The 262,315-nt window shown below is 43.7% G+C and overlaps 9 protein-coding genes and 1 long non-coding RNA gene across 20 annotated transcripts; 4 read left to right on the top strand and 6 right to left on the bottom strand.

Moving 5' to 3' along the window:
• Window positions 1–41,367: 41,367 nt before the first annotated feature.
• On the bottom strand, window positions 41,368–44,514 carry LOC118685635 (serine/threonine-protein kinase pim-1-like). The gene is given in 7 exon segments (XM_036381267.2): window positions 41,368–42,499; window positions 42,501–42,625; window positions 42,903–43,079; window positions 43,294–43,435; window positions 43,437–43,661; window positions 43,871–43,912; window positions 44,002–44,514. Coding segments are annotated over 7 exon segments (1,425 nt in total). The 3' UTR covers window positions 41,368–42,298.
• Window positions 44,515–58,605: 14,091 nt separating this feature from the next.
• MAP4K3 (mitogen-activated protein kinase kinase kinase kinase 3) lies at window positions 58,606–124,233 on the top strand. 3 transcript variants are annotated; one of them, XM_036379815.2, is made up of 34 exons: window positions 58,606–58,810; window positions 66,695–66,752; window positions 68,872–68,962; window positions 71,617–71,681; window positions 73,928–73,983; window positions 76,771–76,818; window positions 78,914–78,956; window positions 79,607–79,679; window positions 82,029–82,160; window positions 82,461–82,523; window positions 82,605–82,686; window positions 82,791–82,901; window positions 86,889–86,964; window positions 87,913–87,971; window positions 90,535–90,597; window positions 98,001–98,059; window positions 99,192–99,230; window positions 99,511–99,564; window positions 102,616–102,658; window positions 102,871–103,033; window positions 104,019–104,128; window positions 105,112–105,153; window positions 105,386–105,470; window positions 106,506–106,585; window positions 109,080–109,140; window positions 109,232–109,343; window positions 111,190–111,248; window positions 113,111–113,214; window positions 113,964–114,135; window positions 116,235–116,303; window positions 116,421–116,513; window positions 118,119–118,189; window positions 120,595–120,650; window positions 122,731–124,233. In XM_036379815.2, exons 1-34 carry the CDS (start codon window positions 58,700–58,702, stop codon window positions 122,816–122,818), a joined length of 2,691 nt encoding a protein of 896 aa, XP_036235708.1. In that variant the 5' UTR covers window positions 58,606–58,699; the 3' UTR covers window positions 122,819–124,233. The 3 variants fall into 3 exon arrangements, with proteins under 3 accessions (XP_036235708.1, XP_036235707.1, XP_036235709.1); XM_036379814.2 differs by having other exon boundaries at window positions 109,226–109,343; XM_036379816.2 differs by lacking the exon at window positions 90,535–90,597 and having other exon boundaries at window positions 109,226–109,343.
• A 3,024-nt stretch (window positions 124,234–127,257) lies between these two features.
• SOS1 (SOS Ras/Rac guanine nucleotide exchange factor 1) lies at window positions 127,258–172,865 on the top strand. Its single transcript, XM_036380177.2, has 22 exons — window positions 127,258–127,354; window positions 135,593–135,718; window positions 140,430–140,561; window positions 141,140–141,304; window positions 142,717–142,926; window positions 143,387–143,530; window positions 145,256–145,366; window positions 145,476–145,574; window positions 156,308–156,435; window positions 157,214–157,869; window positions 162,184–162,265; window positions 162,491–162,613; window positions 162,772–162,875; window positions 164,053–164,275; window positions 164,934–165,053; window positions 165,368–165,530; window positions 165,867–165,984; window positions 167,237–167,409; window positions 168,333–168,449; window positions 168,609–168,873; window positions 169,927–170,045; window positions 171,278–172,865. The coding sequence occupies exons 1-22, from the start codon at window positions 127,268–127,270 to the stop codon at window positions 171,779–171,781; spliced, it is 3,969 nt and encodes a 1,322-aa protein (XP_036236070.1). The 5' UTR covers window positions 127,258–127,267; the 3' UTR covers window positions 171,782–172,865.
• A 5,705-nt stretch (window positions 172,866–178,570) lies between these two features.
• Window positions 178,571–205,081, bottom strand: ARHGEF33 (Rho guanine nucleotide exchange factor 33). Its single transcript, XM_036379408.1, has 16 exons — window positions 205,022–205,081; window positions 201,138–201,292; window positions 197,806–197,855; window positions 192,644–192,808; window positions 190,913–191,034; window positions 189,939–190,081; window positions 188,853–188,912; window positions 188,023–188,238; window positions 187,279–187,408; window positions 186,420–186,552; window positions 185,622–185,705; window positions 184,784–184,867; window positions 183,899–184,047; window positions 182,845–183,003; window positions 180,422–181,175; window positions 178,571–178,849 (listed from the first exon to the last, which is right to left on the bottom strand). Exons 2-16 carry the CDS (start codon window positions 201,157–201,159, stop codon window positions 178,712–178,714), a joined length of 2,409 nt encoding a protein of 802 aa, XP_036235301.1. The 5' UTR covers window positions 201,160–201,292; window positions 205,022–205,081; the 3' UTR covers window positions 178,571–178,711.
• A 2,605-nt stretch (window positions 205,082–207,686) lies between these two features.
• Window positions 207,687–223,460, top strand: DHX57 (DExH-box helicase 57). 3 transcript variants are annotated; one of them, XM_036379456.2, is made up of 24 exons: window positions 207,687–207,733; window positions 208,971–209,169; window positions 209,871–210,023; window positions 210,303–210,467; window positions 210,815–211,617; window positions 212,958–213,148; window positions 213,279–213,400; window positions 213,661–213,856; window positions 214,588–214,712; window positions 215,794–215,927; window positions 216,721–216,775; window positions 217,064–217,260; window positions 217,708–217,824; window positions 218,139–218,235; window positions 218,671–218,844; window positions 219,374–219,574; window positions 220,025–220,301; window positions 220,859–220,954; window positions 221,054–221,137; window positions 221,255–221,392; window positions 221,807–221,881; window positions 222,294–222,428; window positions 222,774–222,974; window positions 223,071–223,460. In XM_036379456.2, exons 2-24 carry the CDS (start codon window positions 208,976–208,978, stop codon window positions 223,212–223,214), a joined length of 4,074 nt encoding a protein of 1,357 aa, XP_036235349.1. In that variant the 5' UTR covers window positions 207,687–207,733; window positions 208,971–208,975; the 3' UTR covers window positions 223,215–223,460. The 3 variants fall into 3 exon arrangements, with proteins under 3 accessions (XP_036235349.1, XP_036235350.1, XP_036235348.1); XM_036379457.2 differs by lacking the exon at window positions 207,687–207,733 and adding an exon at window positions 207,997–208,642; XM_036379455.2 differs by lacking the exon at window positions 207,687–207,733 and having other exon boundaries at window positions 208,700–209,169.
• Window positions 223,461–224,515: 1,055 nt separating this feature from the next.
• On the bottom strand, window positions 224,516–230,745 carry LOC118684553 (serine/arginine-rich splicing factor 7-like). 2 transcript variants are annotated; one of them, XM_036379459.1, is made up of 9 exons: window positions 230,662–230,745; window positions 230,131–230,311; window positions 229,814–229,990; window positions 228,783–228,857; window positions 228,559–228,660; window positions 228,029–228,082; window positions 226,707–226,751; window positions 226,046–226,081; window positions 224,516–225,396 (listed from the first exon to the last, which is right to left on the bottom strand). In XM_036379459.1, the coding sequence occupies exons 1-9, from the start codon at window positions 230,681–230,683 to the stop codon at window positions 225,372–225,374; spliced, it is 717 nt and encodes a 238-aa protein (XP_036235352.1). In that variant the 5' UTR covers window positions 230,684–230,745; the 3' UTR covers window positions 224,516–225,371. The 2 variants fall into 2 exon arrangements, with proteins under 2 accessions (XP_036235352.1, XP_036235353.1); XM_036379460.1 differs by lacking the exon at window positions 226,707–226,751.
• A 1,160-nt stretch (window positions 230,746–231,905) lies between these two features.
• GEMIN6 (gem nuclear organelle associated protein 6) lies at window positions 231,906–237,235 on the bottom strand. 4 transcript variants are annotated; one of them, XM_036379751.2, is made up of 3 exons: window positions 236,846–237,235; window positions 234,495–234,640; window positions 231,906–232,651 (listed from the first exon to the last, which is right to left on the bottom strand). In XM_036379751.2, exons 1-3 carry the CDS (start codon window positions 236,849–236,851, stop codon window positions 232,276–232,278), a joined length of 528 nt encoding a protein of 175 aa, XP_036235644.1. In that variant the 5' UTR covers window positions 236,852–237,235; the 3' UTR covers window positions 231,906–232,275. The 4 variants fall into 4 exon arrangements, with proteins under 4 accessions (XP_036235644.1, XP_036235646.1, XP_036235647.1 ...); XM_036379753.2 differs by lacking the exon at window positions 236,846–237,235 and adding an exon at window positions 236,728–236,839; XM_036379754.2 differs by lacking the exon at window positions 236,846–237,235 and adding an exon at window positions 235,897–236,713.
• Window positions 237,012–242,976, top strand: LOC118684684 (serine/arginine-rich splicing factor 7). The gene is made up of 9 exons (XM_036379748.2): window positions 237,012–237,105; window positions 237,442–237,622; window positions 237,754–237,930; window positions 238,820–238,894; window positions 238,985–239,086; window positions 239,449–239,502; window positions 241,094–241,138; window positions 241,706–241,741; window positions 242,662–242,976. Exons 1-9 carry the CDS (start codon window positions 237,078–237,080, stop codon window positions 242,714–242,716), a joined length of 753 nt encoding a protein of 250 aa, XP_036235641.1. The 5' UTR covers window positions 237,012–237,077; the 3' UTR covers window positions 242,717–242,976.
• GALM (galactose mutarotase) lies at window positions 238,562–258,410 on the bottom strand. Of its 3 annotated transcripts, XM_054514270.1 has the most exons (9): window positions 258,121–258,410; window positions 254,208–254,442; window positions 252,134–252,288; window positions 249,065–249,271; window positions 247,620–247,701; window positions 246,778–246,919; window positions 246,511–246,685; window positions 245,919–246,030; window positions 238,562–239,071 (listed from the first exon to the last, which is right to left on the bottom strand). In XM_054514270.1, exons 2-8 carry the CDS (start codon window positions 254,344–254,346, stop codon window positions 245,953–245,955), a joined length of 978 nt encoding a protein of 325 aa, XP_054370245.1. In that variant the 5' UTR covers window positions 254,347–254,442; window positions 258,121–258,410; the 3' UTR covers window positions 238,562–239,071; window positions 245,919–245,952. The 3 variants fall into 3 exon arrangements, with proteins under 3 accessions (XP_054370245.1, XP_036235642.1, XP_036235643.1); XM_036379749.2 differs by lacking the exons at window positions 254,208–254,442; window positions 258,121–258,410 and adding an exon at window positions 252,777–253,080; XM_036379750.2 differs by lacking the exons at window positions 238,562–239,071; window positions 254,208–254,442; window positions 258,121–258,410 and adding exons at window positions 242,514–242,699; window positions 252,777–253,080.
• Window positions 258,411–260,103: 1,693 nt separating this feature from the next.
• LOC118684690 (uncharacterized) lies at window positions 260,104–262,037 on the bottom strand. The gene is made up of 3 exons (XR_004979887.1): window positions 261,719–262,037; window positions 261,213–261,411; window positions 260,104–260,630 (listed from the first exon to the last, which is right to left on the bottom strand). It is a non-coding gene; the product is annotated as an uncharacterized LOC118684690 (long non-coding RNA).
• Between the last annotated feature and the right edge of the window lie 278 nt (window positions 262,038–262,315).

The following is a 262,315-nucleotide window of genomic DNA, read 5'->3' as shown; positions in this document are numbered from 1 at the left end:
AATCTCTGAAAATTTGCAGTGCAGAAAGCAACCCTTCTGGGAAATCTACTGAAACGTTCAGAAGTTATTCCCATTCCCTGTTGCTAACCTCTGCTGTCTAGCTGTCCGATATGTTTGGGACCATTTGAAATCATTCTAAACAATGTACTGATGCCGCACTGTTGAGTAAACATAGGTCTTTTCCATAGTGTCAGGGAAAAATATTTCTGTTGGTAAAAATGATAGAAAACAATACCAGCATGGCAGAAAAACAATTACATCAATAGATGAAGATGCCCAGAATTCTTCTTTTGAAGTTACACACAGTCAATATTTTCTAAAGAAGGTTGTGAAACTTAATAAGGAGTACATTCCACGTGACTGGTGCACAAGTTCATGTTTCCACCTTACAAAATACATATTATTAAAAGAAAAATGTTCTGCCTTGTAGAAAAGTAACCCATTCGTAATTTGATCAAAGATAGGATTAGATCAAGTATTCCTACAAGACAGTAGTAGTACTAGGAAAAGCCTTTTGGCGTCTATTTAACTACAGGAAACTTGAGAAAGCAGAAGAGTGTCCTTCCCTGCTGCAAGCTGTACTTCCTATTTGCTAGTGCTGCTTCAACATTGTCTAAAGAAAACTTGCCAAAATAAGACTATTGTATACAAGCAACTGTGACTATCCATTCCGTTCCAGCTAATTTTAACTAGCAAGTATGAGTCACACACTCTAATGGAATATTCTAATGCATAGATAGAGCATACCTTCACTAATAAATGGGGACTCTGGAAAAAGGAGCAAATGCAGTTGAATTTCAGGGAAGGAAATTATTGGAGTGCTAACTGCAGTCCCTCGACTTCACAAGAAATGATGTCTGGTAATCCCAACCAGAAACATATAGAAATCCATTTTCAAATGGGTTGCATCTATGGTCCTCTGCTCTTCCTATATGAAGAAACTGTGTTTTGAATCAATCTTCAAAATAGTATGCCTAAAGACCTTAGATGCCTCCAATTCTTTTTTTTTTTTTCCAGAAGCAACTGTCTCAAAACCTTTTTAAAGCTGACATTTTCCCTTAAGATGCCATATTTTAAAAGAGCACCTTGTCATTTAGCAGGGTATTCCAAACATCATTTACAAGTTTAGACTGAAAGTAACACTTTTCCTAGTAATCTTTCATTTTTTGCAGCTCAGTGCTAACATAGGCAGCAAAGAAGAGAACAGACCACAGCTCTTTCTGGAGCATCTTGAACAAATGCCCTTGCTTATGTTCTAATCATTCACTTCACCAAAAGACCTAATGATGAAGAAAAGGTTGTGAAAGCATTACTAGTAGTGCTACATGGCAATGTACGGGTGTGATTTCTCAAGCAGAATTTGTATCACATAGATGATACTTGGCAAACAGCAAATGAAGGGGTTTTCTTCAGCTCTCAGACTGATGTTACATGTCAGTAATTTAATAAAAAGATAACAAGAAGAAGGTTATTTTTTAACATGTGAATTTAATTACACCCCTGCCATGGACATCTGAATCTTATGAATAGACAGTGTCTGATTTAGAAAAAAATAAAGAATTACCACAGTTTAAAGAAACATAGGATCATAAACCTTTTGCTGATGGAACGTAGCCTATTCATTGGTTGAAATGAAGCAGGTAGACAGGACATATGAAATATTTTTTTGTGGATCAAACATTTATTTTCTAAAGTGGTGCTGACAGATAGTGAACTCACCAACTTAGATATTGCACGGTAGATAAGGGTACATAACTTGCTCCATCAAGTAATCCCTTGGAACCATCATCCAAGGGGATTTTCCCCTGCATCTGTGAAAATATGCCTGCCTTTTTCACAATACTTCTGCAGCAGCATTGTTAGGCCTGATCAGCTGGTATGGAGAGGGAATTATCGGCAGCAAGGTGACTGACCAGGGCAATTTGCTTCAATGGATTTTGATCTCCCGGATATTTTGCAGACCTGCTTCAGCCCTGCTTGTCAAACACAGCCTTTAAAGGGTGCCAAACAATTGTTAGTCTGTACTGGGCCATATGCTCTTTATTCTCTCCCTCAACTTCTCCATCGCCTCTCATCTGTTTCACATGAGCTATGTTCAAGGTCCACAGGCTACTTTTCACAGAATCTTCAGGCCTGATGCAGTAAGAATGATGACTAGAACACAGCTGGGATCAATTTTCCAGTTTGGATGAAATGCATTCTGCACACAAATCCAATGAGAAGGTGTTCCCCCTATGCCCAGAAAAACCTTCACTAGTACTAGTGTTCTACGTAAACTGCAACTTAGTCTGAAAGAAAAGCTTTTTTCTGAGAGTGTCTAAGAGCTTTGTATGAAGCACAGATATTTGATATATGCAATTTTGAATACCAGAGGAAAAAGAAAACGGCACAAAGCTTTTAATGGTGCTGGTTTTAATTTTAAATTCCATGCACCTTTTCAAAAAGTGTCAGCTCAAATGCCCATCAACATATTTTAGTCACCTGTAAGTCAGTATTCATATAAAATGTGATTCAAATCAAAAGAAAAACCTTTCCTCAAAGTTTATATGCCTAGATTTAATACTTCTGACACATATTAGATGAAAGGAAGACATTTTTTACTGTGGGGGTGATGGAACACTGGAACAGGTTGCCCAGAGAAGTAGTGGGTGTCCCATCCCTGAAAGTATTCAAGGTCAGGTTGGATGGGGCTTTGAGCAGCAACACAGGAGACTCTTGATGGTAGAGAAACAAAGTTTGAATCTAGAAGAAACTCAGATTGAAGTACAGGAGCAAGTTTTCCCTCAGCTCTTGGAGTAAAATCAAAGTGTTACAAAATTACCTTTATCTGTGATTTTCACTACTGTAACAGGTTAATGAAAACTATGCAGAAGATAGCAAATTTTAAAAGAGAGAAGAATTACAGCATAAAATACATGGGATGGGTTTCTACATGGGACAAAATCTCTGTATTTCCACACTTCCTCATGTTAGGATTTCATGAAGTGCCAAAGAAGGCGGCAAAATATCATTCAGGACATTATTTACTGGGGTTCAGCCTGGCCTTTAGTAGGAATTGGGTTTGAACATAATGCAGATATACCACACACTTTCCCTTCACTGAAAAATTACTGTTTACAATGAATAAGCAATGAGGATATAAAATTGACTGAAAGCATCTTAAAAAGGTAAAGTATTTCATTGTAAATGATCTGTGATCCAAATAGTTCTTCCACCTTAGTGAGGGACAAAAGAATTCTTCCATATCATGATGGTTTAAAATTGTATAAACCAATGTTTTCTTCTGAAAAGATATTATCTATTTTTTTCTATTTTTAGATGAAAATATTCCTAGACATACAACACATGAGAACGAAGTAATTGTAAAGAAACAAATAATATGAAAATATTCCCTACATATAATTAAATGAAAAGCTGTGTTTTAAATAGGAAGTAGATATTAAACAGAATTTTTACACCAGATATTTGAATTGTTGCACCAGCTATTTTGCCCACAAAGAGAGGTATTTAGCATTTCGGTCTTTTCCAAGGTGTTCATCATCTGCTATGCTGACCTCTGCGTGGGCCTAGGTGTGTGTGGAAGGGGGGCATGTGAAGGGGAGTGTGTATGTTTGCTTAACACTTGTTGTGGCAGATTCATGCCTCAGCTCCATCATTTGTTTTAGAAACTTCACAGAGAGTGGATATGAAGTTTAATATCAACAAGAGATCAATTCCCAAATCATCCATTTTACCCTACCTTATAAATCATATGCTTTGTTGCATATTTTATCAAATATACTTTCAAGCCACACGGAGAAATGAGAATGTGGAGAATCCCTCCAATGTCTTGCAACTTTTATGCAAACAGAGTTTCAAGAAAGGATAATTTCTTTTAAAATACATCTGGGACAGGCATGATGGTGGTGTCAAGCTGCTGGAGTTTTTGTTGCTGGGAGAAGTTGTACAAAAGGATTGGTTTTTACATTGACTAGTTACTGAATCAAGTGCATGAATACATTGGAAATTCAACTGGGGGTTCCTTTTTCTAGCAGATTACTTCTAGAACGAGCTTGCAGACTGAAGCTGACTCTTTTGCTCTCTTTTTGTTTCTTACCTATTTTCTTGGCTTCTTTACCACTATCTACACAATTTTGGAACTTTTTTCCCAACTAAAATTGTTTCATAGTCTGATAATTAGGATACATTTTTTACAAGGAATTTTTAAAAATCTTTGTTTGAGTTAAGAAGGTTAAGTACTAAGGTCTTTTTCTTACCTTATCAATATTGCGATGAAATTGATAAATAAAGACTAACTCTTTCTTTTTATTTTCAACCCAAGTAGATAGTTCCCATACATTAATACATTTTGTGGACCAATATTTGCCATTCTGATGTAAGTTGTCCCTTCTTAACAATATACATTCTGTGACTATGTTGACAACACTATTGGTGAAGATCCTAACTGGTCTTAAACACACATAGGGAGAAATTTGCTCAGCCAGTGTCAGTCTTAAGCATGCCTATCAGAAGATCTTTCTATAGCTGGGGAATTTTCCCATGAAAGGGATTCAGTTATGGAAGAGACACTTATCCCAGAGTTTTGCATTCTTCTTGAGCACTACTTAAGGAACTTAGATCCCATGTCCATTTGGATCTCTCTCTGCACAGATCTTTGTCATGCCAGTGCTTGAAATGCATCTCTAAGAGAATTCACTAGCACAGAATGAATGAGAGTGGAAGGCGTCAGTGGGGCTCACCAGGTCCAACCCCCCTGCTTAAACCAGGCTACCTAGAGCCTCTTGCCCAGGATTATATCTGGGTGTACTTTTCATGTCTTCAAAGATCCAGGCTCCACAATCTTTCTGGGCAGTCTGTGCCGTGGTTCAGTCGCCCTCACAGTAAAAAATCATTTGCTGATGTGCAGAGGCAATCTCCTGTATTTCAGTGTGTGCCTACTGCCTCTTGTCTTTTCACTGAGCATCCTTGAAAAGACACTGGTTCCCTCCTCTTTGCACTATTCCTTCTGGGATGTATGTGTGCTGCCACCTAGAGAAATGTCAAAAACCTTCCTGAAGCCCAGGCAGACAATATTCCCTTCATCTACCGGGCAAGTTGATTCATCAGAGGAGTTTAAAAAGTTGTTCAGCATGAAGTTCCCCTGGTAAATCCATGCTGACTATGTTATTTTGTCCTCCTTCATGTGCCTGGCAATGCTTTCCAGCAATAGCTGCTCCATCAACTTCCTGGGGATAAAAATGACGCTGGCTGGCTGGCTTGTACTTTTCCAAGTCCTCCTAGTTGCCTTTTTCCAAGATGGGTGACATTTGCTTTCATCCAGTCTTTGGGCACTTTCCTCAGTCACTATGATCCATCAAACATCATTAGGAGTGGCCTCAGAATAATATCTGCTAACACCCTTGAGACCTGTGGCTGCATCTCAACAGGGCCTGTGGACTTCATGGAATACGTACCAATTCAGTGACTATGCCCATAAAAGTTTGCAAGGGATAACAGAACATATTAACAGGTACCTGAAGAGTGAGTGAAAAACTATGGAAGCAATCCAAAAGGACAAAGACTTGAGTTCCCTTTTCAGACAAAGCATCCTATCGTGGAGCTGAGCAGCTTTAGATCTAGGGAAGCTTCCCCTCTGAAAGGATGCAGAAGACATTCTTTTACCCGTATCCACTAATAAAATGTATTGACCATTCACTTGCAATACAAAAAAACTAAATTATTTCCAAAATTGTTGCCGCCTAACTAGACAATCATGTACTGGCTGGGTATTCCCCTAACAGATGACAGCACCTGCTTGATGCCTCTTATGCCTGCGGACTATTTGAATTAGGTCATTTGAGTGGGGATTACTGGTCTGGGAACTTTCTTTCTGATGAATTTGGAAGATTTACTGAAGCAAGGACCTGAAGATGAAAACTTCATTTCCCATCAGTGCACTTTAACATCCACGGCTGTAATGCCATTGTTTCTCACCAACTGAGTCAAGAATTTATGACTACAAAGTGAATCAGCTCCAAAAGGAAAGATAAAGGCTGGAAAACATTCTCTCTTGGTAAAGCAAATGAAGTGACTAAATTCTAATCACTCGCTGGCCTAAAGCTTCAAGGAGGGGGAGGTGGACCAGGTTTCCTTCCACTGCCGTTCTCTTTGTCACCTCAGTGTTTTATAGGGGTATGCAGACATTCAAAAAGAGAGCTTTGCTGAATTCATAAAATTCAGTCTTAAAAAATAACTTGATAGCAGCTGAAATGAAAAGAACAAATAAAATGCAATTAATTCCACGGAAGCTTGAAATGATTATTTCTTCATTTTGCATTTGAGGATGTATATTGTGTGAGTTTGTCTTGTATTGTTCTACAGGTTTTCTAACTGGCACACCTTTCTTTATGAATGGACTGTCCTTTCCTAAATGCTCTCATATGGAGGAACATGCTTCTGATAAGAAGAGCACTAGGGTGTCTTTACTTGACCTTTTATTTTTACTGATGTTTGCTCCTTGGAAATGAATGGGGTTTTTCAATTGAAATGTCTTACTATTGTTCCCACAGGATAAGCCACAGGCTCTTCTGCTCAGAGCTGTCACTAGTCAGCTATTCTCCTATCTGCCTTTAAGTAGTTGAATGTTCTGGTCTAAAAGTAGCACCTTCTATGTAGCCATGCTCTTAGCTGCCAGTGTCATCTTGAATCCAAACACCCTCCCGCAAGGGACCGCTGGTTCTGTAGTCAACTAAGGGGAAAAAAACGGTCCACCCATGCTTCCTGATTTAAAATATAAAGGTATATAAAGGTATGGTGTCCCTAAACGATTCTCTGCAGTTGAACACTACTTATCTTTGCCGTGTTTCTTCAACTCACTTGCAAGTCATTCATGCGCTACCTTATTGTGAGAATTGCTTGGTTTGAAGATGATTTAAAAGGGTATGAGAATACTTTTGTGCCTCTGCTATAAGGATGCTTTTCAAATCCACACAAACTTCCTGCAAATGCAAAAGCATTCATCCTGTATTGTCCTAGGCTACAATATAAAAATGTATTCTGCTCCCAACCTCAAGAGCTGCTGAAACCGGGAGGGGCATCGTTTTTTCCTTATCTCCTTATCTCTTAACGGGGCCATCCATGTCTTGCCACATGATTCAGAGATGACTCCCTCCAGGAGCCATTTCTGTTTAAAGAGTAATCAAGGAACCACTGCATGACTCAGAACAATTTGAGCCCATTGCAAGATGCTCTGCCCAGGGGGCAGGAGCTAAGCATCCCCAGCTGGATAGAATCTGAGTTTTGGGACACCACAAGCAGTCTTTCCACTGGCTTCCTAGAAGAACGGCCACCCTCACCCACTGGTCTTCAGAGGACAAGAGCTACCAGATGGTTTCTACAGGATCACCACTTCAACAAGACCATTTCATCCGGACTGCTGCCACCACCCTAACTAGCAGGGTGACAGGTTGTATTCTGTCCGTGGTTTTTCTTTTGTATTATTGCATGTATTTGGTTTTTTGCCTTTTTCTAATAAATTGTATTTCTGACTTGGAGTCTTGCTGCCATGCTGGATTTCTTCAGACCAACTAGCTCCTGACACCAACAGCCAGAGTGGGCTGCCCCCAGAAAGCTGTCGAATCCAGGGTGCAGCTGTAGGGCACAGCTGCTCTATGGCACAGGTGGACTGCATTGGGGATAGGACTGCGCCGAGGGCAGGGACAAGGAACAGGGAGAGGTCTTCTGTATGTTTTCCAAAGGAGTTTCTTCCCTGGAGGGTCAGGGACAGAAAGACACTGACTCAAATGCATACATCAACTTAGAAATGGGGAGAGGGCCCAGAGGAGGATACAATCTTTAACACACTGGGAGCAACTGGGGGTGGACCACAAGGCGGGGAATACAATGTTTAAACCAATAGGGGACTACAGGGGAGGAGAATAACTTAAACAAACCAATGGGGTTTTGAAGACTATAAAATTGATAGGGAAGTTTCTAGAGAAAGGGGCAGGCTTGGGGAGGGATTGACATTCAGTGGGAGGAGGAAAAGGGAACAAAAGGGCAGGTCTTTGGGGAGATGGACAACTAGGGCAAAAACTAACACCACGGGGGGAAAGGAACAATCCATTAATAATAAAATATGCTACAACAGCACAAAACAGGAAGTATTATAAAACTGACTACTCAAACTGCATTACAATCAAAAACACACACTGCAACAGCGACAGCATCTCTTGCTGCTTTTGCTTTCAAACCAGAAGAGGTGCCAACCAAAAAATTAGCAAACTTAAAAGTTAACTGGCTGCAGTTTTGATTTCCTTCTTAAATATATTACTGCTTGTCTAATTGGCTTAGCAGCATGTCTGTTCTTAGTGCCAAGCAGGGATTCACTTTGCCAGGCATGGAGGAAGCTTCTAGGAGCTTTTCACAAAAGATTCACTTCTGTGGCTGGCTTCTTCCCTCCCCACCAAAAACCAAGCCATGCAAAACCAACACCTTAACTAATCCCTAGTACTTAGTACGCATCCAATAATTCCTTTTAAACTATACTTTACATTTTTTACCAAATGCCCTGAAAAGAAATGGATCCATAATATTGATCAAAATAGTTCCAGTTCAATAGAAATATTGGGTCATGCAACTCTGGTTTACATCACTATTTTTTGTACAATCAACAGGAGCTTTTTTCGCCTCTAAAGAAATGTTTCCTGATGGTTTGGATCAGAAGATCCAGTATTGCCATGGTGAGATTTTTGTTTTGAAGGCCATAAGCTGTGCTCAGTGTTTTGGCTATATTCTTTGTTGTGCCTTGCATATATTTTGGATAGAAAGCCAGTAGAGATGATGTCCTTGCTGCAGTAGCCATGCTAAATAAGGCAGAGCGTCTGGCTGATGTACTGGAGCTGTAGACTATCCACCAGTCGCCCAGGGCGGTGAGGATCTCTAAAGGAATATAATCTTGGCTATGCTCTGGAAGTTATACAGAGAGAAAGAGCCTCATAGCTCTAATGATTTGTCTCCTGGAGTTCTGAAGAATGTGTTGTAAAGAAGAAGGCTGCTGTCTTTCGCAACAATCTTCCGCGCATTCAAGAGGATCATTTAACTTCTTGTCTGAGAATGAAAGAAATATTAGTAGTAATTAGTTCTTTTTTCTCTGTCGGTGCATCACTGATTGAGTTTGGGTAGGTTACATTTTATTTCTTTTTTTTCTTTAAATATTACATCGTAAGGTGTTCCAAATTCCCAAATTCTGCTTCACTTTATTTTGTAGGCCAGACTGGTTCATCTTGTCTCGGCTGTATTATTGCAGACCATATCTGAATGAATTTTTTTTTTTTTTCATTTTGAACATTATTAGATTTAAACTGTATGAACAGAACACTTTATTTATCATTATTTTACCAGTTTGGAAGGAAATAGAGAATTTTTAAGAAAATGACGCAACTCCACTTGTGGTTTTCAATGGAAGAGAAGAATAACAATGTCCTACATTCACAGCATTGTTTGCAGTAATATTGCAGCTAGTTTCCAGCAACTTAGGTCAGGTTCTGGAAGCAGGCACCCATGATAGAATAGAAGTCTAAGCAGTTTCATTTTGGCGGCTTTTCTTGAAAAATAGCTAATATGTCTCAACGTTGTGCTGAATCTTGTTGTACAGACTCTTCTTTTGAGGTCTGAACTCCTTGCTGGACTACTGTATCTCAGAATCAGCTACAGTAAACCTGTGTTTCCTTATAGCTTTAAGAATTTGGTTCTAATCTATAAAAGCAAGAAAAGGTTGCCATATTAATACAAGAGAAAGAAAATGTTAGGAAAGCAGTTAATGGCATGGGGATTTTTCCTACAAATTGGAGCAGAGATTTAGTTGTTTGATGGGGTTTTTTGCTTCTCAATGGAATTTTAGAAGTGGTTGGGAAAGAAAGTGTGGATTTTTCCAGGTTTGCCTTTAAAGAAGAATAACAGGGGAAACTGTTAAGAATAACAGGGGAAACTGTTAAGAATACCAGGGGAAACTGAAAAGAATTAATCCAGAACTCTATGCCTTTCATACAGAGTTTCAGAAGTGAAAAGCAGGAAGAGACAGCCCAGACAAGATGATTGAATAGAATGAATTCAAAATAGCTTTCTTTTCCCTCTGAATTCCAGCTCTAAACCTTATTAATATTAAGGTATTAATAGGAAATACATCTGTCCTAGGGTGACGTTATGATGCTTGTATCCCCATTCATGTGTTCTGTGAATGTTGGATATTATGTTCTGTACCTTTAAGACTGGCTCTGAAGAGGGAATGTTTTGTTTTGGTTTTCTTATCAACCTGGCGGGACACAGAGACTGCAGCTTTTGCTTTTTCTGCTTTTGCTTTTCGCTTTGCTCTCTCTCACTCTTGCTTGCTTCGCTTCTGCTTGCTTTTGCTCATTAGCTAGTTTAGCTAAACTGTCCAAATTTCTTCCTGGACCGTTTCTCCTTCAGGTCTTCCTGACCATTTTGAACCTGCTCCGGACTGGGACCTGGGAAACACCGAGAGTTTGCACCTTGTGGCCTGCAGCAGCTGGCCCAGCGCCGGAGGGACTGAGAACAAAGTGACCACCCCCCCAAGAGAGACTTTCTGAATTTGTCATCTTTTTCAGAGTGCTGTCATCCAGAGTTGTTCCTTTTGCGTGCTGGGGGGTGCTGTGCCTATTAAATGAACAGGTTCGTTCCACTTCTCTCTGAGGAATCCTTCCCAAACCAGTTGGGGGGAGGGGCCCTAATTTGGAAATTCTCCTCCAAATTTGCCCTAAACCAGGACAACATCGCAATCTCTAAGATTTAAAAATGGACGATGAAGTTTTCTATCCAGTAAAGTGTAAGGCTTCACATTTTAATCTGATTTGCATTTTGGTGAAAGCCGGGCATCCTTTGCAATTTACCAGATAACAAGGGATTTAGAACAGTAAGTATGCAAGTAATCTTTTGGACCCTTCATCTCCCTTCTTATGACAATGAATACATTTATTAAGCTTGTTGTCCTGGCATGTTTTTATTCCATCAGGGGATTTGATCATACAAATGTCTAGTCATTCTTTCCTTGTTTTCAACCACTCTAAGAGCATTAATCAGAACTATTCAGTAGTTCTTGATCTGCAACAGTGACAAGCACTAGACTGCTAAGAGTCAGTGGGCATCAGCAGATCCCCTATGACAGCACGTGGCGGGCTGTTCTGGCAGGACTGAAGTTTGAGGGGCTCGAATTCTGTGAAATAGAACATTCGAGGGATGGGAAACATGGAAACAGATTCTGAGCTTTCAACCCAACACATGAAGAAGTAATAAGGCAGGTAATTTTCTGTGGAAATTTCTTTAGCCCCAGTGTTGTGGATGATGATTACTCTTCCTACTTCCTTTGGCCAGCTACCAGCTTTCCCCTCCATTACTCTGCTTATGGACAGAAAACCAGAAGAAGGGTTTTTTGACCAAAACACCTATCAGGACCTTAGAGTGTTTTTTGCTCCAAAATGTTTCAAGGCAGATAGGGAAACAATTCCATTTTCGAGAGTGTGTTGAGAAGACAAGGTTGAAAGTTTAAAACCATGGGTTCCATTTCTATATATGTTACTGATTGTGCTTATTATCTTAGTCATGTTATATATATATATATATATATATATTTGGTAGGGTTTGTTCTTTTTTATTTTTCTTGGGGTTTTTTTTCCTTTTTTTTTTTTTTTTTGATTCATCCTTGAGCTACAAGGCCAAAAGTACAGAAAAGTTCTGTACGGTTAAAACACTTTTGAGATGCCTCATGCTGAAAAACTTGTAGCTACTGCTAAGGCCCATTGGCCAATTCCTGCTTCATTTCTGAGAAGGCCCATTGGCCAATTCCTGCTTCATTTCTGAGAAGCTATAAAATTCCCATCTGTATTTTAGTTCTAACAATTTGTTGTTATGGTGGAGATGCAAATTAAGAACAACCATTTTTGAATCTGTAGGGATGTATTTACTATTTTGTAGCTGCCTTTTCAGTTTCTGAGCCACTATTGAAAAAAAGGAGAAGTATCTACACTGTTTTCAACCTGTAGACCATCCACTACTGTCCACATGCTCAGATTCAAAGGCAAACAAGCCTGTCTGGCCTCATTGGGAGGAATTGTTTGCATTCAAAATACTAGACTAGTATTTGATTTCCACCAGCAGAGTCCATTGGGCAGCTCCTGTCATCTGCATTTCAATATTTAATCCTCCTCTATGTTTACTGTGCAAAGCTCTTTCAGAATGATGGTGTGCCCACTGTCTCACCAGCTGTGACGTTTGCAGCGAGTCTCCCACGGAAAGGAGCTGTAAAAAAGGCAAGCCAGGGCAGTGATTTCTGTTGCTCAATACCCACAAATCAAAGCTATTTAGTCTAATTTAAGGCTGAAAAAGAATTCAAAATGCCTTCAAAGGATTCAAAAAATCATCAGACAATACTGCAGTTCAGTATTCAGGACAAGAGCATATCCCACAGTGTGGTGGTTTGACAGGAAATGTGTTTTCTGGGATGCTGTGGTTAGGCCAATGGATGTTCAGATTTTAATATTGGCACCTAAGGTGGCCATTGGGACATTGGATGCGCCTCTGAGAACACGGGGTTAAAAGCAGGGCTCTCCCCTGGGAGGCTCTCTTGGGTTCCGGTCAGGGAAAGGTTCAGATCTCCCCTGCCTGGCTGCGGGCTGGGCGGGGGCAGGGGAAGCCACTCAGCCCGGTGAGGTAGGCTGGGGCCCTGGCCAGAAGGGAGGTGAAGGCCCCTGCAGGATGGAAGGGTGGAGGAGCACTGAGAGGCATCGGGCAGCCCCCCCCCCCCCCACCGCAGGAGAGACAGAGAGAGAGCTGGTGCCTGTTCTTGGCCGGCCGAGAAGGAGAAGAGGGGAGTGCAAGAAGGTGCCTGGCAGGGCAGCCATGGGAGTTCTGGACAGACAGAGCCTCAGATTTTTAACCCTTTTCTTGGATGATGGAAACCTTACAAATGCTAATCCTCCTGGAGTTGAATGAGAAGAGAGATATAGAGGAGCTAAGAGGAAATGGGCCACGAGAGAAATAGAGAAGAACGCAGGTGGAAGAGATGATGGAGTAGCTTATGCTGGACTCTTTGTGTGTAGCCATGGACAGAGCCATGTTTCCTTGTGATACAGGGACTGCATTCTAGGGGGAGGCAATGCCTCAGGACCAAGAGGGTTCGGTGTGGGTACCCCTCGGCCCCAGGGGGTGAAAAATATGAGGGGACAGATGTCCCAAAGTTGAGACTGTGCCTTTTTGCAGTGGGACGAAGCATCCTTAAAAGTCGACCCTAGAAGCAGCTCTGGTCTGTGTTCAGTGGTGAGAGCACTGGACATGAAAGGAAGAGGTCACCATTGGCACAAGAAGGACTCCTTGTCCTCTTGATGAACTGAGGATTGAGTATTCTGAAGGGTGGTGCTGGACCAAGAGTCGATGATTTGGGGGATGTATTGTATTGGGAATTTGGGGAGGAGGAGGAGGAGATGTATTTGTGAAGTTTTCATTTTCCTTGTGTGTTTCTTTTTTTTTTTTTTCCTTTCCCTTGTAGTTTAGTTAATAATTTTTTTTTTCCTAAGTGGGAGCCTGCTTTGCTTATTCCCGGTCACATCTCACAGCAGAAACCAGGGAGAGAGTATACTCATGGGGGCACTGGCATTGTCCCAGTGTCAAGCCATGACACACAGGCTGAGAGAATGAGGGCTGTTTAGCCTGGTGAAGAGAAGGTTGCATGGAGACCTCACAACACCTTCCAATATCTGAAGGGAAGCAGGAGAGGGACTCTTCATTAGGAACTCTGGAGACAGGACAATGGGCAATGGCTTCAAAATGAAAGAGGGCAGGTTGAAATTAGATACTCAGAAGAAATTCTTCCCTGTGAGGGTGGTGAAGCACTGGCACAGACAGCCTGGAGAAGTTATGGACACCCCAACCTGGTGTTCAAGGCCAGGCTGGATGGGGCTCTGAGCAACCTGAGCAAGTAAAAGGTGTCCCCGCCCATGTCAGAGAACTAGATGGCCTTTAAGGTCTTTGTCTACCCCGGCCATTCTATGATCCTGTGATTCTGCTGTGGTAGCGTTCAGGATGGAGCGTGTTCTGCATGTTGGCCATTTCCAATACACCATTGGTTCCAGGTGCCTTACACTAGCTTGCTCCCTGAAAATTCGGTCAGAATGAAGAACATCTCTATATATATTAGACACATAATAAATGAAGAAATGGGTTTGCACATTTGTCCACTGAGTTGTGGATGAGATTGCTGTGAAGTTTCATTTGGTTTTCTTGTTTGCTCATGAGGCCGACGGTCCTTGTGTCAGCTGCCTCAAAGGCAGCATTTGCCTCCTCCGCCTCCCTTCTCCCTCCTCCCTCTTTCAATTTCTTTCCCTTGACAATTTAATGTCGTTTTCCCTTTCATACCTGAAAATCCCTGCATGCTTCTGGGCTTTCTCCCTTTTCATGCAGATCTTCTTCCACCCCTGACAATCCATACTTTTCATACCATAAGGGCCTGCCTGCAGGCATAAAAGACTTTGATTCCTTATTATATCTATGGGAATTTAATTAATAGCTTCATGCCTTTTCATAGAAAGAGTAGGGAATTGATAGCTTGTTCCCTGAAGTACAGAAGGAAGAGAATGAAACATGAATCATGTGGAGTGGAAAAGTTGCTATCTATTTTCTTCCAAGAACTACCCCAAAAGATGCAGGGGGTGATGAAGCCTGGCTAGATGAGTTTCCCTTCTAATGGAAGGAAACAACCACGCCACTTCATACAAGTCAGTCCTCTAGAAGAGAGAAATTCACTTCTGGGAACATTGCAGGATTTGAATGCAGAGTCACACTCATCCTTTGTTGCTTTGTTGTCTGCTTGGCATGGAACACGCTGCTTTGAAGAGGGAAGTGACTAACAGACAGTCCACTTTACAAACACATATGCTTCCCTCTTCTTCTGAGACCTCAGCACAGAGCCCTCTTTGGCATGGTACTTCAAGGTAAGAAGGAGCGGGCAGAGGGCACTGCGAACAGACAGCAGTTTGCAGGTTGTATAGGAAAGAGGACTGCCCCTTGAATGTGGTGCAAATACAAACTTCCACCAGTTTCAGGGGTACACTTCAGCCAAGCTTGTTGTCCTGGCACATTTTTTCTCTGTGAAACGCTTTGTGGTATGATCTGGACGACAAGAGACACAGAATACGGGGCTACGTAGTGCTGAGAAGGTAAGTGCCTGGCCCCAGTGTCTTTTGGCAGAAGCAGTGCACTAGAGCCGTTGGCTGCTGCCACAATGATCTGTGTGAGAAACAGATGCCTAATCCCCTCCGGGAGAGTAAAAGCAGGATTGGTTACAAGAGTCGAAGAGCACTGGGCTGGTGGCTGCCGCATACCAGCTGTAAAAGGAGCATGACTCCTACTGGCCTACCAACCAAACTCATGGTGGCAGTGGTAAAGATTAAAGTTCAGTGAGAGCTATTTGTGCTGCTACCTATGGCCCTTCTGTGGAAACAAATGTGCCTACCTTTAGGTTCCGAGATCCAGAGAACACAATGGTAGTTGCAGCGGAAAAGGGAAGGACAGAGCGCACTGGTGAGTTTGATGTGGCTTACACAGGGCAGGCAGAAGGTGCAGCCCAAGTCTCGCTTTTATTTCTAGAGCCTTTTTCTACGCAAACAGCTGCTGGATGTTTGCAACAAAGATGTGAGTGTGAAAAAGTGAGGGCAGGTCTATGCGGGAAAGAAGATACAAAGCATTGTGCGCAGTTTAAAAGCTGTTTAGAAAAAAAAGGAGTTACTTTGAGAACATCTTCTGTCTTGACACTTCCACCTGTGTGATCTTTAGCTGCTTTGGACATGGCCACAATGAAAGAATGTGAAAATATTTGCGCTGCCAATGTCAGGTTGCACAGGAAAGAGGGTAGGTTGGCAAATGCCTTCTGTCCTGGCACATCTGTCAGTCAGAAGTGCAGCTGAAAACGCTTGGCTGTAGCGATAGTCTCTGTCACTTTGAGAGAATGTGCTGATGCACGTATAGATATCATTGAGAAAGTACGTGAGAATCGCTAGTAAGTTTCGTTTGGTTGACAGACTGCAAAGGGACCGTTATGGCCAGCACTGCCTTTTTGTTGTAGGACTTTTTCTTTGAGAGCAGCCGCCGCTGGACATTTTGAAGCGATTTGGGATCTTCAAGCGTTAGAGTGCAAGATGGTACCTAGATCTTGAGGGAAAGCGCATATCTCCAGGAAGCTGAATGCAGTTCAGTGGGTGCAAGTTACATGTTGAGCAGCTGATGGCCCAGAAAACTTTCTAAAATGAAGAGGCCATGCTGCAATTGCCTTTTATTTTGAAGCTTCTAAACTGTGCAGCCAACAATGAAATGATTCTTTTTCCTTCTCTGCTACATGCAGGATCCCATTCTGTCAGTACCCGAGAGCCAGGATCCACAGCGGAGCTCTTGTCCCTACACTGCTCCCACACGAACGGGGCTGGGCTAGAAAAGTGCTTGTTTTTTCCTGGGCACTGTCAGCGCTCTTCTAAATAACCACACCACAGCATTGTCAACTCACAAAACCAGGACACGCACCGAGCCCAGCTCACAACCACCCCCAGGACCCAGCCAAGTCAGAAACGTCCCTGCTCTCCAATCAACTGTGTCAGGACAAAAAGATTTCACCGATCTTCCCCTTCCAAGTGGATACTCTTCTTTGCCCCACACTCAAAGGCCGACACCAGATCTTCTTCCCTAACAAACTTTTTCTCTCTCACAGAGCCTGGTAACAAACTTGAAAATGTCGGCCGAGCTCGCAAAACTGTTGGTGGAGAAAGCTCTTTGCTGCCTACAATTTCAATTGCACCCATCAAACTATAAATGCACACCCATCAAACTATAAATGCACACCCTGCTATCGCCACTTTCCTTCTCAGCTCTAGGTACCACCGTAAGCCTTCAATCTCTCAGAGTCAGGATCCAAATGGGATGGCACCAGGGACTGCTCACACAGTCCCTAAAGCTACAAGGGACAAAAACCTGTCCTGCAGAGGCCTGGCCTGGCCTCTGCATTCCCACTGACAGTTCAACAACTCTAACCCAGAGAACTGCCTATTGGGAAAAGCCTTTCAATTCACTGAGACCACCCAAAGTGGCCACCCAAACTTTGCCAAAGGGAGGAGGAACTAGAAGCCCATCTCAAAAGAAATGGCATCCCCTCCTCCAAAATCCAAAGCATCCAGGGCCTGATCCTCTACAAAGGTGTCAGACCACTGTGTTTGGGCATTACCTGTGCGGGGCACTAGCTAGGCTGCACACCAAGACCCAGCGCAGCTCTTTACCTTGTCCAAAAGAAGCGTGCTGGCAGAATTTCAAGAAGGCTGCCTTGAGAAAGTGGAAAACACATGCCAAATGGATTCTTTCAGGAAGGAGACTGCCTTCCAAAGATGGATACCGACTCCATGATTGTACAAATTGAGTCAGTGCTTCCAAACCAAATATGCCAGGATAGAAAGTTGCTGCCGCCCTTAAGCTGCACGACACAGCTTCTTATCTGCACCTCCAACACTGGGGCTAAGTTCTTTCCTTCCCATGAGAAAGCATTGCTGTTCTCCTTCAGGAACTTACAGAGCAAAAGTTGCATACCACGTCCGGTACTGACTCTGTCCAACAATGGCTCCTACACAGAAAGGACCAGGACAGAAATGTCTTGCTGTACTATACCTTCCCACGATACCTTATCATCAGCCCTACCAACATTGCCACTGTATCTTTTACTTCCCAAGCAAGGCAAGGCACTCCAAGTCACTTGGCTTTGCCTTGCCTCCAGTACCATGCCTAGTTTTCCTAGCCTACCCTACCCTAGCTTTGCTTGCTTGCCTATGTCTGCCTTGCCTAGCCCTTCAAATAACTTCCTGGCTTTGCTTTGCCTTGTCTACCACTCTTTGCCTTGCCTTCCATGCAGGTAAGGCAATGCAAAGCAAGTGTAGGCAATTGTAGGCAAGTCAAGGGACAGGTTGGCAAGACTGAAGCCGTGAGGGGAAAGCAAATGGAGTGGTAGGTGAGACAAGTCCCAGAAGTTAGAGGCAAGGCTGGGCATAGGAGGTGATGGTAACCGGAAGGGCTAGGCAAGGCCAAGCCCTGTAGGAAAACTGCAGGCAGGTCAAATGTGAGGCATGGGTATGCAAGGGAATGCAAAGCAATGGAGAATTAGCAGGGCATGGCAAGGAAACTGGTTGGTTGCCCAAAGCAAGGCAAGTGGTAGGTCCATTCAAAGACTGCTGGTACACAAAAGCGGCCCGGACCGACCGCTCTGTCCAGCCTTGATCTTGCATGGGTCATGTTTAATCTGCACCTAAGACACTTGAGTTGCCTGCTTTCCTTTGTATGCAAAAGAACTGTCATTCTGCCCCTGAAGCCCAAGGGTGAAAGATGAACTTTGTGTCCAAAATTCAAGACATGTAAGCATAGGTGTCAGAAGAAAGCTGTCAGGACAGATAGGTGTGCTTGCACGTGGCCTCCTCCAGGCTTCCTCTCACAAGCTCCTGAAACGTTGGGGCCTTGAGAAAAAAAAGCCAGTGGAAGCCTGGAGAATCCTAGGAGAAGCAGGCAGGGCAATGCATGTGGAAGAGATTCCACAAAAAGAGAGGTGGTGAATTCCAGGTGGGGGACTGGTGAGCAAGGTAATGCAAGGCAAGGAAGGGGTTCAAGGACAAGGCCAGACAAGTGGTGGCTTTGCCAGGCAACACAAAAGAGAGGGAGACAAGGCAATAAGAGTCCTAGAAGGAGAAGGAAATGAAAGATTGGAGCTGGACAAATGGGAAGGAAAAGAAGGATAGGTGAGCAAGTCAATACAAGGCACTGGCTTGGTATGAAGGGCAAGGGAAGGACATGCATGGGTCAGGAAGGCAAGGGAAAAGAAAGGAATTGTCAGCAATGACAAGGAAATGCAAGATTGGGTAGGAAAGGCAAGGCAATGTGGGGGAGGGATAGGCAACACAATGGGTATCTTAACAGGAAATGTCCATGCACAGCAAGGCCAAAGGAGAAGTGATAGAGAGGTCAAGGTGGGAAATAGGTGAGTGTGTGCAGCTAAGAAAGAAAGAAAGAAAGTGCGTAGCTCTCGTGTGTGTGTGTCTGTGTGTGTGTGTGTGTGTGTGTGTGTCTGTGTGAAGTTTGCAGGATGTAAAGCAAAGAAAGGTGTCTCTTGATTGTGGAGTGAATGGATGTTTTCAAACGTAAGTGGCAAGGTCCAAGCAACCTTTTCATCCTGGTACATCTGTGTCTGTGAGACATAGTCAGAAACGTCTCCTTTTAGATTCAGACTGCAAGCAGGACATAGACTGTGACTGTGTGAATAGCTGAGCAGGAAAGCACATCACATCAGCATGTTTCAACAGAAGCAGTTAGTGCAAGAAGGAGATGGACGTGTGGGACTCCAGCAATATGGCAATGCACTCAGCTGAGAAGCAAAGTGCAATGCCTTGGTGTATGCTCTGAAAATAAAAGGCTGCAAGGAAAAGCAAGGGGACAGGCCAGTGAAATCTTTCTGTCCTAGCACACTCAGCTGAGAAGCAAAGTGCAATGCCTCGGTGTATGCTCTGAAGATAAAAGGCTGCAAGGAAAAAGCAAGGGGACAGGCCAGTGAAATCTTTCTGTCCTGGCACACTGAGCTGTTTGAAGGTGAACCGCTGTTTGGTTTCACTAAGGACTCGGAGACATGGAGAGGATGTGCTTGTCCATGTAGCTGAGAAGGAAAGTGAGAATCACCGGTACGTTTGGCAGAGTTTGTAGGCTGCGAGGAGAAGGTGACGGCCAGGCCTGGCTTTTGGCTGTGGCACTTGTTGCAAGGAAGAAGCTGCTGGATGGTTAAGCTTTTGGGGATCTGCAAGAGTGAAAGACTACGCTGGTACCTCATAAAACTAATGCTTGTTGATCATCTGGCTGAATCTATGACATAAACCAGAAGTGAAATTTCCCCCCATTTCCCTCAGTTTTTTCACCTTTTCATCCAACAGCCTGGGCCTTTTTGAAGCTGCTGTCAAACGCCTTGCCTTGGAAGCTAGAAGTATCTCAGTTCACCTGCTAAGAAACAGGGAAAAGAGCTCAAGTCAATTTCAGAATTGCCCTGAGCAGAGCTGGTGTTTCGGTACCGTAAATTTCCATTGCGAATATGTGCAAAAATCACCATTTTATTAGGCAAAGATTTGAAATACACTAGCAGCTTCATCTTCTTGTCGCTGCAGTCCTTGGAAGTTTTGCTATTTACTGAAACAGGAAACAGGTCAAACACGAGAAGCTTAAGAATCCAAGCTCACTGCCGTTGTACAAATAGCACAAACTTGATGAATTCAAGTTACCATTGTAACATACAGAATGGCTCTAGTCAAGCAAATGGATGTGTCGTCCTTCACGGGGGCAGAAAACCTTTCTACCACGTGAACTCTGGGAGTAATCCATCACGCCTCAGTGTGCTGTGGCTGGTCAGAGAGCTACACGATGGGTCTCTTTGCCTATGGCACTCTCAGGGCTCAAAGCTGCACATAAACTCCCTCTCCTTACAGACACGCTAGTAAAGCCCACCGAAAATGCCGTTCTCCAGACAGCTTACTGAAACCAACTAGGAGTTCCCAGCATCACGCTGGGCACTTCTGTCCACAGATGGCTTTGCTTTTAATGAACCAGAACAGAGCTGCGTTTTTCTAGTCTTTAGCTCTACTAAGGTATTTGATGTAACATGGTGTGAAAAAATCTGTTTCGACAATGATAATAACAGAGGGGATAATGTACCTTTTGCTGCTCCATTCTTCTTTTGCTGCTCCATTTTGCTTGCTTTGTTATTGCTTTCTGTCAAAGAAACGCCAGCAAAATCCCTCATCAAGTCCTGCTGTGAAGACAGACTGCCAGAAAGGTAGAGAAACTTTGAACCTTTCCAAGACCCTTGTAGCACATGTCTTGGTCAATTTGTATGCAGATCCCTTCTTCCAGCAGGACTTTTTTGCACCGTTAGCGCACATTGAACTGAATCCAGTACAAAAGCAGTGAATAGAGGAACTTTTCTTTTCATTGGAATGGTGATAAAAATGCATATCAAATAAAAGCATTTTAGAGCAGCAGGAAGATTTTCTATGTAGCTAGCAAATCATAAAAAGATGCATATTTACCGGTGGGGTTCCTCTCGGAATTTCAAAGAATTCCAGACAGAAAACACAGCTTAGTAAACTGCAAATCTAAATCACAGTATCTAGAAAGGTGACATGAAAAAGAGCAAGAGGAAGAAAACCAAAAAGAAAACCAAAGGAAGCCAGAAATAAGGCACAACCTCTCCTCCTTCTCTGCTTACTACAGTACCTTAGAAGTACCTACGAGTGTCCTAACAGTCACATAAGTAGAAAACTGTGCCAAGAACAATTGTGGAAACTGGAAAACCGTGCTATCCCAACAGAAACATAGGGTTTGCTTTCACGACGATTAAATCTGCATGCAATGCATACGGTAAGGGTATGTTTCGTGTATTCAAAAACAATTCAAAAATATTTCCAAATTGAAGGGGCTGCTTTTTATTTCTTTTGAATTACTTGGCTAAATATGGTGCACGTTAAAATACTGCAGAGATGTGGTTCATTTTCCAGATGCCAACTGCAAAGGAGGGAAGCATTTTGTGTGCTTAAGAAAGTCAAGTATTGGAGAGTGTTTTTGTTACTTCTTTAGAAGGTTAGAATATGCGTAAAAGATGCTAGCTGGGGACTTACAATTAATGAATTATTTACTGTCACTAGGTCAAATGACATTAGCTTTCAAAAAGGAAAAGTAGTCTTATTCCACGTGCCAATTTTAAAGCAGATTAATAAGCCTTCAGCAGAATATGGATATGAAGAGGGATATGACATGAAAGGGTAAGCAACACTGGTGACAGCAAAAGGCTTACCTGCTTCACACAAATACAGGAGATAAACTGCTATTTTTACACAAACATTGCTATCCAGAGCTTTCCTTGAAAAGTTTCAATGCCAATCATGACAGTAAAATTCTGAGTGACAGTAAAATTCACTCTATCATGAATAAAATTTACTCAATCATGACAGCAAAATTTGCTCAATGATGAGTAAAATTCTTCGTGTAAGCGAAGTACCTTAAGCAAAGGGTAGCTCAAGCATAACTGGCATTTGATGTCAACAAAGGCAACTTGGCCTGCCCGTGTCACATCTACTGCATTAAAAAGCTTACTCTGTCTCAGATTCCTTTTGAGGGATACCAACGCAAGCCGTTAAACTGCATGAAAATGATGACTTAAAGGAGGACATATTAGAAGAATGGAATAATGGTTAATGTTCTTTTCCTTCCAACTGCTTTGTTTGCCCTTCTAAGTTTTTTAAGTCCTTCCTGGTATCACCGTGATAGCAGTGCAGCAAGTGTTTGGTTGTAAGCTGTCCATATTGCCAGCTTCTGGACTGCCTTCAGAAAACTTCCCACTGGTTTTGTATAGAAATCACAAGCAGTAGAGATGACAAAGACTGCAGAAACCTTCTCATCTCCTTCTAGAGCAGGAGCGTGTCTTTGACCCACTCTTAACTAGACAACTTTCATCAGTCATGAGAGAGTCTCATGTTCAAGAGCTAAGCAATGACAGCTGTAAATGACAAAAAGCACACTGATATTTTCTTGGGACTCCAGCAGAGAGCAATGAAGGAGCTTGAATTCACCTTCTTGGAAAGTTTGAAAATGCACATGAAGTTTAGGAGAGGAGCTAAGCCATGGTAACTTTTGTTGAGTATGTCTGCGTAGACAGAGTTTCCATCACCGCAGAAGGAAGGAATGTCATTTAACCCACATAATCATCTCTAGCTGCTAAGCTGCGCTTACTGCAGATTATCCGCAACATATTTTACAGGGTGAGCTTTTATGTGTAATCCCTGAGTAACATTCCAGAGAGAAGTATTTTGGAGGGGGGGAAAGCCCAACTCTTAACTTTTTCAAATAATGGTTACATTTGAAAGTCAAAAAAGATGTAAAACCTTTCTTTCCTAGACGTATTACCAGCACAAACTGTACCAGAATTTACGACGCTTTTATTATGGCAGCATAACTCTACCGTGGACGCTCTGGCTCTGGACTATTCTTTAAGAAACAAAGTCCCCGAGAGAAATAAAACAAAATTAGCCAAAAATATTGGGCTGGATGATTTCAAAGGCTATGTACTAAAGGCCAAACACTTGTAATAATAGTAATGAGTGGACTAAAAGTTAAAGCATTACTCAGTTCAAAGAGATCTTGTTCTCACAGAAGACTGTAAAAAAACTCTATTTTTCTGGGTCTGTTTTGTGCATTTAGATGTACCTTCTACTCCTTTCCACTGTATGCGAATGTTTATGACAAGGTTGGAGGACCTCATGTAACCTTCTATAAGTAAAGAAAGAGAAGCCAGTAAAGCAAGGCAAAATTGTTAATGGCAGGTGGAAAGAGGGAGGCCAAGAATAGAAAACAAAAGAACAATAATAATTAAACGCCCTCCCTGTCTTCTGTGAAAAGTAAAGGCACAGACAAGAAAGAACAACTGCAAAATTCTCACGAGAAAAATGCACTTTATCTGGCTCAAGTATTTTGTGCTACATTTCTTGCTGTTTTCTCATGCCAAACATCTTAACCATTGAAGGTGTCCCTTTTCTCTTTCTGGAATACAGCTAGGAAGATGGCTGTGTCATTGCTGTCAAGCTGTTATTCTCAGAGGTGTCCAGTTGAAAGTCCTAGATGAACTGATTTGCTCTGTCTCTTTAATATGGCATGACTTAACCACTTCCAGTTTCAGCAGCTGGACTTGCCCAGCCCTACAATTCTTTAATCTTTGAATGGTTATATAAGCTCCTTGGCAACTGGCATTTGTAAGTCCATGAAACTGTGCAGAATTTGCACTATGAGATGATGCCAAATGAGTCATGGCAGTAGATTAACTAGGACATGCAAAGCAGAGAGGAGGGAATGAGAGCACAAGAAGAGGGTACAATCTCCTTTTTTTCTGCAACAGGGCTAACACCGTAGAAATCAAAAGGAACACAAATCCTCCTAGGGGCAGTTCTTGCAAAAAACAAAGACTTCTTTTTGTGTTCACAGATCACAGCAAAATGCGGATGACAAAACCAGGCCATTAAGTCACATACAGTATGAAGCAGTATGAAAGAGGAAAGCAGCTGAGAGCGTCAACCCTGCTGAGTAGTCTCAGTATTCTTCTCGACATTAGCAGAAATTTGAAATGAGGCTCTGAAAATTACAAAGGAGGCAGAAGAAAAGGGAGCAATGATTCCTCTGGCATAGTGTTTCCTAACAGGGATCTTCAAAATGTAAAGATTGTATCATCCTTTCAACTGAAGGAAGGTATTAAAACAACAGGAAGGAAATGGCATCACATGCTAGAAAGACTGGGCAGTGTACTTCTAGACAGAAAGGCCACTGATGGAAAACCGACTAAACTGGCACCAATGCAGCAGCATTGTATTAAAGCCCAAAAATACCCACCGCTTCACTCTTTGCCATTCCGTTCATATGGACACGGCAGCTCTGCAACATTCCTACTGATCATCTCCTTGGCAAACTGGGAGTGAGGGTCCCTAGTGATGCAGAGTCCCCAGGCAGGTGCAGAGGAGAGCTGCTTTTTTGCAAAAACCAGGCTTTTGAAGCACTCAGGCCTTTATCAGTTCCATAGCTTTAAGCCATAACAAAATTCATTCAACCAACCATCCTACACCACGCTGTGAACACGTGACCATTCTAGAACTTGTTGATCTACCTCTGATTCAGCGGCCTCACCTTCCCATAGTCCTTTTCTGCTTAGCCAAAGTATCGGGCCTCAGCCCAAGGCCTTCCTTTTGTAAGCTTCTACCTATATGCAGCAGCAAACCACTATTTTTTTCCGTGCCAAGAGTTTAAGTAGATGATTTGCATCTGCCCTTCTGGTGAAACATAATGGGGAGAGAAAATCCTGTCGGAAATGTTCAGTCATTCAGTTTTCTAGACAGGCCAAATCAAAAGAAAAGCGAGCTATAGGATTGTGTACTTGCTCTTACAAAGCACCTGCTGCCCTCTGACAATGAACTAGCAGAAAACCAGCAAAAATAAGACTTGAGGCAAACAACCCTTTGAAGGGAATTATGACATGATAAAGAAAGATAACACATTTCCAGCTTGTCGAGATACTTGAAATGTCAGCAAAGGCTTGAGGGCAAAGGCTGAACGAATGGGGAAAGGTTACAAGAATCCCAAGAAAAACATGACCATGGATTAAAAGAATCCCAACAGGTCAACTGACCTGTTGAAGTTTTCAGGAAATCAGTGGCTGCTGATTTAGATAGGCCATTCAAGTTAATTTACCCGCGCACCTTCCACTCCTTTTTCACCTGTCACCATCACAGGGTGAATTGTGACCATGGAATCACAATTCTTTGGATTCTGTTCTTAGCTTTAGGAGACAACTACAGCAGCTGAAGTAGCTGTTACTGATGTGATACCCAGGAACACAGAGTTGACATATTTCATTCATGTCCAATCACAACTGGCAATACTAAGAGGATAGGATTGGCCTCTTTTCATGATGCTTTTCTTATTTTACAGCCTGCTATGATTCTGCTGAAACTTTTTCATTAGTTTCTCTCTAAAAAGGAGAAAGTCCAATGTCCCTCCCTACTGGTGCAGGTTTACCATTCGGTTTGTCGAGTCTAAAAATGGAATTGGAACTAGCAGGAATTACTGTGTTTAAAGCGTCCCGTCCGTTCAGACAATCTCAGGTCGATAAAAGCCTAGATGTTATTGGCTAAATACTGTTTCCCCCAAGAGCGGACGCACGCAATTTAATCCAACTTTTTATAACAAACTCCAATAATACAGAATCCAGTCATACAAAAGAGTCACAAAGAAGCAGGAAGAATTATCGGACCATTTAGGGTAGCAAACTTCTCACCTTCTTTTGGAGTGAGCATAATCTGCTAGCTGAAGTAACAAACTTGAGGACAGAAATCACCCTACTATTGAGAAGTTGTTGACAAGAGAACCACCTAAGCTGTGTGACTTTCCCTTTTCTATTCATTGGTCAAGCCTAGTAGCCTAAAATTTACAGGCTCAATCAAAGACAAATGCAATCTAGTCAGAGGTCTATGAAAAGTCCAAAACTAATCAGAATTCTTCTTAGACAATGGAAATGGAAGCAGAGCTACCAATTTCCTTGCAACATATCCCTAAAACTCATTCCTTTCTAGTCATAACTAATGTATAGCCACCAGTACAATCAGGAAAAGATGAAACTTACAGATGTCAGCGAGGGAAGGATTTGAAAGAACTCTTCCCATTATTCATCGTCTAGACAGCAACTATCATTAAAATCAGAGCCCTTTTAGTAGGGCTTTCCTTGTGGGAAATTCAGGACTCCAGGACAACGGAGCAAGAGGATTAAGCAGAAGCCGTTGATTGTTGACATGATGCACTTACACATTCTAAATCTCTGCACACGCTAGGCCCGCATTTTTATCTTGGTGCCTTTGTTATGTCCACGCATTCTGTGTGCACCTCTCAGAAGATACGTTTGGTTACAGTCCAGGCGCTTTGCTGCCCCCCGTTATCGAGTTCTTGTAGTCTTGGAATTTGGTTTCTCAGCTTCTCTTTCTTATTTTAGCACGGCTTATGTCTTAGTAACCTTGATGAATTCCAGAGGGCTCTGAGAAAATTCTGATAAGAACATATTCCAGCTGGATGGCTGGTGCACCCTTTAGTCTAAGAGGTTCAGATACATTGCTACAATTTCCCCCTTCTTAGTCTTGCACCAGCTAAACCCTTTCCCACCTTATTTTCTTCCAAGACGCTCACCAGTTTCATGAAGCATGGAATAACAAGAAGCAATATAATAATGACTACTAGTAACAACAAAGTTCCCTTTACAAGATCTTTCAACCATCGAGTTGTTTCCCATCTCTCAAACCATTCAGGCGTAACCCTCTCATTCCCAATCAATTTCTTCATGTTATCTTGTCCATGTTTGAGTTTCCAGTGAATGACTGCAGAATGGTTAGAGAGGTTCAAAAAACACATTCCTTGAAAATCCTCACACTCTTGCCCATGTGCTAACAAGAAAGCTAGAGCAGCATTATTTTGCAGTGTGCAATGACTAATGGTATCTACACCAGTGAGAACCTGATTTAAAATCGCTGATCTTGAGTTGTTTGACCACCCAGCATCGCAACTTATTAAGCAAACTCAAAGCTTGACCAACAGCGACGCCTGCTGTCAGGAGTGGCGCAATTAATCGAGAGGAGCGCCCAAACCTGTACACAATTGAGGCAAAGGCGTTTTAAGCTTAGGCTTATTCTTTCAGTTCCCGGGAGGCAAAGAAGCGACTTCTTCGCGCACAATGCATTGTGCCGGTGGCGGTACGTTCCGGTGGGGCGCTTGTGCCGAAAGACGCCCAGGACACAATGCCGGTGTTGTTAATATTTGTTTGTCGCGTTTCGGAAGCTGCAACTAGCCGATTCTCCCGGAGGCGAAGAAGCGGCTTCTTCGCACACAGAGCATTGGGCCGGTGGCGGTGAGCACCTAAGAGCGGCTTCTGCCGAAAGAAGCCGTGGACCGGCACTTAGCTTCGGAGAGCTGCGTATCTGCGTCTTCTGCGTGTCTTGCCGCTCTACACTCAGCAAAATGCTTTTCCACCATATCTTGCAAAGAGAAACTCTGCCAGGAAAGAAAACATCCAAAATCTTGTTCTAAAGCTTGCACGGAGGTCTGCAAAGAGTTTGGCAAGAATGAAAGGTAGTTGTCCAAAACTCGTTCTTTTCCAATATAATAGCAATGGAAAAGGCAGGAGAGTGGTAAAGTACTGTTTTCTCTAAGTCTGAATGCTGCCCACACTGTGCCTGTGTGGTGCGGCTTGCATCTTCGCCTTTGGGAAGCTGCCGCTCGCCGATTCTCCCGGAGGCGAAGAAGCGGCTTCTTCGCACACAGAGCATTGGGCCGGTCGCGGTGAGCACCTAAGAGTGGCTTCTGCCGAAAGAAGCCGTGGACCGGCACTTAGCTTCGGAGAGCTGCGTATCTGCGTCTTCTGCGTGTCTTGCCGCTCTACACTCAGCAAAAAGCTTTTCCAGCATTTCTTGCAAAGAGAAACTCTGCCAGGAAAGAAAACATCCAAAATCTTGTTCTAAAGCTTGCACGGAGGTCTGCAAAGAGTTTGGCAAGAATGAAAGGTAGTTGTCCAAAACTCGTTCTTTTCCACTAGAATAACCATGGAAAAGGCAGGAGAGTGGTAAAGTACTGTTTTCTCTAAGTCTGAATGCTGCCCACACTGTGCCTGTGTGGTGCGGCTTGCATCTTCGCCTTTGGGAAGCTGCCGCTCGCCGATTCTCCCGCAGGCGAAGAAGCAGCTTCTTCGCACACAGAGCATTGGGCCGGTCGTGGTGAGCACCTAAGAGCGGCTTCTGCCGAACGAAGCCCGGGACCGGCACTTAGTTGCGGAGAGCTGCGTATCTGCGTCTTCTGCGTGTCTTGCCGCTCAACACTCAGCAAAAAGCTTTTCCACCATATCTTGCAAAGAGAAACTCTGCCAGTAAAGAAAACATCCCCTTCAAATAATGGCAGGCTGAGGGACTTGTAACCACAACAACTCAGTCCATTTCTCAAAAAGAGGGGCTCCCTGGAGCTGCTTCTGGGACTCACATGCACAAGTCCCTGCCATTGCTGACAGCAGTGGGAGCAGAGAGGAATCTTACTCAGTCCCACTGGGCCAGCGGCCCAAGGAACCCAAATCTCTACACTCAAAACTGCTGCCATCCTGCTTCTGCCTTCAGCCAGCAGATGAACTCATCCCACAGCTTTCTCTCTTCCCTCCACATTTCCCTTGCAGCTCCATGGAGCAGCAGGCAAAGCGAGGAAACAGCACGGACCTGCTGCAGCTGCAGCACTGCTGCAGAGCAAGGCCAAGAAAAGGCTGCTCTCCAATCTTTATGCTCTCCCTGCTCTGCAGGGGTTTCACCAGTGCCCTTTGGCCCTCTGGGCTCTCGGGGCTCCGAGGCACGAGCAAGACACGCTTCTGACCGACCTTAACGCCGAGAGGGACACAGAGGGAACGGCGGGGCCTTTCTTACCAGTCATCGCTGCCCAGCATGGAGAGTGCCTCCTGCAAGGACTGCTGTGGGTCTGAAAATGCTCTGTCCTTCTGCCCACGCCCACAGAGCGGCTCCTCCCGCCACTTGGCACCAGTGGCCGTCTGCGGGGTCACTGTAAGGAGAGGGTCGGCTGTGGTCGCTGCAGCCCCGGGCGAGGCACCCGCCATGGCGTGGCCTGCAGCCCCATCTCCCAGCCAGGGCTCCGTGTGGCACACACTGCCCCTGGCTCAGAGACTTCCCTGCTGCCTGGATCCTGGGGCTCCTTGCTTGCTCCCAGCCTCTCCCAGCTGGCCACAGCTCCAGGCTGAACCTGACAATTGCCCCCACAGCACCAGCTCCCAAGTGCCACAGGTGCCAGAGCCAGCGGCAGCTTCCTGAGGCCACTGAGCTCCCACTCCCTGTGAGACAGTGCCCACAGCAGCACTGGCCAGCCCAGGAGGAAACCCCTCAGGGGCCTCTCTTGTCTCAGCACCCTGATTTCCCCCAGCCATGAGGACAGGGGCACTCTGCACCTTCCTGAGGAAAGACCTGCAGCTGCCTTGTGACAGCACCAAGCCAAACCTGAACAATCCAGCCCGGCTGGGCCTGGCTCAATCCCCATGGAGCAACAACCAGGGAACAGCCATACCTGACCCTTCACACCTCACAGCACCTCTGTTTCCATTGACTTCAAATATTCTAGACTATCAACTTTTGGAGTAACTCAAAACTAGATTTGCTGTTCATTCTCAGGACAGACTATGGACCCAAGATCCCGGCTGTGCTGGCTGAGGCAGGAGGCAGTTTGTGCTCCTTGTGCAAGGACAAACCCCTGCAGGAAAAAGCTGCCAGGGAGCAGGCTTACCTGAGGAGCTGCGTGGGAAGCTGCCATCCCCATGGTGGGTGGGTGTACTGGGCAGGAAGGGAATGTTGTCCTGCTTCCTCACGACCGTTTCCTTCACGGCACTACCAGGGGGTTTCCTCTGCAGCCTAGGAGCTGTGCCATGGATAGGTGGTAGGCTAAAGGCTGCAGGGACCAGAGAGGAGCTTGTAAGTGGAGGGTGCTGGACCGGGCGACGATGGAAATGGCCAGAAAACTTGCTGGAGCTTGGTAACATCTCTTTGTTATACCAAAGAACTTCAAGTATAACAATGGCACACCAACATGGGACAGGGATCACAGAATGACAGAATCCTAGAGAGTTTGGGTTCGAAGGCACCTCTAACCACCATCTAGTCCAACCCCTGTGAGCAGGGACATCTTCATCTAGATCAGGTTCCTCAGAGCCCCATGAAAACTGGCCTTGAACACCTTCAGGGATAGACCAACAACAGCTCCTCTGGGCAAACCCTGCCAGCTTTTCATCCCCTCCATTAAAAAAAAAATCTCCCTAATATCTAATCTAAATCTACCCTCTTCTAGCTTAAAAGCAAACTGCAGTGATGCTTCCCCTGAGAAACCAGAAAAACCCAGTATTGCTTTGCTTTTGCTCTGTTCCAGAGGCAGGCAGGGGCAGTTCCCACAGAAAGTGCAGATAGCCCTGCGTGATGCCCTCGGGCTGAGTGCTGCCTCCTGAGGGCCCTGCTGCCGCCCTCGGGCAGCGCTCACAGCCCTGCAGGCAGAGCCCCTCAGCCGGGATTCAGCCGGGAACGCTGCTTGCTCCTGGGGCTACAACAGAAGCCCTGCCTGGGGCTTCAGCACAGCTCTACAGCACCAGCTCCTCAGCAGGGAGCGGCAGGAGAAGGATCTCTGGAGGTGAATTTTGTTTCTTCCAGGTTGCAGCCTGGTTGAAAAGCATTCTTTTGGCCTCACCTTCCCTGGAGACTGCTCTCCAGGAGACAGTCTGAAGCCCCAGTGTACTTTGCAAGACAGAATTTTCTACTCTGAAAGAATTTAGAGGAGAAGGTGGGAAGCTGATATTCTCTTACTGACTCAGTGAGGCCATGGGCAAGACACTTCATACCTCTTTCTTTGGGAAACAGAATTAAATCCTATGCAAGCTTCCACTCAGATGCAAGCAGAACAGCCCCCCAGTCTGATTGCAACATTGTGCAAAGGGCAAGCAAGTGCTCAAAAAGGACCACCACAAGTGTAGCCACCACTTACTTGGTCCAACTGCATGCCTAGGCTCAACTGCCTTAGAAAGAAGCTGCAAGGATGTTTCCTTTTGCCTCCTCTTCAACTCCTTTTCCAAAAGCTCCATTTTCTTCCTCTCAATATTCTTTTCAGCCAATTTTGCCAATGCATCACGGACCTAGGTGCAATGGAAATACATCACAGACTGGAAGCAGAAACACACAAAGCAAACACAACATCTCATCAGGAGCACAGAGTCCACAGAGTGCCATAGGCTTCAAGGCAGCTCCATATACATTCCAATAGTTTCAGAGGAATGTCTCCAGTCCTCACCTTGGCAATTACACACAGTGAGGTGGAACACTGTAGTGCCACAACCTTCCACTGCTGCAACTGCAACCTATGTCAGGAAGCCCTGCTTGAAGCATGAAACTCATAGGAGTGCTCCAAGACAGATGAAGAGCTCACATGACAGTGAGCAGGCAGTTCAGTTCCTACAGGCCACGGCAGGAGAATAAAAACCATGTGCAATACCCAGCAAGGAGGCCTAATGAGCTGTTGCTTAACACTCATGGCCAGCAATTGCAGCTGTTTCTCACTTCCTGGCTTCTGAAGGCCTCAGCTCTCAAGGACTTGGTCTCTGAGACCAGGAGACCAAAAGGAGGACTCTTGTGAAAACAAGTTGCAGAAGCACTGATGTTCATGAGCAGAAAACTTGAGAGTGAGAGGGCTGTGAGATACAGCCACAAAGGTAACCAGGAAAAATCAAACTCTCCCACTTGATTTTGCAGCCTTGCTTACATTCAACATCAGAATCATTGCTTCTCTGCTTCCAAGGATGCACTTTGCCCACGTTCACTGATGTGTAGCTTGCGCTGCCATTCAGAACTTCTCTAAAACAGCCTTTGCACATAAAGAATGCTTCTGGCATGACCTTAGCACCATCTCCAAACCAGTGACTGTGGCACCACTGGAAATGGCCAAGCAATTGCCCTGGAGATGTCAAATAAATTCCAAGAGAATCCCCATCCCCCAAGGAGTGGAAGATTATGATTTTCAGTGACATTTTAGGCATAAACAGCCACTGGAAAGGAAGCCTGCTCATCCCTGTCCTTATCCCTTACCTTTCCGGAGCTGTCTCTCAGCTCTTTGTCCCTCATAACACCTGCACTGCTGGGATGATCCATCTCCTTGGCCTGGCTCAGTGGGAGGCCTGGGAATGGAAGCAAAGGTTCCTGTAAATCTCTGGCGCATTTCAAGCTCCCAAAAATGCCATGCTGGCCAACAGGCAAGACAGGTTCCAGACTGCAGAACCCCAGAGCTACCACAGGAATAGCCTGGCCTCTGGGCTGCCCTGGGACAGCAGGGAGCCCAGAGCCCTGTGCTCTCCAGGAATGCCTCAGCTGCACATGCACCCTCCTGCTCCTCTCCCTGCCCCACGGCTCAGCAGCCCTACAGCTCCAGGGGCACTGCCAGCAGCACAGCTCCTTGCAGGGGGCACATGCAGGCCACAGCTGTTCCCTGCCAATGTGCACAGCCTCTCTGGGCTGACACAAGACCCTTCCTCCCACCAGAGAGTGGCCAGCTCCAGCCTTACCTTTTTGTGAAAGGGATCCATGCTCCTGGGGCTCCTGGGCCAAGGCCCCATGAGCCGGCTGGGAGCCCAGACCTCCATTCCCAAGGCCGGGGTCCAGCACATGAATCTCCAAACTGAAGGGCTCGGTGAGATCCCTTGGGAACAGAGGCATCCCAGGTCCTGTCTTACACTGAGAGCTCTTCTCATTCTTCCTCTGGGTTTTTGAGATAGATTCAGAAGAAGCTGTCAACCAGGTCCAAGAGAAGAAGTGAGTTAATTGAACACATGCCTTTATAATCAGCCCTTCTAATGGGTGAGGAATTCAAGTGTATTTTAGTTACTGAAAAGATGGCTTGGTTTTTTATTTTTCATGAAACTAGCAGCACTTTAATTTCTCTCAACAATATGGAGCTGCCAAGCCAAGAGAGAAGGGTTCTACTACTTCATGGGCTGTCCGTTGCCTCCCCACTACTACAGGATCCCTTTCCTTCCAAACACTTGGGGAATTCACAGCGCTCTCTAGAATCTGACACTGGCAAGGAAGTCTTTGTTTTCAAAAGGAGTTTTCAAGGCCTTGGTTTCTGTATTTCTCACTCCATTCTTGGTCAGGTTTTGCAGTTTTGGGGACTTTTTATATTACTCTTTACAACAAAAGAAGGTCTGGGACACAAACAATGGCACCCCATGTTAGACGTAAAACCAGCTTTGCTTTCTCCATTAGATGTGCCCAGTATTCTGTGAGCCTGTATTTGTAGGGAACAAAGTGCTCATCCCAAAGTTCCACTTGTGCTCTACTCACTTCTTCCAGGGGTTTATTCTCTGCTCTCTTTTCAGCAGACACACCCAAATCCAAAAAAATGCAACCCATCTTGAAACAATTCTGATCTTGGCTAATACTGACAATTGCAAATGTCCTTAATGGAAATAGCTGATGGCCAGTCATTCTGAACTACCTCTCAACACAGAACTCTCATTAGTTCTCCTTAGAACTAGGAGAACTAATTCTTTACATGGTTTCACAGAGGATAAAATCATGTGGCAGCCAAGCACTATGAGAGGAAAACCTGTCTAGAAACTCAATTCTTTCAGCCTGCAGAATGCTCGGGTCAGTGACAAATACAAGACAGGAAAGGATTAATGATATAAGTCAAACTAGACCAGAATTAATCCAGAAAAAATGTCACCTTACTTACTGAGTAATGCTACTCTCTAGCTGCATTCAGCATTCCAGCAGCAGATCAGCAATGAAGGAGCCATTCCAAAGGGGCCATACCCAGGATTTGGCAGAAATAACCCTAAGACAAGGAACCAGGGGATCTGATCTTTTTCTCTGCATCAGCAAAATTATTTCTTCAAGTCTCGCCTCTCCTATCATTACATGCCCTGAGATGCCAAAGGCACAACAACAGTGTCAATGAGGCTTTCAACTTTAAAGCATTCCCTGAACCAGGTTTTTGTCTGGCACAATTCCACTTGTCAGGGAACAGGCAAGGCAGGGACAGGCACAAGGCACAAGGCATCTCCTGCCCCAGCCTCAGACTGAAATACTGACACTGGCAGAGACAGCCTGGGAAGAGATTTGTCATTGTGACCCTGCCATAGGTGGCTTTGGGACTGTGCTGTCAGAGGATGACAAACTCACACCCTGCCTAGGCTGCATCCATTTGGAAGTCTCCTTCTCCTTCATTGGAATAGTCAAAAGGACTTTCTCTCATAGGAAGTTCCCCTGATTCTGACAGTGTCTAACCAGGCAATACCCTTGAATCTCCTTCACAACTCAAAGAGTTCAGCTCAGAAACAGCCGCAAGGAAAGCTTTTCTCCTTCAAAAGCAGGAGGAAGGAGTGGGAACATTTCTCATTTCCTGCTAAATTCCTTCCTTTACTAGTCTCATTTTGACACTAGAAAGGCTGCAGGAAGATAAAAGGCATGTGCAGGATGGACAGGAATGTTTTCTTTTCAGTGCTCCATTTTCAGGACCCCAAGGTACCACCCCACTTCCTGCCCCTCAACACTTCATTCACACTGGAGGAATTTTCACTGCTCCACCAGAGAACACTCCCAAGGGAACTGGGTTCTGGGAGAATCCACTGAGCCCATCAAGGAATTGAAATTAATTTAAAGAAATTTTCAAAAGTTTGCATTTTAACCAAGCTTTAAGAATGTCACCTCAGAGTCAAGATCCCAAGGGTCATTTTAGGACAGACATGCCCTGTACATACCTGCATGTTCAGAGGTCTTCTCTTGGCTTCTGCTGCTGGATCCTGGCCTGGAGAAAATGGAGGACAAAAGAACATATGAGGAGGTAGAAAGAGAAGGGAGGGATTTGGCATCCCATCAAAGGAGACAAACCTACTTAGCATGGTCACTTCCATGAAGGAGGGAATGCAACACATAAACCCAAAAGGATGCAAAGATGAGTAATTGTCCTTAAGCTTTCAGTTGCTGCAGTCACACAGAACTGGCCAAGCTGTGGTTGAAGTAATAGCCAAGTCCAGCACAGGGCCCTTCTGGAGGTGCTTTCAAGCCCTGCCTCCTCTTCCCCACCACCACCTCTGCTCTTGGGGCATTGCTGTGGGGTTTGACATTGTGCTGGATCATCATACATGGGAAAAATGCTGAATACACCGGGGTTTGCCAGAATACATGGGACAGGTGCAAAATGAACAGGAGACGGGAAGAGTGAGGTGAACAGCACACTGGAGCAGCAGACACCTTGGCTTACCTCATCTCCCGGGACTCCTGCAAATCCAGCTGGGGAGAGCTTGGCAGAGACCCTGCTGCACTGTCAACAGGGAGACTTCCTGCCTTGCGTATTGGGGGTATCAAAGGGAGTCTCAGTGACCCCTTCTTCATTTCCCCACCACTGGGATATGGCAAGGTGGTCTGGAAAGAGTAGAACACAGTGCTCAGATCAAGCAAACAGCCTTGGCCCCAGTCCTGCCTCAAGATTATTTAGATATGCCCTCAGCAGGGACCTGGCAGGAAAGGACACGTCAAAGTGGTGGAGCAGATTGGCAAAGGATGGGGAATGCAAAGGAAACTGCTGAGGGACAGACCATGTCCCACATTTGACACCTTTCCCTGCATGCTCTCTCCTCTGCAAGTGTGGCTAAGTGTGCCTGCATTCCCAGCTGCCATTCTCATGTTTGACATCAAGATGTTCTGGGGTGCCACTGCCCCCACTGGCCTTTGGGATGGCATGGCAGTGGCTTTAGATCACTGTTCTCTCCCTGCCCCTAAGGTGTCTCACAGCCACTGCTGATCTCCAGCCATGGCCCCACAAAGCCATTCTGCAGGATGTCAAAACCTGCTTTTTTCAAGGCCCTCAGTTCTTCTGCTGCTGCCCTTCCCTCCTACAGTTCCCCAGCAGCCTTTGAGCCCAGATGCTGCTCAGCTCTCGGCATGCTCGCTGCTCTCCAGCTCCCACACATCCATCCTCTCAGGCTCACTGGCATTTAAGAATTTCAGCAGAGCTCCCTGCCCTGCTGCTCTCTGCAAGCTCTCTGCCTGCCCAAGCTGCTCCAGGGCCCCCATGCCATGGCCAGGAATGGGGCTGGAGGCACTGGGCGTAGATGCACACCCACCCTTAGTATCCCATCATTGCTGGCCCAGCTAAAGAGCCAAATCAGGACCTGTTCAAAGTTCACTGAAAGGGTCAGTTCCTGTCAGGGATACCTTGGGCCCTTTCTCTGCAAGGCTGAAATCAAGTACCCAAGCCTTGGATTGCACATTCTCTCTACCAAAGCTGTTGCTCATCTGCCTCCTCCTGCACCCCATGGCAAACCCAAGACAACTGCAGGTCCTGGCCCTGCTTCAAAGGCAATTGTGTGCCTGGGCTCTGGGCTGCTCTCCCCATGGCCACCTCCCAGCTCTTCCCTCTGGACAAAGCCATGCCAGAGCACACAGGTGCCCAGGACCTGATGGAGTCTGGAAATAGCTTCAGAGACAACTGTGCCAAGGGCATGGCTGTACAACTCACAAGCTGAGACAACCTGACTTGGCAGCTTCCTGCAAACACCTTTTTCCATCCAAAGCAGACACAGCTGACACAGAAAACACCACCAAGACATAGAGGTGCTTCATAGAGACATGTAGGTTACTGAATGGAGAGGGATTGCTTTTCCGGGTTGGACAACTTGAGCTGCTCTGACTGCTTGTTGGTGTTTTCTCAGCCATAAGACAGACAAGGAACCACAACACAGCCCAGAAACCATTCTGAGACCTCTTCTGTTATTGATACATGCTGAGGACATGAAGTCTGCCCTGCACACCCATTGCAAAGACACCCTGAAGCGCAGTGTCCAGCTGAGCTCTTCCTTGGTTCAGCAGCTTCCCTGGGCTCACAGCACAGGAAAAGGTCTCCAAGCTCTGCCAACAGCACATAAACTGAACATCTACCATACAGGACTTTGCTTGGTCTCCTTACCATACATCCTTTTCCCTCTGAACTCTCCGCCAGGATGCTTCTTCTGATATCATTGTAGCCAGTGCTCATTTTCCCTTTCTCTTTCTCTCTGTCATGCATAGCACTTGGCTGGTTGGAAGAAGAGCTCTCTCGGATGGGAGGCAGGGGCTTATACGGAAGGAGTGAAGAGGGACATGTCTGGGGAAGACTCTTGGAAAAACTGGAGTCAGTCAGGCCTGCAAAGTGGAGACAAAGAATGTAACAGAGCCCACTAAGTAAATCTAAGGCATCTGAAGCTCCATATTTCATGAGACAGACATCCGGGAAACTCCTAAACACCTGCACAGGGAAACATGCTCCTGCTGGCAGACACTTGAGGCAGGCCAGGGGGAAAACCCTGAGGCACTTCCACAGGCACAGCCTGGCCTCTGGGCTGCCCTGGGACAGCAGGGAGCCCAGAGCCCTGTGCTCTCCAGGAATGCCTCAGCTGCACATGCACCCTCCTGCTCCTCTCCCTGCCCCACAGCTCAGCAGCCCTACAGCTCCAGGGGCACTGCCAGCAGCACAGCTCCTTGCAGGGGGCACATGCAGGCCACAGCTGTTCCCTGCCAATGTGCACAGCCTCTCTGGGCTGACACAAGACCCTTCCTCCCAACAGGGAGCAGCCCAGCTCCCACCTCACCTCTGTGTGAGGCTGAGCCATGCTCACAAGGCAAGAAGTTAGTTGGGTGAACTCCCACCTATACAATCAATCCATCTCATGGATGAGGCATCCAAGGGGTCTTTGCATTATTCACAAGATCATTCTGGTTTTGTTTTTCATGAAACCAGCCTCACTACAATTCCTCTGAACTGTATGGAGCTGGCAAGCCAGGAGAGAAAGCTTCTACAGCTTTGCTTATGTGTTGCTCCTTGCTCATCTACTACTTTGAAATTCCTTTTCATCAACACTGTTGGCAATCCACAGTGGTCTCCAGAATTTGACAATTACACCTAGGAAGTAATTGCTTTCCCAAGCTGCTGTTCATGGCCTTTGTTTCTGTAATTGCCACTCAGTTCTGGGTTGGGTTTTGTTTGTTGTTTTTATTTGTCTTCACAACAGAGGAAGTGCTGGCACATAAGCAGTGGCACCTCATGTGGGAAAAAGCTTTGCAATCCACATTACATATCCCCAGTATTCAAGGAGTCTGTATCTGCAGGGAAAAAAACGTGGCCATCCAATTGCAAATTGCCACTTTTGCTCTGCTTCATTATTCCATGGGCTTTTTCTCTCTACTTTCTTTCCCACAGACATAACCAAAACCAACATAAAACATGACCTGCCTCAAAACATTTCTGATCATGGCTAATACTGACAATTCAAAATTTTCTTAATGGAAATTGCAGAGGGGAAGTCATTCTGAAATACTCTCCAACTCAGCTGTTAACACTCAGAGAGTTAATTCTTTATATGGTTTCACAAAGGATAAAATTATGTGGCATCCAAGCCATTAGAGAGGAACACCTATCATAAAACTGAATTACTTTCCCTCTGTAGGATGTCCCGATAAGTAATAAAGGAGAGACAGGTAAGGATTAATGAGATAGGTCATTCCTGGTCCAGAATTAATTGAGCAAAACTGGCAAGTTCTTTAATGAGCAATACTCCTCTCTAGCTGCATTCAACATTCCAGAGGCCCCACTCAGAGGGAGGTTGCTGCTGGCAGCCACTGTGGTCCAGGAGAGCTCCAAGGGCCTCCTTTGGAGCGCTCTTTAGGGGCCACAAGAGAGTGGGCCTCAGCCATAAAATGCTTCCTCATGGCTGCACTGTGGGGCAGCAGCCTGTCTTGGAAAGCAGGACAAGAAGGATGCCGTGCCATTCAGGCAAGAAAAAGTGGTTTCCAAGGCTGTTCCCAGGACACCCCAGGAGCTCGTTAGACAGCACAAGTTCCTGGCAGCACTCCGTGTCCCTGATAAGCTCAGCAGGAGCTGAGCCCAGGGGCTGTTCAGCAAGGCCCAGGCCTGACAAGCGTTTCCCAGATCACTGTGGGGCCGGACAAGGCCGGGCCCATTCACCACCACATTCTGAAGCACCAAGTTTTGATGGAGGGTAAAAAGCCATGGCCCAGTGGGAGTGGGCCATGTCCTCAGGCCTGTGAGAGAATCACAATGCAGATCCTTGTGCTACTGATTCTATCTCTCCCCTTTTTTCTAAGTTCTTGGTGGCAAGGTCACTTAGGTTAGACACACAGCTCATAAGCAGTGCTCCTGCAGCTTTCTGCACAATGAATTAAAATGAGATTACACATCCCAGATCATGTTCTGTTAGGGTTTAACTGACTGATTTCAGGAATTTCTGGAGCAGCAAACTTGCTTCCTCAAATATTTACTTTGTGTGGCACAGAGGAAAGATTTCATGTCAAAGGCATCGCCCAGGCAATGCTCTTTTGACAAGGTCTGCCCTGAGCTTTCCTTAGGAAGATCTGAAAGGTTCAATGTCACCAGCACGAGCCCCTGCAATGGCTGCTGGCCAGCAGAGCAGGGCTGTCAGCTGTGAAACAAGTGTTGCCACAAGCAGCAGCTCACCCAGGGCAGCAAATCAAGAGCTGGGAAGGAGCTGATCTGAAGGCCAAAGCTCCTTAACTCCTTCCAAGAGGACTGGAACACTTCCTCATCCCAATGAGGTGCAGTGCTGGACACCACAGCTCTGTGTGAGCACTGGACACAAGTTGCTCCCACTGAGTGCTGTGATGGTTTCTGCAGGAGCTCTGGGCTCCTGTGTGTGCCGGACACAATGAGGAGAGAAGGAGCCAAGTGCAGTCCTCAAATTCCAAACGGCACAGGATGCCTCCCAGACCTAACCTGCCACTACCTACAAGTCAGGCTGCCCTGGCAGTGCCAAATGCCTCCTGCAAACTGACAGCAGGAAACTGGGGAGGGTGAGTTTTGTTTCCCATGGAAAAGGGCTGGTGTTCATGTTCAGGGGCCTGTGGCTCCGAGTGGCCTTCTGCCTGCTAAAATTCTGAATGGCGCAGGATTTCTCCCAGACCAATGCTGCCACCACCAAGAACTCAGGCTGCCCTCAGATTGCCAAATGCCTCCTCCAAACTGGCAACACCACACTGGGAGGATGAGGTTTTTTGACACCAAAAAGGGCCAGCATTTTTATCATCCAGGGGCCTTTGGCCCTGAGTGGGCTGCCACCTCCTCAAATTCAAAACAGCATAGGATGTCTCCCTGACCCCACCTGCCACCACCTACAACTCGGGCTGCCCTGGCAGTGCCAAACACCTCCTGCAAACTGACATCAGGAAACTGGGGTGGTGAGTTTTGTTTCCCATAGAAAAGGGCTAGTGTTCATGTCCAGGGGCCTGCAACAGGAGCTGTTGTTGAATTTTTTAGGTAACTTTACCCCCTCTGCAAAATGCTATTTATGGCTGATACCCTGAAGGAGACAAAAGCTCAGAAAAGGATGAAAGAAAAGCTCCAATGATGACAACAACACAGTGATTTATTTTGGACTGCAAATGAACACCCGCCACCCTCCAGCCCTCCCAGACCGGCAGGCCGAGCAGTGCTGTATCCATGGCATGAGGTGCTGGCAGCCTGTGGAGAGAAACCAGAGAGCCATGGTCAGTCACAGAAGGCTCCTGTCCCCCCTGTCCCAGCACAGCCTGTGCCCGGGCCAGGCTGCTGGCTGTGCTCAGAGCCCAAACTTCCCAACCCATTCTCTGTTTTTAGAGGAGAGCAGCGTGGCATTCCACGTTCCACCCGCTCTGCTTCAGCACAGCACGGCAACCTCCTCAGCAGCTGCAAGAGTGTGATGATGCCCGTGTGCCCGCTGCCATCTGCCCGGAGCCCTTCTGCCAGCCCAGCTGTGGAGCCGGGTACCCCCGTCTGGAGACCTGCTGCCAGGAGAGAAGCAGATCCCACATGAGATCCTTGTCCTTCTTGAAGGGGATGCCCCCCACAGGGACAGCGCTAGCACTGGACATGCTCCACAGACAGTTCAGGTGCTTCCCCGTCTGGTCTGGGCACCAGGTGCAATCTTCCTGGAAAAGAAAAAAACAACAATTGTGTGAAAATCAATTCAAAACAAGACCTGGAAACAAGAAAATCTGTCAAAGGTTATCACTGTATCACAAGCCTAGGGAGGGTCTGACCACTCCACGTGAGAATTTAACCTCTTCATGGGTGGAGAAAAACCCCACCTTTCCCTCCCATAAACCCACCCCTTCCTCAAGGGCCTGCAAATCAGACCAGCTGGGGCACAGCTTCGGAACCCGTCCCCCTCTTCTGCCCCCAATCCACATGGATGGATGCTTTTGTCAGGCTGGCTGCCCCTGCCCCAGGCTGGCTGGCAGAAGCTGTCAGCAAGGCCAGGAGCCAGTTCCCCTTCCACAACATCCAATCCCCTGTCCTGCCACAAAGCAGCTTGGGGACCAGTGGAAAAATTAATATTCCCCACCGCCACTGAGCAGGGAACCTCCAGCACATGGTCCAGCTGAGCCCTGCCATGCCTGGAAGCACAAGCATCCCCCACCCTTGCACTGGCTGGGGACTCATCTTGATTTCATCAGGGTGCAGTGTGGAGAGCTTTGTGGATAATTGGCTAGCTGAGAAAGGTCACTTTGATATGATACCGTTGGATAAGTTTCAAGGAGACAAACTGGGGATTAAGTAGTCAGTGTCCAATCACTGACAAGAGTCATGGTGACCTTGCTGCAACATGAAGATGGGGGAGAGAATCTTTTGCCAGAAAAATGAAGATAGACTTGGTAGAATAGCCACAGGAATGTAGATGTAGAAGCAAAATAATCATTAGAGCATAGAAGTAGGTGTGATTGATTTATGTGTGTTTAACCAATAATGAGCTCAGCTTTGTAATATGTATAAGCTTCATTAACACCAATATAAATATGTGTGAGCTATCAATAAACTTTGGGATTTGCTGTTCACTCATATTGAGTGCCGCTTTTCCTCCGCCGACCCGACAGTGTCCTCCAGGCAGGGGCCGCAGCCAAAGCCAATCAGCTCTGCCCTGCCAGCAGCCAGCTCCAGGATGGTGTTCCCAGCTCCACGTCGTACTCCAGAAGAACACGCCAGCTGTGCCTCGCCTTGTGGGGACATCATAATGTCATTGAGCTGCAGGGGGATGTTTCTCCTGTCCCAGTCCGTGGCAACTTCACCGCACTGCCACCAATTCTCCAACAGGACAAGGAGCACTGAGCTCCCTCCACACCTTGCCAGGGACCAGTGGAAGCATCTCCTCGGCTGCACTCTCGGCTACACTCTGTGCCACAGCCACAGGGAAATGCTCTGGGGTTTTCATCCAGTGCCACAAGACACATGCAGCTAGTACTTGCTGGATCCTACTGTGCAGAAGGATGGATCTCTGCTGTCTCCTGGGCCACATGGGGGTCCAGCAGCCAAGAATGCTCAAAAAGGTCTTCCAAGGATGGCCTCTCTGTGGGATCCATGTATAAACACCACCTGATGAGGTGCTGGCACTCTGCAGAGACAAACCAGAAACCGCTGGTCAGCGGGACAAGGTTCCTGTCCATGCTCTCCTGGATTCAACGGTGCCCAGGCCACACTAGGAGGGCTCGGGGCTGCACACAAAGCTTCCCATCAATCCTTCCTTTCAGAGGAGAGCAGCACAGAGGCACATGTGCCATCCCCTCCAGCTAAGCCCAGGAGATCAACCTCCTCACTAGCAAGATGCTCATGTGCTAGCTGCCCTCTCCCAATCCTTTTCTTCCTCCCATGTGTTGAAGGCTCATCCCCACCTTCAGACACCCAGGATGGGAAGAAGAGCCGGCCCCGGATGATGTCCTCACTGGTGTGGAAAGGAAGGTGCCCACAGACCAGCTCATACAGCAGGATGCCCAAGGACCAGATAGTGGCTGGCTGGCCATGGTAGCAGCCAAAGAGGATCCACTCCGGTGGGCTGTACTCCAGCGTTCCTATGGGACACGGGTGCAGCTCATCAGGCCCATGGTGCTCCCTCCCTCCCTGCCAGCCAGCTCCCGTTCCACAACAGCCAGTCCCTGCCCCGCCGAAAAGCAACTTGGCTGCAGCCGGCTGAAGAACGATTCCCCGTCTTTCCCTCCCTCTTTCTCCTCTGCCAGCAAAGGGGGTAACCTCCGCTGCCCGGCTGAGCCCTGGCTCTGGGCGCACCTGACATCCGGGTGTAGAACGAGTCCTGGAGGATCGTGCCGCACCCGAAGCCGATGAGTTTCGCCTCGCCTGTGGCCAGGTCGGCCAGGACGTTCTCGGCCTTGATGTGGCGGTGCAGGACGCCGCGGCTGCTGCAGTGAGCGCCGCACAGCCTCCAGCACCTGGCCGAACAGCCCCCGCGCCACGGGCTCCGTCAGGAACCCCCGCTCGTCCAGGAAGTACCAGAGCTCCTGACAGCGCTCCGGACGCTCCATGACCAGCGCGAAGCCGTCGGGCAGCTCGAACCAGTCCAGGAGCCGCACGACGCCGCGGAAGCCAGGGCACGACTCGATCCATAGCAGCGCCAGCTCCAGGGGCACAAGGGCGCCCTTGTGCTGCGGGGGGACCGCGATGCCGTCAGCGGGGCTGCTGCTGCGCCGCGCCCTCGGCACCCCCTGCCCGGCCCGGGACGCTGCGCGGCCCCCGCTCACTACACGCCCGCTCCCATCGCAGCGCCCCGGCTCCCACCCTGCCGGGCCCTGCCTCAGCCCCGCCCGGCACGCCCCGCCGGCTGCTGCCGCTGGCCCCGCTCACTCGCCCATTCCGAGATGCGGTCCCGGGACACTCGCTTGATGGCCACCTGCGAGCTAAGGAGAGCGGCGCGCTGAGCTCGCTGCGCGCCGCCTGCCGCCCCCGCACCGTCTCCTCCGACCCGGCCCCGTCTCTTACCGGGGCGCCGTCGGCGAGCCGGGTCCCGGAGCAAACGATGCCGCAGCCGCCGCTGCCTAGCAGCGGGCCCTCCCGGTAGAGCTGCTCCAGGGGAGGCTTCTCCGCCCGTGAGGGCGGCACCGCGCTCTCGCCATTCTGCCCGGGGCACACGAACGCCCCGGGCACCGGCGGCTCGGGGCCGGCGGCCGAACTGACGAGCGGCGGAGCTCGGACCGGGAAAGCTCCTGAGGGAGCTCCCGGGGACGGGGCGGGAGCCGGGCGGCCGCGGGGCGGCTGCGAGCGGAGCCGTGGGAGGGGTTTTGTTTGGGGCCGGGGCCGGGCCAGAGCCCGCACCAGGCGGAGCCAGAGGACGGTGCTGCCCCAGCACACCCAGAGGGAGGAACTCTTCCAGAGACTCTTCCAGAGGCGCCACAGCCAGTCCGGAGGGAGCCTGGCGGAGGCGAGACCGCGGCGGGCCGGGCAGGGTCGGGTAGGGGGCCGACCCACCAACGGGCGCCTTGCGGGACGCGGCATGAGCCGGTCTGGGAAAGGCGGAACAAGGACGGAACGGGACGAGACGGGACGGGAGTGGAGGGAGTGTTAGACGGAGAAGGGGACGGAGAGCGAGCGGAAAACCGATCGAGAGAAGCGCTGCTGCTGCTGCTGCTGCTGCTGCTGCTGCTGCTGCTGCTGCTGCTGCTGCTGCTGCTGCTGCTGCTGCTGCTGCTGCTGCTGCTGCGGAGCCGCCGGAGCTCGCGGCCGTTCCTCCATTGCCTCCGCGACCCAGCGGAGGAGCCGCCGCGCGTCCCGCGGAACGAAAGAAGGAAACAAACAAATAAAAACCCAAAGCAATTCCTATTAGAGAAGTAACCAGAGGTCCTGACAGCGGTGTTCCAGCACCTCACCACCCTCACAGTGAAGAGGTTTTTTCTGAATATCTAGTTTAAACCTACTGTTTTGGTTCATTTTAAAGGCAGTGCGACTGCATATGCAGGTTTCCTTTCTTCAGCTGAGGGCGAGAACGGAACTGAAGGGTACATGAGCTCCCTGTACTATTGTCCTCTTAACATCCTTTATGCCGAGAGCAGGCAAATAAACAAGTGGTTGTAGTGAAAAAGTATGTTTTTTCCAACAGCAATGTGAGCTGTTCGTTTTGCACACGCAGAACTAAGCGTTCATTGCAACTTGTAAATATCCTGCTCCACCAAGCGTCTGCAATTGGATCTGCAAACACTGGGAAAGACATGAAGAGGTTTTGCTGTAATCCCTCTGCTTGTGACTGCAAACGGATCGTGTCTTTACCCCATCCCGGTTCAGGTGGAAGAGGAACAAACTGCTTCAAGGTACCAAAGGAAAATTACTTGAAACATTTGGCTACAGTGCTGGATGGTGTTCTGAGGAGAAAGATGGATGATAAATTGACATAATGGGAATATGACACCTACCTACACCCCTCAAAAAATGCAACTGGAGCACCAATCAAGCTTTGAAATTTCAGGTTTTTCTTCTAAATCTTTCCTCAGTTCCATGATGGGGCACAAAATATTTTTTTCGTGATATTCCATAACGTTTGATTGCTTACTTTTTATATACAAAAAGGTAGAACAGCTGTGGAAAAATAAGTCCCCTCAAAAAAGTGTTCTCTGATTAAGATTTTCTGAAATATTAAAAATATAAAAGCACTATCACAGTATTTTCTTTTAATATTGAGGATGTTCTCCAGCAGAGAACAGTTATGTACAGACAGTGCAATATATTCTCCATCCTCACACTGGGGAGGTTTTACACTGACTCCCCAAAACAGCTTTCACACCACAAGAGACAGGAACTGTGTCTCTGATAAGGTTTTCTTGAGCTATGATAAAAATAATTTAAGCAAACATTTTTATTACCTGTGGTAAGTAATTTTCTGTAAGCAAAATTATCACTACTGTTGCTTTAGTCATGATCCTATTTTCACTAGAGTCCTGTTCACGTTAAGTGAAATTAACAACATTCATTTCCTGTGCATTACCCCATAGGCTCTATCCCGTGATTACATTAAATTGTTGTTTTGAATGGACTTCTAATAGAAGCTTTTTGGGAAAGTGCAATAATACTACACAAATCTAGTGTTAATGAATGTATTTTTACAGTTAATATTACTTTTATTTTTGGAGCCCCAGCATGGTGGAGCAAAAAGAGGAGCAAAATGCATCTGCCTTGCCCACCTCGCTGGGCAGCTGAACAAAGCAGCTGCCATAAGGCAGAGCTGATTCAAAGAACAAACTCTCAGGCTGAGGGTGGATCTGTCAACTCTTGCACAAAGACACAAAGGGAGAAATGGAGAGGTGTCCTTTCTTTGAAATTCCCAGGAAGGCTAAGAGAAGCGCTATAAACGGGCTTCTACCACTCAACCCACAAACTTCTGCAAACTTGCACCTGTACTTAAGAGGATAAATCAATGTAATTTTTTTATCAGACACCACCATGAATCAGAAGAAAACCCTAAACCACTATTTAATTTTAAGCAAAATCTTTGTTTTATTTTATAGGCTTGTTTGTATCAAAAGCAGTTATTTCAAAATCCAATACACATAAAATTCAGCATGTAAATAGGCTGAAGTTGTCATTGGTTAAGATCCATTGCTGAAAGATGAGGGCTCTGAATGACATTTTAACAGCTTTGTGGGGGAACAAATAAAACTGTGGGGCATTTGATCCCCTTTTGTGTCTTTCAGTTTTCATGGGGTTTAATTAACTTAAGGTTATCTTGAGTGTGGCTTTACACTCATCCTAGACCATAATGGTAAACTTGTAAATATCACAAAAATGCATATAATGAGAGGGTTTTTTTCTCTCTAATGGGACCACACACAAGGCAAATCCAGATAAAATGTTGCTTGTAACTTAAATGTACACATGAGCTCATAAAGCTCAGTGTTGAACTGTTGATGTTTTGCAGTAGGAGTATTGTAAATGAAGAGACATTACTCCTAAAAGGTGGAATCTCTTTTCCTTCATGAGATGGATTTAAGGAAATAATTTTATTACCTCATTCTGGACCTTAAAGCCTGTGTCTAGGTGAGTCCTATATAGGAAATTCACAAAATTCAGACAAAAGCGAGGTGGTTTTCCCATGTGCATGGATGATGAAGTATGTGGGGGTTTTTTTGCTATGTTGCAATATTATTTTTTACAGGAATGGTAAGAAATATTATTTCCTATTAATAACAATATATGTATCTTAATTTCTTACTTTAGAGATGTGATTTGCTTTGGTGTCAAGGATAATGAGTTACTTTAATGTCAAGCTTTTCTAATATGCAACAAATACTTCTGTCTCTATCACTGGTCAGAAGCTGTTACTTTCTGATGTTTTGAGAAGAACTGTAGGTTATTTGTCCTTTCTCTTGTAGATAAAATTGTTGTGTTGCAAGTGTTGATCCAAGAAGCATCTCTAGTTCTGGAAAGGCTGGCATAGAATCACAGTGGGGTCTAGGTGAGAAGGGACTGCTGGAGATCTTTCATCCTGTCATCTGCTGGGAGTGAGGCTAACTCCAAAGCTACGTCAGATTGCTCAGGGCCTTGTCCAGTCAGTTTTGAGCACCTGGAGGGATGGAGGACCTTTAATCTTGTCCTTTCACATGCTGGTTACACTCTGGCCAGTACAGCCTAGCATGTGACCAGCCTTCATCATCACAAGGGTGCAGTGTAGCACCCTTGTCAAGAGAACTGACAGTTCCCAGGATGCAGAAGCTCCTGGGAAATACATCAGAGACTCTGGCTCTGGCAGATGCCAAGTGATTTGGGCTGTAAACCAATCCTTGGAAGGAGAAAAAGGGGATGAAGAGAAATTAACATGGGGTTCCTAGGCATTTGTCAGTGTGTATCTGAGCATCTGTGCTAAGTGCTCTGAAGATCAGCTCCTCTTTTGCATTTTGCTTGCAAAGATGTACTAAATGTTCAGAAGCAGCAATTAATTTGCAGCCATGCAGCCCACTGTTAGGAGTCATACTCTCATAGCTCTAATAACAGGGAACCTGCAAGCTAAACCACACTCTCATGCATTTTTCTCTTCCCAGTCTGCATTGGGTTGGTGGCTTTATAGTGCTGTTTGTGAGAATAAGAATAAGAGCATGAACCTGACTGCATAACCCATGGAAGAGCTGGCAGGCAGTTTTGCAAGGTGAGCAGGGGCTTAGCTGCTGCTCATTTCTCAGGGTGTCACAGATAAAGACCTGCCTTTATTCTGCAGCATTGCCATTGCCTTCAGAAAGCTTTGGCTCTGTGACTTTGAATGTTCTATTGGGAAGAAGCTGAAGATCACAAAAGACATACAGCTCCTACTGGATATTGTCCCAGAAATGGAGACCTTTCACATGCTTGGGGTTTTGTGTAAATATCATGATGGTTTGTGACATTCATCAGCTTCAGGTTTGCTTTATTCCAAAGATTCTCTACTTCTGTGGTCTGATCCTGTGCAGGCTGGGGAAGTCTGAATCCTTTACTTGTCCCAAGGAGGTTGTTGTGTCTTGTCTTGCAAGCTGTGGAAGTGGCAGTGCAGGCTAACAAGAAATGAGTTTGTTGCAGAGGCCACACTCACAAATATTCTTTAAAAGGCATGGTAACAGCAGAAAGGAGAAAGAGAGAAGGATGACAGCATGGCCAGGCAAATAAAGCAATAATCTTTCTTGGAAGAGGTCTACTTTCTAAAATCATAGGCCTTCCTTGCAGATTTACTAGTAGGCTTTCACCAGTCCCCCTTGGGAGGAAGGATCTCAAACCAGAAAACACTGGTGTGTATTTTCCTTTCTGTTCCTGTATATTGGGATATCCAGCTCACCACCTGATCTGCTTTTAGGTGTTTCCTTTCAGCCCTCACTCTGTCATTTTGCCTCAGAGTTGAGCCAAGCTAATAGTGGGCTGCTTCAATTGGGCATTTCAAACCATCTGCTCCTTTTATTTCATTTCTTGGCTGAAAAGAAGCCCCTTCTGTAGGACTGGTCTTCAGTAAGTGTTGATCGATCTCACCCAGTGCAGGAATGTGGTGGCAGTATGGTGAAGGTGAGGCAGCCCCACAGAATGGCAGGAGAATCTTCTGTCCGTTTCCACTGATCATCCGTCCCTTGGCCCATCCTTTTCTGGTCTTATTTACTCTGTTGGGCCATCCTAAGCAAAAATATTTCCTTGGGAAGTTGGAGGTGAGGAAGGGAATTCATCACCATGAATGGCTGGCACCATCAGTAAGACTTCCCACTTGTCATGAACAGAACCAGGCTACTCTTCTTTTCTTTCCCCTCTTTCAAAGTCCCCTCATATACTAGGAAGAGTGGATTGCAAAAAATGGTCAATTTTCCCATTTTCTGAGTTTGAAAGCCATTAAGAATCAGTGGAATGGGGAAAGGACAGACCTTTTAAAGTTTCCAAAGCAAAAGCTCACTTCAGAATTGCCTTTTCAACCTGAGAAGTTTTTTCTGCCCTGGGAAGGGTTTTCATTTGCAGACTGGTGGGAGGCTCAAGCAACCCAAAAATGGGGTTTGAAGGTGATATTGCCTTTGATCCATGGAAGAATACCAAGGCTGAAAAAGCTGGATCCATATTCCTTGCTAAACTAATGAAAAGAACTCCTTAGGTTAGAAATGTTTGGGAGTTAGGTTCGGGCCTATTTATCCCATTTAGGAAGTTAAGAAGTTAGGGAGTTTAAATTCCATTTGGAGATGCAGGTTACTGAGTAGAGCCATGATGTTTGACATGCTTAGGTGTTTTAATATTTGCAGCTGGCATCTGAAGGTTCAGTGGTGTTGAGTTCTGCACAGACAGAACAGGATGAACACCTAACCTTCATAATGTAAATCCTGATAATCCTTGAAAAGCAGTATGGCAGTGATCCAGTGGAACACTGCTGATTGGAACAAATCATGTGCCATTTGTTAGCTCACCTCACTTTCTTTGGGCATCTTAAGGTACTGCTTTTCTCTCTTTCATTTAAAGGAGAGGTGGAAGATGCCTAAAAGTCTTTAAAATCTTTGTATTGTAAAATAGTGTTATGTGATAAGAGCCCCAAAATCCTTGTTTAGTCAAAGTCTCTTGGTATTGAGAGGAGATTCTTTCGTAAAGCAAGACTTTGCCAAAAGGTTTGTCAAGCATTGGAGCAGGCTGCTCAGGGAAGTGGTTGGGTCACCAGCCCTGGGGTGTTTAAAAGATATGCAGATGTGGCACATAAGAACATGGTTTAGTGGTGGATTTGACAGTGTTAGATTAATGGTTGGGCTGGATGGTCTTAATGGTTTTTTTCCAACCTAAATGATTCAATTAAACTGCAAAACCAAATGTGGTAATATTAAATGTAAATGTATTTTCACCTTCAGCAATATTTTTAGAAGCACATCTTGCCTGAAGCAGTTTCCTGCTCTTTTTGAGAGCTGGATGTATGTTTTCCCATGTGTTTTGCAGCATTACTTTAAAGCTTATTTCTGGTGAGTTTGAGATGTTGTTATTGAGATCTCCTGGAGTGGAAAATAAACTATTTTCTGTGTTATTTCTTTGCAGCACTTGCATGTGTCTACTGGGTATGCTTTAGCTTTTTCATGTGAAGAGAAGAGATTTCTAGCAAAAAGAACGTTTTTCCTCACTTGGTAATGTTATTCCAAGGGCACAGTGTGGAAGACAGAAAACTTGCCAAGTGGATGAACAACTGAGAATGATGTCTACCTGCAAAGAAACATGTGGAAAAATTCTACCAAAAAGAGAGAGCTCTTAGTAGTTCTTTCAGCCTATACAAAAGGTATTTGTGGGGTAGGAGGGGGATGGTCTAATTCAAGGCTTTCCTATTGCTGTTGATCTGACAGTGAAGTATTTTTATAGAAAATTACTGCAAATTGCTTTCAGATGCTACATTGGACAAGCATTTGCAACTTGGCAAGTTGAGATGGACTCATGCATTGTGTTCCTCTGCTATGATTAGGATGGAGATACAATTAGTAGTGTGTCTGGAGTCTGGGCTGTTTGGGTTTTTGTTGCTTTCTTTTGTTTGTTTTTTCCCTTGATTCTGGCAAGGTGCTTTGGGTGGGTAAGTGAAGAGACTTTAAAGGCTAATTGTATTTCAGGAGACTAAAACTTCCTGTTGTTGAGATCTACTTCTGGACCTCCCAAGCTGCATTCTATGGTTGTGATCCCTGCTGCTTTGCCTGATGCTGCAGGAGTTTTGCTCTCATGTCTGTCACTACCTTTCTAGCAGTCACAGGCTCCTGGAAGATGTCCCCTCTGCCTTCTTCTCACCAAACTACACAAGACCAGCCCTCTCTCCTCAGAGGCACTGTGTTCCAGGTCTCTAACCATTTTTGTAGTCTCAGGTGGCTCCTCTACTCTTTTGCCACATCCCTTCTGAACTGGAGGACCTAATGCTGGACACAAATCCTGGAGAGGTCCCACCAGCTCTGGACAGAGAGGGTAGAAATCACTCTTCTGGCTGTGCTAGACATGTGGCTGCTAGTGCAGCCTGTTTATCTTATCTGTGATGGGAACATATTTCTGGTAAATGGTCAGCCTGTTGTCTGCTGAAACCCCAGGTCCTTCTCAGAAGGGCTGTTGAGCAGATTGAATCTTCCAGCCTGGCTGAATGCACAGAGTTGTGTCACCCCTTGTGCAGAGCTCTGCTCCTCTCCTGCTTGGACACCACAGGGTGCTACTTCTCATGTTGACTGAGGCCCCTCTGGGCAGCCATTTGTTAGGTGGCCACCCTCCCAGTTTAATGTCACCAGTGGCTGTTCATGCTCTTCACCCAAAGTAGAACCAAGATGAAACTTCATGTTGATCTGAATCTATAAACCCCCTGGAGGGAGTATTTCTGTCTTGACCTGCGTAGGACAAGACAACCACACAAACGGGTATGAGATGACTCCAACAGGACCTACCTGTTTGCTGAAAGACATTCTTCAGTGCTCAGTGGTAAAGCCAAGCATGGAAGTCCAGGGAAGACTGACCACAAAGCTCTACTTAGTGCTGTTGCTGGTTTCTCCTACCATTGCTTCCAGGCATCTTGATTGTTCCCAGATCAATTAATTGATCTGTTGGGTTTTAGTCTGCTTTGTATGGTAGTGCTTCCTAGCCTCATTTGGCAGTGACTTTTTCTGCTGTCGTCTAATAACCATCTAATTGATGGTTATTGCATTAAGGCAATACTTAGGTGTTCCACCACCCTTGCCTCTCAGCTCCCCTTCTTTCTTCTCCCACCCCTTTGTTCTTCAAGCAACCTTTCTCTCACATCTCCCTTCTTTTCTTCCCAGTCCTATGCTCGCAGTGATCTGTACCTGACCCTTTCCCTCTGCCATTCCCTTTCGTGTTCACCTTGTATCATCCACCCTTACTGCACAATGGACTTCTCTGTTCCATCAACAGATCCTGCTCCATTCCTGACAGAGCTCATGCCCTTTGCAGGGCAGCCCAGGGGACCCTCCAGGGGCCTGTCCTATTCTTTCCCTGTGTTCCATAGGTGTGAAACACTGCTCCAGCAATGAATGTGTGGATGCTGTGGATCATGGGCAACACTGGCGCTTGTGTGATGGAGGGGGGGGGATTGTAACCTTGGATTAATTCTGACAGAATCTCCTCCCCTCGTGTTCAGTGAAATGTTTGGCATTTCTCAATGAGCCATGGCTGAACCTCAAGGATTTTGGTCCTATTATCAGCTTCACATGAGGATTTGCTAGCTCTGAGAGACATTCTGTCCTGGGTAATAAAAAAAGGGGTGGAGTCTCTACCACTATTGTCTCATTTTGAGACAATTTATGGAGTGGAGACTCCAAACTAAGTTGCCTCCTGACAGTGTTTAACCTCTCTCCCTTCTACCAATAAGACAAGTGCAAAGAGATATAAATGAAAAAATAACAATTTACTAAAAGAAAACATAGCAATAACCACAAGATACAAAGGTAAATGGTTCAGCCTCAACCCACAAATGCAGAAAAGGTATTTCCAGTTTGTCCCCAAATAAGGGATGGCACTGTTCCCACTCTGGGCCATATGGCAAATGAGTCTCTGTAGTTTAAAAACTCCCTCCTCCAGACAAACAAATAATAGGGAATGGGGGAAAAACAACGGGGAAAAACTCTGTTTGTCTGAAAGAAGTCAATGTTGCTGAGGTCCCACACTCCCTCACCTCTCTGCTTCTGAGGGAAGAGTCCCTGAACTTCCAGGGGCTTTATGCTGGAAACCACATCCTCCAGCTGTGACATGGTGGTATTAAACACTAAACGCTGAAGTTCTTCCCTCCCTATTCCTTTTTTCTTCTAACCATACCAACTGTTTGATTCCATACCACCCACAGCATGGCAGGGGCAGGGTTTTCAGCTCAAAGAGTCTCACTTAGGACCGATGTTTATAGGGTCACAAGGTGATTTGCTTTAGTTTGGTAAATTTCCATCCTGGCCACAATCCATGTTGGCAGTTAATGGAATTTTCTGAAGCCCACCAAAAATTGTACCACTTCACTTGGGCAACAACTCGGGTAAGTGATATCCCAAGGCTGTGAGGGGATGGCTGATTATCCTGCTCTCATTCCCTACCTTGGTCAGGCAATAGATGTTCCTAGTACAGTCAGTCATGGCAGCTCCACCTTGGCCATCAAGAGCTCTTGGTGTGGTCCACAGGATACTGTCCAACATATTACACAAAGGCCAAAGCCTAATGGGAGTTCTTGAGATCTTAGAGTGGCCTAGAGGAGCAGAAGAAGAAACACCACAGTCAGGAAGAGCAGACCAGCAACATGCTGGATGAGGATTTGCTTCAAAAGAAGCTGTTGGCTGCCAGAACACACCTGCAAAGAACAGCTGCAGGCCAGAAATCCAGCCATGATCCTTCTCCAGTCTGTTTCTACCAAACCCAAGAAATTAAGAGTGGGCACGCAAGCAGGAGGAAGTGGAGGAACATCTAGAAATAGCCATGAGGGCAGCTGGTCAGTTCCAGGCAGACCTGCAGTAGGAGTGATCCCACACCTATGAGTGAGTACCTGTAAGTAGAAACTGCTGCTGCAGCAATGCTCCTACAAACCAGCAGTTTTGTAGTTATGCTATGAACTTCCCACTATCATATAAACCATATAATCATACAGCTAGAGCCATATGACCTTCAGAATGTGGGCGCAGCATGGTTTTGTGCAGTGATACACTTCTTGTTCTTTATTTCCTTCTAGAGTTCAAATCTAAAGTAGTTTGGATGGAAAGAAATGCTCCAGTTTCTAAATTCTGTGGAGTTTCCATGCAGACAGGTCCTGCCATAATTATTTTTAGCATGTGGCTTCTGCTGTCAGTTTCTGACATGGCTCCTGCTGGACCCTTCCCAGGGAAATCAGAATGTGGGGCTTCAAGCTGTTACCCTGGATCCACCAGCAGCAATGGCCAGTGCACAGATGGCCAGCAGCACTCATAAAACATAACCTATTACATGGGAGCTGGATTTTTTCCCTTCCCCTTGTCCTTTCCAAAAGGATACTGCTTCTCTCTGAAAGACACAAACAAGTATTTCCCAGAAATGTAAAAACATGAGGAAATGCTTACTACTGGGCTTCTGGGGAAAAATGATCAGTGTGCTTCCTCTCACACTATAGTCATGGCCCTCCTGGTAAAGAAAAACCTTCCTAGAAAAGGCTTGATCTGCAGCAGGAGAAACAAGGCTCTGACTAATGCAAAATTGTGTGCAGGAACTCTGCCTGCTGGGAACTGGCTATTGCTAACTTCCCTCCAGCAGCCCATGCTGGCCACTGGCAGTGCTGGCTGAAACATGAACTTGCTGCCGAGAGAGAAGGAGGCAGGGATCAGCCTGGACCTCATGCAGGCTTTATTTTTGCAAGAGGGGAAGGGGGGCAGGGTAAGAAAAAAGAAGGAAAAAGTGATGCAGGGGTCTGGCTGGATTCCAGCTGCCACATGCTGCACCACCAGCTGGTATCCCTGAAGGGCCACCATCTGGCAAATGCCACAGAGATGTCACCTACCTTGCACCTGCAGCCATTGCTGCCCTGGGGCACCATTTACCTCAAAAAAGCCATTTGTGCCTTCCATGTTCTTTGCAGAACAAATGCTAGCATGAGCTCTCACTGCTGGCACCTCGCTCCTTAGCTTGACACCATGGAGGTGGCTTCTTTAAAAGGCTTTTAAAAGGCTGTGCAGTCACTTCACAAATAAAGCAGGTACTCAGGGCAAAGGGTGCCATCCTGCAGGGTGCCCCTCCTGGAGCAAGGGTGCTGGGTGCTTTGGGAAGTGGAGCTGAGCTTGCTCAGATGAATGGGAAGCTACCAGCAAAAGGCATTTGGGAGCAGATGGGAGTGGACATGGGATACAAGGAAAAGGTACCAAGGAGATGCTGTCTGAGGTCAGGAAGAGCTGGGGGTCAGACACTGCTCTGGGAACTGTTAAAACAGGAAGAGAGCATAGAAGAAGCCAAGTATTCTGACTGTTGGCATCATGCTGGAAAGATTTATTGTCTTTTTTCTGTGAAGTACAATGTAGAAGTCTCATCTTTGAGGAGAGTGGAAAAATTACCAGGCTGTACAGTTGCTTTTTTACAGTCTTAGAGTCATCCCTGAAAGTGTGAGGCATAGCTCTTCTGTCTGGATATCAGGAGTGACTGCTAGAGGGTTATATCAGTATAGGACTAGTATACACCGGCATCCCACAGCCAGCCTTCCTTCCTTCCTTCCTTCCTTCCTTCCTTCCTTCCTTCCTTCCTTCCTTCCTTCCTTCCTTCCTTCCTTCCTTCCTTCCTTCCTGCCTTCCTGCCTTCCTGCCTTCCTGCCTTCTCTCCCTCCCTCCCTGCCTTCTCTCCCTCCCTCCCTCCCTTGCTCATACCTCTACATTAATTCTTTCCTACACTTTTTAAACCAACCTGCCCTGGGACTAACAAAAATGCAGCTCTTTCCCTGATCAAGACAACCTTCAGCATTCCAGAAATAACTTTCCAGCTTCAATGTCTGATCCCACCTGGCTCAAACAGGACCCTCTAAGGACACCTTCCCTCTCACAGCAGCTCCAGTCCCATAAACAAAAGGGACAGGCAGGCCAGTGGCCACTTTCCTTCTGCAGCACCATCAGATGCAGTGCCTTGCCCTTTAGTCTGGCATGGAAGGATGCCAGAGAGTTGCAAAGAGGCTTTCAACTGTGACAAATTGCATTGGTGTCACCTGGCTGGAGCCAGGTGGAGTCTGCCAATGCATGCTGGTGAAAGAACCAGAGCTCCCACTTGAAGCAGTGGCCAGGACCTGGGGCTGTAAAGCACAAACCAGCATTTCAGATCAAAGCAGGAGCAGCAGCAGCAGGATGGATGGATTGTGAACACAGCTGGAAACAACAAGGCATCCAGTCTCAGCAGGGTATTTTCTGTGGCTGTGGGGTGCCATGCCACTGACTGCAGCTGGGGCTCGTGGTCCCCGAAGGCACCAAAACTCCTCAAGCTCTGGGCAGTGACTGAACTCTCACGATAATGTCCAATACCCAAATGCAGTTCTATTGAGTTCATTTGACTTTCCTCCATGGTATTGAAGAGGAGCCCAGCCTGCCTCTCTGCAGCATATGGCTTGACTGTCCTACCACAGCCACATCCAAGGAATAGGAGGAAAAAGAGAAAGCGAGAGAAGTCTTCCCAAAGCGTGGGAAAGCAAATGATGCCTGATACTAATTTGATCTGACCTGTTTCCAAAGGCAGTAGAGGACACACCTCTCAGCTCCATCTGTCTCTTTTACTGAAGAGAAGGGACACAGACACTCCCAGAGAAACCTGTGGGTGTTTTTACAAGAGCAGAGGAAGAACAGGCAGCTGCCATGGATAGAAAGCAGGATTTAAGAGGGAAAATAATCCTGCTTTCTTCATTCATAACCATTTCTACCAAAGCAGAACTTGGGAAGAACACAATATGTGGGAACAACTATAAGCCAGTTCCCCTCTAATGGGATAAAAATGAAGACTGCAAGAGCAGAAGGGTGACAAGGTTATCGGCTTTCCCCAGCAGGATATCTGTCAGCCTTTCTGGATGGAGCTCAAATTCCCTGGCATGTCCCTCTGTAACTCAGTCAGAGCTGCTGCTACTTCTGAACTTGTCACAGAGCCCAGTCCCCTTGGACTGCCTCTCAGAGCATCTGTGGCAGCCCTGCACAGCTAATCTGTGCCTATCCCGGTGCTTCCGCTGCAGAAAGCGGCAAAGTGTGCTGCAAAAACCTCGGTGACGCGCCAGGAAAAATTACTGACACCTGAATCTGGCAGGTTTGAGAACATTTTGCTTGTGAGAGTAAAGGTCATAAAACCAAGCCAAGGACAGTAATGCATGGCCCAGGGTGGTTGGAAGGACAAACACACTGATAGACAATCTGCAATTTCACAGGCATCAGCTGCCACAGCTCAAGCTCCTCCTGAGCTCCTCACAGCTTTGTTTCTGCTCTGATAATCACACGTGGAAATGAGGCCAATCCCAGCCCCCTGTCCCAGTCCTTTTCAGCAGAGAGGGAAGACCCCACACCAGTGTCTTTGGCAAGGCAGGCAGGGGCAGCGAGCAGATGGCGTATCCTATTGTCCAATGTTCCCCCTCATCCCACTCTGTTTATTTCACCCATCAGTCACTGGCAGCAGAAGTGCAGTGGGAAAAGCTGTGTATGATTCACTGGCACAGAGCCCAAGATGTGCCCTAGCACCCACTCACCACACAACTTCAGGGACTGCACATCTGGGGACAAGGGTTCCCACAGCTGTCTGGTGCTTGCTCTCCACACAGAGGGGGTCGGGAGCGCAGACAGGGATGGAGGCAAGCACCTCACGTGCCTCCTCCGTGGTGGAAACCTGTGTGCAAGAGTGAAAATCTTACAGTGGCATCACTAGTGTGAGAGGAGGGGGGGCTTTATCCCATGGGGACATGCACAGAACTCCAAAAAGTCACAAAACAAGAGGAAGCCATCCCATGGAGAAAGGAAAACGTTGCCCAGACGGAGTGCATGGGATGGGTGTCCAAAGAGGCTGTGGCAGGGAACTGGCATGTGCACAGATGTGGGGAGATCTGTAACGTGTGGCTCCCATGTCCCACTGGGGAAAGGCAGATACCTCCCAAAAGCCAGCAAGAGCGTCTCGAACTCCCGCAGGATCCATCTGGGCAGGAGGATGTGGGCAACTGGACAACGCTGGGATTTCAGTGGCTTCCCAGTTGTGTGCGCTAGGACAAGGAGCGCTGGGTTCCCGCACACCCAGCTGCGGGCAAATGCCCTGTCCCAAGCTGGAGAGCCGGAGATGGATACCAGGGAACAGGGACGGCGGTTCCTGGTGCACGGGGTCAGCACCGCGGTGTCGTTGGGCTCCGGTGCTCCAGGGGCACGGGGGTTGCTAAGTTTGCGAGTCCTCAGCTGCAGCCGCGGGCTCCCGCGCCATGAGCGCGGCTGCGGGAAAGGGCGGCTGCACGCTCCGGCTCCGCCTTAGCGGGAGGGCGCGCTGGGTTGCTGGGGCGGGGCGCGGGCGGTCCCCGGGCCCGCGGTGCCGTGACGGGGCCGGCTCTGCCACAGCCCGGGCCGGCCGCGCGCACGCGCAGGACGCGTCGCCCCGGGAAGAAGGGGGGGCGGGCGCTGCCCCGCGCCTGCGCGCTGCGGCGGAGGGCGCCATGTTGGCGGGGCGGGCTGCGCGGTGGCGGTGAGCGCTCGGGGCCGCCGCGTTCGCTCCCCGTCTCCGCCCGGGGCCCGGGGGGTCGCGGCCGAGCGGGGCCTCCCCTGGCACCATGAGCGGCGGCGGAGGCGGGCGGGTGTGCGACCTGTCGCGGCGCAACCCCCAGGAGGACTTCGAGCTCATCCAGCGCATCGGTAGCGGCACCTACGGCGACGTTTACAAGGTGGGCGCTGCACCGCGACCTGGCGGGGTTGTCGCCTGTGTCCCCCTCTCCGCTGTCAAGCACCCCGGTCCTCCAAAATCTGGGAGGGCTTCCGTCGCCCAGCTGCGTGCTCTGGCCCTCCCTAGGGCAGAGAGGCCGCCCCGCTCTGGCGGGGTCTGCGCCGCCGCACCGGCACGGCCCCGGTGGGCGCCCGGCCCTGCCGCCCCCGCCCGGCCGCGTCCCCCGGGCGGCAGAGCCGGGAGAGGGGGCGACCCCCGGGGCCGGCGGGCGGTGCGGGACCGGCCCCGTCCCGGCTTCCGGCGGCCGTGGAGCCGCCCCGGCCGTCGGCTGTGGCCGCTGCTGCTGGGTGCCGGCTCGGGCGGCTGTGTCACGGGCGGAGCTTGGGGTCGGGTCTCTTCCAGAGCGAGCCGGGGGGTGTAGGGGTGTGGGGAGCTTACTAGCTCCGTTCCAGCCCAAATGTCATCGTATTAGTCCCGGTCGCTGCTCCCGTCGCCGTCTTGTGTGGGAATGCCGGTGTATTGTGTTTGTGCCGGTGTGAGACGTGAGCGTGACCCTGGGCAGGGCGAACTGTTGTTCAGTTGTTCTCATCTGTTAGGATGAGAGTCTTTCAGAATTCCGACCTAACTTCAGCAAACGTAGGAGAATCAAAGCTAAAGCAAAAGCAGCTAAACATAATTTGGGCTGGTTTTTCTTTTTTTTTTTTATAATGCATATTGTAATTTTTGTCTGCTCTGCCAGTGAATGTTGTTACTTGTGTATCCAGCTGGCTGTTGGGATGTGGCAGCCTCTCCCTGGGATAGGATCACGCTGGTTGTAACCTGCTCTTGTGTGGCCTTGGAGCAGAGGGAGAGCTGAAGTTTGTCGTGTGCAGCCTGGTGGAAGCATTGTTTGAACTGTGTACTTTCCAAGCATCTTCTTGGCCTGTTTTTGTCATCACAGGGTTTGTGTGAGGAAACTTGCTTTGGGAGGCAGGACTGTAGAGAAACATGCAGAGCTATTCCACAGTTTGAGGTGCGCAGAACTGGTGCTAATGCTGCCTTTCACTTTAGGTGAATGTGCCTAGAATGAAGTCTTGTTGGAGTTGGGCTGATTTTGGTTTAATCTCATCTCTCTTAAATGTCATGGAAGTTTTAGGACCTAAATCCTCTTGTTACTGCACTCTTGGTGTGCTAACTCCCTGCTTTATTAATTGTTTAATTGAAAGGGTGTTTTGTGTTGTTTGCCCCACCTTGCTAGCTTTCTTTGAGTATTTGTGTACTGTGCTGACCTTTTACTTGTCCAGGTCTGCTTGCTGTATGCTCTGGGTTTTTGTTTTTCTGCGAACTGTTTTATGTTGTGTGTGTATCTTTCTGCTGCAGGTTTAACTGGCATATTGACTCTGATACCTTATCAATTGAATTTTTTTCAATGTTCTGTGTGTGACTGAAGGATGTGAATTAACCAAGTCATCTGTCTTTTTGGTTTCATTTTAAGGATGTTACCTTCAACCGCAGAGTTTGGAATGTTTATGTATGCAATACCACTGTGCATGTGAAACCTGTTAAAGATTTGTGAAGGTTTCCTTGATGTTTATCACACTTAGATTGCAGTATCCTTCAGTTTGGCACTGCTTGTGACTTTTTCTTGTTTGAGGCACAGAGTGGATTTGTTGATGCTTACAATATGCCTGTACCAGCTGAGATAGATGGTGATATAGCAGGACCAGGATACACTAGGCTGGTATTACAATTATTTCTTCTAGATCAGAAGTAAGTGTTTTCTGGTTAGATTGTGGACCCTGTAGGGAAAATGAGAGGTGCTTTGCTCTTGTGGGGGTTATTGCCTGTTTCATTCTGAGATGAGGTCTTGCCCAAGGTGTCTTCAAAGTGAAGCATAAAAGTAGCCCAAAAACAACAATGAAAGCCAGTTACTTCTGGCAAGTAGTAATATTGTCTGAAGTGTCATCCACCTGTGAGCTTACTAATGCCTTATCTTCTGTTCGTGAGTAGTTTCATAAAGCCCTTTCTTTTGCCTTCACCTGTCACCTGTAGGTGAACTTTGAGTGGATGAAATAATTGTGTGGAGCTGAAATCAGCTGTGTGCCAACAGTACTCATCTGTGGTGGGGTTTCAGCAGAGTGCTTGGGCAGCTTCAAGCTGTAATTTGTGGTTTTGCCCCCTTAACAGAGAGAGCCATGTAGGAAAGGGTTTCTGCTGTTAGCAAGCAGGGATTATTGCCTTAATAAGCTGACAGTCTTGTTATGTTGAGTCTTGCTAAATGCTGACTTTCTGCAACCTTATTTCCTGGCAAAGCATTCAGGACCTGAATGCAGAGCAGAGTGACATCTACTTCTCTTAGTCTGTTCTAAGCTGAGCTGAGCTAGGGCAGGCCATGGTTTAAATGTTTGCTTGTTTAGGAAAAAAATATATATATTAAAGAGAGGCTGAGTCACTGGTCTGGAGTTTATTGAATTTGACCTAAGAGCTGATGGTGGGGACTGAACTACAAGGGTTGGAAGGAAAGGAGGATGTGGTCAGATGGATACAATCTTGCTGCTATGAGTCCTGCTCTCTAGGCTGGTATCTGGAAAGGGGCATGTCAGTGCACTGCCAGTGCAGATTTTTGGCTCAAGCCAATATTTTGCAGTTGTCTGCACTCCCACCGAAGTTCAGCTTTCAAAAGGGCCTTGGAGTAAATCATAATGGATTCATTGCAAGAAAGGTAATGGGTAACATGTCATGCTATTAGCTGTCTATCAAATATTCACAGTCAACAATATTGTGTATATTCTAGCTTGCAGCAGTGCAAATTTGTTGTAAGAGATGAAGTCTTATGTGAATTGCTTAGTTCTGCATGTATTTCTTGTGTGGGTCATTTCTGATTTTTGTATTTCTATGTTTCATTTTTGCAAAGAATTTAGTTGTATACAGTGGTCAGCAAAGTGTAAGAGAAGAATTAGGGTTTATTGATTGTGAATCAGAGATAATGTCCTGTCCTGCTCAGCTTCAGGAAATATTCCTAAAGTCAGATGAGGTAGTTGCTTAATTTTGTTTGCTCTGCAGTTACCCTTCTCACATTCAGGAAGACTTTTCTGTTTCTTGCTATGAAATTGGCATTGTAACAATCTCTAGTCCCAGATACTCTGTAAGTTGTGCCTTTCTTTTAAGGTTTGGGTCACAAAAGCTTTCCCAGGGTTTTCTGACAGAGACTGTGTTGTTAGGTTTCCTGTTTGTCCCTATTCCTGTGTGTTTGATTTTGGGAGTAACTGCACAGAGCTTGGAAGTATTTTCTGAGGTGATTGTAGGACCATTTTGTTCATGTCATTAATTTATATTGTAGCATATTTTTAAAAAAAATTATTGCTTTGGTTTAATAAAGGTTGAGCTTCATTTGTCATCTCACAGGTCACTTGTCTAGTGCAGGTGGACCCTTCCAAAGATTTTCATCACCTTACTGCAAAAAAGGCCCTTATTTTGCTGAAATTCGGACAGTTGTGATAATTAGTGAGAGGTTATATATTATACTGTGTTTGTCTTCTTTCAGTTCTTTTTGGAATTTATGGCTTCAACCAGATAACAAATGAAGACAACACAACTCATTGGGGTGCACTTTGTTTGAGGTCTCATTTTTCAGAGGGGAAAGCCTGGTTTTTGTTCACCAGCCCTTGGGCAGGGAGGTTGGTTTTGGTGAGGGAAGTCGTGTATCCACCAGCTTACCTGCCTCATGCTGAAAACTTCGGGTTCTGACTATTACTGCTTTCTGCTACCATCCATATTTTGGGGTGTCTGGTTGCTGATAGAGCTTCTGTGTGTTGCTGGGGGAGAATGTGTCCAGGTCAGATGAACCTGAATTTTGATGAACTTCTAATTTTTGGTGTCCTCTTCTCTACATGTGTGTGCCCTTGCTCCTCTTTCTCGGGGTGATCCACAAGAGCTTTAATTCCTCTTCAATTTCCTGCTTCTGAAATGTTGAAACGATGCTTTTTGATAGGCATTTTAGTCTTCCATTCTTCCTGATTGACATTACAGCTTTTGAAAGCTTCTTCACTTTGTTAGGAATAAATGTCTATATTTTGACATCTTTCTGTTCAGCTTTAATTGGTTTTTGAAGCTTGTCAGGTAGGCAGAGAGTGAGGTGGATGTTTTGCCATCCTGTTGTTACTGCACTGAATAAGTGCTATGGGGCTTCGTTTCTGGGACTGTGGTTTCCTTAACCAGTAATCTGTGCCAGAGGTTTTTGTTTAACATCAACTTTATCAAAGCATTGCTTTCTAAAACTGTGACTCTGTTGGGTTGTGATATTACACTTTCTACTAGAATGTGGAAGCTAATTATTTTTAGCTGGGGGAGGTGTGAGGGTTTGAGAGAGGCTGAAGAGAAGGGCTCTAAGGGCTGGGGAGTCGCTTGGGTGCATTTTCCTGTAGAGTGGAGCTAATCAGACTCAGGAAGCCTCTTTGTACATTGGGACCAGTTTTCCCATGGAGTAGTAACCTGTTTAGAAATCATTTTGTTCAATAGTTCACACAGGAAGTGGTCAAAACCAGAAGCCTCTGTCTTAGACTTTGCTTTTTCGGCTTTGTTGCAGCATTATTTGCTTTATATTATCAGTTTCCATTTGAAGGATAATCAAAGCCTGACAGCTTTTAGCTTTTATTTCTAGTTGGTGGTGATTTTTTATATAAATTTTTTTTCTGCTATCCTGCTGTTGTTAGAGACTACACTAGTAATTATTTCCTGTTTAATTCGGTAGTGCTCCTTCAGTTTGACCTAGCAGTTGGAACTCCTGCTCAGATGGCAGTCTAGATCTCTGCAAGAGTATAGTTCTCTCAGCTGCTGATAGAATTAGCATCCTTCTATAGTTTTCAAGAGCAAACATTCTATAAATGCTGTATACATTTGGTATAGTGTCTGCATGTAGATGAAAGCATTCTAGGCCTATCTTTGCCTCTGGAAAACCCATATTTCCATTGACACAGTGAAATGTGCATTTGAAGGATGCTGCTCATGGAAATGGGTGGTGCTGTAAACCCCTGCATCACAAAAGCTGGGAATTAGAGCAGGTAACAGTGTAATTGGTAACAAAAAATGAGCCAGGGTTTTCTTACCTGAGCATCTTCAAAATTTTAGTTGCATTTTGTCAGCTCAGAAATACCTGTTTGAAATCATTCTTCACCCACTTACTGCTTATTGATTTTCCAGTCTCAAAACCCATAAGGAACTGGCAATTTCAGTGGGATTTTCCTAAATAAAAGTCTAAGACAGTGTCCTCCACGTTCTGAGGTGCTGTGTGGTACATACTTAGGCACCCCCAAATTCAGGGTCACAGCCAGCTCCAGCAGGTGTTCAAAACCATACGGTGCTTCAGTCATTCTCAGTCGCTCATTCAAGTGAGCTTGGAGAAGGAATTGCTTCACAGCTGATTATTTGAAAGGTGTTTGGGATCTAGTAAAACCTGTCAGGGGTATCTTATTCCCATCCCTAGCCTTTACAAGGAGCCCTTGTGTCACTACAATCAGAATAATCTTTTTATTATTCAGATTAACAAAGACAATTCATATTCCTGCTGTTGATAACACCTTCAATGCTGATAACCCAAATGGAACAAGATGCAAAATTATAACTTATACAGGCTCTCCACTTGGAATCATGTTTTTTTAATCTATGCCCTTAAGCACAGGGTAGCTGCTGTTGCTGAAGGTGTTGGTGGCCTGCATTAAATCAGATTTTCTTCCTCCTTTCTGGCTTTCATAAGCCCAGGAAAACTTTCTGTCCCAGTGTCTCCATAGGGACCTATGGAGCCATAGTCAGTGACACAAACTCCTGACAGCTGGACATAGAATTGTTAAAAATAAATAAAACAAAAAAATCATGAGCAGGGGGGCCTGTGAAGTGTTTTCATACTGGCTTGTGCAGAGTGTGTAACTTCAGGATCTTCTCTCTTGTATCCACTACAGTTGTATCTCTTTGATCATACTATTGGTACAAGTTTGCCCTAAAACAAGTCTGTAAGTGTTAACAAGTCCCCCTGATGATCACAGGTCAGCTTGGTTAAAGCTTCAGTAACTTTTCTTGTTTGTCTTGGACGTTAAAAAATGCTGATGTTTGATTAATGAACATTTTGCTTCTGTTTGTTTCTTGCTGTGAACAGAGTATGTTAGGAAAAGAAATAAGGAGTAAAAATCCTAGCTCATGCTTCAGTGGTGGCACTTTCTCATGTGTTGCCTTTATTCTGTGGTACAGATGAAAGGAACTCATGTTTTTGCTGTTCTAAATGTCTATGCATCTTTTCCACCATTGAGGGTTGGAGATATTGCTGCCATTGGTGGGGTGGATAAATAATGAGTTACAGGGAAGGCTGCCAGAGAAAATTTATTTGTTAACTGTTTTCTTCCACAGTCAATCAGATTTGGACTACTCCTTGACTTCCATATGATTCCCACTGGTCTCAGAATCTCTCTGCCTGCAAATGATTTGCAAATGCCAGCGCTCCCAGCATTGCAGCAGTGTTGCCACGCCAAAGAATAGTGAGAAGCTTGAGATAGCTGTCCAAGGAGTGAGCTGAGTAAATCTCTAAACACAGGAATACCCTCTGCATTTATTTCCAGACTTTATTCTTGTTCACTTTTTATAGTCTTAGGGATATTTTCCCCTCCACTTTCCGTTCCACAGCTAGGTCCCAAGCTGCCATGTAACAAACCTTGCACATACTTGGTGAGTCCATAAAGGCTCTGAGTCCTGACATCCTGAAGTGACTTAAATGAGACTATTAGCAGCTTACAAGGTGGATCCCTGGCTACATGTGTTAGGTTCTGTAATTCTGGTCTTTGCAAAAGCAGCCTCTGAGCCCTGCTTGCCTGGGCACTGCAATCTGTACTCCTACAGGTAGCAAGCCTCCCCTGGGGAGAGAAGAGGCTGTAGCTGGGCATCCTTCAGGAGCTGCTGCTGCTGCTTTAGTGGTGGGAAGCAGCTTTGCTTCCCACCACTCCCCATGGCTGGGTGCACGGGCACAGAAATGCTCTGAAAGGCCTGGGCAAATGGCTTCTTGGCTTTCAATTAGAAGTCCCTTGGTACAGTTGTAGAAGAGAAATAATTTTTATAGTAATTTATGTTGCTGCTTAATGGCTTTTCAAAAATGTAGCTTCCTTGGTTGCTCAGTAGAACCAAGGCCTTAGCAGGACAGAGCTCTGTTGGTCAGAGCATGGTGCTAGTGGCGTCAGGGTTGTGGGTTTGATCCCTCTATGGACCATTCACTTAGGAACTGGACTTGATCCTTGTGGATCCCTTCCAATTCAGAACATTCCATGTGTGAAAATGCAGTGAAGCTCCTGAGTCATTGCTGCTGCAGTTGGCTGCTGTGTGTCTAAAGGGAATGTTTTGAGGGGAATGCTCCCTAAATCCTTTATTGCTGCCTTGCTTTTTTCAACCCTTTGCAGCAAGGGGAGGCTGTTTTTGGAGAAGGTTCAAGGGGTCTCGCACATAGCAAAATGAAGAAGAAGCATTGCATTGCTCATCTAGGAGTCTTGCAAGTGGTCCCACATGCTGCAGAGAACAGCCCTTGGTGTGCCCTGGATCCCTTGGCTGCTGAGAGACCCACGTGTGTTACACCTGCTTTTCAGACTCTCAGTGGTTGGTTTGTTTATGGGTTTTCACATAGAAGCAGAGCGTGGTTGAGGGCTTGCATAATTCAAGTGTTGTGTGGCATTGTAGCTTCCTGAGCAGACTTAAAGCTTCAGCTCTCATTATAAATCAGCTGTTTAGTGTTCCCCAACAAGTGGTTCCACTGTGTTAAACCCTTGTGTGCCTCAGTTGCTCTTTTGACTACTGCTGTCAGAGAGCAATAAGTCAAGAATGCAGAGGTGGGTGCTGCATTCTGGTTTCTAAATACTCCTTTTTTGTTTTTTTATAGGCTAGAAATGTCAACACGGGTGAGCTTGCAGCAATTAAAGTAATAAAACTAGAACCAGGTAAGTAGTTTCTTAACTTAAGTAGGACACAGAAACTTAAATATTTTTGTGCTTAAGATAACAATTGTACAAAATCAATCAAGTCCACTTATTGAAAGAAGGTGTAGGAAAAAGTACACTGTTCTAAAAAAAGTCCACTGTTCTGCTGTAGGAAAAAGTACACTGCTCTAAAAAATCATGGGAAACAAGATGTAAGAGGAAAAATGTAATTGGAGAACAGTTAAGTGAAAGCTGATTAAAATTTCATTGAGAATTGTGGGGTTTTTTGTCCTGTGTTTGACCCATGTGTTATAAAAATTTCTGGAACACAGGAAGACAGCAAGGCAAAAAACTTGCCTGGTAAAAGAGTAGAGGAAGAACTAAAAGAAGGGTGAAATAATAGCTGAACATTAGTATCTGGGAGTTGAGTACATTTCCTGAAAATCTTTTGGAGAGTCTGATTAGGACATCACTGCTAGATTTATGCTTGCACTGTGCTTCTGTGGTGATTTCACAAAGCACATGTGCCCTACAGATCAGTTCTCAGCCTGCAGTCTGTTCTATTAATAAGAGTAGGCCTGTTGAATAGGATTAATCTGGGAAGTAAAACATCCAGACTTTTTGTCTAACTTCTAACTGCTGGTGTTCCATTTCCAGATTTAATGTTGGGGTGTGTGTAATATTTTAACTGCCTGGTTTGATCCTTAAAGTCTGTGTGGGCAAGAAGGGAAAGAAGGTATTCAGTTTTTTCCATTTTTCCCCTTACAGTTCTGGATGGGGTTAGAAATGTTGTGTTTTCACAGTACGTACACATTTAAAAGTTCAAGACAGGACAGTATGTTACTAGGTAGTTCAAAAAGTGTGTGTTAATCACACTTCTTTTCCTCACACTGAAAGTGTGATCTCAAATGCTTCTGTCTAGTTCTGCTTCTTTGTTTTTCTTATGTCAGTTCCCATTGCTGGAGTCCTTGGCTGTGCATGACGTGGGTTATCAGTCCAGCTAACTGTGCTGTGGGCAGAGCATGGAGATGCCCTGGGGAAACTTACCCCCATGCTCTGGTGATGGGTGAATGATTGGCATCTTGCACTTCAGTATTTTTGGCAGCCTTTGGACACCTGAGTGGTGCTCAGAGAGTAGACTTCAGCTGCCCAATTTTGGAAGTTTTGCAGATTGGGGTACAGTGTGCAGACTGAGGGCTAACAATGTTTAGGGACTTGTTTTAAGGCTTTATGCTACTTTTATTTTGAATGCAGTGAAAATGCTGGTCACTGGAGGAATTGTGTCCTTTCAGGGAGGTCCATGTGTGAAAATAAATTTCTCTGTTCTTTAGTGTCTGTGTGTTTAAAAGTCTAGCCAGGAAGCCATCAGCAGCACACTACAGATAGATGTTGACTTGCAGCTTATGATTTGAAATTTGCTGTCAGTTAAATAAAACATATGGGAGTATCATGTTTCTGGTTTTAAATAACTCAATGGATAGGTCATCAGTATGTTAATGTACTGGGGAAAAACTTAAAACATTCCCAAAAGAAAAATATCTCAGCTGTGTGTTAAGTTTCACACATGATTTTCTCAGTGTGCACATCTGGTAAGAACCTTTAATAGAAAGACTGGGACAACCATGGTACCAAATGGTGAGATTCAGGTAAATATCACCCCTGTGTCAATGTTTTCTGGATGTGAGTTACAGTCCATAAATTTACATTCTTGTGGAGTCTGAAATGTTGCAGCAGCAGTCTACTAGTGACTGGTTTTGGAGTTTTTTTTTTGCTTAGGAAGATGAGCTAACGAGAATGGGCATGTGGCCAAAAATAGCAAAGTTTTGTTATGCTTTTAGGAACCCAGGCTATTGGCAGGGCTTATGCAGATGGACACAGTGGGGTCTCGGGGAAAATAATGACTTGAGAAAGGGCTATCAGCAGATGTGAGGTCCATCTGTCCCAGAATGAAACTTCAGAATATCGTTACTTATTGCTAAGCCCTTGCTAATAAATACTGATTTACAGCTGATTTATGTCTGTGAGACTTGCAGATAATTAGTCTTAATTGCTAAGAATGTTTGTTTTATAAACATGTGCTGAAAGTTAAGATGTGACTATAACCCAGGCCAAAGAAAATACTCGTTCTACTGCATTTCAGGAGAAGATTTTGCTGTTGTGCAGCAGGAAATCATTATGATGAAAGACTGTAAACATCCGAACATTGTTGCTTATTTTGGCAGCTATCTCAGGTACAGTTTGTTTCTTTTGTTCACTTAAAAATGTGTCCCCGTTGCCTTGTAAAGGACAAATCTATAAGGTGACATGGGCAAAATATAATTTACCAAGTATTATCCACTTGTGTATTTTTTTCATTCACCTTCAAATATCTTCTATTTACTGCAGTGTCGCTCTCTAAATAATCTTTCTTCCAGCAAAATTGTTCAGTGACCACATAGTCATGTTTTCTTGCAAATAAGTTGATGCTTAAAAGCTTTGAATCTAATATATAAGTGGAAAATTAAGCAGAAGTATGTCAAGTATGAAGTGTCTGTGTATATGGTGTCTTGTAAATCTGTTTCAGTAGAATGTCTGTTTTTCCAACATGTGAACTTCTGACCAGAATGTGAAGGTTTTGTGTTTGTTTCTGGAGGTGAGGTTATTTGCATTGTAGAAACATTGACAAATGTACTCAGTTGTCTTACCAGCTACTTCTTTTAACCAGTTGTAGTGGGAACAGATTGCTTAGCATAACTAATAAAAAGTTGCTTCTGGTGATGTTTTAAATTTCATGTGAAGACAGTGCAGAAACAACTACTATTGTTGCACTCAACTTTCTTGACCATTTTTGTATTGAAACACTGACTCTTCTGTTCACAAGCTGGAGGTGAGAGTGCTTCTTTTTTTGTCTGGGCAATCAAGTCACTCTCTTTGAGATCTTTTGCTGCCTGACCTTTTGTTTTCTAAGCATATTTCAACGCTAAGAAGAATAAGGAAAATACCATTGTCCTATACTTGCTAGTCATCAGCATATTGTTCCCCAGGGATTTCTTTTGTTTGTGTAGGGATTTTTCAGACAGTGACATTTCTGCCTTCCTGTTGGCCTGGGTGTTAAGTTGCAGACCCTCAATGGTACTGTTGGTCCTGTCTCTGTTTTGCTTGCTGCTCAGGCCATATGCTCTGTAGAAAGACTCTACACTGTTGCTCTTAGTTGTTACAGGGATCTTTACCTGTCTCAAAGTGCTTAGGCACAGTGATAAAAGGCTAGATTGAAACTAAGAAATGTAGTCACCTCTTCTGATCCTCTTATGTTCTTTTTCTGTTTTCTGTAGGGCTTTTGCACACTGGGAAGTGAATGCCCAGTAAGCAAGTGAGAATTTGCAATACTTTAATTCTTCATGTCTTTTACTTTGCTGGGAGAGTTTTGGCTTCTTCCCACTTTCACAGTGCTGCTACTTTTGGCAGCAAACAGGATGCAGCCACATGGGCCCATGAGTGCCCCCAAAAGTGTCCCTATCTTGAGTCCTGCATTATTGTGGGGAACAAAAAAGGGACTTGGAGATGCCTCTTCAGTGGTTCTTTCTTACTCAGCTTTCTTGCACGGGTTGTCACAGTACTTCTGTGTCTGGCTTTGGTCAGCTATTTCAGTGGAAAGTTTTAATATTATTTTAAGCAAGGCTTTAATTGAGCCCTTAAAATGTATGGAGTTAACAGCCAGGGAATTCTGCTGCTTAAAACTCCTGTAATGCTTGGACAATACCTTTCCCACCCCTAGAGGAAGCAGCTGGGAATGTAGCTGTGAGGGCCATGTGCACCCTGGACATAAAAGGGGAGGACATCCAAGAAAGACAGAGTTCTCCTTGGAGCAGCAGCTATTCTAGCTGTCACCTGCTGGTGAGAGCACTTGCAGTTTGCAGCTCAGGAGATAAGCTCAGCACTTCCCCCATTGCCTTGCAAAAACCCTGACACAAATGTCTCAGCTGTTCTAACAGAGCCTTAGGAGTGCAAGACCAGGTCATCAGGGAGCTGCAGAACAACCATCAGTCTTTCTTTTGGTTCTCCTGTGTTACTGTCTGCTCTAAGGTGGTTGTATGGGATTTTTTTTCCACCTGAGCACTTTGATGGCCAGGAATGACTAGGCAAGTCCCAGATTTTTTGCTCTGCACAGTGCCTTTTTGTGGCCACATCTTAGCAATGAAAATTACTGAGTGAAAATAGTTAATGGCCATGATAGAAGATACTTTTAAATCCTTCAGCCCGTTATCTATTCTTGGAAAGCACCTTTTGTGGAGGTACAGTGAATCACACTGAATTGATTCCCTTAGTGAGGGAAGAAGAGCTAAATAACTTACCTTCTGACCCTGCCACCAAAAATATCCATAGGTTTTTTTGAAGGAAAAGACTTTATCTGAGCAAGTACTTACCCACAGCCAGTGCTGTGCTCTGCCTAGCTTTGACTAAAGCACTACAGTTTCATTTAATTTGCTGTGAAAGAAATTTAGTTGAGAGACTCCTGGGGCTTTTTGTTTTGTATTTTTTTTTCTTGTTTGTGTTAAATCCTGTGCTATGAAAAAAGTGGAGAAGTGAAAATAAGGAAGAAATAAGAACCCACATCTGTTTTGTCTCTACTCTCAGAAAAATGTATTTCAAAAAAAATCAGTGTGACTGTTTCACTAATGCTGTTTTTATTTTTTCATTAAAGTAGAATATTTTTGACTTTTTCATTAGTTACTGTTTAGACAGTGAAGTGTCACATGAGGACTAAATTATACTCATTATTTGACTTGTACTTTCCATAATACAGAGCATGTTGTGTTGTGCTTTATAGTGTTTGAGTCCTCTGACTTATCTTTTACAAGTCCTCTGCAAATCTGACAGCTAATGAATGGTTTTATTCACTCTTTAGACGAGACAAGCTATGGATCTGCATGGAGTTCTGTGGAGGTGGCTCTCTACAGGATATTTATCATGGTAAGTTAAGACTTTATTCCTTAAAATCTAAGTACAGCTTATTTTCAAAAATTGAAATGATTGCAGTGTTTTGGAACTAGAGGAGGAATTTTATTATCCATAATAATTCATTGAAGGTTAATTTTAGCTTATCTTTTACTTAATTGGTTTGGGTTTTGTAAATAACATTAGTGGGGCAGGGTGGGGGGGTGTGCTGCAGAAATTATTTCCATCCTTCAGGGCCTCATATGCCCATCACTGCTTTTCAAAGACTGTAAAATTTTTGGCAATATTTGTAAAATATTTGACAATCTTACATTGTAAAAAGAAAAAATTGATGTCTTGATCTGTGCTGTCTTGCTTCATAGCCATTTTGTTTCTGAGCTTTTGACCTTTATTTTAATATAATCTTCCTACAGAAACCTAGGTATGTGGATTGATTAGCTTGGATGCTCTTGTCCTTTGTAAACTGTTTGGATGTTTGCATACCAGTATTGTATTCCATGAGGATATTTCTGAATTTTTTCAGGGTTTTTTTAAGCTGGATATGTGACATGTGAAAAGCAAAGGTGGTCTCTATATTTGCTTTAGGCTTGGCTTCAGTGAGCAGTCAAAGAAACAAGGGCTGTCTGTGAATCTGTTGGATAAAGACAGGATCAATCAACTGCTTGCTATTTTTCAAGAGACAAAATCAGTTTTGAAGGACTTTATTGCCCTGGAATTAAGACCTTTGTAGGAAAGGAGTATGCTCTAAGTGAGTAATGGCTTTGGGGTTCTCAGGTGATGTTTTTTTATTGAGGAAGTCTATTTATATTCTAACTTGTGAAGATTTTACGTGTGAGGGTCTCCTGTGCATAAACAGCTTTTTACATTTACCTTGGGTGCAATTAAAAGAAGCACCAATTCACAAGTTCCTGCCTTGTTCCTGTCATAGTTGTTTCAGTGTGGCCTTGGTGATCCTTTAACTCTTTGCTAATTTTGAGAAAAGCATCATGTTTAATAGGCTTTGTTTTGTGGGACACCTGTAGAGTAGGAAATGAGCTCATGCCACATAAATGACTGAGCAGATGTCTACAGGAGTGGCTTCCCGTTGCAGCTGATTTTTGGCTTCTCTGCTGGTAGTTAGAATGGAAGGTTCTTTTCTGCTCTTTATTATGTTTCAGAGGGTCCTATTCCAGTTGAACTATAGGCCTCTGTAACCTCGAGTCATTTAAGTTAATCAGAATGAAATTCCTCAAAACAAAAATAGATGCCTAGATCTGCCTACTGTGGGTGCCAGTATATATAGTTTTGTGTGGGTTTGGAGCTTTTCTTTCAGAAAAGAGAAGTTGGGTGTAGACTTACTTTGAAGATATGTTGCATGATACCAGCATTGTAGAAGCTAAGCATTTAGATTCTTTAATCTAGATTGGTTCTTAACTTTCTACTCCTTCAGTGTCCTTTGAGAAACTCCATCCACCTTCTCTTTGTTTTCTGTGCAAAACCTGAAAAGCTTACAGTCAGGACTGCATTTCCTGGTCTTAAACCCCTTTAATTTCAGGATCAAAGTCCAGTGACTGGAACGAGTCACAGACCATTCCTTGCTTGCCGCTCGCTGTTTTGTTTGCGTATTTGGTCAGAATTTAATTGTCTTCCTCTAAGAGATGTAAGTGAAGCTGGACCCTTGAGGGAGAGAAAGATTTCTCCTTCCCTTGGGAAACTGCTGAACCTGTTTACAGGGGGAGTTTGAGAAGGTGCTTGGTGTGGCAGGCCCAGGAGCAGCAGTGCTGCCAGCTGATTTCAGAGAAAGGCTGAGAAGCTGGAGGGAACAGTTTCTCTGGCAGTGGGAAGGATGGAAGGAGAGATCAGGTCACAAATGGTACAAAGAACTGCCCAGGGCTCAAAGGGGACTGAACAGAGTTGGCTGCAGCTCTGAGTCACTGAGTTGAAAGTCCAGCCCTTTATAGAAGAACACAATGGGTTTGTTCAGGGGAAAGAGTTAGGCTTAAATCATTACTTGTGCTTCTTTTTCCTAAGTACTGTGAGATTTAAATACAGAAGAATTAGTAGTTTCCATTCTAACCATACTGAACATTTTTTACTTTAAAAAATGCTATGATCTTTAGGGTGCTCAGTCTGGGATAAAGACTAAGCACATTAACTTAGAGACTAGTAGTGTAAGGTCCTGTCAGTTTGAATGAAAGTAATTGAGGTATGGATTTGGAATGGGCAGTATCTTACCCAATTTTGAGATTTTTTTTTTTTTTTCTTTTTCCCTTCTATTTCAGTGACTGGACCACTATCAGAGCAACAGATTGCTTATGTTAGCAGAGAAACACTACAGGTAGTGTCTCCTCAGGTTCTTGTGGTTGTCTTTTAATGTAAAAGTATTAAAAGTTAAGAATAAAAGCTACAAATAACCTGTGATGCCATGGAAATCCGGTAACTGGATGACACAGCACTTTTCTCGGACTTTTGAGGAGGTCCCATATTAAAGCCTAGAAATTTATATAATTGCATAACCTCAATTACCCTGGATCATTTGAAGAAAGCTCTTGTCATCTTTCTGCTGTTAATTTTTTTTTAAGGGGGGAAGCAGTGTGTTTTCTTAATCTGTATTTATGGTATAAATTAGTTACTGCATGTTTGAAGGAAAATGAAAACACTCCATTTTGCATATCTAATAATTGATCTGTGCTAATAGGAAAAAAAATGCCTGTGTGCTTGAGATATTGAAGCCATTAGCCTCTCCTTGTGGGTTTGCTAGCTTTCATTTTTCTTTCCTAAGTTACAGGTTCAATACAGCAGTAAAACTTAATCAGAGACTGCTTTTTTGATGGATGTCTTACTTCCCTCTGAGAGAGCAGTTCTTGAATTGTAGTGAGGGCAAACCTGTTGAATGCCATCAGCTGAAATCTGCTGCCTCTCACTCTTTGAAGATGGCTCTGTTCCAAGCCATCTCCCTTGGTTGTCACTTAGCATCTCCCTGTGCTATGCCAGACACTGCTGCCTTCTGACTTGCAGGATGTGGCGCTTTTTTTTACTTACAGATCAGGCTTATGTGACATCTGGGAGCATTAAGGGGTTTGAGTCTTTAAACCCTTTTGTTCTTAGACACTTGTAGGATGGTTTGCATTAGAAGGGGCCTTTAAAGACCCCCCTACAATGAGCAGGGACATCTTTAACTAGATGACATTGCTCAGAGCCCTGTCCAGCCTGACCCTGAATGTTTCCAGAGATGGGGCATCCACCAGCTCTCTCTGCAACCTCTCCCGTAGTTCATCAGCATCACAATAAAAGAATTCTTCCTTTTATGTAATCTGAATCTACCCTCCTTTACTTGAAAACCATTACACCTTGTCCTGTCACAAGAGGCCCTGCTAAAAGTTTCTCCTCATTTTTCTTATGAGACCTCTGCACATTGGCTGAGGATGCCCTTGTTCCCACTGTCTGTATCAACAGTGGAGATACTGAAAAGTCTAGTGTGGGACCCTGAGGGACACCACTTGTCACTGTGGACATTGAGCTTGTTTACCACTGCTCTCTGGATACAATCATGTAGCAATTCATTACCCACCAGATAGTCCATCAATCAATTCCATAATCTTCTTAGATATGGAGGAGTAAGTAGTCTGGAATGGAATTTATGAAGCCATTTATTTGTATGGGAAGATATCTTGGTTAATATGTATAAATTGTATGTGAGAAAAAAGCTTACTGTATTGTGTTTTCTAAATGTTATTCATTGACCCATTTTTCTATATTTTAAATTGTCTGTAAATACATGTTTATAATACTCTGACCAAATATAATGCATGTAGTTCAGATAACTTGTTGCAGCTTATAATGGAACACCTTTCTCTCAAGTAAGAAGCCCGAGAATATAGGCTATTGTCCATCCGCAGAAGTAATTTGTCCAACATTAATTTTGCTACCAGTGTCCATGAATCCAGAGTCTCACTTGGATGCTGATGTTAACATTCAGTTTCCGTATTTAGAAGCCCATTGAATCCTCCATTTTAAAAATATACCTGCTGTCCATTTTGCTGGAATCTGTGGGATTTGATTCTGAAAAGATAGATCTTTTAAATATGACTTTTAAAGTAATAAAACTCTGACATTCAGTTTTGAAAATGGTGACTTCACATTCTTTCCAGGACAGTACTAAAAGTGTGTGAATTAATGGCCTTTGTATGTCAGTAGCATCCAGAGATTTAAGGAGTGTACATGGGACTACTCTGCCTAATGCCAGTTGTTGCAGTGGTCTGATAGATGCTGTGATTATTTACGCTTTAAATTTTGCAGTCAACTCTCTGATGTCTTGCATGAACTGGCCAAAAAATATGAATCTTTACATGGATATTTCCCATGAACATGGAGTCTTGTGAAGGTTCATTGTCACAGAGCAAGGAAGATTTATGTGTGATTTTACATCTGGAAGAGAATTTTAGAGATAAGCCTAGAACGTCCAAAATGACTCAGTCTTTGATTTGCCATGCAGGGATTTGGTTCTACAGAGTTCTTCCAGAATTTAAACTTAGTTCCTAACTTGGGTTGAGTCTTAAAATGTTTTGGTACAAGACCCAGGCGGCCAAATGCTTTTGCAAAAATCCATGAAATAGAGTTGAAGCCTGGTGTTAGACCCAAAGCACTGCCTGCCAGCACTTCTAGGCTTGATTGAAAGGTGTAATGATACAGGAGGTAGCTTTACTAGTGGTCCAGTGATCTGACTGCTGAGTAGAAGACTCCTAGGCCATTTGCCAGTAATTACTTTGGTCTAAAAAGGTGACAGTTACCATGTCCAGAGAAAAACTTGTTTGGGGAATATTCTTCTTCCAGTAGGTGTGGTGACTGGTATTACTTCCATCTGTCCTGTGTTCTAGAGAAATGTCTAGATATCTTTATACAAAGATGCTTAGGTATGCTGCTTTATATAAAGATATTAGATATGCTGTTACATCTATTGAATCTTCAAATTTACAGCAAATTACACTGAAACATAAAAATGTTCTTCAGTCAGTGAGTCATTTAGATGATTAAATTGGATCCTAAATATATGTGGTAATTAAATAAGAAATGTATGTCAAATGAAAAATGTTGTACTAAATTACTATTTAAATATTTTATGCAGGGACTATATTACCTTCACAGTAAAGGAAAAATGCACAGAGATATAAAGGTAAGTAAAAGCTGAAGGTTTCTGTGGTGCTTTAAAAATAGGTTACATCACCTCCAGTGGTCTTTACTGTTCTGTATCAGTTTTCAGTACATTTCTGAATATGTAGGGATTTTTAATCTATTGGAATGAAATAAAAGTTTCTGCCCAAGGCAAAAAAAAAAATCTTTATTTAAAATATATGCAAGGAAATAGTTTGTTCTTTTCCTTGGAACCACACAAACTGTTTATGTGGACCAGTGCTTTGGAATTTAGCCACGAGCTGGTGTCCAGAGCAGTAGGTATTCAGATGGCTGTCAGGGTGTGTGCTCTGTGCAAAAGAAAAGTTTGCTCTTCCCACAGCTTTTCCAGGGAGCTCCATATATCCTTCTTTTTGAACTAGCTAGTGAGCAGAGCTCTTGCTTTGGCTTCTTGCATCGTGGTGAGCAGATTGCAGGGCAGAGGCTGCTGTTCTGTGCAGTTCTTGGAGACTACTTCTGTCCCCTCCCTCGCATGCTAAAAATAGAGAGGGTGCTGCAAATCAGGCTATTAGTACTGACTTACTTAAATCTCCATCTCAGCAAAGCTACATCAAAAGTGGCTTGTTCAGACTCTTATATTCTGTTATAGTTTCCTTCTGGTGCTTCCTGTTGACTTTTTGTTCCTGAAGTTTTACTACCTAGTCTTTCCAAAGCCCTTCCAAACCTGGCAGGCTTCCTCCTGGAAATCTGACAGTAAATCATCATATTCTTTTGTGTTGTTGTGTGCTGTTTTTTTGGCTGGTTTTGGTTTCTTTTTTTCCCCAGCGGTTTTAACTGTAGTTGCCTTCATGCAGCCTGATTCCAAGTTGTTCTCAATGGCTGCAGAAGAATATGTGGGTTTTGAGCAATCACAAAAGTAATTTGGGTTTTGAGCAATCAAAAAAGTAATTTCTGAATGAAAGATTACTTCAGGCACCAAATTAAATGTTTTCCACTATACTTCATAGAATGCTTGTAAGGATACAGTCCATAGATACTCTTTCTAAGCAGAACTGTGCTAATAAATGCTTCCAGTGCTCGCATTGTGAAGATTATTTTTTTTTTAATCTGTTCTCATGAGCATGGGAAAGTACTGTCTTCATCTGCAGATTGCCTGACTGCTGAACTGTGTTTGCTTCCCCCAGTAGCTAAGTTCCATGTTTAGAGTACCTGTCCTGTTAGCTTGAAAGGTGAACAAGGTCAAGAGCATGTAAGCAGGGCTGTTACACTGTTTGCCAAGCTCATTAATAACTGTGCTTGTGCAGCGTGGGCCAAGTTAGCTGCAGGCCTGACTTTTCGTGCTCTGGGAAAAGCCATAATCTGTAAAAACACAGATCTTTGGAGGTTCATCTCTGCTGCCTTTCCATCTACCTGATGGGAGTGCAGTGCTGATGTTTGGAACTGTGTTTAGCCAGCTCTAATCTTCACTCAGCTCAACCTGTACCTGGTTTCAGTCTTCAAATCAGGTTTTTCTCAGTCCTTTTACCTTGTAATTTTGTAATACAAACCTCTGCTTTGGGTTAATTTTGGTTATTGAGCTGAAGTGAGTGGAACACACAGCCACACAAAAATGACCTCTAAGTCCAGCAGGAACAGAATCTCTGTTGCATAAGGACGGAAGTAGCTTTGCTAAATGCTTGATTATTGAGGCAGGTCCTTAAGGCTGTAATTATAAGCATGGCTCTCAAACAAGACAAAATGAACTCCTACTTATGAAAAGAAAATGAAATTGTTTCTACTTTGACCTTTTGAGTTCCTGTTTCCTTTGAGTCATTGTAAATAGAAAAAAGTAAGAAATAATCAGCACAGGCAAATACTGTTTATTGAGAGGCTTGTGTGCAATGCAAACTCTGTAGTACTATAGGCTTAACTAAAAATTAATGAAAAACACTGTATATCCAAGGAGATTTTTTAATAACAGAATGGCACCTTGCTAATTTCACAAACATTTCCTTCATAAGGCTGCAGATTTATTGAATGCAATCCTTGCTTTGTATTTGGCCCCTAATTTGCTGTAAGATCCCACACATTTATTTTTTTAATGTTGGATTGGAGGAATTGGCATGTTTTAATTCAAGTAAATTTTTCTTTTTTTAAAGGGAGCAAACATTCTTTTAACGGATAATGGACATGTAAAATTAGGTGAGTTAATATATCTTAGTGCTTAAAAATTAATCTTTTTATGTGCTCTAAGGAGCAGCATGCTCTGTTTTGTTTAATGAGGTGATGGTTCATGTAAGGAGTTACTGAATATCAGAATTCTTTTTATCTTGCTGGTGGTATCTAACTAAACCATTGAGTTAGTATCTGAGGATTAGTTGGAGTAATTTTGGAACAGTGAGGTAAAAGACCTGATATTGTAAAGGAAAAAAAAAAGTTAAATCACAGGGGTTTATAAATTTTTAGTAAAATCTTCCATCCAGAGTCCTTAAATGTGAAATGTACCTTAAAAGCTTATCTGAAAGAATCTCTTTGATAACACAAAATGAGGTGCTCTGTCTTATGAAACCCTTCATGTACCTGTTATGTCTTCTGTGCCAGCCTGCTCTTCCTTGTGTCTATAAGGGACATTGGTGTGCATGTCTGGCAAGTGACTGAGGGGAGCTGACCAATGGTATCTGAGACAGACCAAGTTTCTATTATTTGCTTCTGGTTTTTATTTTTTGTTAAATATTTCCAGTATATTTAAGGACCTCTTAACAGTGGGGAAACTAAACTTGTGTTCATTAACAATTAATTACTTCATATCACTTGTTAACTGTCATTTTGTTTTTGCTTTCTTTTTTTAATAGCTGATTTTGGAGTATCTGCACAGATAACAGCTACAATTGCCAAAAGGAAATCCTTCATTGGCACCCCATATTGGTAACTGTTTTTTACTTGACCATTAATATAATGGTAACACATATAATACTGTTGAAAAATTGTGATAAAGGCATGCTCTGTCATTCCTGGGTAGACTAACCTCTAAAGGCTGTGTCAGACTTTCTGGTGATCATATCTGTGTTACGTATTCCAAATTAGTAATATCCAGTTCCTGAATTAGCTGAGTGTCAGGGAAGAGGCTTTAATGCTCTGAAAACTTGAAAGACTCTGTAGTGCCATATCACTGTTGACTAATTTATCTTCATTTAGTAAAACCTAAAAACTAACAGCAATTTTGCTTGCTTTTAACTTAAAGCAAGTTTAATCTTGCTTTTAATCTTAAGTATTTTTTATTCCCTGATTTTTCATTTTGGTATTTTATGTTATTTCCCCTCCAGCCTAGATACAGCTTTTCTACTTGATGAATTTCCTTTGTCCTCACAGATGCACAGACTTTTGCCACTTGTGAACTGTTTCACTAAGCCATTTTCTCCCTTTTTTACCTAAACTGATTGAATTCTGTGATACAGCTCTACCTATGCTGCATCTCTATTCTTCCCCATTAAACTAGTGTGTGTAATTTTTCTTATCTGGAGTTCTGCCTTTCATTTAATCCTTTTCCTGCTGAAAGTGGTTATCTCCTTTCACCTTGAAGTACATGAGACATTCTCTTCTGTAAATCAGCACTTTTGTGATATGTTTCACAGACAAATACTAAAATTCTGTAGTCTGACAGCATAGTAGGTGCAAGATAAAAATATATATAATGAAAAACCCTATGTTCAAGTATTGACTTGAAATAGCCAAGCACAGTATTTTTAGCATTTTTCTTCACACCAAGGCTTCACTTCCCTTTCAGAATAGCACAAACACCCATCAGTCATGATTATGTGATTGGTTTGTGTCTCTCTCCCAAGAAGTCTGGGTGACCTCAGTGCTTGAAAGTCCTGTAACTTTCAAATCCTGCCAGGCTTCTCAAATGACCTTAAATAATAACTTTGAAAGTATTACATTGGTTAAATGCTGATGAAAAACATCAGTTGTTCTTTGCAAAGCTTCTGAGAGATTTGAGAGCAGAATCAAGGAAGCAAATTTTTTGAGATTGCAGAGAAGAAAATTTAGTTGAAACAGGCCATGTGAAGGTTTTAGTGGTCATTAGATCTACATGTGTCTCAGGGCAGGTGAACTGCAGTGCTAGTAACCCCCCTTCCATTTAAATGTTTAACTCATGTTCCCCCTCTCCTGTGGTAACTCCCTCATTTTTGATTTAGAGTGATGGGGATTTTAATGAACTCTGGAAGAAATGTTTCTAAATATAGTTTAGTTTTACAAACATGAAGTAAGTTCTACCACCAAACCTGCTGATGTTTTCAGATCTACAGATAAGGAGTGGAAAGGGCCCACAAGGGCCATTGAGTCCAACTCTTAGCCCTGCACAGGACATCCCCAAGTGTCACACCATGTGTGGGAGAGCATTGTCCAAACACTTTTTGAGCCCTGGCAGGCTCAGTGCTGTGACCACAGGATATCTGTATTTGAATAGTGCATCAGTTGAGATGCTGCTTGATGATCTCCTGGAGCACTCTCTAAGTGACTGTTACATCTGTGTTACATTTATGAGTTATTTAGTGCTACTTTGCAGGTGATCAGGAGTGATAAAGCTTAAAGCTAAGAAATACTAACATGTTGGCCACCTTGTAGGGCTACATAGGACAATCAAATTCATACTTCACTTTGGCCATTAAAAACATGTGACAATTCCAAGTGAATTATTTCCTTTAGGTATTTATGTGCCAGTTATGTTTGTTCATTTTTGCCACCTAAGAATGTGAAACCACTTTGTTGGCATAAAGAGGTCACCTGACATGAGTGAGACAGACTTTACAAACAGGGAGTGCTGTATACTGAGGTGACAATGAGTCTCATGCTTTCAGGGTACAAGAAAGCTGACATTTTATTGCTTTTTCTCTTGTTAGAATTCTTTTCTTCAAAGTCAATTGATCACTTTCTGGGCAATATATAAATTTGGGTATTATGTGGATTTTATTGTAGTTGAATAATTATACTTCAGAGTCTTTGGTTTTTGAGTAGTATTTAGTCTGAGACAGATTGATTTCATCCACTACTGCTGAATGACCATTGTAGAAACTGTCTGTTAGTTATCAGAAGATGACTGAGGGAAACTTCAGGTGTATATTGCATAATTTTTTACACACTCACTTGTGTGTGTATATCTATAATATACTGTGACCTTATCAATTGAGAGCTTTAAGGAAGAAAATACTATGTGTACAAAGAATGTTTGATTTGTGCTGAGAAGTTTACCTAAAAATGTCTCTTACTGTTCAGGATGGCACCAGAAGTTGCTGCAGTAGAAAGGAAAGGTGGCTATAACCAACTCTGTGATCTGTGGGCAGTTGGAATAACTGCAATAGAGCTTGCTGAACTTCAGCCTCCAATGTTTGACCTACATCCAATGAGGTTAGTAAAGGGTTAGAGCTTGGTGGGTAAATGCAGCTAATTAAATAATCCATTTGAAGAAATGGCTGTGTGTGCTCGTGGGTTTTGGGTGTACTGCAAGGGCACTGGGCTGTGAGTGTTCTGAGTGAACAGAAATTGGACAGAAATTGTAACAACTCCTTCTGGTGCATAAATGTATAAAGTCCTGGTTGAGTCTCTTAAACTGATGTGGCTTCTTCTTGCCTATTAAATAAAGTGTTTAATAATTTATCTCATGTATTGCAGCATACCCACAGAAATGGTGTTGTTCTTTTTTTTCAGAGCACTTTTTCTAATGACAAAAAGCAACTTCCAACCTCCTAAATTAAAGGACAAAATGAAATGGTAAGTGCTTTTTTGTTTCAGTAGATAGTGAATGTACTGTACTTGGAAATTGATTTTAATGTTTAGCACTTTGTTTTGCAGGTCCAATAGTTTCCATCATTTTGTGAAAATGGCACTTACAAAAAATCCTAAAAAAAGACCTACAGCTGAAAAGTTGCTACAGGTATAAATTTATGTATGAGGAGTCTTTTCTAAAGTTATAAAATTAAAATATGCTTAGTGTGAGTGGCTGGAATTTTAATCTCTGTGTTTCCCTCTGTCTTTCAGCATCCCTTTGTTACCCAGCCATTAAATCGAAGTCTTGCCATTGAACTTTTGGATAAAATGAATAATCCTGATCATTCCACTTACCATGATTTTGATGATGATGATCCTGAGGTAGGAATATCTTCTAATCATAGTATCAGATTAAGTTTTTGTTTGCCAACAAAACGAAATTATTGTGATTTATTGAGCCCCAAGACTTTTTGTGATCTGGGAATAGTCTCAGGGGTTGCTTTTACTTTCAGTTGTGCTGTTCTTTCACTCATACAGGCATTTAGCAAAAATAATTATATTTTTGGGAAGGGAAGATTGAAGAAAAAGAGATTTTACTATTTCAAAATTGTTGAAGAACAGCAATGAACAAAATTTTGAAGCATTTATGTGATATGCTTTTCCAGTCCTGAGTTCTGTCATGCATTCTGCTGTATGTTTCTTTGTGAAGTTATGTTTCCATCTGCAAAGAAGGCATTCATAAAACTGATTCATTAACCTTGTAAAAGAGAATGATCCTGTAGTTGATTTTGTTCAGTAGTTTGATGTGTGTATTTTGCAGATTGTATTTTTCCATCTTAGAATACTCTGAAACTTGATTTCACCTACAGTTTTATCAAAGAGTTTCTGATTTTCTGCTCAAACAGCTGGGAAAGAGTAGTCTGCTTATGTAAGATGATAAACAGCACAGGACTGAAGTGTTTAATAAATAAGAGAAAAGAGATACTCTGTTACTCCATCCTGTCTTCATACTTTCCTGCACATTAGTGAATACTTTTCAAATATTTACAGTTCCCTAACTGATGGCCTTTTCTTTTAAAGAAAAAATGTAGTCCTTTTAACACAAATGCCATTGATTCTTTAATTACATATTTTTGGTTCTTTTTAATGGGTAAACTAATCTAAAAATGCCTTCAGAGGCATTTTTAAGAAGCTAAGAAGAGGCAACTAATTTAAGGGACTTTTCAGATTTTACAAGTTAAATGAGCTTTTAGGCACTTGAACAGCAAAGACCAGCTGACTTTCACCAAGTCTTTCTTAAAAGCTAAAATAAAAAGTGTGGGAAGAAGCCAAAGTGAAATAGATATTTTTTTGTGTTATAGAGTGCAGTGCTTACACATTTTCCAAAGAGGGAAAGAGATGAAGGCATAAGGATGAAATAATAGTCAGTACTTCTAAAAGCAAATGTACATGGTGGGAGTGGGAGAAAAATTTAGTAGATTTTTTCTGATTAAAAAAAAATTAAAAATCAAACACACAAGAACTCCCTTAATGTGGTTGACTTTCAGGTCACTTAAGAGAAAGATGTCTGATTCCACATGGAGTCTGCACTGAGTAACTTGGATCTTCTCAGCATAAGCTCTTTGCTGTCCTTTAGTTCTCTCACTGCTCAGTGATTAGTGAGAGCTGTGAGGCCCCTTAAGAGGTGTTTCTTAGCTTACAAAATAGTGTTCCCTCTTATATGTCCCTTGTGACTTAGCATTAAGAGGGCTCTTCTGTTGTCTGCTGTGTGACTTATCAATTACCCTGTAATGAAGTGTGGTATCAGGAGCAAAAGCTGTGTCTTTTCTGGGGAGAAGCTCAGCAAGTTTTGTATTTCAGATGATAGGCAGGGCAATCTTGGCATTGTGGTCTTTCTGGTAATAAAAGCAAGTGTAGTAGGAAGTATATGTGCTTCTTTTATGCACAGTTTAACATTCTTCAAAACTCACCTGCTCACACAGGCAGCTGGAGATGTTAATATAGGGATTGGCCAGTCCTGTGCTTGTCACAATTGCCTGAATGCATCCATCAAAAATCAAAAGAAGTGACAAAATGTGGTACAACATATCATATCCAAAAACACCGTTGAGAATTGAGAGCTTCAGACCTACTCCCCAATTTGTTTACAGCTATGGATTTTTTTGGGTGGTGGTGTTTATGTTTTGAAGTTTTTTGGTGGCTTGTTTTTCTTTTTTTGGAGATGAGAGAGCTTTTTTGTCTGTCAGTGGTCTTTGAAGGTCAGTCTGCCGCCCACTGTGGTGACAGGTCTTCACCTGGCCTGTGCTGCTTTTAGGAGGATGCAATCTGTTACTGCTTGGATAGTCTGCAGATCTGTGAAGCACATCTGAATTTGCCACCACTCTGAGGAGTACCATACTACATTTTTAAATAATTCGAAACTCAAAGGGGAAGTCTTTAATGTGTGAAAACTAAAACTCATCCCATTATTTGGGTGTAATTAAAAAGGTTCTTCTGTTCATGCAGCTGTTGTTCATTTAGCAACTGTATCTGAAACTGGCATTTCCAGTATTTTTCCTTACCTCAGCTCATGGAGGGCTTCACTTAATTTCCTATTCAGTCATGGGCGGGATTGCTGCTTTGGTACTCTGGGTTTAGGAGATGTTGACGATTGCCTGTTCTCCCTATTTCTATGACAGTGATTCCCAGGATGAATGTGATATTAGCTGAAAAGGTTGCAAAGAGGAAGGTGCTCGTGTTTTATGCTTAGCACACTGCAAATTTTGGGGATAAGATGCTTTTGAGATCTGTGCCATGATGGGAATTGTGCCCAAATGGCAATTGTGTCAGGAAGTTAACCTACATTCCTTTGTTCTCCTACACAGCTCAGATGTCAGGTGTTTGTATCAGCCTGTTGTCAGTGCAGGTATTTCAAGATGACTGGAGGACTTTGTCCTCATGACTGAGGGATGAAGATTTGATCCTGAATGTACTTCTGTGGTCATGGAGAAGATGATAGGAGAACAGCCTCTGTCTGTAGTGCAACACAGGCATCTGTGTCAGGGTGCAAGTGCTCACACGGTATTGCTGCAAAGGTGAAAATACCTCCTAGCCCTGCTCCAGCTGGGCTCCTGGCACTGGAATTGCAGATGCACACACATCAGACATGACCAGACAGTGCCTCTTAATGAAAGATTACAAATGAGCAACCTTTCAGGACATGGTATCAGATCAAATCTTGACATGCTGTAGCCAACCATTTTCAAAGCCCGAAAAGTGCACAATAGACAAAATGGAATTGTGGAAAGATTAACACAAGCTGTGAGAAACAAAAAAAAACTGCTGGTGAGAGTGGAGAAAATACACATCCACAGTCTGTAAATCTCTGCAATTTGAAGAAAGAGCAAAGTGAACAAAAATGGGAGGTGAAACATCATGTGTATGTGTTGGGTCCTAACAGGAATGAAGGAAGTAGTGTGTGGTGCAAAGGGGAGAAGGGAAATTGTTTGCAGATTGTATTTTAGGAATAAATAGAGTCTCTGAGCTATTAATGACTCTGTGAAAGTACAGCAACAATAGTATTAGTAACAAAAGGGTGATTCACATGCAAAGATGCTCACCATGGACCCTGAGGCAGTGAACAAGGGTGCAGAATGCAGAACAAGGGTGCCCCCACATTTCTAAGGGAACTTGCAGTGGTGAATGTAGAAAGAAGAGGGAAAATCCAACAGAGGCAAAAAAAGAAAGCCAGGTCTTGAAGTGCAGAACACTTCATCCTGTAGAGAAGTAAATGTAAATTCAGGGAAAAAATAGAAGTGGAATATAAATATGAAGGTGAATTTGTAGAAATTTTGCTATCTGTCTTGCCACACAGTACAGGAGTACCAGGAATACTTCTTTCTAGTCAGCTTTGAAAACCTCAGGTAAATTTCTCATCTGCTTAAATAATGTAACTGATGACATTTTAGAAATCAGTTTAAGTTAAAAGCTGGGAAAATTATTTCAGAATCTCATGGAGTGAAATTCGCCAGTAAGTCAGATTATGTCTTACTGCTTATTTTAAAAACTACTAATACCCTTAAACTGAATAGTGAAAAAAGAAAATGCTGTATGAGCAAAGAGAAAAGCTGGCCAGCATTAGCTTTACTTGCTCAAATGCAGTGTTCTAAAATCCCTTATACTGAAGGCACTCAACAGTTAAAATGTCTCCAAATAATTCTAACTTTAATATATTAAAAAATACATACAATCTTTACATTTAGCTTTCACTTGATTTTTTTTTTTAATGTTATGCTAAAGAAGCCTGCTAAATACTGCTAAAAAGTATTGCACAATACAAGGTTCAAGTGAATATATTTTGGTATTAAATATTTTATTTTTCCCTTCTAGCCTCTCGTTGTGCCTCACAGAATTCATTCAACAAGCAGAAATGGGAGAGAAGAAAAGACACGCTCTGAAATAAACTGTAAGCATGTGTAATGTGACAATATGATGTATTTAATCATTGATATTATTTCTGCTGGTATTTTGGGTATCTGACATACATAGAAACATTTTTAGTGATACATCAGAAAATAAAAGCTTAGGCTGTTTCACTTAAGGATATAAGATGTGTAAAATATTTTTATACACCCTTTGTCAGCACTTCAGCAGAGTTCATTATTGTTTCATCTTAACTGAACAAGACACAGCCTGAGCTCTTCTGAGAGCTTATAGACATTGTTTTATATTTTACTCCAGGAAAGATATTCAGAACAATGCCAGATTCAGCTGGGTAACAGAATGGATTATTCTTTCTTCCTTAATTTAGTATCTCGGATTTGCTTTTGAATTTAAACAACCACACAGAGGTCAGAAAGGGAGGAGGTTGATTTGCCATTAAAAGCAGACTCCATTCCCCCAATTCTAGTAATTATTTTGCTTGAATTAAATACTTAGAGCTTTAGCTGTCTTTTCTTAAGGTAAAATCAAGAGTAGGAGTGTTCAAGAAGTCCTGCCAAAGAGTTGTCCTGGAAGATTTGGTTAATTCACACCAAACTTCATTCAAGACTCTTTAGTGCTCGTGAGTCTCTCAGAAGAACAGATCCAACAGTGAATTCACATCATGGACAGTTTTTTCTGTAAAGTACAGCTGTATTGCACCTCTGAGGAGGACACTTTGCTCAGTGGTTTTCCCATTCCTTCTAATGAGAAGGTGAGGCAAATGCCAATTGGGCTGTCTTTGTGATAAGAGTGCTTTCTGTGCCCATTAGGTTCTCTAGCAGTCGCAGGTTTGATATGTCCATGTGTCACAAGTTTCTGCCAGTGGGGATATGATACACTCATTAAACTGATTTTTTCTTTTTGTTAGCCTTTGGAGCTAAGTCTTTTCTAACTGGAGTCCAACTTCTTGTTTTCCTTTTCTCCTCTTTAGTTGGCCAAGTAAAGTTTGATCCGCCATTGAGGAAAGAGACAGAGCCACATCATGAATTTGTGAGTAACAAGCAGCATGGGCTGTGCACTACACATTAATCCCTACAAATATCTGTGGGGGAGGAGAAATCCAAGATATGTAGCATGTTTCCTTGGTACTACTGAACTTGTTAGTGAGTTTACTGACAAGTTGTAACATAGTGGGTTTTTTGTGCCATTATATTCACTATAGGCAGCAAACTGCCTTATTTGTGGTTTCTGACAGGTGCGCTGTATGTGCTAAGCAACAGCCCTTTGTGTTGCAGGTTTCCTCTATCCTTTATCCCTTACTGCCCAGTATACCATTCCCTGTATTTGCAGTTATTTTTTTGATTGTAGAATTCTTGTGTGTACTCATCTGTTTCTCCCCCTTGTTCTTGTATTGACAATGGAATTAATAAAATTGAGAGCTTGGGGAAGAGGTATGATGCATTTTAAAAGACTCCTCTGTGAATAATCCTTCTGTGGCCCTGCATCACAGCTGAGCCATGCTGAGTCTGGCAGCTATTTTCTGTCAAGGTGTGTTGCCAATGGTTTCCTCCTGTGGACCCATCAGTACAAGGGGTGTGAGAACTCAGGCTGTGAGGGAAGAGGTGTCTGTGCAGTCTCACAATTGCAGTAGCTTCCTCTCTTCTATGGAGACTGTTGCTTTCCACATTTGTGCACTTGGGCAATTTCTTCAAGATAAAAAGACACTCCTTTGCTTCCTCACTGCAGACTTATGTGTTCTCTCTGTTTTTCTAAGGCAGGTGTTAAGGAGAAAAAGTTGGCTTAGTAAATATGTGGGAGGGACACTGACTTTGCTCAGAGTTGGTTTTTGGAAGGGTGTGTACTTAGGAATGTACTTCTGTAGTCTACAAACCACATGAGAGTCGGATTTCTGACGCAGACTTCCTTGTGGTGCTCTGTGGTTGTACTGAAATAATCCTTCCAAGTGCTTTGCCTTTTGCTAGGGGGTCAGCAGACTCTGGGTATAAGAGGTTGTATTTAATCTTGCTTGTCCTCAGAACTGGCTGGACAGGGAGCCTTAGTTTCTAGTGCCTGTTTGAGATGGAGGAGAGCAGCTTACCAAATGACACATGGGATTTAGACAAGTATTTCAGATGTGTTACTTAGACCTTGGCATAACTGCATAACAGCATTATTTAGGAGCCCTGGTTATGTAAGTTTTTATTAAGGATGATAATGAAGGCAGTGCTTCTACTACAATCCCATCATTTAACTCAAAATTATTTTTGAACTGATTCCAAGTTATTTTTTCTTTGCTTCCCTGTTGTAAAGAAAATACAATTGGAAGCATTGTATAGTTGAAACTGTCATGTTTTTGCTCATTAAGAGTTTTATTTATACACACACAGAGTTATAATCGTAAAAATATGTTAGTGGAAAGCTTGAAGTTTTAAAAATACTTTTCCCATTTCTTTCTTTTGATCGGTCACTGATGATACAGTGGATAACTCCATGGAGCAGTGGTGGATAAACCATAGTGGATAACTCCACGGAGCAGTGGTGCTTTTATTGCGCCTCAGGAACTTGCGTTGCTAAACTGGAGAGAGATTTTCTAAGGGGTTGAAAGCACAGCTTTTGAGAGCAGTTCTTTGACAGGTGTTGTTGGAAGGGAGGAATTGAGCCTTTTCCTGCACTGTGTGTTAGCAGTCAGGACCTTTGTACTTTGGAATCTCAGAAGTTCTTGCTGCTCGGTGAAGGGACTGGAACCATCCAGACGAATTCTGCGATAAGAAAATGTCTTAGCATTGTTTGTTCTGGTCAGATGTTGCATATGTGAAACCTATCCAAGGAACTTGCCTCATCTCCCTGTCTATACAGAACACCTGTAACTGTTTCAATCTTTCTGAAGAGGAAAATTAACTGCTCCATGCTTTATGTCAGAAAGAAGCATGCATACCTGATATAGACGTGATGTTGGGTCCAGAGGCCAAATTAAAAACATATATTATAGATTAGCTGAAGTACCAATGGACAATTTAAATTGGCATGGCAAACTGCAAACAAGTGACCTATTCAAAGAATGGAAGCTTTAGCTGAGAGCCTCAGCACAAACCAGCCTGTCGGAGAAGTTTGTAACAATCTGCCCACTCTGGCAGAGGAAGTCTTTGAAATGGAAGTGGGAGATGACTGTCTCTTCCTCCAGCAGTAACAGTGTGGATCTGTTTTCATTAAAGCAGTTCTGATGCTTTTGCTTCTGTCTCACCAAGCAGGCTTAAACTTACACTCAGTTACTTATGTGTGTGAGTGCACAAAGCCCTGGAACCCTGCAGCATGAGAAGTTACTGTCAGTGCTGCAGTGAGATGTTGAATTGGACTCTTGCTGGGACAGTTTGTCACACATTATCACAGCTCAGCTGATGAACAATAATTCATCATTTTGGTGTTTGATGATGTGACCATTCCCTTAGCAATGTTTTACCTCCATTGAAAGAACTGTCTTAACATGGTTTTGAGTTTCAACTAACTAACTTTCAGTATCTCTTTTTTTTTAGCAAGAAAATTTACCTTTATGTGCATCTGGCTTTCAGTCACAATATAAATAATTTGCTTTTCTTGATCTCTATCTAATGAACAGCCTGACAGTAGCAATTTTTTGGACAATTCAGAAGACATATACTACACTGCAAGATCTAACCTGGTATTTTTTGTCTTATGCCTTTCTTTGTCAGTGTCAGTTTTGTCCTTGTTTTCCTTTTTCAAAGTTCGTGTTTTGTCCTGTTGTTGTAGTAGTAATGTTTTCATCTGTAAAAATCATTAAATGTAACTATTAGTCTGTATGTGTATTTCTGTAGTGTAGAAAGAAATTCTTATTATGTGCAGCATTGACAGTATTTAACCTGTACTCATATTTACTTGAATCACTCTTATAGAAGGGGCTCAGTGTTATGCATTCATGCATTCATTGTAATTTCTTTACTGCCATGCTGTGTGTAATTTGTTAGTTTTTTGGAGGGTGATTGAATATAGAAGAAACATTTTCTTTGTATTTCTGTCTGGTAGGTTTTTTTTTTTTAATGATCCCATGCAAAACTATAAAATTATGTAAGTCTGTGAATTCTCCAAGTGGTAATTGTTGCAGAATGAATATACACTTAATAGAAATAACAGAAACTGTGCTCAAAACTGTTTTCAATGGCATTTGGCTTCATTTAAAGTCTGATAAATTTTCCAAATTTTCTGTTGTTACACTGCTAAAAAATTTGGTTTGTTAGCATCACACTGTAGAAATTACTCTAGAAAGTGAGTTTTCTTATTTCTCTTTGTGTAATTAAGCACAGACTATTGAGAAAAAGGAAGAAACATTCTGTAGTAAATTAAGAGGATTAATCTGCTAACTTTCTTGGATTTGTGAGATGTTTAATATAAGTGCAGTGAGAGGAAGATGGGAGGTTGGGGTGTTTGAGAATGTCTTGGCTTTTATGTGATGTTTTTTGTTCTTAAGGTTTTTTTTTGTTTATTTGTTACATCATCTGTTGGCCTGGTGTGACTTGATTCTGCCAGAAACATAGTTAGTGAAAGCTTAGACTGTCTTTGCCTTTCTTGGAAAGAAATTTCTGTCTTGCTTCCTTATAAGAATGTTTCACAAATTGTTTTGAGATTAGTAGCTTAGATTTCCCTACCTGGTGGCAACACCCCATCCTGTGCAGTTCCTCTCGTTTTGAGACTGTGGTTTTGGCTTTTCAGTTTGGTTTGCATTTGGTTTACTCTTTGCAGTTTAACACTTTTTAATTTTTTTTTTTTTTTTTGTTTAAGGCTATTTTCAGTGTTGTCACATATCTTGCTAGCCTGGTATCTGTGGGTCTAAGAGCAGAATAAGAACATGTCTCATAAGTGGACTGTCCTTTCCCATCCTTCTTCTACTCCTCGCTGTTCAATACACTCTTCAAAAATTGTGACTATTCTAAAACTTAGCAAGTAGTGTTGTTGTCACAGTCGTGAGATGTGTTTTTAAAGTCACACAACAGCACTTTGTCTGTTTCACTGCTTCCTTCACATCCTCCTGTGCTTATTTTGAATCAAAGTGGAGAATTTAGAGTTGGTGGTAGTGCATCACCTATTTGTGAGATTCTTCAGTGAGGTCTAACCCTTAGAGGAGATAATTACTAGTTAGTTCATTCTTCTGTAGGATGCACTAATCAGAGATTCTCTCTCTGTTTCCTTTCCCCACTCCTGCTCTGACAGTATTGGTTTCAGATATGTTGATTGAGAAGTGGTATGTGAGTTTTTCAAATGTTATCAAGAGGAAACAATTACATTTTTTCAGAAGCATGATGTATCACCTACTGTGAGGCTCTTTCCCTGCTGTTGTACTGGTTTTATAAAATACCTCATAAGTAACAACTCCCTTGCAGAGCTAAGATCATTAAAAAAAATTCCATAGATTGAGGTGTATTTTGGGCCACATACAGTTGATGTTGAAAGCAAAGTTGTACAGGATTTTGTCCAGCTGGATTGATCATATGGCAGTTTGTGCACATTACCTTTCAAACATTTGATGCCTATGATGTGGCTCCCCTTAAAAATAATTTTTCTCTTTTTCTTCTTCCCCTCCTTCTGCCTGTGCTTTTTTGAGGGACCTACCTGGATCTGCCAAAAAATGGAGAAATTGAGTACAGATCTTGTTTGCACAGAAAATTTTGTATCCAAACCCCAGTATCCCTAAATGCAAATTGCAATCAGCAAGGACAAGATAGTGCTTCTCTTTCATCTTATACAAATATACTCCTTTGATTCATAGCTAAATAAATAACAGACTGTTTTGCTCTAGATACAGGCTCTTCTGTCTTTCAGGATAGATATTTTTTCTTTTTTCTGCAACTAGGCAACAAGTTTCTCAGAAACTTTCTTGGGTACCTTCCATCCTTTAAGATTCTTTTGCACATGCTACTTCCTGTCATTTAGAGTTCTTCATGTTCCTATTTTGTCTTCTTAGTCTTATGTGCACATTAGACTTTGTGTAAGGTAGATCTTTTCACCATCTTTCTGTATATTTTAAAAGCAGTTGTTTGGATCCTAGCTCAAATAAATTGCAGAGCTGAGCATTGCATTTGCAGTGAGCTCAGGAAATGGTCTAAATCAAAGTCACCTTTAAAAATATGTGTTCCTTATTCTGGGACATTTTTAACCTATGCTATTGAACCCAAGTCACAAAAGCTTATTGTTTTTCTGACTCAAAACAAAATATCACATTGAACCAAATGAAAATATTTTCATTTAGCTTATCCTGGTCTACATTGAAATTCTGTGGGAAAACATTTTTCTTCCCATTTGTAGTGAGCTGAAAAATAATTCTGGTTCATACATGGAGAACTGTTCTGCACACCTTATTAAGTGAGAAATATCATCAGAGAATTCCAAAAAAAGGATGAAGTGGGAAGGAACCCCTGGTGATCTTTGGCTTACTTCTTTTTAAACTAGGGGCCTGGAGTAATTTAACCTGAAGGATATAACACACAGTAAAAAGTGTGGAATTCTACTGTTAAAGTGACAGAGGAGTTGAATAAAACTCGACTTTGGTATCTCAGGTTCCAACCTATAATTGTCTTCACTTGTTACAAATGTAACATTCATTCAGGACTCCTTTAGCAAAGAATTCAGTTAGAGGTTTGCAGCTCCCATGCTGTCTGCACTGTTGTCCTTGCCAGGTGCGTTTACACATTTGATCCTATTTAAATACTTTTGTCATGGTTGGTTTTTGTTTTCTTTTGCCTCATAAATACGCTCTGGGTTTAATAATTTGTGATCATTTTTGGTAGCAGTTACTTTTAGGAAGGTAATGTTTCTCATAGCTATTCTGTGATTTTTAATTAGTGTGGCAGAAAAGCCAAAATATTGGTAGGAAAAGATTGAACTGAAGAGATTGACATAGATAACAGAGAACCTTACCCAGGAGCATTTTCCTTTATTTTAAGTAATTTTTCTCCTCACTACACATACATACATATGCTTTTCCTTTGCTGCAAGCCATGAAGACTCCTGTCCTACTTTAGCTAACCTAGCTCTAAAAACATATTGCAGCTATCAGTATTGGATTTCAGAGAGTCTTCATACCTTTTCCATCTTTAGGTAGTGAAATGGAGCATGATACTTAGATCAGAAGAAAATAAGTGGAAATGGTGGAAAAGTACCAGTGGTTTTTGGTCTTTTGTTTTCCTCCCCTTTATGTTTTGGGTATTTTCTGCTTGGAAAAAGTAATTAAGAAAATGAGATGCTCAGTTTTACTGCTAGGAGGCAAGGGGATGACAAAATGCATGGAGAACTGAAATACAAAGGAAGAAGGGAACAGTAGCTGTGTAGCAGTAATGCACAGTAAAACCTTACTCATCCACCAGGGAAGAATTATATTTAGCCTGTTCAAAAAAGAAAATACATTCAACTTGATTTTTCTGATGTTTTTCTGATGCATTAGGCTGTCCAGAGAAATTCAAGAATGCACTTTTTATTGAAATAAAGGCATTAAAATATAGAATATGCCTTAGGTAGTGCTAGGCTCTTTTAAAAATTAACTTCCTCTTTGATGAAGCAATGAGATAGGAATTGCTTTGTCATTTTACTGAGATAGAGATGTGTATATGCCTTCTTACTTAATATGTTAGTAGTCCAAAGGTGATTTGCATTCTTTGAAATTCAGAGTTACTCCCACAGCATTTTGTATATTTCAATTCTTAATTTTGCCACTTTGATTGGTCTTGTTAGATTTCAAGAACAGCAAATGTAGGAAGTAACTGTGAATTCCTGGTTTGCTGTATACATTCTGTTTTTGAAGGCCTGAACACTGAAAAATAGATTTCCAGGACAGCCCAGCCCTATAGAACAAATTAGGATGATAAGACTGTTAAAGATACAGTTGCAGTTAGCTTACAGTGAAATTCTACAGACATTAAATAGCAGGTTTTTAAACTTAAGCCACAGAAGGTATTGTAGATTTGATCATTCCTTTGGATTTTTTTTTTCATGGCATGGCCTTACCATGAAATGTTTTGTGGAAATCTCTGTACTGTTTTTAATACTCTTTTTAGTCATTGATTACTTTGCACATGTGATTTATCTAAGGGTATGATGTGGCTTTCTACATGGCAGCTTCCTTTAATGTTACCTAAGCTGTTGAGAAGAGCTGATGATTATTCCCTGTATTACCTTTTTTTCCAAAGCAATCCCTACCAGCAAAGAGCACTCTGGTCTTGCACATGGATGAGTTGTTTCAGGAATGAGTTGTTGGTAACCTGGGGTTTCATCTTTGATTCAATACCAAGATCATAGACCTCTTCTCATTGCTACTGGTTGTAGATCTCAAGATGTATTGGAATACATCTGTCTAGTCACTCAGATTTATTCAGTGTCAATTTTGTCTGATCAAAAATCAGAGAATTTGAGTTAACTAACCAGCACTGTATGTATGTGTGTTAAATAAAAATATTAATGTAGATTGATGAAGTTGATGGGTAACTTTGCATAAATTAGTAATTGATGCTAATATGTTCTTCCCAGTAGAAATCCATAACTTAGAAGATTTGATGGCTTTATGTGTGGCTTTAAAGAAATCTATTTCTTCTGGGTATTCTGGTGCAGTGTAACAGCTCACTGGAGGCTTTGCTGGATACATGCAGTTTTTATGAATGTTTCTGTATCAAATATGTAGCTAGAATAGGTTTAGTTAGTTAATATAAAATTATAAATTCTGTGCGTATTTGAAATAGAAGGTAGAAGAAAAATATATTTCACTTTTAAAACCTCTCTAGCTCTCAGTATTTGTCAAGAGATCAAAAGGAGAAATTTCCCTGGTAATGGAGTACTTGACCCTAGCTTTGGAGAGAAAACCAGAAGTATTTAAAGGGATTAGGAAGAGTATACATGTCCAATTAAAATCATAGTCAAATGAATGTTACACAACAGTAAATGGAACCAAAAGATAGGTTTTGCCCTTTAAAACATTTAGACATAAATAATTCTGGCAGATGTCATCTTTGATAAGGAAAATTCTAGTAACTCTTAAAAGGTCTGGTGGCAGAGGGGGGCTCCTTTTGTTTTAGGTGGATTTATTTATTTTTTCTTAATATTTTCCTTGTCATTGGTGTGCAGTGTATCTGTCTATCTGTATCCATACATTTACTGTGTGTAAATTCAGATGAACAGACATTTTGGGTCTGCCCAGCGTTTTGCAACATCGACGGCTTGTCCCTTCAAGGTGAAAAATCTCAGATTTCTGTCACCAGTAACCCCACTGTTCCAGGGTTACTTATCTCAACAGTTTCCCAGTCTTTGTTCTGTTACAGAGATTCACACAACCTGTTTAACCTATTTGCTTGTGACTCTGGTGACACTTTGTTTCCAGTCTTGTGATTTTCTGCTCTAGAGCCTGAATCCTCAAAATATCTGTGCTTGCAGGTGGAAGTTTTTGAGATTGCATAGAAGTAATAGAAGTACTTGGAGCAAAGAAAGCTGCATCTGTTTCTTGCTGGTGGATTGTAGAACATCCACTGGTGGTGAGGAGTCAGATCAATAGATGTAGATGGAATTTGGTGGTGTGGGGGTATCTTTTAATTCTAGAATAAAGATGTATAATAAAGTTGATAAAGAGATTGAAAAGTCAGTCTTTCCATGGTTCAGGAAATGCCAGCACCAGGCTTGCATTTGCAATTTTTATTCAGCCCTCTGATCTATACATTCTTTTATGTCAAGTAATTACCAGTTACATAGTGTTTTTTCCACAGTATTTCACTTGTTTTGGGAAAATACACAAAGTCACTGAAGCAACCAAATGCTACTGACAGCTGTGGTAGACACACCCATGTGCAAACTACTACTTAGCTTTGCAGGGCAGACTAAAGGGTGCAGTAAACAACTTGAAACTCCTCGGCAAGCAAAAAACAATATTTACAGCTTTGTATTAATGTGATTGCCCTTCAGCCTGGAACTGAGGGCTGCAGTGGTTTCTACTTCATCAGCTTGGAAGACTGATAAATCTAGTGTGAGACTTTTCCTCTCATTTTTAAAAATGTTATTTTGAAAGATCATCCCCATCTAATCCAGATTTATTCCTCTTAAAGCTTGGATATCTGGGCCTCTTGCTGAAGGGTGACATACTTTTTGATTTGGTTTACAGCTGAAAGGGGCCTGTTCAACAGAAGGTCTTTGGGAGACCTTTAAAATGTTTCCTGAGAAAGAAGAGTGTAGCTCCATTTATCACTAACTTAGGTGATCAATAATTTGTTTCTCGTGGTGAATACACTCACTATTTTGGGAGCAGATTTATGCTCATATTTCTCCTGTTGTGATCCACCTGAAGAAAAAAAATAGACTGCAATTATAGCAGTATTCTTCCAGCAGGTAGTGATTTGATTGTGCTTCTATGGGGTCCCTGTATTCCATTAATGCATTAAATATTTATACCATTATGGTTTTTATTTAAAAATAGTGTTGAAGGCCTATTAGCACATCTTTTTCTGTGTAGTCTGCACTCCATGACTGCTGGAGCATTTGACTTTGTTGATTCTGTTTTGGCTTTTTTTTTCCAAAGAAAAGGTCTTCCTAACATATACACATACTGGTATAACCAGAGTGATAAAAACACTTACTGTAATCTGCTTATTGTTAAATGTTTCCATGTGCTAAAGGATTTCAGGCTCCCTACCAGAACTACTCCCCTTCTGAAATGACTACTAAATGTTCCACTGAGGGGTAGCTGGGTTCTCTATGGAATTTGGTAGATTGCAAAGTCCTGAATTTTTCATCTCTTGCTGTTATATTAGTTTCATTGGTTTTTTTCCCCTTTTATGCAGCTGACTGTATTTGAGCAAAGGATCTCTTGTGTGCAAGGAAGGGGCAAAGGTCAGAGTTAAAAGGAATTAGAGGTGGAGCAAACTGGCAGAGAGGAGATTTTTGGGTGCAGTGGGCCTGAAAGTGGTGTTGGGGGCAGGAAGGCCAGAGAATTCAGCTTATTTGGTATCTCAGATGTTGCAGAGGGGATAACAGCAGCATGGCACAGGGTGTGTGTTGGTTTCTCACTGTTCATCTTAAAAGATTGATTCTCTTATGTTTTAGGATCTACAGCTAGAATATGGTCATGGTCCTCAGTGTGGCTACTTTTTGGGTGCAAATAAGTGAGTAAGCAACTGCATTTTCTGTCTTTAATTCATTCAAGACTATTTTAATATAAAGACTCATTAGCTGAAATAGATGTAGTAAAATAAGTCAAACTTGTTTCTATTAGTTAAAATTCCAAAATCATTTATTTATTTCTAAAATAATACTAACTCTAATGATAGAGAATTGCAGCACTTTGCACTATGAGAGGCTGTATTGACCATATTGTCTTTGTGGTGGTATAAGCTTCCTTTTAAGAGCTGTTATCTTGGTCTACTTGTTTATGGAATATTCTGCATGATAGGTCCCACAGAGCACAATTTTACCCCATCTGGGAACTGCCAGTGCTGCTCTTTGAAATTACTTTATGCCCTTCTTTATCTTGTAGGGCACTAGAACATGCAGTTATAGATGCGTTAAAAAATAAAACTTACTTTTCTTAGTAAGCCCTTTAACTTCATGCTCATACCTTTAATCATCTTGATGTATTAATCATATGAAATAATCCTCCATGTAATTTTCCCTTTGCACACAATTACTTAATTACATTTATGCATGCCAGAATTAGGATGCCTACCTTTGATTTGCTAAATTAAATCATACTAAAAATGCAGAAAACCTAAGCATAGAGCATGCTATTTTTGCAGTCTTTAATTGGGAAAAATCAGTACTCATAATTTTTGAAATACTCTTGTTCCTTAGTCCTGTGATTCTTCTCTGTGTTTTCAGACAAAAACATGAGTATGAAGTCCAGAATGTTACAAAAAATTAACCAGGGAAGAATATTTTATTCCAAGAGTAGTTTCATACTTGAAAGTCTGTTTATTTTGTTTAGTATTAAGATTTTCTTAAGGATTTCTTTTAAATTGGATTAAAGTAACACAGTCCTTGTTTTACAGTAAGAGGAAAAAGGACCATTGCACTTAATGGCAATACATTAATAAGCACACATGAAAGGGTGTTGTGTGAACAATAAATTTTAAAAATTTGCAGCTGTGTTGGTTTTTATATGGATACTGGATGAATATTCTGAAAGTCAGCTGAAATAACATACTTTGAATTATTTACTGAAAGAATCATAGGTGCTTTTGATAATCATGCTTGTGTACCACAATTAAATCATGTTCTTGTTCTTATTTAATGCTGAAGGAGTCTCTTAAAATCAGTTGAAGAAGAACTACATCAGCGGTAATTCTATTTCTTTTTTCTTCTTGTGTTTCAAAAGTAATTAATGCATTGATTTTTTTGTCTGTCCCAACTGCTTCTTGTTTGTCCCTGTGCTTGCTGAGAGCCTGTGAGAGAGGCATAGTTGCCTAGATTGTAGCTGTACTTGAAAGAACAATAATGATTTTTGAAAAGACAGTAAAATTCTATAAAAGAGGTAGATTTTGAGCTCAGAATCTTTCACAACAGTCAAGGTAAATTTAATAGAACTCACTCAACCATAGTACTTTGTTCATTTTCTTAGGGGGCACGTGGCACATTTAGAAGATGATGATGATGCAGACGATGATTCTAAACAGTAAGTCTTTCTTCTAAAAATAAATAAAATCAGATTCTTGAAAAGATGAGTATTTAAAAAAAAAGGCTGAATCACACATTCTGTAACAACTCAGGATTCTTTTTGCAATGGCATTCTTAAAGATAGGTATTTTCATGTTGTTGCTAGATTACATCACCATAAGTCATCTCATTCTGCTGATTGTTATAAATAAGGAGGAGGGGGTAATCGTGTTCCTTGAGTGATACAATTTTCTTTTTATTTTCTATTATGGAACAAAATTTTGGCATCATTATGCTGAGCCAGTAATATATCCAACTACAGTCCTAGTGTGCCTTCTTTATAACTGATAACTATATATTAAAATAAAGCTCATGAAAAGTAGATGAAATATATCTATTACAGGCTTCTCTGATGTTTGAGTTTGTTCTGTCCGTGTTCTCAACTAGGGGGATGTTTGTATGGGTGCTTGGTTTTTGTAATAGAGCTGACTTCCTTTACTCAGAGAGAGCAAATGTTACAGAGAGAGCACCTGTGACTGCAAAGGCATGTGTCAAATTAATGATGTTCATATTAAATCCCACTGGTATAAATATTCTTGGGCTCCATTTGATTATAGATGAGAGCTGAAACAATTTAAAAAGCAAAACCAGTACATATAGATTTGCATTCCTAAAGAAATCTGGTGTAAAGACCAAAAGGAATTATGTCACTGAGACATAATTTTTGTTTGCTTTCTGTTAATGGGTAATTTGGAAAGCTGTTGCTTCATACAAGAAACCTTTAAAGCATGTGTTATCTATTGCTGGCATCTCTCTCTTGCAGAGAACCAAACTATAACCTCTCTTTTTTTTTTTTTTCTTTTTTGAGTCATTTTACTGCTTTTGTGAACCACCTCAGCTTGGTTCCTCTATCCATATGAACCTCTGGATGTTTTTTTGTGTACAGCTCTGTGTCTGTTCATTTTTGTTTAATGTTTCTTTTACCCCCCACACTTCTTGCTCTATTTGCAGCCAGTACCATCAATTCAGTAATGTTCCAGGGCTTGGAACCTCTTGATCCCTGCTGTCTTGAAGTGCTAGCACTGATTTCTTTGAGTGCTTTGAGATCCTTGTTCCTTGCCTGAGCTCCATCAGAACTTTCAAACAGCATTGGCTTCAGCTGCTTATGTGGCTGTTGTGTTTGTGTAGATTTTCTTTTTTACGTTAGGCAAGAAAGAACCTGAGATAGCTTCTGGAGAGGTTCTAATTCATCTGACCCTGGGACCAGTAGTCACTGATGGTCTTCCAGAATTGTCTTGGTACTGTTTGTTTCTTCTGATGTATCATCCTAAGTACTTTTGCCCTACAGAGAGGGTCTGACAGTGTATAAAAGCTTGAATCCCTCAACCTTGGATCAGACAAATTCTGCATCTGTGCCTTTCTCTTGATATCTGCTGGAGCCCAAAGATCTGCTGCAATTATTGGTTCATCTGCTGCAATTATTGGTTCATCTGCCTGGTCTTGAATATCTTTCTGTGGAATCCACTGAAGATTCAAGGCTTTGGTTTGATCTATATTCCGTGAGGTGGAGCTGCAGTTGAGGAGCACATGTGACATCAGTTACTTCTCCCTTCAGATCCAGAACAAAGCCAGTGAATCCAGTGTACCTCTTCCAGCCCAAACTGGTGCCACTGAATGAAATCGAGTGATAGTAGCAGCAGAGAATCCATGTTTCAGAGAACAATGTAAAGTTATAACTCTTCATTTAATAATTTTGATTGTTTTGATATTTCAGTTTCTCTCATGTGCAGCAAGGCTGCCAATACTTGAATTTCCTGGTTATGGAAAGCAGCAATTACTGGGGCACTGCCCTGCATGAATAGCAGTGACAAACTGCACCTAAACCCTCTTGTTGAGACAAGGGCACACAGTCCTTTGTACACACATCTGTCACATGCATGCTAGATTGTTGCCTTTTTGCTTTCTTTGGCTGCCCAGTAGCATTGGTTGTCTGAAGTGCAGGAAGACTACAAAAGAAATGGAAATGGAGCTTGAACCTTCATGATTGAGGACTTAAACTTGGCCCAATATTACTAAGAGAAGATAATTTCTTCCACCAAAGCAGCTGTAATGCATGACACAGGGAAACTTGTTCTCAAAATCCCCTTCCAGCTTCTCTGAAATACAAACAACAGATAAGATGCCAGGATAGAAACTTCTGGAAAGAATGAAGCCAAGGAGACAGGTTGTTGGCCTATAAACAAACAGGCAGATATCTTACTACCTTGAACATAATTTAAAAATAAGGAAAGTACTATGGGAGAATGTCAGGTTTCCTAGTTTATTTAGTGGAAATACTTTTATGTTCCTGAAAGAGTAGGAAACAGGACGGTGGAACCAGTTTTTAATTGGTTTTAAAAACATGTAAAATTTTAGAGTTTAGTGTTTTCTTTTTAAATGCAGCATATTTTTTAAACCACAGAGCCAGGAGGGAAAGAATGCTTGTGATGCTTCAGCTATGTTGTTTTCTGATAATATCTTGTACTGTTGGATCAAACTGCTCTAGCATGAAAAGTTGTCTTTCCCAAGATTTCCCTAAAAAAAGAGACTCATCAACCAAAAATCAACCACCAACCTAAACATGAGGGTAGCTGTCTGCTGCAGATGGATTTTACTTTTATGTATAAGGCTGTTTTAAGTCATCAGTGTAAATTTTCCAGGGAATGGTCTTCAATAGTCTTCTTGTAACTCCCCTTCAGCATACTGATACCCTTAACTTTCTCCTCTTAACAGAGCAAATGTCAGGCTTCTTCTGTTTCTTCCTACTTTGTTCTGCACAAGTTTGTGCATCTTCAACAAATCAGTTCATGACACTCTGCTCTCTGGAGGGGAACATGTGATCCTTGTTTTTATATAGTATCTGAGGTATAACAAAATGTTTGAAAGTATTTCTGATGCAGTTACTTGGATATAATAGTGCTCTTGACAAGTTAATGGTATTTATTTGTATGGCATTTATAAAATCCTGTCTCTTCTTGAAGACTGCTATTTGAGTTTTCTCTCTGTTTTGTTTTGTTTCTTTTCTTTATAGTGCTACTATGAAACCTAAAGTGCCACCTCCTTTACCACCAAAGGTGAGTGAGGGGGATTTTGTTGCTCACCAGAAAAATGCACTTTAAATAAACAAATAAATGGAGAATATTTAAATTACTGTATTGGTGGCTCTTTACTTGTGAAAATTTCAGAATCAAAATGCTGCATGTAGGGCTTTTTCCTCATTGATGAGTGGCATGGGTGCTTTGAATCTTTTTTGATTATGTTTTGTTTATTACTATGTCTCTTCCAGCCTAAATCCATATTTATCCCCCAAGAAACTTATTCTTCTGAAAATGAAAACCAAGGCACAATCAAGAGATGCCCAACATCAGAGAGTCCAGCAAAATCTACATCTCATGTTCCACCCAGACCACCACCTCCTCGGTTACCTCCACAGAAATCTAATCCTTTAGGTAATAAACGTGACCCCAAGGAGTATACCAGTATTTCTTAAATAATGTAATGGGATTTTATTTCTGTATTCTTAGCTGTGCACACATTAAAAGATATTGAGGTAATTTTTCTATGGTGGGCAAGTAACAGAAAGTGCATGAAAGCCAAAAGTCATGAAAAAAAGCATGCTTTAACTCTTAAAAGGGTCAAATGTGCCTTCTGTCCAAGCCACTGACACAATTCCTGCTGATGCCATTGGTGACACAATTGCTTTCCTAAGCAACAGGCTTATATAATGTAGAGTATCAAGACTGGTAAATTATGTTTGTAGGTTTCAGGTTTAGTGTGTCAGCTGTTATTTGTCATGTCAAGAACAGAGTTCTGCTTTCAAAGTCTGCTTTTGTAATGAACTGGGCTGGGGAGTATAGGAGGTAATTGTGTTTGTTTATTGTCTGCTCAGACTGTTCATTTTATGCCTTTGTCAGTCTGATGCCATGAGAGCTGTCTTGGACTGGCTTCTCTTAAGCAAGCTCAATGTCTGCCTCTCAGTTGTTACTTTGGTAGCTTTTCCTTGCTTCATACTTAGTACTGCTGTTGCTCTCTTAAAGATTTGACTCTAACAAGTCTGTGATTCTAAGGAATCAATAATTGAAGTGTTAACTACTGGCAAGTGTTTCTTTAGGTATGGTCAACACATTTTCCCTCGTAACTGTGACTGCATCCCTTTCTGTGCTCCTGTTAGAGTTGTTAGATTTGAGTTATTATGTTAGAGTTGTTACATTAAATACCAAAAGTCATGGACTGAGATTGAATGTGGCTTGATGGATATGTGCAGATGTAAGAACATGTATGCTTCAGAAATAAATTAGGGTATTTTACACTATACTGTATATAGTATATGTTCTGACTTAATTGGAAATTCTGGCCCACTTAAAGAGTTTTGAGGCTAGATTACTCTTTGAGGTGAAGGCAGAGGAACACATTCTTAACAATGAATCTTTCTAGGTAATGGAGTCACTTCTGTGCAATTAAATGGTGAAAGAGAGGATTTGCCACATCAACAGAATGAAGCTAGAGACACTAACTTTTCAAGGAAAGAAAAGAAGGAAATACTGGTAGGTATTTAAGCTTCTGGGTGTCCTTTTAGAGTTGTCATTACTTTACTACATGTGCAAGGAAAAGGAGCAGGTGTGCTCTTTACTATGGAAGTTATGCTGGATGGCATCTTGTTTACTTTGAATCAAAACACAGTTTTCCTTGATTGTCTAGTTGTGATACAGCCTTAGTCTGAAGATTGTCAGTGTTTAATTTTCCTCAGAAACAAACATCATATTGTCAGTGTTTAATTTTCCTCAGAAACAAACATCATCACAAATTTATGCAATTTTCCTGGTCTTTCACAACACCTGAGAGACATAATGAGTGCCATGTCTTGTGCTGTACTGAGCAATGACTGTTTAAGCAAACAGGGAAATGAGGGAATGGAATATGCTGTAGTTAGACTAGATGAAATGTGACATGAGACTCCCCTCTTTGAGGGCTCCTTCCAAGTGTGAGTCTGGAAATGTAATTTTTTTTGTGAGAAGTGAAGAGGAAATAGACTAGAAGCATGATGATAAGTCTTTGTTTAGTTTTAAGGAAGTGTCAGTAATACTGGCAATACTTCAAAAAATAGGGTTACCTGGACAGCTTTGAACTTGTCATTTGAAATTGTGTGTTAGAAGTTTACCTGTAAAAGAGGTTTGTTCAGAAGCTTGTTTGTGCTAGGAGAGATTGATACTGACCAGGAAAGTGCATGTAGCACTGAGTGGTAACATTTAATGCTGTAATACTGTAAGAGTTGAGCAATTGTTACAATATTGCTTAAATTCTCTGGTACTGGAAATGGCATTCTTACAGGCACCCCTGTAGTGTGAAAATGTTGCGTAAGACTGTGCAAACATTCAATGAGCAGGTATTAGGGAATCACAGTGGAGATTTTAATGAAAAGAAAATTATGCTGAATGTTTGTGGTTATGCTGTGTGTGGGGAGCGAATATACATGGTCAAGCATAGTGTGCATGTGAGTGTAAACATACTTTTAAACTTTATTTTCTAGAAACCAATTAGTAATGGCCTTCCTCCCACACCTAAAGTACATGTGAGTATTGCTGAGTCACACAAATGCATGTAGGGGGCAGGGTGAAAGAGCACATTTTTGGAATGTTTGTAGTATTTGCTTTTTTACTTAAAAAACCTAATATGACTTAGCAATGCTAAGCCAGTGGTATGACTCTTAACCTTTTGCTACTACTTGAAGTAAAAATAATCCTTTTGGGAAGGTCACATTTTAATTTTTCATATGTATGTATTTAATATTTTTACTTCTACAGATGGGTGCTTGCTTTTCAAAGGTTTTCAATGGCTGTCCATTAAAAATTCATTGTGCAACATCTTGGATAAATCCAGATACAAGAGGTACTATATGATGAGTATTTTACCCATTTTGTCCTCTCCTTGAATTTCAAGAGTGCTTAGAAGATCAGCAGACATATATTCATATAAGACAGACATATATTCATATATTTAAAACAGACATATATTCATATAAGCAGGAGTCATTCTTTAATTATGCCACTGCTATCTAAAGGTGTGTTGTTTTTAAATATATTGGATGAAGTTTTTTGCTTTGATTAAAAAGAATAAATTACATATTGAAGTTAAAGATTCTTCTCAACATTTTAGTCCAAAAGAAGACAATCCTAATTTATCTGTAAAAAATCTGACTTTTGGAGGTCTTAGCTGAGATGGATTTCTTAGCTGAGATCTTTCTGGCCCTGCAGGATTCTCCAGCTGGTTTTTGCATGAATTTTAGTGCTTTAATATCTAGCCTGATAAAAGGGGTAATTGGTAATATTGTACTCACTTTGCCTTCTGTTACACCCTTTGATTGTAAGCTTTGTACACATACTTGTGAGCTGGTCAGCAAGAAAATATTTGGATTTTTTTAGAAACTGGAATTAGGGAAGGGTAAATCCTTAGGAGTTGACATCATCTCATAGGAGATGTCTGCCTTGTTTGCATGCCTATGTACAATCCAGGGATTTGATTATGTTCAAGAGGTGAGACACCCACAGGCTACTGAGAAAATGTTCAAGTCACTACTGCTGTAGAAGTACTCTCAAAGAAGTCAATGGATATTTCCATAATATATGGAAATGTCTAAGTAAGATATGCTGAAATTATTCACATGATCTCCTGCTTGTGGTTGAATTGCCTTTTTTTTTTAAATTTCAGTTATTACTCAAAAAACCTTCTGAACTTTCCTAATGACTTAAAACAGCCCCATTCATAATTTAAATCTTCCTTATCAGGATTAATTTTCCATGCTTTCAGACACCATAACTATTATAGTTTGATTTGTTTCCATTTTCAATGTAGACATTGCCTTTTGGTAAAGGTGTACACGTCTTCCTGAATCAATATTTATACCTCTTTTGGTTGTGTTTGCAGATCAGTACTTGATATTTGGAGCAGAAGAAGGTATTTACACACTGAACCTCAATGAACTTCATGAAACATCAATGGAGCAGGTATATTTCTGGTTTAAAAAAAAATCACATTTTTAACCCCTCAGATTAATGTTTCATAAACCTTGTAAAAATGGTCTTTACTATATTTACATGGGCACTGGCTACACTGAGAATTACCTTAAATATTTGCTGTTGAGGATACTTTTCAGTCATGTTTGTGTTTGTAGGCTGAGCAGTGTTTATATAGGAGATCTTCATCTATTCTGTGTTTTGAACCTCATTATAGTGCCTTGTTCTGCAGTTAAATGATTAGGTAAATAGTATGGAATTTTCCTGGTGCATTTTGGATGAAAGTTTGTATTTTCCTTAAAACTTCATTACAATGCAGAATTTTTGCAACAAACATTGTGATTCAGCCACAGGGAAGAAAGGAGATCCTTTATTCACAGGAGTCCATTCTTGTGGTCTTAAAAGCAGCTTTGCTGATGATACTCAGCTTACTGAATTCCACCTAAAGCTCTGTCTTTGCAAAGTCGTACAAGAAGTAATTTTTTTTAAAGGGTTGCTGGGGAGGAGATAATGCAAGTTGCAGGCCTTTCTGTATTCTCCATCTCTTTTGTTACTCTCTAAGAGACTTGTTTCTTTCCTGCCTTCTCCCTGCCATAGGGAGCTGTGCACCTGCCATCAAGATGGAGGAATTTGCAAGGACAGCCTTCACACTGTAGCTAGAGGCACTGGTGTTTGTTCATCCTCCATGGGCCCAGACATTTTAGAGGTGTCTGTTTTGTTGAGAGGGAGGCCTAGTTGAACTGAGCTCAATGTAACCCATAATCATACTGGTGCTCGAGTTACCTGATTTAAACTTAGCTCAGGTGCCACTCTGCTGCTGCACTGCAGTTGTAACAATTACCCTGAGAAAGATCACTAATGTAATAATAATTTTTATAGGCCAAGCAGACCAAGGAAGGGTTTGGATTTTTTCTTTACTTGTTTGGGGTTTGGTTTTGGTTTGGTTTAACTGGCAAGGAAGGAGAGGAGCTGTAATGAAAATCGTGTAGTGTGTTGCCTAGTGAGCTGTCAGGGAAATGTTTTAATAAGCACTCAGAGAAAAGAAGAAATGCTTGCTAATGCAGCCAGTTGTATGTGGAACAAGGAATGAGTGACAGGTCAATTAACCTGCTAATTTGAAGAATTGCTGTTCTTTAATCCTCAGGTCCAAACCTATTGAGTCACAATATGCTCATGTACCTACAGAAGGTCAATCAACCTTGCATGTTAAATTTTGATACAAGCAGTGTGGTAGATTATTACCATAGGTGTTTCTTACAGTGTGTTTAGGTTGTGAGAAGACTTCAGGAATAGAAGTGCACCCTCTGTGCTAACCATTTATTGCATCATTATTTATGATAACAGTCAGTAGGGCTTTAATAGCATTTCCAAGTTTTGTGTTTTATGTCATTGTTTACTCTCACTCTGATACAACTCAGCATAAAAGCAAAAGTACTGTCCTTGATTATTTTTCTCTGTATTTCACTTCACCAGTGGACAAAGGAGACATAATACACATTTCCAGGAGTTAGAATAGCTTCAAGGTTAATATTTTATGCTTTTTTTTGGAAGAGTTGTGTTTTGTTTTCTTTTGTGGTTGATTTTTTTTTAAAAGGAAAATAGTTGTTCTCCTGAGTGATTGATCTAGCCCAGTAGTCTCTGTCCTAAAGTGGCAGTGGGAAGTGTCAATGAGCTTGGTCTCCACTAGAGTCATTGAATCAGGGATGTTAGAAGATCCCTGCCTATTTTTTGTCCCCTTTTGGACCTCTTGAACATGAGTATGTCTAATCCCTTCTTTGTGTTGGTACTTTCCACCTCCATGACATCTTGTGTTAGTAAGTTCCAGAATTAGGTGAGAGGAAGAAAAAAGTGGTTGTGGGATTTTGGGGTTTTTTTAAGGGATGTCTTGTTGCTTTCAACCCCATCTCTTCAGGAATTGCGGGATTTGACAAAAAAACAGCTCCACCTTGAAAATTTGTTGCACTCATTCATCATTTAAGGGAAATGTGTGATCATGCAGGTAAAGGTGAAGAATCCCTTCAAAGTGCCAGTTTTAATTGTTTCAAGAGATTTGGACTGTCACAGGCTTCAGAATGGCATGGTTTGTTTAGAACAGGGTTTGTTGACCACGCTTGGTTTACTGAAGTTTGTTATTGAGCTTTTCTTTTTTGAAGGAGAAAATTCAGTGTTTTTTGAATTTTTTGGAAAAGGGTTGATTGATCTTTATAATGACATCTTATGGAATATAATATACCTGAAGACTTGAGTATAAAATGTGCTAATTCTCTAAATGTTAATTCATATATTAAATATAGTATGTGTGCCTAAGATTTACTCTGAATTAACTCTGGAATCCAGGTAAACATTACTTGGCTTAAACTTACTTCTGCTGCAAAAAGCAAGTCAATATTAGCTTTGTCCTGTCATCTAAGCAGATACTAAATGATAGTTGTCTTGTGTATGTCAAATTCAATGCTACTTCTTTGTTTTTCCTTCCATTTATCAGCTATTTCCTCGAAGATGTACCTGGTTATATGTCATGAACAATTGTTTGTTATCAATATCTGGTAAGTTACTGTGCTATCTTTCAGTGGTAGCGCTGGTAAACACTTGGTTTCGTATTTGAAGTGTGGTTTGTTTTCTAATTGCCAGGTAAAGCTTCTCAGCTTTATTCCCATAATCTACCAGGACTCTTTGATTATGCAAGGCAAATGCAAAAGTTACCTGTTGCTATTCCAGCACATAAACTCCCTGACCGAATACTTCCCAGGTAAATACACATCATCGGATATATCAAAATATCTTATCTCTGGGAGTTCAGGAGATGCTTGTGAAGCTCTGGGAACACCAAATAGTGGGGGGCTCTGTTCACAGATTGCAGTGAATGACTCATGTGCATTAATCAGAGTGTTGAGCCCTACATTTACACGGATCAGGATGTGAATTACTCTTGTTAGAGAAATGCATTTTGGTACACCTTACCTTCTGGTTATGAAGGTTTCTTGTTTCTGGGTGTAGCTCTTTTCAGGTATAGTCTAGTGTGGTAGATCCTGCTTGTATTTGATGCTGAACAAAAGCTTTGGCCGTGCCCCTCCTGGCTGCTGCAGAAAGTAACCCTGTCCTGTCCAGAACCAGGACACTGCCAAACAAGCCTTAGTAGTAGCCCATTCAAATCCCAGCAGAAGCAGGTAGTAATATGAATTTAGTTTGCAAAAAAATCTTTGATTTTTAAAGTGCATAGTGACACACTGGTTCTTCTAATAGAATAGGATTTCTGTTAGGAAATTGTATTATAGAAAATTTGATTCTCTGCCACCTTTGGTTCTATTAAAGGCCTATTAACATGTAATGCTTGGGTTCAGGAAAGGCTTCTTCTTGTTCAGTTACCTGCAAATATAATGGTGTAACACTTGTCTGAAAATTATGTTCTTCCTAGAGGGGAAATTCTAAATAACTAAGAGATAATTTGTGCTTTGAATTGTTACTTTCTGTGTACATGCACTATTGTTCTGCTCCTCTCTTCCAAATTTGACTTTGGTGGGTGACTTTGACTTGAGGACTGAATCGGCAGTGGACTAATAACCATAATTACCTTAAGGATCATGCTAGGAAAACCATACTAGATTCTTCCTGGAATGGTACCTCACCTAAGTTGCAGAGGACTCAGAAAATTTCTTGTCCAGTCATGTCACTTCCCAGGAAAAATGTAGCACAACCTGAATGTGCGTGCCAAGGCAGTCATTCAAAGGCAGGAAAGATTAATTTAAATAATGTGTTTTCCTGTTTTATCTCTGATTATAGGGTGTCAGGGTAGCCACATTTAGCCAGGCAGAAGACAGACATTTGAAGTATGTAGGAGAGAATGTAATTTTTCCTACTAGACCATAAAGTGTATTCTTAAACAAGTTTCTGGATACTGTGATGGTGAGTGCTACATGCAAAATGGTAAAAGCAGAGGTTTGGTAGAAAAAAGGCAAAGAAAAATTGAACTTGAAGTAATTTGTGAGGTTTATATATTCATTTGCAAAATGTTCTAACCTCAGTTTATGATACTTGGTAGGCAGACATTCAGTAGCAGAAAATATGTCAGGGATAAGTCTCCTTTCCAGCTTCTTTCCCTGGAGTGTCCTTGAGCAGCTCCTTTCAAACCTTCCATGACTTGTTCCAATGAAAATTTGTGGCCAGTACTCAGTTTTCATGCTGTTCAGTCCTTTTGCATTATCAGTCACTTCTGGATAGTTCCATTTGAAATGTTACACAACTGTTTTCTCAGTTCATAGCTTTGAGTGCAGCATCTGTCTATCAATCTATTTATTCCCATCTTTTCTACAGTATCAGATTACCTATTTTTATTGTTAAGAGTACTGTGGCCAGTCTCAATAGTGCCTGTTGTCTTCTGATGCATGTAGAAACTCTGAGTCCTGTTACCAGGAAATAACATTTTGGCTTATCTGATAAATTTTCACATTGTTGTTTCCATGCTTTCACAAGAAATATTAAACTTGTATTTTTTTAGTTTTTTGATGTAGCAGATGTTTTTCTATCAGTGTATGTCTAAAAAGAAAATTCACTCAATTATTTCAGTTGATCAATAATTTTGTGTTTATCTTTTGTAGGAAGTTTGCAGTATCTACGAAAATTCCTGACACTAAATGGTGTCAAAAGTGTTGTGTTGGTAAGTGAAGATCTGGAGAATAAATGTGAAGGGGCAGCACAAATGGTGGCAATATTAAGATTATTGAGTCAAGTGTAGGAGGTAAAGGGAGAAGAGACTTTTGTCATTGTTATGAAGCTGTGGTGAGCTCATTCAAGTTAGTCCTTGGGTTTGAGCAGTAGAAACTTTCCCATTTAGCTCTTTAGATTTAAAGACAATTTACAAGAAATGCAGAGAACCAGAATGATGTCAAAATTCAAACCATTTCTCAAGCAGAACCTAATCTCCATGGATGGAGAAACTTAGAGAAGTTGCCATCATGATTAAGTCACCTGCATTCCTAGCAGAAGTTTCAGTTATCAATATTGGGGAGTAAAAAGCAAAAGAGTATTTTTAATTCTTTGAGGACAGTGTTGTCTCTGAAACCTTTATAAAAAGTGTTTAATAATGTGCCAGCTACCAAAGTCTCAAAGCTGCACTGCGTTAAGACATGTTCTAAAAGGGAGGCAGATAGATTAAAAAAACCCAAACCAATGAGATAGTTAATGAATGCTGCAGGGAACACTCATGGCATAACAGGGGTGAAGTGACAGGGGTCAGAGGATGTAAAAACTCTGACTTTCTGACAGAAAAAATAATTTTGGAAGTCCCTGTGTTTCTAGGTTCATAAAATAAGAAGCCTTGTGGTGTGCTCCTTTGTGATTCTGTGATTGCTGTCCTGCCAGGCACAGAATTTAACAGGGGTGCTGTGGTACTTGACATTATGAGGGGAGTCTTCATATTCAGAGATAGCTCGGCCTCCTAAGCCTGGAGCCCTTTGTGCATGATAGGTATGAGTGATAATTTGTGAACACAGCAAGGGTGGCTCTAAGAGTCTTAATTTTTGTGACTTGAGTCTCCGGTCCTGCTGGCACATAAATCTGCTTTTGGCCTTGGGGCAGCAGGAGTGCCACAGGAGGCAGAAAAAGACAAGAACTTCTGGTCTTCTTTCTGCACCTTACAGGTGTTGGTGATTGTTTTGTGGTTTCTGTTGCTGAGTTCAGCCTTACTCAGGGTCACACCAAGCATTATTTATTGCACTTTGCAGTCAGTCTGATGTTGAGTGAGAACTTGGATTAATGAAATAAAGCACTGATGTTTAAGGTGCCAAGGGGTTGCCAAGGGATAAGTTTCTGTGGCAATAAGGTAGTGTGAGCATATTTAACTTCTGTGATAGTTCTGGATTGTAGAAGCTTGTTATCTAAATGGTGTTGTTTATTGCCTGATGGCCCACAGTCACTTTGCTGCACAGTAAAATCTAGTCTTTAGATGTATTTGTACAAAGTGCAAAATAACATTTGTTTGTCTTAAAGGAAATGTTGGCAGCGCTTAAGGAGTGAAATTTTGTCAGTGTTGTAGAATTGAAGTTGTGAAACTTCACAGGGCCCAATTTTGCAACTTTATTGTTCTCTGCCAGTTTTTAATTGAGTTCTGACAATGGAAGAGCAACACTTCCTGCTTTTCTATTGTTCTTCAGTTTCAACTGGATTTCCTGATGTCTAGAATTGTTCGTCAGAATTACAGAGCTCCTGGATTTCACGCTGGCTGTGATAGTGCTTGAAAGGCAGCTGAACTGTTCGCTGCCTGCTAGGTAACTGTGTGTTGTAGAAAAAGCCATTCTTTAACAGCTTGCTTGTGGTGATTTTGAGATAGCTTAGGCAAACCAACACAGGAGACCCAAGGCACTCCAAATGTGTATGCAATCAGCTACTTTTTAAATATATAAAAGATTAGAGTGAGGGTAGTGAGTATTTTCCAAAAGTAAAGTGACTGTTACATAGTTGAAAATTGTTTATAATTTGCATGTGCTTAGTACACTAATATTCTCTATCCTTTCTTGGCAGTGAGAAATCCCTACACAGGCCACAAGTACCTTTGTGGAGCACTACAGTCTAGCATTGTTTTGTTAGAATGGGTTGAACCAATGCAAAAATTTATGTTAATCAAGGTAAAATTATAATTACTCTCATGTTGTCTTCTAGTTATCTTGTAGTGACTTGTTAAGAATAAGTATTAGCCATTTCTTGATTTATTAGACTTTTCACTTGGCTTCTGTTATATTATATTGAAAATAACTATTTAAATGTGTCATGTATTAACTGACTCAAACTAAATGTTCATGTTTTTGGGGTGCACTTCAGTTAGAGAACCAAGCCCTTTTCTCTGTGAACATTGCCCTTCAGTTGCACAACAGAAAACTGAGGCTGTCAGGCTGAGACATGGGTTAACAGTGGGCTTGCTCCTATATTAGAGAGAAAGTGACCATTTATTCTATGTTTTTGGACCCTGAGGTGCTCAGAAATGCTTGTTATCTCCCCATCTGACATCACCTGAAGAGACAGAGCCAGGATGGGCCCATGTTTATAAAAAGGCAGCTGCTATAACTTGATCAGCCTGGAAGAGGAGGCTTAGAGGCTCAGTAGCCAGAGAGAGCAGTGATGAGCACTCTTGTTGTCCATGGGCAGCTGCAAAGGATACACATGATAAAGACATGCTATTTTATTTTGACTGAATTGGCATGAGATGCTCCAAGCTTCTTAACTCAGGCCTTTTGTATTTACCAATTCCTGTTATCTGAAGAAGTAAACCTAACATTACAAAGTATGTCACAAAATTTACCATACAGTTTGAATACCTAATAGCAACTCAGACTACATTTGTTTCCCTTCTAATATCTATTTTTGCTTATTCATCTAGCACATAGATTTTCCTGTACCTTGTCCACTGAGATTGTTTGAAATGCTGGTAGTCCCTGAGCAGGAATTCCCTTTAGTTTGTGTTGGTGTCAGTAGAGGAAGAGACTTCAACCAGGTGGTGAAGTTTGAGACTGTCAACCCAAATTCTACCTCTTCGTGGTTTACAGAAACAGGTTTGTGTGCTGTTGTCATTGCATTCCAAAATGTTCTTTGCTCTTCTCTTACAGCTGAAGCACTAAAAGGCAGGCTTCTCTAAGGAAGTAAATGGTTAAATCATTAAGACTGAGTGCAAGTTCTCTGCTTAAAGGAAGAACATCTGGTTGAACCTGCTTGCACATGCACTTCTTTTTTTTATGTTTCTCTTTGTTGAACTGATTGGATTCCTTGAGATTTTTGGTATAGCAGAGGATAGAGTTATAGTTTCTTGCATTTCCATATATTAGGCAGCACTTTATTACCCCCTGTGCTGTTTGTGCTCTACCCTGGCACCATGACTTCTGTTTATTTAATATGTTTTAGTAAAATTGCATTCTGAGCAATTCCTTTTGACATCTCTGGAAGATGTATTTTGGCTCTCCTACAATGTGTCACTATGGGTAGAAATGGTGTTGTCACCTCCTGCTGAGATAGAGCATTCTTCTGGTGTTTGTGGAAAGCAAAAAGGATTAGGGCCACTGGTAGCAGGAAACCAAGTGCCTGCCCATCGCCATTGTGGGCACCATGAGCTGACATGGCCACCATAGGAGGAGCAACAATAGACATCCTTTCATGGAAGTGTGCTAAGAATTACTTTTTTAGAGTTACAAAGTTGCCCCCTGAACCTAGATGCAGTAAGGAACCATTGCTAGTCATAGCTGGCAGGTTCATAAGCAGTAAACAGGTTTGGTTTTGCCTGTCACAGATCCCTGGTTGGTTCATGGTGAATTTATACATAGCTCTGTGCTGGCATACACATGTGCACAAGTCCAGATGAGTGTGTACTGTGGAATTCACTAGGAAGAGCTGTTTCCTCCAGGAAGATACCCACTGACCTTGCTGCTGCTGAAAAGTGCATCAGATTTTGACACAGTTTAAAGCATAGTTAGAATACCAAAGTGAGCAATGGATGGCCAATTAACATGCTTTACTACTTCAGACAATGCATTTTATTCTCATTCCTTCCTACCTGTAACCGTGTGAATTTATAGCACAGCCCATAAAAGAAGCATGCTGAAGAGAAATGTCCTGTTGTCATTTCTCTCTTAATGTTGTCTGCATTAGTGCATAAATACAAGAGTACTAATCCCTTCTGTGTTCTTTTTTTGCATTATGCCTTCCATACTTTGTTACAATTTCCTTCATTAGTTGTGTGCTCTCACATTGTGTCTGTGTGTTGTTTTCTCCTATTTTTGTGATTAAATTTAAACCCTTTTGTTGCATAAGCTTGTTCCTGTCCCCTGCTGGCAGGAGAGCAATGATGCAAACAGATTTTTATTTCTTTTTAATGCTTGTAACTGGAAGCTGCTTTTGTGTTCTAGGTAATGTGCTCTAATTTCTCATGTCTAATGGATTTACTGAGTTTCTCTTTGCTATATGAAAGATGCCTACAGAATCTGGCAGTAATGTTGAATTAGTAAGAGTTGCTTTGTATGTAACTTTAATGTTAACAAACAAATGGACCAAACCTACACTTCTCTTTTGAGCTCACATGTCCACTAATCACTTGTGGGTCAAATTCCCATTTGCTGTGATGGAGACTGCTGCAGCTGTAACCCAGAAGAGAAAAAAAAGCCCTTCTTTTGAAGTTTTGGAGAAGGAAATAAGCCCCTGTTTTTGGAATATCTGGGGATGGAACGTCTGCAAATAGCAGCAAGAATTAAGTAATAGTATATAAGTCCCTGTCAGGATTTAGAAATAAAGACAGAAGAAAAGTGCAGTGAAACAGCATGGTGTGGACAATCACATATATCTGGCTTTTTGCAACAGCAATATTCAATTGCACCAAGAGAGAATAAATGGAGAGCAATGTACATGTCAGTTTTGGTTTGTGACATGGCTCAAAAAAGGCTGAATGAAATCCGTACTTCAGTATTGTAGCTTCAGTTTTCCTGTCACAGCCAACATGTTGGATAAGTGGACATGCATCTCTAAGAGAAGAGTAATGTCACTGGTAAGATGATGATTTTAAGTAGATAAAACACACTAATCCATCAAAATGTCTCAATGTCTAGAACTTGAATTTCAAATTTCATGCTAATGTATGTTATGAACTAACACTGCCATTTTTTTACAGACACTACGGAGACGAGTGTTGTCCATGTAACACAGCTGGAGAGAGATACCATTTTGGTGTGTTTGGATTGTAAGTTTAAAGTCAACTAAATATATATACATGTATGCATATACATGCATACTGTCTTCAAATTAGGTTCTGTATTGAAGATAATCCTTGGTTAACATATCCTTATTTATTGTCTAGGCTGCATAAAAATAGTGAATCTGCAAGGCAGGTTAAAATCCAGCCGCAAACTGTCATCAGAGCTCACGTTTGACTTTCAGATTGAATCAATAGGTAAGCTGGGTTTCACTATTAGTCTTGAATATCCCTGTAGGTCAGAGAGTTGGGCAATCACCATCTGGATGAAATTTAACAAGAGCAAGTGGTGGATTCTGCATCTGGGATGAGGTAGTCCCAGTTATGTGTACAAACTGGGAGATGAGAGGCTGGAGAGCAGCTCTGCAGAAAGAGATCTTGGGGTTGGGATTGAGAGCAAGCTGAAGATGAGTCAGCAGTGTGCTCTGGCAGCCAAAGGTCATGACCACCAGTAAGGACATGGAATTTATGTGAAGTTGCATATGGGAAAATTCAGGTTGGACATTAGGAGAATTCATTTTACTCAGAAGGTGATTGATCACTAGACTGAGCTCCCCAGAGAAGTGGTCACAGCACCAAGCCTGTTAGAGCTCATGCAACATCTGGATGATGCTCTAAGTGATCCTTATGAGTTCCTTCCAACTTGAGATCTTTTATTATTAACCTGTTCGATGTTACAGTAAAGAATTAGGTATGCTGCTTATCTAGTCTTTGGCATTTGGAGCACTACCTCACTCATTTCACTTTGTGTGAGAAGACACAGTGAAAGGTTCAACATATGCTTTCCTAGGAACAACTGGAATGGAGTAATAATCCTGGAGTCTTCTTAGATCAAGCTAAATGTCTTGGAAGCATGATGGAGACTTCTAGCCTCTAAGGGAATACCTTAAAAGAACCTACATAAACTCTAAATCACCCATACCTCATTTTGTATGTGTGTTTGTGCTGTCCATTTTTATAAAGCAGCTCAAAGACTAAATTATATGATATGTCACAGGTTGCATAAATTTTGTTTCCTTGTGTAGAATTTGAATGAATTGTGAAACAGAAAGAATAGATTATTTTGGCAATTCTCCAGTAGTTACATACCTGGTTTGCACCACCTGCTGTTGAAAGAGGGGTAGGATGGGTGTGTGCACAGATGACGGGTAGCAGCAGTAAAGGAGGAACAGTGGGTTTTAAAATCATCAGAAGTTGCAGGGAGTTTATTTCTGAGGAGAAGCTTTAAAGTTTCAGGCTGTCCAAAGATAACCTCCCACAGAGAAGAAGACAAGAAAACATGGCCACTGAAAGCATTACTTTTATGGCTCTTGATGATTTGGAATGGGGGGAAAAGAAGGATTCAATGTACTTGAAGTTTCTTGCTCTGGGACCTCTGCATGTACTGTGGTCCTCATCCTTTTTCTCACAAAATGAGCTTCCAGTGGCCTTTACTGTCCTGGCAGTGTCTCCAAAGACACTCTTGGAACTTTTCTGTTAAAATTCCATATATATTGTCTGCAAGTATTAAAGGAATTTCCTGTTCAAAGAAAATGACACATTTAGGACTAGACATTTAGAATATTTTCTGGTTAGGTGGAAATGTTTTTAAACCCTGCTCATTAAACAAATAAATGTATAAATGCAGCTACTTTTGAGGCAGGCTGAGTGATTTCTGGGAGACATTCTTCTGTCTGAGTGGGTGGATGTCATACAATGGAACATACATGCACAGATTTCAAAGCTATAGTCTTGTGCTTTTGGCCTTAAAAGCAAGGGTTGAGTTTATGCCTCAAAACTGATTCCAGTGTTCTTTCTTACCAGTCTGTCTACAAGACAGTGTGTTAGCATTCTGGAAACACGGCATGCAAGGAAGGAGTTTTAGATCAAATGAGGTGAGTACTACATTTTGCTTCAAATTCTGGCTTCTAAATGTGTCATTAAGCCATATGGAAGAGAGATGCACTATGCTGTTGTCTGAAAAAGAGTGAAACATTTCAGTAACTTCCTAGTTAGACCTAGGAGCTGGATTCTCATTCTAAGCTTGTTTCATAAGCTCTAAGACATTGGTGGAGCTGAACAAGAACCCCCTCACATCTGACAAGCAAAGCAGAAACAAGAGACCAGGCCAGGATGCCATAGAAAATATCCAAGTCTAATTCTTGGTGATATTAATATTCACCTTAAATTGCTTTGAAGACCACTGTCAGTTCCTTAGCTTCTCACATATGGATGCGAAAATCTAGGCTTTGCCAGTGGTTCTACTGCTAAACTTCAGCTTTTTGTCACAGTGTCAAATGAGTTGCCTGATGTTTTTTAGCTTTCACAATAAATATTTTTCCATCTTCAGTAGAAGAATACCAAATTGACCTAAACATGGTTGGTTTGGTTTTTTCCTAAAATCTCCTTGTAGTCACTTTTTTAGCCCATTTGATGTGATTTTTAGACAGAGTTAAACCATTATAACTACCTTCCCCAATAGTTTTTATTTTTCCTTGCTGCAAACATTGTGTACCTGTTAGTGAAAATGCTGTACTTTGTAGGAATTTAATTAATTTGGTTATTAATAAATATTTACAAATATTACCAGTTGTTCCATCAGTGTTTCATTGGCTGAGAAATCAAGCTCATTATGACTAATTGTATTTTAAGGTACACATAAAGTCACACCACACCAAGCTTAGATATCTCACGTTGTTCCAGCACTACATTGACTTGCACAAAGCCTCAGCTGACCCAGTCTGTGCTAACAGTGAGCTTGCTCTGTGTGAACCAAAGGCTGGGGTCAGACTGCTTCTTATTTCCAAGGTGCAAATGTTTATTGTGGCATTTGTGCATTGCTCTACCCATTGGTAAAGCACTCAGTGGCTCTGCTCCAGATGGGAGAGACCATGTCCTAGTGGGCTGTAGCCCAAATGGATGCATTTTGTTGTTTATGTCAGGGACACTGGCTTGCTTTATTCCTGTCAAGCCAAAGCCAGAACCTAAATAAAGAACTGAAAGCAGAACTGGGCTGTTGACAGAAAAGCAAGCCACCTAGAACTTTTTCTCTGTAGAACACATCTAGGGTAAGCTTTTGGGCCTTTTTAAATTCCTTATCTCTACTAGCTGTCCCACTAGCTGCAGCTAAAAGAAATAAATATATTTTCTGCTGTAATATGGAAAGCCTTCAGTGCCAGGCTCAGGTCTTGACCATATTTGTTACTTTGGGGGAAATTTTGTACTACGTAGCAGGTAGGAAGTTTTTGCTTGGGACAAAAAGCTGACTGACTTAACTTGCAGCATTTCTTTCTTTGAAGACATCATTAGTTCAGACTCCTTATTCTAATAAAGTTGGCCCAATTGGGGATGACTTGAGCTGCTTGCAAAGTTATTTCCTTCCACAGCTGTGACCTTAGGCCATGGTTTGATCAAGTGTGAAAATTGAAAGAGGGAACTGTGAATTCTGACACAAGAAGTTCAAAATTTGGGCAAAGATTGTACAGCCTTAGCCTCACAGAAAGTAGAAATTAATTTTCTTAGAAAAGTGAAGGATTTCATTGCTGTGAATTGAAATTCTCTTGCAAGTTCTCTGCACCAGAAGTGAATTCACTAAGTCAGCTAATATTACTAGGGTCTGGAAAGGAGATAAGAATGTCTACTTTGCCCAAGAGTGTGAAATTCAACTGTGTAGAAGAGGAGCTTTGTAAACAGTGCTGCCTGATCACAAAGACCCTTTGGAGTATGCACCAGGCTTTGGTTGACTTCATTAATGAACATGGTGATTTTCTGGGTGCTTTGATATTCATATAATCATAAAGATGTATCACACAAGTGCAATTCACCAACAGAACACACAGGTCTGTTGCACTCATCTGAAATGTCAGAAGATGAGGTTTTCTTTTTGCAGTGGGCATAAGTACCACAGATTAGATTGTTTCTCTGCTGAGGTTTTCAGAATATGAACTTAATGCATTCTTACTATAATTTAGCATTTCCACAAAATGTATTTTATGTGTGATTTGCCTGACCCATTTTTGGATATACACTCTAGAGTGACACTGGTAACTCAAGTACCAAGCTGAGCCCTGCTGTTCTGCTTGCAGTGGCTACCAGAGGAATTCAAGTAATGTGAGAGGAATTACAGAAAACTTTTATATCTTAGTTAAAAGTGACAGTTGCATTATAATCTCTATTGGATTTTAATTGGCAGTCATTTGTTAACATCAGTCGCAGTCAATTCTTTTCTCTCAACTAATGTTAAAAACAAAATGAAAACACTTGTTTTCTTAACATGTAAATATTTCTTTTTATTGTCTAGATCACACAAGAAATTTCTGATAATACAAGGATATTCAGGCTTCTGGGATCTGACAGGTAAGATGAGAAGTAAACGGGACATACTAAAATAAAGGAATAATGTGTGTTTTCCTACCTTGTAAAAGTTCTTTTTGCATGTTTCTTGCAAATTCTTTTTTAGTCATCTTAGACATTCCTCTGTATACAGGTCTCCCTTCCAGTTCTTCACTTTTACTTTTATCTTTCTTAAATTTAAAAAAATAAAAACCTTTAAAAGTGTTTGTGAGCTTCTAGAAGTACTCAGCCAGGCAAGAAGCTTTTCCTTGGCTGCAGTCACAATCTCCAGGAGTGTTTTCATTTTTGTATTGTAATTCTTTGTTTAGCTTGGTGAAATCTTTACTTTCAGATGTTCTGCAGCAGTAGCTCATCAAAATCTGCTTCTGGAGATAAGTGCAAAAAATACTTAAAAATTTAAATATCTCACTTTGACCCCAGAAAGGAAATCTACCAGTTCTTCTCCCAACATGACAGTTCAGGTCTTGTTGGAGCTCTTGATAGCTCCTGGTGTAGCTGTTCTTTGACATCTGCTTTTGGAATCTGTCTGTGTGTGACCCAAGTGCTCTTTTAGGAGTGTCACTGACTTCCTCAACTTTCTCTGCCCTGGTGTTGAACTTTGTACTTCTGTAGGAGCCACAGAAGCAGCAACTGTTTTGTCTTCAGGGGAGTGCATGCTGATATGACAGTTTCACCAATAATGAATTCACAAGAACTGCAAAGACAGGCTTTAACTTTTCTTTTGAGAATTGCCTTTGTTTACACTGCCTGCAGTAAACCCATGTGGCATCTTAGAATGACATTGCAAAAAATTGCCTTGTAAGAGTGTCCTCTTCCCCAAATATGCTCCCATCTATTTCTGGCTTGCTCTGATAGTTTTCAGGTCTAAGACAATGTTTAAAGAGTTTGCTCTGCAACAAACATTAATCCCAGTCTCTTCATATACACTTTTCCTTGGAGCTCTGTCCTGTTTTGTGCTTGAGTATGAAGCCTTTTTCCAGTAACAGGATCCTGTCCTAGGCAGTTCATAGGAGCTGGTGTTCAGAGAAGCAAAAACCCTGATGTCAGTCTAATAAAAGCTTGTGTGTTGCTTTCTCCTCACGGGCAGGGAATTGCCTCATTGCATGAGGTGTCATTCCCTTTGTGGAGCACATTGAGTAGAGGTCAGTTTTTTTCAGGTTTTTTAGTTTTGCAGCAAGCAAACTTTCCTGTCTGAATCCACAAGAGGGTTTTCCACAATCTGCCTTCACTTCAGGATGTTTGTGGAGGAGAAGTCAATCATGAACATCTTGGTCTGTTTAGCAGTTTTAGCAGTTCTTGCCTGATGAAAAAAATTTAAATAGTTGGTGAAACAAAATTGTGATGGCTAATTTCTCTTCTTTGAAGAGAAAGGTCTGGTCTAGGACACCCCTGATCATCTTTGCAGTTGCAGGCCCATGTAACCCAGTCTCTTGTATCCAATGATGGCCCAAACTGGGTGGCAAGAAAAAGTAAGAGAAAAGACTCTTCACATAGTAGTCCTTTCCTTGAGGATTCTCTTTGCCTGCAAATTTTTGTCTCTGCAACTTTCAGAGCAGAGGCAGTTTCTGTGGATTAGGTTATACAGCCTCAGAGATTAACCAGAGGTGCTCACAGAAGAATCAGCTTTGTTCATCTGTGATTCCTGTGGCAAGAGGCAGAAAAACAGCTCTCAGAACTGGAGCCTGATGAATGGGTTTGCTTTGCAAAGCTCCAGGAAAGCACAAGCCCGGTAGGGGAGTGAGGGACCCTCACCAAAAGGATGAGAGGCAACAGGGATACACTGCAGCAAGGGAATTTCCAGCTGCATAAAGGGGATAAACATGATTGGTGAGGATGGTTCAACACTGTAGGCAGGAACCCAGAGGAGAGGCTCTGGGAGATCCTTGGAGACCTTGTCTGGATAAGACCAGGAGCTTGCTTTGAGGTTGGCATTGGTTTGAGGGGCTTTTGGACTAAAGGCATCCAGGGAAAGAGAAATAACAACCAATCACATGGATCCTAGGAAAGAATATTTAATTAAACCCAGGGTTGTTTTTAAATGAAGGATCACTTGACACTGTGGCTTTCTTAATTTCCATTTTAGGGTCGTGGTGCTGGAGAGCAGGCCGACAGACAACCCAACAGCCAACAGCAATTTGTACATCCTGGCAGGGCATGAGAACAGCTACTGAGAGCAGCACTGGCAGCAGCTCACTGTGAGGAGAACACTCCTGCTGCAGCAGCACTCGTGACTGGCTGGAATTGCACAAAAGCTGCAGTAACCCCACTTCAGTTACTTTATAATTTATTGTGGCATGAGAGGAAGATGAGAATTGTTTGTGGTATGGACACAGAAGCATTATGATACCACAGAAGTGCTTAATTTACTGTTATGTAATCTTTGTACATATGCAGTATTTTTCAGTGAAACTTCTTGCTGAAGCCCTACACTGACTTTCTGTAGATAGAGGTCCTCCTGTTAAGTACAAGTGTCTTACCTGTACAGATGTAAAAGTCACTGAGGATGCAGAAATTAAATTGGGGTACTATTATAAGGACGTCTCATGTGTTTATTATAAAGTGGGATTCTAGCAACAAATATAGTACATTTAGCAACACTATTGTATTTTATTATAAGTAATTTACTAATACAAATAAATATTAACTTTTAGAAATTGTAACCAAGGCTGTAATCAGATTACAATCTTGTTTTAATTTCAATACAACACACTGGTGTTCATGTTTGCACAATGTATTGAGATGTGATGTATTTAGTCACAAAGGTAAGCTGTGACTTTGTGGATATGACTTGGGCTTCAAAGTTCCTTTTTTGTTTTGTTTATTTGGGTAGATTCCTTTGTGAAACAAGCCAGTTAAACACCTGTATTTTTATATTTAATTAAAACTTTCCTTATGATTACTTCTCTATGCTTGAAAACAATACCTTATGGATGGGTGTCAGTCCCAGACTAGTGGTACCTGGCTGTAATTCTGCAATAGGTGTTTGAATTATTAGTGTATACAATGATAAAAAGTAGTTATTACTGTTTGTCTTACTAAATATTTTCATATCACGATGAAAAGGAGCAACATTCCACATTGTGGAAATGGCTCAGAGATGTTGCCATTTTGACTTTTTTTTTTTGGCCTTATAACCATTTTCACACTTTTCTTGATTTTAGGATGTTAACACATGGCCAAAATTTAGTTACTACCTCATTGAAACAATACAATGGTTACTACGCATCACGGGAACTTAGTTTTGATCAGAAGTATTTTTGATTGCTATTTTCCAATGGAGTGTGTAAATGCCAAGTTTTAAGCAAAATGCACACATTTGACTCCTTTTTTTGTATATGTTCTTTATATTTTATTGTGATAATATACACTAAAACCAAACTAAATTAAAAGTGATTTATGGCCTGCGTTATTGTTGTGATGGGTAATGCTTTGAAATATGTTCCCTAATGTATATAATGTAAAATAAATTTTTTTAACATGTTGTTGTACAATTAGATTATCACCTGCACTGATTTTCCACATAAGACTAAAATGGAACATACGGAGTTTTCAATTCTGCTATTAAATGGTTGTGCCAAACACAGAAGCTGGGCGTCTCTGAATGTATGAACAGAGGTTGCTGGAGCTCCACTCAGTTTGGGTTGGCATCAATACCCTTTTGACCTTTGGGCAGTGGAGATGTAGATTTGAGCTAAGTCTTTCCAAATTCCATCTTGTGTGCTTTCTTCCCTCCATTTCCTGCTGTTCCACTTGCAAAACAGATTTTTTTTCTTTTTTTTCAGCAGGTTTATTTTTCTGCCTGTGAGCCTCAAGCTCGCTGCTTCTGCCAGCCCCATCGTGGCTGTTCCTTGTCCTGAGTGTCACCTCACCCTGTGGGGGAAGAGGTGGTGGCATGAGCTTCACTGCTGAGCAGCTGAGTTCTCAGAAAAGCTGAGAAGTTGTGTGTGTTTCACAGCACCCTTGTGAAATCCCCAAGGGCAATTTCCATGCTGCCTCCTGTGGACTGTTCCTCACTTGGACATGCAGAAAATCACTCAGATTTAGCAGAGTGCACTACAGCTGAGGTGCTGAGAATGTGCTTCCTCCTGGGGGGGTCCTGTAGCAGCTGGGGCCAGGTTCCCCAGGCCATTGCTGAATTATAGGCACCAGAGGCTGAGAGCTATTGGTTTTTACTCTGCTTGCGCATTTTTGGTATGAGCATGCGTGCAGGGATGCAGCTGGAAAGGCTGAGGATAGAGGACAGCCTTTCCTCAGCCGCATGTAGGAAGAAGGGAGCATTGTGCTAGGGCAGGTATGTTTCCAGTCTATTGGTATAATCAGAACAGCTTTGCTTTTTCCATGCTGCTCTCCAGCCTCAAAGACAAGAAGTGAAGAGTTTCTGCTTTTTTTGAGGAATTGTCCTGTTGCAGGATTGTGGGTTTGGGGTTTGTGCCACAAAACTGCCTTTCCTACATCTCAGGCTGCTTCCCTGCTCTGCTGACAGCTGAGCCCAGGAGCCTGGATGTCTGGTAAATCAAAAGGTCTCCTTTGCTAGACCTGCAGCTGCCTTGAACTAAAGTTCTCCTGAGCCATGCCTGGTAGGAGCTTATGACTGGAATCCTGATGTAGGATTGGGATCAGTGTGTGGCTGACTGCTGGGAGCCCAGTCAGAGCCAGAAAACCCCATCACAGGCACCATGAGGTTACAGCAAGGCCTCTGCCATGGATGTTGGACACAGCTCCTCCAACCACCTCTGTGCTTCCCTTTTCCGCCTTCTGGTCCCTTCCATGCTGGTTCATAACAATTGGAAGGAGCTGCTGGCAGGCAGGAGGGTTGATGTGACCACAGGATCAGGCACTCACCAGCCTGGCAGCCAAATCTGATCAGTGCAGGGGCTGAGTTTGGGCCTTGGGCCAAACTGAGCCTCCTTACAGGGAACAAAGGAAGCAGCGGCACTGTGTGTGTGTTACACAAGTGCTCCTGGAAGCTGGGATCACAGGGCAACGAACACTGCTTTTATCTTTTACCCGCCCATCTCTCCATGAAGTGCTGCCTGCCTGTGTCAGAAACTGGATCTGGTGACATAAAAAAGAGGGGGTTCAGATTCAAATTCTGCATCCCACAGCCCTTAACTGGAAGCAACGGCTGTGCAAGGTGAAGCACAGTGCTGGCTGCCTGCAGCTTTGCCACAGGGAGCTTGCAGTGGGTCTGGGGGAGCACAGCAATGCTGAGCACTGGTGGGGGTGGATGTGTCCCCCAGGCAGGGGACATTTCTTACACCCCACAGGGCTCAGCTTTTGCAATAGCCCTGCTGGGTTTTGAAGGATTGCATGGGAAAACAGCTGGTAAAAATAGGGAGTGTGCCCAAACTTCTTGCTTCCCTCCAAGGAAACACACCTAAAATACAGGAATGCCTGTGTCATCTATGAATGGTGTAGAAGAAGCTGTAGAAATTTGTCTGGGGAGGGAGACACCAGTTCTTTAGGACGTGTGGATACATCTCATCAGGTCCCATGGGCTTGTGCACCTTCAGGTGCTTTAGATAGCCTTGAATCCGATCTTCTCCAGCACGTGACTCTTCAGTGCCCCAGTCCCTACCTTTCCCTTCTGCAGCTCGGGCAGTGTGGCTGGAGCACATCCTGGTGGAGGCAAGGGCAGAAAAGTCACTGAGCACCTCAGCCTTTGCCACGTCTCGGGTAATGACGTCTCCCTTTTCCTTCCAGAGAGGGTCCTCATTTTTCCTAGTGTTCCTTTTATCACCCACACACCTGCAGAAGCTTTTCTTCTTGTCCTTGATGTCCCCGGCCATGTTTAATTCTCTCAGAGCTTTATCTCCTCTAACCCGATGCCTGGCTGCTCGGACAGCCTCTCTGTATTCCTGCCAGGCTTCAGCTCCTGCTTCCACCCTCAATAGGCCTCCTTTTAGTGTCTGAGTTTGTCCAAGAGCTCGTCTATCCACACAAGGCCTCCTGGAATATTTATCCAATTTCTTGTCTCAGCCGAATCCATCCTCGTGTGTCCCAGCCTGATCCATCCCCGAGTGTCCCAGCCCGATCCATCCCCGCGTGTCCCACCCGATCCATCCCCGTGTGTCCCACACCGATCCATCCCCGCGTGTTCCAGCAGACCGATCCATCCCCGCGTGTCCCAGCAGACCGATCCATCCCCGTGTATCCGACACCGATCCATCCCCACCCGTCCCGGCCCCGGGGCCACCGGCCGTTCCAAGGATCGGCCATTCGCCCTCCGGCCGGCAGGGGGCGCGCGCGGCCGCCCCGGCCCCGGCGTCACTTCCGCCAGGAAGGCCGCGGCCGCGCGTGGCGGGGCGCAGGCGCGGGGCGCCGCCGCTCCGCGCATGCGCCGCGGCCGCCGACGGAGCGGGCGAGGACGGGACCGGGGAGGCGGCGGCGCTCGCGCTCCGACCCCGCCCCTCGCGGCCCGCGCGCGACCCCCGTCCCGCCGCGCGCCCCCCCCCCCGCCGCCCCCGCGAGCCGGGGCGGGGAATGCGGCAGCCGCCGCCCCCCCCCGCCGCTGCGGGCCTGCCGCCCCCGCCGGCGGCGGGGGAGCGCCGGGGCTCCCGCTGAGCGCTGCCGGCCCTCCCGCGCGGCTCCCGGCCCGTCCGGCCCGCCCCGGCGGCACCATGCAGGCGCAGGCGCTGCTCTACGAGTTCTTCAGCGAGGAGAACGCGCCCAAGTGGCGGGGGCTGCTGGTGCCCGCCCTCAAGAAGGTGAGGGGCGGCCGGGTGCCCCCGCCCCGGGGGCCCGGCCGCGGGATCGGGCTGGGCGCCGGGCGGGCCGCGGGGCTCCCCGCGCTCCGGAAGCGGCTCCGGGGCTGCCGGGGGTCGGTCGGCGCCGTCCCGCAGCGCAGGCGGCTGCCTCGGTGGGTGCCCCGGCGCGGAGGGGCCCGGCAGCCGCCCCGGGGCGATGCTCTGACAGACGGAGCCGTGTAGATAAGAACCGTGTGATGGACGCGCCAGTCCTGTCCCCCCTCGGCCCGGAGGGACGCGAGTGGTGCTGCTGCGGGTTGCTGCTGGTCTCCCTTGGTGACACGACTGGGAATAGGGGGGGCATTGTTATGAGCAGCTCCTGAGAGAATTTTTGTTAATTAGTGTTCGTGTCTAATGGCTTTTAGTTAACCTTCTCGTAGTTTAAATACCTTTTTGCTGAGAAGGCTTAATCAGGACAAACTAGCAAGTCTTGCTCCCTCAGGACGGTGAGGCTTGTGCCTGTGGCATGGAAAGAATTTATTCGGAAGAGAGGAAAAAATTGTGAGGGCTCCTCTTCCATCCTGAACCCAGAAAGTAGAAGGCTTAAGAAAAAGGTTTTCTGACACTGTTACCTGAGCTGGCTTCAGATTGCAGAACTTCACATGGTTTAGTCCTGCACGGCAGCACTTTCTGAGTTACTGTCTAGTTATAGCGATTAACTGCAACTTTTGCCTGAAAGGCTCCTTCCATGGGCTGGTTGAGAGGTCTCAGGCGCTGCAGTTGTACCCATGCAGTATTTCTTCCTAATTTCCCCTTGCAGTGTATTGCCTTTCTTCTCTGGGCATGCTCTTTGAGGTCTCCAGCATTGTGTGGCTTTGTCCAGTTCTTGGAAGTCTTTTTGCTTGTACATCCGTAGCACGTGCTGTTAATTTCTTATCCCTGGATAGTTGCTTCCTTGAAACTTCAGCACTAACCACACTTGTGGTGCTTGTGAGCGCTTGGACACCCATCCAGCTGAAGCCTGCTTGGAAGGTGAAGCTACCCAAGGTCCCAGCCACAGAGAGCTTGTTCCTTTGGAGGATGGTTTACTCCATGGTGCAGCAAATGTTTGTCAGATTTGGAAGGAGTCTCAGTGCTGACAACTGGAATACACAGAGTGAGGATTCAAAGCAAGCAAGCATTAAAACTTTGGGATAACTTGTGACATCTGAAGTGCCAGATTTCTTCCTAGTGGACAAGCCATTTGTGAAGTCACCCTGCTTTAAAGATGCTTCCTGAAGGAGCTGGATGAATTCTGCAGTGGGAAAAGGAATTCTGCAATGTGAGGAGAAGGCCAATGAGGACAAGCTACAAAGGATGACGAGCTGGCCCTGCAAGGTACAGTTGTCTCGATTTTGTCTGCTATGTTTCTCTTTGTGGGTAGAGGGGTGAGAGGAGGCAGGTGGAATTAATTCTGAAGGCTTCACACTGAAACTTGTCACTGTCTGGCAGGTGTTGGCTCTTTTGACCTCAGCTTTTCATGAGATCACCACCTGTTTCTTACCTTCTCTCAGGCTGTTGCTACTTGCTACTGCTGTTTTTGTAAAGATAGAAATAAAGGATCTGTCCAGATTGTCACTAGCTTTACTGAGGAGCCAAATACTTGAGTTACAGCAAAACTAAATGACAGATGAAAATTTTAAATTATTATCTTACTGTCTTTTTCATTAATGGACAAACCACATTGTGTATTTTCCTAATGTGACAGAGGTACAGATAGTTTTGAGTAGGGTGTTTTGCCCTGATAAAGGCCCCTAAAGTAGTGAACCTGTCACCCCTTGCCTTGAGGTGTTCAGTCCTCTGTCGTGGCTCACAAGGCAGGTGCAGCACTGCAGCATTGCAGTCAGTGACCCCTTGGGTAGCTCACCAAAGACCTGAGCTGCACCTACAGGCCAGCACGTGGGACTGGTAAAGTGGAGAGGGTGGCAGCAATTCCCGGTGGGGTCAAAGGGCAGGACTTTCCTGGAGGGCAGCTGGTGCCTTGTGACTTTGCTGAATTGCCAGAGCATTGCTGTCTCAGGAGAGTCAGATTTTTGGAAGCTCACGTATGTCCCTTTGTTGCTAGGGGAGAACCTTTCCTTCACTTCTCCCTTAGCTGACCAGATGCTGACACTCATTCTCAGGTAGTGACAGCAGCTGAACTCCACCTGAAACCAGGTGCTTCTAGAGGCAGAACTGTGATGATTTCACAGCTGGAAATTAGACTTAACAGTTTGTGGAGACCTGTGTTGAATTAATAGGTCCATTGAGGAGAGTGGCATTTAAGTTAACGTTGTAAGAGCACATATACCAGAATGGAGTGTTTGCAGCTCTCAGGGAAAGCTGCCACACGTGGACTGAATCATTAAAATGCCATTGCCCTTTTGTAACTGTGAGCTGGCTTCTAATGCAGTGCTCAAACTACAGCCTCAGGATTGCTTTCTTAAAAAATGGGTGTTGTTGAATAATTGCAAATAGCTTTCTTTTCCCCAATGGATTATTTTGATTCTATTTTTTATCAAGCAGCAAGCCCAAGAATACAGAGTAAGAATAAATCTCTTCCTACATCAGGCAGTTCTTAGAGGAGACCATGCCTTGTGTTTCATTAGACATGAACCTTAGCAGTAGAGCTGCATTTGCTTTGAACAGCTGCATTTGCAAAGAACAGCTCTTGTACCACTGAGATCTTAATGTAATCCCTTTTCTTCTGATTCTTCTTCAGATGCTGTCAAGATAGACTCCAGTGCACTCAATTAGGAAGAAAATGATGTCAACTGAGATTCTTCTCTGCCTGATCACAGTTATTTGAAGCTGCAAAAGAGGAGTGTTGCAGGCATCTTTGTTTGCTGGTGAAAGGCAGTAATCGTGGCGATGAGGTACAAGAAAAGGAGGGAAGAAAGAATAACAACAGGTGTCTGAAATTGTAATTGCAAGGATGAACAGAAGGTGGGATGCTGGGAGATGCTGAAGATGAAGAATTCAAGATATTTGAAACACCAGAGGTCTTGGGTACCTGGAAACAGAGACATTCAGCTTTTATTGCACCTTGGAAAACAGACTCAGGAGTGACACCTGCCATGTGATGCCTCTTCCAGCACTGGTGTTCCTCTGCTGGTGAATTTGCACACTTTATTCTGGTCATAACCTTTTGGATAGTTTTTCTTGCACATCATTCTTTATGACTTTATCTCAAGGGTAAAAGTTGTTCATGGAGCCAGAATTTCTCTGCACGTGTATGATGCACTTGTTCCTGATCCATTGGTTTAGTAGGAAGCATGTCATCCTTACTGATGGATACCTTAAGCCATTTGATCATGGAGAAAAACTAAAGAATGTTCTGCTTTTTGCATACCTCAAGTTGTTTTGAATCAGTTGAACAATTAACCAGGGGTTCTGCTGGAATTTGTTGTGGTCAGAATGATTGGACTGGTGTGGCTTGGCAGCTGAAGGGATTTGCTTCCTCAGTTAAGGTTCCTGACAGCGTGCTTCCAGGGACACCATGTATTGTCTGGACCTCTCGTGGAGCAAGAGGCATGGGAAAAGCTGCTTCAGTCACTACAGAGTTCTGTTAACAAAGATATTTCTACCTGATTTTTAATTACCTGGCTCTTCAAATTGGTGACGAACCAGTTGCCACTTCCTACTCAGAATGGCACTTCTTACTCTTAGCATTGCTTCAGAAAAGATGTTGAGCTTTCCTAATTTCTGGTCACTCTGGTTCATCTGTTCTTCTAATGGCTGTGGAGGATAAAACTAAGAACCTCCTACAGCTGAAGTCTTCACTGCATGACTTTTTTCACCTGCTTAGTGGAGCAATGTAATACTGCTGCCCTTTTGAGACATCAGCAGAAATGTTAGCAAAAATCTGAGTCCTGCATCCTTGGTGAATTGTTGCTGAAGAGTGTCCAAGACATTTGTATTTGATTTAATTTCCTGTATTTTTAATTGATCAAGGTAACAAAACATGGTCAGGGTTACCAAATGTCAGCAGAGATGTACAAGAATAAAAGAAAAAGCTTTTTAAGGAGTGCTGACTCTATAAGAACACTCATCAATGCAAGGTGTACATAAAGTACTTTGTCCTGGAGTGTTTAGTGGTAAGCTTGTCAGTGGTTTTTTTTAGTCATTGAGGGAAAATAAAGAAAGAATGTGTTGAGTGAAAATGAGAGTTACAGCATTAGTGAAGACTTTCAAAGATGCTGAATTGAAGGAAATTCTTGCCAGAATGATCTCTTCTGTTGCCAGATTTGTTTCTACGATGGATTATGTCTACTAATAATCCATTTCCAAAGGTTTAGAAAATTTTCAGTTTAGAAAACTACGTACAGTCAGTAAAGTGTCATCTTCTCTGATAATGCTTTGGAGGGTGGTTTGGCATGTTGTCTCATTACAGAACTCCTTCCATGATCAGTATGATGTGCTAAATATGATGCTTTTTTCCCTTTAGACCCTTTTTTACAAGCCCTTCAGCTGCCACCAGGGCAGACTGGCAGCACAGCCCATGCTCAGCAGTGAAGTACAATTGTTCTTTAGCAGGAATTGGTTTTTGGTTATAATGTCACTTCTTGCAGTACAGGGGTAGTCTTGCCCAGTTATGAAAAAATGATCTGTAACCTGCAGTTGATTCTTCATTTTTATTTCAGTTTGTTACATAGCTTTAGAATTACTTCCTTTAGAATTCCTTTAGAATTGTTTCCTTTTGTTATGCTGTCTTCTGAAGCTGCTGGAGCTTCTGCTGCTCCTGATGGACTCAGGTCTGATATTGTTTTTGGAAGCTGCAGGATTTGCCTGGTGTGTTCTATATTTAAAAGAGCACCTGTGAACCTGATTGTGTTGATTGTTAATGATGATTTGGGAGCATAAAGCTGGTGTTTATGTAATGTGAAGCTGCTTTAAGAAGTTTCTGGAACTAGGATTTTTCATCCTGAACTGAATTTTTCAGCGAGCAACCTGTTAGGCTTTTTCTCACGGCCACTGAGGAAGAGGTAACTGAAAACTGTTCCTGAGGATGTATCACTCAGATTGTTAAATTCACTGTGTCTTCCTTCCTTGTCTATTATCAAACAGCTCTTTCTAGTGCAGAACAAGCTGTTGAGTGTCACTCTGTGCTGGGGTTTGGGTCATCTTGTGACCAGCCTAGGAGTTGTTGTGTTGGACCTGTTGGGAGACCAAGCCTCTGTCTGACCCAAAGCTGTTAGATCTGCAGTCTTTGAAATGAAATGTTTCTCAGGGTTTGGTTTAAAGTTCCTACTGCTCCCCATGAGGCTTGTGGGAATGTTTATATTCTAATTTATTATGGAGAGTTTGAAAAAAAAATGGTTTGAGAAGACTTTATGTAGAATAAGCTGCTATGGGTTATTAAGTAAAGATCAGCTATATTTGTACTATACATTAATCACTTCCTTCTTTGTTGTTGATTTCGTTGGCTTTTTTCTGCCAGTTTAGATTTATGGCTGCCTAATTTTTAAGGTCTTGCTGTTCCTAGTAGAAATCCTTTGCTTTTGTGGATTTTAAGGGAAGAGGACAAAAAAGGCAGGGAGGAAAAAAGCCATGTGTTCATATTGTAGCATTTTCTTTAAGTGATATAATTATATATTTTTTAAGCAGGCACTGTTTGTCTCTGCTGATGTTCTTAAGCAGATCCTGAAAAGCTGTTCAAGAAATGCTGGCTCTGCTTATCTTTAAATAACGAAAACTCTGGCCATTTCTCTTTGGAGAATTAGGAAAGATTGAGAAGATTGGATATTCAAAAAGTGAATACATGAGTTGAGTGAAAACACCCATAGTGGCAGGGATTTGTAGCTGATGTAGGTTGTATTTGCCCTTTGGAATTTATGGGGTATTTTGAAGATTTGAAGCTTGTTTTAAAAGTTTTTAAACTGCTTTTTTAGTAATTTCCTTATAAGTATGTAGGAGGGAAGGGAACAGTTCTGTCATTATTTAAGGGAGAGGTTAAATGTTTAGATTAGAATCTGATCTAAACATCACAACACTTCAGAAGTTGTTAGTCTGTTTTTATCATGTGTTTTCCTAAGTGGGATTGAAGGATCTGGTGGGATTCTAGCCATACTCCCCCTTTTCAAGGGTGATAAGGCAGGGTGGCCCAGGTTTTTTAATTTAAAATCTGAGATGACTTTATGAGAAAGATGGAAAGCCCCTGGTAATTCGATCTTCTCTTTTTTTTTGAAACTAATCATGTGATGGTTTATGCTAACAGATGTTCCCATTTCTTGTCTTCTTTTACTAAATCTTGCATCTTACCCAGTCTTGCATCATGTCTTAGATAATGGACTTGGGACTTGCACTGAGTACCCTCAAATAACACTCTGTCATTCTCAGTCTGAGCCTTTGGGTACTACAGTAGTGCAGATACTGAAATTACACATTTCTGTGATAACTGTGCACCAAACCATGCTGTACTTTTCCTTGTTAGTCTGGTTGTTTTCTTTTGTTCACTTGCATGACTTTGAACCCTAACTGGTACTGTCACGTAGCAATGAAGGTTATTTACCATCTACTTAATATAGATAAGCTGTGTTGGCAAGCCACTGGCAACTCATGATGCTTTCTTCTGCCAAGGTGGATGTTCTGTTAAAGTGGAGCTGGGCAGTGGCCTTTGGGAAGGATGTTGTCACTGTCCCCAGACAGAAACGCTTAGGGAAAATGAAACTTTTATCTCCTGAACTCGGAGTAGGTTATCATTGTTGACTCTGTTTTGGCTGACTGTGGATAGTGTTTCAGATTATGGCCTGATGTGGTATTTTTGTTTGTTTGTTCTTATTCTTATAGGCTGTGTGTTACAGACCAAAGGAGTTGTAATGAGGTGATTAAAGTCTGGTCTGTTTTCTAAGTAAAGGAGAAAATTTCTTCATCACTCCAGTTCATCATGCTCTGTATTTTTAGAGTGTTTTTGTTGCATTGACTTGGTAATTTAACACTTCTTGAAATACAAAGTTCTGGAGTATAATACAGGGACACTGTAACACAAATCTGTTCAGTTCTGCTTTTAAAAAAGCGCACATTAAAGGCAGCATCTTCCAGACAGCTCAGATCAGCTCTGCTCTTTAAGAGAACACTTTGGCAAGTCTGTAATTTCTGGTGTTAAGGTGTTCCAAGCTGGTACAGTATTTCAGATGTCAGTGTTTGAATTGTAAATAATGTTTGGGACTGCCTGGCATGCTGTTATTCATGTAGCTCCACAAACACACTCTAGCTGTGCATAGTGAAGTTCTTAGGAAAAGTGAAACTGTTGGCATAATCAAAATAGTTGTATTAGCTAGTCAAATGGAGAGAAGTTCTTCTGTTCTATTTTTGCCAGACTGCTTTTAAGTTTAAAAAGCAGTGACTTCTGGAGGTGTTTTTTAAGACCTGCTGAATAAGGGTGTGCAGTCTGCAAGAAGCCAAACGCGTGATCCAGCGCATTTGAATCCCAGCAGCAGTTAAGTGAGCACCAGGACTATGCCCAGACATGAAGCTTTCAGACTAATGAGTGCCTTAGCAGGCAGGTGGATTTCTGTTTGAGGCTGTTGTGTGTTTAAACTTCATAACATTTAGTTCTTGCTATAACTGCAAACAGGAATTAAGACTCAGGTGTGAAATTAAATAATTATGGCAGCATTATTTGAATATAGACAGGGGTTTAACATTTGGATGAGGCAGATTGTTGGGTTTTGCTTCAGAGTTGTTAGGCTCTCATGTTAGTGATTGAGAGAACTGAAGGTATTTTGAGTTGTGTGCAGGGGAACAGTAAAATGATGAAATTGGGGCTTGACAGATGCATTGCGAAAGTCAGCTGTCAGCTTGCTGTGGCATAATATTTGCCATCGGTTTAGAACTGAGATTAAACTGTCTGTTTAAGCTCTGAAGCACTGAGCTTTGTGTACCTGAAATTTGTGTACCTGGGTAGTTAAATCTGTGCTAATTTGTGAACTACAGAAGTGCAAAGGAAAACTATACCTCAAGTTTCAGAAGTTACATGACTGTCTGGAAAAAAAATGGAATGAGCATTTTCTTGACATTAAATACAATTTATAGTGATTTGAGTACATAAAGCATTTGAGATTTTTATTTCTGTCAGGTGCGAGGGTTTCACTCAGGTTTGTCTGTTGGACCTTAACAGAGCTACATTATTGTATTTTTCTGGGCTGTTTGGCTTGGGTTTTGTCATCTTTTTTTTCTGCAAGTAAAGCATGTGGTTTGGGGAAGAACAAAACTCAAATCTTGAATTCTTCTTTCCTTTAGGTTCAGGTGCAAGTCCATCCTAAGCTTTCCTCTACTGAAGATGCATTGCAGTATGTGGAGGAGTTAATTCTTCAATTGTTAAATATGTTGTGTCAAGCTCAGCCAAGAAGTTTTCTGGATGTAGAGGTATAGAGAACACTTATTACACATGTTATTGCAAATAATTTGAACTATTACATGAAAGCTGCTATATTAACCATTTCACAATGCAAAAAGGAAACCAGTAATTATGTATCTTTATGTAGCACAGCCTTCCGCATAAAGCCTACTGAGTTCCCTAATAGCTCATTTTCATATCAATTTAATTTTTTGTTCAATGCACAGCAAAACTGTCTGTGTGCTGTATTATTTTCAGTAGATGGTGAGTGTACGTTTTGTGCAAAAAGCTGACTGGTTCCTTTCAAAAAACCTTTTTGTTTTCCCACTGATATTGTATGCAAACTACAGCTGCTTAGTCTGAGGCTCTGTGCTGCTTTTTCAGCATGGTAATTTAGGCTGATATATCCCCTGCTGTCCCAGAAATTAAAACAAAAACAGTTCAGTCACTTTTTCAGAAGGAGTTTAGGAACACTTCTTTCCTCTGTACAAAGACCTCATCTCTTACCATTGCCTCTTCAAAGATCTACAACCTCTGCTGCTCAGCAGAGCAGCTTGATGTTTAAGAAGAGAGATTGAGCTGAAGAGTTTTTCCATCTGAGGAACAAATTAGTGAAGCTGTATCACTTAAATTTGTTGGACCATGAATACCTTGGTAGCACTTGGTGCTTAACCATGATTTAAAGATTTTGGTGCCAGGCCACAGAGTCTGTGTGTCTGTTGGTTTCCAGTGCTTGGCGCCAAGGCCCGTGCCAAGTGACTTCCTCACGTTCTGAAGAAAGTGGACTAATGGCAAATAAAACCTCACTCACAAAAAAACCTTAAAAATGTGGCTGTCTTAGAGCTCAAGATTGATGAATTTCATTCTTCCTCTTCCGTTTTGAGCACTGACACCTCCAGTGGTGTTCCAGTGTCCTCTTTAATGGCTGACTTGTTTTGCAACATCATTCTGGTCTGGCAGCTCAAGAGACGAGAGCTTTGGGGAAGGTTGTTTAATGCTGTTTTAAACAACAATGACAAAAACCTCGACACAAAGTGTTGTATTATGAGTCTTATGGCTGTGAAGGCAGGAGAAATATAAAAAGTAGAGACAATCAAGCAACCACCATTGCTGTTCATGCACAGTGATGCTGTTTTTAATTATATGGTCAAACACATTCCTTTTTCCTCTGGGACACCTTCCTTGTTCAGTCAACACACTAGGAGTGTGAATTGGTATATTAGATAGGTATTAGATAGTGAGTCAGACTTTTTTTTGGTAGGACCTCGCTTTCCTTTTGCCAAAGTGTTGTGAAGAAATAAAAAAGCCTGCACGTTGGAAAGTTGGGTATTACCTTTAGAGAATAGTACTCTGTCACTTTTTTTTTGTTAGAAAGTTTTTGTTTGTGTACTTTTTCCTGTGCCAGCTCTCTGTAAGTGGTCATTAACTTCATCTTCCTCATTTCATGGTTACTCAAACAGGAGCCATATTTACGTAAGTGAGCACTCACAACTGAAACAGTCAGTGGGAACTGTGGTCTGAAAAAACAAATGTTGTTCTTCTATTATTTCTCTAGAGTCCCATGTTGTTATTAGATTTCTAAAGTCCATACCTCTCTGGTGTATTCTCATGGCTGCAGATCTTCACAGCACAGACTCTTTCTTCTGCACGCTGTTCTCTCAAGTCAGGGCTCCTCCAAGGCTCTCCCTGACTGGCTATCCCGCCCCCTTTTATCCTGGTCATCTTCATCGGTTACAGCTGCAGCCCAATTAAGGACATGGCAGCTGCAGCCCATCAAGGGCAACCGGGACCTCTAGGGCAAAGCCTCTATACAGATATTTAAATACATATCTTCTACTATATTTCCCCCTTTGTTTTTACTTAAGTTAACAGTTATACAGATGTTTAAATACAATACATTTTCTCATGACTCACAGGCCATGTTCAACACCCACATTCTCCCATGACTCACAGGCCATGTATAACCCACATAGCTCCTTGCTCAAAGGCCATACTCTTTCACAGCTCCCTGACCCAAAGGCTATGTTCCGTCGCAGCTCTTGGCCACCACAGCTCTCGGCTGTCTTATCTTCTGCTAGCAACCACCGCAGCTCTTGGCTGTTCCGTCGCAGCTCTTGGCCGCCACAGCTCTCGGCTGTCTTATATCGTCGCAGCTCTTGGCCGCCACAGCTCTCGGCTGTCTTATGCTCGGTTAACTATCACGTCGGGGTCACCACTTGTTGTTCTTCTATTATTTCTCTAGAGTCCCATATTATTATTAGATTTCTAAAGTCCATACCTCTCCGGTGTATTCTCATGGCTGCAGATCTTCACAGCACGGACTCCTTCTTCTGCATGCTGTTCTCTCAGGTCAGGGCTCCTCCAAGGCTCTCCCTGACTGGCTATCCCACCCCCTTTTATCCTGGTCATCTTCATTGGTTACAGCTGCAGCCCAATTAAGGACATCACAGCTGCAGCCCATCGAGGGCAACCAGGACCTCTGGGGCAAAGCCTCTATACAGATATTTAAATACAATACATATCCTCTACTATATTTCCCCCTTTGTTTTTACTTAAGTTAACAGTTATACAGATGTTTAAATACAATACATTTTCTCATGACTCACAGGCCATGTATAACACCCACATTCTCCCATGACTCACAGGCCATGTATAACCCACATAGCTCCTTGCTCAAAGGCCATACTCTTTCACAGCTCCCTGACCCAAAGGCTATGTTCCGTCGCAGCTCTTGGCCACCACAGCTCTCGGCTGTCTTATCTTCTGCTAGCAACCACCGCAGCTCTTGGCTGTTCCGTCGCAGCTCTTGGCCGCCACAGCTCTCGGCTGTCTTATATCGTCGCAGCTCTTGGCCGCCACAGCTCTCGGCTGTCTTATGCTCGGTTAACTATCACGTCGGGGTCACCACTTGTTGTTCTTCTATTATTTCTCTAGAGTCCCATATTATTATTAGATTTCTAAAGTCCATACCTCTCCGGTGTATTCTCATGGCTGCAGATCTTCACAGCACGGACTCCTTCTTCTGCATGTCGGGGTCACCACTCGTTGTTCTTCTATTATTTCTAGAGTCCCATATTGTTATTATTAGATTTCCAAAGTCCATACCTCTCTGGTGTATTCTCATGGCTGCAGATCTTCACAGCATGGACTCCTTCTTCTGCATGCTGTTCTCTCAGGTCAGGGCTCCTCCAAGGCTCTCCCTGACTGGCTATCCCACCCCCTTTTATCCTGGTCATCTTCATCGGTTACAGCTGCAGCCCAATTAAGGACATCGCAGCTGCAGCCCATCGAGGGCAACCAGGACCTCTGGGGCAAAGCCTCTATACAGATATTTAAATACAATACATAGCTTCTACTATATTTCCCCCTTTGTTTTTACTTAAGTTAACAGTTATACAGATGTTTAAATACAATACATTTTCTCATGACTCACAGGCCATGTTCAACACACACATTCTCCCATGACTCACAGGCCATGTATAACCCACATAGCTCCTTGCTCAAAGGCCATACTCTTTCACAGCTCCCTGACCCAAAGGCTATGTTCTGTCGCAGCTCTTGGCCGCCACAGCTCTCGGCTGTCTTATCTTCTGCTAGCAACCACCGCAGCTCTTGGCTGTTCCGTCGCAGCTCTTGGCCGCCACAGCTCTCGGCTGTCTTATATCGTCGCAGCTCTTGGCCGCCACAGCTCTCGGCTGTCTTATGCTCGGTTAACTATCACGTCGGGGTCACCACTTGTTGTTCTTCTATTATTTCTCTAGAGTCCCATATTGTTGTTATTAGATTTCTAAAGTCCATACCTCTCTGGTGTATTCTCATGGCTGCAGATCTTCACAGCACAGACTCTTTCTTCTGCACGCTGTTCTCTCAAGTCAGGGCTCCTCCAAGGCTCTCCCTGACTGGCTATCCCGCCCCCTTTTATCCTGGTCATCTTCATCGGTTACAGCTGCAGCCCAATTAAGGACATGGCAGCTGCAGCCCATCAAGGGCAACCGGGACCTCTAGGGCAAAGCCTCTATACAGATATTTAAATACATATCTTCTACTATAAACAAAATGTAAAATTATGTGAGAAAGTAAATTTCTGGCATCTGTGGATACTAGGGCTACCAAAAAGAATGGTGATGCTTTTAAACCTCCAGAGACCTGTGTGTGAGTTCCAGCAGGAGAGTTGTTCAGTGCATGGGAGTCTGCAGGTGTCCTGAGGCACTGCTGGAAGGAGTAAATAAACTGGGCCGTGTCTGGCCCACCTGTAGCCTGAAACTGGTTTAGAATATGTGGGTGCTGTTGGACATTTTCTTCTCCTCTTATGTTCATTGTCATCATCAGGGCAGTTTGCATGTGTTCAGACTGGACCATGTGCTGATCAGTAAAGGCAAAACAAAAAGCCTGTTATCATTTCATTCAGTGACCATCCTGTGCAGGGAATAAAGTGTCAGATATATAGTCATGTATTCAAAGATGAGGCATGGGCGCAAGGAGAGCAAACTGTGCCTTCAGTTGCAGCTTAATTCTTAAATTTTGAGCAGTAGATAATACTCTGAAACAGGCTTATGCACATGGTGAGCAGCATGTACCAAAATGATAACATTTACACATCTTGTATAAGTTTTTATAGTTGAAATACAAATATTAGCAACCATTTCTTTAAGTAATAGAAAGGAGTTTGTTAACACAGTTACATTGCTGAGATCATTCAGATGATGCATTTATTCCTTGGTCATGTTTTCTTGTCTTAAGGATCGTGTCCAAAAAAGTTTTCCCCATCCTATTGATAAGTGGGCAATAGCTGATGCCCAGTCTGCTATTGAGAAGAGGAAACGAAGGAATCCGTTGTCTCTTCCGGTAGAGAAAATCCATCCCTTATTAAAGGTAAGCAGTGATGGAGTCTTTGAATTCAGAATGCAGTTAGAGGTCAACCTCTTGGTTTCATGTAATGGCTGTGTGCTGCCTGAACTGTGAACTAAAAGAATTAAGAATATCTGTGTTTGTTGTGTAGTTCTAAGTGTTCCAGTTAATGGAATATATTTATTTCTGAGTTAAAAATCACTCAATTCTCTCTTGGACAAACAAGGCCAAGAACCCATTGCATAAGTTTGATTTTTTTGTGTTTCATTTTCCATGACTAAGAAAACACTCAAGAAACTTGTGGAAATAGCCCTAAATGTTTAAATTAGGTTTTTGGGACAGTTAGTTGGCTCTTGGCACTTGCACATTTAATAGAACAGCATCTCCAATATGACTGTTTCTTCTCGAGGCCTAAACACTCCTGTAGGCATACGCAGCCTCTTTCTATTCCTAAAATAGGCTGTGGGTATGTGGTGAAGCTTTATTGAGCAGGGTTTTAAGCTTACTGACTGGTTTGAGTTGTAATCTACAATGTCTGTTTCATCAATGGAGTAACAGTGGAATGCTTTTTTGTTTTCTTCTTTTGTTTTTTTCCTTTTCAGGAAGTTCTAGGCTACAAAATTGACCACCAAGTGTCTGTTTACATAGTAGCAGTATTAGAATACATTTCTGCAGACATCTTAAAACTGGTTGGGAATTATGTGCGGAATATAAGACATTATGAGATTACAAAACAAGATATTAAAGTAGCAATGTGTGCTGATAAGGTAAGCACAACTCTGGTTTGTCAAGTTAACAAACAACTAAATCTATAGGTAATTTTGAGTGGACAACATCTTTTTCTTAGTGAGTACATGGAATATTATATCTTCTAAGAAGAAATTAGTGTCATAAAATATGGTTCCAGTAATGGAACAAAACTACCAGAAAGCTAATTGAGCTTATAAAGCTCTTGCTTATGCTTGTTAAATCTCTCTTTCTCTTGATTGTACCTGCCTAATGTCAGCAACATGTGAATACTTTAAAAATTACTGTAAAGCAGCACTAACTTTAGACTGTACTTCACATAAAAAGTAGTGTTTCAGTGGGTAAAACAAAACCCCCATCTCATTAGCATCTCAGCTCAATTTTCTTTGTAGTGAGATGTGGGCCTGGTGAATACAGCCTAGAATCTCCTAGCAATGTGCTAGAACTCTATCTGTGAAGGAAAGTTAGAAATGGTGGGGTCTCCTTGAATACTTGGATTATTCCGTGTGATTTCCTACAGTAGTGATGCTGTAATGTCCCCTTCCCCAGAATTAGTTAGGATTCTCATTTTAACCCAAGTTCTGTGTACAGTCACTGACTCTGAAACATGAATCACCTTCTGTTCTTAGGGCTTCAGAAGTTGGGCTTCATGCAAAATGTCCTGCATTTTTCTGCTTGTAGAGAGTCATTGTAATGAGTCCTGGCTCACACCCCACATTTGGAGGAAGTGTTCAGTGATCCACTTTTCTTGAGAACTTTACATTACTGATTGCTTGGTAAATCTTGCTTGGGTATGAATTGGCACCTCTGGTAGTCAATGTTTAGAGTTCCTGTTGTGTGTGTAGTTCTGCAACAGGACTAGTTTCTGAAGCTGCTGCCCTTCCTCAAGGGTTCATTTTAACAAGAGAGCTCAGCAGTTAAGGACAGAAACTGGGCCATGTGCAGCCTGTGGACAGGCCAGTGTTCACTGCAGATAGATCACAGGGTTCTGAGCATGATCATGTGTGAGTTCCTGGTGAAGATAAAGCTGAAAAGCCAAAATACACACAACTTTTAACTTCAGCGAATATCTTCAGAAACTTAGGTTGTGTACTGCTGATTCAGAGCAATAGAACACAGCTAAATGCTAATTGGTTTTGTGTACTTCACCTTTTAAAATTGTAATTGATTTTAGGACCATGTTCTTGGAGAGATGCCTGGATTGGTCTGAGTGACTGGGAGTCTTCAGAAATTGCCACTGCAAATAATGACTTGCAAATTCATAGCAATGGATGTTGGTTTTGTAATGCTCACCTGATTGCAGTGATAATACATCAATCTTATTCCTCATCAGTCTGATTTCATGTGAATAATAGGCTGTATTTATTGGTAACTTAGTAGTCAATCTCGAGAAGGTTCTCATTTTGCAGATTTCCCTCTCTTTGCTGCCTAGGTATTAATGGATATGTTCCATCAAGATGTAGAAGATTTAAGTGCACTAACTTTATCTGATGAAGAACCCTCCACCTCAGGGGAGCAAACCTATTATGACCTAGTGAAGTCATTTATGGCAGAAGTTCGACAGTATATAAGGGAACTGAATCTCATTATCAGAGTTTTTAGAGAGCCATATGCCTCCAACTCCAAACTGTTTTCATCTCATGTAAGTATTGTACAAACCACAAACACAAAAGGCACCTCCTATCATATCTATAAATATAGGTGGATACTTCCCAAACTTAACTTGTTGAGTCTAATGTATCAGTAGTAGAAAAAGCACTTTTCTTGAGTTCTGATATGGAAATAGTAAAAGAGCACTTGCAGGTTTTGTAGGACTGTGGAAGAAACCTTCCCATTTACTTATGTTCACTTACAGGTCTGTAATTTTGATATCTGTCACTGCTCTTTGTCATGTTTCAGTAATGTACATTTGATATATTTTCATTTGATATATTTGATATATATTCATTATTTTTCAAATACATTTTATGATTTTACATAAATCACAGAAAAAATATATTATAAAATTACTGTAAAATCTTGTTCTATTTAAGGAAGTTCTTGACTTTCACATCTGAACAGAGTAGCTTTGTATGTTTGACTTTTGTCTTGTTTTGTTGCAGGATGTGGAAAATATATTTAGTCGTATATCAGACATCCATGAACTTAGTGTGAAGTTACTGGGTCATATAGAGGACACTGTTGAAATGACAGATGAAGGTAGTCCTCACCCACTAGTAGGCAGCTGTTTTGAAGATATGGCAGAGGTAAGAGAATGGTGTTGTGGGTTTTGGTGGGTTTTTTTGCTATTCATATTTTATTACTTGCAATTAGATTTCTGTTCCAGCTGGCTTTCTTCAGTTTCAGATCTCTTCTTCCAACCCCACTGTGATGAAGGGACTGTCCATTTTTTAAAGTGCTCTTATCTTTTTTAGTCTCTAAATCTCAGTTTGTAGAGTGGCTGTTTAAAGTTCAGAGAGTGGAGGTGAAAAAAACTCAACACTGATGAGGAGGTTTCTGTAAAACTAGAAGCTGGTCAGCCTCTCCTTAGTGCCTGAGAAGATCAGCACATCTTCCTGGACTTCACATCCAGCCATGTGAAGGACTAGAAGGTGGTTGGCAGAAGCCAGCACAGATTTCCAAAGGACAAACTGTAGCTGTCCAGCTGACTGTTTTCAGTGGTGGCTGTGTCCATGGACAAAGGGAAGAGCAGTTATTATCTCTTATCTGAACTAAACAGGGCCTTCAGCACAGTCTGTCATAGCATGGGGGAGATTCAGCCTAGCTGGTTGGATTGTAGAACGTGGGCAGTTGGCTGAGCTGTCAGGTTTTTAAAGGATTGTTATCAGCAGCACAAAGGTCACCAGCATTCCTCAGGGTTTGATAGTGTTTAATTTCTGTATTGGTGTTGTGGGAGGAGGTCTGCCTCATCTAGTTGGTAGGTGCTGACAAATTGTGAGGGGACACACAGAAGGACAGAGCTGCTGCTTGTGGGACCTGACAGGCTGGAGAAACGGACCTATGGGAGCCTCCTAGGGCTGAGTAAAGGTAAACATGAAATTCTGCACCTAGGAACAAATAACCCCATGCAATGTCTCAGCTGAGGAGCAGCACTGCTTGCCAGGGCTGGGAGATCCTTGGAGATGGATGTGAAGGCTAACTAGCTCCTGGGTTGTATTAGGGAATGTGTCACTGGCAGTTCTGTGTAGAACTTGAGACCAAATCTGGTGTACTGTGTCTGGTTCTGGGCTTTCAGGATAGGCAAGATAGACTTGTAGTGAAGGTTGCCATGATGATTAAGGAGTTGAGGCCCAGGATGCAGAAAGAGGGTTGAGACTGCTGGGTTTGTTGATTCTTGAGAAGGCTGAAGCAGGAGACCTTATTGCTGTCTTTAGTTACCTGAAAGGAAGGTGTGAGGATGGCCAAGGCAGATTCTTCTCAGTTGTGAACTGAGAGATGAGTGAGAGAACATGAAAATGGCAAAAAGATTAATCCTGATTAGATACTGGGGGGAGAGGGGGACATTTGCAATGAGAACAATTGAACGTTGGGATAGGCTGCCCAGAGAGGTTTTGGTGCCTCTGTTCTTAGAGTTAGAACTCAACAGGATGAGAGACCCTGAGCATTCTCAAGCCAGCTTGAATGATGGATCTGTCTTTGGCCCTGAGGTGGGCACTGCTTTGAGCAAAGAACTGGACCAGTTGACTTCCAGAAATCTCTTTTAGGCTGAATTAATCCACAAGTCTGTGCACGTAAAAGTATGGATTCTTCTCTATAGGTGTTTTGGGAAAAGTGTGCAGAAAAGTCTCTCATGTGTAGTATATGTATTTTCTATAAGAAATATGGAAGTTTAGCTGTTAAATCAGTTTTGTAAACTGATGGCATGCCCACCCATGGCAGAGGGGTTGGAACTAGAAGATCTTTAAGGTCACTTCCAACCCAAGCCATTCTGGGATTCTGTGATTGTAAAGTTATTCTGTGTCTCTTTTTAGGAACTAGCATTTGATCCATATGAATCATATGCACAAGATATTTTACGACCCGGGTTTCACGATCATTTTCTAAGTCAATTGTCTAAGCCAGGAGCAGCATTTTATTTACAGGTAACTTGCCTTTAAATAAAGCATGTTGTTGATATTACTGTGTTAATTACATTGTCTTATTGCTTCAGTACATGTATTGTTTTAAGACTGAAACTTATTTTGTTTCTAGTCAATAGGTGAAGGCTTTAAAGAAGCTGTTCAGTATGTTCTACCCCGGCTCCTCCTCGCCCCTGTTTACCACTGTCTTCATTATTTTGAACTGCTAAAAGTAAGAATATTGTGTAAATCTGATGTGTTTGGAGATTTTGGGGTTTTTTTCATGGTTCTCAGTGTTAGGTGAGAGCTTTGGATGCTCAGTTAATTGTAAAATATTTTACTAGAATGTGAATAATAAAACTGCTGTGTTGAGAGAAAAGCAGGCTGTGTGCTCTGCAGGTGGATGCTAGAATTAACTGAATATCAGCTGATAATTATTTCTGTTAAATTATCTATCAGTCTAGAAAGCAGTAGAGATCTACACACTCATATTCTTGGAATGACTGTTTCAACAGAGTTGGGAGGTGATGGCACATGGCTGTAGTACAGAAAATGTCAAGCTGTTACTTTGTAAATTTGAAATCACAGCAAGATTCCCCTTCAGACTTCATTTTATTTTAATAAAAGCTTCAGTGTTCTTGCAGTGCACTTCCCACAGGATTGTAAAGGTGATATCTTTCCTTCAAAGGGAAGGCTTGGTTAATATTTATACTTGGGCTATTTGTAATTAGACCTTGCATTGATAGGGTAGCAATAACATACACATATAATAGCTGCAGAATGTTACTCTGGGTCACTTAACAGTATTGCATAATGATCCTTAAGGACTGTAAAGCATTTTGAGGAAAATGTTCCCATAGGAGCTTCTTTTGGGCTTAATGGAAATTCATAAGCTATACAGTGTTCCAAAGAAGTATTTATGAAAATTTGGATCAGAAGTAAACAAAAAAACTAGCAAACAAAAAACCAAAACAATTTTAAGAAATGCGTTGTGTTTCCTTGAATGTTTGGTTGGTTGTCTTTGGATAAGCCAGTAGTTCATCTTTGAGTATAAGCGTCTACAGTTGTAACTTCATTTTTATTGATTTAGATCTACATGTACACCTTTGGCACGTAGTATGTCTTGTATAACATGCTTTTTGAAAAACTTTGGGATGTGTGCCTGATCTGTTTGTCTCATTCATGGGTTTGGTCTGACTTCAGACATCTTTAAAATATGAAGCATTTCCTTTCATGGCAGTCCATTGGAAGTGAGGTTTGACACAGCTTGTTTGCATTTTGTACAGTAAACACCTGCACAGACATAAGGTGTCTCTGCTCACACTGTTACCTCACAGTCTCAAAATGCAGTACTTTGCATACTTCATGTGAATATGGCACTGTATTACCTAATGGACAAAGCATGAAGGATTAGGGCTGTCTGACACCCAGCCATCCGGCCTTGCTTCTTGCCACTGGCAATTTTAGGGTGGAAAGGAGAGCATGTGTGCCTATGGAGCAGGGAGCAGCCCGTGTTTGCCTTTTCTAGGGCAGGCTGGAGTCTAAGCTGACCCCTCTCCTCCAAAGTTTATCAGTCTTTTTGCAACTCATGACCTCTGCTTCGGGAAAAATTCTTCTTTTCATATTCACGCTCTACACACACAAACGCACAGAGCTCCTCTCCCCTGTGTCAGTCTGATATTATTGTGCTGGATTTTATTCTGTATCTGATAATAAGCTCCCAGGTTTTCTTCCCACCGTGTTGCACATGTCACGTTTTAGTTGGACACCTGTCACTGTGGTCTGTCAGCACACACATGTCATGTACACAGAATAGGCAATGAGGGATAATAGGAGCACATGAAGAGAGAGGTGTCAGCTCTGGTGGCAGCATCTTCAGCTGTCAATGAGTACATCAATGTGCAATTCAGTATGAATCCCTGCCTCAAATAGTCTATGCTAGCAGTTGCATTTTCTTCCTTATATCTGAAATCTTTGAACAGAATCTTTGAACAGGTTGATTTTTATCTGCCACAGAAGGATATTTGTGCAATTATATCATCCTGATAGTTCCACTGATACAAGGTATTGAATTATCTTGTGTGGTGAGAGGCCTGAGTTAGTGATTGCAAGCATGTCTATGAATAATCAAGTTTAAAATACTATGAAAATGGACCTCTGGTTATGAAGAGACAAAATGTTGGCAAAGTAGCAGGTGGAAAAAAAATTTGATTTCTCTTGAATATAGATATATGTAAGGATAGAGAGGTTAGCATTTATCTTTGAGCTGTGTTGTATAATGTTGCATATTTTGAAGTAATCTATTTTAAATGCATTTCAGTTACCTTCTAACCATCCAGACTACAAAAAAAAAAAAGTAAATTTCTGTTCACTAAAGGTTATCCTATTTAGAAACTAAAGCCTTCCTGAAGTTGGACAGGGTACCAGGAATGCACAAATGCATGTTCTATTTTTAGCTGAATCTTCTTGCTGTTACATTGTTGGGTAATTACCACTGGACTAAGGGCTGTGTTTTCCTTCACCCAACCTGAAAGTCCTCAAACTTTATATAGGAACTATGTAAAATAGTAGCTTTGTGTGAAACTGCACTTTTCTGCAGGTGTTCAGCTAATAAATGAGCTTTCCTAAATCATAGAATCATTATTATGATATTTAGTAATTGAAGAATGGGTTTTTCAAGACCTTTGAATTGAATTGGGCACTGTTTCAAATGGTACACATTTGTATGCATGTATGATACTCTTTCATTGGGTGAATAGATTACTTTAAAGTTCTTTCTTTTCCAAGTAGAAATGCTGCAAAGCGTATATAAACTTTGCTTATATAAAACAATATATTTTGGGCAACAAGAGAACTTGGTAGGGATTTTGTGTGGTTGGGATTTTTTTAAGCCAAGTGCAGACTTGAGTCCCATGACTTAGGAATGGTAACTATCATCTCTTTGCTAATATATTTTAATATTTTAAATTAATGCTAATATTTTAAAATATTTCTATTTTAATTGGAATTCTATCTATAGTATACTAAAAATCTAAAAGATTTTTTATACTAAAAGAAAGGATACTTTCATTTCACAGCAGCATATATTATGTTTGTTTTTTTTTTTTCAAACTTTGTTCTTAGATGATGAGTAACTTTTCAAGTTTTACTGACTGGCAATTCAGCTCAAGTAAAATACTCCTCAGTTGAACTTTTTTGTCTTCCTCTTCCACCATGCTAATGGTAAAAATAATAATTTTGGTTTGGCAAGGTCTTTCAAGATGATAACCTCTCCCTTTCCCAACCTGTTGGTATTAAATTTGTTACATGTTGCTGAAGAAGGCACAAGGTAGTACAGTGTTAGTTTAGGACTAGGGGATTTCAAGTTTGATCCTCTGAGTTTCTTGCTGTGTGTTTTATTGGGCAGCACATCCAAAAGTGTTTTGGGCTTTGACTTCACTTTGATTCTCAGCCTTGTTTCACCAGTGTCCTGTTCCAGAGTGTAACAAATCGAGTGAATTTGGTTTGGAGTGCCATCTGTAAGTGGTGTAACCCAGCCCAGGGTGGAGAATCAAAGTCTTAATTAGTTGAACTTTGTCAGTCTGCTAAGGTTTTACAATATCTGCAATTATAGATCATTGTCTCACAACACTGTCTGGACTGCTTGTCTTCAGTAAGAGCACTGTGGTTAGCAGGTTCTGTTGCTTTAGTCAATTTGCAAAGTATCCCTTAATTACTGTTAAAACCAGTAAATCATGGACTTGAAAGCTGTCAATTATTTCTAGAATGTATTCACTTAATATCAGCACAAGATTTTACTTCCTGAAATCACTTTTTCTTCAGTGCTTCTTTCCAAGGACAGCAACTTGTATGCACAGTACCATTTGAAATAAATAAAAAGCAGAAGTATTAAAGTTTTCCATATCTCTGTGTATGTAGCTGCAGATGTGGATGACTTATTACATCCACTGGAGATAATGTGTAGTTCTGGGTCTCTGTGACAGATGGAGGTCTGTGTGTTAAATAAAGAAAGTGTAGCTTGACCAAACTGTTGCTAATGTGTGATAAGGACTACCCAGTGTATTTGGGTGTTTTTTAGGGGAAAAAGCTGGGGTGATGTAAAATTTGGATTGAAGTCTAAGAAGAGGTTTCCTAGAATGTGACAGTAGGTAAAAAATTTAGGAAACTTCATATTGTTAAGCTAAGACTAGTGTTACAACTGGAATGTTGTAAAGGTACAGGAGTTGTGTCATGGGGTAGAAGCCAGAGTTGATTACAGCCAGGTGAAATGAGGAAATGAGATTCTGTATTTACTTCTTGCTTGTGGGGTTTCATTGACAGTATTTCTATTTCTTTTCTCCTTTAAGTGGTAGTGAGTTTATGGCTTAAGTCAGTTGTGGGTTCATCAGCCAAAAGGGAGAAGTTGAAAGGGGAAAAAAAAACTTTGTCACACATTTGTGGGTGTGTGTGCGCTTTTCCCAGAAATTTGGCTATTGTTAATTGAATTAATTGGTCCTTAATTTTCTTTCCTGCTGTGGCACTCATTGATGTGTTTCCTGTGTTTGCATCAGATGAGTCTATGCACATGGGTGTCACTTCATTTGTCAGTGATTTATGTCATCTGTTGTGGAGGTGTAATGGGGCTGCATGTTTTGCTTCGTAGGGTTTTTTCCTTACACACAGGATGTATCTGAGATTTTGAGAAGCAGATGTCTCTTTCCAAGAAATTTTCTAATAATTTCTAATACTCTTCTTTCCTTCCTAAATAGGTACCTCTGAGAATATTTTTTTCTATTATCCCTCTAAAACTGCTTTTCCGCAAAAACTGGATAAAATATAACAAAAGTGAGCATAAAATATTCCTTGTGACCCTTTGCCTTCCAGTCCCCAGTGGCACTTGAGCTGTGTCAGTCAATCCTGCTGGCCCTGTAACAGCAAAGGCTGTACTTTGATCCCTTGAGGCAGGAGTAGGATGTCACAGGGCCAGACTTCTTTGGGAAGTCAAATGAAGCACATCCTGAACTCCAGACTTGCGACTTCACTTGCGTGTTTAACCGTAGGGTTCCAAAGTCCTGTTTTCTAATCAGTTTTCCAGAGCCACCTGCGTGGCAAATGCTCTGTAGTCCTGTGGGAGTTAGAAGAGCTCTATTAACTGATTTGTTCCCACTTTTCAGGGGCTGCTGTTAGTGATGGTAGAGAGCACTTCAACTTCCATGGCAGCAGCTTGTGCTGAACACCCAAGGCCAAACTCCCATGAAAATGGATGGGTGTTACAGGAATTTGCACAAATTTTGATTCTTTTTTTCCCTGCTAAATAAAAATTTTGACAAAATCCATTGAGGACTGAATGTTAAGAAGCTTATTTTAGCTGGGATTTTCAACTCCTAGTTTTTGTGACTATGGCAGTCATGATACAGTCTCTGATACTGTTGCATAATCTTTTCAAAACTGTAGTGTATTTCCCTGTCCTCTTCTCCTGCACCTTGTGTACAAAAGGCAGATCCTTGGAAAGAGGTAGTGCAGTGGTTGACATTTTCATATGCTTGCATCACTTCACTGGAAATACTTCTGGATATGGAGCTATGGATTTAGTCCCACTGTCAGCTTTCTTTGTTTCTCTTATAACAGTGGAGGTTTATGTTTTCTGTCAATACTTTGAGATATTCAATGGAAACTGATGGAAATATGAAGGAAATAACACACACAAGTGGAACAACAAACACCATTTGTGGTTTGTTCTTGTCACTGCTGTTTCATTTCATTTCACCTGCTGGTTTTATTACTTAACACCAGGGTTCCTCTTAAAATCAACAGGGTTCTACCCTTGCTTCTCAGAATGATCTCTGAAATTGTGCATTCACCTTACATAGCATCGAAATACTCAGACATTTCTGTTCAAAAATACATACATTTCTGTCCAAACAGAGAGGTGTCATCCAGTTTTGCTTACAGCCTTGCAAAATTTTCTGGCAAAGATCGGACTTGAATTGTTTTGAAGCAGAAGAAGTGGATTTTAATCCACTTTGGAATTACAAAAGAGAAAGGGAAGATGTTTTCAAATTGCATTGTCTTTACTTTGATGGAAAATTTGGGGGAAGAAGATGGAAGACCTCAATTACAAGTGTGGTAGCACATAGGTAAATATTCTGTGATATTTCAAATACTGATCTAACTAAATGTTATGAACTAAATTATGAGTTTTAAATTTCTAATGTATTCTGCAGGTCTGCTAATAGTGATGAGACAAACCAAAGTGACAGTAGGAGAGAAGAGAGTTTCAGAGCATGAAGGCTCTGGAAGGATCTGTGTGAACTTGTACATTTGTTGCAGAAAGGTAATGATGCTGCTGTGGAGGAGACATCAGCACATGCAAAAAAAAAAAAAAAAAAAAAAACCCATATTTCTGAAAAATGCAGAGCAAATAAGTTTTCTGTACTTTGAGAAGTCAAGGCCTCCTATAGGCAAAGTAGCCTTTCCCAGTAATGGAATGTAAAATGCATAAATGGCTGCTAGTAGCCTACAAAAAGTCTGAATGTTTAGGAAATAGTTTCATGAAAACCTCAGAGAAGACATTTGAAAAAAAGCTTTGCTTTTCTATCCCTTCCTTGGTGAAGGAGATGCTGAGTGTGTAACCTAACATTGATTGCGTACTTGAATCCCTTCCCAGCTGCAGAAACTGAGAGCAAACTTGCAGAAACAGAGCAAAATTGCACCTCTTCCTGCTGAGGAGACACCAGGTAAACACTTTAGCAGGTTGCTGTAGCCCTGGAGGAAATGTGGAATATGGTCTTCTAACAGGCTGTACCCCTTTGTGGGAATGCTAATGGCAAATTGGCCACATAAGAAACCTTTTGATCTGTTGAATTGGTGAAACATCAGCTGACAGACTTGTGTAGTATGCAGTTCTCAATGTGTCTTCCTGACTTCTCCTCAGTGTCCATCCTAATTTTCAAAATTGCACTTCAGAGTAATGTAATTCAATTCTGAAACATAATTATTTTAATTTCACACATACACACACACCCCTTCCCAAATAAGAACGTTCACATTGGGTAATCAAAGTAACAATTCCTTAAATTCACATGTTTCTTTAGCCCAAATGTTTTTACGTTTTTTGGGCTCGGATGACATTTGATGTACTTGAATTTTCAACATATATTTAGGACCTATTTTAAGTCACATAGTAAAGAGGTGAAGGAACAAGGAATCTTGTACTACAAGTTGAAATGCTTTTTGTTTTCCTCTGTTTTGATGCTTTACTTGTCCAGTATGCTTCCCAATGGGTTGATCATATTTTATATTGTGAGTTAAACATAACATGAAATAAAAGATGAGGGCCTTTTAGCATCTGTGTCTTCTAAAATGTACTTCCAAGAGAATTCTGAAGGTTTTTTGTAACTAATTATCTGATATCTGGGGTTTGATATTTGTCATGTGCTATTTTATGTAGCTTTTAAAAATTAAACTGAGAAGACATAATTAAACTTTGAGTGGAGAAAAGGTTTTTATCATTGCTTCAGTAAGATACTAAGTTCTGTTCCACTGTCAATGCAACTGACACTCCTGCTCTAATGTAGATCTAAATAAACAGATAACTGTATGACTATTTTTACTGCACTGTGCTCAAGATTGTCTGAGTTTATATGAGAAAAAAATGACTTTTCAAATTTCAGTGTATTGAAGCTATGTATGTATGTTCAGGAATATGGCATGTGGAGTTTCCTTCAAGGTTCAAGTGTGAGTTGCTTTTTAGTCTGCTAGCATTTTCCAGAAGTGCATGGTGCTCCCTGCAGTTGTCCCTCCCAGATGATTTCCTGATGCTTTCTAAAAATTTAAAGCTTCTAGATATGAGAACACTTTCTTTTGTCCCCAGTACACTGCTGCTTTGGACTGAGTTTTTTGGTTTTTTTAGGAATTACAAAAAGTCAGAGAGTGCTCTCAAGTACCTGTGCTGTTGAGCCACCTTCCAGGATTGGTTTGTGGCTAAGTGCCAGCAGACCTGCCTGCCTTGCTCAGAGAAGAAACCCTGTTGGTTTTTATTGTTGATTACAAAATAGCTCTGTCTTCTGTGTATTGAAGCTGTGGTCTTGATTCCCAGAGGAGTTGGAGAACTTGCAGTTCACAAATTTCAGTGGTTAATCTTCTGGGAAGAAGACAGAAGTCTAGGTTGTGATGCAAACCCTAAAGTTCAAGAAGACTTCCTGTCTGTCATGACACCTGCTGCTATGGTTCTCCTCTGTATTTTCTATCACTGTATTTCCAGAGAGATGCTTCTCTAACAGTGTAAGAGGTTAACTGCCACAGTCTAATTGTGCACTGCATGAGAAGGATTTATTTTCTATCTCTTTGGAATTTATAAATATGTAATCCCTGTGGTATGCAACAGGTAGAACAAAATACCTTGTCTTTCACTTCTTGGTGTCTCTTCAGAAATTGTGGTCTAGAATGTAGACTACTTTCTTTTTGTTAAAGACTTCCTTAGCAGTCTATTTTCCAAGTTTTCTTCCTTGAATGAACAGTGTCTTGTGCCTGGAGTACTGTGAATCACATGAATGATAAGCCAGTATTTTCTCATAAGATTGTTAAAACCCACAATCTCTATAATACTACTGATAATTAGAAGTCTGCACTTCCTTCACATAATAATTATACTATTTTTTGTAGTGTATAGTGCACTTTCTGTAAAAAACCAAACAAAAGTGAACAACCCCCAAACAAACAAAACCCCCTCACCACTTACTTAGCATCTCCCTGGTTTCTTCATTAGGGGGCACTGCACAGCTATAGAAGAATGAGTGGGATTTGCAGAGAAACTTTCTGGATGCTTTCCAGTTATGCCATTTCGCTTTCCACCTTTTTTAAACTGTCCAGGGGCAGTGTAAGATTAAATCATTGCTGTAATTTACACTGAGTTCTGGTTAAGTCTGGTTTTGGTAACTGTACAGTACCATGCTGGAATATAAACTTCCAAATTCCTGTGTCCAGATAAGTATCTTCATAGTGATTCAGAGTATTGCTTGACTTGCCATTTGTGTTGGTGTTACACAGAAGACAACACACATTTCTGCACAGCACTTTCTAAATGTTAAACTTGGAGCATAATTACACTCACTGGATTTTGATTTAGTTTCTAAGTATTAACTGCTTTCTCTATATGTAAATATGTATTTTGCTTTGGGACATGGATAAATACCAACATTTTTGCAACTGGAGAGAGGTTGCTGTAAAAAGCAACATAAGAGCAGAATGCTTTGCAGTAATGAATGTTAATCTTCATTAGTTTGTTTCTCAAGAGAATGTACAGAATATTGTAGGACCTAGTAAGGCTTATTTTCAAGGAGACCAGGCTTAAACAATCTCTTCCACTGCTAAAGGGTAGCAACCCAAAAATTGTAAGAAACCCAGCCAGACTGTTTTGATGGAAGCTTATAAAAAGGCAGCACACAAGGCAAAGAGCCTTCTCTGAATCCTTGTGCAGGAAATATGCAAAGTCTTAGAGGTAGTTACAGCTTTTTCAAAGCTTTCTTTCAAGACTTCTGCCAGTGGTGGACTTGCCTCCTTGGTCTGAAATCCTCTCTGAACCCAGATCTGCAAATCTGAAGCAAAGGGGAGATGATACCTCCATTAAATCTGGAGAGTAGAGGAATCTGAAAAGGGTGGTCTGTTCCTTCCTGGATGATGTCATCTCCCTAAGATCTTGTGGGGAGTAATGCTTGCTGTGGTGCATTCTCTGACCTATTTCAGTGGTTGCTACTCAAGCAGGCTCTCCCACCTAATGCTGCTTAGGTTGAGAGCACAGGAGATGACACTACATGAACCAAAGCTGCCTAGAAGAAACTGTGGTCATGCTTATGGCTGAAAACAAATAAAGTAGTCTTTGGCATTGACAGCTGTTGCATTGAATGATTAACTCTAGTTAGGGGGAAATTAGTGCTGTTCTCTGACCCATTAAAATATCAAATGTGACTGTTGTACTCTGTTGAATTTTGAAGGACAATACTTATATTTTACACTGGAATCAAACAGCGCAATTTTACTTTTGGCAAGGGCATCTCATTCTGGTTCATACTGGCCTTTGTTTCACTTCTACCACCAAAACAAATTCTTCAATTGTGTGGAGCTAATTCTTGGTGTGTGATAGTCTAAAATGCTTGTCTTGTTAATAATTCTACAAATGTTATTTCAGTTTGACATCTAAGCCACAACTGTAGTCACCTATTTTTTCTCTGATGTGAAACATTTTAGTGCTTAAATGAAGATTTGAGATGCAAATCTTCAAGCAATCTTCAACATGGCAGATCTCATAACAATAGTTAGACACAAAATATTAAGTGTTCTTATCCTTCTTATCCAGTTTTAGTTTAGTTTTTAAATTCAAAACTAATTGTGACTCTGGCCAACTTGATTTGTGTTGGCTCTGCAGTTGTGCTGGAGGTTGGCTTGAGATAATTTCCAAGGTCTGCTTCCACCTGATTTATTAATTAGGCTGTTATTCATGAGGTGAGAGACCTTGTAATCTTCTACTTTTAAATATGATGAAGGAATTCTGCTTAGCTTTGGGTCCAGCTTGCCTGTTCCAGGATGTTTATGTGTTATGGACTGATTTGATCTTGTCCTGTAGTATGGTGTGTATGGAGGTCTTCTTCATTTCTTGTTCTTCTTAAGATTTAACACCTGAAATGGGTTCCAATAAGGAGCTGTAAGGGAAATCAGACCAGTTTGAGATAAATACTGCACGTCTGAGTGTGTTTGTATCTGGGAGACCTTAGTGACTGTGCTGTATTTTAATGAGATTAAGCTCTTAGCAGAGAGTTGTCTCTCACCTGTGTCAGTAACACACCTGGTTATTACCATTAACTTCTATAACAAGCAGGAGCATGGAAAATCAGCAGAAGGTTAGATTTCTTCTTCCTGGGTCAAACTTCTGGATTTGCAAATACCAAAATGCTTGTAACACTTCCTGTCTTTGATTTTCAATGTTCACAGCAATTGGAAGAAAAAAGTGAGGATGAAGAGGATAAGGAGTGCTTGAAGCAAGCAATAACTGCCCTGCTAAATCTTCAAAGCAGTATGGAACGGATATGCTCCAAAAGCCTTGCAAAGCGAAGGCTTAGGTAAACGTTTCCGCTTTTTCTGCTCTCTGCTCTTAATGCTTTGCTATAAATCCAGGGCTCCCGGTTTCCTCTTTTAGTAAACAATGAACAAAATAGTTTGTGACAAGCCTGCTTTTTCAGAGGAAGTGACATCAAAGCCAAGATAATTTGTTATTGTTTTAAAACAGTTCTAATTTCTATGTGTCCTTGCAAACTGGTAGTTGAGACGTTCTGAGAATTCACTGGTAAGTAGAAAGTTGCGGCATTGCTAGGTTAATTGTGCTCAGATAATAAATATCCACCTAAAAATATTCTAAAAGTACCTTTCTGTGTGGTTAGAAGGGAATGTTCTTGAATTTGAAACTACTCTTAAAATTGTTTCAATATTTTTGTTGCCAGACAATTTTTGTGCTGCCAAGGGTAACCTTTAGGCTTGAACATGAATACATTTAACAGGTTTTTTTTCTGAATGTACTTGTTTCAAATTAATGCCATCTAGAATTGTTCTGTTGGTTATGGAAGTGAGTGGCTTGTTGGGCTAAGAAGCACTCACAGCTTGCCTGCCTCTGGTTGTTTGTGTTTAGGTAAAACATCTATTGCTGAAGATTAGTAGAAAATTTATCAGATGAGATGCTTTAGTCAAGACTTTGCAATGGTGCTGATATTGAATGATGAAATTGCATTCTCAGTGAAATCCTCACTTCTCAGAAGGATGATCTGGTGCTTTTGTGTTAGTGGTGGTTGTGTTTTTTTAAAAACGTGTACTAACAGGCTGCCTTTTTCCCATCCTCCACTGAAGTGAATCCGCATGCCGGTTCTATACTCAGCAGATGAAGGGGAAGCAGCTAGCAATTAAGAAAATGAATGAAATCCAGAAAAATATTGATGGTTGGGAGGGTAAAGACATTGGACAGTGCTGTAACGAGTTCATCATGGAAGGAACACTCACACGTGTAGGAGCAAAGCACGAGAGACACATATTCCTGTTTGATGGCTTGATGATTTGCTGTAAGTCAAATCATGGCCAGCCAAGACTTCCTGGTGCTAGCAATGCAGAATATCGACTCAAGGAGAAGTTCTTCATGCGAAAGGTACAAATCAATGATAAAGATGACACTAATGAGTATAGACATGCTTTTGAAATCATCTTAAAAGATGAGAACAGTGTTATTTTTGCTGCTAAATCTGCTGAAGAGAAAAACAACTGGATGGCAGCATTGATATCTTTGCAATATAGAAGCACGCTGGAAAGGATGTTGGATGTAACAATGTTACAGGAAGAAAAAGAGGAGCAGATGAGATTTCCAAATCCTGAGCTTTACAGATTTGCAGAACCCGACTCTGAAGAGAATATTGTGTTTGAAGAGAACATGCAGCCCAAATCTGGAATCCCCATCATCAAGGCAGGAACTGTTGTGAAGCTCATCGAGAGGCTGACATACCACATGTATGCAGGTGAGGCACTTGGTTTGTGCACCCAAAACTCAAGGTAGTAACTAGTTCATGCTTCTCTCTCTGTGTTAAATACATGCAGCAAAATACATAAAATGAGTAAAAAGGGAGTATGTTTGGCAGTTCACATGGGATATTACATGTGCATGAGATTATTCTCATGCAAGGGAGGGGGTGGGGGCCTGCAGCAATTGAGCTCTAGACAATACTTTTTCCTTTGTGCCCCAAGCTACAAGAACTGCCTTCCCTCCAGACTTTTAAAGCTGGCTGACACAGGAAGGGCCAGCATTGTGGGAGAGAATTATGGGCCCAGCATTTTCAGTTCAAGGTTGTACTCTATCAGCTATGTCCATGCTGGCGTGCCATGGAAGGACCAATAGCAACTTGATAGATGCAGTCACTTGCTTACTTTGTCCTCAGAACTTTGCCTTAATCAGAACTTCAGTGAGGATTTGATTTAAGGACTTTTGACTTTAGGTTTCTGTTTGTGTTGAAGTTATGACATTTATGTGGTTATTCAGGCTGACCTCAGTGTGTGGGGTTCTTCTTGATAGTAGCCCAGGATTTTCATAAGCTGTGCTGCAAAGCATGGTCTAGTGTTTGGGGTTTGGAATTTTTTTTTCTGATTCTGTCTGTATGTCAGTTATTCTGAAACTTCATGCATCTTGGTATTAGTGCTTTTCATATTCAACAACTTTTTTTTTCTTCCTTTTTACACTCTTAATTGTTGTAGAATGTTATTCTTCAGTTCAGTCCTAGATACCGTGCATAGGTCAGGAATATTTATTTGAAAGAAGTGAGCAGTAAGAAGAATATAATTTCTGTAGTTTAGTACTCTGTTTACTTTTTAAAATATTTATATTTAATCTTTTCATTACTATTCTTGCTCTTCTTTTGATTTTCCTAATGTTTACTAGAAAGCCAAATGGAATATTGTGCTGGCAGTTTTTACCTGGGCAGTTTTGTAGCTGTCTTCATTTTCTTGTACCTTTTTAAACTTCTAGCTCTTGGCTTTGTATTTTATAGGCACGATTTATGACATAATTTATGTCATAAGTCTTGACAGTAAAATCAAACAACTCAGCTTTAGAGAAAGGAGGACACTTTTTATTAGGTTTTTTTTTAATCTAGCATTGCCTTTGCAAAAGAATTAGCAAAAAGTATTGTATGAGAAAACTGAGAATATAGGTTCTGAGAGGTGACCTGAAAGACTTTGACCAAAAGGATAAAAATAGTTGTCTTATAATGTATGTAGCTTGTCTTTGTAGCCTTAATCATCTTAGTGGATGTGATGCTGCATTGCTACATTGTGCATAATTTCTCAACACTCTTATCTTCTATACCTTCTGTTTTATAATTGGTTATCCGTGAGGAAAAACATCATTTTTCTCCCCATTCTGTGCAGTCTTTTCCAGGGCAGCAAAGAAATAAAAGATAGAGTGACTCAACCAAAAATGCTCTGTTGTACAGGAAACATGATCCATTGGTGATGTAAATCATTGAGGGGTTTGTTGCATCTTGTGACGTGCAGTGAGTAGGGCAGCAATTCTCCAGAGTACCAGGTTAGCTCTTTCACACATGTATCAGCTGAGTTCAAGGCTTCTCCTCTGCTTGGAGACCTGGGAAGAGTGCCTTGGTGATATGTACCAAAACTGTTACAGTCTGTAGAAATGCTTTTCTTGCCCCACACAGGATTGTGTGTCTGTGATGACGATCTTTAAAGTCTTTATTGGCTTTATATTCATATGCCAGAACAGCAAGTGTGTACCTTTCTGAGGCAATTTTTCTGAAATTCAGTGTGGCTGGTTATGGCAGCCCTTGATCTGCCAGTCTAAAGACAGTATTTACTATAGCTGTGGCTTTTCCCTAGGTTTTTATCTTTGTAGGTCAAGTGGTGTAAGAAATAATTACAGATACACTTTGCAAGGGTCATACAAATTTGTTGCAGTTTAGTTGTTGCTGTAGTCAAATCAGGTCTCAATTTTTTGTAATATATGAAGATCCACACAGTCCACCTCATTTGTAGATATGGGTGTTGGACTTTTTATTTGTCATCCCTCACCCCCCTGACAAATGAGAAACCATTTTATCAGCCAAAATTTCTTTACTGTGCAACAGGGAAAGCTCTAAGGAAACAATTCTGCCAGGGGTGGGAGGCATCCAGCTTCTACAAGAGCTCAGACAGAGACAGCCCTGATGGCCACCCAGTCACAAGGCGTGGCAGACTGTCCAAACTATCCTGTGGTGGAGTAGCAAAACAGAGAGAAATCTCCTCAAAAGCAGCTTTCCATGTATTTTCACATGAGAGAAATTGCCCTGCAATTAGAAGTTCAGGTTCTGACCCTATTTGCATATTCTGGTGGGTTTTCCTTGCTTTCATGTGTTTTTGCATTCATTATCTCCTCTTGCCCAATTCTTGTTTCAGAGCAGCTGGATTAGGTGGTACCAACATTTTAAAGTCATGGCATTTTTTTATCTATAGGGCAGCACTCTTCTATTTTTAAAGCTTAGATATGTTAAGAGTGTTTGTGCGTCATCATAGTGTCCGTTTCCTTTCTTAAGGAATTCAAGGGTGATTATTTATAAATCCTCGTAGAACAGTTATTGTTCTTTTTTAGCTTTCAAATTGGCTGCATTGAAGAGAGAATTATCACATGAGCAGACATCCTGGCTAACTGGTGTTGACTGTATTTTTTTAACACTTACTCATATATTGTATGCTATTTTGAGTCACAGTCGTTGCTAGTAAGATAATGAAGGTAGATTTGATTTTCTGATCTACTTGGTTTGAAATTCAATATGTATTGTGGATTTATATGCTGACCCTACCTGTAAATAGCAATAGCTACAACTCAGAGCTTGCAGTGATCTGAAGATCTTAATTGCTATGGAAGCTCTTTTTTTCATGTCAACAAAATCTCTTATTTAGAGTAGATGCTGTGTACAGATTGCAAGCTGTGAAAGTATGAGTTACTGTGCTTCTTTAGCACAGCAGAATTTATGTATTTTCATCATGAAGATGATGTGAAGAGGGATGACCTTCTTTGGGCAAAAAATACTGGAGTTCTGCCTTTGAAAATAATTTTGGACTGTACAGTTTCAAGGACTGGTGGGAGAGGGGTTATGGTTAGGAAAATGGGATAATGGAGGACATGTATAGCAGAATAGCCAATTGTTTAAGGAATGAGAATTATCATGCAACAAAATTGCAAGGAAATGCTGTGTTACATGGCACAGTTACGGTGTGCAGCACGTCACAGTAAACTGTTGCCCAAATGAACAACTCAGTGGGATCTAAGGAAGTTGGAATGTTCATTCAAATGGACAAGATGCTGGTAAAGAGTTAAGGAGGATTTTAAAGCAGCTCTTAAAAATCCATATTTCAGGAAGCAAATCCAGTAGAGCAATAGGTCAAATAATGCAGGCTTTTTATCCTACATGTTATAGCCTACAGGAATTCTTGCTTCAAGTCCTGTGAGCCCCTCTTCAGCCGCTCTGTGTTAGGACAATTACCAGCTGGGGTTTGGTTTTCAAATCTGGATATGGATCTAATATGCAAAGCTGTTGCAATGCGCTCATTAATTCTGTTCAGTGATAACAGTGTTAGCCTTGTTTCTAGTCAGCTCTGTGCAGTGCCAGTGAGCTGTCACTACATTTCCTCATATTTGAAAACAAATGGGTTTGCTTTTGTAATTATGAGATACACTTTGGTTTTCTGATAGTTTTGATTGTTTTAAGACACATTTTCATATTTTAAATTAATATCTGTGTAGTTAGTAAATTTAAATGAAATCAGTTGATTTTCTAGAAGTGAAATAAATATAACCTCTAACATAGCTGTCAGGTGAAAAAATATCTAGGCTGCCTTAACCATGAGTGGTTATCAGTTGTGCCAGTTTGGGAGAAATATTCTCCCCTGGAAGAGGCCATTTCTATCTAGTGCAAAGTGACTTGATGTGTTTTTTGAGTTCTCGTGTCCCAATCACTGTCAAAACCAAAGTTGTTTACTCATAAATAAAATCATCTCTTCATTAATTTCAAAGTCATTGGAAAAGAATCCTGTCCTTTAACAGCTGAAGGGGGGGAGGGAAAGTCATTGTTGTGAACCTTCAAGAGAGTGAACATTGGTTTTAAGTTCTGCTTAGTATTGCTAATTTTAGGAGATTTTGAACTGTTACCAAAGCCATTTTGGTTTACATCACCTTCTCTGTAAATTGACAGGGTGACATCCTTAATTTTAACGGATAATTGAAGTTATTGTAAAAGAAAAAAAACAAGTAATTGCTGACATAAGTGTAAAATTATTCTTTGTCTTAGATCCCAACTTTGTTCGGACTTTTCTCACAACATATAGATCCTTCTGTAGACCTCAAGAGTTGCTGAGTTTGCTAATAGAAAGGTATGCCACTGTTAAAAATACTGTTCTTATGAAGTGCATTTTTTTTCTTTTTACTTGGAGTGTGTAAGATTCTGGCTTTCCAGTTGGTTTTGGTCGCTTCAGACACCTTTTAAAAAGTTGTCCAATTCAAGGATTGCCAGTAAAATGTACAAGTTTATATCCAGAAGCTTGTGCCCAAGACTGGTGTAACAGAGGCCTAGTGCTTACACCCATCTTCTGTGCTAGATTTGAAATTCCAGAGCCTGAGCCCACGGAGGCCGACCGTATTGCCATGGAGAACGGAGACCAACCCCTTAGTGCAGAGCTGAAAAGGTTTAGGAAAGAGTACATTCAACCTGTGCAGCTAAGGTGAGTGCTGCATCCCTGGGAGCCACCCTGAATTGCTTCTGAAGTGCCACCTTTTGGCTGCACTGGCTCCTGGTGCTGCCAGAGGCCTTTCTTGCAGCTGCTTTGAAAGGGAAGATAGACTGGGCTCTAGAGTGTTTATTTATTCTTTGCTTTTGCAGAGTATTAAATGTGTGTCGACACTGGGTAGAGCACCATTTCTATGACTTTGAAAGAGATGCTGACCTTCTGAAACGTTTGGAGGAGTTCATTGGAACAGTAAGAGGTATTTACAGTTCCTTAAGTGCTGACATTTATCCTAAAGCATCCCGTTTCAGAGATACAGAGTGCGATCACTTTTGCTTTCAGGAAAAACAGGACATTATTAAATACTTATTAAATAATAAACACTATTATTATTAAATACTTCATAAAGAGCGTGAAATGGACTTTCATTAAGCCCACACACACACTATTATTCAAAATCTGGCTCTTGTTCAGAATAATGATTGTTATTTACATAAATTGAGTTTTGTTGTAGAGGGACTGGAATTAAATTTACATAATGTTAAATATGTTAATTACATAAATGAGTTTTGCTGTAGAGGGACTGAAATAGTGAAAAATAATAAGAACTGAGTCATGATGAGGACAGAATAATTGCTTTGATTGTCATTTTAAACTTTACACAGGGGTAATTTTTGTAAAGTTGGATGGTGGAAACCATTATTTCTTTGAAACAAGAGTTTCCAGTTACTTCACAGTGCATATTAGAACTGTAGGACACCTTGCTGTTGTGATTGTACAGACTTTTCCTGTTTCCTTTTAAATGAAGCCAAGACAGACATGGGAGCAATTTGTAGGAAAAGACTGTGTCAGAGAAGTACTTAGTGGTTATTTAGCCACTAAAAAGCAGGAGAATGAGGCAGCTAATTCAGTGGGTGTTACTGGTAAATTTTCAATGGACTGGTGCATGAAATTCTTATGATGCAGAGCTAAAAAGGCTTTTAGCCTTTCAGTTTTATTCTCAGCTTTGATGGCAAATTCAGTACAGGAAGAAGCTTCTCCCTGTTTGTTATTTTGACTTTCTAGGTTATCTGAGGTAATCACGTGCTCTTGCCCAAACTAGAAAGTTCAAGGTGTTTGTAGAAGTGCATTTTGGGCAAAACAAGGTTTGTTCCCAAAAACTCACTGTAAACTCAAAAAAGAAAGAAAAGCACCTAAATCAGGGCAGGAGTCTAATTTGGGTGTTCTGATTTGTGCTTGGGCAAAGTTGTGCTCAGCATTGGCTGTTGAGGAATTCTTTCTGTCTTTGAATACTTTACATTTGTGTAGAGAATGCCAATCCTAAAGAATATATGATTGCTTTAATTTATTAGGTTTTGGGGTTACTGATTACTGAATTATACTGATGTCTTAGTAAAAACAGTATTAACTAAATAGTAATTTTCTCTGTGTGCCAGGCAAAGCCATGAAGAAGTGGGTTGAATCCATCACAAAGATAATCAACAGGAAAAAGCAGGCACAAGCCATTGGGCCGAGCCACAACATCACTTTTGAGAGCCCCCCTCCAGCAATTGAGTGGCACATCAGCAAACCAGGGCACACAGAGACTTTTGACTTGCTCACTCTGCATCCCATAGAAATCGCTCGGCAGCTCACTTTGCTGGAGTCAGATTTTTACAGGTAACTTTCCTCCACTGAGAAACACGTGGCACAAACCAAAGTATTCTCCATGCCTGAAATTGTTTCTGTGGGCCTCTGATGTGAAGCCCCACAGAAATTAAGGGACTTTACCAGTGGTGTGTATTAGTTTCCATTTTTCAGTGGAAGCTCTCTTAAAGACAATATTTGTTTTATCCTCCCCAAGTTAATGTACAGTATGTGTGATTGCTGCATACTGTTAATTGTCTTGTGCTCCAGCCTTCTCTTGGTATTTTCTGAGTAGATCAAACTTTGAGAAGTATGAACAATTATTAAATCAGTTTTCTTCACATCCTGCTTTGTGTAGCAAATTAAGGAACGTGTCAGATCTCATCAGCTAAGAAATTATTCAGGCATTGGAAGCTCACATTTTGTTAGAGTGAACAAGATAGAGATTTCATTCTTCATCTAGATGTACAGAGGTGCTTAAGAGTGACATACATTAAGAAATATCTACTGTCTAAAAAAGAACTGTAGAAATATCATTTAGTCATGAGGACAGCCTAATGTTGTAGAAGGGATACCTTAAGAATTTATTTCTAAATATGAATTCCAAATTCAGTGAAAATCAAGAGGGTTTGGAAAAATAATACCTTACTGCTTTTAGTTACATTTGTTGGTAAAACATCTACTTTTCCAGAGCTGTGCAGCCATCAGAACTAGTTGGAAGTGTGTGGACAAAGGAAGATAAAGAAATTAATTCTCCCAACCTTCTTAAAATGATAAGGCATACAACTAACCTAACTCTGTGGTTTGAAAAGTAAGTGACTTTCCTGAATCTGCACCTGCTCCATACTGGGACATTTACAGACCATTCACAAGTATGCTGTGAAAAATTCTGTTCTAGGAGAATTCCTGTTTTGGTGTTTAGATGCTAAAACTGGTCCCTGTGAGAAATTTAACATAGTGGTCTCAAGCTTTGTATTCTTAGAATATTTTCAAATCTTTAAGACATTTTCAGAACTACCTCAAGTAATTTGATAAAATCCTATTTGTTTGTGTTACAAGTTAATATTTGACTTTGGAAACCTCATCAGTGCTTTAATACAAACCCCAATGTTCTTGTGTATTTAGATGCATTGTAGAAACAGAAAACCTAGAGGAGAGAGTAATTGTAGTGAGCCGGATAATTGAGATCCTGCAAGTTTTTCAAGAGCTAAACAACTTTAATGGTGTCCTTGAGATTGTCAGTGCTATGAACTCCGCAGCAGTTTATAGGTTGGATCACACATTTGAGGTACAGTGAAATGTTTTCCACTTTTGCTATGGCAGTGTCATGCAGGGTACCTTGGCTGCACTGAAAGCCTGTCTTGTCAGTAAGCATTTGCTTCCAAGGAGCAAGGAAAGTAAATCCCCCAAGAAATGAATCAACCAGGGTGGAAGAGAGAGGGTTTTTCCTTGGTTTCAGAAGCAAGAAATCCACCCCCACTTAAGCAAGGCATCTCAGGATGGTGGGGCAGTGTCCTCATGGTCCCTGATTCAAGTGCCAGTGGGAGACCATACTCTCAGTACTGTTGCTGGGCCATGCCTTTATCTTCTCTTTCCAAACCACCTGTTTGATCTCTCTTTTAAGCAAATTCCAAGTCGCCAGAAGAAGATCTTAGAAGAAGCCTATGAGCTGAGTGAGGACCATTATAAGAAATACTTGGCAAAACTCAGGTCCATTAATCCTCCTTGTGTGCCTTTTTTTGGTGAGTACCTGTGGTTTGGATGAGCCATGTCCCACATTAACATTTGGAAAGTATTGAGCTAAGGGACTAAACAGAGTATGAACAATAGAAAGAAAAGTCAATTTTAACAGGACAGATGGGTTGGAATTTTAGGTGCCCAGACATGAATATGTGAAAAAAACCCTAAAGCGACTATTCAAGGAAGATACTGTTTGCAGTAAAAATAAGTATGTCTGCAATATCCTATTTGATGCAATATCCATATTTGCTGATTTTTACTTTGTGTGGTTTACAGTGTGGTTTGAACTGTTACAACCAGATATACTCTCAATAGAAGGTGGTCACATTAGAAATATTATTGCCATTGACTGGGAGAAAAAGAAAGGTCCTCTTCCTCATCAAGGGTGCCAAGAAATACAGTTAGAGTTTCATTTCTATTAAAAAGTCTAATTTCTGTAGGAACAGAGTTTGGAAAGCAAGCATCCTCTTTATCATCAGATTTAACAGTTTTTCTTTGAAGTGGATTGCTGACATTAAGCAGATTGTGATGCTAAGCACATGTCACTCCTGTTCTTAAGCATCCACTTAAATGTTTGCTACAGATCAGTTCCAAGTCTGGACAGTGCACTTGTCCAACATAGGCTTCAAGCCAAAACTGAAAGAAAATAGTGTTTTTTGGCCTTTTACAGATTGGGGAAAGATATACTCCAGAGCTCTGCAAAGAAAGATAAGATCAACTAAGAAACCTTCTGTCCTGCTTCAGAGATGAGTAGAGGTTAGCAGGATCACATGAATAGCTTTAGTTATTTCTGTCAAGTAATAATGACAATTCCAGACACATGATCTATGAAGTGGAGAGCACTTTTTACTTCCTAATCTTCAAATTATTTGATGCAATTATGAAACCGAGATAAAACTTGAAAATAATTTTTGGAGTTTAGCTGCGATATCTAATGGAGAAGAGGAGTTAAGAGAAAGCATTCCTGTTCAGTGTCCCCTTGTAGTGTTCAGTTGTATGAGCTTCCTAAACCATAGAAAGGTGCACAGACTTTGGGACTTTGAGGCAAAAAGGCATCTTTCTGGAAAAGGCATGTTAAAATATTTAAATTGTTGCCCTTGTTGGAAGGTGAGGTGCAATTCTCTTGTTGACCCTAACAAAGGGTTTTCTAAATAATTGCAGTGCACAAATTAATTTAAGAATTCCTTGCATTCCAGTCCTGACTTCCTCCTTGTTTTGTACTCTGTGTTGAAAACCTCTTCTGTTGTTGTTTAGGGATTTACTTAACCAACATTTTGAAAACAGAAGAAGGCAATCCTGAATTTCTCAAGCGCCATGGGAAAGACCTTATAAACTTCAGCAAGAGAAGGAAGGTAGCTGAGATAACAGGGGAAATCCAGCAGTACCAGAACCAGCCATATTGTTTAAGAGTGGAATTTGACATCAGGGTAAGTGACACAATTTCCTTCTGTGGTGATTTTGTTAGCTGACAGTCCATAAGGACAGACTGAATTCACATAGATTTGGTCTGACTGAATCAGAGATGAGCAGAGGACCTGTCATAAAACCTCTCTTGGGTCTCAGTGTAAGAAAGGGCAGAAAGCTCAATGCTTGCAGTTTCTTGGGTTTGTTTCATTTTTCTCATCTGTTGGGACATTGGTAGATCTTCTTATTGATCAGTGTTAGACAGGAACTGAAACTGGCAGATTCTCATTGTCCTTCACTCAGTTGCAATTATTTGCCCAGTTGTCTTTTCCTCCTCTGTTACACTGCCTTTATGTTCCATGTTTACCTGATAGCACTGTGTTTATGTTTATATATTGATGGAGATGATACTCACATCTTTCTTTCCTTCTCATGGTACTTGTTTTCCTTGGTCTGAGGTGTTGTCTAAGCAGTGTCTTCTCTGGTTGCTTTCCTTTCTTCCTTTTTTCTTTTTTTCTTGACATCTTTTGTGATGTGTGCTTTCAGAGAGTCACAGGACAGGTTATCTTAAGAGATTCTGCAAGGTTTTTTTTATTTGTTCTCCTCAGGCTTTGACAGAATGCATTATGGGAGCAGTCTTCCATGCATCACTGTAAAGTTGGATTGTTTGCAGCTTTTTCTGGAAGTGTTTGGGCAAACCTGGTCTGACTTTGCACTGCAGAGAGCATTTAGGGTACTTGCACAGCTGGTTTTCAGGCCAAGCATAGCAGTAGCCATGTCCAGAAAAGGCCTAGTGACAAGCAGATTTAATAGCTTAAGTCTGTCATTACCTCTGACTCCAGCATTTTCTCTCTTTTCTTGAACAGCTGGGATCATTTGTGCTGTAGAAACAAGCAGTATTAAAAAGCATCTTAGCTGACAAGTTGTCTGCCTTCATGTATTGCAGAGATTTTTTGAAAACCTGAATCCAATGGGAAACAGCGTGGAGACAGAATTTACAGATTATCTCTTCAACAAGTCACTGGAGATAGAGCCACGAAATGTCAAGCCTCCTCCAAGATTTGTTAGTATTCAATTTTTGCATTTATTTTTCCAAAAGTGCTTACCTTTGTCTTTCATAAATGGCAGAAGTAATTTCAGATCTCTGACTTCATAACTACAAAGCTACATTTAAGCGATTCCACAGCCTTTTGATTTTGGTTGATATTTTCTGTCATTTCAGCCCAAGAAGTACAGCTACCCTCTCAAGTCCCCAGGTGTTCGTCCCTCTAATCCAAGGCCAGGCACCATGAGGCATCCCACGCCCCTGCAGCAGGAGCCAAGGAAAATCAGCTACAGCCGCATCCCCGAGAGCGAGACGGAAGCGACGGCGTCGGCGCCCAACTCGCCGCGGACCCCGCTGACCCCACCCCCTGCCTCCGCCACGTCCAGCACCACCGACGCCTGCAGCGTCTTCGACTCAGACCCCTCCAGCCCTTTCCATACACGTAGGTGCTCACAGCACGTGCCACTCACATTTTGTGGTGCTAGGCAGGGGAAATCAGGTCTAGCCTTCTCAAGTGACTGTAAAAATCATTGCTTTTGTCTCCTTGCAGCATCAAAAACTTTCAATGTTTCTTACTCACTTTTTCTTTAAAAGTTTTTATTGTAAAGGAGAAACTGAACAGAATTAGATGTGTTACATAGGGACTGATACAAGTCTTTGGAGGACCTTCAAAACTGAAGGCAGAGGTAATCTCTAGGGCCCATATATGTCCCAAGCAAACTTGGGGGATTTGGTGCCATATGTATTTGTGTGAATGTATTTGGTGAGTATCTGATGGTAAACATTGAGAATAAAAAATGAATTGTTTGTAGGTGCCTTATTCTGCTGCCTGCAGTTCGGAACTGATTTCTGTGTACGTGGATGGTATTCCTGCAGAAGTTAAAATCAGTATTTGCTTGCTTTAAATCCATCAGGATCTATCCACACCTCTTTTTCTCCTTGGATGTATTTTCCAACATCCAAGGAAGCTCATATTTTATGGTGTGTCCTCAATATTTAATAATGGATGTAGGCTCCTTTCACATACAAGGGTTTTCAGAGGTTACTCCTGTGTTCAGCTGGTTGCCACAGGGAGGTGAAATTACTTCCTAACGGCAGAAGTTCCTTAGCAGATCTGTGCCATTGCTGAGTGTCCAAGCCAGGTCTTTGGAAAGCCTCTGGAGAAAGGATTTCTTTGTTGTTGGGTCCATTGGCTGCAGGTTCAGGATATTATTTTAGTGATATTGTGATATAAGAACAAGTTTGTGGTGTGGTTTTGGTCTCAAGGATTACTTAAGAAAGTTCAGGAGCTGATGGCCACAGAGATCTTTGCATTCAGAAAAGCAGTTTCTCTGGCAGCTGCAAGTTAGAGGCTTGTTTCGTTGTCTTTATTTGCCACTTCTTGATTCATGATGCTTTTTATGAGCAATTGCTTTATTATTTATGGCACCTCAATTGGCAGCAATATTGAGCCAAAAATTCATAATTATCTACAGGGTTTTTTTATGTCCCTTAGGATCTGCTTCTGTGTCATCCATAAACTTTACCAAAACTTCAGATGATGCTCCTGTCCCTCCTCCTGTTCCTCCACGAAGAAGACCAGAATCTGCCCCAGCTGAATCCTCCCCATCAAAAGTAAGTAAGCAGAAAAAAGGTCATTTGTTTTTCTGGGAGAAGAAGGACAGGGTATGATAGAAAAGTAACTCTCAAAGATAGTACATTTATTTTTTTAAGAACTGTATGTGAAAGAGTAAGCAGCCATGTATTTCAGGCCTTCACAGCTCTACCTCACTGTCTTGATCTCAGACAAATGAAAATAGATGGGACCTAAATTTAGGGTTAGAAATGTCTCATCTACTGATGTGCTATGCTCAGGCCCTTACATTGCCTGTGAGAACTTGGGGCTTCAGGCAGGTGTTTCCATCTGGGATTAATTATTCCAGACTATAGGTTTAGGAAATATGAATAAGAGTAAGAACTGATGAACAGTAATGATGGAAAGTGCTGTACACAACTCAGTCCTCTGGAAAGTTTCACCAGAATATTTGATCCTGATGTTGTGGTGCTCAAGTGCTTGCTTTACCCATCCTGTCTGCCTGCCTGCTTAAGGCATTCCTACATTTTCCTTTTGCATTTGTCTGGCAACTGGGATCTGATCCAGCCTTTGTTGCAGACACTGTCAAATTTCACCTGATTTCAGTGGAAGCTCATTTGTGACTTCAGATTTGAAAATCCTACACAAAATTACTTCAGAGCAGATATGTCTTTGAAGAGAGCTTATAAGTGGCTCTTCAGCAGTTATTTTCAGACTACATGCAACTGTTTTGCCAGTCAGCAGAAGTTGACACATCACCAAAATGTATCTGAAATCCTACCAAAATATATTTCAAATCATTGTGTACGTGATACGGTGTTGGATATCAGTTATCCTGTCAGTATGGTCTGCAACTTGGGAGCTGCTCACTTCCATAGTTCTGACTACTTAACTCCATCTTCTGAGCATAGCTTATTTTTTTCCCTGTTCAGCATCATCAGCCTCTCCCTTTTTCTAGTTTTCTTGAAGAAATTCCTGGCGTGTTAGCCCATTCCAAGTGCTTTTTACTGGGGAAGTGTTGGAAGATATCCAAACCTCCCCAACAAGCAGACCTGGAACTAGCATGGAAATTGTTCCTTTGACCATTCTTTGCCTTTCCCTTGTCCCTCTCTGTGCATCTTCATTCCTTCCATCCTTGGCTGTTCACTCGTCTGTTGCTGCAGACCGGCTAAGAGCAATCTGCAGTGCAGGAGGGGGCTTCTGTTTGACAGCAGGGTCCTGTGCTTTGCTGCCACTCTGGAATTTTACTGACCAAAGTGTTTGTGTACCTCAGATCACTTCTGCACACCTGGACAACCCACCAGCAATCCCTCCTAGGCAGCCAACCTCTAAAGTGTATTCTCCAAGGTACTCGGTGCCTGATCGGACCTGCATCTCTGACTCCTGTGTTACCCCTGCCAACCCTCCCGAGTTACCGCCACGGGAACCTGTGCGAACTCCAGATGTTTTCTCTAGCTCACCACTACACCTCCAGCCTCCACCCCTGGGGAGAAAAAGCGAACTTGGTAACACCTTTTTCCCAAACAGCCCCTCTCCCTTCACGCCCCCTCCCCCCCAGACACCTTCTCCACATGTAGCACGGAGGCACCTGCCATCACCGCCTTTGATACCGCAGGATGTGGACCTCCCTTCTGTTGCTGGACCACCCATTCCTCCACGACAAAGCACTTCTCAACATATCCCAAAGCTTCCTCCAAAAACTTACAAAAGGGAGCACACGCACCCATCGATGCATCGGGATGGGCCGCCCTTGCTGGAGAACGCCCCCTCCTCCTGAACTGTCCCTCGCGCTGGGAGTCGCATTTTCCTGGTGCTATGTCTGTTGCTGGCAATGGATGCACTGAACCTGGTGGTGTCAAGGAGTTGGGACGTGTATGCCAAACACTAAGAACTCTCCAATGCGTTGGAAATGTAGTGTACAGAAATGGAATTGCAAAAACAGACTTTCTAGTGGAAAACCCGGTTAACTTGCTATTCTTGTTTTAGTATGCAGGACTTTGTTCTAAAGTAATTGGACAGCTGATTGTACCAGAAAACAGTCTGGAGAGACTTCTTTGGCCAATGAGCAGAGACTGTGTTTTTGTAATGATCAATAATGCCCAGTACAGGAAGGAAAAACAGTCTTGTATCTATCAGTTCCATACAGTGGCACAGTTTTCGGAATGAAAACATTATGCACTTTTTTTAAATCTCAAACAGGGAACTTTATATCCTTCTTAATTTTCCTTTGCTTTACTTACTCCCTGCTTTAAAATACCTTCCTAAAATTATGAGAAGGACTGTGAGGAAGATCTGTGGTACCTAACCGAGCTAGAATTAAGGCAAAGCACTGTATTGCGGTCCTGTTTACAAGTTGTTACAATGAGTAGTAGGGGGTACCTAGGCTTCACCAAAGAGGTACTTTATTATTATTTTCTGAAATACTGTGGTGCCAGTTCAAAAATAAATTTTTGCCAGGAAGCATAATGTCTAATTATTGCTTTCTTTAGATAGAGCTGATGAAAGTCTTACATCATTAAGGTGACAGCAAATTTTTTTTTTTAAAAGCAGCACTATCATCTGAAGCAAATATACTACATTTAGAAGACTGTTAATCTCTGCTAGGTTATGTCATGTTCTTTTTAAGGTTTACTGATAATCCATTTCATGGCTAGTAGCTATTCTTTTTCAGTCATGCCATGAAAACAGTCACTTGTCAACTTCCATAGCTATTGTCATGTTTTACTAACAATAGATTAATCAGCATACATAGGATTGCCTTGCAGTTGCATAAATCGTGTGTATATAGTGAATGTTGCATAAATATACTTGCAGATTGTTTTTAATTTAATTGAAATAAAGATAAAGATATGTTTGGCTGACATACGTTAAATTATTAATGGACAAATGTTCAACTTAGTTTTTCAGTTAAGCACTGAGGGGGATAAAAGCCCATCTTGTGGTATGTATTTTTCCTAGTTCAGTGTATGTATTTTAGTAATGAGAGACTAAAGAGGTGTTTCTGGCATGTTACAAATAATAATTCATTAATATTTTGAGAGGCTGGGTTACTCCCAAAGTGAATTATTATACCTTATGAAATGTTTCCCATGTCCTGTATGACATGTTAGAAAAAAATCAAACTTCTATTAATCTTTACAGTGGCTTTTTCTTTCCAAAATACACATGACAAAACAGGTATGTTGTAACTATTCTGACATGGTTTATCCATAAACCTGCTTGCTGCTCTTCAACTCCAGACCAGATCGGGACAGTAATGGATGGCAGTTGTTGAAGAAAAGGAGCTCTGTAATGTCCTCTACAGAAGGTATGTGAAGCATAAAGTGTCTCATGTTCAGTTCACGTGGCTCATGGGGCAAGTAAAATTCCCTCACATATCCTCTTTGGAAGAAGAGCACACCTCAGAATCTTGGAAAGCTGAGTCCCTTACAGATAGTGTCAGTTGAATGATGGCAGAAATCACCTTTTTTAATGCTTTCAGCAATGCCATTGATCAGGGCCCTTTGATCCTTTGGTGTGGTCATTACATTGGGAAAGCATTTCCTCAACAGAAATGGCAGTTTTCACCAAAGTCAGATCTTGAAATTGTCAGTTGTATTCCTTCTTAGATGTCTTTAACAATGTTGTTTTGAAACATTTTTTCTGGCAAAAGAAAAGCAAAGTGAAAATCTCAAAACCTTGGCTTCAGAGGACAATGTTATATGGGAGCTTTATAAAAACTGTCAAGCCACAGGAGGTGTAGTTTGGGTTATGGATTCTTTGGATAAAAACACTATGATGGCCATACTGTTGGTAGTGTTACCTAAATTATTAGCTCCTCAGTGGGTTACCAGGAAAACTCCATAAATTGAGACTTTCTGATCTATATTTCCTCTTCGGCACATTTTTGTCTGTGCTGTTTTGCAGCCAAGGCAGAGCAGGCCACCCAGTGGTCAGGGTGCTCAGTCAGGAGGGACCTCATATGGCTTCTGCTAATCAGCAGATTTCTTAAATGTCAGTAGGTTTCTGCTTTCCTTTGTGAAATGGAGAATGCTGTTCCCTGTTTGTGGTGGAGGTTAAAAGTGCTTTCCTGGTGAGATACTCAGACAACAGGTGACAATGGAGGCCATGCAAGAACCTAAAGTAAACGTTCTTTGGAGCCCAGGGGTCAGTCACAGTGCACAAATCATGGTGTTGACCCAGCTGCAAACAGGAAGGACAGGGTCAGAATCAAACCTGTAGCATTTAGGAGTTGAATACAATTGCTAAGCCACTTGTGTGGTTTGTGTCATGGCAGCTGTGTGTTAATAATTTCTGATCTGGAATGGCTTCTTACTTGGATCATGTTTGCATTAGTAACAATACTTTTCAGATAGAAAATTAAATAATTTTAATGATGCTCTCTGTCTCCTTGGTAAAATGACCCTGATTTGGTCTGGTGTGGCCTGGACAATGAAAGGGGCTCGTGTGGAGGTCTGGAGCGTTGCTGTATTATTGTAGAGAGCTGATATATGGCTAAAAGTCATCCAAAACCACTGCAAGCTGTTTAGGCAGGGTTATGTAGCAGAAGTTCATAGGTTTATAAGAAAGTTGGGGACAGCCTTTTTTTGGCAGGGCCTCTTGCAATAGAACAGAGAATAATGGCTTTAAACTAAAGGAGGGTAGATTTAGACAAAGTATAAGGAAGAAATTTTTTACAGTGGGTGTGGTGAACCACTGGAACAGGTAGCCCAGAGGTGGAAGATGCCCCATCCCTGGCAACATTCAGTCAGGCTGGAAGAGCTCTCAGCAGCCAGCTCTAGGTGAAGATGTCCCTGCTCATTGCAGGGGGCTGGACTAGAAGGTCTTTAAAGATTTTTATCCAACCCAGACTGTTCATGGTTCTGTGGTGATTTTGCAGGTGCTGAGCATTTCCCTGTGTCCAGCTGCTATGTGGGAAGTCACTGTTGTGCTGCCTGGTGACCCCATGGTGACACATTATTGTGATGGCATTCAGCAGCCCCTGCAGCAAACTTGTCTGCTCATGGGGAATGTTGTCCTCTTTCACGGTTGATGCCATGGAAGCACTGGAGTGCTCCATCCTCAAGAAGCCATTTCCAATGTAGCTAACCTGGTGCTCTAATATGCCTCTCATAAGGGAGGGAGAGGTTAGTCTCAGTAAGAGCATGCTAATGCACTGGATTTTAGATCCTTCATGTTTCAGAGTGACATTGTGGGATTATTTAATCATTTTTCTTTCGTGTGTGTTTTAAATTAGATTTTCCCAGTGATATCACTGGAGGTACCACTGTTGAACATAGTAGATTATTGTGCTTCATTGAAAAGATTGTTGAATTGTCATTTCTAAATCCATACAGTGCATAGGTGAAGGCTTTCTTTGGGAGACAAACCTGTGGCCTAATACAGGCGTAAAGACAAAATGCTCTTAACTTATTTTGTAAATCCCATTCCTTATTTTCCATTAAAAAAAAAACAAGCCACCCTTAAATGCATTTTTCTGCCCACTGAGAGCAAATTTACCTTTTGTGTTCAGTGGAAAATAGTGCATTATGAGGGAAATGAAGTAAAGAATAAGGTTTTTTCTTACTTTCTAGCCAGCAAGTGTGAAATCCTGTACTGGGTGGCTGAAAAGTTGAAAGGGAGAAATAAAATAAAAACCCTCTTGTCAGATGCATGACAATTTAGCTGCCAAATGTACAGAACATCTGTAATATTTTTAAAAAGAAGGTAACCAAAGGTAAGTGATGAAGGGCACATATTATTGGAATTGCTTTGGACAAGTTTGTTGCATCTATTTCAGAGTAAGCCTTTTTTTGTTTTGAGTCTAGGATGGCTGACTTAAACAGGAGTGTAGCTATGAAAGGTGTGGTCTAGAAGAGTCTTTAAGGAGATGAAGATCTGTCACAGTGAGCTACACCAACAACAGGATCTTGACCAAGAGACTTGAGAGTGAATCAGCTGAGTTCTGAATAAGGGCCTTAGAACTTTGTGTAGGGAACAGTCTGCTTGCATGGCTGGACTTGTAGGGATAGAGGATTGTGTAAGTAATGCTGCCTCAGAGAGGGACCAGAGAAACATCTTAATGGATGCAACCTTCTGGCTGATTCAGTGCAGGAGGCAACAGCAGTATTTAAAGGCAACGTTTATTTGGCAAAGGAAGAAAAATAATCCAGAGCACACATGTACACTAAAGATGGATTTGAAATGGACCCTCTGACAGGTTGTGTGTGTGTGGTGCTGAGCATCATTCATTCATACTGTTTACATTTGCAGCAGGTACAAGGACATCTCAAGTGGTAAGTATAGGCATGGAAGTAAGAACTCATAGAGAATCAAAAAGAAATAACCATCAGTTCTGACTGTGCTTTAAATCACTAAAATAGAAGCTGAAATCCACATGCATTTTACAAGCAAGGGTCTGCCACTTTGGAAGGATTTCCTCACCCAGGAGATGTTAGAAGGTAGGGTTTTTTCCTTTGTCCTGTTTCTGTCCTGGCATTTTGCTTGGCAAATATGAAAAGGAGGTTTGTTTTGTGAGATTAAAGTGTCATTACATACTTGAGACCACAAAAATCAGAGCCCTTGACAGCATCAGTGCATTACAATGGACACTTGTCCATAATGATACAGTTCTCATTCCATGGATGAACAAACAGTTCTGTCTGTGGCTGATTCCTGTGCAGAACAAACAGGCTTTGCTGATGCTTCAGTTATAAGTATCTGACTTTTCCTATATAATTTCTATCCTGGCCCTGCACGATCAGACTAAAAGCTGCCAAGTCCTAGGAACTGTCCTTGTGATTCAGTGGCTGGTCAGCATGAAGCAGTCCTGACTGGAAAGGGACATGGAATTTGTAATTTTATGAGGATGTGAGGGAAAGGGAAGGAGATGGAAGGGAATTTTTTTGCTATTAAAAGCCTTACATTAAAAAAATCTTCCCAGAGTAGTTTCCAAAAGCTAGGGGAGGAAAGTATGGTACTTCTTTCCTTTTTGTAAGGAGGAGAAGTGGATATTTGTTTCATTAAAATCTATAGGAGAGGGACCAGCTAAAACATTTTCATCTTTGGGGTTTTGCTTGGTCACATTCTTGAAATGTTGGGAAAACCTTGATTGCAGTAAAGGATGGATTTTGTCTGTCTGGATAGCCCTTTTCACACACACCCCTCTGCCTCCAGCAGAAGAGGAAAAAACAGGTGGTAGGTGCAGGTCAGTCAACACTGGAGAGCTCTGGGCCCTGCATCTGCAGCAGGTATTGGCCACTGCATCCATGGACACCTGCTCTGGACTCCCTGTCCTGCTGCCACGGCCAGGAGAGCCATGCAGCATGGTGGGTGCTCTTCTCTTGGCCCCAAAACCAACCACCCTTGTGCTGATGCAGGGAGTCCCAAGCCCCCAGTCTCACAGGATTTCCCCCAAGGCATTGCTGTGGGCCCCATGGAGACAATTCACAACTTTTTAAGGTGAAGCTGTCCTTTGGACAGACCAGAGTCCCAGGTGTGTCAAAACAAGGTGATAAAACCCGAGTTCACTTGAAACTGCCCTCAGAAGGTCCCAGCTTCTGGTGGCACCAGAGCTCACCAGGACTGCACTGGTCACCCACTGAGCCAGTGGTGCTCTCACTGCTGGTGTGTGACACGGGTATCACAGCAGAGCTTCTCTCAGTCCTCTGCAGAGATCAGGAACTGAGGGTTTGTCACGTCCAGGTGTGAGGAGGATGGCCTGTTCGTGGCCTCGTTGATCTGTCCTTGCACAAGGAGGGCTATGGCTCTGAACATGGTGCACCACCAACTTTCCTGCCCTAATGCCTCAATTTTTAGCTGGAAGAACCTTTCCAAAGCTGCACGTGATGTGGCTCGTGAGGGTGTCAGGGCAAAGAGTGAGCAGAGTGTATTCCAGGTGTGTTACAGACCAGGAGCCAGGACACTGTTTGGCACTAACAGTGTCTGCAGTGATCCACACTGGGGATAAGGTGGAGAAGAGTCTCATGTGGCAGGCCCTGGGCCCAACCTGCCTGGAGACATAGGCGATTCTGAGAGCAGAAGCAGTGATTCCTACAGCAGGACACAATTCAGGAAAACAGCATTCACATAAAAGGTGAAATAGGATTTTGGTGAGTGATGGAAGTCCAAAAGAAAGGATGTTGCTGATTAGGCAGTGCAATGCTCAGGTGCTTCAGCTGATGCTTCTAAGACCTTCTCAAACCACCTGGGTAATGCGAGCTGGCCTCCTGGAATGCATCTTTGATGGTGATTTTCTTGGAAAGTAGAGGAAAGAAGGGAATTTTAGACTTCTGGCCAGGATGCCAGGGCTGCAAAGGTAACCTTTCTGTTGTGGTTGAGGCCAGATAAGACCTGCCTTGAGTTTGGAAGAGCAAAGATGTATGGCAAATCAAGCAGTTTGGGGGATGAGGGGGAGGAGAAGATATTAGGGTTCGGCCAAAGCTTTCCAAAACTGAGGGAAGTTCAGTCAGGTAGAGATGAAAGCTAGCAAGTTCCTGTGCTTATTGGACCTGCTGGTTGAGCTCCACTGCAACCCAAAGCCTGGCCCTGCCCTGTGCTAGAAAGAGCAGGATGCATTTGTAAGGCAGTTGTGAGAGTCTCCTCTCCCCCACCCTCCACCCTCTGTGTTAGCCAGGGGGATCCTGGGGCCTTGCTGTCTGTCTCCACCCTCGGGGACCTGGGGAAGCACTGCTGTGCTTTGGCTGTGGCCTGCCTCTCTTGGGGCTGCTTATTTCTTTTTGAAGAGCTTGCGGAAGGAGCTCCGGAACCCCCCCTTGGGCTCGTGCCGCGGGTTGTGGTCGCTGAAGGATGTTTGCTCATTGTCATCCTTCTGGCAGAACCTGGTGTTGTCTTCTGCATGGAGCTCCTAAAAGGGAAAAGACAATTTAACCAGCATTTGCAACCTCACATTCTTGTTCCCTTCTCTCTCTTTCTATTTCTCTGTCTGCGCTAGGAGGGACCTGGTGGGTGAGGAGGTGCTGACGAGGCTGGGAAGCAACACTGGTACCTCTGCAGAGAGCCTGTTCCTGGCTCTAGGGCTGAGGCAGTGACAGAGGAATAGAAGGATAAGCATTGTTAGAGGGAACTGGAGCCTTTCTTGCTAAGCTTTTTGTTTAGGGGAAGCTCATTAGATCCTTTTGCCAGTGAGAGAGCAAGCCAGCATGGGCAGTTGGAAGAACTTCCCACCCTCTCCTTTCTCCCTTAGACCAGGGAGGCATCAGGCTTTGGTGCAGTGATGAAATGTGAAAAACTCTTCTACAGGCTCTGCTGCTGCATGGTTTTATATCTCTGGGGCAAAAGGCTTCATTAGGACACACACCTTGTGGTAAATGTGCTACTAAAAGAGCTGTCCCTCCTTTGGGAGAGTGCCAAGTTCCTCTCAGCAAGACTCTGGACAAGACCCTTTTCTCCAATGCTGCCCACCACTGCCATGGTGATTTCCTTTGCACTGGGGGGAGAACATGTCCTGCAATTCTGGACAAGCTCCACATCTGCACCCTGCTGTGGGCCATAGTTCTGTGCAGGTGAGTGCCAAAGAGCTCATTGTCCCCTTTCTCTGGGGTGCCTGTGTCCCCATGGCTCTTCCCTCTGCCTCATCTCCCCTGTTCAACCTTCTACCACCTCCTTCACTCACTAGGCTTTTTTTCACTTTTCTTTTGAAGTTTCCTTGCTGCCTTTTCAGTCAGGCTGTTGGAAGCTATCTCCCATCATCATCTGCAACTACAGCCTCATATCTAAGCACCTCAGAGCACCCTTGGCCTCTACTTCCTTGGCTGTGACAGCCCAAAGCTGACTCTGAACAGTCACTGCAAGCTACAGAAACATTGCTCCTGCAGGACCTGGTGTCCCTGAAGGGTTACAGTGCTGCTTGCCATGCCCCATCTGAGGGACATAGTTGTGGGCTCTGACTGTTCTCACACAGAGTTTGCATAGGTCTGTACAATCCAGGCAAAAAATACAGGTGAAACAAAACCTATGGACCAGATCCCTGCTGGCGTAAATGGGCTGAGCTTGGCCAAGTCATGCTGGTTTACACTGGCACGACTTATCCAGCACTTACCCAGCACTCCTCACAGCAGATGGAAAGGCACCTGTTTAACTGGGTGCCAACAACAGCACTAATTTTGAACAGCTTTGTGTAAACTTTGTGACCTGCTCAGAACATTCACCTTGAGGGGGGGAAGCTCAGTGACAGTGGAGACACACAAGAGGCTACCTTGTCTCAAAGGTGTTCTAGCTCAGCCAGCTGTGCACCTCAACCCATGCTTGTCTCTGGGGAAGATGTGTGTGAAAACGAGCAGTTGAGGTCTTGGAATGTGTGGGCTTGAAAGCTGTTTTGGCATGTTCTACTCTAACTGTATCTCACATCTTTCTCCTGCTGCTGCTGCACCACCATGTGCCATTTTTTTTTTTCCTCCTCCTATTTAAGCCTCCTTACTTCCAAAAAGCTCGGTTTTTCACCCGCTCCTCTCTGTGGGGGGAAGTAGCTCCTTTGGGAGCTTCGGGATGAGGCTGAGATCATGTGAGGCTGAACATTCCTGTCCTGCTTCTGCTGCAGACGGCTCCCACTGCTGCTCCGTGTGCTGTAGAGTCTGGTGCTCACGCCCTCTGCGCTGCGCGGCAGCTCCTTCAGGGACCTGCTCAGCTGCTTCCCTTTGCTGTGGAACATCTCACGCTTATAGGTGCTGCTGCTCACGGGAGTGCAGCTCTTAGGCAGTGGCTGCAAGGCATGGTCTGTCCTCTCCGGTTCTGAGGTGAAGTTCACAGGCCTAAGGAAGCAAATATCCAAGCTGGACTCGGAAGAGGCCGGGGAGCAGTTCTCAAAGAGAGCAAGGTTTTGGAAGGTGTCATCTTCATAGGGGCCTGGCATGGTGAAAACCTCCCCAGGGTAGTCAAACTCTTCGTAGCTTGGTGCAAAGTTCCTGGCATCCTGCAGCAGCTCCACGGAGGTTCTGATGGCTCTCTCGGTGTTCCCCACTGCGTCAGCCGGCGGCGCTTCATACTCCATTTCAGGGATGGATTGCAAGGGGGCTGTCAAGGCCTTGAGTTCCTGCTCTGTCAGCTGAGAGGAGGCAAGGATGTTCTCTGGCCTCTCGTGTTTTCTGCTTTCCATCTCCCAGTCAGGGGGCTTTACAGCCTGGATATTCTCCATCACTGTTGGCTGCGGTTTCTTCATCTGCGGCATCAAATGCCTTAGAAATAAAAAACAAAGCAAAACAAAAAAACAGACAGAAGTGGAATACTAAAGGATGACAGAGACAGCATGATAAATTCCCCCCACCTCTCCACTCCCCCAGCCCTCCTTGTGTTGATTTTATGGCCAAAAGGTACTCTCCTGTCTTGGAGAACAGTAACAGGTGTTTCTTATAGAAATGGCCTGGCTGGTTAGGAGGACCAAACTTGGAAAGACAGAACTGCTTATCCAGTAGCTTTGTCTGACTTTTGTATTTTACAGCATGAAATGAATAGAAACTGAGATGAGAAGCCAACTGCTCCATCTCTCTCCTGCTCATCTGCATTTTATATTCTAACTTTTCTTCTTTCTCTGTAATGTAGGAACTGTGCCTCACTTTCCTGTGGTCTGGTTGTCTTTACCCCTTGGGTAAAGTGACTCTGTCCCCAAAATGTGTCAGGAGTACTTGGAGGGCTCCTACCCTCCATGTGTTCCAGCTGAGTCTTCAGCTCAGGATGAATTTGGGGGTGGTGCCAGCTGAGGCTGCCAAGGTGGAGGCCTGGAGCAATCTGTGTGCGAGAGGAGGGAGATTGGCTTGGGCAGTCTGGGGAGAAGGAGGCTAAGGACTGATCTATAACACTGCTAACAGAGGGGGACTGGGAATGATGCAGCCAAACTCTTGTTAGTATCAAATGAGATAAGAAAGAACAATAGCCACAAATTGCTGGCATAAGAATAAAGGTAAGTCTAGAGTGCTTCTCTGATCATCATCTCATTTGGCACCTCTCGGGCTGGAAATGGCCAAAGGGGAACCATATGAGGAGTGGCTGAGGACACTTGGTCTGTTCAGCCTGGAGGAGACTGAGGGGAGACCTCATTGCAGTTTGCAGCTTCCTCATGAGGGACAGCAGAGGGGCAGACATGGATCTCTTCTCTCTGGTGACCAGTGACAGGACCTGAGGGAATGGCTTGGAGTTGTGTCAGGGGAGGTTTAGGTTGGATATTAGGAAAAGTTTCTTCACCCAGGGGGTGGTTGGGCACTGAACAGGCTCCCCAGGGCAGTGGTCACAGCACCAGCCTGACAGAGTTCAAGAGGTGTTTGCACAAAGCTCTCAGGCACACTGTGTGACTCTTGAGGATGGTTCTGTGTAAGGCCATGAGTTGGACTCAATGATTCTTGTCCTTTACAACTCAGAATATTTTGTGATTCTGTGAAGATTTCCAGGTGTTACCAGTAGCCCTGTCTGTCTTAGTCTTGTGTCTTTTGGAACCCATTTTGTACTTGTATCTTGTGATAGCGAATCACATCATTCCATTATGTGCTGTGTGGAAAAGTATTTTTTTTCCCTGCTCTGAGACCTTGGTCCTGTTTCCCAGCTCTTGTAATGTTGACAGTGAATAATGCACAGTGTTATTATGCACACCACTGCCAGGCCTAAACCAATTCATGTCCTTCCTCATGTACTGCCTTAGCAGGCAGCCCTGGCTAGAGCTCTGAAACATCCCCTCCTTGTAAACCACACAGCAGGGGATAGCAGGATGGAGCCAGCGCTCCATCTCTCTTTCCATATACAGGGAGTGGTTTTGGAAATTACAGCCTGTAGCTGCCTGGTGTCACTGGCATGGGGTGGGTGAGGAGAGAATTTTCAGCCTACTTTGAAAGCTGCCCACAAGGACCACAGGCTTACGGGGTGGTTGTGCCGGAGGAAGGTGCTGCTGGGAATGACTGGATGGCCTCTTCAGTGTGGATCCCACTGTCCCGCATTGATGCTGCACTGGGTGTTGGAGAAACCTCCTGGCTTGTGCACTGGGAGGTGAGACCTTTGTACAGCTTCACCAGGGATGACCTGAGGGAGGAGAAATCCATCGTCGGGCTAAGAAATAAGGCAGGGAATGAGCACGAGCATGTAGAATCACAGAAAACAGGACTGGGAGGGACCTTAATATTCCTGTTCACCTCTGCCCACCCCAAGGAAGAGCCTGTTCCACCTATTCTGCTCCAGCCAGCAGGGCATCCTGCTTTTTGTGGTGTTCTTAACACCTCTCCTGATTGCAGTCCCTCCCCAGCAATCTGCTCCAGCCCTTTACCATTCTCCATACTTGGAAGCTTCCCTTGAAATTTGATCTTGTCCTACTCCTCAGGTAAATCATCACAAAGAGCAAAGGCAACCAGATTCTGATTTTTACTAAAAGCCTTGATTTCAGTGAACTGTTCTGAACTGCAACTTGAGAATCTACATTCAGGGTAATTTCTGTCATAGTTCAACTCAAACGGGTTATGGGAGGCTTTTGTTTCTCCTACTTCCTCCCCCAGAAAAATAAAATAACATCATTCTTTTGGAGTCTCAGTCCATAAGGGAAACAGTCCTCACCCTCAGCAGGGGCTGGAGCTGCCAGCACTAAATCCCCATGTGTTTTCCCACTTGGGAGTGACTTTGCCACCAGCTTAAGGAGTCAAATGATTCCATGAAACATGTGGCTGCTTAATTTAGAAGGATTTAGAAGTGATTTTTCTTTTGCTCTCAGAGTTAAGCAGAAGGGCCCACCCCAAATCTGACCTCAGTTTGGAGGGCAAATGCCAATAGTGGTTCTTCTCCAGCATTCAGATGCAAAGGGCTTTGTTTTATTTCAACAGAGCAATGTGCCTGTTGATCTTGCCTGGACCTAAACCCCCTGTTTGCCGGGCTTCCCCCACCCCTCCTTTCCCTGGTGACAGAGAGAATGAGCTGATGTTGTGCTTACTTCTTCAGCTTTTTCCTCTTCTGTATCAGCAGGTCTTCATTGCACTGGAAGAGGAGGCTGTAGTGTGAGATGAAAACGCGGAGGCGCTGCACGCACACCAGCAGCAGGTAATAGTCAGGGTGCTCTTGCTCCGTGAACTTCAGGACATTCTGAGGCACAGAGGAGAGCAGGCTGTTTGGAGGCTGTCCTGACCCTTTCTGGGGAGAAGGCACTATTGGAACCATGGATTAGCGCTCTGGAGTGCTCATGGCAGTGCCCTGGGGGAGCTTTGCTAGGCACCCTGAGTTTCTGAGGGATTTGGATGGGGACTGCCTCCCACTAGCCCAGTGCAAATGCACAAGGAATCACTGTAAATGTAATCACAAGATATGTGGGTGATGCAATGGTTGAGTTTAGCTTAGGGGGAATAAACCAGTGTTTTGATTTTCTAAGGCTTGCTTTCTATATATTTGCCTTGTCTGAAATGTTCCAGTACAATTCAGATAAGCCTTCTGTGAACCAGAACTCCTTTTATCAGCCATCTCTCTGTAGGATAGGTTGTTGGGCCCTAGGAGCCCTCTCAGATGTGTCCCATCCCATCTCTGGCCTCCTGTTTTCCCAGAGAAGCAGACAGCAGAGCCTTTGGCTTCCCAGGGGACAAAAGCTGTTTCTGTCAGGCCAACTGGAGAAACTGGCAAGTATAAGTAAGCCTCATGTGAAAAAGATGAAACTTAACCTATTGTTAGCTGGCTTTCCCTTTAAAAGTTTTGTTGGTTTTTTTTTCTTCAAAGAACCCACTGGGTTTGTCAGGACCCTGTACCTGTACAGGCCCAAATACCAGCTCTGAGTTAAAAGTCATCTGATGTGATTAGAGTTCAAAGCACAGTTTCCATCCTGGGGCCCTACCTGTAGATGAATAAGGTATTCAGGGATTCGCTGGACTATATGAAAGAACAGAATGTAGAGATCAGACTTGATTTCTTCTTCTACCTGAAATAGAGAAAGTGACTTAAGAGTCTTTTCCACCCATAAAACACATCTCCTTCTCGATGGTTCTGTGGTTTAATGAGTAGTTGTGCTGTAAGGAGTTACAACAGTCACAGGGGCACACGAGGCATTTAGGTTGGGAATTATCTACTAGAGACACTCAGCCTAATAAAGAAGGGGGGCACGTTGAAAGTGCACTAGTTAAGTTTCAGTGAAATCCCAAGAAGACACTGTTGCTCAGAATGAAGTTCTTAGTTTAGGCTCAAATTAATCGAACAAAATGAGATTGACTTCTAAATTAAAATATATTGGAAGCAAGCAAATGGGGTTAGGTTACTGCACTTTAAACTACCTTTATATTTAACTTTCTAAGTTTAAACCAAGAATCCAGACCCAAATAGATGAAGCTGAAAGTGAAGACTCTTTTCTCTATAAAGGACTCAATCCCTCTGTTTGGATGAGTCCTCCATTTTCCAGGAGACAGTTCCTGGAGAAGGTCTGGATAGCACCTGCATGGGCAAGCTTTTGGGAGGTTTAATCTGAGACATTGTTTCATGGCACAGCAGAAAAGCTGCTTTGATTTCAGACAGTGAGGAAGGTGTTAAAGCTGCCTTTTGTAGGTGCCAGTCAGCCACGGCAACCTCCAGGAAACAGGACAAGTGGATTGGCAGGAGAGTCCTATCATGGGCAGGCATAACAGGAGAGATCCAGGCTTGCATGTTGCCATTATGTGCTGGGAAGCAGGCAGGAAGTTTACCTCCTTCAGGATCACCACGTGGATCAGAGAGATGCATTCTGGCAGGTCCCTCAGGTAAGCAACGTAGTAGTCCAGAAAATTATTCTTACAAAAGAGAAGAACACACAAACTTAATTGAGATTTTTGGTCACAGAGCCAACCAAACTGTTAATTCCCCACCATCACTGCTGGAAGGTCACCAATGCAGCAGAGCTGCTGTTTCATTCCTTCAGGGCTTGGAACTTTTCAGGAAAGTCTGTTTTACAAAATGTGTTCAGCTGTTGAGCACAGTGTATAAAGCTTTACTGCAGGTGCAGAGGGGTAGAGAGGCTCTTCTTATCTAAGATTCTTAAAATTTATAAAGTATCAGATGAGTTTTTACACATCCCTGCTGCTCACCAGGGCAACAGAAGTGAATGCAAGAAATCATGTGGGCCTGTGCCTGCCCACCTGCTTGTCAGAACTCTGAGCAAGGTGTACTGGGGCGCAGGGGAGCATCAGAACCCCTCTTTTTTCACACCCTCACTGGAAATACAGCCATTCAAGCTGTCAAGGCTCACCTGTGGCTCCTGCAAGCAGGTCTGGGTCTCATGTAGTTTATGGAGCTGTGCTATGGGGCTGCTTGCCCATAGGTGGGTCTGAACAACAGAGGGGCTGCCATGGCCCAGGACTGTGCTCCAAGGGGGTTTCTGAAAGGCCTTGCCCTTCAGACCACAGCTGCACAACACAGCCCCTCTGTTTAAGGTGTCTTGGTCCACCTGCACCTCAATAAAATGTAATGAAACATGACAGAAGATTCTGGAGAGGTCTTTAACATACCTCATCATTTGTCAGCTTCAGGAAGATGTCTCCTAGGATCCCTTGTCGTGGCCAGCTCAGGACTCTCTCCTGGAGAGCGTGCAGTAAATCCACGTGCTGCTGCACCAGGAACCGCAAAGAGTTGGGGAAAAAGCTGATGGGAGACCAAATCAGACTGGTTACACAGAGTAAAACCTCATCCCTAATAAGTGAAATCTGCTGAGGTGGGCATTCCTGAGTGCTCAGCACAGCCTTGCACATGTAATATTGACTGCACTATTATTGCTACAATAGCACAGGTGTTACTGACTCCTGTAGCTGGTGCCCTGGCTGCATTGAGGGATCCTGTTTTGGCTGCTGTGTACACACAAATACCCTCTCCAGCTGGCCATTAATAAAGGGTTTTGAAAGCTCCTTAGGCTTTCCTTGCAATGCATTGAGTAGCTGACCAGAATTAGCAGCACTAAAAAGCCCCAGGCAATGCTGCAGTGGCTGATGATGCAGGACCATGGCCCTGAGCCATCCCACTGAGAGCTTGGAGGAGAGCTCCACAGCTTTCTGTGTTGTCCCATTTGTCAGGCCCTTTCACAAGACAACCCACTGATGCAGAGCTGGTCAAAATGTGCTACTGCTTTTCTGCCACTTCATGTTGATTTCACCCAGAATCAGAAAGAAGATTGTGGACAAGATGCAAGAGACAGGCAGGAATGTCTTTAATGACTGCAAAAACCTCCCAGTGCCTCCAGTTTTCAACTAGAAATAAACTAAGTGTTCAAAGATTTCTGTGTGGATGTAAGAAAAGTTTATAAGGTGATAATGCAGAAGTAATATTGACTGAAGCAAACTCTCCAAAAGACAGAGAGCACATTACATCAAATACCTTCTCTCTTTGGTGCTTCTTTTCACATCTGGCCCTTGCAGTGTGGCCTTGATCTTCAGGATGAGGGAAAGGTTGATGACATACTTCCTTTCTGACTCCAGCAGCTCCAAGGCGATGTTCTGCCTTTTGGCTTCCAGAAGATAAGGGTTAAGTTTAAAAATAAGAAAATACTGACCTCAAGGACAGCTGCATGTTAGACTGGTGAGGGGATCATGAAAGGAGAAACTTGTTTAAAAATTATATCAATGCCTCATCTTTTTCTGTCTTCTTTACTGAAAATGTAAAACTTCACCCTGATGCTACAGCATGCCCCAGTCATGACCAGTGCCTCAGTTTGCTAAGAAAGCTCCAAAGCAGATGTATTTCCCCGTATGAATATAAAATTTTTCTAAGAATAACAAAACAAGCAATCAAAGGCAAAACAACTCATATTAGGGTTTCCCATCCTGAAGAAACCCTGCAAAATAAGCAGTTGTATTTTTCACCCACTTAAGCACCTACTCTGCTGCAATCCCATCAGTACTCTGAACCTGACAAGTCTTGGAAAGAAGGGCTGTCCTGGGTACAGAGTAGTTCTGTCAGTCACACAGCCCAACAGATACTCCAGAGGTCTTGGAGTGTGAGACCCTGAGAGATTACCCCCAGCAACAGAAACTGGCCTGTGTGTCTCCCTTCATGGATGCTGGTCACCAGCCAGCTCACACCAGCTTTGAGCCTCCCTAGCCAGAGTTTTCTACTCCTTACCAGCCAAAGAGGGTTCACATATTATGTTGTCTGCTGAGCTGTATCTGCTTTGGCCCATATCTTTCCCTCTCTCTGGTTGCTCTTTGGAAATGTATTCATCTCCCCAGTCCTTGGTGTCCTTGGGCTGCTTCCATACTGTTGATGGCAGATGCATTTTCGACTGTCCCTCTGTTGCCAGGGAAGGCTTGAGGCTGTCATCTGTCTCTATGGCTGCTCCTGCAATGACAGACAGCTCTATGGACTCTGACATCTCAGCATCTCTCGGACAGGTTATGCTGCAACAAGCAGCTAAGCTGTGTTCCCATCCACTTGAAGCACTAGAAGGTGAATTTGGAGCATTCTTTGTGCTTCACAAGGGCTGTAGTCTTGTAGAATTAATTAACAAAGGAAGTGCAGTTGGTAAGTTCTTCAGCAGAACAAGGTTTGCACTCTTCCAGCGTTTATTTCCAAGCCAAATAAGGTCGAAAATTAGACAGATGTTAGAGAAGCAGAAACACCTTCTTTTCCCAAGTGGGAAAAGTGGTGCTCTCACTATTCTTTGTCACATCAAGAAGCTTCAATTCTTCCTTTCTGCAAAAGCACATTCTATCTAAGAAAGCAACAGCAGAAAGGCTTTCTCTGCCAAGTCCTTCACAGTAACCACCACAGACACTTCAGGGACACAGGTCTGCCCTCATATCTCAACTGCAAGTAGGAAAGTGGAGGTACAGGGCAGAGTGAAAGACATCCCTGTGAAATGCCTTCCCTGAAAGCATTTCTTCAGAGCAGTAAAGCAAGCAATCTAATTGAATCATTGTCCTGCTGTCTTTTGATGCTTGATATTTTATTACCTGGGCCTGCTATGACTTTCACACCTCCTTCTCCCATGGGCATGATCCTGGTGTCAGACACTGTTGAAGAACAAAGGGAACTTCAGCAACAGAAGGCAACTGTAGAGCTTGCTTCTTCCTGCCAAGCCCTGTCAGTAGGGTAAAATCCTCCAGTCTTTCAGTTTTGCTATGAAAACACCCCTGTTGGACTCTCCTGTAAGGAGGATCTTTTCTGCTGGGCTCTTGTCGCAGGTCTGTGTTTCAGTAGCCCCTGCAGAGAGATAATGTGGGGTCCCTGCTGTGCTCAGTGCTGTGTGACTGCAGAGGAATGTGAGCAGTCTTGGCTGCTCCTGGCATGTAGGTGCAGGTTGGTAGACAGTACTCCACCAGAACAAAGAGGATGGAGACCTGACACAGAGACAGGGCTGATATTTTGAGTAGAAAGGAACTTACTGAAGAGGAATGAGACTGGAAAGAAAGGAGCAGTGGGAGAAGTGGGTGAGAAAGGTGGTTGTGTAGGAGGGGTGTGAGGGAGAGGGCTGACATGCCACCTCAGAGCATAGGGCAGAGAAGGGCCACAACTGTTAGGAGGTTCTGAGCAAAAGAGAGTAGAAAACAGCACATGGTTTTCATCTAATCTCTGCCTTTGCTGACATTTTAAATGAATATGTTTTTATTATCTTCCTATCTGAACAGCAAGAGAGTGACCCAGCTTAGACCTCCAGACTTAATTATTATATAATGAAAGGCTCTGATCCATCTCCTTTTCTTTGATTCCAACTTCCAAGTGTTTGGCAGTTGACAGTGTTTTCTTCATCAAAGTGTGATCCTCCTTCCTGTGCCCTGCTCCCTCACACAGAAACAAAACCAGGATTTTTATCAAGAGCCCCCATTTGGTTCTGTATCAGTGCCACTGGCACTACAGGAATGAAGATCCAGCCTGTATCCCTCTCCTTGGAGGAGGCAAGAAATGGCTGTTGAGGCAGTGTTTGCAAAGCAAATACTTCCTGAACCCAGGTTACCCCAGTGATCTTTTTCTGTTTTTTTTTTTTTTTTTTTTTTTTTTTTCCTGAGGAAGGCACTGCATTTGCCTATTCTGTTTCCTACCTTTTTCATAAGTCATGTTGTGTAAAAGACTTGTAAAATCTTCATTGATCAGCACAGGTTCTGGGAGGTTGATGGAACGAAACGGGCTGCCCTGGAGAGGTGTTGGCACTGTCTGTGACCCATGGTCATCCTTCTGTGCTCTCCTGTACAAACACAAAGAATGAGGTGCTTGGAAAGTCTGAATGCTACAGGTAAAGCTCCTACACTACATTTGTGGCCTACACTGTCAGAAATAGGACAACTCTAGCAGAGACCAGGAAAGGAGCTGGCTTTGATGGAATTGGCAGTTCATGAACAATGTTCTGGAAATAACTTCCACTGGCTACAGGAGAAGGTTATTTCAGATCTATTATTTTGCAGAGCATATTTCATCTAATTAAATAGCTTAATTAGCTGAGGGGCTAGCCTAGATTTGCAAAGTGTTTGCATCAAGGCAGCTGTATAGACTCATGATCAAAACTCTCTTTTCAGAAGGGGGCTAATTAGGACCAAGCTGGACAAGTGTCTGCTTCATCACAGCATCAGTGTGAGAACATTCTCTGACTGCTCAGAGGTGAAAAGGCTGGTGACAGGAAAGCAGGGCAGGACTGCACCATCAGGAGCCCATTGAGTCCTGCAAGCTTGGAAGGGGAAATTGCAGTGCTGTTGTCTGAATGGTGGAGGCTTCTGACTTTCAACAGCCCCAGCATGTCTTTAGTGGGTCCCTGTTCCACCAGGCCCTGGTTCTCCAAGGAGCTGACGGGAGCTGTTTTGCTGTTGGAATCACAGTGAGGTGTTAGCATTTTTCTTTTGTCTTTGCTCTGTGAGGTGTGTGTCTAGGAGTCTGGGATGAACTGTAGCATTTCTGGTCATAAACAGGGTTGATACACACATCCAGCCAGGAAAAAAATTAAGAAATTATGCTATACAGAAAGGAACAAAATGGACACCACTGCTAATTAGCGTTTTCAGGACCCTGGAGTTTGGGTCCTTACTTAGCTTTCATTTTCCGTGATTCCCGCCGCTTCTCTTGCTGCAGCTGCTCAATTTTCTGTTGCATTTCCTCCTGCTTGGCACTGATTTCTTCAATCATTGACTTTGCATCGCTGAGCTCCTCCTGAGAAACAGGCAAAAGCACAGCATTCCCAGGGTGCCCATCAGCCCTACGTGGCACAGCTCTGAGTGCTGGCTGGTGTGCACAGAAGGTGCTGCAGGGTGCTCTGGGGAGTGGCTCTGTGATTAGACACTGTTCCTTTGCAAGGCCAGCATGTGTGACACATGCTGTGCACAACATGGCACAGTGTGGCGATCCTTAATTCTACAGGCCACTCACCCAAGCCAGTGTGGTGCCACATGATCAAGGCACTGGTGGGAGATGAGACTCATCCACCACCAGCTGAAAGCACTGGGAAGACTCCTGCCCTTAATGGCATTTGGAGGTGGGCCTTAGGGAGCACATTTCCCTCTGCAGTTTTGCAGCATGTGTATTCACACGTTGCACCTGCTTCAGATCCCAGTGTGAGCACTCACATGTATAAGCTTTTGCCTATCAGGCCATGGATCTGCCCTTTTAGCCTGGTTTTCTAAGGAAATGAGGCCCTCCATATCCTCCCTGTCCATCCTCCCTCAAGCAGTTTCAGCCAAGCCTTACTCAGACGTAGAGCTCTGATGCATGAAGTTCCTGCAGGTTCCATGAACGTGAGCAGCAGGATTGAGGAAAAATACTCAAGAGTTTCATGTAAATCAAAGGATTTCCCCCAAGTAAGGAGGTGACTTCACTGGGATCTCAGTGTTTGAATAGCCAACATGGGCATAAGGCAGAGGGAGAGCAGCCTTTGCCCCTCCTGTTGCTTGCATAATTCTTTGTATCTGCATTTTAAATCCCCTTTTCTCCCCATTATGACAATGTCCTGGGTAGCCCTGTGTCTGGTTGCTCTGAAACCTCTCCCATATGCCCTTGCCCTTTTTGTTGTCTTCCTTGCTCATCTGGCACTGAGGGCTCCTTTTGCCTGGTGCCATCTGTCTCCTTGTCACAGGGTTAGTAATGGGCCTTTTCAGTAGGCAGCCCTCTTTACCTTCACAAGATTTTATTGACTCAGCAAACCCCCCTGGGAAAATTTGCAATAAAAACTATAAAAGAGTTCCTCTGCCTGCCTCGCCATCCAGTTTCTGCATGGAGACGCTGGTCTAAAGTGTACATCAAGCCTTCTTGCTAGGCTGTCTCTCCAGCCCTTTGTCTTTATCCTCTTGGGCCAGATCAAACCAGGCTGTACTTCCTCCCAGCCATGTGGAAATGCGACTTCAAAAGGCTTTAGGGTTTTGTGTTAATTTGCTGCTCCCCAGTGGCTTTGGTTCCTGCAGGAAATGCAGAAGACCTGACCCAGGGAGAGGTGTGGGACAGTAGCCCAGCAGTAGCCTGTGAGCAGGCCATAAACCCATGGCATGTGCAGCCCAGAGCAAGGACTGCTTTGTGCCCAGCTAAATCTTAGCACTGCCTCATGGCTAGTCAAGAAGGCTAAATAGGCCAGAGTGTGGGATACTTGTGAGTTGGAGCAGTGAGGGGAGACCCAAAGCCAAAGGAAGTACCCCAGGTGTATCCTAAACAATTGCTCACTTATTTTCTTTGCAAACAGGGAGCACTGATGGAGCAGGGGCAGGGGAATGCTTCCCTCTGCCAGCCAAACTCATGTGGAATGCATGCAGTTCCCCACAGGTCACACTCCTACCTTGAACGTGTTGAGGGAATTCTTCATCTCAGCCACCTTCTCTTCCATGGCACAGCGGCAGCTCTTGACCTTCTCTTCCAGGGCATACTCTCCATGCTGGATGCGTGACAGCTCCTGCATTGCTTCTGTGAAACCTGCCTTCAGCTCAGAGGCCAATGCCTGCAACTACAGCAACCACAAACAGCTGGGTTCAGTCCCTCCTCCCAGGCTCAGGTGTTTGTGTCCCCGAGAGTCACAAAGGCTGGGTGTAACCCATCCTGTAAGGTGCTGTCCTCTTTCTCCTCCTCCTTTCATGGCTGGGAAACATGGGGAGAGGTTTGGCCCCTGCTGCAGCCTCAGTACAGAGTAGGAGGTGTTTGTCTTGGGCAATCAATGTGCCCTTTTTTCAGAACTTGTTTTAAAAACTTTTTTGAGTTTTTCCAGGCTCCCTGGCAGTTTGCAGCCTGTCAGCCTGTAGTAGGAGAGGACAGCCTGAAACATGCCAAGAAGGTTTGCAATAACAGCAGCCAGATTATTAATCTCCAAAGCAGCTGAGCAATCAAGAACGTGTCTGGTTTTGAGCAAGTCCTCCTCCCACATGTGCTCGTGGGGCTGGTACTCTCCCCACACAGGTCTAAACCCTCGCTCTCCAAGGGCTGTGGAGAAGCTCTGTCCTTTGCCACAGGCCCTTTCCATGGAAGGAGGCAGCTCTAACTTGTGCTGGGGGGGGAACAGGAGGTTTTCCCCTGGCATACAGTGACACTGTGCCCACTCTCTCTGTTTTCTGTCCCTAGAGGCCCTGGTGCTCACCACCTAAGCTGGAGGCAGCCAGTGATAGCTGGGTGAAGCAGGAGATGGACTGGGGCAAGCCAGGCTGGCAGAGCAAGCAGACAAGGCAGGTGTGGAGGTGGGCAGTGAGGGGGATCAGCAGCTGGCACAGAGCTAAGCAGGGAATTCCCTCTTGGGAGCAGCTCGGGCTGGTGAGCCTGACTCTGCCCCAGTGCTGTGAGCGAGGCTCGTGCTGCCTGCACAAAGCCCACAGTGAGGTCGCGGCCCAAGGCGCTTCGGCACAGAGGTTTTTACCTTTACAACAGAAATGCGGCCTAACATCTGGTTATAAACTGAGTCCAAAACGGGAGCACTGCTGGTAAGCGGAGAGCCACCCCGGGAACTCAGGCGCTTGAGTCCTGCAAATGGAGCAGAGATGGCTTCCGATACCTCGGGGCAATGGCACGCACCAGCCTCCTCTGGTCAAGGCTGGCAGTGTCTTTCCAGAGGATGTCTGCCTGCCATCCCCAGCACTCACCCCACAGCCCCCACTCTGAGCTGCCTGGACACACATTTCCGGAGTGCCTGGGTAGGAGGAGCAGGACTGACAGGAACCACAGGCACTGGGACAGTGCAGAGGGAAGCAGGAGGCTGAGGACATCTTCCTCCATGAGGATGAAGCCCTGAGTCCCCAAGCCAGCTGGAGTTCCAGACTCCTTGGATGAACACTTTCCCCTACCCCTCCTGGCCACAGTGTCATCCTGTGACCTGTGAATGTAGCCTGAAGGGTTAGAGGGGCTGCTTAGGGCAGACAATGACCACACTGCTTCTGATATCTCAGCCCAGATGGTCATGGCATCATCAGACATCCTAACGTTTGTGCCTGGAGAAGGGGGAGGGAGGGTTATAAAGTACTGTGACTGTGCAAAATGTTAATATTCCCATCCTTGCTCGCAGGTGCTTGACAGACTTTCCCCCCTGAGCTGACATGGCCAAGGCACAGTCTGTCTGCCAGCCTGCATCAGGGCTGGGCATCACACACTGCCCTCCAAGTGATAAGGGTTCATTTGCAAGATCTGTCCCTTCCAACTGGAATATCTATTCCATTCTAACCTATGCTATCCATTTTAGAGATCTGCTTCAGGATGGAGATATCACAGCCCCAAGTCTTGCTAGCAGTGGAGCAGTCCTGGAGCTGGCCCTGGAGATAACATGGTCTGGGGAGAATAGCTGAGAATGAAATGGTTCTGCCCACAAGCCTGGTCATCTCCTTCTCAGATGCTTCCAGAAAGGGGGTAAACTACTCAGATCCTTTGAAGGGTATAGGGATGGGAATCATTGCTGATCTTGAGGTTTCAGAGTAAGAAAAGCTGCAAAGCATCAGCAAAAGTGGACCACTGCAGAAAGTTTGCTGTCCATGAGCAGGTCAGGGTTAGCATAGAGGGGAAATACATTCTTGTTGCATTGGATGCAGAGTTGATCCAAAATCAAGTGAAGTGGTACAGGAACAGCACATTATCTTTAAACTCTTGCCAAGCATGGTGTAGCTATGGATTTTAGTTTGAGCTCATTTCTAAAAGCAAGCTGTAGAAAACCATCCTTTAAATCCCATAAGCTGTTAAAACAGATGGAAGCCATTGAGGTATCAGGCCCTGCCCATGTCTTGGCCAAGTGACAGGGCTCTGTCTCCACAGGGATGGCCTATGCCTACAGGACCAGAGAGGTACTTCACAGGTTTGTGACCCTCTGGAAAGTCAAGCCAACTCTGTGTTTCTAAAGTTTCTAAGTGCAACACATACCAAAAAAGACAGATTGTGTAATACAGCAACAATTAAACCGTAATGTGTTGCCCTGGCTCACTTATTCATGGGACTAAAGATGAAATTTAACATTTAAGTTGTGGAATTTAAGAAAAAATAACTTAAATTGAACTAATGCCTAGAGGATAAATGAATCTGCACAGTCACAGGGAGTCCTTCAAACCTGTCCAACAACTGTTCAAAAAAAGCATTTAGGCATCTAAATAGTTTAGTACCAGGTACAGATTTCAGCACCCATCTGGCTTTGGACTGTGGCCCTCAAACCTGACAAAGCAGAGCAGTGAGGCATCCAGTGCCATGTGTCTGTAGGTATATCTTTCTTGGGCCCCATGCCTCCTATTTCACCTGCTGCCCTGATGTTTTTCAGCTCTGTGTGGAAAAATCATGCTGTTCACAAAGGGTGCACAGGACTGATGCTGCTTCCTGGAGCCAAGGAAGCAAAACTGCAGAGTGTCCCCCCTCTCTCTTGGTGGGTGCCAGCAATTTGAGACATTAGTAAAAGATAACAACAGTCCTTGCAGCCTAAAGATTTGTTCAGGCTTTGAGGCAGCCCAGGGAGGCTGGTTCTGCACAGCAGATGGGGATGGTTTATGGAAGGAAGGAGTGGGATGGAAAGAGGGCAGCAGAGCCTTGGTGAGCTGGGTCACTATCCTGGCTGCCACTGAAAGGATAAGAAGGAGCCCTGCCTTCTCTGAGTAGCTGTGTCCCCACAGGTTCCCCCAGCACTGGCCAGGCTGTCCAGGGCCCTGTCTCCACAGGGATGGCCATTTGCATCTGCACCCGTGGCAGCTGCCTCAGTCCTACACTAGAACAGGACCTTTTGTCTGGGACCTTGAGCTGGAGCCTGTCAAACGCAGTAGAAAACAGGCTCATGATAAAGAAATACTGCATAGAACAATTCTGCTATTATAAATATATCCTTGAAAAGAGCAGAACCTTCTGTGGCCATGAAGGAGTACTGTCTGTGGTGCTTCCCCAGCTTATCTACTGTCCATCACTGCACATCTTTTGGGGCTGCTCTGAAGAAGTAAATAGACACTGTGTCTCTCAAAGGAGGGCTGCCTGAGGACACTGTTTGAAACCAATCTGGCACAAAGTCCAGTGTTTGACACAAGCCCTGGATCTGATTTCTCTGAGTTGCATGATGCATGCTTTTACCAGGAAACAACTAATTTTTAGAACAGCTACTAACTCCTGTGCTTAAGGGCAGCACTCCTACAGCCAAGCATTAGGAAGGCTTGCAGTGCCTCACAGCAGGAAAGCAGCAGAGCTGCAGTCATTTACAGTGGTAAAGAAGCTGGTCCTAGGAGTATATCCAGCATATATATTCCTAGGCAAGGATGGTAGGCATACAGTCAGAGCAGCAGAGAAAGTACAGAAGAGAAGGATGACTTAAAGGGAGCTGCAAGTACCCATTAGCCCTTGTTCCACATCTCTGCAGTCCCTTTTGGTAACTGCATCATCCACAGGGCCTTTGCTGAAGCAGAAGGGAGGAGCCAGCTGGTGACTGACATGTAAGGACTCATGAAGGTACCCATGTGTGAGCTGGAAAACAACATGTGTGCTTGGTGTTTCCAGCACACAGTCCATGTGCACGCTGGATGCACTGTGCTGGACCCCTGGAGCTGTCTGGATGGGAAAAGAGGATGAGATGACAGAAGTGCTGGGTAGGTCATGGAAAGCAGTGCCTTCTCCACTTGCCATGGTGCACTTGCAAGCAATTATTGACATTAGTGTTGCAATGGTGACAAGGGAGGTCTCAAATAGTCTGGATTTCCACTTCAGGGGTATGTTTCCTCTCTCAGATTACAGTTCCATATTGAACCAGACCAGGGATTAAAGTGCTTAAAACTCTGTCACATTTCCTGCAGACTGGAAATGAGTAGGAAACATCACTGTGGAAAGGCTGAAACTGCATCCTACAGGACAGATATTCCTTGGGCTGTGGTCATAGACAATCTTACTGCATCTGTGGTGTCCAATAGCAGCAAAAATGTTAGCCCAAAGACAAGGCAGAGAGTTCAGGAGGAACTGATCACCAGGGTTTCTAGCTGGGAGGCCAGACAAAGACATGCAGAAAGACTCAACACTCTGGCTGCTCTGGATTAACAGGCAAGAGCACTCCATGGTCTGAGGAGCTGGGAGGCTGCCAGGATAACCCAAAGCCCCACAGAAGGCTTGGGCCCCAGCTGCATAAGACACCCCTGCCCCATGTCAGTCAACAGATCGTTGCTCCTGGGACAGTTCATCAGGTTTGCTGAAAGCTCATCAAAGCTCAGTCATGAAATCTCCCCCAGCCCAGTGAATTGACATTCTCTAGTTGGTGCTAATGATGTCAGTTGCTTAATTAGCTGAGCTCACAAATCACCTGTCTAAATACAACTGGTTGTGAGCAGAGAAATTTTACTGAAAGGTTTTTTAAGATGAGGCCCAAGATGTATGGTATTTATTCATGCAGTGTGCACATTTTGGTTGCCATGTTTCTTGTAAATGCCTACATTTTTCCTTCAACTTAATTTAGCTTTTAACTACTGTTTATATATTAGTAACTCTTTAAACTCTTGGAGTTATTTAGGGCATTTTGCTCATCTTTACCTGGGAAATCTGTGTTGCAGGGGTACTCACAGGCACACTTTCAGTCCCTCCTGTGGGAATAAAGAACTTCAGTCAATTAAAATGACTTATAATGGCTGCTATTAATAACTGGAACAGTTTGAACAGGGTTTGAAGTCCCTCTTGAGGAACAAATCAGTTTTAAAGGACTCAAGTCTCACTTTAGGAGGTCTGAACACCATATTGTTTGTAAAAGAAACTACAATTATAAAATAGGAATGACTCACCTAAATTCAGATGTTAAATTCACCTTATTTGCTGTCCTTGTCTGGCCAGAGTTGATCCATGCAAGGAAGTAAGAAAGCCTGTATGTGCAATTAGGACTAAATTGTTCCCTGTGAAGTGTAGTTCTGTGTACCAGCCTTAGGTAACACTTTTTTTGTCCTAAAGCATTACTGATCTGTTCTCTGCTGAAAGAGTCAATTTTGTCCTCTACTATATCTGTACATATTTCTATTACCTCCACAAAAGGCAAAATACCTTATCTGTATATTTTAAGTTTTATCTTGTCAAAATACAATCCAAGCAGTAATGATGTCTTTTCTAACCTCCCAAAATTACACCTTTTCATTGGTTTTGTCCTCCCTGGGGATTTGTGGTATGGTGATCCCAGCTGATCTTAACATTGCAGCTTAACATTGCTGAAACAGACTTAGCTGATGGAGGAGATTATATCTATTTTGCAGAAGTGTTTTGGACACTGCAGAGACATTATCTTTAAGCATTAATCCTAGAATCATGGAATCATTTCAGTTGGAAAGGACCTTTTTAAGGCCATGTAGTCCAAATGTCTTGTGCAGAAACCTTCAGTTGTCCAACAGAAATCACCTCTGGCTGTGCTCCATTTGAGGCAATTGCAGTCCAATGGCCTTGGTGTTATTCCCTCCATCAGGCTCCCTGGCTGGATCTCACTCCCAGAAAACACCATGCTACTCTGTTCCTCATTCCCCTTGGGAATGCCACTTCAGGAGATGGATTTCCTCTTGCCTCCAAGGATTTGCCTCACTCATCTCTGCTGTTAAGTCACAGACACTACCAGTAACCCCATGCCCAACTCCAAGGGAAGCCAAGCTCCTTCTTTCCATGCTGGCTACAGGTGCTTGGTGCTTTTCCAACCTGGGCCTTTAAGACCAGGGAAATGCAGTTCTGCAGAGGCTGGAAAAGTATGCAGGGAGGACTGCACAGTCAGCCAGTGGAAAGTTGAAGCCTGGAAGTCAGAGGTATACAAGGCATAGCTCCATTCTGATTTTCTTTACCCCTGAGGGGGAATGTGGGTTACCAGCAAGGACACCTATGAAATGGCCCTGTTCTGGTCTCTAGGATTTGTCCTGATTCAGAGGAACTTCCCCCATGAATTGCAGAGCAAATTCCCCCATGAATTGCAGAAGGGAGAGGCAGAGAGGCTGTGTGCTCCTCTCTGCCCATGTGCCACTTCCTGCCTGTGCTAGTGGCTCTCTCAGCTGTGGGATTGAGTAGCTGGGTCAGACACTGAGCCTCTGGGGAATATCCTCTCATGCTCCCTCCTAGGGAAAGCAATAAGCAGCAGGCTGACTGGGAGAAGAGACTGTGACTGCAAACTGCCAGCTGTTTGGGGTCAGAACTCATCAGCCAGCCTGCACCAAGTCCCACATTTCAATTTTTAAACTACAGGTTGTTTTCATCTTCAGCTTTGGCCTTTCTGGTTCTTTTTTTCCCAGATTTTCTCTGCAACCACTTGAATTAGGAACTGACCTTTGGCCAGAAGTTTCTCCTGATGCCTGGAGCTGGGGCTGTGTGTACAGTGACTCTCCTGAATCATGGAAACTGAGGCCCATGCAAGGTCTGTTGGGCTCTTGCTGGGGGATAGTAAGGACTGACTCAAAGAGAGCAAGAGGACAAGTTTCTGAATTAATAGTACAACACAAGCCAGGTGCTGGGAGGACAAAGAGAAGCTGTTTTTACAACATGGGTGGGTGTATTGAGTGCAGAGCTCTGTGAAGGACTGGAGGTGTCAGGTGGAAGCATAGCACAGCAAAGAAGAGCCTCCTCAAATTTTCTTTGGGTGTCTTGCAATCTGATACATAACACAGAGGGCCTGAGCCATGTCCTGCAGAGATCTGTAGGGATCTTTCATGTGGATTTGATTGTGCATCAGTCTGTAATGTCCTTGGATTTACTAAAAGTGAGGAACTGCTCCTGAGTGAGACCGGAATTGGAGAGAGGATCACTGCTGCTGTGACTTTACTGCCTCCTTTGCCATGAGCACTCTCTGAATGTACCCAGTCAAAACCCAGATCATTTCTGTAAAGTCACTGCAAAGAGCTGAAGCAGAGGAGGCTCCTCACAGTCTCACTGTGGGAAACAAGGGACTTTGTGCATCTCCCAGTTTCTGCAGTGAACATCTGCAGCCCATGAGGGCATAACAATTAATTGGAAAAAATCCCTGAGATAATTTCCTTTTCAGCCTGCTGTAGTGTAAGGGCCTAGGTACATAGACCTAATTTCATCAAATTAGAATAATCTTAATAATAATAGAGAAATTAACTTTTCTGATAACTGTGCCATGCATAGTGGCACCACCAAGCACCTTTTAAGAGGGAAAGAGGTGGTCCAGCCTCTCTCCTGAGCTGACAGCTGAGGACACTCCTAGAGCTGCTCCCCCTGCTCACAGTTCCAAGAGTTCCTCACCATATGGACACAGTGCCTCTGAGGTGGCAAGGCAAAGCACAATGCAAGGGCTTTGGAGTGGAAAGCAAGTACCACATTCCTCTGAAAGAAGTCAGTAACCACTAAAACCCTGGATTTGAGCTTTTCAGACTTTCTAGAATGCAGCCAACCTTAGCAAGGACTGATTGCATGCAAGCAATGTGGCCTGGATACATCTTGGTGCTTGCAAGATTGGGAATGGTGCAGATATTTGTGTTGTGGCACCGATAAGAACAAGAACCCCTCTCTACAAAGTACATGGGGGAGAGAAGCAGATCCTCATCACAGCACCCTCATGTAAAACACAGCTTTGGACAGCCAGAAGTCTCTCTACATCCTAAGGCAGAAATGGGGCATGAGGCAAGAAAAGGAATGACTTCCCACATTGGACATTACATATGCCACAGGAGTATTTCCAGAGAGTAGAGGGAGATGGTTCTAAAATAAATAAAAATGCCAACCCCCAGATATTTCTAAGAACTGAAAGTACTGAACATTTGCCCACAGCTGCCATGGTTGAGAGGTACTCTCAGGGCCTGGCTGGTGGCCAGCAGACAGCTCCTATGAGAGCATGTTTCTCTCTTGCTGCCTTTCATTCTAGCAAGAAGTGAAATAAGAGGATGCTTTACCTTCGTGTTTGTTTGTGTCCATGGCTGCTATGGGGTGTGCGTCCTCGCAGGGACTGCTGTCCTCACTCGGGAGGGCTCTGGCTGGTCACTGGGAACATCCCATAGCTTAGAGCTGCCCACATCTGAGCCCTGGGCTGGGTCAGCTGATCTGAACCCTGAGTGCAGAAAGATGCAGAAAGGGTTTATTGAGCAGAGCTGCTCAAAGTTCAGACAACAGAGAAAGGAGGAGGGATTTGAGAGAGAATGAAGCATCCTAAAGATCTGTTTGGGTTCACAGCGCCTCCACAGAGTGGATGCTGGTACAAACACTTCCCTCCTAGCCCAAAGCCATTTGTGCTTCCATGGAAAGGTGACTAAAAGGTTCTATGAAGTCCCACAGAGACTGTTTTCTCAGCAAGATACTTCCAGTATGAACACAGAATCAAAATATGCTCTAGTTTGAACAGCACATGAACACCTTGCACGGGTGTTCTGCATCCAAGGTCAGCTTTTTGCTAGGCAACCAGTCACCCAAAATCTGCTTGAGACCTGTGTTTGGGCCACAGAAGTACTGCCTTCAGAATGCTGCTGCACAGTTCTGCCAGCACTTTAGGAGGCACTTGTCCTGCTGTACCTGCTCTCTCTGTCCACAGCCTCCCTGACTGGGAGGCACAGGAGTGCTGCAAGGCACCTCGATGTGCAGAGGTGTGGCCTCTGTGGGAACCAGGGACAACAGGGCATGATGCTGTGCCCAAGCCAATCCCATGGTAAAAAAAAACATTCTTTTTTGGTATTCAGTATTCCAGAGAATGACAAGACTGCGAGTTGTTTTTAATGTAGCTAAATCTCTCTAGAAGTTTTGAGGACAAGGTATTTAAGTGTGTGTCTCTGAGCAAAACAGACTTATAAATTCAACTTCACTAGCAAAGTTGTTAAAACTTTGCTCCCAATTTAAATTAGTCAGCACCATAGAAAATTCCTGAGACTGGGCTGTTGAACTAGGACCAGTGTGCTTAATAGAGAACTGTTAAGTTCTGTTAAATTAAAAATTCAGAAACTGTTAGTTTAAAATTCAGAATTGCTTTTGCAATGCTGGGGGAAGAGGAACAAGTTGGAAAGACAAAACAGATATGTAAGAAACATGAATGTCCTCTGTTTTTGCTGAAAACAAAGAAATCAGCATTTTGCTGGAAATTAATTGATCTTATTTTTGCATATTTTTGCCTATTCTATTAAGGACATGTTTAAGCACAGTCTGTGTCCTCTGCAGAGCTCAAGAGTGAGTCTTTGAAACTGGGACACCGGGGATGCCACCATCCCCTCCTGCTCCAGGCAAACCAGGAGTTTTGCTATCTGACTGCAATGCAAATTAGGTTGACCTTGGTTAAGTGGGTCCAGAAAATCTTATCTATTTTACCAGAGTAACTGTGTGTCCTCTATCTGCAGCCTGCAATTTCCTGAGTTACCCCTTGGTTCTTTGTTATGTTAAATAATTGCATTAACATTGGCTACTTCCAGGATTTAGTTCCACTGCTGTACTTGGTGAATATGTAACATTGCCTTTCTCTCCCTGGTTCTACTGAATTGCTGAATATAAGAAGCAAAACTAACCATCCTTCCTCATCACTGGAACAGAACATGAGCCTTGCCCTGGTTTGCAGTGAAGGTTTGTCCTCTGTTCCCCCAGCTGTGGGCGGGGAAGCTGTTAAGATTGTCCTCACCAGGGACCAGGATTTCAGGGAACCTGAGCTGGCTGAACAGTGTCTGGCTTGTGCCTAAAGGGTGCAAAAATGGGTTGGAGAATAAGATTGGTACTTGGCCCTAAGACCCTGGATGGGGGCTCCTTGGTCAAACCATGCCTCTGCTGGCAGTGGGCAAGTGCTAAACTCACAACAGAAGGTGAGCAGGAGCCCTTGTATGGCTCTAGTTCAGCTCCTGCTCAAATCAAGAGTAATGTCAAACTTCCTCAGGACTCAGTCCAGCTCCAGTCTGGATAGTTCCCACACTGGAATCCTCACAGCCTCTCTGGGCCCTCCAGTACCCTGAAGAAGAATATTTTTCCTTACATCCAGTCAGGGTTTCCCTTAGCTGCAGCTTGTACCCAGTGTCTTTCACTTCACCCAGTGCCTTACACTGCACCTCAGGGAAGATTCTGGACTCAATCTTTTCCAGCCCCCTTGAGGCAGTTAAAAGCTGGAGAGGATCCCCCCCTTCATGTTTTTGTCTCAATCCTGAGCAAGTCCCTCCCTGTATACACAGACATGATTCCCTGTGCACATCAGCAGCAAGTGCAAGCCCTCCATGAAGCTCCTTTCCTAAACCACTACCAGGCCTCCACCTGTGGCAAATCCAAGGTTTGTCTGACATGCCAGCCAGCACAGGGTAGTTCCCTCATCAGCAAGGAGATGTTATTGCTCCTCTGCAAGCTCCCCACTGGCCAGGCTCAGTACCCAGTCACAGGGAGCCATTCCCAGGTTGTCTTGGCCTCCCATTCAAGCCCAGGTCCCCTGCCTTAGGGACAAGAAATGGCAAAGACATGCTTGTTTCTTCAGAGCTGAGCACTAAAACTCATTTACACTCCTGCAGTTCTCATCTAGTCAGAATAATATCTCCAGAGCAAAGCCCAGAAAATAATTTGAAGGTGTTAAAGCCACCAGATTCCTCCATCATGGCAAAAAGATGTATTTTCCCCTTTTGTTTCTATCTCCCCTCCAGCATCCAAATCTTCTGGAACCAAAGAACTTCTGCTGTTTGTGATTGCCATGCTGCTGGCCACTGGTGGCCAGCAAAGATCCCTGCCCTGGTGCCTTGCACAAGCAGCTGGCACTGCAGCCCCTCCTGCCCAGCACAGCAGCCAGCCTGTTAATAAGAGCCTGAGCCAGCACCCACTTCCCATCAGATCCCTGAGGGAAACGGGAGGGATGGATGGATGGATGGATGGATGGATGGATGGATGGATGGATGGATGGATGGATGGATGGATGGATGGATGGATGGATGAGGTCCCAGTGAGTTGTGCCCTTGAGGCAGCACAGGAGTGGGGTTCCTGCACAAGCCATGCACAGTGCAGAGAGGGGAGGCAGCTCCTGCAGCCTGAACTGCAACTGTGTGACCGTGCTCCCCCTCCCAGCGCTCCCCCCACATGGAATGGCACAGCTGGGGGAGACAATCAGCTGTGCAGAGGATCACGGATCAAAAGGACTGAGGGATACACCAAGCTTCAGCATGCAAGCAGGCAGGGTTCAGTAAAGCATCCACAGCCTAGCTTGGAGCAGAACTGTTACTGTTCATCTGGCTTCCTGCCTCATTCTGCTTCTGAAATCATGACATGGGTAACAGTGCAGGAATCCATGTGCACTTTTGCTGCTTCAGTTATTAAGCATCCACAGTTTTCCTAAATAAATGCTTGGGATCTTCCTGGTGGGTGTCTCAGTGCTGCTGGCTGATCTTGCTGGCTGTTTTAAATATCCCACTTGGAGAACAACCCCCAGTCCTCTAAAGAGAACAAAAAATCAGTTATTTACTCTCATCACTCTTGCACTTTGTGTCCAACTAACTCTAATGCAGTTGTCATCCAAATAAGTCAATTCAGCATGACACTTCAATTTAGCTTGTAAATGGTGAGAGAAAAAAAAAAAAAAGCCTTTTTAACTATTTTAGAAACCTCACTATAAATGCAGCCTAACAAGATTGTCCAGCACACTAAGAAGCTAGATCTCCATTCAGAATCTTAGAAGAAATCAGCTAAAAATAACTGTGGACACTGAAGATGCAAAACACTTTAAATATCATTTTATGTGCTGCACACACAATATAATTAGTTATGGCTCTAGCTTTATCCATAACATGAAAATGGCATCATTAACCCCACTCTTCATCCCAAGCCAAGTACATTTTAAACTTACCCCAGGCTAGTTGAAGATCCTTCAGCACTGCTGGTTGCTAGAGCTGGGAATTAGCACTGTGCAAGAAAGGAGAGAGAGAGAGAGGAGAGCAATGGTGGGTTGACGTTTCCCAGGATGGGACTGTCACATGCTAATCACTGATTTGAAATGCAAGCATAACAAAAACCTTCTAATTATATAATCTTCGGGTCACATCCTCATGTGCCCATGCAAAAACCAGGACTGTGCACTTGGAGGAAGGCGATGCAGAATTTCTGACTTTTTAATTAGCATAGCACAGGGCTGGGGAGGGAGGGAGGGAGGGAGGGAGGGAGGGAGGGAGGGAGGGCAAGGAGCCCTGGGAAGTGACAGCAGTGGGGCCATGTGGGGCTGTGCGCTGGCTGCTGTGGCTGTGCTGCTTTGCCAGGCCCAGAGGACCTTAAGAAGCTCCTGTGGCATCCAAAAAAGACAGCCTCCAGTTGGGGACAGGGAAACGGGACCAGCTCCTCCCTGCCTGCTGACACCCTGGCTTTCCTAAGGATGCCAGGGCCAAGAAGGCACAGGGGCCAAGGGCAAGGCTGCCAAAGTAGCCATGGCAGGAGAGCAGCAACACGAACGAGCACTTGAGTATTTTCTGTGTCTTGCTAGATGATGAAAAATTTTCTTTTGAGTAAAAATAAATAAGGGCTTGGAGGGTGGGGAGCAGCAGCCCTCCACACCTGCTCAATTTCTTCCCTAAGGGGACGGCTCTTTGCCCCAAAGGGACCATGTGGAGAATGCAAGTAACCCAAGGGCAGGGCTGTCCCGGCAGTGCTTGGGCCAGTCCACGAGCTACTCTGAAGCATAAGAACAGGGAGACATAAAGGAGGAGGCACAGTAACAAAAGGTAGACTGATTTCTCCCTGAAAGACAAAGATCTGCTTCAAAGATACCCTCCAGGCAGAAAATGTGAAATGTGAAACTGCACAGCCCAAATCAGTATAATTGCTGTGCAGGTGAGATAAATGTGGAGCCCTAGCAAAGGAGCTGAAAGGACAGGCTCTTAAGTTAACAGAAGCTCTCTGGAAGATGCTGCTACCTATGAAGTCAAAGTCTAGGGACAGAGGACAGAGTAATTTTTTTTTGTGTGTGTGGGTGTGGGTGTGTGTGTGTGTTTATTTTGGTTTGGTTTTGTTGTTGTTGTTGCTTAGGTTTAGGGTTTTTGTTGTTGTTGTTGTTGTTGTTGTTTTTTGGGGGTTTTTTTGAGCTGGCTATTTCAGAAGCAAAAAACAAGAAAATTGAACAAAATTGACTGTTCCCCTCAAGCACAAACTCAGATGTCCTTTTGCAGTCCGCCTCTAGAAAATGAGAACAGTGTATATATGTATGAGAATAGAAGTATTTTCACTTCAAGACAAGAAGGCATCTGAGAGGCAAAACCCCATGAGATCATGCAATGCATTTCTTCAGCTGTAGAGAACCACTTCTCCCAGAACTGAGTCTCCATCCCTGTGGACAGGCTGTTCCCAGAGGTGGGTCCATGGAGCACATAAGCCCTGCTGGATCAGGCACTTTTGGGTGGCACGAAATGTGAGTCAGCAGCATTGCTATGAACCATTCTTCCCCTTGTGGGGGTGGTGGGGAAGGGGTGCTCTGCCTCTCTGGGGCAGAGCAGACCCAAATGGACCACCAGAGTGGTGGCTGTGGCTACCATCTGCAGAAGGACCCTGAGGAAACACCCTCATGGCAGGTGTTGTCTCTGGGTTGGGGGCTGTGGTGGTTCTTACACAGCCAAGCTAGTGTGTAATTTTTTTTTCTTTAAACTCCAACCTGATACAGGTTGCCTGGAGGGGTTGTGGAGTCTCCATCCATAGAGTCAAGACCTGACAGGATGTGCTGCAGGGCAGCTGTCATGGGCGACCCTGTGTGTGCAGGGACCTGCAGCGAGGCCTTCCCCACCTCAGTGACACAGCTTTGGGGGCTCTTGTCACTTATGTCACCCTCACCCTGAAACTGGTATCACTTTCCTCCCTTTTAGTCCCACACTGGGTTTTGCAGTGAAGGTTGGAGAAGACCTCCACGATCACTGAGTACAGCCATTAACCCAACCCAGCCAGGCCCACCAACAACCCATGGCTGTCCCCAAGTGCCACATCCCAGAGTTAACACTTCCAAGGATGGTGCTTCCCTGGGCTGCCTGCCCAATGCCTGGCCACCCTTTCCATTAATACATCTCCTAGTAGACGATCTAAACCTTCCCTGGCACAACTTGAGGCTGTTTCCTCTCCTCCTGTCACTTGTAACCCAGGGGAGGAGGCTGACCCCCACTTGGCTGCTCCTGTCGGGGAATTGCAGAGAGTGATAAAGACCCCCCGAGCCTTCCTTTCTCCAGGCCGAGCCCCCCCCCCACCCAGCTCCCTCAGGAACCTGTGGCTTGGTGCAGCGAGCACCAACCAAGATTTCCAAACATCGTTCTCGTCTTCACTCGGGAATACGAGAGCTACTTTAAAAACCAGCATGCCTGCTGAGAAACAAACAAACAGCCGGTGTCACTGTTCCAGCCCCACACACAGAGAGATATTCAAACGCACGGCAGCCTAAAGCCACACGGAATTCCCAGCGCCAGGCGCTGTGCGCGGGGAGCGGGGCGGAGCGGCAGGAGCGGGGCGGGCCGGGGCGGGCGGAGGTGCCGTGGCCCGGAAGGGAAACGCCGCGGATCCGGATCGGGGAGTCCGGGAGGTACCGGGCAGAGAGGTGGGAACGCTGAGGAAAAGGAGTGGTGGAGCTGCGGGGCGTGTCACGATTCCGGGGAGAACGGGGGTGGAGGGGAAGGGGCTGCGCGGGGGCTCGGCTGAGGGGAGGTGGGCAAGGGATGGGGTCCGGGGAGCGCGGGGCTGGGAGAGGATGGAGGTCCCCAGACAGCCGGGATGGGGAAGGTGCCATGGGGAAGGGCGGGACGAGCCGGCGGAGCTGCTCCGTGCCCGGGGCTCTGTGCTCTGAGCTGAGAGGGAGGAGACGGAACCGTGTGTGACAGAGGCCTCGGGGGACCTGCCATGGTCTCCCTTCTCCCTCCCTCGGGGCACCTGCCATGGTCTCCCTTCTCCCTCCCTCGCTTCTGCCGAACTGCCCCGGGCGGGGTCAGCTTGGCTGTGAGCTCCTGGGCAGCCCCAGTGGAGCTGGAGTGGGGAAAGCGGCCACAAAAAAGGGAACTTGCTTCTTTCCCAAGCCCTCGTTTGAGCTGATACTTGTGCGCGGCCGCATCAGGTCTTTTCCTGGCTGTGGAGGTGCCAGTGCAAAGATCCAGAGAATAAATTCCTGCCGGGCTGCCCACAGCTGCTCCCCTGTCCCATTAGCATGAGGTGCAGCTGGAGGATGTGTTAATGCTGGGCAGCGCTGATGGGCTGGGCTGTCAGCGCTGGGAAAGACGCTGCCGAGAGAAGGGGAGGAGGCCGCCTGTTTGCCAGGACAAGTCCAGTCACTCCCCTGGCCAGGCTCAGCAGCATGGGCAGCTCCCTGCAGAAGGGAGCCCAGTGTGAGATAATGTGAAAAAAAAACATTGTATCTTGGGCTTTAGCTCCCCTTCCACCTTTTAGCCTCAGCCCTGCACACGCTGCTGAATTAAAAAGGGACGGGACAGAGGCTTCTGTGAAATTTCCCTTGAAGGTTTGTCCTGTGGGCTTCCATGTCCAAGAGGGTTCCATCAGAGTGGTAGGCTCATGCTTTTGACAGAGAGTCTTGTCAAACTTGCAGCTTTTGGCTGAGGAATAATACTTTTATTTTCTAAAGCCACAGAACTCACTAAACAATGTTCCAGAAGAATACTTTTTGCTCCATGTGCATACAGACACACCAACATGCAGACAATCAACAGTGGTTTGAGAGGGTGCCTTGTCACATAGGAAAACAAATAATGTGTGCTCAGACATACACATGGTGATGGGCTTAATCACCTTCACAACTAAGGACTGTTTTTTTCCTCTTCTTCTCCAAGGAAACATGAGTTGGTTAGCGAGGAAAAAAGGAAAGCCCAACAGAGGAGGAGGACGAGGCAAAGGAGGCGGTGGAAAACGAGGAGGCGGCAGTGGCCATTCAAACAAGCCTCAGCTCGGTGGAAGTAGGAAATGTTCAACCAAAATTTGGGACGATGGAGATGATTTTTGTTTCTTTGAGGAACCAAGGCTAGAATCCAGGTATTTCTGTTGGTTTGGAGGGGGCTGGCATAGAGGTGTTTGGGATACTCTGGACCATTTGAGATACTTTTTGTATGTTGACATCCATAGACATTTGGGGCTGGTTTTTGGATGTGTTTGAATATAGAGAAGAGCGAAAGAGTGATGAAAGTGTTTCAGTATGAAGCAGTTTTTACATGTCTGTTTTGATTGATGTTTTATGGATTTGATACCTAGCTAAGTGTTTTATTTTATAAAGATTATAGCCTCTGATTTTCTTCTTTGGTCATAAAGTAATTTCAGGACACTTGTGGTCAGAACACATTAATAAACACAGGATATTAATATTTGTGTATTACAAAACAGAAGCTGGGCCACTGAAAATCAGCAATTTAGAATTATTTTAGTATCCTGTGTGAGTTCTGACCCATCTAGCTTAGAAATTTGTGGTTGTATTGTAGTCTAAGAACAGCTTTACCTAGCAAAGTGTTCAGTAAATCATTTTGGATTCGACATAGGATACAATACATGTATGCACATGTAAAGACTCACAAATCATGGTCGCATAAGAGTGACTCCAGCTGAATAATCCTTAGGTGATGGATTTATCTTATTTTGATTTTCCTGTTTTGAATTACAAGTTTGGGCCCCAACATCCCAATTCAGTAAAGAACATTTGAGCCAGCAGATAACTCATGGTTGTGTCCTATTTTAATTTTCAGATCAAGTGCCCCTGCCAGAAGAGGAGGGCAAATGAAGCAGAGACCTGAAGCAAGAATGCCTCTGCAGACCATACACATGACATCAGAGAACCAGAGAAGAGTGAAAGAACTCCTTCAAGAGCTGCAAGGACAGGAGCTGGCACCTGAATCAGAGTTAGTTGAAATGGAGGCACTACTTCCATCTTCTCTACATGAGCATGCTTTAGCAGGCATACTGTTAGAAATGGAAACAGTATTTTTCCCCTTAACTTTTAATTATATCTCAAATCCTATGGTTTTGACTCTGCTTTGTTCATCTACAGTATTAACTCTGGGAAAGGCGTAGCCAAATCTACCATTTAAATGAAGGATTTAAAACTGCAGAGGCAGAGTTTTATGTCTACTCAACATTTTAATTTTGTTTCATTTTAACTTGATAACTCTTTTTATCAGTGTAGCTGGAGAAGATGATGATGAGCCTGATTACCTGGATGATGAACAGTGCTGGTCAACAGAACAGGAAGCTTCTGATGCAATGCCAAGGTTGTCTGCTGAGCCAGCTGAGCGCAGAATTGTGGACAGTGAAGTGTCTTCATTTGCTGTGCACAAACTCTCCAGGTGATGCTTTACTGAATAATTTGTATCATGAAGAGGTAGATCCCTGGTCTCAATACTCTGTAAGCCCTCCTTGTGTTCTTCATCCATTTTGCTCAGATGTTAATAGTTATTCAATACTTTTGCTTGTTTGGGAGCTTTTTATATGTGACAGCTTTTTCTGAAGGGTTCAATTTCTGTAGTGGAGTGGGGAAGTCTAACCCTGAAACTATTAAGTGCTGCATTCTGAGGTGTGAGGCAGTGCCATGCATGCTCCCTTGCTGTGAGCCTGGTCAAGCAGGTCTGTGGTTATTTTGCTTCACACGAGCCTCTCACTCACTTGTTGCCCTGTTCTTTCTGTTTTGGTGCAGGTACGGTTTTGACTGCGAGCGCTGTAGGGCAGTGCTGAGATCCTGCAATGGTAATATTGGGGCCTCATTGGAGGATTTGCTATTGCAGTGCTTCTCTGAAAAGTATGGAGAGAAGATGCAGGTTTCTGCAGCAGCTGCTGAAGCCAGTCAAGAGGAATGTTTAGAGCAGAGACAAGAAGAAGCTTTTGCCCTCCGGTCAATTTATGGAGAAAAGTTTGTAGAAAGGATTAAAAATCGTGTTTGGACTTTCAGTTTGGAATTGGACTACCTAGCACACAGGTTCAGTAAATCTAAACAAAAAAGTACAAAGGACATGGCAAAACAGACTTCAAAGGAAATATGTAAATTTTACCTCCAAGGAGGCTGCAGGTTTGGTTCAAAATGCAGATTTAGGCATGAATTCCCCCCAAACCATCCATTAAACACATCCAAGAACTCTGTAGACGATGCTCATGTCAGAGACAGTGATGGTCCCATCTATGAACTTGAAGTGAGATTTCCTGATGAGAACAAGTATCCACTTCAAGCACCTCTTGTGGCATTTTACTCCACTGACGAGAATCTGCCTCTTGCTTGTCGTCTGCACATTGCTGAATTCCTCTTTGGAAAGGCCTTGGCAGCTGCAGAGTCTCATGAGCCGGTGGTGTACACCTTGGTGACTTGTTTAGAAGATGAACACGAGATCAGTGAGCTCCTGAGCAATACTCATCACAAGTTCAGTGTTCCTCCTGTCTCCCTGCTGGCAGCACCTCCTGTAAAGCCACAGACAGAGAGTGCACCTGCTTCAAATCAACAGGCTGAAGGTACACCACATCTCCTTTATGGTTTCTGGGCTAAGAACAGTCAGAAAGATTTAAAAGGAAAAAAGGGAGATAAGGCAGAGCCCCCAGTTCAGCCATCTGTTCCAAATCTATTTCTGGAGATTGAAGTCATGTGGTGAGCCAGATCCATGATCTGTCAGTGCCTCAGGAAGTTCCTTTTGTAATCAAGCTGCAGCAGAGAGGTTTTGTGCTGGCCAGAACTGAGTTCTGGGAGCAGGGTTTGCTTTGGCAGAGTGAGTGATGCCCATTGTCACACAATCCATGGAAAGCACTGGGAGATGTGAGCTTGCCAGAATGGACCAGAGAAGTGTGCTTGGAAGGGAACAGGAAAGGTTGTTTGCAAGCTTTGCTGCATCTGCAACTCATCAATTCAGAAACCTCTTTTTTCAGATTACTTAAAATTACCAGCAGCTCCTCAAAATTAACTTACAAAGGTGGATTTAAGGCTGAGTAAATGTGGAAAGTGGTTATAGAATGTTGTTCAAGTATCATTTCATTCTATTTATGCTGGTGCAGACAGGTTGTTTTCACAGGGGGAGAGTTGAGTCTGTGTCACTTGTGGGAGGGTGACTTTCCAGCTCTCAATTCCAAAACTACTTTTATCTAAGGCAAGCTTTTTTCAAGACAGTTTTCAAGTGCATAGAGTTCTAGAGCTCTTAAATAGTGACAAACTGTGCTTTTCTGAAGTAAGACAAAGTATTCCATTGTTTGAACACCTCTGCAGCAAAACAGCTGTGTTCCAGAAACTGAGATTCCAAATTATTTTCATTAGTTATAAAATATTCCTTATGCTATAAAATACCTTTTCTTAAAGTAAAAGTAGCCTTAAAACTTTCAAGGGCTGGCTGACAGTCTGAGCAAATCCTGCTTCAGTTGATAGGCAAAGGTGCTGAAGTAGCTTGTCCAGTTTCAGCTTTGGTTTAAAAGTATTTGGCAGTGACTTAACACTTAATTAATTAAAACTACCCTAATTTATAAGCATTTTGTACTGCATAGGAGTGGTTGTGTATTGGAGAAGTGAGCTGAGGCACATGGAAAATGTGCAGGAAGGCAAACCACTTAACCATGTGTGGCCACCCGGACCCTGGTGCAGGGGTAGGGACAAGTGGGATGGGGCTGGAGAAGCTGTGGGTGATTTGGGGAGGTGAGGGGAGGTGTGCTGGTGGTGTTGAGCTAAATGCATGTCAGAAACAGCCCTGCAGACCCACAGGCCCAGTCTAACGAGGTTCTTTGTTGGAAATGCTGCTGGAACGTGTCTCTCTTTCCTTCATTGCCCGTTCCTTAGTAATAACAATATTTAGCTGTACACTCTCTGTCTCAAGCCTCAATAGTGTCAGAGCCTCAAGAAGAAGAGGTGGTGGCAGAAGAGGAGGAGGAAGAGCCTGAACAAGTTGTTGTGGAGAATGAGAGTTATGTGAACTTGAAGAAGAAGCTTTCCAAAAAGTATGATGTGCAGGCAAAGTCTCTGTATAATGAAAATGTTAAAATCTGCGCGCAGTTTCGGCAGAAAAAGGTACAATGTGCAGAACACAGTTTTGTTGCTTACTTTAGAGAAATAAAACATTACAGAGACAAGCTGTTGTTTCAGATGGTTCTATTCCATCCAGTGGTGTTCTTACTGCTGTGCTGTCTTTGTCCATCAGTCTTCCAGGCACTTTCAGTCCATGCTGTATGAAAGACAGAAGCTCCCTGCATGGCAAGAGAGAGAAAACATTCTGGGTTTGCTTGAGAGCCACCAAGTTCTTGTTGTGAGTGGCATGACAGGGTAAGAGTGTGATTGCACATACAGACTTTATGTCTCAAATATACACAGAATAACATGAAATACGGTCCATGTTCTGGAAAGGCTGGCGTGGTGGCTCATCTGTGACCAGTGTAACCAGTGACAGCAGTCCTAGGTGAACTTCATGTGAAGGATCACACTAATGAAACAAAGGAAATTTCCAGTGGAATGCAGTCAATTTATGTGGGTGGAAGGTGTTGCATTTGTGGGGTTTTTAATTAATTCCTGATTTTGTTGTGCAGATGTGGGAAAACCACTCAGATTCCTCAGTTTATCTTGGATGCTTCATTGCAAGGCTCTCCAAGCAGAGTTGCAAACATCATCTGCACTCAGCCTCGCAGGATCTCTGCCATTTCTGTGGCTGAACGTGTAGCCAAGGAAAGAACAGAAAGGATTGGACTCACTGTTGGATATCAGATCCGTCTGGAAAGTGTCAAGGTACATATGCTTTGCTTGCTGGTTTTCATTTACTCCTATTAAAATGTGTTTAGTGCTTCTCTGGTGTACAGAATCTCTGCCCTAAACCTGCCATGCAGTGACATAAGCAAGTTTGTATCATCTATATTTACAAAATACTATGAAACATGTTCTGTATTTTATTTCATCTCAAGTTGCACAGTTCACTTTGCAGAATGAGAGGGCAGTGCTGTGTCTTGTGGGTTTGTTTTCTGTTGAGCAAGGTGAGGGGGTTTGAGAGTGTGAGTAATCCTGCTGTCCTTTGGAAGGCTGCTGTCTGCTTTTCTGGCTGTTGCCATTCCCATGTGTCTCCCAAGTGGAGACTGAGGGTGCAACTACAACCAGACAGAAACTGCTGTGTTGGAAGTGAAGTTTTGTCTGTGTTACAAGCTGATTGCTTTTTCCAAGATGTATGCTAAAAAAGAGATTCACCAAATCTTCCTAGGAAGAGAGATCTGAGTTGTTTATCAGAAAACTGTATCCACAGGAAAAGCAGTTCATATGTTTTGATAGGTAGCAATGCCCCTAGGTAAGAAGCAGGTGTTGTCAGTGTCAGTCAAGAAATAAAAATCCATCTCCAGCAGGGCTTGCTTGTTCCCTCTCAGTCAAACCTGGCACTGAGCTGAAACCAAATGCTTTACAGCAGCACATACTCTCTTTGCACTGTGTTAATTTGCCCAGAGTCAACTGAATGCTTTGTCTTACCCTTCAAGTCCTCAGCTACCAGGCTTTTGTACTGCACTACTGGTGTGCTGTTGAGAAGGCTGGAAGGAGATCTGACTTTGCAGGGAGTCACTCATGTTATTGTTGATGAAGTTCACGAAAGAACAGAAGAAAGGTAAATAATCTCTTACCCTGTAAGCAAAATGAAGAAACCTAGTTAAAGGTGGCTAAGGTGCAAGTAGATGATCCTGTGGCAGTGGTATGGGATGGTGGAAGGAGTCTGGGTTTAGGTTCTTGTCTTTGAGCAGTAGGAAATTGTGCTGCAGCAGCTTGTGAGAAAGCTCATCTCTCAGAAATTGCTGTGCCTCCAAAGCGCCCTCACATTGCAGCAATGTTGCAAAGAGGTTTTGGATAGGGCTGGAGGGTTAAGTAACTTTAACCAAAGCTGTTCCTTACGGTTTTCTTGTTTCAACTTTTATCAAATACCGTAATTCTTCACATGAAGGCTTCAGCAGAGCAAGGGACAAATGCTCACCTTTTCTTCCAGTCTGTAGATTTTACTAGACAGTCTCATCCTATCCTGCTCTAGCCTCCTGCAGTTTTACCTCACTTGCCTCCTGATCACAGGCAAAAGATAACATCTGTCAGTATCTTTGTAAATTAGGTGGAAAGCATCCTTTTGTTTGTTTTCCTTGTCAAACACTGCAGTGCAATGGGTTTCTAGGAGGCTTTGTCTCTTACCCATTATTCTGCAGCTCAAGTGGCATTTTAGCCACTTAAGAGTGCTTGTGTCTCAAAGATTCCTCTTCCTTCTCATTTAAAATCACTTCAAGCCCGTCTTGTAGTCATGCCACAAAAGCTATAAATATAGAGGGATAGAGGGAAAAATACAGTGAGCAGGGAAGAGTGGGTAAGTTTGTAGTAACTCTTCTAGTGAAGAAGAGGAGCAAAAAGGACTCATCTGTTACTTTGAGTTAATTTCTTATCTGATGTTCTTGTGTTTTCATTAATGTAAGTAATTTATAAAACTTTTTGTTTAAATGGTTTTGCTAAGTAATCCTGACACTCCAGTAAGGGACAACCAGAAAAGAGTCAGATTTGCAGATTGCTTTTCACTAGGCAGTTCCAACAAGCTCATGCTTCTGTGATGGTGTTGCTGTACTGTTGAAAACACCAGGAAGGTAGACAGAAGGGGAGAAAAATAATCTGAAAGTTAATGCTGAAGACACTCAAGTTCTTTTGCCTGTTTTCTTCAGTGACTTCCTGCTGCTGGTTTTGAAGGATATAATGGTTCAGAGGCCAGACCTGCGCATTATACTGATGAGTGCCACCCTGAATGCTGAGCTTTTCTCTCAGTACTTCCACTCCTGTCCAATCATTAACATACCAGGTGAAAACCATTCATTTTTATTGTCATTCATCGTTTTAGAGATTTGTTTTCACTATTTCTTCTTGCAAAGTGTTTCTCAATTCAAGATGAGGATGTATGCCAGAAATTCGATGCTCAAGACTTAGGGGGAGAGACTGATGAGATTTAGGAGAGAAAGGACTTGGGAATGTTGACATTTTTGTGCTGTCTGTATACCAGCAGAATTTCCCTCCTCAGAAGACAATCATTATATGGTGTGTACATGACATGTTCCCTGGGTTAGTTTCACCACAGCTGAAGACTCTCCTGTATCCTTGTGAGAAAAGGATCAGTGAGAGGATCCAGCTGGATGTGTACATGTTTAGCCCAACGTGCCTTTTAAATTGCTGAGTTATGATGTGGAGCTGGAGGGGAACATGGGTGTGTTCCCCTAGGTGCATCTACCCTTCTCTGCCTGTGTGAGTGCATTGTGCATGTTACCATGGAATCCTAGATTGGTTTGGGATGGAAGGGCCCTTAGAAGTCCTCTAGTTTCACCTCCTGCCGTGGGCAGGGATGTCCTGTCACTAGACCAGGTTGCTCAAAGCCCCATCCAACCTGGCCTTGAACACTCCATGCTTGGAAGACACCCACTGCTTGTCCTAGTCAGAAATTGTGTTAAAGAGTGCAGTGTAGATGAGAGCTGTGCAGCCAGTGTATGTCATAATGACCTGTATAAAATTACAATAGTCTTTGGTATTTTTCCTCTTTTCTCCATGCTGTTGTGTAGATAGATTTATTGTGTAGATAGATTTATTCTCGTGTTTTCTTTCAGGTCGAACGTTTCCTGTGGACCAGTTTTTTCTGGAAGATGTGATTGCAATGACAAGGTGTGAAATAAACACGTTCTCAGATGTATTTGGATGGCGAGGTTGAGGTTACACTTTTGACCTTGAGACTGTTCTGTGCATTTATTTTAAAAGTAAATCCTCTCAGATCTCCCTCATCACCTGCACTCTTGGGGCTCTACTAAAGCACCTTGACCTTCATATTATCTATGATTTGTACAAAGTTCCTCTCAGACTTAAAAATATTTTAGATACCCTATTTGTAGTTAATTATTAGAAGGAGACTGTTAGGCTTCTTTCCACACTACCAAATGTTCTTTTGCTGCCCAGGTATGTTTTAGAGGACAGCAGTCCCTACAGGAGGAAGGTAAAGCAAGAACAGAGTGGGAGACACAAAAGAACTGCATTTGAAGAAGTAGAGGAAGACCTGAGGCGTGCTGGCCTTCTGGAAACCACTGAGACCGTGGTCAGAGATTCAGATCCAGACCAGAAGTTAACTCTGAAGCAGCTCCTTACACGATATAAAGGTGAACTCCTTCTTAAATTTAATAAATTGGCATGCAGACAACATGGGATATTATCACTGTAGGCTGAATGCTTAACTGTAATTCGGAGTTTTGCACTTGTGAAGTTCTAGATGAGAAACTTCCTGCTAGTTTAAAAAAAATAAAAGAGAACCCATTGTTCTCTTAAACTACAAGCAAAGATCTTGGCTGAAACTAGCTCTTAGCATCTGAAAATGGACAATTTTCAGCTACTGTCTCTTTCCATCCGTTTTCAGATGCTTTCGTAGTTCCACTTTGCTCTCTGTATCTGTTCTTGCTGAAGCAGCTTTGCTTGAGGCACAGCATGGATCTGCCCTCTTCAGGTCTAAGCCAAGTGCTCTTTGAACAAAGCTGTCATTGGTCCCATGCATCCGCAGATGTTTTTTACAAGACACGGATTTACTGCATCTTTTATATCTTTTTTCCCAGGGGTTAGCAAGGCAGTGTTGAAAACAATGTCTGTCATGGACTTGGACAAAGTTAATCTAGAATTAATTGAAGCCTTGCTGGAATGGATAGTTGCTGGCAGACATTCATACCCCCCAGGTAATTTCATTGTCCTTGGGAGATAAATGAAAGAAGATTCTTGGAAGTTTCTTGGAAAGCCCAAAGCTAATGATTTGCATGCAGAGGTTCTGTAGCTACTGACTATTATTGAAAAAAATAAATTGCTAGTTGAGTTCCAAAGTTTGTGATGTACATCAGAGGGGGAAGGTGAGAAAATTGTCTATTTTGAGAAGTCTTTTGTGAAGAACTGTTACAGCCTGTGTGCTTTTTTAGTACAAGAACTGCACATTAATAAAATATTGTGCTGTCCTTTTTGTTGAGTGATTTTTAATTTTTTTTATCTACATATATAGGTGCTGTGTTGATATTTTTGCCTGGCCTAGCAGAAATCAAGATGCTTTATGAGCAGCTTCAGACTAATGCTCTTTTTAATAACAGGCACAGCAAGAGGTAAGGCAGAAAAGCTCCAAAACTGTCAGTCTTTACCCATAAATAGTCATTTCCTGCACAAAGCCCGCCTTTATCCAGGGATAAATTAGCTTGATTAAATGTGTGAGCTGACTCCAGTCAGGGTAATTCCTTTTCTATCTTGTTGGCTCCCTCCTTTTGTTTTTCTCCTCAGCTCAAGAAGGTCACTTGTTGAAGTTTTCAGAGATCCTAGTGAGGAGTGGTTTCCATTTTGTGCTCTGCGTGATCCAGGCTGCTGAAATCTCAGAATGTTTGCTGAGTTACATTTAGTTGTGGTTGTGTTTGGCCTCGGATGGTTACAAGGAGCAGTAACACTCTGGGCAGTATCCAGTGAGGCAAAAGTGTGTGCAGGCAGATTGTTACCAAGAAGGAAGAGGCTGGAGATGCCCTGAGCATCTTGTCCTGTTGTCCTTGCAGGTGTGTGGTTTATCCACTTCATTCCTCACTGTCCAGTGAAGAACAGCAGTCTGTGTTCCTCAGGCCTCCTGCAGGAGTTACCAAAATCATCATCTCTACCAACATTGCAGAGACATCTGTCACCATCGATGATGTGGTCTATGTGATTGACTCTGGAAAAATGAAAGAGAAAAGGTACTGGCATTCATTCCTTGGGGTTTTGTAAACTGTTTCAAGCCTTGAGTTTTCCAAAGAGCTGGGAAAAACTGGAAGGAAACCTGGGCTGTAGAAAGCTGCTGTGAGGTGGAAAAAGCCAGTCTAAGCTCGGATCCAAGTGCAGGGGTGGGAACTGTATCCATACAGAAGTTGGCAGCACCTGCCTGCTCAGCCTCCAGCCTGTTCTTTGTGTGCTCCTTACAAGGGCAGGTGACAGGACAAGGGGTGAAATAGCTGCACACTGTAAGAGGGCAGGTTTAGATTGGATGTTAGGAGGAAATTCTTCACTGTTGGGAGGCACTGGCACAGGTTTTCCAGAGAAGCTGTGGCTGCCCCATCCCTGGAAGGTTCAAGTCCAGGCTGGAGAGGTCTCTGAGCAACCTGGTCTAGTGGAAACTGTCCCTGCATGTGGCAGAGGAAGTTGAAACTGGATGATCTTTAAGGTCCCTTCCAAGCCAAACCATTCTGTGGCTGTGTGAATACAAACCTGTCTCTTGCTCTCCTGTAGATATGACCCAAGCAAAGGAATGGAAAGTCTGGAGGACACCTTTGTGTCCAAGGCCAATGCTCTGCAGAGGAAAGGGCGGGCAGGACGTGTGGCCTCGGGCGTCTGCTTCCACCTCTTCAGCAGCCACCACTACAACCATCAGCTTGTAAAACAGCAGCTGCCAGAAATACAGAGAGTGCCCTTGGAGCAGCTCTGTCTAAGGTGAGCTCTTGTGTTTCCTGAAAACGCCAGCGTGCAGAATGTCCTTCCTTTGCTGCAGGGAGCACCTGCCACAACCCACAGCAAGCACCATCATCATGCAAACATTGAAGGAAGAGGCCTTCCTGTCCCTGCTGCACGCTGCATACCCCTTTGTACTGAAAGGAAACAAAGCAGCACCAATTACAGTTTTGCAGTAAAAACTTCATTTTAAACCTCAGTGTACTAAATAGAAATCTGTTCTTACAGACTCAGTACTCCACATTGCTCCCTGACTTCAGCTTTGTGTTACAGGCCCTCTTCTAGGGAGCGTGTGCTTCAATGCATGTTTTCTGTTTGCTTTTATCAATCTGTTTTTACAAAAGCTTGGGGTTTTTATCCTGTATATGGAACTAAGCTGCTTTTTTTCTTTCTTTGTTTTGTCTTTTTAACTTTCCCTCCCCTCTTCCTAAGAATTAAGATCCTGGAGATGTTTTCTGAGCAGAGTCTTCACTCTGTCTTATCACGACTGATCGAGCCCCCCAGAACTGAGTCCTTGCAGGCATCAAAGGTGCGGCTGCGGGACCTGGGAGCGTTAACTCCAGAGGAGAAGCTCACTCCTCTGGGATACCACCTGGCTTCACTGCCTGTGGATGTCAGGATTGGCAAGCTCATGCTGTTTGGCACCATCTTCCGCTGCCTGGATCCTGCACTGACCATAGCAGCCAGCCTGGCCTTTAAGTCACCTTTTGTAAGTATTCTTAACCAGAGGGCCGTGTTTTTGTGCAGCAGCAAAATGCTGTTGGGACTTGCAGTACGCTACACTTGATATTTTAATTCTTCTTTTTAGCCTAAATTGTTTATATGGTTAATGCAGTGCTTGTTAAAACAGTCCAGTTATAAGCAGAAGTTCAAAACCATGTGGTAGCGGCAAGAGTGGTATTTATATACAGTAGAAACAGGGAATGTTATTTTTGATTTTTAGCTAAGAAGTCCAGACATTTTGTCTGAATTTGGTGTGAAAATAACTGGTAATATAAATTGTGAAATAGTGATAATGGATGGAGCTGACACGTCTGAGCTGTGAATGCAGAGCTCAGTTTGGGTCTCTGTGTCTTCACTGTCACTTTGGCTATTGAATCAGGTGCTCTTTTGAATGCCTCATATTTTCTGTTATCCACAGGGAAAATTTGCACTCTGACCTGTGAGGTGCTGTGAAAATACCAAAGAGAATGTGCCATGTAGCTCTAGAATGGCTCGTCCAAGTGGTCAGGGGAAGAACACACTAACCTGTTACTGCCTGTCTAGGTGTCACCATGGGATAAAAGGGAAGAAGCAAACAAAAAGAAGCTGGAGTTTGCAGTAGGAAACAGTGACTACCTGGCTCTTCTCCAGGCCTATAAGGTGGGTTCAAACTCAGTAGCCTCTCTTGGGGTTTTGTGATGTGTTTGATATCCAAGCAGAAATGTTTTATTAAAGGCTTCCTCTCATCCTCTCAATCAGGGATGGCGTTTAAGTATCAAAGAGGGCTCTCAAGCAAGCTACAACTACTGCAGGGAGAACTTTCTGTCAGGAAGAGTTCTTCAGGTAGGTCAGTGTTTGTGGCCTGGCACAGGGACTGGCAGAATCCCAGTGACAGAAATGAGCCACTGGGGAAGACTCTTCTGCTGGGTGTGGCAGCCATCACAGCTCTGTGTGTTGTAGGAAATTGCCAGTCTGAAGAGGCAGTTTGCAGAGCTGCTTTCTGACATTGGCTTTGTGAAGGAGGGATTGAGAGCCAGGGATATTGAGAAGAAGTGGTCCCAAGGAGGCGACGGCGTGTTGGATGCCACAGGAGAGGAGGTAATCCACAGCATTTCATTGGTGCTTCACAATGCTGCTGCAGTTTTTCATGTGGGCTGTCTTCAGAAAGACTGGGGTCAGGGTGATCAGGGTTTGGTAGTTGTAGGATTCCTGTGCTTTGGGACAACTTGTGCTTGCTTTCTCTAGGGTGCAAGCCACTTTGTAGCCAGATGTCAGAGAACAATTCAGCTGGGCACCAGGACAGTGGTGGCCAATTTGTTCCATTGATAGTAGGAGGAAACACAGCCCAGTCCAACCTGAGGCTGCAGGGGCAGTGACTCATCCTACTCTACAAAGCAGAGAAGTGCAGCTGTAAAAGCAAAGCAGTTTCAGGAATTCAGTCATTCCTGGAGCAGGGTTTTACCTTCACAGACTGAACTGTAGGATCCCTAATGATCCCCTATTATCTCACAGGCAAATTCGAATGCAGAGAACATCAAGCTGATCTCAGCTATGCTGTGTGCTGCACTGTATCCCAATGTTGTCCAGGTAAAAGAATGCTTTTTCATTTTCCCTTCTTTGGTCTAGCATATCCACACACCCTTGCTTTCATTTGGGCTCAGTGTGGCAGCCTTGAGCCTGGCTTGGGTTGCCAAAGTTTGCTGCTTGTGGTATCAGAGCTCCAGTTTGTATTGCCTGACTGCTGCTGCTCCTAGAGGCTGATTACAGTGTCACACAGAAGCCAGCAGGAAATGTGAGGAAGCCACTTAAAATTGCACCTGTTTAGAAGGCTGAAGTTACAAAGGAAGTCAGGGTTGGACAGCAGCTGGAGTCTAATACCTGTCTCCAGTGACCTGACATGTTGCTACTACAGAATTTCTGGTTTTGAAAACTTTAAAACGTGAAGTTAAAAGGTTTTCTGGTGCAGCAGATTTTTATAACCTTTTTTCTTACCATGCAGGTGAAAAAGCCAGAGGGTAAATACCAGAAGACCAGTACAGGAGCGGTCAAAATGCAACCAAAAGCAGAAGAGCTGAAGTTTGTTACTAAAAATGATGGTTATGTTCATATTCATCCTTCGTCTGTGAATTATCAGGTCAGGATGCTTTTTTCTGTAAAGCATGCTCTCTTTTTATAAAAGAAATCACTTTTGCTTGAATGTTTAAAATTACAGTGAGGATCCCTATTGATGTTTAAAATAAAAAAATCTTAATGACTGAACACTCCTGCATTAGGACTGTAAATGATGGTGCATTCCTGAGTTAGGAGTGTCCTCCTGGGCACAGAGTTAAACTGCAGCCTCTGGAGCCAACAGTTGTTGGCAGCTCTTTTGGGTCTCCAGGAGGGTCTGTTAGTGCTGCAGAAGAGGCAGAGTTGGCCCGTGTGGCCGAGGCAGGAAGAGCAGTGTCACTCTGACCAGGCTGCGGTGTCCCTGTCCCAGACCAGGCACTTTGAGAGCCCGTACCTGGTGTACCACGAGAAGATCAAGACGAGCCGTGTGTTCATCCGGGACTGCAGCATGGTGTCCGTGTACCCGCTGGTGCTGCTGGGCGGCGGCCAGGTGCACATGCAGCTGCTCAAGGGGGACTTTGTCATCTCCCTGGATGATGGCTGGATCCGCTTTGTGGCTGCCTCTCACCAGGTGAGGAGGAGGAGGAGGAGGGGCCATCCCGGGAGAGCTGCAGAGCTGAGCTGCAGCTGAGCCTTACCCCTGCCTCTGTGCTTTACCCTGTGCCAGGTGGCTGAGCTGGTGAAGGAGCTGCGCTGCGAGCTAGACCAGCTGCTGCAGGATAAAATCAAGAATCCCAGCATGGATTTGTGCATGTGCCCCCGAGGCTCTCGGATCATCGGGATGATTGTCAAGCTTGTGACCACACAGTGACATCAGAACAGCTCTCTGTAAAGCATCACCCATGGCTGCTGCCTGAGAACAGACCAAGTAACATCAGTGTCCTGACATATTTATTGGTCCAAAATGTGTCACTGACCTCTGGAAAAACAAGATGGCAACTGTACTGTTGAGTTTTGGGTTTGTTTGCTTGTTGAAATTAAGGTGGCTTACACTATATGCTGGGGAAATGACAACTCTTCCAGAAGGAATAGAAACCTCTGAGTGTTTTTTATGGGACTATGCCCTGGTAGTAGTGTTTTCTGGTCACATAAACACCTGCTAGCCAGCTGTTTCTTGTAATAGTCACAGCTGGAAGCAGCATGTGGCATATGGAGCTGCTCCCAAATTGGTTTAAACTCACTTCTGCATTTTGACTAAGACTTTTCTGAGGCAGTTTGGCTGACCAGGGATCCTCTGTTTACAGTTCAACTCAAAGTCCTTGTACAAGTGAGCACCTTTAGATTTGCATTGAGGTTCTGCAATTCAGACAATGTCCTGTGGTAAGGAGATGCACTGGATCAGTCAGTGTGGTTTTGGATCAGTTGCAGGTTGCTCTGGTGACAAGATAAAACTCCAAGACAGTGCGGACATTTTCCCTGAGAGAGGCTGTTCCAGCCCTGCCTGCACTGTAAGTAAAACAGCTGAGAGGGGACTGCTGTAGTGCATTAAAATGAATTACTGGCAGATGCCATTGTTAATTGCTAACACGTTCTGGTATGGGGTAGTCCTCCTGCCACCCGGCACAGCTGAAATGAAGTCTCACTTTTGGAAGCTTTCAGCCAAACTCCTGCTCTGAGGACTGGGCTGCTCCACTGTGGGGTAAAATGCTGTAGCAATCACGAACTATTATTTCCTCCCTTTGGCCTTGCTTTTAATTGCAGTGCTGAGCACTGCTGCAGCCAAGCTGCTCAAATACTACATGCCTTAAGTGACAGGACTGGGCTGTCACCTTTCTGTCACCAGAGTGAACACTGCCTCCAGCACCAGTCTGATCTGTAACCTTCGGCCTGAGGCACGATGAGTGGAGGGAGGAACATTGTTTGGAGAAGTTTGGTTTTTTTTAAAAAATACACATGAATTGTTTGTAGGAGTTTCACACCAACACAGACTGCTGTGAGGAAGATGACAGGAGTATCAAGCCCAACATTGCTGTGCAGAGAATGGCCACTGCAGCTCTCCTGAGATGGATTAGCCCCAGCTGGCTCCACTCCCTCCTCTGTCCCACCTCCATGAGCTGGCACCAGGAAGAGGGAGAAGCATGGGATATGAGAAATTCACACACTGAGATACAGTTTAATAAAACAAAAGCAAAAGAATTTATTCCCTACTTCCCTTGGGCAGGCAGGTGTTCAGCCACTCCAGGAAAGCAGCATGCTGTCCTTCCTACCATTCCTAAAATTACCCAGTACTCCAAAATTTCCTTGCTATTCTGGTAACAGCCATTATCAGCTACAAAGATAAAGCAAATTGGCAAAAATGCTGAACTATTTTATTAATTCAGTAACCTATCCATGGTGAGATGGGGTTAGTCTGGTTTCCCAAAACAACAACACATCAGCACAGCAGCAAGGCCCCTGGGTACATTTCACTGCCAGGATGGAACGTGGCAGACACGAGGAACTTGAGCTCTCAACTCCCCACAGATCCTGCTACTTGAACACAACCTGCAGGTTGTGCTTTGGACCTGTGATCTCCACAAACCCCCTCAAACTTCCTAAAAAAGGTATACAGACATGGACATCGAGCATACACACAAACAGACTGGTACCTTTTCCCCCTAGCTGGTGCTGCCTGGCCCAACCTGCCTGCTGTTTTTCACCCCAGGGGCACACTGCTTGCTTCCCCATCCCAACTGTGAACAGCAGGCTTATCACAACTGATTTCTTAGTTAGAAATGCAGTTTATTTCAATGCACCAATAAAAAAAAAAAAAGCCCAACATTTTCAGAACACAAACACAACAGAAGAGTTTTGTATTAGTCTGCTAACAAGACTTTTAGAAGATAGAGGTTCATGCCAATTGCTAGTCAATAGAAACAGCCTTCTAGGGCTAAGCCCTTACATCACAAAATCCCTTACAATGTAAACAAAATATTTTTTTTACTAAACTTCTTAAATTTGAACCCATTCTTTTAGGATTTTCATTCCTTCAAGGGCTTCCTGATGGTGAGTGACTGAAAGGAAAAAACAAAAAAAAGACAACAAACCATTAAGAACAACTCTTACAGTAAAACCAACAGAAACTGTGCATGCTACCCCAGGCTTCCTCTGGAGTTCTGCCCCTATTTTCATTTACAGTTTTTAAATAATAAGTGTTGTATTTTACACTTTAACTTAAATACTGCTTTAAGCTTGAAAGCTGAAGACTAAGAGAGCTGAGACATCTAGCCTGCTCAGGTATCTCAATTCCAGCACATACTCTGGTAACACAGGAAAACTTATTCCTTCATGGAGCACAGCACAGCTTGGCAGCTGTGCAACTCCTGAGCCTTCACAAGTCACCAGCAGGAATTTAATCCTACACCACTTCATTGGCTTGCTCTACACCTTACATTACTCACTTGTTCCCTAGATTCTAAATTCCTCAGAAACATTTCATTAAAGGTTTCCTTAGCAGCAGCATTCTTATTCCTTAGCTATACAATAACATTCTGACAGCCAGCAGCAGGAAATGCCCATAAACAATTCATCTTCTCATAGTTCAGATGTAGGCAACTAAAAATCCCGAGCTTTTATCCTTGCCCAAGTTAACTTCTCTAGGAACTGCTCAAGCTCAAGTGCTATTGAACCATAGAACAGACTCCAGTTTTAAGACATTCCTACCTTCTCTTTGGAGATGGTGATCTGGACTTTGAGCGGCTGTTTAAAAACAAACAAACAAACAGACCAGTCAGTGTGGCTGGTACACCTGGGTGCTCTCAGTACCCACTTCTGACCATTTAAAACCAGAACAATTTGATGTTGTTAAAAATGCATTGACACTGCTGGTATCAAGTGTACCCAGGTACTTTAAGCAAGAAGCTGCAGGTGAGAAGGAAAAATGCTGGAAGCTGGAGCCCTCGGGTAAAGAGCAACACACAGCTTCAAAGCTGCTGTAATCACAGTAACCCTGCAAAGCAGGAGCAGTGAATCGAGCAGAGTTAGGGACAGGGAGAACTACAGACACTTAAGAACAGAGGTAGGAGAAAACATGCCCCAAATCTGTCAAAAGTATTTTTTTGTAATAATGAGTGTGTAACAGCTGTATGCAAAATCCTGGAAGAATTGCCTACTGTCCCACAAAAAATCAGCTGTTCAAAAAAACCCCATAATGTATGAAAAATGCTTTTGAAATCAGTTACAAAAGTAAAAAACAACCCTGCAACTGAAATACCAGTCCAAACAGTGATTTTGAATCATGAGGGAAAAAACCAAAGAACCCCACAAAAAACCCCACCAACCAAAACAAAAACCAACTGAGTGGTACTCGTATTTGAACGCTCACCTTTTAGCAGGTAAGCCAGATTTAGATCTACCATGAGACTCAGACCTACAACAGGAGAAAAATAAAGCTCAGCAAAGCAGCCAGTGGGCATGCAAACACACGGAGAGTTAGCTACACCAGCAACAGCAAATTCACCCCAGGCAGCAGCACCAACCACAGGGGGAAGGCTCTGGTGCTGCAGGCCTTCCCCAGGACCTTCCAAGGGAATCCTCAGCTCCTACTGCAGAGACCCCACTCATCAAAAGGCACAAGTGCAAGCACAGGAAGCTCCCCAGCAAAGCTTCAGCTGCCAGCTCCACAAAACACCAGACCAGACTCCCACACTTCCTTCCTACCTGCAAGTATCCCTTCTAGAAAGGGAAGAATAGTTTCAAGTATCATCTTAGAAAGTATTTTAATAGCACATTAAGAGCCTGGAATCAGCCACAAGTAAGCGTGTGTGCTGAACGGCTGGTGCATTGCTCAGCTCAAGTTCCCAATGCCAATTTTATTCAGCATAATATATATTTTCCACCAATATCTAGCTACTAATGAGTAAACTATTCCCAGTTTATCTCAGGAATTAAAATCTACTTGGACAGTGAAACTTTCCTCCCACATTTATTATGTTACTTTATCAACTCAAATGTTTGTTGTTACTTAAAAAATGTCTTCGTAGAGTGTCAGAATTCAAGCTATCACTCAACAGCAGAATGCTCTGTTCAACACACTTGGCCAAAAAAGCAGAATACTTTTACTCTATTTCTGCTCAGAACTGTTTTTGATAGGTAATCAATATTCACCTTTACCTGGCCTATTACCTCACAGAAAATACTACAAGGACACTGCTGGCACATGTTAAACAAAACATTACGTGCCACTGCTTTGAAACCTTCCTGGTCACTCTCCTGAGGTGCCGTCTGGCCCATTTCCCCCCTCATAATAAGTAACTTCCTACTGGGTCACAGTCACTGAGGATGGGAATGCTCACAACCACCCAGAACTGGTACTCAGCAGCATGAGCATCTCCTCCACTGCTAAGTAGAAGGCAGCACAGCACATGAAACCATCCTCAATTTACTACATACCTAAGCATTAACTTTTTTTAAAAAATTCTCGCCACAGACCTTAAGTTGTACACCACTGCTTTTGTCTGTGAAAAGGTATAAATTATTAAATGCAAATATTGCTCTACTGGACAGCCTTTTAAGTGCTTCCAAACAAATTCCCCCAGGGAAGGAAAAAAAAAAAAAAACAAAACAAAGAAACAACACATCAGCACAACCAAACAACAAACAACACACCAAATCCCTTACTGGTTTGAACCAAAATGAGTGTCTCACCTGCTTCGAGGCCATACAACAGACCGGGACCTGGAGCGTGACCTGGACCTAGATCTGGAAAGAAAACAATGGAAGCTCTAGTACCACATGCTTCATACAGGTGAGACAGAAACCAGTTCTTATAAATGTCCCAGAAGACTGAGAACTTTGTTGATCTGTTGGTCAGTACTGCCATGCAGATAAAATGAGTTCTACTGTCTTACTGGACTAAGCAATTACACCCTGTACACTTGTAGGTGAATTTGGAAACCTTAACCACAGAGCGAGGCTGTAACTTTGGTAAAATGTTAAAAAGAAAAAAGTAACATCTCAGAAACAGCAGCTCCAAAATTACATGCTTAGATTTTAAACAAAGTATTCAGAATAGCTCTTGTGCGTGTAACAACACAAAAGTTCCTATCAACACGTGAACTGCAAAACAAACTTACTGATTACACTATAAATGCTATAAATATATATAGATATTTGATATTTCAGCTCCACCTTATGTGCCCGTCAACAATGCTGTGGGTTTAGCAGCAACCACATACCTTGATCTTCTTAGAGAACCAGAGCGGGACCTGCGGGGTGAGAAGGATCTGTATCTACGAGGAGACATCGACCGGGACCGGCGGTAGGAAGCTGACCTGGATCTACAGAACAAAGCAAAAACCAACCCATCACTGCAAGGCACTTTTCACAACAAATACAGACAAGGAAAGAGGTTCCCACAGAGGAAGGAGTGGGAATGAACACACAGAAGGCAGAGCCCTACCTCCTACCACGGCTGCGGCTGCGTGACCGGGAATACCTTCTCCCTCGGGACCTCGAGCGGGATCTAGACCGGGACCTGGGTTTAGGTTAGAAAAAACAGGTATCAGCAGACAGCTGCAGCAACCCGCACGTGTGAGGCCCTGCTGAAGTCAAAACTTTTTTCAGACAACTAAAAAGAGGATTTAAAAATAAATCAAAAAAAGAAAAACCAAAAACCAAACCAAATAAAACAACAAAAACACACCACTAGCATCTGTCAGTTGGAAAAATGTCTGGGCCTACTTGTCTTGAGCATTTTTACTACCTAGAAAAATGTTAAAAGCTGAATTACATTGCAGAATTACATTAGAATAGAAAACACTGTAATGCGTATTTAAAATAAACCTTGCAAGTTTGCAGGTCGACCCTCTTTGGCCCAAGGTCTAGCAGATCTAGACGATCTAGAAGTATCTATAGGCGAGCGCTGCATCTAGGTAGGTGTTCTCTTCAATCTAACGACGATCAAACTGACAGCCCAATGAGCCAGGGTGAGGCTTGATTGACGCAAGAAGATTTTTCTAGGTGGGAATGTGGTCAATCTGGTGTTCCTCTTTCTAAACCGGAGGGGGGCCCCAATTGAAAGCCAAATTTACTGTTACGGCGGTCACCGTCTCAAATTTTCTGCCCTTAAAGAATAAGGTGAAGCTACGTGTAGATGGCTCGAGGGGATCTGGCCTCTTATGCTGATCACCTCAAGGTCTAGGAGGATCTTAAGTGTCGGATTTGCAAGGCGCCTCAGCATGAAATCTTAAGGCTCGTGACATTCTGAATCAAGGCGACTGACTCAAACGAAGAAACCTGAAAGGTTTTGACCAGGTTGATTATTAAAATAGTAACATTTTATATGTATTAGCAAAAAAAAAAATTGTGATATACACCTGTTGACTTATGACAGTTAGAGTTAAAACTGGTGTAACATTGTGTTTTTTGCTAACAAGAACTACACAAAAGCGAGCTGGCGAAGCAACGCGGCCGCCCCGACCCCGCACGTACCTGCTCCTCCTTCGCCGGCTATAGCGGTGACAGTCATAGGCATAGTGGCCTTTCTCACCACACTCGTAGCATCTGTCGTTGGGGTCGAAGGGGCGCCGGGCGGGTGGCCGATCGTAGCGGGAGCGGCGCGGCATCCCTGTGGATACTTCCACTCTGACCCTGGAGCCGCATATTATCCTGCAAGATACAGCAGCTATTAATGAAAGGAATATTTTCCTCTGACACGCTCAAGCAACGAACATGAGAAATCTCTGATTGGTGTGGCATAGGGAGATCGAGGGCTGCGGCCCTCAAAGACGTTCCAGACATGCACGTACTTCCCATCGAGGCCAAGGACAGCATCTTCGGCATCCCGGGGGTCTTCGAACTCCACGAAGGCGAACCCCGGCGGATTCCTGGCGATCCACACGGTTCTCAGGGGTCCATAATAGCTGAAAGCTCTCTCCAGCTCGCCTTTGCCGGCGCCCGTGCCCAGGTTGCCCACGTACACCTTGGTCTCTGCGGGGACAAGCGGCTGCCATGTCAGTGCCGCGCGCGGCGTCGGGCACGCGGCCGCCCCTCCCCCGCTCCCCCAGCCGCCGCCATCTTTGACACCGCGTCCATCTTAGAGCGCTCCCGCCGGGCCGCGCCCGCCCTATACAGACCCCGCGGCCGCGGCGGCCGCCCCCGCCGTGCCCCGACCCTTCGCCACCATCCCTCTCAGCGGCCGTCTGAGGGAACGATCACCTTCTTCCACCGCCGGAGCGGCACGAACGCCGCCGCTCCCGCCACCTTCCTCCTCGCCCCCCTACCCACAGTGGAAGCCCTGACGCGATTGTGAAACACCCTAGGCTCGCCGCCGTCCCCACCGTATCGCCCGTATCGCGACATCCTCCCGATGACAGCGCGAGCCCGGGCAGGCGCGACCCTTATATAGAGGAACCGTCGCTGCGCCTGCGCGCCGCGCGGGGGGCGGGGCGAGGCGGGCCGCGCCTCGGCGCGAGCGGGCCTCGCGAGAGTCGGTTCCCGCGCGGCGGCCATGGCGGCCCATCAGGCGTGAGGGGACGTGAGCGGGCACGGGCCGCCCCCGCTCCTCCCGGGCACACACTCGCCCCCGGCAGCCCCCAGTGAGAGCTCCTGTCCGGCTCTGAGGGGGCAGACCGGTCGGGAGCCCCTTGTTGCATTTTGCACCCCTCATGCGTGACCCATCATGGCTTCTGCCTGTGCTGAGGGTGAAGGAGCTGACGCCATCCATGGTCCTTACTCCACGGCCAGGAGCGGTGCCTCCCTTGGAACAAGGCATCCCCAAGTTGCTCCGAATCTCTCTCACACCTTGGCTCCATCTCAACCAGCCTCGGGAGTTCAGGCCCTGGTTTCTCCCCTCGTATCTGACATGCAGCTGAAGCTGTTGTGTGTTGGCATCTCCCAGCCTTTCCAGGGAGACACAGTAATGGATGGGCAGCAGACATTTTTTAATTAAAAATCAACATAAACCTGACAGATGAAAAGTAATTTTAGGTAAATCCTAGCACGAATGAGGAGAGCCTTTTAGGAACAAGGGTTAGGCAGACTTTCCAGCTGCTTTTGAGCATACCAGTGTGCTTATCTCCTAATAAGGCAGAACAAATACACTGAGATAAATGAGGGCTCTAATGTTCCTCACTGCATTAATAATCTCAAGAATAATCACATAATGATTCCTGCATCACATGTTGGCATAAACTAGAAACAGCATTAAAAAACACAAACTTAATGAATTGCAACACATTTTCCTTTTACAGAACACTGTTTTTCCAAGCACTGCTGTTCTAAAATAACAAATATAGACAGGTAATCGTTTTAAAACCTGCTACTTGCCTGCTAATCTTCCCTAATAATTTTACGAACTCAGACATACATTGTAGTTTATGTTCTAAACTAGGAGAACAGTAATGGGAAAAACAACCAACCAACCAGCCAGGAAAACAAACAGCTTTCTGAACATTTTTTTTCTGAATTTTTTTTAAGTTGGTTTGGGAAGTCTAGGTGTCATCATTCTCTTTCTTAAAGAAAAAAAGGAAAGAATCTGGTAAGCAGTTCAAATAAACATGCCTTCAGCACTAGATAATTAAACTAGTTTTAAAGGGAAAACATTTAATATTTAAAATTTAAATACATTTAAAGGGAAAAGTTTAAATGTATTATAGATCATCTTTTACAATATTGTTACAAAAACTCTAAACTGACAAACTGACAAATCAGTTTAATACATCAGCATTATCCAACAGTTTGCTTCTAATAAAAATAGCACATGAAAAAATGCTTGTGCTTTGAGTTTATTCTTTTTTATTCCTTCCTTTACATACAAAAAAATCAAGATGAAAGTACCCAAAATACAGCATTTCTGCAACTAGTGAATATTGACACCCAGGAGAGCTCCTAAAAGAGGATGGTTCCTAAACCAGGAGAGCTCCTGGAGTCCAAAGGCCTCACAGCAGGAGCCCTCAGCGCTGCAGTTGCAGGAAGCCCTGCAGCAGGCCCTGCACGCGGGCCAGGATGATCTCGTTGGTGCTGCTGCACTGCTCGGGGCCGTACGGGGGCTCGATGCTCAGCACCCCCGCCACGCTCAGCGTCCTGCCCAGCTCCCCCTGCTCGCCCACAGGGATGTGGTTTGTCTCCAGCCACGTCTTCAAGGCGTTCTTCCTCCTCTCCAGCTCCTCCGCGCTGTAGGCTTGGCTTTCCTCGGGCGTGAGGATGCGAGCAAGGCGCTGCTCCATGTCACTGTCCCCTTCCTGCAGGACCTCCACCTCTTGGACAGCATGGCCCATGACGAATGAGATGGATCCTTTCTCGTTCTCTGGGAATGTTGCAAGGACAATGCTGTCAAGGAAAGAAGATCGTGTAAGTTCCTGTTCTTGACTGAAGACTGAGAAGCAGCCTCCAAGGTTTTGGAGATAAGAGCTCATTAGCATCAGCCTAACCCAGGTACTTAGGCAATACCCAGCACCCAGTATTTTCCTTTGAAAAGCATGCTGCTATACCCTTAAAATACTAAAAATGTGGGGCTCTGCAGAGAATTGCTGGTCTTGAATTTGAAACTACTCCAGACACTATCAAGCAGAATATTAATGTACACTTTGCTTCAAAAAAAATAAAGACAAGTCTGGAAATCTAAATATTTTTGTGCAGCTTTCCAACACTGCTGAAGAACCTAAAACATTTCAACATTCAGAAACAGTGATACCTTTATACATACAGCACTTTGAATGCTGAACGCAGCTAACAACACCAGATCCTTTTAATGAAGAAAGTAATATTTATTGATCATTGCCAAAAGAATATTTTTTTTATGACTGTTGCCAGTTTATGAAATGAAAATACAACAGAACACACTACAGAAGGCTCAGGCTTACATTATAGAAGCCTCGTGTTATCCCAAGGGCACTTGCATCCCAGAACTCCTAAAATGCAAGTAGGAAGGCAGCTGGTTATATTTCTAGGATCTCTCCCTCATATATCAACAAAGAGCATCAGAAACCATTTTCTTCCTCTTGTGGGAAGCAAAATTCCAGAACTTGATACCAGCACTTCACTAGCCTATTACTGCCACCATTAGTGGCAGTAATAGGCTAGTGAAGTAATGAGTTTTTTTAGGGATGTGTCCAGTGAGATATGCCTTGATTTGGGCCTGGACCATCACCAGAATCACTCACAGCTCCATGCACCTTCCTTACCAAAATGATAGGAAACTTCAGGAGATTACTGGAGCTACTTCAGAGCTGAAGCAGCAAACCAGTCTGCTGAAACACATCAGAAGCTGAATGGTTTAGTTTTCAGCCTCCAGCCTGTGTTCATGTGGGACAAGCTCACATCCAATAAGGTATGAAAGAGCTCTGGCAGCAAGGAGACAAATTTCTGCCTACTCCCAGGTGCATTTTGCCTTTCAAACCCTGTTTTCAAGTTACTCACTTGGGATATTAAAGATGTGTGATACCACTTTCTGTTCAGTGTCCCTGATTTTCCCTGCTTGCTCTCCAGAGAAGCCTTGACACCTTCCTGGATGTCTGGCTGGAGTGGAAAGCCAGGCATCAATGTAAGAACTCTGGACAAAGGCTAAGGATTTCAACACCTAAAGCACTGAAAACACTCCAGCACTCTTAATGAAACAGGGTTTAGTATATTACCAAAAGCAATCTTTAACACATGGATTGTTGAGAGGTAACAGTACAGCTAAATATTAAGTTTTAAATTAGAGTAAGTCACTTGGAATTATACTACTGTGTGATTTAATATGCTGTTCACTTAGCTTTACTTGTTTAGCATGAGTAGCTGGGTTTGCTGAAGCCTTAGCTGCAAGCTCTGAACTTTCACCTTCAACACATGCATTCAACTGGTAGAGAGCTGATTTTTTAGCAATTCTCCTAGAAGCTGGCACAGTGCTGAGTTTAGAATTTACAGTGAGAATAACATTCCTAGCACACTGATATTTTAGTTGTTGCTAAGCAGGGCTTGTTCTAAATCGAGGGTTTTTTAGTTTCCCATGCTCAGCCAGAGATGAGGTGCACAGGAAGTACAAACCAGAAGACAAGGAGGCTGCAGCCATCAGCAGAAACTGCAACTTAACAAGATAACAAACCATTTTTGCTCTAAATAAGTTTGCTTCAGCCTTGGAATCTTTTCTCCTCCTAAAAATCTTGCTTTTCATAAAAGCTTTGGTACTTACGTGGCAGAAACTGGGTCAACTGTTAAAACCCATCCTTCATATTCATGTTTCTCAACTGCAACAACTTTGACCAATTTGTTCACATATGTTTCCCAGTCTAGAGGGCTTTTTCTCTGCCAGTCATTCATATTTCCTACATCCAGGACCTAGAAAACAACCAGATCAGTCAGCAGATGCAGTCAATCTTTTTGGTTTGCTCTTTGTGAAAAACGCCAATCACTTGTTTTAAAATTTTAAAACTTTAATAGTAATAAAATGGTTATAAAAATAGCAATATAATTAGAGTAATAAAAATTTTGGACAATTTGGATTAGGACAATATGAGACAATAGAAACAAAGAGTTATGGATGTCTGGGTACCTTTTTCTGGGCAACATAAGTCCAAAAAAGGACACACATTAACAGAGCATTAACCCTTAAAAACAACAGCCTGTTGCATATTCATACACTTCATACATGATGCATAAATTCCATTCAAATAAAGGATTCTGTCTGGTCATCATCAACTTCTTCCTCTGAATCCTAACGGTGTCTCATGGCTGAACGGGGCAGGAAGAAGTTCGTTTCTTCTGATAACGGGGCAATAAATTCTCTCTCTGAAAGATTTAGGCGTCCTGTGGCTGCTATCTTGGTGCGAGTCCTTTCTTTAGAAAAAAAGTATCCTACATAGCATAGTTTCTATTTTAACCTTATGTTAAAACTATATTTAACACACTACTTTAGCAAATTAATACAGCATATTAATTTTCTAACATAACACATATTCATTTTAATATTTGCAAAAAGCCAATCATAAAATACGCATTTTTCACACTCTTCACGTCAGGACTGTGTTTACCGCTATGTAAAGATTTGTCTTAAAAAAAAAAAAGGCAAATTTTGCTTTTTTTTTTAAAGCAGACATTCACACAAGTGGTTTGTAAAAAGTTGCACTTCTGTAATTCCCCATGGAGTCTACTTGTTTTTAAAGGCACACAGCAAAGCCTCAAACCCCACTGTTCCGGTAACATTAAGCTTTCCCGTTGCATCCAACACTCCATCTATTGCTCTGCTTTGTTACAAAACCTTGGAGGTAAAAGTTCAGCGCCTTTGTTTTGGGCACTGGCGCATCACTGGTGCCCGAGCCCTTCCGCCGCCTTGGACAAGCGCTATCCTACCCTCTCCTCCTCATCCCCTGCGCTGGAGCACGAGCAAGTGCCATTCCACTCCTTTCGCCCCGGGCAGCATTCCCAGCCCAGCACCCCCCAGCGGGGCCGCAGAGCGACAGGTGCAGCGCGGCTCGGGGAGCACAAAGGGCTGGAGGGCGCTTTGTCCCCGGGAATGCCTTCCCGGCAGGAAGAGCCTGCACGACCCAGCTGGGCGGGGGCAGGAGCCCCGGTCCCCATCCCGCTTTCCCGCTCACCAGCCCCAGTTCCCGTTCGCGTTCCCGCCGAGGGCCCCTGGGATCTGCCCCGGGCGGTGCCGCCGCTTCCTGGCGCCGCCGCCGAGCGCCTTTCCCCGGCCCGGGTTAGCACCAAGTGCTGCCGTGCGGGGTTTTACAGCTGCGGGGGGGCACATAAATGACACGGAGGCTTGCACGCATCAGGCTGGGTCGCAAAACAAGGAGTCGGGGCGCGTGTGGCACTTCAATGCCGCTGCCTTCGGCCCCTCTGGAGCTGGATTTGCTCCTGGGTTGCTCCTGCTGGCGCGGCTTGCACATGCCAGGCCGTGCCTCGTCCGTGTGTGTTAACAGGGGTAGATGCACGCTCTGTGCATCTACTACATAAAAATAAGGTATTTTTGCTGCCTGGTTGTTGAGTTGCTTTTAGCAGGCTTTGCCGTGCCGCCGTGAAGGTGGGAAGCTTGATTCCAACACCCACCCCACGCTTGCTCTGTTTCAGCAGCACTCAGGCAGAGCTTCCTGGGGATGAACCAAACAAGCTGCTAGTCACTGATTCGCTCATTTGTTAATAATTTGTGAACGCAAACATGCAATGGTTTTGTGAGTGCTAACACAAAAAATATAAAGGGTATAAAATGAGACAATCATGTTTTGGAGGCTTAAAGGAGCTATTTCCTTTTTTTTTTTCCTTTCTTTTTGGGGGGTCTCAATTCAGCCTCTCCAGTACTACAGGGATTGTGTGAATAGCTTGTGCCACTGCATTCAGCTACTGCTTTCTTTCAGTCACAGCTCGTTTATTAGAAAGCAGGGAGAGCAAATCTAATAGTTTTCGCTCCAAGAATAAGCACTGGCCTGCACTCCAGCGACGGCTATGCACCAGCTGATGGGGATATCACCTCCAATACTGGATGCGTCCAAGGATTGCTCCCACTCAGGAGATGCCAGGACAGAAAGGCCCCGCTGGCTTTACCTCCATCGGGCAGATGATCACCTGCAGCACCAGCAGCAGAACAGGGACTCCCGTTTTCTCAAGAAAAGGCGCTCCCACTCACTCCTTCAATTCCTATTTCAGGCCCCAAGTCCCATTCAGAAGCCCACCCCTGGCGCATGCGCGCCTCCGCGCGGCGCGGGGGAGGCGGGGGAGCAGGCCAGGGGGCAGGCGCGTGCGGCGGCGCGTGCGCGCGGGCGGCGGAGCCGTCGGGATGTCGCGTTACGGCCGCTATGGAGGCGGTGAGAGCTCCCGGGGGCCGCGGGCGGCGGGCGGCTGCGCGGGCGGGAAGGCGAGACGGGTCTGAGAGAGAGGCGATTACCGCGGGGAGCTTCGCGAGTGGCGGGCGCCGGTGGGGAGGGGAGGAAGGCGATGCGGCCGCCACCGCTGTTGTCGCCGCCGCCATTTTGCGTCAGCGGCCGTGGGGGAGGGCGCGCGGCCGGGCGCGCGGCGCTCGCGGTGAAGGCGGGAAGGGGCCGCGCGGACAAGATGGCGGCGGCCGGGGGAGGGCGGGGCGGGGGCTGATGCCGAGCCCGCTCCCGGCCCCGCGCTGACCCCCGGTCCGCTTGTCCCCGCAGAGACCAAGGTGTACGTGGGCAACCTGGGCACGGGCGCCGGCAAAGGCGAGCTGGAGAGAGCTTTCAGCTATTACGGACCGCTGAGAACCGTGTGGATCGCCAGGAACCCGCCGGGGTTCGCCTTCGTGGAGTTCGAAGATCCCCGGGATGCCGAAGATGCTGTCCGTGGACTTGACGGGAAGTACGTGTCCATTCCGCGTGTTTGCGAGGCTTCTGAGAGAGAAGCGGGGTTTATCTCGCTGGTTTCTGTGCTTTTGTAGTTCTGTCATGGACTGAAAGGTGTAACCCAAACCATTCGTGGACTCGTTGCAGGGTGATCTGCGGCTCCAGGGTCAGAGTGGAAGTATCCACAGGGATGCCGCGCCGCTCCCGCTACGATCGGCCACCCGCCCGGCGCCCCTTCGACCCCAACGACAGATGCTACGAGTGTGGTGAGAAAGGCCACTATGCCTATGACTGTCACCGCTATAGCCGGCGAAGGAGGAGCAGGTACGTGCGGGGTCGGGGCGGCCGCGTTGCTTCGCCAGCTCGCTTTTGTGTAGTTCTTGTTAGCAAAAAACACAATGTTACACCAGTTTTCTTTAAACTTTAACGCTAGAATAAATGTATAGGTGTATATTACAATTTGTTGCTATTTCTATCAAATGTTACTATTTTAATAATCAACCTGGTCAAAACCTTTCAGGTTTCTTCGTTTGAGTCAGTCGCCTTGATTCAGAATGTCACGAGCCTTAAGATTTCATGCTGAGGCGCCTTGCAAATCCGACACTTAAGATCCTCCTAGACCTTGAGGTGATCAGCATAAGAGGCCAGATCCCCTCGAGCCATCTACACGTAGCTTCACCTTATTCTTTAAGGGCAGAAAATTTGAGACGGTGACCGCCGTAACAGTAAATTTGGCTTTCAATTGGGGCCCCCCTCCGGTTTAGAAAGAGGAACACCAGATTGACCACATTCCCACCTAGAAAAATCTTCTTGCGTCAATCAAGCCTCACCCTGGCTCATTGGGCTGTCAGTTTGATCGTCGTTAGATTGAAGAGAACACCTACCTAGATGCAGCGCTCGCCTATAGATACTTCTAGATCGTCTAGATCTGCTAGACCTTGGGCCAAAGAGGGTCGACCTGCAAACTTGCAAGGTTTATTTTAAATACGCATTACAGTGTTTTCTATTCTAATGTAATTCTGCAATGTAATTCAGCTTTTAACATTTTTCTAGGTAGTAAAAATGCTCAAGACAAGTAGGCCCAGACATTTTTCCAACTGACAGATGCTAGTTCTTTAGTTGTCTGAAAAAAGTTTTGACTTCAGCAGGGCCTCACACGTGCGGGTTGCTGCAGCTGTCTGCTGATACCTGTTTTTTTCTAACCTAAACCCAGGTCCCGGTCTAGATCCCGCTCGAGGTCCCGAGGGAGAAGGTATTCCCGGTCACGCAGCCGCAGCCGTGGTAGGAGGTGTGTTTGAGTTTGTCTTTTATTCCTGTTGCCTTCTTTTGCCTAGAAAAAGCTACACTTGAACAACTCTTGGAATTGCTTTCTCTGCAGGTCCAGGTCAGCTTCCTATCGTAGGTCCAGGTCCGTGTCTCCTCGTAGGTCTAGGTCCGTGTCTCCCCGCCGGTCCCGGTCGGGTTCCTTGAAGAGATCAAGGTAATTAGTGCTTATTTTTACTGTGTGATTTATTTTTGTTGGTGTTTTCTTGTTTTAATTAGATTCCAAAAGGTATTGGATAGTAGCTTTCAAAAGATGCTGACCTCTAGAAGTCTGCATGCTTTTATAAGTTTCTGATAATCCTAGTTAAATTCACAGGAGTGCTAATGTTTTGAGACCTTGCCTTGAGATAGTGGCGTCTACCATGATTCAATTTCTCTGGCTAAAATGTCTAATGATCATGTAGATCTATGATCATGTATGTCTTTAATTCACAAGTAGACATTAATTTATATAGTGCTGTAATTGTCATTGCTTCTTGAGTTTATTTATTTTTAATTTATCTTAATTTTTAATTTCAGGTCTAGATCAAGATCCAGATCTAGATCCAGATCTGTTACATGGCCCCGAAGCAGGTACGTGACTATAGGTAGTTGGCAAAAGTTGCTTAGAAGTCTCATTAGGCTCTCTTAACAACTGTTAAGGTTTTTTTCCGGGAAAAGATGTGTTTTCCCTTCACTAACTTAGGGGTCTGTAGTTCTGAAAAGCAGCACAGAAGATTGTTCTTCCTCTTTTTATTCTTTTGCACACCACTAACATCTAGGTCCCCATAGTCATCAGAAACCTGGTTTGATCAGGTTGCATCAACAGCTAACAAATGTAGAATTAATCTCAAAAGTTTCGTTTTCTTTGTGTAGCACACACAGGATTGGGATTCTTCCCACTATTTTTCTGAGAAAGCAGGATGCCCTTCCAGTGGTGTGTTAATGTTTTGTTGTCTGCAGCCTGGCAAGTCTTGAAGGGCTTGCTGGTCTCCTGAGTGTTACAGCTACAATTCCAGCTCTGTTGAATATCAGTGTAAATCTGCAGGAGCTGATTTTGATTTGAGATAAACACCTGTCAGAATTATTTTGTACCAATAAACGTGTCACAGAAGCAACAGTCAGATTCTGAAGGAACACAGGATATTATTTGTTCCCTTAAACTTCACTTGATAGTAAGTAAGAGCAGCCTGTGCTTCATGGCTCACCACTGTTCACTGTCAGTGATGAGGCCAGAAACAGCTACAGTCAGAAGACTCTCTAAGAGGAAAACACCTTGATTTTAGCACCATTGTTTTCTCCTTCTGGTACCATGCTGGATTTCTGCAGGGTTAAGGATACTTGTAGTGACACTTCTGGACTGTTGTGTGACACTTTGCATTGTAAGTAGGGATTAAGTGACTGAGGCATAGGAAGTTACAGAGCTACAACTAGCCAGAAGTGGCAGAAGAATTGTGCTTATGTAATTGAAAGATTATTTCTTTACAGAAGAGCCCAAGGAATGCATTGCATCCAGAGACAGGCTCTGGGTTCATGAGGGAGACCAACTAAATGAGTACATGACATTTGCTGGTTTGACAGTGTCACAACACACATCTGGAAATTGTTGTGGGAAGCCTTGGATGTGGAATGTAGAACACTTCTTGGGGAACCTCAAAATTTCAGTGAGGCTTTCAGGCAATATTAATGTTCCTGTGGTGCAGCAGCCTCACTCAAAGGTGGACATTTTCCACATTTTTTTCATAAGGATTAAGTTCAAACATTAAAAAAAATACTTGAAGTGGATATATAAGATGAACTTCACAGAGAAGATACTTCTAGGAATGAGCTGTCTGCAAATGCAGTGGCAGATGTTGCTCAAGTCTAATAAAACCTGCAAGTTTAGAGCATGGCTTTTTATTAGCTCTCTGAAAATACTGGTCAGGATTTGGGTTGTTCCTGTGTTCCTCCCACTTGCATCAGCAAACACTGGTCATCAGCTAGGGACCAAACCAAAGTACAGAGCAACATGTGCAGCATCCATGTAAAAAGACTTCTTTGGAAACTTAGCAGCAAAACCCTGGAAACTTGCAGGATTCTGTGTACTCAGCATGACAGTGCTCATCCACTGGGTGTGAATCCTGCTGTCCCAAACGTGGGAACCTGCATGTTCTGTTTCCCTGCTGAGCTGTGTTTTTTCTTGCAGGTCTAGGTCTCATGGCAGATCAAAGTCTGGCTCGCCAGCTAAGAGGTGAGCACACACACATAGAGCCTGCAGTAGCATCTCAAATTTAGGTTTGCATGATTAACAGAGCCTGGTCCTTTAGAAAAATATCCTCCTAACATGGGTCCCCAGCTAATCTCTTTGTGATATGACAGAAATTACAGCATTTCCTCTGCAGCTCTTTGGGGTGTGTTCTTTACCTCCGGGTTTTCATTAACTCTTGGTAGTTTCCAACACAGTACTAATTTTTTGTGCCTTTGTACTCAGATCTGTTACATTTTTCTATCCATCAGATAAAGACCTGAGCTCTGTTAATGCTTTTCATAAAACAGCAGTCTGGTGATGTTGCTTTTCTCAAAGCATCACCTTAGTACCGCCCCTTGTTTTTCCGTTTGTCTGCTGAAGAAAGTTGCTTAAAAAGCATCTCCACACTAAATAAATGGAGAATCGCTGGCAGAGTAAAAGTTGATCTGAAAACTACCATTGGAAAGACCTGGCTAGATTCCTATAATTTACTTTCTGGTAGGTGGGGTTTTTTAAACATAAAAGTTGATTTGACATTGAAGCTGCATTGGTGCTGTTCTGTTTTGGCAGCCGGTCCAAGTCCCGGTCAGCATCTCCAAAGAGAAGGTACGTTGGTCTCCTACTAATAGCATAGACTCCATAGAGCTGGCATTTTGGTGTCTGCACTGATCTCTGCTGAGGAGTTTGACTGCTGCTTGTAGGAAAGTACTGGAAAGGTATTTTGCTGTGATCTCCTTCACAGCAATAATGTTGTGGTTATGGCTTTCTATATGGTAATATGTATATGTGGTGATAAATGCTCGGGGTTATGTAGCAGTGTCTTGTTGTCTGCTCCCCTGCTCCTTTTGGTTCACTGACAGTTTTATTGCACAGGGACCGATGAGCTTAAAGCATAGAATAAATGTAGGAAATCAGCTTTCAGTCTCATTAAAAGCTACATTGACATTGAGGAAGATGGAGTGGAGTACCCTGCCACAGCAGTCAGGAATGGAAGATCAGGCCTGTTATGTTCACTGCTGTTAGATTATTTTTTTCTTTTGCAGTAAGTCTGTAAATAGTTTTCTCTCTCTGTGTATATGCGCAGAGTAATGTGTATGTGAGAGTGACAGAATCAGCAGCATTTTTCCCTAATTAGAATTCTTTAATAGTTCATTTTTAAAACTTTAAAGTCAAACAATCACAAGGGCATGAAAAAGTGCTCCTAAATGCTGAGTGATCACCATGATAGGTTTTGACAAGCTGCTGTATCAGAACAGTGAAGAAGTATCTTGCCCCTTTGGAGGTCACTATTAATAATACCCTTAGGATGGCCTTACAGTGATCTCATTTTAAAAATAACAGTAAAGAAAAAAAGTGTTATCTCCAGATCATCAGCCCATTAACTTTCGTCAGTAGTGACTGGTTATTTTATTTAAGAAGTACTTAAAGGGAGCCAGAGTCTGGGTATACTCCTGTTGCTTTTTCCTGTATTTGTGATTCCCAAGCATTTCTACTGAAATGTTAATTGTGGATTGTTTTCCTTTCAGCCGTTCACCATCAGGAAGCCCTCAACGAAGTGCAAGTCCTGAAAGAATGGATTAAAGTTGTGAAATTAATCTTTTAGGAAGAAAGTTATTTTGCTTACATTATTATAAGGGATTTTGTGGTGTCTTTGTAAATGTAAGAATGTAGATAGAAGAGTATATAAACTAAAATTTGGCATGATCTGGGTCTTCTGAGTTAGTCACACCAATAGACTAGCACAGGTCTCTTTTTATTGTATGAATTAACTTCCTGTGATATGAAAATGTGGGACTTTTTTTATTGGCACATTGAAATAAAATGTGTATTTTTAACTAAAACTTCTCTGTAGTAACCCTGCTGCTTCTGTTAACGTTTGGGTAATTTTAGCTGTGTGCCATGTAACGTGGATGAAAAATGTCTAAAATGGGAATCACTAAACCCAGCTGGTGTCTTCTCAAGGTAGTCACTTTTCACACCTACTGTTGAATGGTCTTCGGTGAAAGGATCAGTTCCTGTTCTCCTTGAAATGGAATTTAAATACCATCTCTGTCTGCAGATGGATAAAAATTTGCATATGCCCTTTTCATTTCTTGATACTTAGTGGGCATTCATTTTTCTGCCTGATCTGCTTATTCTGCAAAGCTCAATCTCTGGTGTTAGACTGTTGATACCAGATGCCTCAAAAATCTAAGGATAAACTTTCCTCCAAAACACATCTTCTAAACAAATAACATCTGCAGAAACCTTTAAAGGTAATAGAAATGATTAATAACTTGACAATTGCTACTTTTCACTTGTTGCATATTTTAGTTCTTTGGGCTATTGATGTAAAGAAAATGCTTTAAAGTACCTCAAGGCGTATTTTCCTTTTTTGAGGGGAAGATCATTAAAATTAAAGATTATCAGCTGCCTTCAGGAGTTCTAACCTGCTTCACAGAAACTGGTATGATTGTCAAGCAGCCCTTATCCTGGAGATGGCTTTGTTGAATGATCCCAATTTCTTACAGCAAATACACAGCCTGCAGGAGTGATTATTTGTGTATAGATGTGTCAAATTGTCCTCATTCTGTATGAAGGAATTGCATGATAAAGCACTTCAACACAGATCACAGCAAGGGACTGGCAACAATGTTGGACTGTGAACAAAAAGCTGGTAGGCAGAGGGGTGAAAAGCATCTTCTTGCTGGGATTGGCTGTCTAGCAGAAGTAAAGGCCAGTTTCAGCAGCAAGTAAGCACTGAAATGGAAAGCCAGGCCTCTTTGGGCTTCTAATGAACTCTATCAGCAGTTTGCTTCCACTGTGTAAACCACAGCACAACAGCTTAAATAAAGTTGCAAGATGATTTGGTTACATGTGGGGTTAACACATGGTTTTCAAGAAACAGATTTCCTGTTAATGACTGCATGGAGCTTTTCTGGGGGATGAGTCAACAGTCCAGATCCTGAAGGTGCTGTTTTGCTGCAGCATCCTCTGGCCTTTATTCCTGGTCCTCACTGTGCCTGGATCCTCTCTGGGGCTCACCATGGCCATTGGTGTTCCAGGCGGATTCTGGCCATACTCACCAAATCCCACTGTGGCAGAGCTGACACAAATGTTACCCTGCAGTGATTTAGCCCAAATGCCTGAAGCCTGTGATATGTGTTTGGAATATTTTACTGGTTGTGCATTGTGTACCTGGTGAGAGGCACACGTACGCCCCTGCTCTGGAATTTCATCACCTTTTCTTTTCTGTACTCTCAAGGCAAACCTGCTCCACAATAAACCTGCAGACTGACACGACAGCTCTACTGGTACCTGTTTTTCAGTACCCAGAGACACTAGAAGACTGAGCAGAAGAGCCTGGGCTCTCTCTGCGGGGGCTGGGGTTCCTCTAAACCCACACATGAGAACCTGAGCAAGGAGTGGGGCTGTGCTAGTGCGGGCAGCCACTCCAAAGGACAGCCAGCACTTTGTAAGGTGCAGAGGGGGAGCAGTGACAAAGATGGCATCTGTGCTTTTGTGCAGCTGTGCTGTCCAAAATTGAGGTCTGGCCTGAGTTTGGAAGGATTTCACCACAAATTCCACGCAGTGTTTGGGAGCAGTTGGAAAAGATGCCCTGCCACAGGGGTGCATTGTGGGACTGGTGCTGCTGTGACCCTGTGCCTCTGGGCAGGATGTGCACACCCCACACAGGCCGGCTGGGAGCAGGGGACAAGGGAAGTGTATCTGAGGTCTCCAGTGTGGTGGGCAAACCCCACTCTCAGGGAACATGGGGTTCCCCTGGTTTCCAACCTGGTGTTCCCTGTTGGTGGGCTTTGTTCTGCAAGGGATACCAGCCCTCACAGGCAATGTGACCTGTGCAGGGCAGGAGAGTAGCAGGCCACCTTCTTTCGGTGTCAGGGTGGCAGAACTGACTGTGACAGGGCTGCCACATTTGCAAGCCCAGTGGCCAGGCACTTCCCCCGGGGGCAAGGGCATTCCTGCATCTCTGCAGCTGAGGAAGCTTGGTGAAGTGCTGCAAGCCCTGGGTGCAGCAGCATGGCAGGAGAAGGTGGGACACAGTGCCTAATGCAAGGACTGTCTGCCTGTTTCCCTGGGGGGTGGGCTATCAGCTCCCTAATAAGACAGTCCTGTCATCCCCTGGCTTGTGCCAATTTTTCTGAACCCTCAGAAACACGGAGGTTTTCATCACATAGTTCCCTGATAAAAGATTTTGGAGATTTCATGTGGAAACACAGTGTTAGGATGATGGGTTTTCTCCTGCAGTTGTATATTCAGGACTAAATGGGTGTGGCCACTTCAGCAACCAAGACAGAGCATAGGAGTTTAACCAGAGCATCCATGGCAGCCAGCTGGGATAATCCCAGCACACTGTCCTCCTTAAAGCTATCCTGCATGAGCACTGCACACCACTTGGAAAGAGCACTTTGATGGAAGGAGCAGATGTTGTAACAAACAACCACAACTGCATCAGCCTTCCCACATGCTCCACATGAATATTACTAGATATTCCCCTGCTGTAGTTGGAGCTGTGATGTCATGCCCCTTAAGGTGTTTTCAGTGCATTTTTATTGCAAAACAAAACCCAATGCCCAGGGTGAGAGGCTGGACAGAGTGTGAGACTTTTGCACAGACCAGAGAGCAGCAGAGGTGGCAACAGGAGCTAAAGCCAGCAGAAACCACATGTGAAAAACAGAGAGGAGGATAAAGGCTCCCATATCAGATGCATTCACCCAGGGTAGTTGGAAAGCTCTGTTTGGCACCTGGCAGAATTTCTGGCTCAGCTGCTGGAGGCACTTACCGCTCTTAGTGCTGGGAGTCAGCAGCCCTTCTCCTCAAGCAGTGTTGAAGACAAGCCACGTGGTGTGGTTGTATTCCTCACCCGGATGGAGCAGGGCATTGGGGAAGTGAGGCTGGGGAGAAGCAGCAGCACATCAATGACTTTGAACACATTCCATGGGACCAGCAAGCATGGCTGCATGCCTTTGTTCTTCCCAAGGCATATTCCCACAGCTCCCCCCAGCCATTTCCAGCAGCAGTGTGTAACCACCCACCACTTGCCAGTGGGCTGAGTGGGTGAGTCCCACCGCTGGTTGAATCCAGGCCGTGAGGAATGACTCAGATATGAAGGATGTGACAAGGCCCCAGTGGGGCCATCTGCTCTAGGCCCCACACCTTTGGGAAGCTGGCACAAGGCCAATCCCTGCTTCACTGACTGACCCCTGTCTAAAGCCACTATGACCTGTGCCTGCCTCACTTCTGGGATCTGCAGTGCTCCCTTGACAAGCAGACTCTGTTCCTACATTTAGGGCCCCTGAGACACGGAGGGTGGTGGGGGTATGTCCCCTGCCACAGGACCCAGGTAACCTGTGGGAGGGGAATGGATAGCTCACCTTGTTAACAGCATCGGGCCAGTTCTGGGTTTCCAGGCAGAAAGCCGAGTGCTTGGGGTATGTGGCAGCACCTTTGCCCTTCAGGGAGCCATCCAGGAAGTTCCCAGTGTAAAACTGGATACCAGGCTGGGTGGTGTGAACCTCCATGGTCCTGCCGGTGGGTGGGTGGAAAACCCTGCGGAGATGCCAGTGGAGGATGACACGGGAGTGGCTGAATGGGCACTCCCTGGCTCCAGGGTTGGGGACTCCTGCCAAGGTCCAACCTACCTGGCCACAAGGCGTCGATCCTGCCCCTGATGCAGGCAGAAATTGTGGTCAAAGCCATTCAGGTGAAACTTCTGCAAGTGCTTGCCCAGCTCCACAGGCTGCCGGAGATCAAATCCAGTGCCCTGCACAGCGGCCACCTCCCCTAAGCAAGGGGAACAGCAGGCTCAGCCACTCAGCCACATGCCAGCAAAGCCTATTTGTCCCCCAGCATAGCTTGCAGCTCCTGGAGACACTGCTGTACTTAGCAGGGACAAAGCACAGACAAGGAGCAAGAAAACGCATGAAAGTTTGTTTATGTACAAACACAGCATTTTCTCCCTTGTCCTTGTTAAGACTGCTATGGGCATACAGTGTCCTGTGATAAAGCAGCACAAACAACCCCAGGACATACTAAGCCCACTGCAAAACAGTCACCCCAACCCAAAGGTGAGGGGTTTTGCATGGAGGGCAGAATAAGTGCCTTGAAAAAAAAATGAAAATGTTCCAATTCAGGCATTTATATAAAATACAGCAGGTATTGCACACAAGGAGTCTGTCTTTAACAATTGCACAAATCTTATTTTCACCCCAAGACTAAGACTACCCACACAAGAAGGAACTGCAAAAGGCAGGGGTAGCAAGCTGGCCACAACTAAGATGTGAAACAGCTCTGTGGTGAAAGCAGCAGGGAGAAGTGGGGCACATGTGCAGTGGCACTGCACCCAAAGGTGAGGGCCCTGCTGTGCCTGGGGTCCCCTGGCTGCTGGTGTGTCCCCCTTGCCAGGCAGTGCTGCTCCCCACACCCACCAACATTGCTCAGAAAGATCACCTCCACCTGGTGCCACAAGTGCAGCACCACCTACCAGTAGGGATCTGGGCGTCATCCACAGGCAGGTAGGAATCTGCTTCAATGGAGATCTCATGGTCATAGACATCCCGGGAGCCCTGCAGGAGGATGGGAAATGCTGGGATTCCTGTTCAAGCAGCCCTAAGAACAGTTGTGAAGTGATAGTCCACAGTGGTGCCCCAGCTGATCTGGTAGTGCCTGGAGCACCTCCTGGCCTTCATTCCATCTTGATCTTGGGCACAGGACAAAGGTACTAGCCTGGGCAAAAACCTTCATGGGCCCTAGGAGCTGTAAATGCCACAGGGATGAGGCCATCAATCTGTACTTGTACCTCACTGAGGGCTACCACCTTGCAGACTGACTAGCCAAAACATGCTGGGTACTGAGCACACAGCAGCAGGGAGAAGGGGAAGGAAGCAAGCAAGGGGGAAATGCAGCCCATACTCCTGTCTCATCTGCATTGCTGCAGGGGTGTGCTCCTCCTCTTCCACAGCCTCAGGAATGCTGGCAAGGAACCTGCTGGGCTGGAAGGGGAGCAGGCTCAAAGCTGAGCCTTCAGGTCACCATGTAATCTGAGCAGCAATTTCATGCCCAAAGGTCTCCTGTTCCTGTGGAACACGCCTGAGTTGCACACTGCAAGTGTTGGTATTACTGCACCCCTGGGAGCACCAGCACCAACAACTGCACAGCCATTCTCAGGGCAGCAGCCTGGGCATGGCTCCTGCTCAGAGGGGCTGAGTTGTGTCTCACAAACACTTTTAAGAGCCTTTATCTCACACCCAAGTGTGACTGCACTGTATTATCCTATGGCTCTGCCCAGCAACACTTTATTTCTCAGATCCTTTTCCTCCAAGCCCAGTTATAAACTGTGAGTTTAAAACACAGCTGCAATTCACTTGCATGGTTGACATGACCCTGTACAGGTGTGTGGGAGCTCTCTGCATCCTGCTGCTGCAACCTTGCTAGTCCGCAATCCTGGCTTACCTCACACCCCCTCTCTGTGATGTTTCTTCTGCCCATGTTGACCTGGGTATTTTGGTACTGCCACTCCAGGCCCTGATTTCAACCTGCATCACCCTCTCAGAAATGCCAACAGAATACAACTAAGAAATGCCAGGCCACCACTAGGGCATGCCAGCTCAGCACCTCCTCCTTAGTCTTCCCAAGAGACAAGGAGAGAGCAAAATTCCCCAGTTACACACAAAAGGAGAACCAACATGCTCAGCTGGATGTCTCTGTTCAAGAAGCCCTGAGACAATGTGTCCTCAGCTGAGATCCACATGATTCAGTCCTGTTCCTGCATGCAGCCCATGATGCACAGAGAGAACCTTCATTGCTGTGTCCCCAAAACCATGATGTGTCCCCAGACCAGCACGTTGGTGCCTATGACCATCCCATGGGTCCCCAGGCTGTCTTCCTGTGCACAGTGTGTCTCCATGGGGCCCATCTCCCCACACTTACCTGCCCTGCCAGGTTGAAGTAGGAGTGGTTTGTCAGGCTGATGGGGGTTGTCTTGCTGGTCTGGGCCTGGTAGTTGATGGCTAGCTCCCTGCCACTAAGGGTGTAGGTGACCCAGACTTTCAGGTCACCAGGGTAGCCTTCCTCACTGTCGGGGCTGAGCCGGAAGAAGCGGACGCCATTCGGGAGCACCTCGGCGCTCCAGAGAACCTGCATGGAGCATGGCCTTGGTGGGACAGGAATGGGAGCACAGTGCCCTTCCCTCCTGCCTCAGGATGGCCTTGGTGGGACAGGAATGGGAGCACAGTGCCCTTCCCTCCTGCCCCAGGATGGCCTTGGTGGGACAGGAATGGGAGCACAGTGCCCTTCCCTCCTGCCCCAGGATGGGCTAAAAACAGGGACAAAAGGCACACAAGGGATGTTCCACTGAAACAAAGGCTTTTTTCAATTACCTTTCCAAATAAAACACAAGCACTTGGTCAGCCAGGACCACCAGCAGGGAACAAGCTTTCCACGGAGCAGCCAAACAAAGGAGGAAATTTGGCAGTCTGAGGGGGTCTGTTCCAGCCTGTGTTATGCCATGCCTCAGAGTCCACATGTTTGATTTTTGCCCTGCAGCTGGACTTATCTCCCTTTCCACGGATTTTCTCATATGCAACAACACTTCAACAAGCTGCCACCCAGCACTGGCACTAGGACAGTGTAAGAACACAGTGGGAGCTCCTGCCCAGGGGCTGGGGTTGGGTTAAACAGCACCAGATATGCTGTCAGACACATCCAGAGAGCTGGGACCTCTTCGGTTCTTGTCCTTGCCAGCAGCCAGCACCAGTGCTCAGCTTGGAGCCAAACATGCTGGCAAGGGAAGCAAGCCAGCACACTGTACACAGCTGCCCAGACAGCCTGTTTGGCCCTGGCCATGGCCCTCATGCTGGGAGGATGGATGTGCAACAAGAGGCTCTCTGAACCTTCACATTTCCCTGAGGAATAGTTACTGTGGACAGATTAAGGAACAGTGGACAGATTAAGGAACAGGGGCCAGCTCAATGCTGTTGAGTTGATCCCTCTCGTGTCCTACACAGAGATCACCAATATGGAGGCATGGTCAAAAGCCAGCATTTTCACCAAACACAGAATCTGAGGGTGACAAATAACACCTGGCTGCAGAGTAGGCCCTCCTACTCAGCGTGCAGTTTGACTGCAGCTCCCATGGCTACAGTAAGGATGCTGCGGGTTTTAAGTACGAGTTTCTATTTAAGTCCTTTGAAAAAAAAGCTATTAAAGTCCAGGAAATGTACAGGTATCGCTATTTTTTTTCTAAGATAAGAGAGTTATTTTCAAAAATCCCCCAGCAGTGTGGTCACACACTGCAGCCCTGTAAGTGCAGCTGCAAGATGCTCTCATCAGACGACACGCTGACCGTAGCACTGATGTCTGCAAAATCAGGAAAAGCTCAGAAGATGACCAAGATAATCACAGCCAAATGCCAGTATGTGGTCTTTGTTAGGGTAGACCAGTTAGGGCTCACTGTCTCTGAACAGTGACTGTTTCCTGGCTGGAGAGGGTCTTGGGCAGGTGTCCAAGCATGCCCTGTGGACCAGAGGACACAAAGCTCCAGCTGGGAGATGTCACTACCTTGGCCCCAGCAAGCTGGTGAGACTTCAGCAAGCAAGCAAGGTGAAGAAGCAGAGACCGCATCCCCTGCCTGCAGAAGACAGCCTGGAAGCCCTGGGTGTGAGGAAATGCATGCTTTCAGCTGCAGATCACAGGTGTCAGGCTGTATAAAGGAACTTTAAACCAACCAAACTGTCTTCTTTGGGGGTACAACAGCCAAGCTATTCCCAGTACTCCCTTTTTTCTAAGGCTGCTGAGGAGCATTTCATCCCAACCTGATGCCAGTTCACACTGTGATTTTTTTTTTCAGGCACCCTGACTTTTTTCTCATCAGCCTGGATTCCTTTCACAAAAAAAAAAAATCCCATTAAACCCATGAAAGCAGTTGCACCAGCACATTCATGTGCTCTTTGGGGGAAATGGTGGATCAGCTACTTGCTGGTTACAAATGCATTTGATCCAACAAAACCCAAGGCTTCAGGAAAGCAGAAACTTCTGAGCCTGCTCTGCAATGGAGCAGGGATATCAGCAAGGCTTTCAAGAGAAGAGATCCTCCACTGCTCTTACCATCTGTACACAAATACCTGACTTGAGCAGCAGCTCTTGGGAGGACAGAGAAAAAGCTGAGTGCCCTGGGGCCAGGGAAAAGTTGTTTCATCACAGGAGGTCATAGGGGAGGGCTGGGAAGGAGAGACAGTGATCCTGGATCCTGGGGCATTTTGCAGGCCTGATCTAATCCCCCTCTGCTGTGAGTCAGAATGAGAGCCTGGGGGACATATTGCAGGATGAAAGAGGCACCAAAGGGGGCAGTGCAATGACTGAACCTGCAGCACCACCCTGCTCTCACCTTACTTGGGAGTGCTGTCACAGGCAAGCAACAATGATAAGTTTCTGCAAACTCATGTCCTTCTGACTCTGGGAGGAGCTATGGGCAGGTAACAGCCAAGAAACTGCAGGTGGAAATGAGTCTGCATGGACAGACCACTGTTCCCCAGAACACTTTCTTTGGGCACTTGCACAACTCCATGATGCACTCCAGGTGGTGCAGCTGGTGCCTGGGGAGCCTCCATTGCTCCTGAGGGTAGGTCCTCACTGTTATGTCCCAGCCTAGGCTGTGCAGAAGCAGCACCTTGCCCAGAACAACCCTGTCAGAACTCAGGGGCTCATGAGGCTCAGGGCTGCAGTCACACAGAGGAAGCACAGCAACCCTCTGCTCAGCATCCAAGGATGACATAAGTGAGTCCTGAAAACTCAGGCAAAGACAAGCCAACCCAGCAGCTTGCAGGATCTGTCTCACTTCCCCCTGTTTCTGCACTCACAGCACTTTCTGAGCTGATTAACTCAGTAACCTGATCAACTCAGTAACCACCAGAAAATGCTACAGAGTTCAGGGGTGCAGACATCACACACTCTTGCCACGGCCCCACAGGTTGTATGCTGACAGGACACTGGGATTTTCACCTTGTCAAATCCCTTGGCTCCCCCATGCAGGCTGTTGGGCCCGTTGTTGATGAACAGCTGATACTCCTTCCCGTCCACGCTGAACTTCCCGTTTGCAATCCTGTTGGCAACGCGGCCCACGACAGTACCAAAGAACGGGTGCTTCCCCGTGTAACCTGGCCAGAGAAACAGCACACAGTTAAATAGAACCACTGGAATGGGATGGGCGGTCTCCAGGACCTGCCCATCCTGCTTATGGACCCAAAGTGTCCCTCTCTGCTTCTCTCCAGCACTAAATAGGTGACTGCAGTCCCAGCGTTTCACAGGACACACAGCTCATTAGTCGTGAGTATCTTTGATTAACACAGCCTGATGTGATTTTGTATTCTTTGCAGATTTGAAGAAAAGGCCTCTGTCACTGCCAGTTAAGGAATGACTCAGAGCTGCCCCAACAGAATGGAACACTGCCATCAGTGTCCCTGTTCGACGTCCACCACAGAGCCCAGGAGAGGCACCAGAAACTGTATCTCTTCAGCCCATGATTGGAGGGGGGGGCGCCTTACAAGCAGGTCAGGCAGTGTGGCAATAAACCAGTAAGTGCTGGTTAAACTGCCTGATTGTGGGTTTTTAATTTTTTTTTTCAAAGAAACGTATTAAGACCCACCTTCTAAAGTGTCAAATCCTAGGACAATATCTGAAAACTTCCCATCCCTGTCTTTTGTCTCCAGAGTGGTGATGATGCACCCAAAAGACAGGATCTCCACTCTCACGCTGTCCGACTGTAGGACGAACTTCTCCACCTCTCCGCCTCCCTCCTCCGGGGGCATCCGCCCGAAAGCCTCTCTCCGCACCGTCGTCATCGCTCCCTAAAAGCCGGCCACCGGCACCTCCGGCGGGAGCCGCAACCCCGCTCGGGAAGGACGCTCAGGACGAAGAAGCAATGGCGGCGGGAGAGGAGCACTCCCAGCTCCAAAGGGCAGCCAGAACAATCCTTGTTCGCTTCCCGTGCGGGGCGGAGCCGTGCCGTGTCCGGCGGAGCGGAGCGCGGAACGGTTGTGACAGTTCAACGTCGGTCACCGCGGGGCAGCGGCCGGCGGGACGGGGCCGGGGGCAGAGGGAAGGATGCCGAGAGGCAGCGGGAAGGATGCCGAGAGGCAGCGGGAAGGGTGCCAGGGGCAGCGGGAAGGATGCCGAGGGGCAGCGGGAAGGGTGCCGGGGGCAGCGGGAAGGATGCCGAGGGGCAGCGGGAAGGGTGCCGGGGGCAGCGGGACGGATGCCGAGGGGCAGCGGGAAGGATGCCGAGGGGCAGCGGGAAGGGTGCCGGAGGCAGCGGGAAGGATGCCGAGGGGAGGGAGCGAGGCTGCGGGCGCCGCCAGGCCGGGCAGCCCAGCCGCCACCTCGCAAATTCGGGGGCCGGAGCATTTCCTCCAGCAGCTTCTCTCACCCACTTGCATCACACCGGCACGGCTTTCACGGCCCGTGCAAAGAGTGGCACGATAAAATGCTGTTTCCTCCCCTTGTGCCCTCCCTTAGCCCCTCCATAAGAGACACAAGACAGCACCTGCTCATGGTGCTGGAAATCAAGCTCAGGACATTTGCTGGCCAGGGTGCTGTTATTATCAAAGCTGTGGCTTTGACCCAGACTCCATTAAAAATCATCATCTTCTGAAATGCCAACTTCTGCCTGTCTTTGCAGGTATTTTCAGTCCACAAGGGAAAACCCAAGCAACATTGAAGTGATGTATGTGCACATTTTTGACCTCTCTAGTGGTCAAATTGCTCACTGCAATTTGGTATGGTTGTATTTCCATGAGGGCCCATTTTCAAAATTTGTTCAAAGAACCAATAACTTCCACCAAAAAAACTTAATCAGCCAACCAGAGTTTGCTAAATAATTATTTCCAACACAGCCATCATCTTTTGACAAGACCGACTACGAATTCCAAGCGAACACAGAAACCAAACCTCCCATGTGGGGCTGGGCAGAGATGGTATGGAAATCTGCATTTCTTTGTTAGCAAAGGCAGTTCCTGTGTTTCCTTCTGCACCTTCACAACCTGTGCTCTCTATCCACAAACATTTGAAGCAAACATACCTTTTTTCTGCTCATCAATAGCACCTCCCATATGAGACAGGTTAGGGAGTAGCCCAAATTTTGAAGCGAGGAATGCTCCAGATGGATGGATGGATGAGAGGTCAGTCTCATTTATAACTGATTCATGGAGTGTTTTCATGTGCAGAGCATTTCCAGAAGTTCACTCCTTAGCACTTCAGCTCCCTCAACACCTCTCTCTTAATGTACTTCTCCAGACACAGGAAGCATTTCTGCTCTGTAAAGATAAGATTTCATTAAGCTGTGGGGGTTTTAACACAAGAGGAGGTGCCATTTTGATTTACTTCTCTGATTCACACCAGAAAAGTTCCAGATCCACCTCTTTGTCTGATGTAACAGTCATGAACACTGATTTTCTCACCTCCCTTCACAGATACAAGACCACTCGAGCCCCAGTGACCATCTAAGGTTGTGTGCTTGCAAAAGAAATACCAGAGACCAATCTGTTCATGAACCAACCACACAATTTTCAAGCTGGCAGATAGACTTGAAACCACCTTGCACAAGCCTGAATCCTGCAGAGAACAGTAAGGAGCAATGTCAGCTTTAGGATCTGAGCAAGGTATTCCAAGAATCCTGCTCCATGACTTTGAGGATTTCTCCTGGCTGACCTTCACATTCATCCTGCCCCTCTGCTGCTGGTGACTGGGGGAGGTGAGCAAGGGGGAGGGCAGGATACAAGTCGTGTTCAGCATCTCACCACACTGGATTTTCTTTTTAGTCATTCCTACTTTTAAAAAAGTGGGGTTTTGGGGCCTTCTTCACTGTGACACTGAGTTTTGCTTAGACTGATGGTCAAATGCAAGCTCCTTTCATTTTCTCCTCTTTCATTCCAGAAGAAAACTGCAGTACTGGGCCTGAACACACCTGGCATTAGCAGCAGGGCACTTCCACAGCCAGGGAGTGCTCAGAAGAGCTTGCTATTCATCTCTCAGACTTTGGTTTCACTTCTCTGCCTTGCAGCTCTGCACAAACAGCGGGGTAGTGCATCAGCTCTCTAGTCCTTATCTGCCCTCTCTCACACTTGGAAATGCAGCAGCCTTTCCCAAGCCAAAATGCAAAATGCTGGTGAGGAACAAGGATTTATCTGCTCTATCACAGCAGGTATAGGTTATGTGCCTGGTCCCACTGCTCCCAGCTCCTCTACACCAGGCAAGATATTTCTGTTTAGTGCAAGAGGCAAGCTGGGAAGTCAGCCTGTGAGTGATCCTGTCTTTCCCCCACCACAAAGCTCGTAAAAAGGCACACTGTGAAAAGGAAATTTGTTATTTTTGTTGTTTGTTTTGGGTTTTTTTTGTTTGTTTTTTTATTTTTTAAATTTTTTTTTAGGGAGCCATTAACATACAGTCCACTCCTATCACAAAATAAAGTTGTTATGAGAAAAATTACAGAGGAGAATTTATTTACCTGGGACCAGGAGCCTGGAAATTCCAGGTGCCTGCAGGGCAGCTACCATTTTGCATAACAGAAGTGAAGCATTGGATATTATACATGCTTATGCTATTTTTGTAGGAATACTTTATTTTTTCAATATATTTTTCAAAATACTTGCTTTTTCCCCCCATGATTTTCTTTAATCCAAAATAAAGTAACTTTGCTTAAAAGGCTACAGTCAACCAAAACTCTGTCTCTATGAGATCTCTTTTTATTTGGTCATCAGGCACTTCCGTAATAAATTACATCACTACATTTCCTTCCTTCGTTTTGTCTTTATGTTAAATCCAGCTGTGATTTTCAGTTCATTCTGGACACAGAGCAAGATTTGAGGACTCAACTGATTAAGAAAATAATTTTAAAGGGCAATTCAGGTTTCTGATGTGCTGTGCTCACTTATAGGATCCAACTCTGTTCTGAGTTACCCAGACCCATAACCTCCATTTTCATCACAGCTGCCTTCTGCAAGGGAAGAGGAGAAGGATGTTAATGCCACTCACCATCCTCGAGACAGGTGATAGCGTGTGTGTCCTGTGAGGAAACTTTGACAATACTCCTGGCCCAGGTTTTTTGGACCAGATCTCTTGTTTTGGGGAACCCACGGTGTTTGTCTCAGCACCATGAAGTGGTGCAGCTTTGCAGGCAGAGGCCAGGAGCTCTTAAGCTGTTATCACACCAGTGGCATTTTTGATTTGAATGTGACAGAGACACTCCAAACGCTGTAATACTTAAGCAATGCCAATGGTTACAGCTTGCTGTTGCTCAAGAAACTTCCTTGTTCAGTAAGAGCAGCAGTGCTGTGCCCAGCACTGCAGCTGGAGACGTGATCTGTGGGGGCTGGTTGCTGCACAGACACAGAAAGGAACACAGACATTGCTTCTCACACCCTCCAGCATTACAAGGCTGTAATTAAATCCCTTTTCCAATATTCTCTGTAGAAGCCCAAGGGGATGAGCTGGCACGTGAAGCCTGCAGGGAATTGGAATCAGCAATCAGCGGGCAGAACAAAAGCAGAGACGTTCCCCCACCATTTTATTGTCTGTTTGTTGAATGTATCTTCAGCTCTGCTAGGAACTTCCCGGCACACAGGCTTAAAATGGAGCCTCTGCTTTTTTTTTGCTTCATCTCTTCAGGGGCAAATATACTGAGCCATTGATTAGGTTATTTTGGGATTGTGGCACGGCACAATTGCTCGCTGTTGTTTTGGCAGTCATTTCTCAGAAGCCTGTTACACACACTTTATAGAGCTCTGGAAAACACAGAGCTACTCGAGAACATTTTACACAGCATGTTTCTGATGTGCCTTTGTGTGCAAGTTGTTTGTGTCTCAGCAGCAGCCAAAGAGCCATTCGGATTTGTTGGTTGCTATAGTAATTACTTTTCTTGGGAACTAAAATAATAGCTTAGAGCTCCTGCAGCTCGCTGCCATGTAGGCTGCCTTGAACCAGAGACACTTCCATTTTGTTTTGGAGGGGGTTGGGGACTCACAAGTATGCTGAGAAACAGACTTTCCTCACTATGCTTGTGCAGCAAATTTTGAATTTAACCTTTGCAGAGAATGTGCCACAGGTCTGAAGGCTCAAAAATAAAAGTAGCTTATGAAACAATAGGACAGCTTTGCAGCTGCGGTTTCTGATGGGGCAAAGATTTGGATTTGCTTTCAATTTATTGTTACTGAAAGCTGATAGGAGAGGGGCTGAGGCTCATGCTGAGACTGATTTTCAGTGCTAAGGACCCTACAAAACACTGTGTGGGGGGCTCAGAGGAGTTTCAAAAATGCCTAAGCAAGCCAAGAAGGAACGTGACAAGGAGGGCAGCTCTGCATCATTCAACCTTTTTCTCTCTGGTGAGGCAACTCTTGTATGGACCTGAATCTCTGGAGAGGGCAAGGGGGTCTCACAGTGGACAAAACAGCCTTTCAGGGCAACCCAGCAGCTGGCAGATGCCACCTCCTCCCTTCCATCTGCAGGCACAGAGCATTTCCAAGTGACATTTTAAACTGCACCTCTGGATGTCTGCTTGAAAGGACACTGTGCAGAAGCATTTCCCAGCAGTAGGACAAGCCCCATGCTTGTGGCTCTGGAAAGGTCTTTCAGTTGCTTTGGGCTCCCAGACTGACAAACCAGGGATTTCTGTGCAGCTTGCAGCCAGGTGGGCTGGCACAGCATGGCCCTTCTGGATCTGCCAAGGAAGCAGAAGAGAGGCAGGGGCAAGTGGCACAAGAAGTGGTAAGCCCAATAACCCTCCTGCATCATGGAGCAGCTGCAGGCTGACTGCAGCTCAGACTCTTGACTCACAGGGGCTGACCTATATAAGGGTCCTAGCACCAGCAACAAGTACCAGTTTGCTTTTGCAGTCAGAGGCCAGCAAAAGGTGGGGAGGGTATAAAAAGGGGTCAGAGAAGGGAGCAGGAGGAGCTAGGATGAAAGCAGAAAGAAAACAAATAGGGAAAGCATTTTACCTCCCAGTGCTGTCCTAGAAAATTTGCTCTCAGATGTGCACATGGCTGCATTGGCAACTGGCAGGGAGATGCCAAAGGGAGATTAAAGCATCATCTGCAAAAGGCTGTGAAGGCAAAACAGTTCCTGTTTGAGCAACAGCTACACAGAGATGCAGGGAGGGGGGTGTTTGGGGAAACCACAGGGCAAAACTGGGCCTTCATGTGTGAGGGGGATGTGCTTGTCTTGCAGGCTGCAGGTGATAACTTGCTTCCCACGTGTAGATGTGCAGATCTGCCCCCCACCCCCTCCCCAATTTAGGCACAGCATACACCCAGGTTTGTGCCTGCACAGCTCTGCAGCTGAAGCACAGTGCTGTACCAAAAGAGCTCAAGCAGCAGGGAGCTACACAAGCATCCTCACTCTCCCCAGGTAATGCTGGATAAAGGACCCTTTGCTATGCCCACCTGTTTCTTCTGTTTGAGGCTTGAATTTAATAATACTGCTGCAACTAAAGCTGGGTTTCCTATGGCCTTTTCATAAACCTCTTGGGCTGTTTTCTGCTTTTGTATCAGAAATTTTAGCTTCATCTTTAGTCCTGGTGGATTGTGGCATACAAGAACTTAAATTTTTCCTGAAGCACAGCAGTAGAAAAAATATTTAAGATGCAAAATCTTAATGCAAAGGGGGGAAAGAGAGTATTTATCTGGCAAAATGCTTTAGGAAACAAAAAAGTAATTCAAAAGCACGTGAAGATAAAATTTCACAATCAGTCCAGTGTATTGCTTGATTCTGTAGATTATTGTTTGTCTTTGAAACATACCACCTGTATTCACAGCAGCCAACACCTGCACTTTTAGCAAAGTAACAAAATTCATTTCTTTACCCACAATGGGTCAGGTGCAGGAGAATCTTGGCTTTCCTTAAACAGGAAATCTGCAGCTGTTGTGGGGACTTCAAATCACAATTGAAAACATGATCCAACTATGAGATACAGACTCAAGTTACCACAAAGTGAACAAAATAATTCAGAATTATTTAACCACAAAAATATGACTCCTGACTTTTAAGCTGTGGCTTAGGGGAGGAACAGGACAGGGCTAATTCATGACTTTTGATTTCTACTGGCCTACAGAATGATTAATGAGAGTATTTCTGGACCATTACAATTTTCTTTAATTTGGGAGTAAATTTTTTTATTAATTATTTTATATTTGGCATTTGCAATGACCTGCTAGTGACTTAGAACATATACTTCAGGAAGCCTTGTTATATTAAGAGCAAAAGCTGTAGCCACGTTAAAAATTCACGGAGGCTGCAAAAACTTTTCTCTACTGGAGAAACTGTTTGTGCTAGACAAGTATTCTTGCTGGCATAATAAGCATTTCTTCTCAGCAGCAACTCTTCTCCAGCAAAGACAGCAAAAGATGAAAAAAAAAATCTCAAAAGTTTGCTGTCTCATCTATCCTTAAAATGACTTATCTTTGGCAGGTAGCCTGTCTAAAAGTGTAGCAACAGCTGGACAATGCCTAAATGCTCCTGGAGTGTGAAAAACTCAAGTGGCACCCAAGTAAGTGTGTCAATGGCACTTTAGGGACATGCTTCATTAAATGCAACTTCCTAGCCAAGTCACTGGAGCTCTGAAGGGGCAGCAAAGATGCTCCACAGCCCTTATTCATATAAAGAGCATTTCCTCAGCCAGGGAGGTTGTGCCAGCTGAATGAGTAGTCCTGCATAGCTCAGGTGGTGAATTTCATTGCAATTGCACAAGAGAAAGCTGAGTCCACAGAGATACCTACCATGAACTCACTGAGCCTGATGCTCCACACCCACCAGAGCATTGTCAGCTGTGGCTGCCAGCAGCAGCCATGTCATTGTCACAGGTCTAGACGCCGTCAGTTAGGGCAAAGCACAAGTGGGAATTTATTTTATTTCATTTCATTTCATTTCATTTCATTTCATTTCATTTCATTTCATTTCATTTCATTTCATTTCCTCCTTGTGAAGCAATACTTGGTGAACTCACCCCTTTTGTTACAGTCAAAATCCTTGTGCTTAGTGTCAGGCTCAGGGAGTCCAGGAACGTGGCAAAAGTAATGCCATAGGGAAATCACAAGGGATTTACATCAAGGCTATTGCAGCTACCTGGGTGGAATGGTACAAAATGTTTTGTTTGGCTTTAGCCAGCAGAACCTTCTTTGGAATAGGCAAAAATAGGCAGAGACAGCATTTTAGTGCTAATCAATAGAACCAATCCTCATGGACCACATCAAGGACATCAGTAAGCAGAGCTGCTTTGGTCTTACAAAGTATTCATGCTGTGTAATGTGCATTAAATCCCCCTGGGAACCCAAGCAAAGACAAGCTTGTGCTCTGGGGTGGTGCATCTCCAGCCAGCACAAAAGTGACAAAACCCCTGTATTGTACTCAGCCTCATCCTGTAGACATCCTTGTGTACCAGTCAGATCAAAATCCATCTCCAGTTTGTGTTCCTACCACAGCAAACAAAGTAGTCCAGGACTGCTGCTTCATCCTGAATGGAAAGAGAAAAAGGAAATCAAGATTAGAAATATGAAAAACTCATAGGAAAGCATCTGGCCCCCAGAAATTCTCTTGCTTTGACACTGAGCTTAATGCTTGTTAAATTTTCACCATCAAAGACCAAAACTAAAAGACAAAGACATCAATTAATTTACTATTTTAGTCTATCATATCCTTTCTGGTAGCTCTTCACAGGTGCTTACCAAATGGTGATTCTGAGAAGCAACCCCTGCTTCACTGATAATTTTAAGAACTGTTGCCTAATGTAGGTACAGAATTGTTACCCCTTCCTCTTCTGGGGATGCAATACTCAGGAACAAAAAAATGTTTCCAAAATCTCTTTAAAATTGAGCAGCTGTTTTAAGATAGGGAGGACAGTCTGGGTGTCTGGATACAACTGTCCCCACAGATGACAGTTCAGGGTGTAAGCAAAGGTCAGAGCTGGCTAAGGGCATGGTTTGTGTCCATGGGACAGGAAGGTTTTTGGCTTCCACAGCAAGACAAGGTGCCCCAGGGTTATTTTGTGTGAGCAGTCCTGAGAGCATTACACCGACAGGTAGCCAGGACCTCTTACCCCTGCAGGCCACGTGGGTCAGTCCTCTTTTCTCTCCATCACCCCAATGTCCTGCTCACTCTGTGTCCACATTTCCTGAGCCAGGAAGCTGTTTGGGTTCCTTTCCAAGCACTTGACCTTACACAGGGCACAGGAAACGTGTGTAGCACATCCATGTCACTGGAGGCATGCAACTGATGCCGACAATTCAGCAACCTACCTGCCAGCAAAAGGAAGGCATTTCAGAACTGCAGTAATTCTATTATACAGCTCCAAAGAAGCAAAGCCATCCCTGGATGGAGAAGTGAAAGTGCTATTGCAGTGTCTTGAGCAACAAATGGTGTCTAGTGTTTATGCAGAGAAAAGTGGCATGCACCAGAGAGAGGAAGTACTGACAAGACTGAGTGGTTACACTGCCCATCCAAGCAGGAATGCCGGTAACCAAAGAAACCAAAAAGGTAAAAAAACAACCACCCCCCACCGAGGGGCCCCATACCTGGGTAGAGCTGTGACAATGGGACTTTTACCTCTGCTGTGGCTGCACTAGTACAAACAAGCGTAGTGGCTCTTATCTGCTGCTGTATCTCTGTTGCATTCACATCTGAAAAATCCCACAGGATAACCCGACAGGTTGCCCTTTTATCCTTTTAACAGAGGTTAATCACACACCCTGTATATAACAAAGAAAAAGTACAAAGCATGCAAAGTCAAAAAATATACATAATGGAAAATGACAAGATGAAAGTTGCAAAAGCAGACTGATTTTGTCCCCTCGTGTCTCACTTGTTGTGACAAGGACTTTTATTTTACAAACATTGGTTCATTTTCTGGTGGGGCCTCAGCCTCCCTCGGGTGTGCTGAGCAGGCTGAGCCCAGGCAGCAAAGAGGAGCTCAGGCTCTGCTTTCCTCCCACTCAGCCAGGGAGCCCAGGCCGTGCCCAGAGCAGCTCCTCAGCTCTTTCCTCCTCGGGTAAAGCTGCCTTGTTTTCTTCCGAGTACTTTTCATTGCCTCAGGGAAAGTGCAGCGCTGCCATGTGAGGTGAGCAGCTGCTGTACTGTGCTGCAGGGGCAGAGCAGTGATGTGTAGACAGCTTTTGGTCAGATCTGTTCCAGCCATGTACTTAT

This window comes from Molothrus ater, chromosome 3 (genome assembly GCF_012460135.2).
Source record: "Molothrus ater isolate BHLD 08-10-18 breed brown headed cowbird chromosome 3, BPBGC_Mater_1.1, whole genome shotgun sequence".
NCBI lineage: Eukaryota > Metazoa > Chordata > Aves > Passeriformes > Icteridae > Molothrus > Molothrus ater.
This window is presented reverse-complemented; position numbering and strand designations above follow the sequence as displayed.

Coding starts and splice junctions, on each gene's coding strand:
- MAP4K3 (XM_036379814.2), top strand. CDS start 58,700: ATGAGCGGCGGCGGAGGCGGGCGGGTGTGCGACCTGTCGCGGCGCAAC. Junction 99,565..102,615: donor GCAGACGATGATTCTAAACA/GTAAGTCTTTCT, acceptor TTTTCTTTATAG/TGCTACTATGAAACCTAAAG. Junction 118,190..120,594: donor GGAGTTTTAGATCAAATGAG/GTGAGTACTACA, acceptor TTTATTGTCTAG/ATCACACAAGAAATTTCTGA.
- SOS1 (XM_036380177.2), top strand. CDS start 127,268: ATGCAGGCGCAGGCGCTGCTCTACGAGTTCTTCAGCGAGGAGAACGCG. Junction 135,719..140,429: donor GAAGTTTTCTGGATGTAGAG/GTATAGAGAACA, acceptor TCTTGTCTTAAG/GATCGTGTCCAAAAAAGTTT. Junction 140,562..141,139: donor AAATCCATCCCTTATTAAAG/GTAAGCAGTGAT, acceptor TTTCCTTTTCAG/GAAGTTCTAGGCTACAAAAT.
- ARHGEF33 (XM_036379408.1), bottom strand. CDS start 201,159: ATGGACACAAACAAACACGAAG. Junction 188,913..189,938: donor CAACATGACTTATGAAAAAG/GTAGGAAACAGA, acceptor GTTCTTCAACAG/TGTCTGACACCAGGATCATG. Junction 178,850..180,421: donor AAAAACCGAGCTTTTTGGAA/GTAAGGAGGCTT, acceptor TTTCCCTTTTAG/GAGCTCCATGCAGAAGACAA.
- DHX57 (XM_036379455.2), top strand. CDS start 208,910: ATGGTGATGGGCTTAATCACCTTCACAACTAAGGACTGTTTTTTTCCT. Junction 213,401..213,660: donor GTTGTGAGTGGCATGACAGG/GTAAGAGTGTGA, acceptor TTTGTTGTGCAG/ATGTGGGAAAACCACTCAGA. Junction 222,429..222,773: donor CTTCGTCTGTGAATTATCAG/GTCAGGATGCTT, acceptor TCCCTGTCCCAG/ACCAGGCACTTTGAGAGCCC.
- LOC118684553 (XM_036379459.1), bottom strand. CDS start 230,683: ATGTCGCGATACGGGCGATACG. Junction 228,858..229,813: donor AGCCGGCGAAGGAGGAGCAG/GTACGTGCGGGG, acceptor ACCTAAACCCAG/GTCCCGGTCTAGATCCCGCT. Junction 225,397..226,045: donor TCACCATCTCCAAAGAGAAG/GTAGGAATGTCT, acceptor TTTTCCTTTCAG/TCACTCACCATCAGGAAGCC.
- GEMIN6 (XM_036379755.2), bottom strand. CDS start 235,879: ATGGGGACCGGGGCTCCTGCCCCCGCCCAGCTGGGTCGTGCAGGCTCT. Junction 234,641..235,651: donor CAGGGGATGAGGAGGAGAGG/GTAGGATAGCGC, acceptor GTTGTTTTCTAG/GTCCTGGATGTAGGAAATAT. Junction 232,652..234,494: donor GTTGACCCAGTTTCTGCCAC/GTAAGTACCAAA, acceptor TTTCCTTGACAG/CATTGTCCTTGCAACATTCC.
- LOC118684684 (XM_036379748.2), top strand. CDS start 237,078: ATGTCGCGTTACGGCCGCTATGGAGGCG. Junction 237,931..238,819: donor AGCCGGCGAAGGAGGAGCAG/GTACGTGCGGGG, acceptor ACCTAAACCCAG/GTCCCGGTCTAGATCCCGCT. Junction 239,503..241,093: donor GTTACATGGCCCCGAAGCAG/GTACGTGACTAT, acceptor TTTTTCTTGCAG/GTCTAGGTCTCATGGCAGAT.
- GALM (XM_036379749.2), bottom strand. CDS start 252,972: ATGACGACGGTGCGGAGAGAGGCTTTCGGGCGGATGCCCCCGGAGGAG. Junction 249,272..252,133: donor GAGCCAAGGGATTTGACAAG/GTGAAAATCCCA, acceptor TGCTCCATGCAG/GTTCTCTGGAGCGCCGAGGT. Junction 247,702..249,064: donor ACTTCAACCTGGCAGGGCAG/GTAAGTGTGGGG, acceptor ATCCTCCTGCAG/GGCTCCCGGGATGTCTATGA.